At 43.2% G+C, this 262669-nt stretch overlaps 1 protein-coding gene across 1 annotated transcript; it reads right to left on the bottom strand.

The window, feature by feature from the left end:
- Window positions 1-19844: 19844 nt before the first annotated feature.
- LOC124606375 (probable G-protein coupled receptor No9) lies at window positions 19845-234028 on the bottom strand. The gene is made up of 5 exons (XM_047138358.1): window positions 233928-234028; window positions 226294-226382; window positions 173495-173661; window positions 20602-20825; window positions 19845-19896 (listed from the first exon to the last, which is right to left on the bottom strand). Exons 1-5 carry the CDS (start codon window positions 234026-234028, stop codon window positions 19845-19847), a joined length of 633 nt encoding a protein of 210 aa, XP_046994314.1.
- Window positions 234029-262669: the final 28641 nt, after the last annotated feature.

Consider the following 262669-nt stretch of genomic DNA (forward strand, 5'->3'; position numbering starts at 1 on the left):
TGCGTTATGAGCCTGTTAATCGGGAACTTTCTATTGTGGCTCACCAAAGAAAGAATATCAGCAAACTCTGGTTAGTATATAGTTTTTGCTACATTACTCATTAGTGTGATGCGACAACGTATTCATAAATTCTCTCACTGATGGTTTTAGCACGTGAGTGAGATTTGTTAAAAACTGGAAGATACAGGGATGACTTTGCACCACGTTTTCATTGAGGCTTTGTGTGACTTTTCAATGACGTACGGTACAGGTATTCATAACATTAATTGGCATTAGACGATACTGTTGCAGAATATGCCACGGACATACAGAAACGTCGTAAATTATTGTTCCTACGCCAACTACACTGATGGAGAATGCGCTTAAAGAAATTCACGAGAAGAAAATCTCAATTCGTTTAGCAGCTACCAATAATGGCATTCGCCGAAACACCCTCATGAACAAATTTCATGGGAAACGTCATGCACTAGTGGGTCGAAAACTGTACTTGAAAAAGAAGAGCATGTGTTTGTCGCACATGCTGTGACAATTTGTTATTATGGTTTCCAATTTTCGTTACTAGATTTGCAGTCCACTGCAAAGGCGTATCTCGAGCGATATGTTCGCATAGTGTCATCCTTCTTCGGTATTCCTGACTTTAAAAAAATATAGGACCAGTAATTCTGTAAACTACTGCAGAACGTGTAATAACATATTAAATACTCAATGAAACATATTTATTTTAGAGTTTTTTTCCTTTTATTGTCACAAAGTTACCTTTTAGGTGGTTGGCTTTAGGCCGCTCACTGTTTATCATTTAAAAATCCAAGAACATGACTATGACACAAAGACCCCACCCCCGGCAATGACGTGACTTTGTGCCAAGTTTCTGACAATATTTTGATAGAAAAGTGTACTACAGAAAACCAGCACCAGGTTTATTATGTGAGACATACGTTAAAGCTATATACACCTTCAGAATTTACGAAAACATTTTCTCTAGTAAGCAGTTTCTTGCGCAAAATCTTCAAAAGTGGCACAAAGTCACCCCAGTTTATGGTATAAATCGTATATTAACATCGGCAGTAAGAGAGAAATGTTGGGGTAACCAAAAACAAAAGTTTACGCAAATACATAAATTTCATGCTACACGGGAGAAAGAGAATCATTTCAGTGTAACGCAATCCAAGTCAGGTTTCTGGTTCATGCAACCAGCGGATTAAGAAGTTTAGATAAAGGTCTCCGAGCGAAGCCCTTATAATCTTAAGAAAACATTTTAAACATGAAAAAAGCCGTACAGGAGTTTGAGCTGGGAAATATGAATTCGACAGTCATCTCCTGTTGCAGTTTCCTTCAAAAGAACAGTGATACACACCTAAGAATTCGGTAAAATCCGAAAACAATCGTAAGAGCTCCCCAACAACATCTCCCCCGAGTTGTTAACGAAGACAAAATTCCTTAGGTAAACCCCCATCCCCTAACTTTATTAAGTAGTCCTCACGTATTATAGTGTTTAGCTACCGGCTACTTGTATGAGTTTCCTGCCCAAACGACATTTCTCCGGAATCTCGTCATAAGACGTCCTATTAGGTAGCTATACGTTAATATTCTGCCGAAAAGCGAACATAAGCCCGTTGGAGTGTCCGTATGTGCCCCTTGCTTGTCAGTATTGTGGGCATACATCAGTCATTTCGATATATTGCCCTAACAGGTATAGACTAGGTTGTTGTACGTGATTAGTGGAGCACAAGGTTCAGATTGACTCTCTCCGTGAATGAGGGTTTCGGATAATAGAGAGTGTTGCGTCTCATTCCTAATGCACAACAAAACTGTTTAAAAGTTCTGGAAGTGAACCTGGTAGCATTATCCGATAGCACAATCTGCCATGGACCAAAGATACAATACGAGCGATTTAAAAAGCTGATAACTGCAGGCTCCGTGGCTGCATGTATGCAAAGGTCAAGAATACCTTGAAAAGGCTTCCATACAAAGAAATGCGCACTTGTTTCCAAAAAGCGAGCGAAGGAACGACCTCACAAAAGCCATATATATATTTTGTAAGAGTTTCTTCACTGGATGTGAACGTACTCCTCTTGGTGACCTGTGGGGATTTACTAACAGAATAAGTAGGATCGTCCTTATATCGAATTCCATACCCGTCCAAATAAACTTATGAATCTGCCCATAGATGATTCACAGTATGCAAATAGCACAGGTACAGGGTGTCCAGAAAAGGACTCCCTGATTTCAAAATTAAATATCTCGAAAACAAAGATCGATAGAGGAATGCAGTAAACGGTATGTTTATTGTGAAAGCTGTAAGAAGTTTATACAGCAGTTTGAAATAATAGTTACAAAAGCTGCTAATAGATGGCGCTGTAATCACTATCATACGTAATGCCTAGTATAGTGATCCGAATCCCAGAGGGATCAGTTCCACTATTGAAACGTGAAAGGAGGTTAGCGTACCGAAGGAAGAGATTAAAACCATGTACTCCATCTGGTGCTAGAGTACCACAGGTCAGAAGAGAGTCCTACGGCAACAAGGCGAAGTTTTCAAGCACGATTTGATGTTCCAAAAGGACCCGATGCGAAAACCATTCGTACGCTCTTCGCAAAATTTCAACGAACAGGCAGCGTAACTGATGATCTAGTGGGGCATGTTGGCCGCAAGCAAACCGCAGTTACGCCTGAAAATATCGTCACAGTTTCTGGAATTATTCAGCGAAATCCAATGTCATCCGTCCGTAGAATTGCATCTGAGACTGGTTTGAAGTGTTCCAGCACGCAGAAAATACTGAGAAAGAGCCTACACATGTTTCCATTCAAAATTCAAACGCACCAGGCCATACCCGTACGAGCTGTGCAACAAAGGGTTGCCTTTGGTAATCAGATGCTCACAATGATTGATAGTGAAGGATTTGATGTTGGCTGCATCTGGTTTACAGATGAAGCACGCTTCCACCTGAATGGATACGTGAATAAGCAGAACTGGCGATTTTGGGGTTCCGAAAAGCCATATTGGTGTGAAGCGAAACCCCTGTATTCTCCTAAAGTTACTGTGTGGGCGGCATTATTGGCCCTTTCTTCATTCGAGAAACGGTCACTGGTGCACGTTACGTTGCAGTTTTGGAACAATTGGTTGCCACACAGCAAGCGTTAGAGGATCGACCAGGTACTGAATGGTTTATGCAAGATGGAGCCAGACCACATCGGACCGAACAAGTGTTTCGCTTTCTTGAGGAATACTTCGGGAATCGAGTCATTGCTTTGGAATTTTCCGAAATTTACTGGTGCAGGCATGGATTGGCCTCCATATACGACGGATTTGACTCCTTGTGACTTTTTTTGTGGGGCACAGTGAAAGACATGGTCTACCCGAAGCATCCCGCCACGCTGGACGAGCTTGAATCTGCGATCTCTGTGGCATGTGAATCCATTTCGGTTGAGACACTACGAAATGTGATGGCGAATTTCATTCTTCGTTTGCGCCACCTCTGTAGTGCCAATGGTGAACATTTTGAAAACATTGTGATGTGATTGTTTGCAAAGATTGTTTTCATACGATTATTTCACTTATGTAAGCTGATATGAGCTGTACAGCGTACAGCGCCATCTGTTAGCAGCTTTTGTAACTATTATTTCAAACTGCTGTATAAACTTCTTACAGCTTTCACAATAAACATACCGTTTACTGCAGTCCTCTATCGATCTTTGTTTTCGAGATATTTAAATTTGAAATCAGGGAGCCCTTTTCTGGATACCCTGTATAAGCTTGACGGGAACTTCGAACTTAGGGCAATGAAAATCCCTGACTTTACAATAATTATCCTCTTCACCTCTCGCCAACTTGTCACACTGTCTAGATTTTCAGTCTCCTCCTGACAGCTAGTGCTCCACTTAAACTGCGCCGAAATCTTCCCTAAAATAGGATCAATTATCTGAGAATTCAGGAGCACTCCCCCATTCTTCTTATTCAAACTCCGCCAAAATCACACTGAAACAATACATTGTCGGTACTCTTACAAGCTGAATTTCAAACTGGAATGCTGATGCAGTAGACAATCTCGCTGTCCTACGAGGTGTATTCGGATTTTGCGTGAAATGGAAACCACTGTGAAAGTCCGATGTAGCTTTGCATAGATGTGTTGCGCCGTGTCTTTAGTGTGCCTATCGATCGCTTTACGTCGCTCTTTTCAGTGCAGACTGCAAAGTGATCACGTAGAAATTCCTAAAACAACGGTGTCTCCCGTCAAGTATATGGGTCTGGTGAGAGATTTCACCTATAGCTATGCAACCCACATAACACAAATTTCATGCGTTTCTTTCTTCAAGAGTGGTGTTGGGGCTTATGGGCGCTCAACATCGAGGTCATCAGCGCTCTTCAAGAGAATTCTCAGCCGCATTCTGCGGGGGCAATGGAGACGCTCCTGCAGCGTTTTCGATGGGAAGTGTTTGATGACCCAAAATACAGCCCTTAATTGGTTCCCTCCGATATCCATCTCTGCTCACATGAACGGCTGGCTACAAATACCACATATTGGTAAATACAACGAAAGGCACACCGCCATAGACAATTGGCGGAAAGCACAGGCGGCTGCTTTCTGTGACTGGGATACTGGAAAGTTTGTACATCGCTACGACGAATGTCTAAGTAAGAGTGGCTACTTTTTAGATAGGTAGCTGGAAGTTGTGGCTAACTATTCCGAATAAAAAAAATTTTATTTTCATTGTGGTTCCCATTTCGCGACCGATCAGACCTTACTTTCCGAATACACGCACCAGTACGTCTATGGTGCACCGAGACACATCTCAAGGTCTCATTATCAGTTTCGAGCTGGGCTGGCCCACGCTCCAAGTAAAAATGAAACTTATAAAACGAAAATGGACTATCGGAAGTTACTTTATAAATAGCCCTTGTATTTGGACAACTGGTTCAATGGTCTTTTTCAGCTCCTACGAGCTGTCTTACTGTTATGCGTACTCGCTCCTAGGGCTCCAACTACACTGCGAAGTACAACTGATGTCACGCCGCTGTTGACACCCGAGTTCGACACCCGGTGCCGGCTATGCCGCTTTAATGATGATAGGATGCTCATTTGTTTCTCAGGGGCTGCAACGTCGTTCCGCGAAATGCACATTTCGTTAGCGTTTTCCAGCTCAGACTGTTCACATATACTAAAAGATCTTGATAAATAGTATGCTGAATCCCAAGCCTAGCTTAAATGTCCCGATATTCAGAGAAATCCATAGACTCCTGCGGAAACGTGACATCCACTGTATTTCGCTCTCGTCAGCGAAGATGAAAGATCTGCTCTGTAATAATAAAGACTTTCTAGGTCTCCGAAAGTTGGGTGTGTACCTCATTCTATTTGTATGTGGCAGGTGTTACGTGGTCCAGACTGCTGGAGCCGTCGAGAGGAACTGTCAGGGACAACAGCGACACATCTGATTAAAACATTCTAAGAAATAAGCTGTTGCCGAGCAGCCCCTCGACTGTAATCATGAAATAAAATACAACAAGACTAATATCGTCGCAGTGTTATTAAGGAGTCTATCGAAATAATAATCTCACAAAACCTAATAAATTGGGACGTAGAATTGAATTTACTCAAGGCTTGGGGTACGGCTCTCAATTTATTAACATCTCGCCAACAATCACTTCCTCCACAGCTGGGTAATGATCAGAGAATGGACACTAAACGTGACTGAGGGGGCGCTGCGCTCTCCGAGAGTCGAACTCAGGCATAAATAGCGGCGCGAGACCAACATTAGTTTACAGTATGATTAGCGTCCAAGCATCAACGACGTATAACAACACACCTGGCAATATCTGAAGAAGCTGACTACGTTGGTAGTAGAAATGTGCAGAAAAGTGAAATCAACAATTCACGTGAATCCCCGAAAGCATACCATTCCGCCGATTTTTTAAACTTTTCTCTTTATGTGTTTAGGCTAACTTATTAGAGCCTAGTATAGTTGAACACAATTTCACACTGAATAACTACGGGATGCGCTGCTGTGAAACCGACCTTCTCAAAGCTGAATGTTAGCCAGTGTAGCCAGCGCCAGGAGATACACAGGCATGGAGATTTGTGAACACCGGAGATTTGCGGGCACAACCAATTAAGGGTGCGCTGGCAGAAACACAAATTCCAGTACTTACTTTACTTCCGAAGCAAGGGGAGAACATGGTGGTATTCAGCGTGAAAAACGTAACGTGGTTCAAATAATAGTCGGTGTTTCCTAGTCTACAAACACGAAAAAAATGTTGTTGGGCCTCAGAATATGCCTGAAATAGCAGTATATGCTTCCATTCATGACTTCGTACTACATATTTAAATCAACATAAAAATCTGCTTTCTCAGGCTGAATTTTTTTAAATAGAAAATACTATTAAAAATTCTTAGGTAGTTTAATTTTTTGCAATAATAATTACCGTTAACATTTTGGAATGTGGTTTGCAAATGTCTCTCTGTGGCATTTCATTCATTTTAAATACTAAAACACATTTTTATCTTATCAAATTAGGTAACATAATATTCCACATTGCAGTTGTGGAATACTGCTTCCATTTAGAACAGTATGTCGTATTTATGTAGTCAATCAGTGTCACTAAATTATCACAAATTGTGATGGAATGTAGACACCTAGCTGTAGGAATGCTTATTTAGGCACTGATCAAATTCAAAATCCCTATTCATTCAAGAATTTTGCCTGCATTCATTTATTTTTGTTGAATGGACCTTCATGCCATACGAAACAACAAGCACAAAACAAAAAAAAGCGTCTTTACATTTTTTCCATTAACTAAATACATTACTGCATCGGAGATATAACTGTATTTCAGGTTTTCATGACGTGATTGATGACATTAAAACAGTGAGCGTCATCAAATGACGTTCTTCTCATTAGAAATTTTAGTTACTCCCAACCTTCTCCAACTGTAATTTCCTCTCTAATCAACACATTTTCTTTCTCTATAGCTTCTCATAACGTCTTTAACAATTTTTCTTAGGCCGCGGTATATGTTATGTTGTGACCCACACCATTACCCCGCCGCGTAGGCCTCCCCTCCATGGCAGCAGCGTCCGGCGTAGCATACATTAAGGCGAGGTCAGCAGCAGCGTGAGCTTAGTGGTAGTCCAAAGAGACCTTCCGCAGTGGCCAGGCTTCATTGACACACCCTACTGGTCGCCAATTAGATGCAATGACGATATCATTCAACTTGGAGAACTAGCGGGTGAAAGGGGTATCATGTGTTTACTACTAGAAATGATTACGAGTTATGGACCCAGTGGTGCGTCTGTACAGATTAAATGCGTTAAAACAGTAGGTTAAGGTATACAGTGTGACTGAACTACCCCCTCCAATGTAGTTTTATGCAACCTCCAATATGGGAGTTTCAAAAATCACGAACGAGGTTTTCATATTCTCTCGCTCGCTAGGCGCAAACTATTAATGCCAGAGACATAATGAACTGACATTTTTCATTTTGTTTTGGGATACGTTTTAGTTGAGGCCAGTTTTCGACTCATTCAAGAAAAAGTTATAAAAGTAGCCTCCTCCCATACACACTTATGTGCATTACGAGCTGTGGATGGTAAAGCCCAGAAATAGCAATCCCATCACAAGTCTTAACTGCAATGGGCCAGTGCCCCATTCAGGAACTCAAAAGCGTACTTGCAGTACTCAATCTAGCGTCGAAAACAGGACGGATTGAAGGGAATACGACATGAGCAAGAAACAGGAACAAGAGAAAATGGGTTAATTAAGTTCGGAAATCTGCAACTAATGCGCTAGAAGAAGGAAAACTTGATGAATCGAAGAGTTTTCCAAAGAGTTAAAGTGATATTAAACAGATACAATAAAGATCAGACTTAATTTATGGGAGACCACAATGCTAGAAACGGAAATATACCAACTCCAAAAATAGTAGGTGCATTTGAGAAAATTTGTTAATGAAAATGGCAAATACTCAGAGATTTTTCCACCATTATTAATTTAAAAATTATCAATAATTTCTTTAGAAAAGGAAACATACACAAATTTCCGTGGTCAGCAAGAGGATATTGGTATGTTATAGATTATATAATAATAAATGATGGTTTGAGTTGATCGAGGAGTGGATATTGGATGAGATAACCTCTAATTCGTGTCTATAATTCATATCTATGCAAAACGGAGAAAACCGAAGAAAACAATTAAGGATCAAAACGAAGAACAATTTCTTAAAGTTCATCCTTTAGAAGACTGTAGCATAAGAGATCTCTGTCAAAAGCGGATGACAAAGGAGACTTGGAAGAAGAATGCAAAAACTTAAAAACAGCCGTGTTTAAGATGGGTAAGAGTTTCTGGAGAAGAAAATAAAATGCAGGAAACGTAGAGGAGTAACAGTTTGGACGCCAGATATTGAAAAAGCAATTAAAGAAAAACAATAAGCTTTCAAGATCTACTTAAAAAATCCCACTAATGAGAAATGTAATGTATATAAAGAGAAGAGAAATAATGCGAAGTACATAACTCGAAAACGGCACGTAGAATCATGGGGACTATTATTAGCAATATAGTGCATGGCAGACAAACTGTCGTTCATAAAGTGATGAAATTACTCATCAGACAAGAAAATGATCGTATACGAGTTAATAATATAGTACAGAAATTGTGGTATGATGGACATTACCTGAACTAAATGACCAAAAGGTCTGGACGATACTGATATGAGGGAACACTGAGCTCCAAAAGCTGCAAAAATAGGGAAGCCACTGGTTTAGATGAAATTAATATAGAACTGCCGAAATATGGAGGGCTATGCCTGCCTTTCAGACTTCTTCACAAATTTAATCAATGTTGGAGAAATAAGAAGACAACAAAAGATTGGCTGAGAGCCAAAGCAATATCTCTCTTTAAAAAATGCGATAAAATAAATGTAGTACCTTTACAGCCTCCTGGATTCAGCCTATAAATTATATGCCAAAATCCTGATTTCAAAACTTAAAGGTGTCACGGAGAAGTTAATATCTGAAGAACAATCAGGTTTTAGAAAATGGCGATCAACTATTGACGATGTTTTTAGACTGCGACAAGTTATAGAAAAGAGATGACATTTCAGTAAGGAAACCCATCTCGCTTTTTTGGATTTTGAGAAAGCTTTCGATAATGTTAGTAGAGAAAGCATATGAAATATCATGGCTGAACGAGGTCACTCTGATTACAAAGAATTTAGATGACCTTCAGATGGGAGTCTATAAGTTGCAGCAGATAGCCTCAAATTACAACCCAACATTTTAGTTAGATAAAACGGAAGTACAATGACATTTCATGGCAGGCAATTAGTAAGATCTAAATTACTTTTGAATAATAAAATCTTGGAGCAAGTGAAACCTTTTAAACGTCCAAGATTTGTAAGTGCCCGACTAAATCGGTAGCTTAATAAGGTCAGTCAGTGAAGACAAAAATTGGTCGAATGTGGCAAATAATTCGCGCAATAACAAATTATGTTACAGTGGTAGGGGGCAGTGCCATGAACAACATACTATAAATCCAGACCAGTGGGAGCTGAGTGTGGGAATAGGGGTGCGTTTGTAGGTAACTTCTGTACGTTTTTCTTGAATAACAAAAAAACTATGGCCTTTAGTGAAAACATATCCCAGTCTTTCACTACATTTTCTACAGTAAGATCCTGTGCGTTTTTTTTTTTTTTTCGTAGGACTAATAGTTTGCGCTTAGCGAGTGAGGCAATTTGAAAATCTCGTGCCTGGTTTCTGAAGGCTAGATATAACAGTGCGGGTTTCATAAAATGGAATCGATAGGCGTAGGTAAATCACCCTGTGTGTTAGTTACAATAAGTAAGTGTTCTTTTATATGGACTAATTTTGTGTAGCTGCCGCCGTCTTTGGAACCCAACCTTATCCGTGGTAGAAACTATGGAGTGACCATTTTACTACTTTGGTATTCTGTGTGCACATTAACAGCGTGTTAACAAAATAATGAAAAAGCTTAATCGGTTGACATCTTGACTTAAAATGAAAATACAGACATAACTATTGATGGTGCCTTGAATACAGAGTGTTCGAAAATTCCTGCTACAGATTTCTAGGACTTGTAGAGAGGAGTGGGCACATAACATTTTGAGCAGGAACCAGTGCTCTGGAATCACCGTTTCCGTGCTACAAGCGTTTGAACATATATTTGCTAGGTAGGTATGCAGCAAGGTATTCATGCTGGGAGGTGCTTACGTTGGAACTGTCCTACGTCTATGACGTGGATCGATCCTCATTTATGTGTCTGTGAGTGCTTGAGCAACATGGTTGAGTACATGTTTGCAAAATACACCGACAAGATCCTTCTGAATGGTGAGCTACACGATAGTGAAAGACCTGCTCGTTGTCTTTATCAATATCTTTCTCCATAACATCCGACTTCATCGCATACCCTTTCCGCCACAAATGCGTAACGGCTTCGAGAAAGGTTACCTTCACCGTCAGCAGACGTGACTGCGGTACTCCAAAGAGAAGCCCCACACCCGAAATGGAAGAGGCCGCACTGCATCGCGTTGAAGACAAACCGTAAACGAGTGCAACACCCCTTCCTTTGGCTATAAGTGAGTGGAATTGTAAAATGAACAATGTACTAGTTCATGCCAAATTAATTGCTTGCACAAGTGGTCGCGTTACCAACACGTTTTCAAATGGTTGTAGCGAGGAAACTGTACGTTTCCGAACATGGGTTCCAATTCAAAATACGGGGTGATCAAAAAGACAGTATAGATTTGAAAACTTAATAAACCACGGAATAATGTAGATAGAGAGGTTAAAAATTGACACACATTCTTGGAATGACATGGGGTTTTATTAGGAAAAAAAAAACAGAGTTCACAAAATGTCCGACAGATGGCGCAGGACAGAAAAACTGCTACCGTGACGGGTGAGAGGTATGTTACAGAATCGCACCACCCCAGCCTGGCTGATAAACACCTGCTGGAACGTACGATGTTTATGCAGGAGGGCGCTCCACCCCATACTGCTAGACGCGTGAAAGATCTCCTGCGCGCGTCGTTTGCTGATGATCGTGTGCTCAGCTGCCACTTTCGTCATGCTTGGCCTCCCAGGTCCCCAGACCTCAGTCCGTTCGATTATTGGCTTTGGGGTTACCTGAAGTCGTAGGTGTATCGTGATCGACCGACATCTCCAGGGATGCTGAAAGACAACATCCGATGCCAATGCCTCACCAAAACTCCGGACATGCTTTACAGTGCTGTTCACAACATTATTCCTCAATTACTATTGTTGACGAATGATGGTGGACATATTGAGCATTTCCTGTGAAGAACATCATCTTTGCTTTGTCTTACTATGTTACGCTGATTATTGCTATTCTAATCAGATGAAGCGCCATCTGTCCGACAATTTTTGAACGTTTGTATTTTTTTGCTTCTAATAAAACGCCATGTCATTCCAAGCATGTGTGTCAATTTGTACCTCTCTATCTATATTATTCCGTGATTGATTCAGTTTTCAAACGTATACTGACTTTTTGATCACCCGGTACTATACGCTCACTCTCCTGCACAACACCTAGAAGATTGTAAGGGGAATTTCCTAACACCTTGTGTATTGAAGGACTGACAGTACAGCATTTTTAATAAATACTGAAAGAGTGAAGGCCCCATATGTACTGGCCGTGTCAGGAAAGACACGGGCTCGGTGACTCGAAAGCGGAGATTTCCGGACACCGTGAGCTCGAGGAAGGCCTACCTTCGTCCCTAGGGATGGGTATCCAAATTGCCTGGCAAAGGTGATGTCCGCAAATCTTCGTGTCCCCATTTCTCAGCCACTCTCCGGCACCCGGTACACTCGCCTCGGCTGCTGGTGTTGCTCGTAGCAGCCTGTACAGCCCACACACACACGCACACACACAAAACCAGTGGCCCACCTGTGTCGCCTCTCGATGCGCGCTCCGGACCGCCGCAGACCTATGGTGGAGCCGTCGGAGCCCCGCCGCGCCGCCCACGCACCGCCGGGGCTCGCAGCGCGCCGCCCCCAGCCGCCGCGGCCGCCGGCGCAGCGGCAGAGTATGCGCGTGAAGGCGAACCTGTCAGGCAAGCGCCACCTGCTCCAGCAGACGCCACAACTGAAATTCTCCCCACCCGTCCTCCTCCATCATTACTGACCCCTTCGGTTGGGACACTGCCCGCAGCCATGAAGGTGGTGAATACAGATAATATTGAAAAAAAAAAGAACATGGATGAATATCTGTCAGAACCCAAAACTTATCAACCAATTTGTCTTCTAAATTCACTGTCTATGGTCGAGGAACGACTCCTTTACGATCGGCTTCAAGCGCCCACAGTGCTCAGGTACCTTGGCCAACATCAGTTCCGATGTATTTATTTAATTAAACCGATCACATTACGGCCTTAAGGTCCTCTCTTACATCTCACCATTGTTTCACACATACAGTATTTTATTCATCACACTTACCTAAGAAACAACAATGTTTACAATAAGAAAAGCAGCAGCAAAATAAATTGAGCATCTACGAACTTACAGCATGCTGCATGTGAACAGTAGATTCGCAATTTTTTTTTTAATTTGTTGATGATACCTACACTACTGGCAATTAAAATTGCTACACCAAGAAGAAATGCGGATGATAAACGGGTGTTCATTGGACAAATATAATACAAGAACTGACATGTGGTTACATTTTCACGCAATTTGGGTGCATAGATCCTGAGAAATCAGTACACAGAACAACCACCTCTGGCCGTAATAACGGCCTTGATACGCCTGCGCATTGAGTCAAACAGAGCTTGGATGGCGTGTACAGGTACAGCTGCCTATTCAGCTTCAACACGATACCACAGTTCATCACGAGTAGTGACGGGCATATTGTGACGAGCCAGTTGCTCGGCCACCGTTGACCAGACGTTATCAATTGGTGAGAGATCTGGAGAATGTGCTGCCCAGGGCAGCAGTTGAACATTTTCTGTATCCAGAAAGGCCCGTACATCCGGTCGTGCATTATCCTGCTGAAATGTAGGGTTAAGCAGGGATCGAATGAAGAGTAGAGCCACGGTTCGTAACACATCTGAAATGTAACGTCCACTGTTTCAAAGTGCCGTCAATGCGAAAAAGAGGTAATCGAGACGTGTAACCAATGGCACCTCAGACCATCACGCCGGGTGATACACCAGCATTGCGATGACGAATATACGCTTCCAATGTGCGTTCACCGCGATGTCACCAAACACGGGTGCGACCATCATGATGCTGTAAACAGAACCAGGATTCATCCGAAAAAGTTACGTTTTGCCATTCGTGCACCCAGGTTTGTCGTTGAGTACACCATCGCAGGCGCTCCTGTCTGTGATGCAGCGTCAAGGGTAACCGCAGCCATGGTCTCCGAGCTGATAGTCCATGCTGCTGCAAACGTCGTCGAACTGTTCGTGCAGATGGTTGTTGTCTTGCAAACGTCCCCATATGTTGACTCAGGGATCGAGACGTGGCTGCACGATCCGTTACAGCCATGCGGATAAGATGTCTGTCATCTCGACTGCTAGTGATATGAGGCCGTTGGGATCTAGCACGGCGTTCCGTATTACCCTCCTCAACCCACCGATTCCATATTCTGTTATCAGTCATTGTATCTCGATCAATGCGAGCAGCAATGTCGCAATACGATAAACCACAATCGCTAGAGGCTTCAATCCGACCTTTATCAAAGTCGGAAACGTGATGGTACGCATTTCTCCTCCTTACACGAGGCATCACAATAACGTTTCACCAGGCAACGCCGGTCAACTGCTGTTTGTGTATGAGAAATCGGTTGGAAACTTTCCTCATGTCAGTACGTTGTAGGTATCGCCACCGGCGCCAAACTTGTGTGAATGCTCGGAAAAGCTAACCATTTGCATATCACAGCATCTTTTTCCTGTCTGTTGAATTTCGCGTCTGTAGCACGTCATCTTCCTGGTGTAGCAATTTTAATGGGCAGTAGTGTAGTTTCGGACACCTATGTGTCCATTTTCAAACCATCCATGTCGTAAGCATCACCTTACTCTTACGATAAGAGTCGTTTGAAAGTGGACACAGGTATTCGAAACTAGATACCATCAAGAGTAAAAAAAAGCTGTCACTAATAATACTAATAAAAACAATAATAATACGAGGGGCGTTGCATAAGTAATTCTACAGTTTTCTTTCTCGCCCGATTTTGGTTAGAATATGTTGAACTTGTTGTAGGACATCGTGCAATATTCTCCCTTCAACCCCTATAGTTTCATGAAGTTCCTACAGGTGGCGGCGCTATACGTAGCTTTCAAAATGACGTCTGTAACAGAAGTAATTCCAAGCAGAGAGCTGAGTTTCTCTTGAGCGCCCCTTGTAATAATAATAATGATAGTTGCAGATGTAACAACAACTTATAGATATTTTCCGATATAGCGTATTTCCCCAGGACTACCACCTTAACGTTGGCGGAGAGGTTTGTATCAGTGATCCACTGAGCTACACTGGCAGGAGCTATACTCCCGGTAGGGTCATCCATGCAAGACAGGTCAGTTGGTGAGATTACAAACAAAGAGTAGTCCCCCCCAGGGGGCTCCTGTCTTGAGATTATGTGGGTGGCAACCACATGGGGCCTCAGCTGTGTCTGACATTGCTTCCACTTACTTGTGAAAACAGAAGAAACCTTTCTTTCCTATCGGCCTCCCTTGGCCAACATACTCTTTCGTCCCCAATGGTATTAGGTTTCGAGGCCTGGGGGTGTATTTCATTTCTCTTTTCTATTTTCCAACAATCAAAGCTTTGCAAACGACCCCAGAGTCTGCTCAGGCTGCCAGTTCCTGTTTGCAGGAACAAAACTGTGGGAAAGGTCCACTGAAATTTGGAAAATCAATCAGACCTAAGGATTTCAATGCAGCTCTGCCAACAAACCCTACTCCCACATCCTAGAAGGCACGAATCGCGAGACCCCTAGACAATGTATGACACACAACAGATACAGGCTACAAAGATGGGAGGAGATGAAAGGCGAACTTATTTCCGGCGCCTTTAAATAACCGGAACATATCGGCTAAAGGAGGTAAACCAGAAAGAAAATCCTGGTCTTCCTAGAAGGGAGTTGAGCAGATGGCTGGTAACCAACTCTCAGAAGACACAGACTACTCCCAGTACCCAAAGGATCCTTGGAAACAAGAAGGTCTCAAAGGTAAATGACAAGGCTATGAAAAAGGACAAACGAAAATGGATAAATGGACACATCAAAGTAGCAATCTGGAATGCGAGAGGAATTTTCCAAAAGGAGGTAGAACTAGTAAATATACTAAGCGACATGAATATCGATGCTGTAGCATTCACAGAAACTAAAAAGAACTTAAGAGGAAATAAATATGTAGGGGCTTACATTATGTTCTGTAGTGGTGTTGAACAACATAAAAGAGCAAGCAAAGGTGTAGCACTAATCCTGCATAAAAAATGGGAAAAAGACATTCAAGATTGTACATACATAAGTGAAAGAATACTTACAGTGATGTTGAAACTGATAAGGGGTAACGCCAACTTTATCAGTGTATACGCATCTGAAGAAGGGGAGAAAGACGAGTCTGAAAGCTTATACGAAGAACTGCAGAAGACTCTGAGTAAATACAATGCTACTGGTCAGATTAATATGATGGATGATTTCAATGCAGAATAGGAAATATCCCAGCAACAAACGTTATAAGTCAGTTTGGAGAACCCATGTGTAATGAAAATGGAAAATTACTAAGAGATTTTGCCACTTAAAAATCACAAACTCACTTTTTAAGAAAAAGAATGTACACAAGTATACTTGGGCCAGCAGAGGTCTTAGATCAATAATAGACTACATCTTAGTAAATGATAAGCTAGCGGACCAAGTAAGGGATACGAGAGTTTATAGAAAACAAGAAATAGGATCAGATCATTTCTTACTAATCTCAAGAACAGATCATTTTACAAAATGGAAGAAAATAATCAAACAAGTAACAAACCAACAAGATCATAGCGTTTATAAGGTATACTTGCTTGAAGAGGACAGTATCAGACACCTGTACCAAAGGAGATTTAATGAAGAACTAGCAAACTTAAAAACTAAAGACGATATAGAAGAAGAATGGCAAACTCTGAAGAATACTGTATGCAGAGTAGCAGGAGAAGCTCTCGGTAAAAAGAGAATAATACGGAAAAGAAAAGGCCTAAAAATTTTGAATGAGGATATAATGAAAGCTGTCAAAGAAAAACTGGATGCATACATAAAATACTTAAGCAACCCCACTATTGAGAACAAACAATACTATATGGAGAAAAGAAATAAAGCTAAATGCGTAGCAAGGAAAGCACATCAGGATCACTGGAATAGGTTTATTTTTAATATCGAACATGATATCCACGGAAGACAACAAATGGCATACAAGGCTTTAAAAACCTTAAACACAACAGAAAGAGAGAAGATACAAGTAAATAGTACTGAAGTAGAACAGTGGATAAATCATTACAGCGAATTGTAGTATGATCATACAGCACAAGAAACTGAAATTGAATAACTAGACGAGAAAGGATTAGATGAAAGACAGTCTGACGAATAAACATCTGCACTAACATCACTTAAGAACAGAAAAGCAACACGAATAGACAGCATTAATGCTGAATTATTAAAAAATGGAGGAATGGTGCTACACCAACGACTGCTACATCTCTTAAACGAATGTTAGAAGAAGAAGAGTATTCCCAAAGATTGGAAAACAGCTACAGTGATATCTAGTTTTAAAAAAGAAGATCAAAGTTTATGCTGTAATTACTGAGGAATAAGTTTACTGGACTCAGCATACAAGGTGTATGCTAAGATTTTAAATACAAGAGTTACAAACATAGCAGAAGCAGTACTGCATGAGGAATTAATTGGTTTTAGGAAAGGACGCTCCGCAATAGATGCAGTTTTTATTCGACAGCAAATAATACAAAAACGGAAAGAGTATAATAAAGAAACATATATTGCTTTTATTGACTTTAAAATAGCTCTTGACAACGTCAAAAGACAGAAGCTTTGGGAAATAATGATGAATAGCGGCTATACAAAGCACCTAGTAAATGAGATAAAAAGTTTATATCAAGACACAAATACCGATAGAATAACTAAAGAGATACCAAATAAGAAAAGGGTACGACAAGGCTGCTGCATTTGTCTAACTTTGTTCAACATCTGTATTAATGAAATAACACACATACGGAATTCAGAATTTCAGAAATGCATCTTCCTAGATAGGAACATTCTTTTAAATAATTTGCTATATGCTGATGATGAAGTAATCCTAGCAGATAAAGATGACCTTCAGAAAGGAATCTACTTGCTAAAACAAATAAGTCCAAAATTTAGCATGGAAATTTCAAAAGAAAGAACTAAGACAATGGCCTTCGTGGTGAAAGAACCAATCAGAACCAAAATAGTGACAGATCAGAAGATTTTAGGGCAAGTAAACCATTTCAATTACCTCGGACTTGAAATGACATATGGCTACAGCAGAGATATTGAAATTAAGCTTAGTAAATCCAGCCGGATATGTGGAACAATTAAAAGAAACTTAATAAACAAAACCAGGAAAAACAGTCAAATTAAATCTTACAAAACTGTTGCAGATCCCACACCGCTCTATAGAAGTGAGACCTGGGTGATTACCAAGAAGCAAGAAATCTGGATTCAGGCACAACAAATTAAATTCCTTAGAGGTGCTAAAGGTTGCACAAGAGAAGACAGGCTAAAAAATCAAGATATTAGAGGAGAACTGCAAATCTTTAACCTGAATGATAAAATTCGAGATAACAGAAGAAAATGGAACGAACAACTACAAAGAATGGAGAGTGAGAGACTTCCCTTAAAGGCAAGAAATTATAAGTGCCATAGGAGAAGAGAGACAGAGGAAGACCCCGACTGTAATGGGTACCGTAACAAGAAATTCCTGCCTAATACCTGAAGAGAAGATGAAGATGAAGCGTCGGTTTCGTTCTTCATCATCAAACCTAATCTGACATTATTAAGGATTTGCTTTTTCAATGGATGATGGCGTAAGGACTGAGAAATTAAGGATCAAGGTGAAGTCAACACTTATCAATAAATAGCTGACAAACCCGGCATTGCCCGGGTATTCGTTTTGCCAAATTTCCTGTTAGAAATAAAAACAAAAAAATTAACTATGTTTATGGTGAAGTATCGAAACAAGTCCATTTTCATCTATTCGTTGAAACACCTTTGAAATTATGAAGCAGTAATACAAAAGATACGAATAATGTACAAATGTAGAAGTACAGCATCCAAATTAAGAAATATGACCCTGGACAGTTACTGTACGCTGCTTCACGGCGTTTTCACCCAAAGCCGTTTGCACTTTGCAGTTGAAAGCTCTCAAAAGCGCTACCGGATGTCAGGGATTTCCTTAACCTGACTCGACAGTAATAGTGTTTTATTAGTAAAGAGAAAATGTATTAACACTCCATGCATGATGTGGCATTTTACCATGTTTTCCAGTGTTGATGACACATCTCCTAATCTGTCAATACAATTTTGTAGATACATTCAGCGGCGTATGTGGATACTATCTGCAATATTTATTGAGAATGGGGTTGGTAGCAAAGGGGCCATAAATTTAAAAGTCATACATGATGTGGCAGTTTTTCACGCATCTCATTGTTTATGAAGTATCTGTGAACTATGTGTGGTATCTTAACGCACTTTTGTAGGTGCATTTAGCGACGTATGTGGATACTACCTTAGAAGTTTACTCAGAATACAGATAGTAGCACAGAAGTAACTCATTTAAAGCGTCGTGTATGAGGCGGGTGTTTATCACGCATGTCATTATTTATGACGTCGTATCTCCTGAACTGTGATATACAGGTGGTTCTTACCTCCTCCTCCCCCCCCCCCCCTCCTCCCTAGCGATTCTTACCTGGCACTATAGGTTCTTCAGTCCCGACGTACACCTATGTGCACATCAGGTATTTGTAGTGCCATCCTGCCAAGTGTCGTTTTACCGAATTGACACCTGATGTGCACGACTGTGCACATCATGCGGTCTCTGTTTTTGCCACTAGGTCGCGCGCAAGTCAGTTTTGGCTGGTTTTCTCGCATCCTGAAACTTCCGATCTTAAGGATAGCGTCATCTGCGACACGCGAGAAAGGTAAATTTAGTTTCAATATTAGTTTTTTTTTAAATTGAATTGCTGTTTTGAGCATGTCCTGCTCCAAACAAGACATCAAGGAAGTGATGTGTGCATTCAAATAAAAAGATAATTTCGTAGTTTTACAAACATCGACTGTTGAATTTGAAGTACACATTTGTGTACATCAGGTCTTAGCTCACAGGATGTAGTGGTACTAACGCTAAGACTGATCTCACTGCCAAATCGTAACTTAAAACGTAATCTAAATTAAAATCTGAAAGTTTAGCTACTAATACGGTATAGTAGGGGGAAAGTGGTTGTGGTTGTTGCGGGTAGCATGATGGACATGTAATTTATAGGTCCTGGGTACTAATCTCAGTAAAAGCTCTAAAATTTTTAATTTTGTTATTAGGTTCACTTTCATTTCTTTATCAATTACTTCAACAGTTACCTTCACTTTATTTAATTTTCACTTCTCAGCTCTGACAGACGATGAAATTGTGAAACTACTTGAGACGAGCGACTTGAGTACCTTGGCAGATGAAGACGAGGATTCTGTTGATGAACTCCCACCTCCACCTGAACGTATTGGTGTGCCACTATTAATTCATGGATTATGTAGAAAAGGTGTTGTCAAAAAGAAGGGATGCCAAAACAAAAGTGGATGTCTTTCATTAACATCTGAATTCACTTGGCCCACCACTTGGTGAAGTCTTCAAAAGTTGCAGACTCACTGGAACTATTGAAAGAAATTTCTCCGAGTGTAACACAGGAGAGTGTCAGCAGTTCTGATGAAGATGAGGGGCATCAAACCACACAAAGCAAAGATGAATTGTGCCAAAGCCAACTAGAGAAAGCAAATGTGGCAGGGTTGGCCACCTTCCTGAATATATTGAGAGTATTTCTGCCTCAAGGTGTCGGCTACCAGGGTGCAAGTCACGTTGTCGCATAATGTGTGAAAAGTGCAAAGTTTATCTGTGCATATTAAAAAACAATTGTTTTGCTAAATTCCATAAACACGAGAAGTAATGTGTTCATAAAATGTAATGTGTACATAAAAAGGAGAAGTAATGTGAACATTTTTCATTTTAAATAAAAATATGAAAATACTGCGAGATCGGCATTTTTTTCCTCTGTTAAGAACCAATATACACATATGTGTACATTCAATTATACAAACATTATTTAAAATAAAATTTCAAAATTAGCTTTTTGTGCTACTTTGAGATCAACTCCACCAAAAAAGTGACTGAAATATCTTTTCCATTCTTTGTTTATGTTCGGGACTGAAGAAAATAGGTTTCGGGACTGAAGAGAATAGGTACAAAGTTTGCCTGAAATCGCTCTAGTGGTTTGGGAGGAAACGTGCAAAACATACACACCATTTTTGATCGTATGTATGGATTTCTCCTTCGGAGAATTGCTCCATTGACGGCGCACGCACCTGAAGTCTCTGGAGAAGAGCGCGTATATGCAGGGGTTGATGGCGGAGTTGCAGTAGCCGAGCCAGAAGAGCACGGAGAAGACCGGCGCCGGGATGCACTCGGCGTCGGTGCAGAAGGCGCGCACCACGTACATCGTGAAGAACGGCAGCCAGCACACGATGAAGCCGCCCACGATGATCCCCAGCGTCTTCGCTGCCTTCGTCTCCATGCGGAACCGCTTCACCTGCAACGACAGGCGATATCACGTTTATAGACTAAAGTCTACACTAGGCTACGTTCTGTGTGGGCCCCAATTTGGGGTAATACTTGGAATATCTTGGAAATCTGTCGATATGTATATATATGTCATTCACAGAGAATGCGTAATTGAAAGCTTATGTTAGACCCAAAAAGTATCAGAAACGTTAACGGTAGAACCTGTAACGGTCGCTCATTCTAAGCTAACTTTATGCATACGAAGTCAGCAACCAAATAGTGCTCTGTGTCCTTTCCTAACATGGCTTAATTGCTTTACTTTTATGGACTATTAAAACTGTAAATGCAGTAAACTACTAATATTTACGTAACTGATATGCATACGAAAAGGTCATATGTACTGTGACTGGCGTGTATACTCTCATTATTTAATTTCGATGTTTTTTTATCTCGATGCAAATAATTTCCATCAGAAACTGATATTCACGTACGGCGTCATAAATGCATCCAGGCTCTCTCAGTTGTGTCTTTACGACGTTAGCGACGTCACAGATGGAAAGTAATCAGACAAGAACCAGATCATTTGAATGGCCATTACTCAAGTGTCTTGTTTCGCAAAGTAACACCAGTGATTCGGTTATTTAGTATGTTGTTGATTACTTTAAGGATCTTTATGTGTTGCAGCACTTGAGATACATCATAAAGAAAAGCCTCGCTCCATACCGTGTCTTTCACATCATGGAACAGTCTTCGTTACGAACAGCCGGAGACCGGAGGAGAAATCCAGAGTGGATGGAGCTGATGCGTGAAGCGTCGGCAGGTGTAGTATTTCGAAGTGCTCATTTCAGTTTTATCAAGGGGGACTAGGCTTCTAAGCCAGACAGTGGGCAGCATCAAGAGAATGAGGAGATTATTCACTCTCAAAGACGTCGCACAGTCGCAAGCGCACAGGTAAACCCACAACATCCAAAGTGAAAAACCGGCTGGTGTGTGCATTCACTGTCGGTCATTAACATTGTAGCAGGGGATGAATGAACCACACTTCTACAGCTCACTCTTTAGTCAATCCTCGCCAAAAACCACAACAAGCGACCAATCGTAGCCACTGACATTATTTTGTTCCTTTCGAGTAGAACAACTCGCGTATTAGGTAGTGGTCGTATCCCCATAAGGAGAATAGTTACTTAAGATTATACTGGAATAATGATGCATGTAACATGGTTATTGCGAAGTTCCTATAAAACCTCTTTGCAGATCCAGTACGGATACGAAGGGCGATCAAAACAGTCTAAAATACTTGTAAGGGTGTTATAGGGTACACTGTACTGAGAAGAAACTATTAAGAAAAAATTCGGTAAGTTACGTCGCTTCCGAGTTAATTAGTATTGAAGTTAGCCAATCAGGCCGTAGAGAGAGCAAATTCAGCCGGGGTGCCAGAGAAGGTATATCCAAACGTGTCCTTCGTTTGGTGTCCTAAATCCGAACAAGTGAGCGATACAGAAACTGGACATGAGACGCTTGTAAGGATCGAACCCGAGCCAAAGGCTGAAATGTCCTACAGTGCTATCATCGCTATCACAGCAACTGACACTAATTATATCTGGCAGGCCGCTTGAACCTGTGAGCGCAACGGCGAGACGGGATAATTAACTCCAAAACGGCGCAACGTATAGAAATTTTTTCTCGAGAGTTATTTCTCAGCACAAGCTACTCTGCAACACTCTTACAAGCCTTTTAGACTGTTTCTAACTACCCTACACGTTCACCACTAGTACCTTACTGCAGCATTGGACATCTAGAAAGGTTATTGACTGCTTACGACATTCCCCAACATTGTAGGAAGGGTTTGATGAAGCTCCAATGACATAATGGTTTAGTGTCCCCGATGTCGATTGACATCGATCCTGCTGAACGCTCTCATATCACTTTAAGAAGGCTGTGTCCATGTTGAATCCTGATCAGACTGTAGGAGCTCTAGGTCAGATGTTAGTGGCATGAATAAGGACAGATCGTTAAAATTTATGATTTTTCATTCTTTTTATGCTATTTCCAGTCAACCTATCGGAACTACGCTACTACGGCACTATATATGAATTAGTAATACATTTGCTCTTCAGAGGAATGTTTGATGTATTGTGAAAGTTGTATAGGAAATTCTACAGGTTCGAGTGAAGTCATAACTACATTTAATGAAGAATTGTCGACCAGTATCTTTTCGATAGGGTCTTGTACAGTGGCAATCAGTTCGACTTACAGGGAGGTCTGTCAACTGAACAGACTCGTTATCTAGACAGTAATATGACGGAATCAATAAATCAAAAGTTATTATCATTGGGAATCTTTTTTGATTTGGCTAAGGCTTTTTACTGCTTTAAACAAAATTTCCTCATGGAAAATTTTAAATACTATGGACAGTAGACTCAGTAGGTTCATAATTTTTGTGTCTGCTTGACGGCAAAGACGTCGTATCAGATATAGTGTTCCGGAATGTCCTACTTTGGGTAGTCTATTATTTTTTATCAGGTAATGAAATAATTAGTGCTTTTTGTAAATACTAGTATGGTAATAAAAGGATGTACAGGTCCTCTTACTGAAAAAGGCAGCTAATGAAATATTTTGAAAGAGCAAACAGAGAAATTAAATTTTTACAAGCCTCTGAATTAGCCATGATCTACGATTCAGTTATGGAGGGGTTGGGTGTCACAGTTTGTTAGTGTCCGCCCCCCTCCCCCCCCCGCTCCCCCTTTCACCACTCCATAATTAATTTATACTGTATAAAATCGAAATGTGCGCTCACCATAATTGGTACAATAATTGACTTATCTCTAATGTAAACAGGAGGGGGGAAATGCGATATCTGCCTGTAGTTTCAACCTAAATTCAGGAACAATTAGTATTTCTGTTCTTTTTTTCTTCGTGGTGCCTTTTTCCTGCTGTGTAGCCCTTCCTCAACTTTCTGTTTTTTGCAGGTGCACCGTGTCAGATGTATTACTGGCAGCGGGTGTGGTTAGCCTCTTCCTGGCTAGGATGATTGCTACATCATGTCATGCCGCAGATCATCCGCGTGGGATAGCATTCAGGAACACTACTGAAGAGGTCCTGTGAAACAAAGCTTGTGCAAATGGTTCAAATGGCTCTAAGCACTATGGGACTTAACACCTGAAGTCACCAGTCATCTAGACATAGAACTAATTAAACCTAACTAATCTAAGGACATCGCATACATCCATGCCCGAGGTAGGATTCGAACCTGCGACCGTAGCAGCAGCGCGGTTCCGGACTGAAGCGTCTAGAACCGCTCGGCCACAGCAGCCGGCACAAAGCTTGTAATTTTACAGAATTTACGAATTTCAGTGCCTGTGTTGTTAAGAAGAAACATTGGGTCGATCTTCTTAACAACTCTGACACTGCACTACCGTATTTATCCATCGATACGAGGCAGCGTCTTTCAATAAAAAATGTCTTCCCCTGTACGGGAATTACATTATGTGTGTACTGAAATATGGCTTCCCGGCTAAGACACAAGTTGAAAATATGGTCACTATTTTTTATTTACTTAAATTTGCCATATTTCGTGACAGTACCTTTTCCGTTAGACGTTTGCAAGGCGATATTAGTCTTGGCTTCAGTTGTCTAAGTATGATTCCACAATGCATCAATGTCAGCTGCAGAAATGACGTGGTTCAACGTGTTTCTCTCATTTTGGTGTTTCAAATACAGTTTCTTCAAATGTAGTTTCTTCTTTTTAGTTAATACAAAAATAATAGTAACATAATTCAAAATTATTTATGACTGCGACCTTCACATTGTTCTTCCGTCAACACACACCAAGAGTTAGCTGCCGACTGACTATAGTCAAAGACGACTCCAACGTCAAAGATATTTTACACAACACACAAGCTTCCACTTGTAATCAGTCTCTTTGCTATTCTTCGATACATTTTCTAATAGTAATCAATATGCTTTCACTCTCAAAAACAGAAGTAAATTAACATATAATAAGACAAATTATAATAAATTCTGACAAAAAATATAAGAAAACATTTACAATTCGGTATCGACAAATATGGTAAAAAAATAACATCTCCCAGATCCATTACAGTACCACTATAGGTATAGTCGCAAAACGCCGGCATACGGAAGTTTGGGTTTGGCCGGGAGTCGTGCGAGGACAGTCAAAGCGATTAAGGCCACCACTCGCACAAACCAGGAGATCCGGGTTCGACTCCCAGTCCGGCACAAATTTCCGTTTCCGTCATTCCCTTATGCAGCTGATGGTTATTCCTTTTCGCAACGGCGAATACATTTCATGTATTATTCAATTTATTGCCATTTTAGATACTCCTAGATATTGTGTTTTCCGAAAGTGAGCTTGGAATTTGATATTAATGTATGTCAAATGTTGTTATTTAGGGGAGAGGAGGAGGGGGAGGAGGAGGAGGAGGAGGAGGAGGGAGATTGGGCGAAGTGATACTCCTCCCCTCCTCCCCCCCCCCCAGCCCCCCCCCCCCTCTTGTATCCTTTACTTTGCTCTGCATTTCTCATTGAAAGCCACAAGCACTAAAAACAGAAATACTCTGTCTGTGGGATAGGAAAATGTTCGCAAGCCTAATTGAAAAATCCATGTACCAACACTAAAGGAGCGGCTTAATTCAGCTATATGCAAAGCTATTAATAAAGATACGTTAAAATGAAGGTAAATGTTACTCATCATAATGCCATTGACTAATAAGTTACTGAATCATATCTGGGCTCCAGCGGAAGCGACTAACATTTGTAGAAACGTTAGTTGCGTATTGGTCAACGTTTGTACAACCATCGCGTACTGTCTCCTCTGTAACTTACAGGGATATATTTTCAGAATACAGAATCGTATCACAAGATTTGTATTTGCTGTTACTTCCAGAACATCCTGCAAATACCGCTTCAAAGAACTTAGTGCTTTGATAGTTGCTTCCCAGCTTAAATTCGGAATGGTTTTCTTTCCAGTTGTCAGTATTTGCCTTCTACAACCGTTCTTCATAAACTGCTTCCAATCAAATTTTCTGCGTATGGTGTATCGTCTCAGTTGCGCAACTGGCTTCGTGATATCATGTCGGAAAGATAATAGTCCGTACTAACAGACGAAAAGTCATCGACTAAAACAGAAGTGATATCTGTCGTTCCCCAAGGAAATATTCTAGGCCCTCCGCTGTTCCTAATCTTTATAAAGGATGTAGGACATAGTCTGAACAGTCATCTTACATTGTTTGTAGCCGATAGTGTCATTTATCGTCTAATAAAATCATCAGAAGATCAAACCCAATTGCGAAATGATTTAGACAGCATACAGTAGGCTGCAAAAAATGGCAATTGATCCCACATACAGGAAAGTGTGACATCATTCACATGAGCACTTAAAATAATCCGCTAAATTTCAATTAAATGATAAATCGTACAAGCCTACAGGTTGTCAATTCAACTAAACACCTAGAATTATAATTACGAACAACTTAAATTGGAACTATCGCATAGACATTATTGTGAGGCAGGCAAACCAAAGACTGAGTTTTATTGTCATAATACTTAGGTTTAACAGTTCTGTTACTCCTGCTCAGCAGTATGGGATCCTTGCCATATTGGATTGGCTGATGACATCGAAAAAGTTCAAAGAAGGGCAGCCTATTTTATATTATCACGAAATAGAGAAAAACTGTCATGGATATGATAGGCAAACTGTGGTGTCAATTTTTAAAACAAAGGCGCTTTTCCTTCCTGTGAGAGCTTTTCATGAAATTTCAATCTCCAACGTTCTTCTCTGAAAGCGAAAAATATTTAGTTGACATTCACTTACATACGGAGAAATGATCTTTGTAATACAATAAGATAAATCAGAGTTCACACGGAAAAATTTTGTTGTCCGTTTTTCCCGTGCGCTGTCAGAGAGTGGTACGGTAGAGAAATAGTTTGAAAGTAGTTCGATGAGCCCTCAGTCAGGCACTTAAGTGTCAATTGCAGAGTAGACATGTAGATGTAGATTATCGTATACTGTCTCTGCTCCATGACACATATTGCGACAACGTTAAAACGGTGAACGGTGAACCTTCAGGGCTGAAGATGGCAAGTAAGAAACTTGCTGAAACGTTGCTGGAAAACAACACACTGACTCGGCTGTCAACCCGAGAAGATTTTATCATCGAGATTCGCCGAGAAAGCCTGCATTCTCATACGATCACGTTATTCGTCATAGCTATGCCTGCTCGCTCACACATTACACTACAAGTCCGCCACATACTTGCATATTACCCCATCCTTTGATGCCCACATCAGCTCATGAGCCTTATTGAAACTGACGTATTTATTAAGAGAGGTGAATAAAATGAGCGAATAGCGTCATTGGCCGGGAGGCCCCTATTCGGGGAAGTTCGGCCGCCAAGTCTTATTTCATTCGACGACACATTAGTCGACTTGCGCGCAGGTGAGGAGGGCGAAATGATGGTGACAACACAACACACAGTCCCCGAGCTGAGAAAATCTCCAACCCCGTCGAGAATCGAACCCGGGTCCACTTGTATGAGAGGCGAGCACGTTACCACCCAGCTAAGCCAGTGGACATTATGAGGGGTGTTTCTAACACACTAGCTATTCTCATTTGAAGTGTCTATCAATGTTACTGGTGCATTCACTGCGGTGTTCTTCTTCGTAAGTACAATAATTCCTATGGCACAGATGTATCCTCACAAAGTTCTCTGAAGTGCAAGCGTGTTTCTCAAATGACTGAAAGGAAAGAGCAGTACGATTACGTACAATTGCCGCAGTAGCTTGTTGAATAACGAGGGAAGAACTGATGGAAAGTGTCTTTCGTTCCGAAACTGTACCAAAATGAAGGAAAAAAACCTCAAAACCAATTCTTAGAAAAACGATATCCGCCATTTGATACTGGTAACTAGGGGCAGCGGAGAGGAAGAATTCGCAGGACCTGTTTACAATAAGTGAGCCAGATTATAAAGGAAGCAAACGCAGCATGTATGGAAAGCCAAAGCGATTGTTCTTGGCTAGAGGAACCCATCAATGTCATAGAACGATTCTCAGTCATAAAAAATAAGGAATTGCAAATAAACATAGTTTCACTGCTTATTCTATGGAACCACGTAGAACCCTGGGAGGCCGGCCGAAGTGGCCATGCGGTTCTAGGCGCCTCATTCCGGAACCACGCGACTGCTACGGTCGCAGGTTCGAATCCTGCCTCGGGCATGGACGTGTGTGATGTCCTTAGGTTAGTTAGGTTTCACTAGTTCTAAGTTCTAGGGGACTGATGACCTCAGATGTTAAGTCCCATAGTACTCAGAGCCATTTAGAACCCTGGGAGCATTTAAACTGCACAAATTACAGTGTACAGAAAAATTAATTTTCATATACTAGTCCTTTATTTTCATTACACTACAACACATGTTATCATGGAAGTGAAAAACTCACAGTATATATCAGCTCGTCTGAAGTCTCCAAGTAGAAAAGAAATAGATGTGATGCTACTGGAACAAATGATAGTGCTTTACGTGATTAGGCAGTCAATAGTCACTTTAAAAAAATGTTTTCAGGAAAACAAGTAGCTCTTGCGTGGTAGTCATTCGAGTAGAACAAAGTGATTTGAGTCTAGATGCACATACGGTTACCAGACCTCTCATGCTAGGAAAAGTCGTCACTTCCAGGAGTCTCTTGTAACTATTTTGATGTTGTTTTTTTTTAAATGAACATATATGGAAAAAGGAAAATGTATATGAGACCGGAACCTGAACTCTTAGTTTCCTTCGTTTGGTGAGAATTTGCCTTCACCATTGTTTTTCTTTTTTCACTTGCTTCGTTTTCTACTTTATTTTTATTCTTGTTATCTCTATCGCAGTCTTCTTCGTTGTTTGCGATATTGCTCGTTTTTATTTGTTTGTTTCTGATGGTGTTTTTGAAAATTAATCTTAATGCGTAGCTCATCGAATCAGTTAGTATAAGCAAGGGACGCATGTCATCTTTCCACGGTTTAAACATATTTCATCTCTCTTCGTAAATTGATTGTTGTTACTTGAATTTAATTCAACTGTTATTGTATATGTTTTGTTTAAAAAAGGGTCTCTCCAAAGCATGCAATTTCGATAACTTGGTGCAAATAAAATAGCTTCTCTCTTTGCTGTTTCTGCCACACAGAAACTATTCTTGTATCGTTTTGTAGCTTAAGGTTTTACTTAAATGTCCATGACACACGTTTAGTGGGATGGCAGCTCTGCCTGCTAAAGCAGGTAATCTCTGGATATGCGAGCTGACACAATTTAACAGAACAAATGAACACGTTAGCCAATCCGTGACAGTTCGTTTTCGCGTTATTTAGAAATAGACATTCTATCAGTCTAGATACTATCGAATCAAGATTAATATTATGACGGGATTAGTGACAACATTTACTTGTGATCCAAAATTAATTTCACCTCTGGCGAAGAAGATTGCAATATCGTCGGCGGAGTGACAGGATCTGAATAGCAAGTGAGAAAAGACCGTGAAATATGAGCACTTACGAATAACAGAAAACAGGCAAAACCGAGAAAATAAACTGACATTTTTCAGTGTCTATGTTGGAGACCACTGCTAAGTTTGAGATATGTTGCGGTATCAGAATTAAATTCGCGTCAGTGTTAGCAACAAATGAGTACATTACAAGGACGTTGTCACACCTAAAACCTCCACGACTGTGTACACGATATAAGCTGCCCTGTTTCTTTTAGACGTAAAAAATAGGGTGAAAACGATATCCTGTTGGATGATACACGCAGATACTCTGGTCTGTATGCTCCATCAAAAGACTTTTATAAAGTTTACCATCTTCTAGCATACTACATTTACCTTTAATGACCCTAAAGTTGAGCTGTCATACACGCCAGTCATTATTATCGTTGTAGTGTGATCCGCAAAATCCTAGTTTCACAGAAGAAGTCTTTACAATGTAGCATCTGCATTAATTTGCATGTGATGGAAGGCGTCATTAGCTACAAATCAAAATGAATATTCTGTAGAACCGTTTTTCTGTAACTTACTTCTTGATGAGAGAATTTCTTTGGAATACACCACTTATCTGTCTTCGTTTATGATGTTCATATACAAATATATCGATTTCAGAGTTACATAACAACAGCCCTTGACGTCAGGCGTCCATGTAAACACGGACGTCTGGCAGAAATGAGTAGCTGCGAGATAGATTGCGTAACGTAAATATGATCATAAATAAAGACACCTTTGTACAACATTGGAGGTATATAGTTTTAGTAAATACATCTTCACATCTAAGAGGACTATCTCGGAAGATGGATGACAGGAAAACTACTTCCTTGCTTGTTAGACACGGGAGCAGCATTACAGAAGTACTTCACGTTTCCCCTTCGGGCGAGGTCTGTATAGGATAATACAGGCTATAAGTGGGCTATTACGAGTATTTAAAGTGGTCGTGAAGAGTCCCAGCACGCTTTGCAAGGTAAAGGTGAAAGGAGAAAGACTGCCCCATTAAACAGGGATTATGCAAATCGGGTAAATTGCCTTCGGGGTACTCTTCCTTTATCACTTTATACTGCCGGCTAGCAGGGACACCTAATCCCAGAAGAAAGCTTTGCCAATTTAAGGACTTCATCCGTCTTCAACACTGAAGTGCTTGAGTAGGATGTGAGAGAAATTTTCACGCTGACGAAGCTATCTTTTTTGCTCAAGTAACGAATTAACCTCTCAAAAAGTGAGTCAAAGATGAAAGAGATCAAAGCGTTTTATTCGCTCCTGTAGCAGGAACGGCATCGGGGGAGTTGGTGCAGCGGGCAGCTGGACTGCGCAGGTCACACAGTCAAAACCCAGTTCGGTTATTCTATTTGAATTCTATCAGTTACTGCAAACAGGCGAAGTTAGTGATAAAATAAGGAACCGTTACGAAATAAAATGTTAATAATGTGTACTAATTAAGGACTTACAAGTTATACACTCCTGGAAATTGAAATAAGAACACCGTGAATTCATTGTCCCAGGAAGGGGAAACTTTATTGACACATTCCTGGGGTCAGATACATCACATGATCACACTGACAGAACCACAGGCACATAGACACAGGCAACAGAGCATGCACAATGTCGGCACTAGTACAGTGTATATCCACCTTTCGCAGCAATGCAGGCTGCTATTCTCCCATGGAGACGATCGTAGAGATGCTGGATGTAGTCCTGTGGAACGGCTTGCCATGCCATTTCCACCTGGCGCCTCAGTTGGACCAGCGTTCGTGCTGGACGTGCAGACCGCGTGAGACGACGCTTCATCCAGTCCCAAACATTCTCAATGGGGGACAGATCCGAAGATCTTGCTGGCCAGGGTAGTTGACTTACACCTTCTAGAGCACGTTGGGTGGCACGGGATACATGCGGACGTGCATTGTCCTGTTGGAACAGCAAGTTCCCTTGCCGGTCTAGGAATGGTAGAACGATGGGTTCGATGACGGTTTGGATGTACCGCGCACTATTCAGTGTCCCCTCGACGATCACCAGTGGTGTACGGCCAGTGTAGGAGATCGCTCCCCACACCATGATGCCGGGTGTTGGCCCTGTGTGCCTCGGTCGTATGCAGTCCTGACTGTGGCGCTCACCTGCACGGCGCCAAACACGCATACGACCATCATTGGCACCAAGGCAGAAGCGACTCTCATCGCTGAAGACGACACGTCTCCATTCGTCCCTCCATTCACGCCTGTCGCGACACCACTGGAGGCGGGCTGCACGATGTTGGGGCGTGAGCGGAAGACGGCCTAACGGTGTGCGGGACCGTAGCCCAGCTTCATGGAGACGGTTGCGAATGGTCCTCGCCGATACCCCAGGAGCAACAGTGTCCCTAATTTGCTGGGAAGTGGCGGTGCGGTCCCCTACGGCACTGTGTAGGATCCTACGTTCTTGGCGTGCATCCGTGCGTCGCTGCGGTCCGGTCCCAGGTCGACGGGCACGTCCACCTTCCGCCGACCACTGGCGACAACATCGATGTACTGTGGAGACCTCACGCCCCACGTGTTGAGCAATTCGGCGGTACGTCCACCCGGCCTCCCGCATGCCCACTATACGCCCTCGCTCAAAGTCCGTCAACTGCACATACGGTTCACGTCCACGCTGTCGCGGCATGCTACCAGTGTTAAAGACTGTGATGGAGCTCCGTATGCCACGGCAAACTGGCTGACACTGACGGCGGCGGTGCACAAATGCTGCGCAGCTAGCGCCATTCGACGGCCAACACCGCGATTCCTGGTGTGTCCGCTGTGCCGTGCATGTGATCATTGCTTGTACAGCCCTCTCGCAGTGTCCGGAGCAAGTATGGTGGGTCTGACACACCGGTGTCAATGTGTTCTTTTTTCCATTTCCAGGAGTGTATATTGTTATTATAGTCAGTGCCAAACAACCATTACTTTCATCATAACACTGGAGATGGCATTGCATATCTACATCTACATGATTACTCTGCAATTCACATTTAAGTGCTTGGCATCGAACCACAATCATACTATCTCTCTACCATTCCACTCCCGAATAGCGCGCGGGAAAAACGAACACCTAAACCTTTCTGTTCGAGCTCTGACTTCTCTTATTTTATTTTGATGATCATTCCTACCTATGTAGGTTGGGCTCAACAAAATATTTTCGCTTTCGGAAGAGAAAGTTGGTGACTGAAATTTCGTAAATAGATCTCGCCGTGACGAAAAACATCTTTGCTTTAATGACTTCCATCCCAATCATATCTGCCACACTCTCTCCCCCATTATGTGATAATGCAAAACGAGCTGCCCTTTTTTGCACCCTTTCGATGTCCTCCGTCAATCCCACTTGGTAAGGATCCCACACTGCGCAGCAATATTCTAACAGAGGACGAACGAGTGTAGTGTAAGCTGTCTCTTTAGTGGACTTGTTTCATCTTTTAAGTGTCCTGCCAATGAAACACAACCTTTGGCTCGCCTTCCCCACAATATTATCTATGTGGTCTTTCCAACTTAAGTTATTCGTAATTTTAACACCCAGGTACTTAGTTGAATTGGCAGCCTTGAGAATTGTACTATTTATCGAGTAATCGAATTCCAACGGATTTCTTTTGGAACTCATGTGGATCACCTCACACTTTTCGTTATTTAGCGTCAACTATCACCTGCCACACCATACAGCAATCTTTTCTAAATCGCTTTGCAACTGATACTGGTCTTCGGATGACCTTACTAGACGGTAAATTACAGCATCATCTGCGAACAACCTAAGAGAACTGCTCAAATTGTCACCCAGGTCATTTATATAGATCAGGAACGGCAGAGGTCCCAGGACGCTTCCCTGGGGAGCACCTGATATCACTTCAGTTTTACTCGATGATTTGGCGTCTATTACTACGAACTGCGACCTTCCTGACAGGAAATCATGAATCCAGTCGCACAACTGAGAGGATACCCCATAGGCCCGCAACTTGATTAGAAGTCGCTTGTGAGGAACGGTGTCAAAAGCTTTCCGGAAATCTAGAAATACGGAATCAACTTGAGATCCCCTGTCGATAGCGGCCATTACTTCGTGCGAGTAAAGAGCTAGCTGCGTTGCACAAGAACAATGTTTTCTGAAACCATGCTGATTACGTATCAATAGGTCGTTCCCTTCGAGGTGATTCATAATGTTCGAATACAGTATATGCTCCAAAACCCTACTGCAAACCGACGTCAATGATATAGGTCTGTAGTTCGATGGATTACTCCTACTACCCTTCTTAAACACTGGTGCGACCTGCACAATTTTCCAATCTGTAGGTACAGATCTATCGGTGAGCGAGCGGTTGTATATGATTGCTAAGTAGGGAGCTATTGCATAAGCGTAATCTGAAAGGAACCTAATCGGTATACAATCTGGACCTGAAGACTTGCCCGTATCAAGCGATTTGAGTTGCTTCACAACCCTTAAGGTATCTACTTCTAAGAAACTCATGCTAGCAGCTGTTCGTGTTTCAAATTCTGGAATATTCCATTCGTCTTCCCTGGTGAAGGAATTTCAGAAAACTGCGTTGAATAACTCAGCTTTAGAGGCACAGACGTCGGTAACAGTTCCATCGACACTGCGCAGCGAAGGTATTGACTGCGTGTTGACGTTTGTGTACTTTACATACGACCAGAATTTCTTCGGATTTTCTACCAAATTCCGAGACAATGTTTCGTTGTGGAACCAATTAAAGGCATCTCACATTAAAGTCCGTGCCAAATTTCGCGCGTCTTTAAATTTTAGCCAATCTTCGGGAAACGCGTTCTTCTGAACTTCGCATGCTTTTTCCGTTGTCTATGCATATGTGGTTGGTTGTATTACAAAATTACACTGACACCTCAACACTCTCATTTCTAGTGAAGTATCAATGAAGGAAGGTCTAGATGGCACTGTGTTAATAATTCTGAGATAATTACTAACATATAACATTCTCGTACAAAATTTTCATTTTCACGACTTCGTTATCTTTGGAAAACCGGTAACTCTGACTTCTGATAAAACTGAATTGCGACAGAATCGAGCCGTGGCGCCATTGAATTAGTAGGCTGTTCTGTCCGGCGTTCGTAGCTCAGGTGTAGTGTCGACTATCCCTCTTGTGGCTACATTGCCAACATCTATGAGGAAGTGTTGGCGTCTTTGCTTGCTGAGAAATGTACGGGGTTCGCTGGCCCGAGAAGGATGCACAAAGTTTGGGGATTGGTGCAGAGCGAACACACCGGTGTGAGCATTGACTGCAAGCAGCAGGCCGACCTTCCGTCGGTTGGCTCTGAGCACTATGGGACTTAACATCTGAGGTCATCAGTCCCCTAGAACTTAGAACTACTTAAACCTAACTAACCTAAAGACAGCACACACATCGATGCCCGAGGCTGGATTCGAACCTGCGACCGTAGCGGTCTCGCGGTTCCAGACTGCAGCGCCTAGAACCGCACGGCCACACCGGCCAGCACCGTCGGTTGGTTAGTAACATTCGTGTCGGACGACCGCTGGTGGCCTGACTGCCCTCTTCTACCTGGCTTTCATCGGCGACGCACCGTGGATCCATGGAACTGCTTGCTGATAGAGGGGAGTAACATTTTGTAATCCTCGTGGTGATTTGTTTCATTGTCTACCTGCCCTCCTTATTATTTTCTGGTTTGTACCCGACCCTCAGAGATTTACTCGGTCGGACCTTTGGTCACAGATATAAGCAGTGGTGTTGTACTAAGACACTAGTTGTCGTTTGAAAATTTGTTCCGCTATTATACGACCTTTCCCTTCTGATTTCTCGATCACTAATGTTCTAATTAATCAGCTCCTGGTCGTAAACACAGCCGGAAAAACTGTATTAAGGCACAGATTGCCGTTAAACAAAAGAGGGACCTTGTGGTTAGATTTAGTTGTTAACCGGTACAATTCTTTGATTGTAATTTCATTTCTCATTCATTAGTTATAATCTGCACTACCTGTTGTACTAAGCTGTTAGTTTCCGTGTTTGAAAGACCAGGTCAAAAAATGGTTCAAATGGCTCTGAGCACTATGGGACTTAACTTCTGAGGTCATCAGTCCCCTAGAACTTAGAACTACTTAAACCTAATTAACCTAAGGACATCACACACATCCATGCCAGAGGCAGGATTCGAAACTGCGACCGAAGCGATCGCACGGTTCCAAGGACCCGGTCATTATTGGTGTATTTTAGCTGGTTCTTGTGCGTCCGTCGAGTGAGTTCTCTTTTAATAAGTGTTCATAAATGATATTTTAAAGACGTTCCTTCAGAGCGGTCTTAATAACTGGCAATAAGTTTAACCTTGAAAATATTAACAGCCAACTGTCATCTGGGCTTTAGTCAATTGGCAGAAAGGACGGGTTGGGATCTAGTCGCACGTCGGTTGCCGATTGAAATCAAGAGGTTGGTTGCTTTGAAGTAAGCCTTATCATTGTCATATTGTTTGCTAATCTGTGTAACCACTAAGCACTGATGCCCGTCTTATCCCCGAAACGTTCGACATACAGCTTTCAAATTAAAAGTTAAATCATTTGTTTTGAGTAATTGAATCGCTCTTGTCATCAGTGGTGCTTATATAGTTTTCGTGTGGTGCAGAAGGGCATTTAATAAGACAGACTGTGTCCAGCGCGGTAGTAAACACCGCTGTTTCACCCGATAAAGGGTGGGCTGCAGGTCCGGCCGCATTGTAATCACTGCCATATTTTGCAATACAGCACTTCACATTTCTTTTGCAAAGATTAAAAGCTTATTCAGCTTAAGGTTTAATGTCAAAAGAATTTTGGAAATTTGTTCATTTTGTTAAGGAAAATTTTATGGTTAAATGCTTCGATTATCTCTAAACACAGTTTATATATTGTTAAATAAACAGGTTGTGTGAAGAGAAAGTTATATTGATGGTTCATCCCTTCCACGTTTTCCTTAATTCCAGTAAGTACCACGTATCAAGAATGAATAAAAGCAGCAAACGTATGTAGAAAGTGTACAGCAATGTGTAGTCACTATTTCAAGGATATTATGTATAAGTTACATGAATATCACTTTGAGAGAGTTAACCGACAGAAGTATGAAAGCAAACTCCCGTACGCTTCATTAATGTCAGTGGGCTGTTACGCTATGCGTTGTATTGTTATCGATATGTCTCAAGGTACTGGAAAGCCGATGCTTGGAAACACTTCCTTTCTTCATCCAGCTCGATAATGAGTGATTTCTCGTAATACACAAGCTCTCCTCCCCCCATGAACCATGGACCTTGCCGTTGGTGGGGAGGCTTGCGTGCCTCAGCGATACAGATGGCCGTAACGTAGGTGCAACCACAACGGAGGGGTATCTGTTGAGAGGCCAGACAAACATGTGCTTCCTGAAGAGGGGCAGCAGCCTTTTCAGTAGTTGCAGGGGCAACAGTCTGGATGATTGACTGATCTGGCCTTGTAACATTAACCAAAACGGCCTTGCTGTGCTGGTACTGCGAACGGCTGAAAGCAAGGGGAAACTACAGCCGTAATTTTTCCCGAGGACATGCAGCTTTACTGTATGATTAAATGATGATGGCGTCCTCTTGGGTAAAATATTCCGGAGGTAAAATAGTCCTCCATTCGGATCTCCGGGCGGGGACTACTCAAGAGGACGTCGTTATCAGGAGAAAGAAAACTGGCATTCTACGGATCGGAGCGTGGAATGTCAGATCCCTTAATCGGGCAGGTAGGTTAGAAAATTTAAAAAGGGAAATGGATAGGTTAAAGTTAGATATAGTGGGAATTAGTGAAGTTCGGTGGCAGGAGGAACAAGACTTTTGGTCAGGTGATTACAGGGTTATAAATACAAAATCAAATAGGGGTAATGCAGGAGTAGGTTTAATAATGAATAAAAAAGTAGGAGTGCGGGTTAGCTACTACAAACAGCATAGTGAACGCATTATTGTGGCCAAGATAGACACAAAGCCCATGCCTACTACAGTAGTACAAGTTTATATGCCAACTAGCTCTGCAGATGATGAAGAAATTGAGGAAATGTATGACGAGATAAAAGAAATTATTCAGGTAGTGAAGGGAGACGAAAATTTAATAGTCATGGGTGACTGGAATTCGTCACTAGGAAAAGGGAGAGAAGGAAACATAGTAGGTGAATATGGATTGGGGGGAAGAAATGAAAGAGGAAGCCGCCTTGTAGAATTTTGCACAGAGCATAACTTAATCATAGCTAACACTTGGTTCAAGAATCATGAAAGAAGGTTGTATACCTGGAAGAATCCTGGAGATACTAAAAGGTATCAGATAGATTACATAATGGTAAGACAGAGATTTAGGAACCAGGTTTTAAATTGTAAGACATTTCCAGGGGCAGATGTGGATTCTAACCACAATCTATTGGTTATGAACTGCAGATTGAAACTGAAGAAACTGCAAAAAGGCGGGAATTTAAGGAGATGGGACCTGGATAAATTGAAAGAACCAGAGGTTGTAGAGCGTTTCAGAGAGAGCATAAGGGAACAATTGACAGGAATGGGGGAAAGAAATACAGTAGAAGAAGAATGCGTAGCTCTGAGGGATGAAGTAGTGAAGGCAGCAGGCGATCAAGTAGGTAAAAAAACGAGGGCTGATAGAAATCCTTGAGTAACAGAAGAAATATTGAATTTAATTGATGAAAGGAGAAAATATAAAAATGCAGTAAATGAAGCAGGCAAAAAGGAATACAAACGTCTCAAAAATGAGATCGTCAGGAAGTGCAAAATGGCTAAGCAGGGATGGCTAGAGGACAAATGTAAGGATGTAGAGGCTTGTCTCACTAGGGGTAAGATAGATACTGCCTACAGGAAAATTAAAGAGACCTTTGGAGAGAAGAGAACCACTTGTATGAATATCAAGAGCTCAGATGGCAACCCAGTTCTAAGCAAAGAAGGGAAGGCAGAAAGGTGGAAGGAGTATATAGAGGGTTTATACAAGGGCGATGTAGTTGAGGACAATATTATGGAATTGGAAGAGGTTGTAGATGAAGATGAAATGGGAGATATGATACTGCGTGAAAAGTTTGACAGACCACTGAAAGACCTGAGTCGAAACAAGGCCCCCGGAGTAGACAACATTCCATTAGAACTACTGATGGCCTTGGGAGAGCCAGTCATGACAAAACTCTACAATCTGGTGAGCAAGATGTATGAGACAGGCGAAATACCCACAGACTTCAAGAAGAATATAATAATTCCAATCCCAAAGAAAGCAGGTGTTGACAGATGTGAAAATTACCGAACTATCAGTTTAATAAGTCACAGCTGCAAAATACTAACGTGAATTCTTTATAGACGAATGAAAAAACTTGTAGAAGCGGACCTCGGGGAAGATCAGTTTGGATTCCGTAGAAATGTTGGAACACGTGAGGCAAAACTAACCTTACGACTTATCTTAGAAGAAAGATTAAGAAAAGGCAAGCCTACGTTTCTAGCATTTTTAGACTTAGAGAAAGCTTTTGACAACGTTAACTGGAATACTCTCTTTCAAATTCTGAAGGTGGCAGGGGTAAAATACAGGGAGCGAAAGGCTATTAACAATTTGTACAGAAACCAGATGGCAGTTATAAGAGTCGAGGGGCATGAAAGGGAAGCAGTGGTTGGGAAAGGAGTAAGACAGGGTTGTAGCCTCTCCCCGATGTTACTCAATCTGTATATTGAGCAAGCAGCAAAGGAAACAAAAGAAAAATTCGGAGTAGGTATTAAAATTCATGGAGAAGAAATAAAAACTCTGAGGTTCGCCGATGACATTGTAATTCTGTCAGAGACAGCAAAGGACTTGGAAGAGCAGTTGAACGGAATGGACAGTGTCTTGAAAGGAGGATATAAGATGAACATCAACAAAAGCAAAACGAGGATAACGGAATGTAGTCAAATTAAATCGGGTGATGCTGAGAGGATTAGATTAGGAAATGAGACACTTAAAATAGTAAAGGAGTTTTGCTATTTAGGGAGTAAAATAACTGATGATGGCCGAAGTAGAGAGGATATAAAATGTAGACTGGCAATGGCAAGGAAATCGTTTCTGAAGAAGAGAAATTTGTTCACATCGAGTATAGATTTAAGGGTCAGGAAGTCGTTTATGAAAGTATTTGTATGGAGTGTAGCCATGTATGGAAGTGAAACATGGACGATAACCATTTTGGACAAGAAGAGAATAGAAGCTTTCGAAATGTGGTGCTACAGAAGAATGCTGAAGATAAGGTGGGTAGATCACGTACCTAATGAGGAGGTATTGAATAGGATTGGGGAGAAGAGAAGTTTGTGGCACAACTTGACTAGAACAAGGGATCGGTTGGTAGGACATGTTTTGAGGCATCAAGGAATCACAAATTTAGCATTGGAGGGCAGCGTGGAGGGTAAAAATCGTAGAGGGAGACCAAGAGATCAATACACTAAGCAGATTCAGAAGGATGTAGATTGCAGTAGGTACTGGGAGATGAAGAAGCTTGCACAGGATAGAGTAGCATGGAGAGCTGCATCAAACCAGTCTCAGGACTGAAGACCACAACAACAACAACACAAGCTCTAGCATGATTATGATGTGTTATTTGTTAGATGATCATTATATTTGACTAGTGTGTCTTACATGCGCCATCGTTTCGGTATGAGAACGATTTAAAGCTTTGAGGACGAACGCACGGATATTAAAATGGGATCTTAACATAAAAGTTTTCTTGGTGTGGTGTTGGATCATTTTGTAATATACGTTTTCCTGTATAAAACGTACGTTTCGGCCGAGATTGCGGTGGCCTCTCGTGGGAAACGTTTTGTTAACTGACGGAAGTATACGGTCTTACAAATAAAGCAATATTTGGCAGATAAGGTAGAGCTAATCAGATATCTAAATCAAAAAATGTTTTGCATCACCCCGGTTGCGAGAACTCCTGAAGACAGACGTTGACTGTGGATATTGCATCACAGACACAGTCCGTTTGACTGTTCAGAGATGTCACCCAAAGATGTAAACTACCTATGCATGAGCAGCGCCTATTAGACGGAGGGGGTCCGACAGCCGATCAGTTCCAGTCATTCCACCAGCAAGGAGGTACGCGGCTCGTGTTGTCTGTTGTACGACGATGCCTGGACGGTCAATACCACGGTTCCATCGCGTCCGCATTGTTACTTTGTGCCAGGATGAGCTTTCAACAAGGGATGTGTCAAGCGTGTCGGAGTGAACCAAAACGATGTTGTTCGGACTTGGAGGAGGTACAAAGAGACAGGAACTGTCGATGACGTGCCTCGCTCAGGCCTTCCAAGGGCTACTAATGTTGTGGATGACCGCTGCCTACAGCGGAGGAACCATGACAGCAATGCCACCATGCTGAATAATGCTTTCCGTGCAGCTACAGGACGTCGTGTTACGACAAACTGTGCGCAATAGGTTGCAGGTTGCGCAACTTCACTCCCGACGTCCATGGCGAGATCCATCTTTGCAACCACGACACCACGCAGCGCGATACAGATGGGCCCAAGAACATTCCGAATGGACCCCTCAGGATTGGCATCAAGTTCTCTTCACCGATGAGTGTCGAATATGCCTGCAACCAGACAATCGTCTGTGAAGTTTTGGAAGCAACCCGATCAGACTGAACGCCTTAGACACACTGTCCAGCGAATGCAGCAAGGTGGAGGTTCCCTGCCACTTTCGGGTGGCATTATGTGGGGCCGACGTACACCGCTGGTGGTCATGGAAGGCGCTGTAACGGCTGTAGGATACGTGAATGCCATCCGCCGACCGATAGTGCAACCATGTCGGCAGCATATTGGCGAGGCATTCGTCTTCATGGCTGACAATTCACGCCGCCATCGTACACATCTTGTGAATGACTTCCTTCAGGATAATGACATCGCTCGACTAGAGTGGCCAGCATGTTCTCCAGACATTAAAACTATCGAATATGCCGGGGTATTATGGACGACTGACCCACCAAGCACTCTGAGGGATCTACGCCGAATCGCCATAGAGGAGTGGGACAATCTGGACCAAAAGTGCCTTGATGAACTTGTGGACAGTACGCCACGACGAATACAGTCACGCATCAATGCAAGAGGACGTGCTACTGGGTGGGTATCAGAGGTACCGGTGTGTACAGCAATCTGGACCACTACTTCTGGAGGTCCACTGTACGGTAAAACATCATGCAACGTGTGGTTTTCATGAGTAATAAGAAGGGCGGAAATGATGTTAATGTTGATCTCTATTCCAATTCTCTGTACAGGTTCCGGAACTCAAGGAACGGAGGTGATGCAAAACTTATTTTGATGTGTGTATTACCTGCGGAAAGTCTTCATGGTTGTAGTACTATTAGATGAATAAATTTACGTCCTGAGTGGTTTTGATGTAAAACCAAGAGCGCATGTAAACTGCAAAATGTGTCACAATGATGTGGGGAGCGATCTGGACATTAGGTAATTTGTGGGTTCCTGTATCATCCAGCCTCTATCGTACTGAAATAATCTGACGAGAGGCTGATCAGACATGTCGTCGAATTCTGACATGACTTACTCGCCACTACGTAGGTATTGTAATTTGGGATTCACAAGCTGATTGAGCTGCTGATACACACCTAAAAATAGGGAAACTGGTGCTTAATGGCTTTTCGCCTGCAGCTAAGAGATGGATAGCTCTGGATATCGCTGGCTGTTATTACGGCGCGAGTAGCGAGCATGGTCGGACAATTCCGACCTTCTTGACGCCGCAGTCATTGAGGACGATTGTCACTTCAGGGCTTTGTTAAAACCAGAAGTTAACGTCATTTATCTTTTTTTTTCAGAACTCTTTTTTTAATTTCTGGAAAATACTTGGAATTACATCGTTCTAATCATAAACTGAACTCCAAAAAATCAGTTTCGCCACACAGATGACGGTTACGATTAGGAATGTTAAACTCGTTATCCTATGGGTATATAATGTAACGCTAACTGATCCCACCTACAAAAAACTCGTGAAGGTTATGTTATGTAGGCAATGCTTGCAAAACTTTTAGATGAACGTAACAGTGCAAATGTGTGGTTAGAAACAACTGAAGCACTTTACACTATGTGTTCAAAAATATCCTGACGCCTATTATTGGGCATTAATTTTGGCTGTGTCCACCCTTCGCCGTTATAGCAGCTTCACATCTTCTGCGGACATTTTCACTGAGGTATCTGAATGTCTGCAGAGAAGTGGCAGCCCATTCTTCCTCAGGAACCGAAACCAGAGAAGTCATCACTAGGATATAGAGCGCTGTCGCCGTTCTAACCGAGCCCAAAGGTATTCGATTTCGTCCAGGCCAGGACTTAGAGCAGGCCAGTCCATATCAGGGATTTTATTGTCCAAAAATCATTGCCTTACATGTGCTACTTTACGTAGGGGTGCATTGGCATGTGAATACAAACCATGGTCTCAGAACTGTTCCTCTACTGGACTTAGTACATAATTCTGTAAAATTTGTTCTTATCCTTCGAAATTTAGAGTTTTCTTAATCACAATGAAGACATAACACTGTAACCACGAAAAAGACCCTCAGATCGTAACACCATCTCCTCCGTACGTTTGTTCCTGTACGTGATGGCTGTTAACATTTTCCATGCATTCGCCAAACCCAAACCATCCCATCGGGTTGGCACAAGCTATAGCGTCATTCAGTCACCAACAGTCGGCTTGGGCAGCTTTAGAAGGGTTTAAATGTCCGTGACTGATTTGATACTCCAGTGAACCTCGTTCGAAGTCACCGACCTCCCGTGACCGATCCACTCTGCTTCTCTACTGACAATATAACACGCACTGCTTCCTTTTATTGTGGTGCGTCCGCCTCTCGTAATATTTAGTAGTCAATTCAACATTACATAGTTGTATCTGGATACCTTTGATCAGATACTGTAGACTGCAAAATGACTGGCTGCGTAGAAACTAGAGATATTTGTGTTCCTGAAGAATCTGAGGTTCGTAGTGACATTTTTTATGAAAAATATTACCACCAAAAGATATCTTGCACGTACACTGCAGTCTAATCTTGAAAATGACATGCAGGCTAAAAGAAGGTTTCAGAATGAACCAACATAGTCTGACACAGCTACGCTGGTAATCTATTTGGATGGTTCATTGTTATCTATGATATTTGTTTGTCTTCAAGAGCCGGCCGGTGTGGCCGTGCGGTTAAAGGCGCTTCAGTCTGGAACCGCGTGACTGCTACGGTCGCAGGTTCGAATCCTGCCTCGGGCATGGATGTGTGTGGTGTCCTTAGGTTAGTTAGGTTTAATTAGTTCTAAGTTCTAGGCGACTGATGACCTCAGAAGTTAAGTCGCATAGTGCTCAGAGCCATTTGTCTTCAAGAATCGATTGCAAACTTTGTCCACGTGTCAAAAGATCGACGTTCGGTGCAGAAAGTCTACTGGTAGACACACGAAATTCTGGCAAAATGGGAAAGAATAATCTTACGTTTTTCATACGTCAGTCTTTTCTTACGTTTCGCAAAAACAATTGCTTCTTTTCCTAAGCTTTAGGTCAGATCATTAAGTTTCTGAATCATTATCATCCGCATTTCGATTTCGTACTGAAAAAACTGCACAGATGCTCCAGACTCCATCTGGTACGACGAATGAACTTCAACGCTAGCCTGACAAATCTCCATCGGTGGAATGCATTTTACTGAAATTATTACGATCAGAGTCCAACAGTTTCCGGTCTACCACAGTGGAATATTCTTAAGTTAGAATGATAGTACACTATCCTTTCTTTCGTATGGAAATCTGGTTGAATAGGCGTAGCATTACTCAAAATATACCAATAATAATCGGGACTCATTCCTAACCAGGGTCTCATTTTCTGTAAAATTGTCCGAGTCGTTCTGCAATTCATAGGACTTTCCAATGTCGTCCATAATTTATGTTAATGTTGTAGAAAAAGTTTGGAACACTGTATAAGTATTTCTAAATTTTCAATAGTTAGAAGAAATGTTGGAAATTTGGTGTTTATGTACTCCATATTAGTTTAGAAATAATGTTACACGTAAAATGTAAGTTGCATATTCCTCCTCGAATATTTAGTTATCTATCTATCACTTACAATTAGAGAATCACCACTCGCATTGCAAAATAAAGGTTAGCTCTTACAACAGAGCGCCGCACCACGTAGCAGGAGAATTTAGAGCTTGTTCACCGTACAGTTTGAATAGTGTAACCCATGCGAAATATATTGCGTAGTTCTCTCTGAATGTCTTTCCATTGATATCAGCAACTAAAAATTTCTGAAGCTGACTTACAGTTGGGAAAATGTCAGCACAGCTTTCGACATGACACTTCTATCATTCCCTTGTGAAGACCGTCGTTCACCGAGATATGAAAACCTTAGACTCATTCAATTTCTATGCTATGTGGACGGCAGTTGAGTGGTCGGGCATCGGCTCATCAAAGCGACCAGTGTTTTGTGCTGTTGATGTTAAGTCACATCGCTACCGTAAACTGGGCGAGAACGGGCGCTATACTCTACAAGAATAAATGTAAAACAATGACCAAATTTAATGGAATCCCAGAATGCATTTATACGTAAATTAGAAGTACAAGTTTTACGCCTAGGAATCGGCAGGTATATGTTCTCTGGTGTCTCAGCAGATATCTGCTATTTCGTTTCAGTAATATGTAGGCGGACTCAACTCATCAGATCTTGCACCAGACACACAGCGTAACGAAAAACACTACTTTGTTTCTCGATAGCAAAAAGTATGTTTCAATGAAATTTTATATACCCAATCGATGGAGCAGTGAAAATTTTTACCAAAATATATGATGGATCGACAGATATTAGTAAACATTGGCCTAGCTATATATTAGACTTCATAATAGATGTCAACAGATGCAGAAAATCACGAAGAATAGCCAATAACCCAACAGCTGATGAGCAACAACACTACATAATGTCAACATTGCGTGTGCATGCGCACAAGACGGCCCAGGAAGACATCAGGAACTCTGGTGAACCAAAACATTGTTACCACTGCCCATCGCGAGAGACAATGCAGTCTGATGTCTCTGCGGGCACCCGATGTTTTAAGGTAAATGTGTAAGCGGAACAGAGATGAATGGTAAATCATTCTAGCGACTGGGCCACAAATGGGGAAATCCACTGACAGGCCTATAAGCGACATTCACAGGTCGTCGTGACCCATTTGGGAAGGAACATCTCAGGAACGACGGAGTCGGTTGGCCGTTCGAGTGCTACAGTCGTGAGCATCTACGGAAAGTGGCTGAAGGACGGTCATATCACAAAAAGGTAAAAATCAGTTGGAAGTCCACGTCAGCAATGAACTTGTGGACCGGATGTTTACCCTCTCTGTAAACCAAGAGAGACGGCCATTTGTGGCAGGACTGACGACACGGTACATTGCTGGTACAGTCAGAAAACTTGCGGAGCACTCCGATCATCATACCTTCCTGGACATGGGGCTCCGCCGCCAACTACTACCTGATCCCTTTCCAATGACCTTATCAATTACGATTGCAGTGGGCACAGAAGAACTGAAACTGGACAATGGATCAATGGAAACTTGTGGTATGGTCGACTGAATCACGTTCGTGACCGGATACGCGAACGTATGCTCGTAATAAGCACAGCGCCACGGAAGCACGTCGGTGTTGCAGTATTATGTTATGAGGAAGATTTACTTAGGTCCCCGTGGGGCCTGTGGAGGTAATCGAAGACTCTATGACAACTGTGGACTACTTGAACATCAGTGCCCATCATAAACCGTGATTGGCGACTTCCCCGACGGCGATGGCATCTACCAGCAGGATAAACCCCGTGATACGAGGCCAGAATTGTGCAATAGCTGTTTTAGGCGCGTATCACTGAACTAATGTTGAAGTCTTGTCCACCATAGTTGCCGATCCGAATGGGATTGAACATATCTGGGACTCTATCGGGCACCAGGCCTGCGCACACAAACCACCAGTTTATGGGGCTTGTTGGCATGTACGGAGACATCTGATGCCACCTACCTCCGGAATCCTACCGAGGACATGTCGAATCAATGTGGCTCAGAATCGCTGGTGTTCTGTGATCTAGAGGTGGACCAACTCACTGTTAAGTAGTTGGTGATAATGCTTTTTATCACTGGCGTAAACAGATCTTTCGGACTCAGACATTATTACCGATTTCGTTTGAAACTCATGGAGATGATGCCGTGTAGGCTAAGTACTAATATGGACCCATACAAACATGATCGTAGAACAGCGCTATGTTCCAGTTCTGATATGCACATTTGGTAGACTGCACAACTGGACTGTGAAACTAGGATCAATAGTTCTCCTTCATATAGCTCCTCACTTGTGCTCGTAAACAGATCTTGTTAAAGGTATTGCAGGGCCATATTTCGGCATGCCACACTCTTGAACTTTAATTTGGGTTCTGTCTCTCCATGCTACAGTTCCTCAATTATCTCCACCAGGCTGAGTGCAGTCCATCCATCAAGTCTTTGGCAGGAAGGGGGGATCCATCCGGCGTTATCCATTTGGCAGCCTCTACGACTGCTCACCTACACACTTAACATCGACTATTACCTATTCCTTCCCAAAAATATTTCTGCAGAACAAGAGGCCTACAACACATACTCGGGCAGTCCGAGTGTCAGACTTCACACTCTGACAACTAGCTATACTGCCTAAAATGTCTGTGCTATATCCGCGAGTCGCCAGATACCGGATCACACTTCACAGAACAGGCGAGGAACGATTACGACGGAAGGCGGGAAGACCGCCTACGGTCGGGACTCAAACACCGGAGTCGAGCGAAGAGGCAGACGAACGGCGGACCTGACACAACAAGGCGATAGCAATCTAGGTGACAACCCTTAGGCCGTGTTCTACGTAAGCGACAGAAGCGACCGACAGCGCGCGACAGCTTCAGACGACGAAACACCACCGCAGGTATGGTTACAGGAGGGTCCTACATGGGCGACATCCGTGGCGCTGCCTGTTATCTGCTACAACTAGCGACGTTTGAATTCAAACGTGTTTGAATCTTGTGGCTGCAGCACGCGCGGCAATGGGAGCGATAGCCATGTGTCTTCTCGGCAAAGCAGTGGAGCGGGCGAAACGGCAGCTATTAGTTACCATCCGAATAAAAAAAAAAAAAATTAAAAAAAAACTACTCAGTGAAAAAATTTGATTCTTCTCTATGTTATAGCTTGATATCTTTGCTTTATAAAGGCCTGAATTTATTTCCGTTATTCGTTATAGTTACTGTGCTGCACGAAACGGAGTACATGGCTGCACGAAATTTTTAAGAATTTCCAGAGGTAAAATCACATTGCATAGACTTTCCGTATAGTTCATCTAAAGCCGCACATTACTGCATATGAAATGTAATTAATATATCTAAATTGTATTTAAAATTGAGACCGGAATGATATCTCTTTTCATTATTGAGATTTTGGTTGTTATTTCCGCGGAGGAGTCGCTCGCGGTGCGTCCGAATCCTTTCCTGCGCTTCGTCGTAAAAATCGTCGTATCTCATAAACAGTTCAAGACATAGAAAGGACGTTTTTTGGAAATAACAGCACGCAGATAGGACCATTTTATCGTATGATTAACACTCGATACGTTTTTGTAAACGCGTGGGCAGAGCGGAAACAAGACTCCCTACAAATAACAACATGAGTTTTGGTCCGAATTTTCGTAGTCAAACAAAGAGAAAGAAACAGGCAAACTGGTTATCAAAGTGACCAACGAGACGCCTAGTTTTGCATGAGAAAATTTAAGTGCTTCAAAGTAATCAGGGAAATTAAATAAAACTTAATTAATCAGTTGAGGAACTATAGAAGTATTTTACGAAAAGCTGCTGCCAAGCTATGTAAATGAAGTGTCAAAAAGTTCTTCTGTTCAAGGCGTAGCTATTTTGCACGTAATGAGATGCACTGGTGCGGTATTTAAATGTCAAAAATTCTTCCTTCGAATCAAGAACCAAAGTTACGATTTTCGAGAACAGAAGACGTTAGGAAGGCAAATCATGTGTCAGTAAGATCATGTTTTCTGAATAAAACATGAAAATAAAAGTTAAAAGAAATCGGTCAAATATTTTACGAAATGATTTGTGTAAAAGAAATAAATAGACCACAGAAGCATTCTATGTATCTTTGAACGGTGTTCGAAATTATGAACAGAAAATGAGGTGCATCAAACTCTTCCCTAATATTTTATATTTCATACTACTAGAAAAATTATTTCATAAAAACGTTTGACTTTCTTTTTAAAAATTTTGTATCCTTTGCTTTTACAGACTATTCAGATTAATTGAAACGCTTGGCCTTATCCCTGGTTGGTGATCAGTTTCGCGTTCGCTACATCAAAAATCTGTAAAATTTCCTGGTCGTTCATTGTAATTTATTAGTAATGTGTGTGATATACTGGGATAGGATCAAGTACTTTGGTAAGACCTTAAAATATACTTAGCGATGCAGTGTAAATAGTATACATAAAACTTAGTATACAGAATTGTAGCTCAGCCAGTTTTTAATAATAAGCATTTGGGGTGAGAACCCAGGACTCTCCTACATCCGTATTCAGTAACCGAGAACGCTACCGCTACACCAATCTCACTCTCGTTTTCGAGGGTTGATCCTTGTATTCAGAGAAGTCAGTCATTCTTCCGCATTTATCAGCTGTTAAAAGTTCTTGATCATGTAAAAAAACATTCGTGTTTAATTTATTGATGAGACAGTCGAATGCTCCTCTACTCATTCACATGTATTCGAAGAATTGTCTGGTGATCTTCGTAGTTGATGATATAAATTATGAAATTTTCGATGAAGATTCTCCCTATGTAAATTCCATGCACCACATTCCGTTTCTCTTTATTTTTCTAAGCAAAGGTGATTTTGTAGCCTTACTCTCCAGCTATAGTATTCTACTTTTTAGGGGCGATATTTTATAGAAACAGCTGGTCGGCTCTAAGCAGCTATCTTGTAGCGCGAGATGGTCGTCTGCAAGCACGACACCCAAGCTTTCCGCGCGATGCTGCTGCTTATTGCTGGAGCGTCGCGCATCCAGACGTCGCTCACTGTCGGTAGCTTCTGATGCTTACGGAAGACACGGCCTGAGTGCTGGAAACTTTCGACACATCGCTCTCAACAGATCAAGTAGGGGCCACAATCCAAATTAAGGCCAGAGAGGGAAACCGATATCGGGCGAGGTCGTCGACGAATAGTCAGTAGTACGGTGGGGATAATAACGAACGGTATCGTATATTTTTGATTGCCTTGAGCTTTCTAATAGCTAATGACAAGATAAATTGAAACATTACTTTCTCATACTAACGTATTAGGGTAACTGAATTACTAGCGTTAAGAACCTCGGTAACAGGTAATTTCCCAGAGCTGTTTTGTATACTTACTTTACTTTACTTTACTTTTCCGTGTCCAGATCAAATTTTATTTTTCCAATAGTTAGCCACCGCTACGGCTTTGTCGTTGGCTTGTAGCAGGTCACTAAAACTGCAAGGCTCCGGCAATAGTCAGCATATGAGCAGATGTGCCTCGTCTTATACCTCTCCGCATCCGCATAGAACGTCGTCATCGTTAGTCAGCAGTCCCCACCTGCACAGATTAGTTTTGCATCTGGGTACACTAGCCCTCAGCCTATTTAGTGTCCTCCACACTGTACAAGGAAGTTTGTTTCCAGGTGCCATTTGCTCTTTTGGTATTATCTGCAGTGCGGTTTGTTCATTCTCCCATTTACGGACTCTATTATCTTCCTGTGAACCGTCAAGGATCTTGTTTCTTGCAATAAAGCTGTTTCTAGACTTAAGCCTCCGAGCCTGAGTGACGTGCCGATTCAGTGGGTGTCGAGAACCTGTTTCTTTCTTTGTTCTCTCAGCGTCTGCTGCCACCTACCTTCTGATCTTGGATGGGGCAATTCCAGCAAGTAGGCACAAATTTCCCGTTGGTGTGGGTCTGAGACAGCCTGTAACAATTCGCATTGTCTCATTTACACTTACATCAACCTGTTTAGCATGTGCAGATGCTTCCCATATTGGCCTGCATACTATTAACACTACATTAGCGTCAGTTCTATAGTAGCACGATATAACAGCTTGTTCCGTAACCCTTATGACGTGAAGATTATAATTACATCATGAGTAGCGGGCCAACAGATTTAGAGAAGTCACATTTCATACGCCCGATTAGATGTATGCGATTCACTTGCATGAATGTCACATAAATTTCTCAGTATGCTAACAAGCGACGAATCAACGTCTTCTTTCTTAAACTGTTATTTCAGGTTGTTGGTTCAAAAGCTTCCTCACACACAACTTGGTGACTGATAGTTTCAAAATGCCTCTAAACACTATGGGACTTAACATCTGAGGTCATCAATCCCCTAGACTTAGAACTACTTAAACCCTACTAACCTAAGGATATCACGCACATCCATGCCCGAGACAGGATTCGAACCTGCAACCGTAGCAGCAGCGCGGTTACGGACTGAAGCGCCTAGAACAGCTCTGCCACAGCGGCCGGCTATATAGTTTCACATATAAACGTCCATTGTGGATATCGACGCCTAAAGCAACCTTATTTCTTTCCTTTATTGAAATACAATATTGTTCCTATATGATAATCGTAGGGAATACCTCGTCCATTACGGACCGAGTATAATGACCTGTTACACCTACTTCTTTTATCATAGGCAGTTCTCCTGCAACCATTCATATCACATACCCACATCGTCTAATTGTGCTGTTTCGCATTGTTTCACACACTACATTCGAAACCAGTTTCCAGCACCCCGTCCTTAAACCCGTTCTGTCAGTTAATACCACCATAGCACTTTCTACCATTTTCATGCTCATTATATTTCTTTAGGACATTACACCAACAGTAAGTCTAGCAGTCAAATTCACGGCCAGTTACCAAGCGCAGTCATATTTCTTGTTCTTGGCCAATGGAAGTAAAAGGCGCTTCCATGCTGCTCTTGTAACTGTGTTTGCAACTTAACGAATTTTGACCCCGCGAGTCATTTTCGCATGCTTTACTTTCTGAGAATTCATGGATCTTACTGCACAGGTACATACGAACACCGACAATTGTAAGTGCACGTGTGGAGTGATTGTAGGAAATGGAGAGGAGGAGGCAAGTAACTAACTGGGCAACTTTAGCTGCTCAGATAGTTATGGTGAAAAGTCTTTAACTGTTGTATTCACCAAATGCACTTGGCGCCAAATATGTTAATGTGGCAGGTAGAGCACTTCTTATCATCGACTAGTCACTGGTATGAGGTGACTTGCATCTATACTGAATCGTCACAGGCTGACAGAGGGCTAAGCAACATCTATGTCAAAATCAAGATGGCATCACCGATAAGCAACAGTTTATAATGATTTATTAATAGAAGTGTTACAACACTTAACTGGAGTACGAGGATCGTGCGTTGCAATACAGGTCAATGTTCAAAAAATGATGTAGCCCTAAATCCAGTGAATGATGACGAACGTCACTTGTACAGTATCCAGCAGGGTTCTCCTTCGCGTTGGCTAGGTACACGCTGAGACACTCTCAGTGACTTGTACCTGTACTAACTTCAGGGGACTAACTATCTGCTAAGTCGAGCCATGTGTCTGTTTATACACACGTTTGGTGATTAGATATCCACTTGGGAACTATTACCGTGACATACGGCGGAAATGTAACATAGCATTTGTCCATTTCGCGCTCTGTGCAAGTGTAAGCTTAACTAGATTGAGCCTGAGTCATAAATAGCATGGCCGTGTCTCTTATCTTCTTGAGGACACAGTATCAACTCTACGTCAATTCCTCAAAAAATAGGACATACACTACCGGTCAAATCCATGACAACTATGTATTTCTGGTTAAAACAGGGATTTCGTTTTTAATATTATGTCATATCCCTTTTCTGATAACAGAACAAGTATAAACATGCAAAGATTAAAGCTTCTGTAGTGTATTTATCTGGTTGCTCGCATAGCGGGCCGCTCCTGAACATCCAAGCAACAACTGACGTGCCTTTACCTATGACGTTTCCATTCGAATAGACCTTATTCTTACATTTGTCTGTATGGGAAGCATTATTTTACAGTACACTGTGTGCATCTAGCAGTGTGTTCGTGTAGCTGACCAGGATCAAACAATACTACCTGCCAAAGGGACGCATCACGAGACTGGAATCGAAAAACGCGCTGTACTCGTAGCTTTGACAAGGAAGGCTATTGAAGTGGAAGAATAGCAACAAAAGCTGGCGTAGCCCAGTCCACAGTGGTGTACACATTGCAGCGATCAAACACAATGGCGCCAACGCAAGTGATTCGCGATCTGAAAGACGTCAAGTAACATTATACAGAGTAAACGTCAGAGGACTCGTTATGCACCTGAAATTCTGGAGGAGGTAATCAGTATGAGAGCAGCTTCAATGTCTGTCTCAAAAGTGCAATGCCGTGAGCAAGGGTTAAAAGGGTCCATAGCAGACAGAAAAGATCTTATTACAGAAACAAAAATAAGGTGAAAAGATTGCAATGGGCACAGCAACATAAAAACTGCAGCGCGGAGGGGTGGCACAATTCGACGAATCTAAGTTTTGAGCTTTTGAAAGCCAACGCCGAATGTTCGTTTGTCGACTTCGTGGAGAACGTACGAAGATTCAGCGTGTGACACCAGTGGTGAAGAATTGTGGAAGGTCGGTCATGGAGTGGAGACGTTTTTCAGGTGATAAAGTCTGTGATCTAGTGAGAATTAATGGAACAGTAAAGAAGAAGAGATATCACAGGACACTGATCAATAACGCTGTCCCATCTGGCAACAGATTTATTGGTTGTGGGTTTGTCCTGCAGCAGGGCAATGATCCCAAAAATGCTTCTAAGCCAGCCGGGTGGCCAAGCCGTTCTAAGCGCTACGGTCTGGAACCGCGCTACCACTACGGTCGCAGGTTCGAATCCTGCCTCGGGCATGGATGTGTGTGATGTCCTTAGGTTAGTTAGGTTTAAGTAGTTCTAAGTTCTAGGGGACTGATGACCTCAGAAGTTGAGTCCCATAGTGCTCAGAGCCATTTGAACCATTTTTGTTTCTAAATTTTGCAGAGGGCATGTCAACAGAAAAGAGAGATGTGGGTAATAGAAGAATATGATTTGGCCAAGTCATTCAACCGTCTTAATTCCCATTGAACTCTTACGGGAGGTTAGAAAACTGTCATCCAATATCGAAGATCTATAGAACAATTTGCAGACTTGTTGCATTCAACCTTTGCAAAAACACTACAAAATTTTATCTCCAGAATGCCAAACGTTTGTGTAGCTGTTCTGAAGGCAAGGGATGGATACTATGAAGAGGCTAAAATCTACACGATATTCTATTGCACTTAATGACAAATATAAAAAATATTTCTTTTTGTTCAAATGGTTCAAATGGCTCTGAGCACTATGGGACTTAATTGCTGTGGTCATCAGTCCCCTAGAACTTAGAACTACTTAAACCTAACTAACCTAAGTAGATCACACACGTCCATGCCCGAGGCAGGGTTCGAACCTGCGACCGTAGCGGTCACGCGGTTCCAGACTGAATCGCCTAGAACCGCACGGCCACACCGGCCTGCTTTTTGTTGGTCTATTTAGTTTGAACGACGTGTTTGTATGTTGAAATAAAGTACACAGATTTTTCATGTGTGACCGGTAGTTTACGTACAGGGTGTCTCTCCTAAATGTCGCCAGGCGCATTTTTCTCCCGTGTTTCAGCAGATATTTGCAATGTACAGCAAATATCTGACGAGCCCAAACAGATACTGCTCAATACTTCTTTCATGAGTTGACAGAAGGAGTTGGTTCGTTTCCCTTTACAAATATACAGGGTGTTACAAAAAGGTACGGCCAAACTTTCAGGAAGCATTCCTCACACACAAATAAAGAAAAGATGTTATGTGGACATGTGTCCGGAAACGCTTAATTTCCATGTTAGAGCTCATTTTAGTTTCGTCAGTATGTTCTCCCACCAACGCTCAATGGAGCATGTTATCATGATTTCAGACGGGATACTCTACTGTGCTGCTAGAACATGTGCCTTTACAAGTACGACACAACATGTGGTTCATGCACGATGGAGCTCCTGCACATTTCAGTCGAAGTGTTCGTGCGCTTCTCAACAACAGATTCGGTGACTGATGGATTGGTACAGGCGGACCAATTCCATGGCCTCCACGCTCTCCTGACCTCAACTCTCTTGACTTTCATGTATGGGGGCATTTGAAAGCTCTTGTCTACGCAACCCCGGTACCAAATGTAGAGACTCTTCGTGCTCGTATTGTGGATGGCTGTGATACAATACGCCATTCTGCAGGGCTGCATCAGCTCATCAGGGATTACATGCGACAGCGGGTGGATGCATGTATCCTCGCTAACGGAGGACATTTTGAACATTTCCTGTAACAAAGTATTTGAAGTCACGCTGGTACGTTCTGTTGATGTGTGTTTCGATTCCATGATTAATGTGATTTGAAGAGAAGTAATAAAATGAGCTCTAACATGGAAAGTAAGCGTTTCCGGACACATGTCCACATAACATATTTTCTTTGTGTGTGAGGAATGCTTCCTGAAAGTTTGGCCGTACCTTTTTGTAACACCCTGTATATATGAATAGCGAGTACTGCAGCAGCGACAGTAACGCCCTGGCTCGCTCTGACTGCTACCGGCATGCAGTCAGCACTGCTCAGTGGCCGCTCGCTGGAGTACCCACTATTCTTTCTGTTTTAGTTCAGGCTGTTCATTAATACGTATCTATAAAAGATGAATATTGCACTAGACTAATTTAAGACCGTTCTATCGAATGGACACGTAAAATCATCTTGTTTGCAAACCGGAAACAAATCGACGCTCAATCATCGACAATTAACATCTCATGAAAGGCGTGTTGAGCAGTATTTGTTTCTGCTTGCTCCAGCTACACGTAGCGAAAGTCTGCAGAAACACCAGAAAAAATTCACCTTAAGACACTTAGGAGAGAGAAAGACACAAACTGTATACTGGATAAAGCGAGTAGAGATGACACATTTTTCAAAAACATTGCCTAAATCCTGTAAAATCATAAATTCTTACCAAAAGTTTGGCACATATTTCTCGTCTTTGACAAAAAGATCGTTTCTGTAAACAAGTCAATGAAACTAGAATTTTAAACAGTATCTAAAAAGACAGTATTTTGACATTCACCTCCTAGGGTAGGTCAGATGACGCACCGTGGTAGGCGAGATGTCTCATGATTATACTTTCCAAATGGTTCGTTTAATAATAAAGACAACTCTAGCATACTGGTTCACAACTGGTTAAAGAAGCTTTTATTACAAATTGAGGCCAATGGAAGCAATGACGGAGTGAGAATAACACTTATCTCTCATAAACGCATTTGTTCCCCGATACAGACGTAGAAACTGAATGAAATTATTTATAAATTGGTATCCAAACAAACAAAGAAGTTACAAGACAGCAAGTATTAGTATACTTTCCTTATAAGTCTAGGCCCCGCGGGGTAGCCACGCCTTGCCTCGGTGCGCGCGGCTCACCCCGTCGGAGGTTCGAGTCCTTCCTCGGGCATCGGCATGTGTGTTGTCCTTAGCGTAAGTTAGTTTAAGTTATATGAAGTAGTACGTAAGCTTAGGGACTGATGACCTCAGCAGTTTGGTCCTATAAGACCTTTCCAAAATTGTAAGTGTAATTTTTTATACTTTTCATTTCTCCCACGAAGGGCATACATGCTGTAAACTGAACGGTCTTCATGCAGCCATCGTTTGCACACTACGCATTGTAGGCAATCAGCTTTTGATCGAGTTTCATAGCAAAGTTCCAGACATACTACGCATCCAACGTCATTGAATTCCTCTGACTCGTCATCAGAGTGAAAAGCCATCATCTGATGATGACTCTAATTACAATCTTCTCAATGCCTTTTTGGAAGCTCCTGCACGTTTCTCTGATAACCTAGATTAACTTCTCTGGCGGTCATGACGGATATTTTCAGCAGACTGTTATTTTTTTCCTTCTTTCATTTTCTATATGGCAAATGAGCTGGATCTGTTAAGTTACAGCACTCTGCTTTCTTTTTGAATCAGATGGAGTAGGCCACTTAGTCGACAGAGCCTTTGTTGGAGTTAATTGTACAATCCGGTTGGCATTATGTGCAATGAAAGAAAATAAGGATTTATTTACTAAATAGTCACTGGCAGAAGTTGATTTGACCGTACCTTGCTGAAGAAAATGGGATAATGAAAATGAGATGAGGAACACACATAAGGAGAAGGTATTGAAATTTTTTACCTTGTTGACGAGAAGTGGACACAGAAAAATGAGATGACGAAAGAGCGGCTGGACAAGAATGATCATAACATATTAACGGAATAAAAATGCACTTCAGTCGCCAGTAATTAATTATTTATTGTTTCGAAGTCTAAGGCTTCATCTTCAGCTGCCACCAAACAATTACAAAAAGATAAATGTGTGGCCGTAGGGCCAGTCAGTCACAAGGAGTCACACCCACAACAATGAAACGCAGTGGAGAAAAGGACCAGCAACCTCGGCGGCCGCTTCGACAGCACGACACGGAAGTATCTGTTCCACTCATTACGTACAGTTACTTTACTTCCTATATTGTAGTTGTTCCATATTTTGTCGAGCTGTGTTACCTGGCAGTGTGGTGGTTCCCTGGACATTACAAAAGGCTGGCCGTCGTTCTCTACATAGTGTGAGATCACTACGGACGGCAGTGTTACTCTGCAACGTCCTCCCATGCTGGCCATAATGTTTCTGCGTGCATTACGCATTCCCACATCTTACCGTATGACAATACGTCCAGCATTATTGAATATGATCGTTTCAATAGCCCAAGTGTCACGGTGAGTGGAGTCATAATGTTACATGGCTGTACCGACTTCAGCATCTTTGAACATGGTACAGGCACGCGTCAACGTTATTGTGACGCTATACTGCCTCCCATGTCCGTCTTTCCAGGGTACACACCAGTGTATATTCAGGCATTCGGTAAAAATACGGAAACACCCCGAGAAACTCATTTTCGAACATAAACGTAGATCCAGAATGAGATTTTCACTCTGCAGCGGAGTGTGCGCTGATATGAAACTTCCTGGCAGATTAAACCTGTGTGTCAGACAGTGACTCGAACTCGAGACCTTTGCCTTTCGCGGGCAAGTGCTCTACTAACTGAGCTACCCAAGCACGACTGAGGCCCTGTCCTCACACCTTTATGTCCGGCACACAGTTTTAATCTGCCAGGAAGTTTCATATCAGTGCACACTCCGCTGCAGAGTGAAAATCTCATTTGGAAACATCCACTAGGCCGTGGCTAAGCCATGTCTCCGCAATATCCTTTCTTCCAGGAGTGCTAGTTCCGCTAGGTATGCAGGAGAGCTTCTGCGAAGTTTGGAAGGTAGGAGACGAGGTACTGGCGGAGTTAAAGCTGTGAGGACGGGGCGTGAGTCGTGCATGGATAACTCAGTTGCTAGAGCACTTGCCCGCGAAAGGCAAAGGTTCCGAGTTCGAGTCTCGGTCCGGCACACAGTTTTAATCTGCCAGGAAGTTTCATAAAAGTAGATGCCAGCCTAGTCTGCAGGATACCCTGTAGTAATTGACCACGAACTGCACCTGTGCAAGGTTCTCAGTCGTGGTTAGAATAGTTCAAATGGTTCAAATGATTCAGAGCACTATGGGACTTAACTGCTGTGGTCATCAGTCCCCTAGAACTTAGAACTACTTAAACCTAACTAACGTAAGGACATCACACACATCCATGCCCGAGGCAGGATTCGAACCTGCGACCGTAGCGCCTAGAGCCGCTAGGCCACTCCGGCCGGCGGTTAGAATAGTGTTCTGTGTAATTGTGAGCGGGCTATGTCGGAACGTGGACAAATTGTTGGTTGACGTATGGTGGGTGCCTCTGTGACCAAGGCAGCCAAAGTATTTGAATGACGCTTCAAGAGACGCCCTATCGGAAGTTCATACAGGGAAAGCGGAGAAACGTCACCAGCTAAGTCACGCGGGCCGCGGTGGTCTAGCGGTTAAGGCGCTCAGTCCGGAACCGCGCGACTGCTATGGTCGCAGGTTCGAATCCTGCCTCGGCCATGGATGTGTGTGATGTCCTTAGGTTAGTTAGGTTTAAGTCGTTCTAAGTTCTAGGGGACTGATGACCACGGATGTTAAGTCCCATAGTGCTCAGAGCCATTTGAACCATAGCTAGCTAAGTCACAACGCGGTCGAATTGATCGTGACGGACCGTCACGAGGAAAAATATGGGAACGACAGTGACTGCAGAACTGAATGACACACCCGCGAGCCTTCTCACCGGCCCTCTCACCGCCAAGTTTACACGAAGATAGGTCCACAAGCACGTAACTGCAGGACGAGCTGGAATTCGAAAAGCAACATCAGTGATGTAAATGCCCGTCATAGAAAATGTGCTGCCGAAGCAACAAATCTTGGAGTATGAAGAAACGGAAGAAAATAATTTAGTCGGATGAATCTCGTCTCACACTATTTCCAGCTTGTGACCGAGTTTACGTCCCATAGGTGAAACTTAGCGGGGGTTCGCTGACGATTTCGGCGACCATATCGCGATATTGCACGGATCCCAAGGTTACTGCACAAGATTGCATTGTTGTCAAGGCTTATGTGACCATTTTGGCATATCAGGCCCGTCTCATGATACACTGTTTGTTTCCCAATAACGATGCTATGTTCCAAGACGACAGTGCCCCAGTTCAACAGCTCGTATCGTCCAGGACTGGTTTTGTGGGCACGAGGATGAATTCTCCTACCTCCACTGGCCACCACACTCCCTAGATCTCAATATTTCTGAACCTATCTGGTCCGCTTTGGTGACGAGGCTGCGTGAGAACTGTCCACCTCTCTCGTCGTACACTGACTTGCCACCATTTTGCTGGAATAATGGTACATGATTCCCTGGAAAACCGTACAGGACACGTATTTCGACTGAAAGCTGTATCCGGGCTGGTAATGTGTTGTGTTTTCGGTGTTCCCAAATTTTTATCCAGCCCCCGTGTGTGTGTGTTTGTGTCTGTGTGTGTGTCAGAGATATCTGAAAAAGAATCTTGAATTTGGTTCCTATATTAAGTGTAAAAGTCCTCAATTAGTCATACATAAATCTTCGATATGCAGCCATGCGTAAATTTTAATCGCATGTGTGTTGGTGCTGTATATATGATTGCTCGTTCCGCATCACGCTATCGTGTGCACTGGCTATACGGCACGCTAATAACTAACGCCTGCGTCGCCCATCGCATCAGGTGGTTATTAATACGAACTGTCAGCACGAGTGCACACTGCTTTCGTGAACGAGTGGGCTTGCGAAGGACGGGGACACGCCGGCGGCGTCTACGCCGGACAGCGGGCCGCCAGACGGTTTAAAAATACGTCTTTGACGGCTCGGCCGTGCAGGCAGCGTGGCGCGGTCGCGCGTGCGTGTGTCCACGTGACGCTGTGTGTGCATGAGTGCGCAGGCGCGCCGCTGTTTGGATCTCTGACGCGGAATAACGAGCAGCGCTCCCTGCCGTGATAAGTCGGCATCTCCAGCTGCCAGCGTTCAGGGCTGCCACCCGCCCGTGGGCCAGCAGAGAAGTCCGCCTCATTGGGACGCTTTAAACTACCAGGGTCCTCAATGCTCTACACAGGCTCCACCTTTGATCACTGTATACACGTACAGGAGGCGCAGTGAGATAGTATCTGACAATGGGACGCCACGACGTTTAGAACGCGGGTTTACTTCAAACTTCGTACACTCGTAGTACTCCATTAGGAGAACAAAATGTGTAAGCAGTAGCGCGTACTTCTCATGCGTTATTGAGAAAATCGCAAGATAATTTCGGTCGTCAAATATATACCTGTGCGTGGCCGTTTTTGCCATGAAGCGGCGGCAGCCGAGTGCGCCGGCACGGTAGCTCAGCGAGAGGTTTCTTTGTCTTTCTTACATCGGAGAATGGGAGTTTTGTGTTAAGATTTCTGCACACTTAGTGCTATGACCCAACAGGGGACATGAAACAAGGGTTGGGAGGGGTTTGGGCCTCGACGCACTGGCACTGCCGTGAAGAGACCCCACTGCTAGTGCGACGTGTAGCACGCCCTGACCTTCCTATGAAAACAATAAAGAAAAATGGTAACGTGCTTGTCTCCCATGCAGCGGGCTCGGGTTCGATTCCCGACCGAGTTGCAGAATTACAAAAAAAAAAAAAAAAAAAAAAAAAAAAGTGGTGTAACGGTTAGCATTTCTGCCTAGCAAGCAAGAAGGCCCTGGTTCGAGTACCAGCGGGAGCACAAATTTTAATTCATTTCTTCTGGTTCGATCATTATCATAGATAATAAAAAGAGATTAAATGTCTCGGGAAAACATTTAATTATAAGACATAAAAGATTGTAAAAAAAACCAATCGTTTGCTCTTGACCACAATTTCTCGTCTACTAATTGTCATAAGATACTCATAACCGTTGCACAATTACTCACCACGTGTCGCCAGGGATCCTCATATACATTCACGTCATTTCACGCTTATAGATTGATACCTTGATTATTTAACAAATATAAAATTGCATGAGGTTAAAAAAAATAAAAGAACTGAGTCAAAGACTCCACGATCAACTTAAACGGATGTCTTGTGACGTCCGCCCAGACCAAACGCAACGAACAATATCGAACAAAATAAATTAAAAAAAAAAAGTGCGTAGCGTTCAAGCCCCGTAATTGCTGGATCGCTGGATCGAGTCCCGTTCGTCACTTTTTTTTTATTTCCAACACAGTCATTTTCTTTACTATTTATATTACAATTGATATAATGGGAAAAATACGTCTAATCGGATGAACTTTTATTAAATTTACAATGTTATTTGACAGTCAACAAATTTTTATTATCACAAATAATATAATATTCATAACTATCGACTAGTAAACGACCAAACGCATAAAGTTATACTGAAAATGTATGCTTGTCCGCGTCTTCAGAATTGTTCGTATTTAATCGAAAAAGAACGAGAAATTGCTTCTCATGAAGACGCTATTAAAATACACTCGATACTGCATCATCAATTATCAGCGCCGATATTTGAGGAAATGCTGCGTTATGCATGGTTTGCTTCCAAATTACCGGCTGAAAGAGAGGTTTTTGAAAATGTTAGTGAGGTTTATTTTTCCACGGAAAACCTCAAAAGACATTACGTATGCGGAAACAGCATTTATTCAATGCAGCTGGTGCCGTTTAACTTTATGTTTTCCATGGTTTTACGAAAAATACCATCCTGCCATTGTACTCGTAACGTCGAAAGCGAAGATTAATTGTACATCTTTCGAAAGCCGTCTGTGCCGGTCAAAACTTGGAGCTAACAAGTAGTTTCAGGATCCTTTCAGGTATAAGGGATTTCTCAAATCATGGACAAGCATACATTTTCAGTATCACTTTATGCGTTTGGTCGTTTACTAGTCGATAGTTATGACTATTATATTATTTGTGATAAAAAAATTTGTAGCTTGCCGAATAACATTGTAAATTTAATAAAAGTTCATCCGATTACACATATTTTTTCCCATTATATCAATTGCAATATAAATAGTAAAGAAAATGACTGTGTTAAAAATAAAAAAAAAACTGACGAACGGGACTGGATCCAGTGATCCTTCGGCTTGCATGCTACCCAATTTTTTTTCTTTCTTCGGTATAGTTCGTTGTGTTTGGTCTGGGCGGACTTCACAAGACAGCCGTTCAAGATGATCGTTGATTACTTGACTCAGTTTTTTGTTACAGAGAGCACACAGCCCTCTGACCGAACACGCTGAGCTACCGTGCCGACCCCATTCGGCTGCCGCGGCTTCCTGGTATACACGGCCACGCACAGGTATATATATCGGACGACCGAAATAATCTTGCGATATTTTCAGTAACGCTTCAGAAGTACGCGCTACTGCTTACACATTTTGTTCTCCTAATAGAGTACTACGAGTGTACGAAGTTTGAAGTAAATCTGCGTTCCAAAGGTCTTGGCCTCCCCTTGCGAGAGTCAACCACAGCTTCCAGAAAGATGTAAATCATCAAACATGTACCGACTTTTCGTATGCCTCTGACAGTGAGTTTGATTCTGTAATTGGTCTACATCTGTCTCTCTGCCCAGACGGCGTTTTTCTCAGTTTTACTTTATAGAACAGGCGGCATCTCAGTAGTGCATTATGACGCTAGAAGATGTAAATGTCTCTCTCGCTGACGAACAGTGTGGTGGCAAAAGTCATGGGATAGCGGATAGCGATAAGCACATACGCAGATGGCGGTAGTATCGCGTACAGAAGGTATAAAAAGGGCACTGCATTGGTGGAGCTGTAATTTGTACTCAAGTGATTCATGTGAAAAGGTTTGCGACGTGATTCTGACCGCTCGATAGGAATTAAGTGACTTTGAGGAATTGGATATTGCTTTTCGGAAACCGTTAGGGAATTCAGTATTCCGAGATGCACAGTGTCAAGAGTGTGTCGAGAACACCAAATTTCAGACGTTACCTCTCGACCTTCACTTAACGACCGACAGCAGTGGCGTTTGTAGAATTGTCAGAGCTAACAGACAAGTAACGATGCGTGAAATCAATGAGAGATGACCAATGTATCCGTTAGGACAGCGCGGTGAAATGTGTCGTTAATGGGCTATAGCAGCAGACGATTGACGCAAGTGCGTCTGGCAACAGCACGACATCGCCTGCAGCTCCTCTCCGGGGCTCGTGACCAACTTGGTTGGACCCTAGACGATTGGAAAACCATGGCCTGGTCGGATGAATCCAAATTTCAGTTGGTAAGAGTTAATAGTAGGGTTCGAGTGTCACACCCCTTGAAGCAATGGGCCCAAGTTGTCAACAAGGTAGTGTGCAAGCTGATGGTGGCTCCATAATGGTGTGAGCTGCATTCACATGGAATGAACTAGGTCCTCTGGTCCATCTGAACCTATCATTGACTGGAAATGGTGATGTTCGGCTGCCTGAAAACCTTCCGCAGCCATTGATGGACTTCACGTGCCTAAACGACGGTGAAATTTTTATGGACGCCAATGCGCCATCTCATCGGGCCACTGTCGTTCGCGATTGGTTCGAAGAATATTCTGGACAATTCCAGCGAAAGATCCGGCCACTCATCGCTCTACAAATAACCTATCGAACATTTATGGGATATAATCCAGAGGTCAGTTCGTGCACAAAATCCTGCACTTGGACCCTTGCTGAGTTCATGCCAAGTCAAGTTACTGCACTAGCCAGCAAAAAGGAGGTTTAACACGACATTAGGAGGCATCCTATGACTTTTGACACCCCAGTCTACTAGCACATAAGACAGATACGAGATTTAAACCGAAAGGGACGCTGAAAATTTTAGAGGGAACCGAAACTCGCTGTCGCATATCTTTGCTATCGGTGGAAGAAGTATGGATGGAAAATACCGTGGACATACGTTTAGCAGCTGTGTCACAAGTGGCAGTAACTACAAGATGCGACCGCCGGCCACACAAGACGGACGCCGTCTAAGTACGAATGTGACGATACAAGGTGGGCCCTAGTTATGAAACAAACCTTCTGAAGGACGAACAGGCGGATAAATAGAAATTGAAAGTCAATTAGTATGAGATGGGAGACGGGGAATGGTTCAAATGGCTCTGAGCACTATGGGCCTTAACATCCGTGGTCATCAGTCCCCTAGAACTTAGAACTACTTAAACCTAACTAACCTAAGGACATCACACACATCCATGCCCGAGGCAGGACTCGAACCTGCGACCGTAGCGGCCACGGGGTTCCAGACTGAAGCGCCTAGAACCGCACGGCTACACCGGCCGGCCAAGTGAGAGGGGGATACGTTTTCGATTATACTGGGTCACATAACACATAAAATAGATAGAGAATAACACGAGAAAAACAACAGTACCTTTCGTTTGAGCATAGCTTTGTTCATCCTCGACGTGTAATTGATATTTCTTCCTCACAGGTGACAGGAAAGCTGATGATGTGAACACCAACAGATAGCGTTTAGATAGTACCAATGTCAGGAGAGAGGAGCACTTTTGGCAACGTCAACCAAATAGACCTCCCTTACCCCAGAGTTCATTGATGAAACTTCTTGGCGGTTGAAGGCGCTGCAGTCACGGACTGTGCGGCTGGTCGCGGCGGAGTTTCGAGTCCTCCCTCGGGCATGGGTGTGTGTGTTTGTCCCTAGGATAATTTAGGTTAAGTAGTGTGTAAGCTTAGGGACTGATGACCTTAGCAGTTAAGTCCCATAAGATTTCACACACATTTTTTTTTTTTTTGAAACTTCTTGCACCGCAGGCGAACCGAAAACTGCAGGATCGAAATCAGCTGTTCTGACATCGTAGGAGACCAGACTGCAGTACTGACCACATCAAGCAGGAAGCTGGGATCAGTCGTGCATCAATAACGAGAATTGGTAACCTTAGGATGTGCCTGTATTACACCACCTTACCGAAGACGAAGCATCGTCGGTTTGAGTTTGCGAAATGGATGACAAGTAAGCTGGTCGAAATCCGTCGTTCCTCCTAACGCTCCAAGCGCGGCGGTGCTTGTGGCTGAGGGGTTAGGGGCGTGGAGGGACACGAAGGAGGCAGTCGGGTGCCGCTAGAGCAAGTCAGTCGCCTTGTTAGTCGCCAAGGAGTTTGCTGACAATACCCTTTGTGGCAGTTTAAATTTACGTTCTGGATAACGAATTTCATGGCGTCCACAGAACTGTCTAAAAACGGGAAGGTGGAGAATACACATCTTCCAATAGCTTTACCTTTCGTATCGTTTTCAGGCCATTCACACAGTTAGTATGTCATCGCACTATTAGGGACTGGAGAACACTTATTGAGACGTCATTACAACACTCGCCTCAAAGACGAAATGACGCATTTGTCTTCTGACGAACAGTGAATGCTGGCTGAACAGAAGATGACCTTTAGGGAAAATACTAAGGGTAAGCAGAGAGGTGACAAAATCTCGCATGGTCGACATCACCTATTACTTGATTCCATAAAGTGTGTTCATGCGACGGAAGAATCATTTGGTAACATATTCGGGACAATATTGATGCTATCAAATTAAGATTAATCTTATGGAAAAATCAGCTGAAAATTCGTCACATTGTACATTTCCTGGAACTCAAGGCAGTCACTTGTGGACCAGACATGACTGACTATGTTTCAGTACCTGGAACATTTCACGATCAGTCTACAAAGATATTCTAACACAATGCACGACTGAAGACGGCTTTCGATGTATTTGTCAGAACAATCTCGCTTTTGGCTGCTGTTGTACCTCATTGCTTCCAACTTCAGCTTACCGACGTGAAGAGTAGCATCCAGCTCAACAACACGCCTGTCCATTCCAGGAATTTACAAGACCTTTATAATAAGTTACTGCAAGAGGAATATTCTCATCTGCACAGACAAGCCGCTAATGTTATTGCAGTCTTTGGTTAAACACATGTACGTGAACGTTTTCTTCTCTGTTATGAAACTAAGAAAGTCCCACGAGTGTTCATGCTTAACACATTTTAATACATCTAACTCCATGTGTTTGACTGTATCACGAACCAGATATATTTTATATGTTCTGCTAGCAGAAACATACATATTACATACATACACTACTGGCCATTAAAATTGCTATATCACGAAAATACGTGCTACAGACGCGAATTTTAACAGACAGGAAGAAGATGCTGTGATATGCAAATGATTAGCTTTTCAGAGCATTCACACAAGGTTCGCACCGGTGGAGACACCTACAACGTGCTGACATGAGGAAAGTTTCCAACCGATTTCTCATACATAAGCAGCAGTTGACCGGCGTTGCCTGGTGAAACGTTGTTGTGATGCCTCGTGTAAGGAGGAGGAATGCGTACCATCACGTTCCCGACTTTGATAAAGGTCGGATTGTAGCCCATCGCGATTGCGGTTTATCATATCGCGACATTGCTGCTCGCGTTGGTCGACATCCAATGACTGTTGGCACAATATGGAATCGGTGGGTTCAGGAGGTTAATACGGATCGCCGTGCTGGATCCCAACGGCCTCGTATCACTAGCAGTCGAGATTTCAGGCATCTTATCCGCATGGCTGTAACGGATCGTGCAGCCACGTCTCGATCCCTCAGTCAACAGATGAGGACGTTTGCAAGACAACAACCATCTGCACGAGCAGTTCGACGATGTTTGCAGGAGTATGGACCATGAGCTCGGAGACCATGGTTGCGGTTACCCTTGACGTTGCATCACAGACAGGAGCGCCTGCGATGGTATACTCGACGACGACCCTGGGTGCACGAATGGCAAAACGTCAGTAATTTCGCATGAATCCAGGTTCTGTTTACAGCATCATGATGGTCGCATCCGTGTTTGGCGACATCGCGGTGAACGCACATTGGAAGCGTGTATTCGTCATCGCCATACTGGCGTATCACCTGGCGTGATGGTATGGGGTGCCACTGGTTACACATCTCGGTCACCTCTTGTTCGCATTGACGGCACTTTGAACAGTGGACCATACATTTTAGATGTGTTACGACCCTTCATTCAATCCCTGCGAAACCCTACATTTCAGCAGGATAATGCACGACCGCTTGTTGCAGGTCCTGTACGGGCCTTTCTTGATACAGAAAACGATCGACTGCTGTCCCGGCCAGCACATTCTTCAGATCTCTCATCAATTGAAAACGTCTGGTCAATGGTTATCGAGCAACTGGATCGTCACAATACGTCAGTCAGTACTCTTGTTGAACTGTGGTATTGTGTTGTGCAGCTGTACCTGTACACGCCATCCAAGCTCTGTTTGACTTAATGCGCAGGCGTATCAAGGCCGTTATTACGGCCAGACATGGTTGTTCTGGGTACAGATTTCTCAGGATCTATGCACTCAAGTTGCGTGAAAATATATTCACATGTCAGTTCTGGTACAATATATTTGTCCAATGAATACCCGTTTCATCTGCATTTCTTTTTGGTGTAGCAGTTTTAATGGCCAGTAGTGTAGTTACGACCATATTACTTTCAGCCAAAATTTGACCAATTCTAATGCACTTTCTGCTCCTTCAAGAAGTTCATCTGCTGTGCAGCAGGCTGGACACAGTTGTCATTGAAGCATATGATGAACAATCTGTTCTTTTCCACAATCAAACTGAATATTATTTTGATCAGTGTAGCCCTGTCTTGCCAAATTAACATTTGATCTGCCAACTCCAGATCTCTGTCTGTTCAGGTACCTCCAAGTCCTCCATTACTCAGGTTTGGTTCCTAAAATTCTGTTCCATGCGGGGGAAAGTTAGGCCGTAGTCCTGCATAGTTGCAACCTAGCTTTATCGGCAGTGATTCCAAGTGTCATCGAGATTCTTAGGGGACTCCGCCGAGACTTCAGTCGTTGCTGATGCTGTTCGTGCCCATACAAAAGAAGTGTTCTCTCCTGCTCCATATACTTTCTTGCTTCATTCACGGCTATTTCTGTTCGATGCTATTCCTGCGATGTGCTAAAGCCATTCGACTGGAGTGGACCTTAAGCAAACTGTTATGGTTCTGCGGCTAACACTGAATCCTATCTCCACATGTTTGGTATGTGCTCAGTTACACAAACAGGTCATGCATACTCTGTCTCAAAATAGGATAAAGCCATTGCAGAGGGTCGTAGAGTTTCAAGTTGACTACCCCACTGTGATCCGGCCAGTTTTAATGGAACTAATGCTTCTTGAAAGTAACAGATCTATCAAGTGTCACTTCTAGACATTTTGGGGTTTTATAGTGTTCCAGTTCATACTATCATTCGTTTGCGACTAGCTTCCTTGTTTCTAAAATCGAAATGCATCTAAATTTATAAACATCACGACTTAATGTTAAATGCTTTCATGTAAAGCTGTTTGCATTTGTGCTCACCATATTAGCACTGTACTGTGTACTGTATAATGTACTAATTTAGCTCAATCATGAAAGTTATTGCTTTGGCGAAAAAGAAAAAAAGTTGAATATAAACGCAAGTGATAAAATCCTACTTATAAAAGTATGCTGCGATACTCGACTCTTTCCCGTGTGTGCTACCTTAGGCATATAGCCGTCTAATTCACACAACTACTGGGAAGATCTCAGTGGTGGGGGAATCCGGACACTGAGCAAATTCGGCTGCTCTCGCGGAGCGTGAGCAACTCCAGGAAGGGGCCTGATTCATCGTGTGCCAGCTGGAAAGACAGAGTCCACCTAAGACGTGATTCTTGAACAGCAATCTGGTCGCCGGTGGTAGCAAACGTACACCAAAGAGCCTGTAAGAAATACCTGTTATGACATGGTACTGCTATACACGTGCAAACCGGCAGAAAGATCTCCAGCTAAGGACGTCACTGCATGCCATTTTGATATGCAAATCTACAAACGTTTCTGATGTACAGCATTCACTAATGTCTACTATACTGTAATGCACATTGTTTGATCACTAAGGTTGGCAGATGACGGAGACGAAACTTCAGCAGCCCAGCATCTTGTGACTAAACGCAACTGACGTTTACCTCACGCTATTACTTCTCCTGTTCTGGAGCTCTATAGCAGTATAGTGACAGCAAACATAAGAGATGGAGCAAAGAGACCAATGAGATTTTAAAGAAGAAACCAGTATATGACAATAAAGTCACTGAACCTACAACATTAAGGTTGAGAGTTAGAAGTAACAACTGAACTCATCACAAAACTCTTATATTTCTCAAAGACAAATAAAATGAAAATATGCTTGATCAGGCGGCCACGGTGGCCGAGCAGTTCTAGGCGTTACAGTCTGGAACCGCGTGACCGCTTCGGTCGCAGGTTCGAATCCTGCCTCGGGCATGGATGTGTGTGATGTCCTTAGGTTGGTTAGGTTTAAGTAGTTCTAAGTTCTAGGGAACTGATGACCTCAGAAGTTAGGTCCTATAGTGCCCATAACCATTTGAACCATTTTTTTAAATGTTTGATCACTATAAGTAAACCTTTACAATTAACCGAATTTTAGTTAGTTCCAGAACGGTAAGCAGTTAAAAATAATGATTTTGTATATCCCACAGCAAGCACACAAATCTCTGTTATCTTATTATCCATTATCACTGCTTCAGATATACGAAAATGGCAGCATAATGTTGTATACTTTTCGACGAATACCGATTCCCTAAATTCACTCAACAAGGTTTGCAAGAAATTCATCTTTGTCCAAGGATCCACACTACAGTTCACCGAGCATTTCTGTTATGATTTTAATGTGTACAAAATCATCATGGTACGCTGGTACCAAGCTCCCCTGAATTCGTTCAATGTGTGTGGACGTGTCTGCTTCTACTTCTACACGATTGCTCTGCAATTTACACTTAAATGTTTGGCGGAAGAGTCACGACCACGTTAAGACTATTTCTTGATCCTTTCACTCTCGAGTAGCACGTGGGAAAAATGAATACCTAAATCTTTCCGTGCGACGTTCTGATTTCGCTTATTTTGTTACGAAAGTCATTTCTCCCTGTGTTGGGCTACGTAATCACGAAAATGTATAGTAGTTAAGAGCAGAAAGTAGATGTACATCTACATACATTCTCTGCAAGCTGTCGTACAGTGCGTGCACTCGCAAATAGACAAAGTGAAAAACGACTATCTATCTGTCTCTGCACGAGACCTAATCCTCTTACATTCGTGCGAAATGTACAGTCTTAGACATAAAAACTGACCGCCGGCCGGCCGCCACAGCGACTAAGTCCGAGTCGTTCACTTACGGTGGTCAATAAAACTGACCGCCCCTGACACCTCAAAGTCCGGCCATCTGCACAATCTGGCAACACTGTAATATGCGGAAGTGTTAGGAGGAAGTGTTGTCTACTTCCGAGATATTCCCGAGTTGTATGAGCACGTGGTCTAGCGGTAATCGTCGTGAATTCTGAACTTATAGTCGCGTGTTCGCGTCCAGTGCGGCTCTCGCAGCCGAGCGAAGCAGACGTGTGGTGTGTGCTCTCCGCTGTCAGAGAGAGCCCGCGCGCCTTCTTTACTTTCTTCGGCCGACACTAACGTGACGCCGTAGCGCTACAAGACCATGGCAAACCAATACGGAAGATCAACCTTGAAATTCACATTTCGGAACGACTTTACCCGACCAAAGGCGCTCGAAGTCGAACGCTTTTTAAAAGAGGAAGCCAAGATCCCGGCTGCCGACATTGTCGGCATTCACTTTTCGATCGTCAGTAGCACGGTCTATGTAAAGCTCATAAACGAAACTACATGCGACAAGGTGCTTCGTGAGATGAAACAAGAACTCCGCTTCTGCCACGCAGATGGCAATGTTGGCAACGTCGAGGTTGGCCATGCCGCAATGGGACTGCGGACTATCCGCATATTCGAACTTTCATTTGAACTCCCGGCGGCAGAAGTTGTAGCGGCGCTCCGCCCCTACGGCACGGTACACGAACACGTGGCTGAAAAATGGATCCAGTTTAAGACGTATCCCGTACTCAATGGAGTACGCCAAGTGCGCATAGATCTCCAACGACACGTGCCATCCTATCTACAGATAGGAGGATGCCGGGCCATAGTTATTTATGACGGCCAGCCGAAGACGTGTTCCGGATGCGGCAAAGAAGGACACCTTCGTTCCGAGTGCCTCCAGCGTCGGATCACACAACTCCCACCGAAGGACGTTGCACCACCAGCGGCGAAGACTGTTCTACCCGTGACTTACGCGGCGGCGCTCACGACGTTCTCCACACAACAGACACGGCCGACCGCTTCAGCGGTACAAGAATCACTTTCCACGGACAAAAACCTGGATGATCCGCCGACCTGGCCAGTGGTGGAAAATAGTACTACGACTCTGGAGCTACCGAACGCGACAGACATTGACGCCGGCAAGATGGCAATTGATTCCCTTATTGTACCAACCGAAGCGTTTGTTCCGGCGGAGCGTGAGTCAGTGCCGTCTTCTGACAATGAAGGCCATGTACGGAAACAGCGATCACCGAAACGCCGAAAGCGCCGTCGTCGGACCGTGTCGGAACACAGCGGTTCGCATTCGGCCGGGGAAGAACAACTGACCCCTCAAGAAGCCAGCCGCGAAACTGGGGCTGTTTCCACTGACTCCAACCTTGCAGAACAGACAGAAAAACATGCAGCTTTCGAACATCAGCCCATTGACAGAAACAGTGAGCAGCGGGAAGGTACCAGTGCAGGCAGCGAAGTCGCCCGGTCCCTTACTACCAAACATTCCGAGGCTATGGAACATGAACAGACATCCGCGCCCGCTTCGTGGGCCGAGGACGTCGAGACACAAGATCCCGACCCGCGGCCAGCTGAGGCGCCGCCGGATCATGCAGCATAAGCAGCACAGGGAGGACCGCGTTTGGCGGGGGGTGACATTACTTCCGATGTTCGCTTCTCTCCAACTTCAACATGGATAACCTCGCCCAAACAACGCGTTGCCAGGCTTACCGCCTGGCGACAATGAATATCAACATGATCAGTTCTCCTGTCAAGATCCAACTTTTGAAAGAAACCATACAAGCCATGGGAGTTGACTTTGCTTTCCTACAAGAAGTGAAAACGACTGCACTCCCGCACTTTTACGGTTACGCCACACATGTGATGCCCGGTAGCCCTGCAGACACCGGAGTGGCGATATTAGTGCGTGAAGGTATTGAAGTTACCGACGTCACGTTTCTTCCCTCCGCGCGAGGAATAGCATGGAATAGCATTTACGGCACTCAACACCCGATTCATTAATGTTTACGCGCCGTCGGGTACCACAAGACGTCACGACCGCGCCAGATTCTACTCCACAGATGTCGCTCCCCTTTTCCTTGGACGATACGACCACAGCGTCTTCGCCGGCGATTTTAATTGCGTACTTCACCCCAAGGACCAAATCCCACATTACATGCCTTGTCCGGAACTGGGTGCGATGATCCAAGAACTTCACTTGTGCGACACGTGGGAAAAAGTCCACGGTAACCGCTCTGGCCACACTCATCTTACCAGTCATTCGGCCAGCCGACTTGACCGCATATATGTGTCACAAGATCACACACAAGGTGTGGTGGACGCCGAATTATGGCCTCAAGCCTATTCCGATCACAGTGCCTATATCTGCACTATACACCTACGCCCCCAACAAGTCTGGCGCGGCAATGGCTTTTGGAAGCTCAACATAACTCATCTCCAGGACCTGGATTGCCGTCGGCAAGTTGCAGCAACGTGGACTGACTGTGAACGCCGCCACCCACGATACACCTCGACCCTGGAGTGGTGGCTCCTCTGTGCCAAACCAGCAATCCGTAGGACACTTATGCGATATGGCAAGGACGTGACTGCGTGGCATCGACAGACCCTCGATTTTTACTACGCGGCGCTCAGGGACCTCGACGCCTTACCCCCTTCCCCGGAGAGACAACATGACCAAAGCAGAATCAAGGCTCACATACTATCATTGACGAAGCGTCGACTAGAAGGTGCAGTAGTCCGCTCGCGACGGCACGACCGAACGGTTGCAGAGGAACCCACTATGCACCACGTTGTGGCGGATAAGCGCCGACAACGTCAACATTTAATCACACAACTCAGGACACACGACGGTCGCTTATGTACGACCCAAGCAACCATAGTAAAGGCGGTGGAGGATCATTTTCGTCATCTTTACAAGGAAAGAACCGTCATTGACGAGGCCACTACTGAAGTGTTACAGCAGATAACACGTACTATCGACGAGGCTACCGTGAATGCACTAACAGAGGAAATCTCACTCGAAGAAGTCGAAGACGCCGTGGACAAAGGTGCGGCCAATAAATCTCCTGGACCTCATGGATTGCCCATCGAATTCTACCGGACTTTCCGTGACATCATGATGCCTCGCTGGGTTATAATGTTCAGCGAACTTATGTCTCCAGACTGTGTTGTGCCGCCAGCGTTTGTAGAAGGTCTCCTCATACCAGTACACAAGCCAGGTGGAGGGCTATCGATTAACGACTATCGGCCGCTTACAATGTTGAACGCCGATTACAAGAATTTCACCAGGATTATGGCGAGCCGTATTAAGACGACTTTGCCGATGATCCTCGCTCCAGAACAGACGTCGCAGGGGGGAGAAGCCAACATACACATGGCCACCGGTGACTGCAGGGACTTAATAGCGATCGCTTCTGCGTGCCGTCTGAGAGCGGCGATCGTCTCCGTCGATTTCAACCGCGCCTTTGATAGAGTGCACCAAAACTTCCTCCTACGAGTGATGGACTGTATGGGATTCCCCCCGGGCCTCATCGACGCCCTACGGCGTCTTTGGACCGCAGCCAGCTCACACGTCCAGGTCAATGGAAGGACGGTAGGACCAGTACCCATTAAGAGGTCTCTACGACAGGGTTGTCCCCTTTCTACCTACCTTTATGCAATCGCACTCGAGCCACTCCTAGGGGGCCTTAACCACCGCCTATCTGGTATCACGCTGCGGGACGTCACCTTTCGCTATAGGACATACGCTGACGACCTGCTACTGCTGGTTCGTTCCAATGACGAAGTTCAAAGCGTACTAACCTGGATTGAGCGATACGGACAGGCCGCAGGCAGTCTTCTGAACATCAACAAGTCGGCGGCGTTGGACATTGGGCGTGGTTTCGGACCGGAAGCCCTCGCTCCCCTCCCACCAGTTTCTGATCTGCGATATTTGGGCATCACGTTCAAGGAAGATGTACGTAAAACAGCTGCAGCAAACTACCGACGGTTATTACAGATCATACGCGCCATGGTGCGACAGAACCTGCTCCGGGACTTGAATCAGCTACAACGTGTTGAATACTTGAACCTCCACGTAGCATCCAAACTCAACCACATGGCACAGGTCCTCCCACTACCGCTGCAGATAGGTCGCCGGCTTCAGGCGGCCTTCAGTTACTACGTTTCCGCAGGTCATATCTTTAAAGTACGATACGACACTCTTACCCTCCCAGTGCACAAAGGAGGGCTGGGATTGGTCAACGTCAGGGCGAGAGCAGCTGCCCTTTACATGAGCAACATGAGGAAACGATGGAAAAGTCTATATGCCTCTCTCACGCGTCGTTTACTACAGGTTCTGATGCCAGCCTCTAACGTTCCGCCGGTGTCGGTTGCGCACGTCGCACCACAGCTCTCCCATGTGTCGACCTTCATTCTTGATTACAGCTATGTCAGCTTGAACCTCTCCGCCACACGTCCACCGAAGGCGAAAGATTTTTATACCAACCTTCTGCGGGCTGTTCACCATAACGTGGTGGAAAACAAGTACCCTACGGTTCACTGGCCAAGAGTGTGGAAAACGATACACCACCACTTTCTGTCATCCACGGTGCGTTCGAAGTGGTATCAGATCGCCAACAAAAAATATGCCACACGCCAGCGACTTCACACTATTGGACTGGCAGACTCCCCTTATTGCCCAGATTGTCACCTTTTGGATACCGATGAACATCGTTTTACTTGCGCATCATCGTCCGGAGTTTGGCGACTAACACAGAAGATACTGGCTTGTTACCTCCGGGTCACACCTGATATGACTGACCCGCAGACCCTACTCTGTCCCGATGAAACTTACTTTCCTGCTGCAAAATATCATGCGCTTACATGGTTCAAGGGACTTACCGTCGCCTACATCTTTAGCGACGGAGAGAAAGAGCAGCTTGATTACTGGTGGTTCCTACAAAATGCTCACAATGCCCTCGAACGCACACCGAAATACCGTACGCTCTTCGCAAATTATTTACGCAGCGTTTTCGTTAACCCCCCACTCAGCTGGGGAGTGCCAGGCTGTGGTTAATGTGTTGTGCCGCATCACACTAACGGCTCAACGTTCTGCCTTGTCAGCCATGACCAAAGGAAGAGACAAGCTGCTGCAAGGCTACTGTTTCCCTTGAGGCACTAGCAAAGCAGAATGCCTCCGTTGCAGATGCCCTTCAAAGGCGCTATTGGAGATTTCAGATAACGATGGCAAGGCTCCAAGTGGAACCAGTTACATTATTGAAGAACCTTTTAGTTAGAATTACATCAGTGGTTTATATTTTTATTTTTTTGATTACTCTTTTATGCCACCTTTGTTGTTGTAACGCTTACTTGTAACACTTAGTTACTAGAATTCTCATTTGTACACGCTCCCTAAATGTAATCATATAAAAAAATAAGAAAAAGTGGCAACGAATAGCCATAACCTTGATTCCCATACTTCCCCTGGTCTATAGGCAGCTCTCTGGGGTGGGTTTACTCATGAGCCAACGCCTGAAGTGGATCAGATTTTTTTTGTTATAGGATGACAAGTGGCGGTGGCACTTAGGTTTTTTTTATTTTTTATTTTTTTATTTTTTTATTTTTATTTTTTATTTTTTAGTTCCATTTTCCTAAGGGGCTTTTTAAGGGAAAAAAGTGGTCCAAAAAGGGGGTAGCGTCTAAAAAACAAAAAAAAACAAGAAAGTTGGTAGAGCACTTGCCCGCGAAAGGCAAAGGACAAAAAAAAAGAAAAAAAGGGGGTAGCGTCTTAAAAAAAAAAAGCGGTAATCGTCGTGAATTCTGAACTTATAGTCGCGTGTTCGCGTCCAACTGTATTATTATTATTTTTTTACCACATTTCGGTCTAAGGTTATGAGTCTGATTGAACATCGAAGATAATTCGCTTAACATTCTGCCCACCAGCAATAACAAGTGTTCCAGAAACAATACCGTAGGACAGCTCGTAGCTGCGTCGCGATCACAACAGCTCACGCTCGAGCGTTTCCTCGCGCTGCAGCGGCTACCGGCCACCGGCCAGACGCCACCCGCCGCCTGAAATCCGGCGCCGCCCATGTGAACGCGGGCAAACGCTGTCAGTGTATGTATCAATTATCATTTTCGAATTTGAAGTTCTAGTTATCATATATCAAGATATTCTTGTTTCAACAAAGATCGTTCTGGCATGAATGATTTTCCATATCAAGGAAGTCTCGACTACTGATATATGTGATAGATTACCATTTTACCATCATGCAACATTTGCATTCAACAGGCAAAGTTCAGAAGTCTGGTGTAGGAGTACTGCATGCACTAATTCGAAACAAGAAAAATCAACGGAGTGACTATTCAAAAATGGTTCAAATGGCTCTGAGCACTATGGGACTTAACATCTGTGGTGTCACCGCCAGACATCACACTTGCTAGGTGGTAGCTTTAAATCGGCCGCGGTCCATTAGTACATGTCGGACCCGCGTGTCGCCACTGTGTGATCGCAGACCGAGCGCCACCACAAGGCAGGTCTCGAGATACGTAATAGCACTCGCCCCAGTTGTACGGACGACGTAGCTAGCGACCATACTGACGAAGCCTCGCTCCTTTCCCGAGCCGATAGTTAGAATAGCCTATAGCTAAGTCAATGGCTACGACCTAGCAAGGCGCCATTAGTAACATTGCATGTATCTAAAGAGTCTCACTTGTATCGCCACAATCTCCAGATGTACCAAAAGGATGGATTAAAGTTAAGTATTCCAGAAGCTACGTACTTTTCTTTATTGCATTCATTACGTATCCTGTTTCAGACCTCACGCCTTCCTGTTTTAGCTTAGCGCGTGCCTTTCGGCTTCCTCTCATTGTGTCTAGGCTGTCTTGTCTAGACACAACAACATCTATGGTCATCAGTCCCCTAGAACTTAGAACTACTTAAACCTAACTAACCTAAGGACATCACACAACACCCAGTCATCACGAGGCAGGGAAAATCCCTGACCCCGCCGGAAATCGAACCCCGGGAGTGACTATTATTGAACGTCATCAGGTCGCTCATTGACCATTCCTATGCAGTACTGTTACTGGTGACGTGTTATGATGCCCTTGTCGTTAACTTCCTAAGAAGAAATGATAGGCTGAGGCCCACCAAAAGACGTAAACTCGAGCAAAGAGTAGTGTGAACATAATATTTTACATCTGATAGCTCCAAAAGTGTGTTTTGGGCTACGAATTCTGCCCCAAGGGGTGTGTGCAACACAGCTGGAATTTGTTGCCAACAACAGAAACACCTTTCCGTCGCAGGGTAAGAAAATCGAGCAACAAAACTACATCACCTGTGCTACTGTATGATAACGCACTCTGTTGATTTGAGAAACAAATCTATCCAGGAGATTGATAGGAAAATCGTCTCTCAGGCGCCTGTATTGATAGGGAAGTCCTCTCTCAGGCACTTGCCACTCTCGTCACATATTCGTAAAAATTACCTTTGCCGCTCTTGATCGATCAACCGTCAAGGCAATTCATTTATAGACGAAAATACTCTTATAACTACTCTGGTTTAAGACAACGTTAGAACCAGTAGGTTTCTGCTGGCGTAGAATTTGTAAACAACTTTAGCATTGTCAGATCGTTTTAGATATCGTGAAAGAAAGTTCTGCTGCTGATTAATTTCTCTTTGATGATTACTGTTGCGTTTAGTAAACTAATGGCAACTGCAATTAAAATATTCACTGTACTAATACAAATTAAATTCAACTTACTACAGAAACACCACGACGGCAGTCTATCTTAATGAAGCATTAAGTGTCTGTAAGACGATTGAGCCCATTTTAACACGAATTAGGAAGATATTACCGACTTTTGACTTCGAAAAGATTGTTTTTACTTCATTTCCTGTATCATTCGCAAGTGTTATGAAAATGTGGCATTTCATGGATAAAATTATGTATTCGCAACAACAAAAGGTATGTCGGCAGAAAACAAAAGTGGCATTATGAAATTGGCAGTACCGTAAGGTTTTCGCTCTGACACTAAGGGTTACTGTAAGTAGCAAGACGAATTTTGCGTTGTCTTACGATTCCCTTATTGAGTTTGTATCTGCCTGCTTGCAGCTCTGCTACAAAAGAGTTAAAAATCTGGCTTTCAGCGAGTCAGGAAAGGCGAACGGAAGCAGCTTGCACCTGGTAGCTAAGCATGTTTGTTACCTAGGAACTGGTTTTTTCCTAAAGTGGGAGGACATCCTTTTGTGGTTGAATTGTTGGCAAATGTCAGTCAGACGTATGCCGTTGATCTAATCGTTTCGGTGTGTTGAATTTGTACCAATGATTTTTCTACAGGTTCTTCTGTCCCAAATAGAGAGCTGAAGTCTCCCATTAGTATTTTCACGTCATCTTGGTGAATTTTGCTAATAGTATTTTCGAGTGTGTTCCAGAATTTTTGGACATTTTCGTGTTTTTCTTATTTTCGATGTTGGTAGGGGCATGTGCATTGATGGGTGTATATTTTTTACTGGTGCTCTGGATGAGCATAGTCATAAGTCGATTGTTGATGGGCGTGATTTCTTTGACAGAGTTGATCTGTGTTCGAGAAATGCAATGCCGAAGATTGGTACGCCTTTCGATACCTTTTGTTGTATTTTGCTATTGAAGATGCAATGGTTTCCGCAATGCAAGGTTTCATTGCCAATTAGTCATGGTTCTTGAAGAGCAAGGATGAGAAATGTTTGGCGGTCGATTTCTTTTGTGAGATTATTTAGTTTTCGTGTTTGGATCAATGTAATGATGTTTAGTTTTCAAATGCATGTTTTCTGCTTGTAGGGAAATTATCTTCGATATTCTCTGGCGTGCTAACCTGGGCTAAGGTTGACTTTGCTTGCACAGTTCATGTTTGTTTGTGTTTCATTGGTTTGGCCAGGGTGAAGCCTTTGGAAGCAAATATTTTCAGCCGAGCCCATTGATCTAAGAGACGGTGACGAGAGTAGCGGTGATTTTCACTCAGACGTGTCTGGATTTTGGGTTCAGAGGATTGAGAAGCCGTTCAGGATTGTGTTAGTATTTGGTTAACCTCTAGTATTTGATTTCCTCGGTACCGCCCATATGGGGAAGGGTTTCCCCTATCAGCCACACGGGATTTTTATTAGTATTATTGTATTATGTCATCAGCAAATCCGATATGGTGTATCTTCCCACCACTGAAATAGATGTGAATTGTTCGATTCAGTATTTCCATCACATAAATATGGATTATAATTACGTTATATTGCTCCTAGTGGACATATTTCTCACTTTTTCTTAGACAGTTGCTACCTGTTACTGCATCATAGGAACTTATGTGTGCAGCATTGTTGCAATACAGACGTTCAAATTATCCGATTTCTGTAATTTCATTTCGATACCAGATCGTTATAATTGGATTCAGCCAGTCAGTCTTAATGTGGATATCCGACTACGACTCTCATCGTATGATAGACTTGCTAAATCACATTCTTAATCGGACTGTTGAATCTAGGTCACTTATCTATGACAGGGCCTGAATTTTTAACACTGTGGAAAATAATAATTCAATGCGCTTATTACAAATACGTTATTTAAATATAAATATATGAACTAACGAGGTAACAATTTGTTTACAAGGGCAGAGCCCCATCCATCATAGCAGAGCAGTGCGATATTGGTTTCAGGGCCAAGAGAGGATAAACCTGTTGCCGTTTGTTCCACGATCACCGAACATCAAACAGATAGAGAATATGTGGGCAGAGGTAACAAGGTCATTGCCATGTGGACCTACAAATGCAAGCGACCTTTGGAGGAATATAGAAAACGTATGGTGGGAACCAAACCATCACGCTACACTGTCGACGACTTAATGAAATCAATGCCCCTACACTTTCGAGAAATCTTACGTAATGATCGTAGGTGGGTTGGTTACTAAAAGTATACTCGTCCACAAAACCTATGTGGACAATTATCTGATATCGGTCAAGCTTTGCTTTGTCGCAGCTCTTTAGCATACAAGTCCATTTACTTTCAGTCTCCTCCTTACAATTCTTGCAATGCAATGAAAAATCTCATCCACTCGACGCCAACTGAGGAGCTGACTGGTGCATGTGTTGTTCAACATACAGCAGTTATCACCATCACTGGAATCGACGACTGTGTGAGTGTGTGTGTGTTTTTGTGTTCACACACAATTTGAATCAATACTATTAACATTAGAGAGACAACCAACAATAAATATTGCATCAAATATGGCTGTAAAGTATTTGAATGCGATGGGAAGTTTGAATTTTTCCCAACCCACGTCCTGCATATTACGTTAAGTAAGATGTATTAACTCCATAGTATCGTTAGCAGAGACACTGCGCTCTTGTTGTCGAGGCTCGCGACAAGTGCAGCGATTAGCGGTGCCCACTGCCGCCGCGATTAGTTTATGTTGGCTGAGGGTGGGCACTGCAGCAGACGCTTCGCCATAAACAGAAGAAATCACCTTGGCTCTGACTGCAGTGAGCGGATATCACTGCCTGCGTGTTCTTATAGTAACCAACGCGAAACTCTATTCACAGGTGCCATGGAGCAATTGCAACGGGTATCATGTCATTAGTCATCAGAATATTAACCAGTGATGAAATAGCCACTCTACTTGAATCCCAAGAAAATAGGAACCTTCTCACAAAGGAATGTGAGCCGATATCAAAATTTTTCCAACATACAAAAATTAACTGCAGGGCTTTCATGTACGCAGTAGTAGCACACAAGGAAATATTATGTCTTGGAAGCGTATATTAACGCCCATGTTTTAGTATGAAGTGAGAAAATAAACACGAAAAACTAAAGTTCCTGAGAAGCATATAAGTCATTTCCTCTTCTCATATCATGTCTTTTGTTTTAGTATGAAGTAAAAAAATAAACAGTTTAGGGTTGTGAAGCATAATATGACACCAGATTCTTATCGTAGGCGCTATCGGAAACGCAAAAAGCAGGGAGCTGTCCATTGTTTTGTCCAACAGTCTGTTTCCTTTCATGCATTACTCCCGCTAGGAGATTCTTATTTAAGGACTTGTGGGCATCAAGTTCTTCAGTAGTACAAGCCTTATGTTATTGTGCTAATTGCGGTGTGGAAAAAATGCAACGAAGACGAGTTCTCCTAGAGCAGTGCGGATATTTGCATATGTCTGTATTCAGCAATGACTGCCAGCTGATACAACACTTCACAGAATCATTGCGGCAGGCAACACAACTGTGCGTGCACTTCAGTCTTCATTCAGTAAGACGTCAGAAGAGGGATGGAAACGTCAAATTAACGTCGCTTTCCGAGTCGTATTCAATCCAGAATGCGGTCTTATTAAGGGAGTTGAGCGTACCAGCAATTACACTTTTGTAATTCCAATATGAGTATTCCGACAGCCAAAAGAACCCGTTAGTGTGAAGCCATCGGAAACTGCATTAATTTCAAACTCCAAGAACTTGAGACAATACGTGGACTCTTCTCTTCGCTGGGTGACCTTTTACTGTTATTTAGTATTCTCTCCGTCCTAGGCGTAATGCAATAGGAACTTCAGAGGCGTTTTCCGCTATTCTTGAGAAACATCAGCAACTTGCAATCACTGCGAGTCACAACTGCGTGATGATAATGGTTCAGGTTGTCAGTAGTTGTGGTGGTGTTATGCTGTCAAACTGCTTACAGTAACGTTAATGGTGGCGCACATAATTTATCGCTGACTACTTACTTAAGTAAATATAGTGTTGTGGCGTCGTCGCTTGTCTGTATTTCGCCTTATCTTGAGTAATCCGATTTAACGATCTTAGTACTCCATTCGCGGGCTGCTAATGATACAGTATGACTACAGAGATCATCGTGCGAGTATTACATTAGTTCTGCAATGAATTGCTTAACAAATATTACCCTCAACTATGCAGCTGGAATGACTCATTACACAGGTACTCTATGTTGCACTTGGTTAAGTGAGCACTTCGCTGCAATCCTGCTTCTACTGATCGTAAATTCTGGCTCAAATGGCTCTGAACTCTATGGGACTTAACTTCTGAGGTCATCTGTCTGCTAGGACTTAGAATTACTTAAACCTAATTAACCTAAGGACATCAGACACATCCATGCCCGAGCCAGGATTCGAACATGCGACCGTAGCGGTCGCGCGGTTCCAGACTGTAGCGCCTAGAACCGTTCGGCCACCCCGGCCGGCATACTTGTATACGGACCATTCGTTATTTGACTAAATATGAACTACAGTCTAATTCGCATGTATATGACATGGGCTAGCGCCGGCACAAAGCAATGACTAAGGGTTGGATGCCGTTGAAGTCCCGTTACATTGATGGCAAGACAAATGTTTGCAAATCACCTCTATTGCATCAAAAAACAATTGCGTCTTAAATATCGGAGAACTGACGTCCACACTGTCACAGCGCGTTGAGATACAGCAACGACGGCAGATGAAAATTTGTGACCGAGTGGGCTTCGAACTTAGACCTTCTGCTTACTAGACAGACGTGCTGATCACTGCACTATTATTTTTTTTTAAGTCTGAGAAGACTTCAGCACCAGATAGGCGGAGGCAAAGAGGGCAGGGATCGAAGATCCGAGGGCTGGCCACAATACCGCCCCCATACCTGTCACTGAGCAGCTGCATTATTTTCATGTATTCCATGTTTGCACCCGTATATTCCTTTAAATTGTAGAACAAAATTGAAGTAGTAAATAAATTACACATTTCCGCCTCCAACGGCGTGCGTTCCTTGTAGAACATAACTTATAACAGTGAAAAGGATGACGGGAAAATACATAACAAATTTTCATTCAGAAGTATATGCACAATTTAAGTTATTGTGCACTGGATGCACATGAGGTCTGTAAGGAAGCCATATATTTTTCAACAAATGAAAGAAATTTCGGAGCCGGAGGGGTTTTGCCAAATTAGAACAGTTCTGATTTTAGAGCCAACGTAAAAGAATATTCTAGGGATAAAAAAAGTAAAAGAATAGTATTCTGCTTCTAATCAATAAAACTGTCCAACTCTTTGTAGCCCACATACAGCAATAGATAAAAAAATTTAAACCATTCCTTATATTTGTTATTCTTCTTCAGCTTAAAATGTTCTTCTGCAATACAGAACATGTACTCTTCTAAGTTTTGCTTGTTACGACGTAAAACACAAACTGTCCCAGAAGCCACGAACAACTGTTATTCTTTGCGGATGGGTAACATTTCCAGTCGGGTTGTAAAGCTTCAGTTATCGGTGTATGACTTTCTGCGGTTTTGTTGATAGTGCTAATTTCTTCCTAGTCCAGTTCCAAATTCTGATTCAATTTTCGCATAAGAAGGTGTGCGCTACAGATTCTACAAGCCGACATTTGTCGCAGTATGGAGATGGTCTCAATTTGATTTTCCATAATCGTTGCGCTGTGGGTATGGTTTCTTTTACAACGTAGCACCATACGGCACTGACTCTAGTTGGTATAATTTTATTGTTGATATTTTTCCAGACGTTCTTCCAGTTTGTTGTAGGTTAATTTAGCGGAATTGGTTTGTGATGACGATGTCTGGTAATATAATCGTAGATGGTTCTAGTGTTGATTTGTGCTGGTGGAAGTCTTATATATCTCCAATCGCTATAGTACTAGCTTGGCGTGCTACATTAACAGGAGTGTTCCTATCCCCAGGATCTAACGAGACGAACAGAAGTTTCGTGATGCCTCTCTTAGTGGCATGTATTAGTTTAAAAGCACGTCTTTAATTCCAAGTCCTCCGTTTTGCCTCTGCAAAGTCACCATGTGGAAGGATACTTTGAAGATATTTTGTTTCCACACGTACCAAGAAGCTACCGCTAATAATTTATGTGCAGTGACCTGCGGTATCGGTAAGACTGCTGCGACATGATATACTTTGCTAAGTATGTATGTATTTATAAACTGAACTTTCTGCAGTCGGTCTAACGATCGCATGTCATGGTCCTTCAACAAGGTTCCGATGACATTAAGTTTGCTCTCCCAATTGTTCGTGGAATCTGTCAAATTCCACCTGTCATCTGACAATTGTCAAAAACTACTTTGTTCTTCTTCACAGCACCCCAGTATGCACTCATGGGTTTCATAAGATACCTATACTTAATTTCGTTGTGACCGTTTTCAATGACTGTAGGGTAGGAGAAAAACCATCTGACTTGAAACACACTTTTCCAGCGTGAGTTGAGTCTTTGGCTACAGTTGCAGTAGCACGTCCAGTGAGGTATCAAGAATGTGAGCAATCACTCATTGCTATAGTAAAGGCTAGGGCAGAAAGAAGCAGTTCTCCGACAAAGTAAACTATGAGAGACACTGTCGCTGTCACTTATTAAACAGGAATTGTTCAGAAAATTACAACTATATCTAGTGAAATGAGTAGGTTGATGCAACTCCAGTCCGGCACTATCACTGAGTTTCCAAACGTTTTCGGAATAGCACTTAAGACAAAAATGTGTGTGTGTGTGTGTGCGTCAGTTCCTTAGGACATTTCCGAAAGAAAAGACACTATGACTTGAAATAGAGAGCCTCGTTAATCAATTAAAGATTGAAGGACAGATGTCCATGCTGTCATGGGCATTAAAACAGAACAACGGCGTCAGATGAAAATTTGTGCCTGACCAGGTTCGAACCCAGATTCGTAGTGTTTTTTCCTTCAGACATGTCCGAAAGAACAGACACCACACATATGTCCATATAGAGGGTGTTTAAGGAGGAATAGTAGATATTTTAGCAAGTAGTAGTACAGACGAATTGCACAAAAAAATTCCATATAAATGCGTCCACTTTTTATTGAATACAGAGATACAACTGTTAGTACGTAACCTTAACAAACTCAAAGCAAAGGCAAATGTGGACGCTCAAAGTTGAATTTCAAAAATTCCCTCACCAACTTCAGTGCACATTTGACTTCTCTTAATAACACCACGTGTAGCTCTTCTGAGGTCGTCTTTGCGTTCTTTTATGTGGGCTGCACTATTCATAATCCGAACGATCAAATCGGCTCTTGGGTTTACTTTTTCTTTGTAGACTTCTACTTTAACCATTCCCGCAGGCAAAAATCCAAATAGATAAGGTCTGGGGACCTTGAAGACCAAGAAAAGGGCCCATCCCTACTGATCCATCTTCTGCGAAATGTTAGGTTTGGATAATGTGTCACTTGACGACTAGAACATGCAGGAGCTCTGTAATGCTAGAGGAACATACGCATTCTTGTAGCCAAATGAACCTCTAGCAGTAACACTGTAAGCTCATTTTCAAGGGAGTGTAGACAACTGGATGCTGTAAGGACCAACGTACGAAACGAAAATGCATTGAACCCAGCCATATGAACGCAATAAAAATTGGACACATGTTATATGTCATATTTTCTGCAATTTGTCTATACTACCACCTCCTACAATATTTACTATTCCTCCAGAAACATCCTGTACATATATTTGGGTCTCGATTGGTCATCGAAAGTTTTCAGTGATAGACGCACGACATCGTCCGAACCCTCACGGGAATACAGTGTGGAGGCGAGCGAGTGGAATAATGGCTGGGGGGCTTGGTCTCATAAGTTCTTACCACAAATTTACAAAATTTTAATACAAAAATACTGCATCTCCTGTCTTACAATAGTGCAATAGCTGCGCACTGGTTAGATGTAAATGAAGAGAGTCTCCAACTCGGATTGAAGTTAAGGGCGACTCCCAAGTGGCAGACCATGAACAATTGGGAGAGCAAATTTAATGTCATCGGAACCTTGTTGAAGGACCATGACATGCGATCGTTAGACCGACTGCAGAAAGTTCAGTTCATACATACATACATACTTAGCAAAGTATATCATGTCGCAGCAGTCTTACCGATACCGCAGGTTCAAAAGAGGTTCAAATGGCTCTGAGCACTATGGGACTTAACATCTATGGTCATCAGTCCCCTAGAACTTAGAACTACTTAAACCTAACTAACCTAAGGAATTTGGAACTGGACTAGGAAGAAATTAGCACTATCAACAAAACCGCAGAAAGTCATACACCGATAACTGAAGCTTTACAACCCGACTGGAAATGTTACCCATCCGCAAAGAATAACAGTTGTTCGTGGCTTCTGGGACAGCTTGTGTTTTACGTCGTAACAAGCAAAACTTAGAAGAGTACATGTTCTATATTGCAGAAGAACATTTTAAGCTGAAGAAGGATAACAAATTTAAGGAATGGTTTAAATTTTTTTATCTATTGCTGTATGTGGGCTACAAAGAGTTGGACAGTTTTATTGATTAGAAGCAGAATACTATTCTTTTACTTTTTTTATCCCTAGAATATTCTTTTACGTTGGCTCTAAAATCAGAACTGTTCTAATTTGGCAAAACCCCTCCGGCTCCGAAATTTCTTTCATTTGTTGAAAAATATATGGCTTCCTTACAGACCTCATGTGCATCCAGTGCACAATAACTTAAATTGTGCATATACTTCTGAATGAAAATTTGTTATGTATTTTCCCGTCATCCTTTTCACTGTTATAAGATATGTTCTACAAGGAACGCACGCCGTTGGAGGCGGAAATGTGTAATTTATTTACTACTTCAATTTTGTTCTACAATTTAAAGGAATATACGGGTGCAAACATGGAATACATGGAATTAATGCAGCTGCTCAGTGACAGGTATGGGGGCGGCATTGTGGCCAGCCCTCGGGTCTTCGATCCCTGCCCTCTTTGCCTCCGCCTATCTGGTGCTGAAAGTCTTCTCAGACTTAAAAAAAAATAATAGTGCAGTGATCAGCACGTCTGTCTAGTAAGCAGAAGGTCTAAGTTCGAAGCCCACTCGGTCACAAATTTTCATCTGCCGTCGTTGCTGTATCTCAACGCGCTGTGACAGTGTGGACGTCAGTTCTCCGATATTTAAGACGCAATTGTTTTTTGATGCAATGGAGGTGATTTGCAAACATTTGTCTTGCCATCAATGTAACGGGACTTCAACGGCATCCAACCCTTAGTCATTGCTTTGTGCCGGCGCTAGCCCATGTCATATACATGCGAATTAGACTGTAGTTCATATTTAGTCAAATAACGAATGGTCCGTATACAAGTATGCCGGCCGGGGTGGCCGAACGGTTCTAGGCGCTACAGTCTGGAACCGCGCGACCGCTACGGTCGCATGTTCGAATCCTGGCTCGGGCATGGATGTGTCTGATGTCCTTAGGTTAATTAGGTTTAAGTAATTCTAAGTCCTAGCAGACAGATGACCTCAGAAGTTAAGTCCCATAGAGTTCAGAGCCATTTGAACCAGAATTTACGATCAGTAGAAGCAGGATTGCAGCGAAGTGCTCACTTAACCAAGTGCAACATAGAGTACCTGTGTAATGAGTCATTCCAGCTGCATAGTTGAGGGTAATATTTGTTAAGCAATTCATTGCAGAACTAATGTAATACTCGCACGATGATCTCTGTAGTCATACTGTATCATTAGCAGCCCGCGAATGGAGTACAAAGATCGTTAAATCGGATTACTCAAGATAAGGCGAAATACAGACAAGCGACGACGCCACAACACTATATTTACTTAAGTAGGTAGTCAGCGATAAATTATGTGCGCCACCATTAACGTTACTGTAAGCAGTTTGACAGCATAACACCACCACAACTACTGACAACCTGAACCATTATCATCACGCAGTTGTGACTCGCAGTGATTGCAAGTTGCTGATGTTTCTCAAGAATAGCGGAAAACGCCTCTGAAGTTCCTATTGCATTACGCCTAGGACGGAGAGAATACTAAATAACAGTAAAAGGTCACCCAGTGAAGAGAAGAGTCCACGTATTGTCTCAAGTTCTTGGAGTTTGAAATTAATGCAGTTTCCGATGGTTTCACACTAGCGGGTTCTTTTAGCTATCGGAATACTCATATGGGAATTATAGAAGTGTAATTGCTGGTACCCTCAACTCCCTTAATAAGACCGCATTCTGGATTGAATACGACTCGGAAAGCGACGTTAATTTGACGTTTCCATCCATCTCCTGACGTCTTACTGAATGAAGACTGAAGTGCACGCACAGTTGTGTTGCTTGCCGCAATGATTCTGTGAAGTGTTGTATCAGCTGGCAGTCATTGCTGAATACAGACATATGCAAATATCCGCACTGTTCTAGGAGAACTCGTCTTCGTTGCATTTTTTCCACACCGCAATTAGCACAATAACATAAGGCTTGTACTACTGAAGAACTTGATGCCCACAAGTCCTTAAATAAGAACCTCCTAGCGGGAGTAATGCATGAAAGGAAACAGACTGTTGGACAAAACAATGGACAGCTCCCTGCTTTTTGCGTTTCCGATAGCGCCTACGATAAGAATCTGGTGTCATATTATGCTTCACAACCCTAAACTGTTTATTTTTTTACTTCATACTAAAACAAAAGACATGATATGAGAAGAGGAAATGACTTATATGCTTCTCAGGAACTTTAGTTTTTCGTGTTTATTTTCTCACTTCATACTAAAACATGGGCGTTAATATACGCTTCCAAGACATAATATTTCCTTGTGTGCTACTACTGCGTACATGAAAGCCCTGCAGTTAATTTTTGTATGTTGGAAAAATTTTGATATCGGCTCTCATTCCTTTGTGAGAAGGTTCCTATTTTCTTGGGATTCAAGTAGAGTGGCTATTTCATCACTGGTTAATATTCTGATGACTAATGACATGATACCCGTTGCAATTGCTCCATGGCACCCGTGAATAGAGTTTCGCGTTGGTTACTATAAGAACACGCAGGCAGTGATATCCACTCACTGCAGTCAGAGCCAAGGTGATTTCTTCTGTTTATGGCGAAGCGTCTGCTGCAGTGCCCACCCTCAGCCAACATAAACTAATCGCGGCGGCAGTGGGCACCGCTAATCGCTGCACTTGTCGCGAGCCTCGACAACAAGAGCGCAGTGTCTCTGCTAACGATACTATGGAGTTAATACATCTTACTTAACGTAATATGCAGGACGTGGGTTGGGAAAAATTCAAACTTCCCATCGCATTCAAATACTTTACAGACATATTTGATGCAATATTTATTGTTGGTTGTCTCTCTAATGTTAATAGTATTGATTCAAATTGTGTGTGAACACGAAAACACACACACACACACAAAAAATGGTTCAAATGGCTCTGAGCACTATGGGACTCAACTGCTGAGGTCATTAGTCCCCTAGAACTTAGAACTAGTTAAACCTAACTAACCTAAGGACATCACAAACATCCATGCCCGAGGCAGGATTCGAACCTGCGACCGTAGCGGTCTTGCGGTTCCAGACTGCAGCGCCTTTAACCGCACGGCCACTTCGGCCGGCACACACACACACAGTCGTTGATTCCAGTGATGGTGACAACTGCTGTATGTTGAACAACACATGCACCAGTCAGCTCCTCAGTTGGAGTCGAGTGGATGAGATTTTTCATTGCATTGCAAGAATTGTAAGGAGGAGACTGAAAGTAAATGGACTTGTTGTGTGCTAAGGAGCTGCGACAAAGCAAAGCTTGACCGATATCAGATAATTGTCCACATGGGTTTTGTGGACGAGTATACTTTTAGTAACCAACCCACCTACGATCATTACGTAAGATTTCTCGAAAGTGTAGGGGCATTGATTTCATTAAGTCGTCGACAGTGTAGCGTGATGGTTTCCATCCCACCATACGTTTTCTATATTCCTCCTAAGGTCGCTTGCATTTGTAGGTCCACATGGCAATGACCTTGTTACCTCTGCCCACATATTCTCTATCTGTTTGATGTTCGGTGATCGTGGAACAAACGGCAACAGGTTTATCCTCTCTTGGCCCTGAAACCAATATCGCACTGCTCTGCTATGATGGATGCGGCTCTGCTCTTGTAAACAAATTGTTACCTCGTTAGTTCATATATTTATATTTAAATAACATATTTGTAATAAGCACATTGGATTATTATTTTCCACAGTGTTAAAAATTCAGGCCCTGTCATAGATAAGTGACCTAGATTCAACAGTCCGATTAAGAATGTGATTTAGCAAGTCTATCACACGGTGAGAGTCGTAGTCGGATATCCACATTAAGACTGACTGGCTGAATCCAATTATAACGATCTGGTATCGAAATGAAATTACAGAAATCGGATAATTTGAACGTCTGTATTGCAACAATGCTGCACACATAAGTTCCTATGATGCAGTAACAGGTAGCAACTGTCTAAGAAAAAGTGAGAAATACACTCCTGGAAATTGAAATAAGAACACCGTGAATTCATTGTCCCAGGAAGGGGAAACTTTATTGACACATCCCTGGGGTCAGATACATCACATGATCACACTGACAGAACCACAGGCACATAGACACAGGCAACAGAGTATGCACAATGTCGGCACTAGTACAGTGTATATCCACCTTTCGCAGCAATGCAGGCTGCTATTCTCCCATGGAGACGATCGTAGAGATGCTGAATGTAGTCCTGTGGAACGGCTTGCCATGCCATTTCCACCTGGCGCCTCAGTTGGACCAGCGTTCGTGCTGGACGTGCAGACCGCGTGAGACGACGCTTCATCCAGTCCGAAACATGCTCAATGGGGGACAGATCCGGAGATCTTGCTGGCCAGGGTAGTTGACTTACACCTTCTAGAGCACGTTGGGTGGCACGGGATACATGCGGACGTGCATTGTCCTGTTGGAACAGCAAGTTCCCTTGCCGGTCTAGGAATGGTAGAACGATGGGTTCGATGACGATTTGGATGTACCGTGCACTATTCAGTGTCCCCTCGACGATCACCAGTGGTGTACGGCCAGTGTAGGAGATCGCTCCCCACACCATGATGCCGGGTGTTGGCCCTGTGTGCCTCGGTCGTATGCAGTCCTGATTGTGGCGCTCACCTGCACGGCGCCAAACACGCATACGACCATCATTGGCACCAAGGCAGAAGCGACTCTCATCGCTGAAGAAGACACGTCTCCATTCGTCCCTCCATTCACGCCTGTCGCGACACCACTGGAGGCGGGCTGCACGATGTTGGGGCGTGAGCGGAAGACGGCCTAACGGTGTGCGGGACCGTAGCCCAGCTTCATGGAGACGGTTGCGAATGGTCCTCGCCGATACCCCAGGAGCAACAGTGTCCCTAATTTGCTGGGAATTGGCGGTGCGGTCCCCTACGGCACTGCGTAGGATCCTACGGTCTTGGCGTGCATCCGTGCGTCGCTGCGGTCCAGTCCCAGGTCGACGGGCACGTGCACCTTCCGCCGACCACTGGCGACAACATCGATGTACTGTGGAGACCTCACGCCCCACGTGTTGAGCAATTCGGCGGTACGTCCACCCGGCCTCCCGCATGCCCACTATACGTCCTCGCTCAAAGTCCGTCAACTGCACATACGGTTCACGTCCACGCTGTCGCGGCATGCTACCAGTGTTAAAGACTGCGATGGAGCTCCGTATGCCACGGCAAACTGGCTGACACTGACGGCGGCGGTGCACAAATGCTGCGCAGCTAGCGCCATTCGACGTCCAACACCGCGGTTCCTGGTGTGTCCGCTGTGCCGTGCGTGTGATCATTGCTTGTACAGCCCTCTCGCAGTGTCCGGAGCAAGTATGGTGGGTCTGAGACACCGGTGTCAATGTGTTCTTTTTTCCATTTCCAGGAGTGTATGTCCACTAGGAGCAATGTAACGTAATTATAATCCATATTTATGTTATGGAAATACTGAATCGAACAATTCACATCTATTTCAGTGGTGGGAAGATACACCATATCGGATTTGCTGATGACATAATACAATAATACTAATAAAAATCCCGTGTGGCCGATAGGGGAAACCCTTCCCCATAAGGGCGGTACCGAAGAAATCAAATACTAGAGGTGAACCAAATACTAACACAATCCTGAACGGCTTCTCAATCCTCTGAACCCAAAATCCAGACACGTCTGAGTGAAAATCACCGCTACTCTCGTCACCGTCTCTTAGATCAATGGGCTCGGCTAAAAATATTTGCTTCCAAAGGCTTCACCCTGGCCAAACCAATGAAACACAAACAAACATGAACTGTGCAAGCAAAGTCAACCTTAGCCCAGGTTAGCACGGCAGAGAATATCGAAGATAATTTCCCTACAAGCAGAAAACATGCATTTGAAAACTAAACATCATTACATTGATCCAAACACGAAAACTAAATAATCTCACAAAAGAAATCGACCGCCAAACATTTCTCATCCTTGCTCTTCAAGAACCATGACTAATTGGCAATGAAACCTTGCATTACGGAAACCATTGCATCTTCAATAGCAAAATACAACAAAAGGTATCGAAAGGCGTACCAATCTTCGGCATTGCATTTCTCGAACACAGATCAACTCTGTCATAGAAATCACGCCCATCAACAATCGACTTATGACTATGCTCATCCAGAGCCCCAGTAAAAAATATACACTCATCAATGCACATGCCCACACCAACATCGAAAAGAAAGAAAACATCGAAAATGTCCGAAAATTCTGGAACACGCTCGAAAATACTATTAGCAAAATTCACGAAGATGACGTGAAAATACTAATAAGAGACTTCAGCTCTCTATTAGGGACAGAAAAAACCTGTAGAAAAATCAATGGTACAAATTCAACACACCGATACGATTAGATCAACGGCATACGTCTGACTGACATTTGCCAACAATTCAACCACAAAAGGATGTCATCCCACTTTAGGAAAAAACCAGTTCCTAGGTAACAAACATGCTTAGCCACCAGGTGCATGCTGCTTTCGTTCGCCTTTCCTGACTCGCTGAAAGCCAGATTTTTAACTCTATCGTAGCAGAGCTGCAAGCAGGCAGATGCAAACTCAATAAGTAAATCGTAAGACAACGCTCGAGCAAAATTCGTCTTGCTACTTACAGTAACCCTTAGTGTCAGAGCGAAAACCTTACGGTACTGCCAATTTCATAATGCCACTTTTGTTTTCTGCCGACATACTTTTTGTTGTTGTGAATACTTAATTTTATCCATGAAATACTACATTTTTATAATACTTGCGAATGATACAGGAAATGAAGTAAAAACAGATCTTTTTGAAGTCAAAAGTCGGTAATATCCTCCTAATTCGTGTTAAAATGGGCTCAATCGTCTTACAGACACTTAATGCTTCATTAACATAGACTGCCGTCGTGATGTTTCTGTAGTAAGCTGAATTTAATTTGTATAATACAGTGAATATTTTAATTGCAGTTGCCATTAGTTTACTAAACGCAACAGTAATCATCAAAGAGAAATTAATCAGCAGCAGAATTTTCTTTCACGATATCTAAAACGATCTGACAATGCTAAAGTTGTTTACAAATTCTACGCCAGCAGAAACCTACTGGTTCTAACGATGTCTTAAACCAGAGTAGTTTTAAGAGTATTTTCGTCTATAAATGAATTGCCTTGACGGTTGATCGATCAAGAGCGGCAAAGATAATTTTTACGAATATACACGCCTGGAAATTGAAATAAGAACACCGTGAATTCATTGTCCCAGGAAGGGGAAACTTTATTGACACATTCCTGGGGTCAGATACATCACATGATCGCACTGACAGAACCACAGGCACATAGACACAGGCAACAGAGCATGCACAATGTCGGCACTAGTACAGTGTATATCCACCTTTCGCAGCAATGCAGGCTGCTATTCTCCCATGGAGACGATCGTAGAGATGCTGGATGTAGTCCTGTGGAACGGCTTGCCATGCCATTTCCACCTGGCGCCTCAGTTGGACCAGCGTTCGTGCTGGACGTGCAGACCGCGTGAGACGACGCTTCATCCAGTCCCAAACATGCTCAATGGGGGACAGATCCGGAGATCTTGCTGGCCAGGGTAGTTGATTTACACCTTCTAGAGCACGTTGGGTGGCACGGGATACATGCGGACGTGCATTGTCCTGTTGGAACAGCAAGTTCCCTTGCCGGTCTAGGAATGGTAGAACGATGGGTTCGATGACGGTTTTGATGTACCGTGCACTATTCAGTGTCCCCTCGACGATTATCAGTGGTGTACGGCCAGTGTAGGAGATCGCTCCCCACACCATGATGCCGGGTGTTGGCCCTGTGTGCCTCGGTCGTATGAAGTCCTGATTGTGGCGCTCACCTGCACGGCGCCAAACACGCATACGACCATCATTGGCACCAAGGCAGAAGCGACTCTCATCGCTGAAGACGACACGTCTCCATTCGTCCCTCCATTCACGCCTGTCGCGACACCACTGGTAGCGGGCTGCACGATGTTGGGGCGTGAGCGGAAGACGGCCTAACGGTGTGCGGGACCGTAGCCCAGCTTCATGGAGACGGTTGCGAATGGTCCTCGCCGATACCCCAGGAGCAACAGTGTCCCAAATTTGCTGGGAAGTGGCGGTGCGGTCCCCTACGGCACTGCGTAGGATCCTACGGTCTTGGCGCGCATCCGTGCGTCGCTGCGGTCCGGTCCCAGGTCGACGGGCACGTGCACCTTCCGCCGACCACTGGCGACAACATCGATGTACTGTGGAGACCTCACGCCCCACGTGTTGAGCAATTCGGCGGTACGTCCACCCGGCCTCCCGCATGCCCACTATACGCCCTCGCTCAAAGTCCGTCAACTGCACATACGGTTCACGTCCACGCTGTCGCGGCATGCTACCAGTGTTAAAGACTGCGATGGAGCTCCGTATGCTACGGCAAACTGGCTGACACTGACGGCGGCGGTGCACAAATGCTGCGCAGCTAGCGCCATTCGACGTCCAACACAGCGGTTCCTGGTGTGTCCGCTGTGCCGTGCGTGTGATTATTGCTTGTACAGCCCTCTCGCAGTGTCCGGAGCAAGTATGGTGGGTCTGACACACCGGTGTCAATGTGTTCTTTTTTCCATTTCCAGGAGTGTATGACGAGAGGGACAAGTGCCTGAGAGAGGACTTCCCTATCAATACAGGCGCCTGAGAGACGACTTTCATATCAATCTCCTGGATAGTTTTGTTTCTCAAATCAACAGAGTGCGTTATCATACAGTAGCACAGGTGATGTAGTTTTGTTGCTCGATTTTCTTGCCCTGCGACCGAAAGGTGTCTCTGTTGTTGGCAACAAATTCCAGCTGTGTTGCACACACCCCTTGGGGCAGAATTCGTAGCCCAAAACACACTTTTGGAGCTATCAGATGTAAAATATTATGTTCATACTACTCTTTGCACGAGTTTACGTCTTTTGGTGGGGCTCAGCCTATCATTTCTTCTTAGGAAGTTAACGATAAAGGCATCATAATACGTCACCAGTAACAGTACTGCATAGGAATGCTCAATGAGCGACCTGATGACGTTTAATAATGGTCACTCCGTTGATTTTTGTTGTTTCGAATTAGAGCATGCAGTACTCCTACACCAGACTTCTGAACTTTGCCTGTTGAATGCAAATGTTGCATGATTGTAAAATGGTAATGTATCACATATATCAGTAGTCGAGACTTCCTTAACGTGGAAAATCATTCACGCCAGAACGATCTTTGTTGAAACAAGAATATCTTTTTCTGGGGTATTTTTTCCAAAAGAACTCGGTCCACACACATTTCAGATCTTTCTAGCTGCCTCCTGTGCATTCACCTCTCTGTTATACCAAAATTAAACGTTGTGTGGCACATGTTGCACCTTTTTCCACTTGCGACTCAATTTTACGTTGTTTAACTGTAGTTCATGATTTTCAAGTATGCGAAATCCAATGCTTAACTGCAAGATGATAACTAGAACTTCAAATTCGAAAATGACAATAGATACATACACTGACAGCGTTTGGCCACGTTCACATGGTCGGCGCCGGATTTCAGGCGGCGGGTGGCGTCTGGCCGGTGGCCGGTAGCCGCTGCACCGCGAGGAAACCCTCGAGCGTGAGCTGTTGTGATCGCGACTCAGCCACGAGCTGTCCTGCGGAATTGTTTCTGGAATACTTGTTATTGCTGGTGGGCAGAATGTTAAGTGAATTATCTTCGATGTTCGATCAGACTCATAACCTTAGACGGAAATGTGGTAAAAAAAAAATAATAATAATACACTTGGACGCGAACACGCGACTATAAATACAGAATTCACGACGATTACCGCTAGACCACGGGCTCAAACAAGTCGGGAACATCTCTGAAGTAGACAACACTTCCTCCTAACACTTCCGCATATTACAGTGTTGCCAGATTGTGCAGATGGCCGGACTTTGAGGTGTCAGGGGCGGTCAGTTTTATTGACCACCTTAAGTGAACGACTCAGACTTAGTCGCTGTGGCGGCCGGCCGGCGGTCAGTTTTTATGTCTGAGACTGTACGTTGATGGCACTGTAGTCGGCTTCAAATGCCACTTCTCTAAATATCCTCAATAATTTTCTGCGAAAAGAACATAGCCTTCCCTAGAGTGATTTCCATTTGAGTTCAGGAACCATCTCTGTGATACCTGCGTGTTGATCAAATCTACTGGTAACAAATCTAACGGCACGTCTCTGAGTTGCACTGATGACTGTCTTTAGTCCGATCTGATGGGTATTTTTAAAATGGCTCTGAGCACTATGGGACTTAACATCTATGGTCATCAGTCCCCTAGAACTTAGAACTACTTAAACCTAACTAACCTAAGGACAGCACACAACACCCAGCCATCACGTCTGATGGGTATCCTAAACACCAGAGCAGTACTGAAGAGTAGGTCGCATTTGCGTTCTATACACGGTCCCTTTTATAGATGGGCTACACCATAGAATCCTCGCAATAAAGGAAGTCAACTATTCTACTTCCTGCTACCGTCCTTAGGCGCTCGTTCAGTTTCATATCACATTGAAACATTGTGCGTTGATAAGTGCGTGATGAAATTTCGTGGGAAGATATAGTCTCAACGCAAAACTTCTTTGTTTTAATGTCTGCGACCCCAACTGGCTGATCACATCCTTGTCGGAATTTCCCCTATTTCCCGATTAAACTAGACCACCTGCCATTGTCTGTACTTTTTCAGTGTCCTCTGTCAATAGCATCTGGTAAGTGTTCCATATCGGGCAGCAGCGCCGAAGAACACAGAGGACTAGCGCAATACAAACAGTCTAGTAGATTTGTTGCGGCCTCCAAGTGCTCTACCAATAAAATTTAGTCTGTGAATGGCCTTCAGCACGACATTTTCCATACGATGGTTTCAGTATGAGATATTTGTAATTACGCTCGCTTGGTATTCCACTAGATCTGCAACCTTTAATTCTGTATTACTTACTAGTAGACCAAATTTAAAAGACTTTTCTTAGTGCTTATATGGAGGACATTACACCTTTTTATTATTTAGGGTCAATTGCCTTTTTTCGCGCCATGTAGATATATTGTCTATATCATATTGGAATAGGTTTTGATCTTCGGGAGATTTTACTGGACGGCAAACGATAATAACATCTGTAAATAATTTAAGAGTGCTACTCAGATAGAGTCGGAAATCGATTATACAGGGTGGTAAGAAACAGCCTGAAAAGCTTATAAGCCTGTCGCAGTGTAGGTAGACCTGATAAGTAATTGTTAAGAAAATCTTTGCTCAATTTTCGAGTTAGTTAGCATTGAAGTTAGTCAACCAGGCTATTGCTTGAGAAAATCTAGATACAATAAGTGTCACTTGCTCTCATACCATTGATGGAAATATGGAAACTTGTGGTAAGTCCTTTGGGGCCAAACCGCTGAGTTCAACGGTCCCTACGCTTACACACTACTTAAACTAACTTACGCTAAGGACAACACACAAAGGTGGCCGTTGTGGCCGAGAGGTTCTAGGCGCTTCAGTCTGGAACCGCGCTGCTGCTACAGTCGCAGGTTCGAATCCTGCCTCGGGCATGGGTATGTGTGATGTCCTCCGGTTAGTTAGGTTTAAGTAGTTCTAAGTTATAGGGGACTCATTACCTCAGATGTTAAGTCCCGTAGTGCTCAGAGCCATTTGAACCATTTGACAACGCACACACCCATGCCCGAGGGATGACTCGAACCTCCGACTGGGAAACCCGCGCTGACCGTGACAAGGCGCCCCTAGACCGCGCGGCTACCCCGCGTCGCATACCGTAGATGATAGCGCACGGGACTGCTCAAACTTTGGATTCTTACAGTGTTATGTCTGATTTTTGTTTAGTTCTCCTGTTTTGATTAAGGGGGAAAAAACGAAGAACATGTTTGACGCAGTCTTCTCTCATGGGTCGGACCGCTGTCGCCGAGCGGTTCTAGGCGCTTTAGTCCGGAACCGCGTTGCTGCTACGGTCTCAAGTTCGTATCCTGCCTCGGGCATGTATGTGTGTGATGTCCTTAGGTTAGTTAGGTTTAAGTAGTTCCAAGTCTAGGGGACTGATGACCTCAGATGTTAAGTCCTATAGTGCTTAGAGTCATTTGAACAATTTTTTGAATTTTCGTGCGCAACAGGCTGACTGCCTAACTTCAATGTTAATTAACTCGGAATCGGTGCAACGTATCGATTTTTTTCTTAAGAACTATTTCTCTGTACGACCTACCCTGCAACATCCTTACAAGCTATTCAGACTGTTTCTGATCCGTCTGTGTAGTTAGGACTGACGAAACATCAGTGAAACATCTTTGGGGGATGCCAGATAAGACTTACGTTTCACTCGACGACTACACATTAATTTATAATGTCGTCTTTCTGACAGAAAATCAGTAATTCAATCGTACGAATATGACGATATTTCAGAGACACGAAACATTATTAAAACCCGCTTGCCGGAAGTGGTGTCGAAAGCATTCTAGAAATGTAGTACTATGGAATCAAATAAAAATCCCACGTGGACAGTACTTGACACTAATACTTGTTAAGGACTCCAAACGCTTGAAAGGCACTCTTGAATGATCGCATTATTTTTTTTAGGATACTTCTTTTACAGATGACGTATTACAGTGTTTCCGTTTCCTTATGTAAAACGCTGGACTGCTAGGTGCATATCTGCTTCCGCTAGTCCTGCACCGTCTCCGAGTTTCCCGACCGACGGCGACGACAAAAACTGTGGAGTGTGGCGCGTTATTCTCGTGCTGAACAGTCGGGCGGGCAGGTGTATAATTCCCGTGTTCAGCCGTCGGCGGCTGCGGCTGCGGGCGAGGCATTTGGCGCGCCAGTCACAATAGTGGCGGCGGTGAATGGGCGCAGTTTGCGGGCCATTCTGCCGTGATGAGCTTGTTGGCGCACGCCGCTTAATGACGCGCCAGCCAGACAAAAGTGCCGCTGGCGGCATTGTGCGGCCCTGCCGAGGAACTGGCCCACAACAACAGCTGCCCGCCTGCCACCCGCACTCGCAATGCGCCGGCTCGCTCTGCCGCTGCTGCTGCTTGCTCCGCCTTCTGCCTCGCAACGGACTCGACTCCAGGTGCAGTTGCTCTTCCCAGGTTTCCTTGCGACAATTTGGCTGTTTTAACCATTAACTCCCATATTGCTGATTTCAGCATTTGGCTTTGTAACAGGAATTTTGTAATTGTACTTATGTTGACAGAAGAACTGTAAAACCACTGTAGGCTGAAGCTTCATGACAGATTATAACTGTGTGCTGGACAGAGACTCGAGCTCGGGATCTTTGCGTTTGGCGAGCAAGTGTTCTAGAGTTTAGGTGTGTTGCATACCTATCGTGCTTTACCTCACCACATTCGCTTACTTTACGTATGCGACCAGTGTCTTACTAGAGTCCAATAAAAATCGAAAGTGGTGAACCTTTTAGAAACTAAGTGGGGATATACACTACTGGCCATTAAAATTGTTACACCACGAAGATGAAGTGCTATAGACGCGAAATTTAACCGACAGGAAGATGATGCTGTGGTATGCAAAAGATTAGCTTTTCAGAACATTCACACAAGGTTGGTACCGGTGGAGACACCTACAACGTGCTGACATGAGGAAAGTTTCCAACCGATTTCTCATACACAAACAGCAGTTGACCGGTGTTGCCTGGTGAAACGTTGTTGTGAAGCCTCGTGTAAGGAGGAGAAATGCGTACCATCAAGTTTCCGACTTTGATAAAGGTCGGATTGTAGCCCATCGCGATTGCGGTTTATCGTATCGCGACATTACTGCTCGCGTTGGTCGAGATCCAATGACTGTTAGCAGAATATGGAATCGGTGGGTTCAGGAGGGTAATACGGAACGCCGTGCTGGATCCCAACGGCCTCGTATCACTAGCTGCCGAGATGACAGCATCTTATCCGCATGGCTGTAACGGATCGTACAGCCACGTCTCGATCCCTGAGTCAACAGATGGGGACGTTTGCAAGACAACAACCATCTGCACGAACAGTTCGACAACGTTTGCAGCAGCATGGACTATCAGCTTGGAGACTATGGCTGCGGTTACCCTTGACGCTGCATCACAGACAGGAGCGCCTGCGATGGTGCCCTCAACGACGAACCTGGCTGCACGAATGGCAAAACGTCATTTTTTTCGGATGAATCCAGATTCTGTTTACAGCATCATAATGATGGCATCCGTGTTTGGCGACATCGCGGTGAACGCTCATTGGAAGCGTGTATTCGTCATCGCCATACTGGCGTATCACCCGGCGTGATGGTATGGGGTGCCATTGGTTACACGTCTCGGTCACCTCTTGTGCGCATTGACGGCACATTGAACAGTGGACGTTACATTTCAGATGTGTTACGACCCGTGGCTCTACCCTTCATTCGATCCCTGCGAAACCCTACATTTCAGCAGGATAATGCACGACCGCATGTTGCAGGTCCTGTACAGGCCTTTCTGGATACAGATAATGTTCGACTGCTGCCCTGGCCAGCACATTCTCCAGATCTCTCACCAATTGAAAACGTCTGGTCAAGTGTGACCGAGCAACTGGCTCGTCACAATACGCCAGTCACTACTCATGTTGAACTGTGGTATCGTGTTGAAGCTGCATGGGCAGCTGAACCTGTACACCCCATCCAATCTCTGTTTGACTCAATGCCCAGGCTTAACAAGGCCGATATTACGGCCAGACGTGGTTGTTCTGGGTAGTGATTTCTCAGGATCTATGCACCCAAATTACGTGAAAATGTAATCACATGTCAGTTCTAGTATAATATGTTTGTCCAATTAATACCCATTTATCATCTGCATTTCTTCTTGGTGTTGTAATTTTAATGGCCAGTAGTGTATAAAGGGCCAGGTAACCCATGGAACATTTTAGTGTTACATAGTTATTCTCCTGCCTGTTACTTGAAAATAGACGGTTTACAATGTTTTTGTTTAGGAAACTGTTTTTTGTAGCATATCTGCAGCCGGTGACGCCTATACAAACACCGTCCGAACAGATCTTGAGGTCCCAACGGTACTAACCGGCCTCCGTGTCATTCTCTGCCCTTAGGCGTCACCGGGTGCAGATTCGGAGGTGCGTGTGCTCAGCACACCACGCCGTTTTCAGTTTTCATAGCTAAACAGAAACTGTCAATGTTTAATTCAGGTTTTATTCGGAAATTGTCGATTTTTAACGTGAAACAGAGAGATCTTGCAGTAAAAATAAAAGAAACATTATAGATATATGAAACAGCGCTACAAAAATCAATTTCCTAAACAAAAACATAAAATGAAAAAACTGCGAAACAAAAACATATCAAACATCGCTTCAGTACTTCGTCGAACTTATATAAAATATTTTCTTGATATTCATAAGCACCTGTGGCGTTTATCAATTATAACAGGAAACTCTTGCCTTTAATCATGATGAAGAACATTGTATTGAGTTAAAAACAACAGCAGTTATCATATTTAAGTGCTATTTTTGTGCATGTAAATTGTACTTTCATCAGAAGTAACTGATTTGGTTACGTAAGAACGCAGAAGTTACACGATCAACTTATTTTTTGTACTTATAAAATGCCATTTACATTCTGTAAGGATATAAAACACACAATGGACTAACACTGAATGATATGCGGTTCTCGTTATATGAAAAAGAAAGAAAGATTAGTCGTCTTCTCCCAGTTTCTCTCTTACACATTAATTTATGTTTCCTTCCCTACCAATACTACAGGTAATCCTACTATTTACTATGTCATTTATGAAGCGTATCAAAACCACTGAACTGTAGTTTTGGTACAGCACAAGTATAGGGCATCCGCATGCAACTAAAGCTAGGCCTACGCTGCAGGCTTTGTCGCCAGTTACGGCAGTGGTGTCACGCTCCTGTCTCGAAATCTGCCAGAAAACACACAGAGATTTTGGTTGTTTGTATAAAGTTCACCACCGCAGACGCACGTCAATACCTCCAATGTGCGGTAGCAATGGTAATGTTACCGATGACGCCGCCGCTAAAGCAGAGGTACTAAACACAGTTTTCGAAATTCTTTCTCCAAAGAAGAGGCAGTAAATACTCCTGCATTCTAGTCGAAACCAGCTGCCAACTTAAGTAATTTAAAAATAAGTGTCATCGGTGTAGAGATTCAACGTAAGTCACTTAATAATGGCAAATTTTTCGGTAACGATTGCACACCAATGACATCTTTTTCGAAGTATGGTAATCCAATAGCTCAATATTTAACAGTTTGGATTCCGGACAAATGCAGCAAGACTCGAGACAATAATGACCCTACAGCTTCTGCTAGAAGATAGGTTAAGGAAGGAAAGATAAATCTACATTTATAGCGCTTGTAGACTAAGAGTAAGCTTTTGACTGGAATACTCTCTCTGAAATTCTGAAGGTAGCAGGGGTAAAATACAGAGAGCCGAAGGCATTTACAACTTCTACAGCAGCTATAAGAGCCGACGGTCATGAAAGGGAAGCAGTGGCTCAGAAGGGAGTGAGAGAGTTGTAGCCCGTCCCTTACGTTATTCATTCTGTACATTGAGCAAGCAGTAAAGGAAACCAAAGAAAACTTTGCATTAGGAATTAAAGTCCAGTGAGAAGAAAAACTTTGGGGTTTGATGATGACATCGTAATTATGTCAGAGACAGCAAAGGACTTGGAAGAGCAGTTGAATGGAATGGTCAGTTTCTTGGAAGGAGGGTATAAGATGAATATCAACAAAAGAAAAACAAAGATACAAAATGCAGCGGAATTAAATGACGTTTTACTGATGAAATTAGATTAAGAAACGAAATACTTAAGGTAGTAGGTGAGATTTGCTATTTAGGCAGCTAAATAACTGATGATGCCCAAAGTAAAAAGGATATTAAATGTGGAATGACAATGGCAATAAAATCATTTTTGAAGAAGAGAAATTTGCTGACATCGAGTATAGATTCAAGTGTCAGGAAGTCTTTTCCGAAAGTATTTGTATGGATAGTAGCCGTGCATGGAAGTGAAAGATGAACAATGAACATTTTAGACAAGAAGAGAAGAGAGGCTTTTGAAATGTGGTGCTACACAGGAAAGGTGAAGATTGGATGGATAGATTACGTAACTGAGGAGGAGGTAATGAATAGAACTGATGAGAATAAACAGTTGTGGCACTGCCTGATACGAAGAGGGGATCGGTTGATAGGACACATTCGGAGACGTCAATGGATCACCAGTTCAGCACTGGAGGAAAGTGTGGGAGGTAAAAATCATAGAAGGAGCCAAGAGATGAATACAGTATGCAGATTCAAAATGGTTCAAATGGCTCTGAGCACTGTGCGACTTAACTTCTGAGGTCATTAGTCGGCTAGAACTTAGAACTAATTAAACCTAACTTATCTAAGGACATCACACACATCCATGCCCGATGCAGGATTCGATCCTGAGACTGTAATGGTCGCTCGGCTCCAGACTGTAGCGCCTAGAACCGCACGGCCGCTCCAGCCGGCTTATGCAGATTCAAATGAACGTAGGTTGCAGTAGTTATCTGGAGACGAGGAGACTTGTACAGCATAGAGCACCATGGAGAGCTGCATCAAACAGGTCTTCGAACTGAAGATCACAACAACAAGAAGTCGTTATAGAAACAATCGTAAGTGTAGTACTCAGCATTTTAACCAACTGAGAACATACATTGTGAATTGTAAGGAATCTCAGAATAACTATCAGCCATGATGAAACAACTAACTCCTCCATTCAAAAGCAATTCAGGAACTGTATAGCGCCCACAAATAATGTGGCGAAGCACTTTACAATACTGATGTAACATGTGATCTCAGTACTGAATACATCATCAAAGATGTTATACTGGTAGGAGAAGACACAACACAGAACCAAAGTGCGAGCTGTAATTTTAGGTTTCAGGTACTCATGGAGGCAAAATAGAACGGAGTTGTCATTATGTCACAAACTTGTAGCCAAAGTCCGTCATCTTATAGAGTCCAGAACAGCAGGTACACCGCATTTACACCACCAGGTTTCACCGCAGTGATACCTGCCTGAGATGTCACTTCGACTTGAACGTACCCAGTTTCGACCAGCGTGGATATCAATCGACTACTGTGGTCCTATAGAAAGTAGCATCTAGTGCATTGATTGTGTAGTTGTTTTACCAAAAACGACAGCTTGCGTCGTTAGCGAAGGCACTAATCGATCCGATTGTCAATCTAAAACTAAAAGGAATCACATTTCTTTCGTAAGTGAAGAAGTTCAAGCAATATTTTATTTTATTGCGCTGTTAGCTTTAATTCTTTCGTGTTTTGCATTGCCTTCCAAACTGCAAACACTCCGACACCGAGCCACACTCTATGCGGTCTCGTCACCGCACAACACACGGCTACGTGACTGCCATAATTGTTGGTGCAGCATCTCATGCCTCAAAGTCCTGCCGCCGATAATTATTCATTGTTCACATTTCCTCCATCCTTGAAAAAGATTCTGGCTAGAACAGCCGGAAACAGCGGTCACCTGCGTGTGGGTTTTGTGTGTATGATTGCATGAATGTCATTTTGTGCTTTGCTTGCTTTGTGAAGAAGGTTTTGGTCGAAAACTATTATGAACTCTCTTCTCCTCGTGCCTGTCTGCTGCTCGGCGTGTGAATAGAAATCTAGCCACTTCAAAGTACAGTTATTCCCTCAATTATTTTGTTGTAAATAGTCCACTGCATTTCAACATGAATAATGATATACATAATTACAATACTAGAAGAAGAAATGACATTCATTACGTCGCATTGAGGTTATCTGGTAGTACAAACAGGGATTCACAATGCTGCAACAAAGAGTTTTGATCGCTTACCCACCAAACTAAAATGCCTGAAAATGGCATAGTAAAATTTAAAACAAAACTGAAAACGTTTCTCTTTAACGAGTACTCCTAATCCGCAGAAGACTACTACGAATAGTACAAATCGCTTAATAATAGCGGAAGGTAGTAAAGAGTCTGAATCAGATCGTATTAATGATAAACGAAAATGTGATCTGCGGAAAGCTCTTACCGACTGTATAAGTGTTTTGGAAGAGAAACATGAGAAATCAGTTGTTATGAATTTGAAGTTGATGCTGTGCTTCATAAACCATTTAATCTTTCCTTGCACAAAATGACCAGCTGATTCAAAAGAAACTACTTGTAAACTACTTGCTGTAGTGGAAAATAATGAGCCATCAAAAGTCCTTACGCCAACCCAATACTTGTGTGGCGTTTATGCCACATCGCTGCCCACATTTATTACATTTTGTTGCTACGCTTTAATGCACAGTATATTACGATTTTGCAAAGCAATGGTTCAAATGGCTCTGAGCACTATGGGATTTAACATCTATGGTCGTCAGTCCCCTAGAACGTAGAACTACTTAAACGTAACTAACCTAAGAACATCACACAACATCCAGTCATCACGAGGCAGAGAAAATCCCTGACCCCGCCGGGAATCGAACCCGGGAACCCGGGCGCGGGAAGCGAGAACGCTACCGCACGACCAACGATTTTGCAACTGGGGGGCTAGCGAGTAGGTACGAGCACAAAGCAGACGCGCCAGATGGCCACATAGCGTGAGAGCGGCCAGGCGAACAAAAATCGAATCATACTGGACCATTGAGAGACAGTGGGGAGTCACCTACCACTTTTGGCGCCAAGAAGCGATTCTTTTATTATTTATATTTACGGTTTAAGTGTTAATATGTAGCTCCAACCATGCTCACGATGTTATTTCCACTGAGAACTTGTTAATAATAATTTCCCCATCACTCAATTCGTCTGTAATGATAATTACAAATTTTAGTTACTGTCAGTGCTTATTGATGGAAAGGAGGGAACAATCAGAAGCACGTCCCGAGAGGACAGGCGCCATACTGCTAAGATAGCTCACTAATAGTCCAAGATCGGGTTCCGAGAAGGTAATTCATGATGATAGATTCGAATTACTGACTAACTTATGTCTGTTTTTAATTCAAAAAACAAGAAAATGACCAGCATGGATGGATATTTACAAAAATTGATTATTGCGATTTATGGTGCGGATGATACATGGAACATGAAACTCACTAGCTAAATAACTAACTGTTGGTATATCACAAAGGCTGGTATAGGTTTATATACTTTGAAAACCTCAAAATGAAATGAAAAAGTGAAATGAAGCAGATGATCAAAGTGCACGTACATTCCAAATGTGATGTGTATGGTTATTCCCGAAAAAATGACTGAGCAGTTGGCGAGGAACATTCCGGGAAAAGAAACAAGTAGGCTACTGTTGGAAACGTAGACCTACATGTTACACAGATTAGGCTATCATTACTAAAAATGATTTATACACATATTGAAGCAAAATATTAATTTTCGGGGTCTAAGGGTTTGAGTTCATTCTATTAATCATATTTATAGCACTGCACAATGCTGGAACATATTTAAAAATTATATCTCTTTTTATCATGTAAATTGTTACTATTAGCCGCACAATTAATGACGCATCATAGGTAAGACTTCAGAGTCGGAAGACGTGTACTCTACATTGAGACCAATGCACTGACAATCTATTCTGCACTGAAGTATAACTCTGTGCAGGTTTCTTTTTTTTTTTTTTTCATTCAGTAATCGTTCTATTCGTTGACATGAACAAGATACGATTCCATGCTTTTCTTCTTTCCTCATTACACACATTTAGGCGCTAGCAAAGAACACTTAGATAAATTTTTTACAAACATTAGAAACGTTGTGCACACGAACTGAAAGCTGAAAATATGACGAACAAGAAGCGGTACCAATTAGCAAACAAGCATTGGTTTTGGAGTTACAGCTTCCTTTACTATCGATACAAATACTGTAAAAGTGGAATTAAATCGATTGCAACAACATCATATCCTTCTCCTGGATGATATTTTCACTCTGCAGCGGAGTGTGCGCTGCTAGGAAGTTTCATGTCCTTCTCTTCTTGGTTATTCGAAATATATCAACAAAATAACAACTTACATTAACGAGTCCAAAAGCGCCGTATTATTAGAGTAAATACACTTTCAAGAACAGAAAAACGATCAAAATTGTCTTCCTGACCCTTGTTGATGTAAGCACTGTAATTTTTAGAATTCAAAATAGACGTGGACGTGGCAGAAATAATTACCAAAAAACAATCGTAAACAGTAGTCTGCTAATGTCTTTGGCTATTTAATCTGACGGCAGGCCCCGCCCACTCTGGCCTCAAAACAACGTACAGCGTAAGTCTATAGCATCATCTCTCGTCTTTTGTTACCTCCGTGTCTACACCAATTGATATGGAGAGCGTTAATAACGTTGATTCATTGACAAAATGAAGAGGAAACATTAGAGCAAACCATGTTTTGTATGACACATGGTCATAGTAGAATACAAAATTACATAAAATGAATTGTTAATGAAAAATGAACGCACCGTCTAAACCATCAACTAACAACATTATGTAAACAGCTTACAAAGCTTGATGGGATCTTACATCGTAATACATATACATATTTTGTCATTGACTCTTGGCATTAAATTTTTATAACCGTCAACCTCAATAAGTATTAAAGGAAAAGTGCTTAAAGATGGACAAGAACCCAATACACGAAATCAGGAAAATAACTATGGAGAATTATCAAATGGCGACAATGTAAAAGACTTACACGCTTGCAGTTCTACAAGTTGTGGGCATGAACACTTGATTTCATTAGCGATTAATTAATTTTACTGTTTTTAATGTGTGTACAATTCTATGCACTAATATGTCTGCAAATCTTTATTACATAGAATTATTGAATCCAGAGAAATTTATAAGAGAGAAAAAACCTGATGGAGACTGAAAATAATCACACCACGACCACTGCTGGATCTAAAACGTGGTATAATTTTTTTCGATCAATGGCTCTGAGCGCTATGGGACTTTACTTCTGAGGTCATCAGTCCCCTAGAACTTAGAACTACTTAAACCTAACTAACCTAAGGACATCACACACATCCATGCCCGAGGCAGGATTCGAACCTGCGACCGTAGCGGTCGCGCGGTTCCAGACTGTAGCGCCTAGAACCGCTCGGCCACCCCGCCCGGCTTTTTTCGATCATTACAGTAGCAAATTATCGACGAAAATTTAGTGACAGAAATTTCCGCTTTAACAATCAGGAACTGTGGAATAATAAGGTGCGGAATTTATTTAATTATAATAGTAGATGTTAATGGAAATAATGTCTGTAGCAACGGAACACTCAGAATTCATGTTTCACTGTTCTACCTAGTGCTCCGAAATTGATTCATTCAGTGCGATCGGCCGTCCTACACCTTGGCCAATAATTACTACAAAGACTTCTTACATTTATCTCAAAGACAAATTCTACCTAAAGAAGTAATCACTTCAACAGTAAACCTATTTTGAAACTTGAAACTTATTAACATGGATCTATGTTGCAAAACTGAGGTTATGAACTCGTGAAGCCGAAATCGGACATGGAGATGTTACTGTACAAATTCCGAAACATACAATTATAGACATTCTATCCAAGTTATAATCTATTGCAGTTGTGTACACTCATTGTCTCCGAACATAGAAACAATAGAGATCATCGCTGCAGAACTGGTTGGCACAAAAAACAGTCAGGATCGCACGAAAACAATACACGATAAATTCTCGCTTGAGAAAGGTCACAGAGCTAACAAATTTCTAAAGCGTACCAAGGCGAGGTCCGCCTGCGTAACTGAGTGGTCAGCGCGGCTGCCTGCTTTGATGGGGTCCCAGGTTCGATTCGCGGTCCTTGATGGGACGATTGTTACTGGTGCACTCGGCATCGTGAGACCACACGAGGAGCTACTCGACCGATTACTAGCTGTTCCAAAAGCCCATCCAAATTGCCAGTCATGGCAAGAACATGGAAGTTTACTTTGTTTACTACCATACCCAAACCCAACAAAACCGTACAGCAGTCGGAATCTCGCTTAGAAATTATTTATAGGTCACTGAAGCATATGTTACCAAGGTCTTGACCAAGCTACTGAACAAAATTCAGATCACGTGTGACGATGGTCGTGGAAAAGAAACGCATACCATGTGTGAGATGGTACATATAGGTATGAAAATGGTAACCCACAAAATTTCAGAACTGAATAATAATTTGAAACAGCTAGATACAGGGGCTTCTGTTATGGACGAAGACAGCGTAAACGGTAAAAATAATTAGAATAACAATGGTCATCAAAATGACGCTCACTTTTGTAGTAATGCCAGAACGCATGAAGCTGGCTTCATCTTGGAGGCATTTTTCTTTCTTTTTTCCACGTCTCATTCCACGCTCCAAGGGGCAGAGCGGGATGTTTACGATACAGCCCATTAAACAGTCGCAGTTCTTTTCAGTCAAGTGGCCCAGCAGGCTGTGACTGGAGCGCAGAGAATCTCAACTGGGAATATTTGGAAGGGGACATGCAGTTCGAGCATTCACCTGCTAACCAAGGGAAACCTCCCAAAAACTTTGATTAGAACAGAGGGATTGTCGCTATTTTTGGGACAATGTTATCATTGGTCCCAATAAAAATGAAATCTGCTGCGACATTTGCAGCACGAAAAACTGTAAATACCAAATGGCACTGCTGGCTGGCATATCTCCTGGGATGATTTCAGCCGCTTGTCGGACAGGGTGTCCTTCCTCCGTGCAGAATGGTCCCTTCCCTTGCGGAGAGTTGTGTCATATGTGTGTTTGTAGAGTGTTAGTGAGTGTGATGGATGTGTTCATAGTATGGCGCTTTATTCGTTATATATAATAATGGGTGAAGAGGGTGGACGAAACCGGCTGAAGGCAGGCAGCCTACTCCTCTCAAATGGCACCAAGAGGGCCGCCCAACTTAAAGAGCCCATTTGACAGAAGAACAGTCAACAGTGTCACATGTCCTCACATCACTAGACACGTCTGATAGATTTAGAGTTTAATGCAGGACTTTGATGGAAAGACTGGAATCAATAACTTTAGGCTGTCGTCGCATCTCCCTTTACCGTTAAAAATACTGGCAGTGAAAAATTTCATCCACCAGGGTCCGAACCGGCTTACCTACGAGTCGGGTGCTTCGCACTGGCGTACTTTAGCGATTTCAGCTATTCATTTCTCTCAAAAACACTGGTCGAAGGCAGATTACAAAATGAAGTATTCAGTCCAGCGATGTATAATAGCAAGGTAGAATGAGATTTTCTGCAGCGTAGTGTGCGCTGATATGAAACTTCCTGGCAGATTAAAACTGTGTGCCGGAACGAGACTCGAACTCGGCACCTTTGCCTTTCGCGAGCAAGTGCTCTACCACCTTTTTTTTTTTTTAAGAAAACAAATAAAAACCTCTTGTGTATGAAAATAAAAGACGACATTCTTCATAAAATAACACAATATCCTTTGAAAACGTAAAACATAAAGGGTAGCTATATTTCCGCAACGGCCTTCTTTTTTATTCTTTTTAATTTTTATTTTTTTTGTTAACATAGATGAGTATACAGTCTCACCATCAGCAACATTTTTTTTTAAACTTAGAAGAGGAGGGGAAAAGAGAAGTGAAATAAAATAGGATTACTTTCCGCGCCATGCTCCACTTTGGTGCGCCATCAGAACAAAATGCATTCTATCATTGACCATTGAAGGGGAACGTGGGATCGTCCAGTCTTGGCTGGCACGGTTCGTTGAGATTCCAGCTTTGAGGCGGGTTGGTGAAAATACTCTGTAAATAGTTCACGAAAGTGGCCCGATAGTGTCGATGCCGACGAAGGGTGTGGTGATGTACTTGGAGGCGTGTCCAAAAGTCCGCCGGATCGACGATGTCGTCCCGGAAGAGGTAGTGGACAGCCATGCCACTGATCCATGTGATGGCGTGCCACTTAGCCGATGGAAAGCAGGTCATGTCGGGATATATCATCATGGTGGGAGATACGTGATGTGGTGGTACTCGGAGGAAGAAAGCCACAATCTCCTGTACGAGGGTCCAGACAGCTACTGCTGGCCCACACTCAAAACGATGTAAATCTGTATCTTCGACATTGCACTTGAGGCACAAGGGTGAGTCCACCAGTGCGATGCGATGCAGTTTCTGTCTTGTGGTATACTTGCCGTTGACGAGAAGGTACCACATAGGGGTGGTGTCAGTGGTGTGATATGGTTGGTGGATCGTTTTCCAAACTGTAGGCCATGAAACCTGGGGGTGACGTGTTTCGACGGGGTTGCGGGGTGGAGACTTTCGGAGAAGGCGGTAGATGTCGCGGGTGATCGTCTTCCTGGTCCTGGGGAGCTCGGTGCATATGTAGCTGTACTCCAAAAAGAAACGGCCGATATGTGCCATCGGAGGTGGGATGTGTACCAAAGACGTCGGTGGGCGTCTCGAAACAGGTGCGAGCTCGGTGGTCAACATTCCAGTAAAACTAGCATTTTGGCTTTTCCATAACCGGAGCATAGTATTGGTGTAAAGTGCCGTAGTCCTGGCTCTCACATTAACCAGATCGAGGCCACCACCCCGCTTCGGTAAGGTGAGAGCTTCATACTGGACTTTGAAGATGTGTCCAGAAGTAATGAAATAGCCGAAAGCCGCCTGTAATCTGGCCGCCATTGTAGCAGTGATGGACAGAATCTGCGCTACATGGGGTATCCGGGCTGCCAGATAGGTATTGACGAAGGTGACTCTCTGGCACATATTCAGCGGGCGTAGTATGTGATTTTGTATGTTGGCTCGGATGCATTGCAGCAGCGCCCGAAAATTAATCGCCGAGGTGCGGCGATACCCAAGCACGACTCACGCCCCGTCCTCACAGCTTTACTTCTGCCAGTACCTTGTCTCCTACCTTCCAAACTTTACAGAAGCTCTCCTGCGAACCTTGCAGAACTAGCACTCCTGAAAGAAAGGAATTGCGGAGACATGGCTTAGCCACAGCCTGGGGGATGTTTCCAGTATGAGATATCTGCGAACCTTGCAGAACTAGCACTCCTGAAGAAAGGAACTGCGGAGACATGGCTTAGCCACAGCCTGGGGGATGTTTTCAGAATGAGATTTTCACTCTGCAGCGGAATGTGCGCTGATATGAAACTTCCTGGCAGATTAAAACTGTGTGCCGGACCGAGACTCGAGGAGACACTCGTTCGCAGGAGAGCTTCTGTAAAGTTTGGAAGGTAGGAGATGAGGTGCTGGCAGAAGTGAAGCTGTGAGGACGGGGCGTAAGTCGTGCTTGGGTAGCTCAGTTGGTAGAGTACTTGCCCGCGAAAGGCAAAGGTACCGAGTTCGAATCTCGGTCCAGCACACAGTTTTAATCTGCCAGGAAGTTTCAATAGCAAGGTAGCTTGCATATAAGATAAAATATTGAGACCAGTAGGTGTCACCGACGTGAGTACTAAAAATCTTTAGAGGAACTTCCAATATACACCAGGGAAAAGTTTTTAGACGTCCCTGTTCACGACGTGGACGATCTGACATCCCTCTTCACGACGTGGGCGAATTTTTCTCCACAATCATTACTATTGACCTCGTGGAAGAGGAGAAGCGACCTGCTGAAAACAGTACTCTTGTATCACACAACACTTCCCACCAATCCAAGAGAAAGCAAAACAGTCGCGTGAAAAGTCACGTCGTAGCCAAGCAGCACAGATACAGCACAACACGCATGGTGAGTGGCATGGTAATTCAAACAGCTGTGAACACTATACAGGAAAGTCTAACAATGAATGATGGAAATAGCGAAAGAATGATCGATACTAGCCAGATCATAAAAATCGAATCCACCATCAAAACAGTGGCCAAGACGAGTCCTCATATCGCGGCAGGGCGGAAAACTATCCTCGGGCATAGAAAAGAGATGAAAGGGGAGTATTTTATGACGTGTTTTCGCTACACTACAATGAAGACGTAAATGTGTGAGACTAACTACAAAGTAATCATGACAAATGTCCGTTGTTAGAACAACGTAAGAAGCGATCCACAATAATAACGGAAATAGAATCAGTAACTATTGCAAATTCTGGGGTTGAGATGACACTCATACGTATTGCTTTGTTCAGAAACGTTTCTGAATGTAAAAATGTATGAAGCCTGTCTTTCAGCTCTTGCAGAACTCTGGGTGCCATGGAATAGATAGAAAGGCTGTTAACCTGCTGGCCCGATTAGAGGTAAAGTTTAAGGAAGAGGCAGAGCGTTACAGATTGCTTGTCGCAAACAACCTTGAGGTAAATGCTGTATTTCAAATTTCTAGACGAGAAAAGCTCACAGGTTTTTCTGTAGGCAAATATATTTTACGTTGAGGAGGCCGTAGTATAGGTGTACATTTTTTGGTTGTAGCTGAAAGCCCCAACAAACTCTGTCTACAGCTACGAATAAGAATGGTGAGGGCCAAACTGTGACACCAAGATCTAAGCACTTCTAACACGAATAGTACCAATCGTTTAATAATAGCAGTAGGTAGTAAAGAGTCTGAATCAGATCGTATTAATGATAAACGAAGATGTGATCTGCGGAAAGCTCTTACCGATTATATAAATGCTTTTGAAGAGAAACATGAGAAATCAGTTGTTATGAATTTGAAGTTGATGCTGTGCTTCATAAACCATTTAATCTTCCCTTGCACAAAATGACCAGCCGACTCAAAAGAAACTACTTGTAAACTACTTGCTGTAGTGGAAAATAATGAGCCATCAAAAGTCCTTCCGCTAACCCAATACTTGTGTGGCGTTTATGCCGTATAGCTGCACACATTTATTACATTTTGTTGCTATGCTTTAATGCACAGTATATTAGGATTTTGCAACGGGAGGCTAGCGAGTGGGCACGGGCACAAAGCAGACTCTTGAAAAGACGCCCCAGATGGCCACGTAGCGTGAGACCGGCCGGGCGAACAAAAATCGGATCGTACTGCACCATTGAGAGACAGTGGAGAGTCACCTACCACTTTGGCGCGAAGAAGCGAATCTTTTATAATTTATATTTACTGTTTCAGTGTTAATATGTAGCTCCAACCATGCTCATGATGTTATTTCCACTGAGAACTTGTTAATAATAATTTCATCATCACTCAATTCGTCTGGAAATGATAATTACAAATTTTAGTTACTGTCAGTGCGTATTGATGGAAAGGAGGGGACAATCACAAGCGCGTCGCGAGAGGACAGGCGCCATACTGCTAAGATAGCTCACTAATAGTCTAAGGTAGGGTTCCGAGAAGGTAATTCATGATCTCAATCGAAGACGGACCAGTTTGGTGAAAAATTGCCTCGGAGAATGTACTTGTGCGATGTTGTGTTAATCCAAGGTTTTCGAGGTGGCAACACGCGAACTAGTGTGTGAAGTGCAACTCCGTATAAGGACGGAAATAATTGTTCAAGTTTCCTCGGAAAACATATTTGAGCGATCTCATGTTGATTCTAAGATCGTGGAAGCATATGTGTGACTTTTGCGTTGTTCGGGAACTAATGATTAATGACCGGGAATAGTGTTAAGAATATTGACTATAGACTGGATCTAGCAATCGTTTTACTAATCTTGCGATTACTGAAATAAAACGAAATTAACTGTCATCCTAACATTGTACGATTCTTATTATTCTTAGCATTTGAAGCTAGCCATTTGTCACATTATTAGGCACTGTGTATGGCGCAAGTGTTAGAGCACGCGACCAACGGTGAAGAAACAAAACGGGACTACGGCTACGCGACATCTTTAGAAGATGTGCTAGGCAAAGTGACCTCCGACATTTCTTTAAGAAATCCACCGTTTTTCTTAACCCCGGCACATTTTTAAGGCGGGATGTTCTGTTTACTGTAACCCCCTGTGTAATTTTGGGTGTCATATCGGTGTTTAATGTGAGACTACGTTTTACCATCGACTCGAATATTCATTACACTTGCAATGACAAAGCCAGGTAAAAAAATACGATTACTGCTCGAGGCCAGAGGGGTAAACAAAACGATCATACCCGAAAAACCTAGACGAGTATTTACAGAAATTTCATGGCATAAAGTTCTCCAGCAGTATCAACCTAAACTTGTCACTGGAAAATTCCATCCAAAAGGAATCCCAGAAGGTTCATGTTTGCCGATCGTAGCTATTAATTTAAAGTGTTATCCTTTGGTTTTTCTGTCAACTGTAACATACTTACTGCAGCTCTATATAAAGTCCTCGGAACTTCACTCCTGGAACAAATCACGGGTTATGTTGATTTGTTGATTGCCTTTGCCACCTGACAATAACGTACATTGTCGATCCAAAACATTATGACCACTACCCATTGCGAGGAGGCATATGAAATAACTGATACAAAGATGAATAAGCAATAAAAGGAAAGAAGATAAAAAACCATTCACTGTGGCGAAAATTATGTGATTTATATTTTTTAGTTTATGTCCACAGACAGCCCTTGTCTTGGAAGTGAATACTGAGTCTGACTATGTATTAAAAACGAAGTATTTATTAAAGAAAGACAAGAGAACTAAAAACTGTTTAAGGAAAATCACGTAGGAGCGTTGTAAGGCAGTCACCGGCAACCTCATTAACTGACCCTTACAACTGCCGACAAGGTAAGCTTTTAGTTTCCATGCTTTTAATTTACCTCCGGTTTCTTTCTTCATTCATATAAAAGATATAGTCTTGTGAAATCGAATAAAACATTCTGTAATATGTATAGCTATTCAAATAATATGTAAAAGGACACTTTGCTCCATCTATTCCTGATGTGTCGACAGAAGTGCTGACACAGTGTGGTTTGAGGAGACCAAAATGCACGCTATAAGCTCACGCAGGATGGCGTGAGGTCTGAAACAGGATACGTAATGAATGCTATAAAGAAAAGTACGTAGCTTCTGGAATACTTAACTTTAATCCATCAATTGTATACATCGTTCTTGATGAGACATGCTTCATACGATAACTATCACTTGCTATGGCGCCTTGCTAGGTCGTAGCCATTGACTTAGCTGAAGGCTATTCTAACTATCTTCTCTGCAAATAAACGAGGCTTCGTCAGTGTTGCATCGCTAGCTAAGTCGTCCGTACAACTGGGGCGAGTGCTAGTCCGTCTCTCGAGACCTGCCGTGTGGTGGCGCTCGGTCTGCGATCACTGACAGTGGCGACACGCGGGTCCGACATGTACTAATGGACCGCGGCCGATTTAAAGCTACCTCCTAGCAAGTGTGGTGGCTGGCGGTGACACCACAATTCCCGTAAATTTTCATTACGTAAATGCCATCCTTACAGGAACATATTTTGTATGAGACTTTTGTTTAATGCTTAGCAACAACGGCAGATTTTTTCTGACCATATATATTTTAAGCTGTTCTTCATTTAACACTTTTTCAAAAAGTCAACTTCTTGACAGTTTTCGAACACAGTGTAAAATGGTTTTGTGTGTTGAACTGAAGCTTCTTTCATAAACGCCACTCTTGTAGCGCAAGCCCACATATCACGTGATTATAATAGTCAGATTTGACAGTTTTTTAAATACGCTTAACGAAAATTTTGCTATTAGTTGATTTAAAAAAGGCAATTCTTGTACTTTATTTTTATATCAGTACTTCGAGTATTGCCTTAACATAACTTCAAAGAAATTGTAATTCATATAAGACATTATCTGAAACGCACTTAGTCGAAAATTTGAGAAAAACACATATCATGCAACTGTTTTAAGAACTATAAAAGAATCATACTTACACAGCTTTGACAACCACATGGTGTACAGGAAATTCAACTAAAGTGTTCACTGCCCATAGTACAATATGTATCTCTCTTCGCACTACGATCGTGACAACAGATCTGCCAACTGTGGCGATGGGGAATATAAATGGGAGACTGCCATTCCTTTCGGTCGTTTCTACTGACGTTCGGTACATGTAACTTTTCCTTTTCTTTTTAATTCTTATTGGAAGGTCTTTCCTTTCTGTCTCAATTTACTCAAGTATGGTTGCCGGTTCTACCTGTGGTCTCGGAAATAACGTCGGAATAATGTTGTCAATAGGTACGGTCATCGAGTGGAAGGTCTTTTGCTTTCTGCTTGGGGTCAGGCAGCAAGGCTATCCGCGAGGGCTATCGCTCACGCCGGCAACTGAAAAATACCCTGTGTGTTAAACATAGCTTCCAATTTTGTAGAGTTTCTCGCCATTTTCGACGCCTATTTACATGTTATTTCATTCTCCGATTTAGAAATACAATAGAATAACAGTAAGTTGTTCTTAGACGGGAAGTCGTGACACACATTAAATCCTCCTCCTGCCCTCCTCCTCTCCTTTCCATTGTATTCGCAACGTATTTGGACCTCCAAATCAGTTGAAGAAATTACCTGAGTCGCCATCTGATAATTGCAACAAATTCTTTCTGAAGAGTATGAGCTGTTCTTTTTTCTTGCTAGTTTTGGTATATGCGTTAGATCGTGCTGGAGAAAAAGTAAACGAAAGTATGGAAGGAGGGCAGGGGAAGAGGTCCCTATAATTAGGCTTCGCTAACCAGTAAACTCATCATAATTACTGAATACGATACTAAAGAACATTTAACAATTTACTACTGCTTCTGTGTGAAAGTACAAACGCGTAAAACTGTCACGCTATTTATGAAGTTAGATACGATCTTGCAAGATACGCTGGAAAACGTCGTACGAACTGAGTTTCAACAGTAATACAGTTAAGTTGCCTATGTCGGCTACAGAGGAATTAAACGAAATGAAAAAAAGGGGTTCCAATGATGAAATGCACCAGCATTGACGTAGGTATCCTCCGTGTTTAATTCCATTAAAATACTGCAATCAATGAACAAAACATTGCGAGTCCAGCACGATACATCTGAGCAGCAGTAGCAGTATAATAAATTTCATTGACCTCTTCATTACGACAGGAATTTCCCTTTCGATATTTTCGGTGTCCCTTATTACGGTGGCTCATTGCTATTATCACTTTCTCTTTAGCTGTTTCAAAGAGCTAATTTCACTAACCGATGTGGGGCACTCCCAGTTCAAAGTGAAAATGGCGTGTGTAGGCGACGATGTATTGGTGCAACTCTGATATAATTCTTGGAACGAAATATGAATGCTTTGAACTGCTAATGACAGAAAGCCGGGACTGCTAGTGGTGGAACGGTGGTGAAAATGCAAAAGGCGCTCCATAATGTCAGACAATTGAGTGTGTTAGCTGCTTTTACTGCCAGAATGTTACTTTTCTCGCCACACCATCGATGACGGCCACATTTCAACGAGTATTCGAGGAACCCAAGCGTGAGTAATTTCACGGTCGCTGAACACTCTGGCTAACGCAAGATGAATACTATTTGTCTGAAGATTAATGTACGTTAGGTAACTGAATACAATAGTATCTTAGTTGATATAATCGAAGAGAACGCAGATTAATAGTAAAATATAAATGATGACAGTGATTATTTTTTCTTACGATAGTAGAAGTTTGGAAGAGATAATTGAAATACTCGTTCTCAGTAGAATTAATATTGTGGGACCACACATATTGATCAGAAAAATTTATTATTTATCCCTTGATTTGTAATTTAAAAAAATTTAGGTAATAGAAGTCCAGGGAGTAGTTTAATAAAAGATTTACTTAGTTCATATGTACAATAATTAAACTGATTAACCGTTTTATATAACGCTCATTCAGAATTAGGGCAGTTTTGGTTAATTTTCATCTCAGTAACACTTTGGTTTCTTCATACAATCCATGCTGTAATTTGAAAAAGATTTCGACAGCTGAATTTCAGTTTTCTTGGTAGAGAATTCCAGTACTTGTATTGTAAAGGTAAGGTATAGGAAAGATACACTGCATAGGAGTAAAGATACAGAAAATATTTTAGATGAGAAGAAAGCTGCTTGTAATAAATTGTTATCTACGAAAAACGCTCAAGGCAGATTAAACTGTAAGAACAAAAGGAGAAAGATAGAGAAAGAAGTAACATAGGCAATTATTTCATCTAGTGTTATTAAAGAAAACAGACACAATTGTGCAAATTGTAGACGAATAAGTGTTATTAATACAATAAGCCGATTGTACACAAAGTAATAAAGCGTAAAACAGAAGCACAAATAACAGAGTCGGAGAAGCAAAATGGGTTTTCTAGCGGAACATCTCATGTACAGATGCCATTTTACTCTTAAACACCTCACTGAAAAGAGACTATAAAGGGGAGTGACGGTTCATAACATTCGTTGATTTACAGCAGGATTGTGAAACAGTTCCACTAAGTAAGCTGTGGATAGCAATGCAAAATTTTGGTATCAATGATAACTGTGTCCAGGTAATAAGAAATATATGAGGGTTTCAACAGTGTAGTTAAATTAGGTAACAAAATTTCTCAACAATTCTCCGTAAGTAAGTGTCTAAGACAAAGGTGTTCATTAAAACGGACTGTATTTGAAAAATACTTAGAAGAATTTTTGCAAAATTGGACTAGAAAGTGTCGCGGAATGGGAATCAACGTAGGATAAGAAATACTATATACTTTACTCTTCACCAGGACCTTATAGCGGGAGACAACGACGACTCCATCTACATGTTCAGGAAACTGCGCGAAGAACAATTGAAATAGGACCTGCCAATAAACACAAAAAAGAGAGTACAGGATAGTGTGTGAAGGTGACCAACATTATTTGGATGTAGAATTCTGCAGGATTAAAATGGCAGTACACTCAAATACTCGGGAGTCACATTTACAACAAACAAGACGTTGTAGAACTGGGCACGTAAAAGAGTACTTGGCCAACTGAAACCCTTGTAATATTACAAAGAGAACAAAGGTCTCGCTATACAAGTCGGAGAACATCACCACATATGGCACTGAAATGTGGAAGCCAACGAAAAAGGCCAAAAATAAGTTCCTGTATCTTGAGATGTACCCCTATGAACCATGGACCTTGCCGTTGGTGGGGAGGCTTGCGTGCCTCAACGATACAGATAGCCGTACCGTAGGTGCAACCACAACGGAGGGGTATCTATTGAGAGGCCAGACAAGAGGGGCTACACCTTTTCAGTAGTTGCAGGGGCAACAGTCTGGATGATTGACTGACCTGGCCTTGTAACACTTACCAAAACGGCCTTGCTGTGCTGGTACTGCGAACGGCTGAAAGCAAGGGGAAACTACAGCCGTAATTTTCCCGAGGGCATGCAGCCTTACTGTATGATTAATTGATGATGGCGTCCTCTTGGGTAAAATATTCCGTAGGTAAAATAGTCCCCAATTCGACGGGGACTACTCAAGAGGACGTCGTTATCAGGAGAAAGAAAACTGGCGATCTATGGATCGGAGCATAGAATGTCAGATCCCTTAATCGGGCAGGTAGGCTAGAAAATTTAAAAAGGGAAATGAATAGGTTAAAGTTACATATAGTGGGAATTAGTGAAGTTCGGTGGCAGGAGGAACAAGACTTTTGGTCAGGTGGATACAAGGTTATAAATACAAAACAAATAGGGGTAATGCAGGAGTAGGTTTAATAATGAATAAAAAAATAGGAGTGCGGGTAAGCTACAACAAACAGCATAGTGAACGCGTCATTATGGCCAAGATAGACAAGAAACCCACGCCTACTACAGTAGTACAAGTTTATATGCCAACTTCCTCTGCAAATGATAAAGACATTGATGAAATGTATGATGAGATAAAAGAAATTATTTAGGTAGTGAAGGAAGACGAAAATTTAATAGTCATAGGTGACTGGAATTCGACAGTAGGAAAAGGAAGAGAAGGAAACGTAGTAGGTGAATATGGATTAGGGCCAAGAAATGAAAGAGGAAGCCGCCTGGTAGAATTTTGCACAGAGCATAACTTAATCATGGCTAACACTTGGTTCTAAAATCATGAAAGAAGGTTGTATGCATGGAAGAACCCTGGAGATACTGAAAGGTTTCTGATAGATTTTATAATGGTAAGACAGAGCTTTAGGAACCAGATTTTAAATTGTAAGACATTTCCAGGGGCAGATGTGAACTCTGTCCACGGTCTATTGGTTATGAACTGTAGGTTAAAACTGAAGAAACTGCAAAAAGGTGAGACTTTAAGGAGATGCGACCTGGATAAACTGTAGAACCAGAGGTTGTACAGAGTTTCAGGGAGAGCGTAAGGGAACAATTGACAGGAATGGGGGAAAGAAATACAGTAGAAGATGAATGGGTAGCTTTGAGGGATGAAATAGTGAAGGTAGCAGAGGATCAAGTACGTAAAGAGACGAGGGCTAGTAGAAATCCTTGGGTAACAGAAGAGATACTGAATTTAATTGATGAAAGGAGAAAGAACAAAAATGCAGTAAATGAAGCAGGCAAAAAGAACTACAAACGTCTCAAAAATGATATCGACAGGACGTGCAAAATGGCTAAGCAGGGATGGCTAGAGGACAAATGTAAGGAGGTAGAGGCTTATATCACGAGGGGTAAGATAGATACTGCCTACAGGAAAATTAAAGAGACCTTTGGACAAAAGAGAACCACTTGCATGAATATCAAGAGCTCAGGTGGAAACCCAGTTCTAAGCAAAGAGGGGAAAGCAGAAAGGTGGAAGGAGTATATAGAGGGTCTATACAAGGGCGATGTACTTGAGGACAATATAATGAAATTGGAAGAGGATGTAGATGTAGATGAAGATGAAATGGGAGATATGATACTGCGTGAAGAGTTTGACAGAGCACTGAAAGACCTGAGTCGAAACAAGGCCCTGGGAATAGACAACATTCCATCAGAACTACTGACGGCCTTGGGAGAGTCAGTCCTGACAAAACTCTACCATCTGGTGAGCAAGCTGTATGAGACAGGCGAAATTCCCTCAGACTTCAAGAAGAATATAATAATTCCAATCCCAAAGAAAGCAGGTGTTGAAAGATGTGAAAATTACCGAACTATCAGTTTAATAAGTCTCAGCTGCAAAATACTAACGCGAATTCTTTACAGACGAATGGAAAAACTGGTAGAAGCCGATCTCGGGGAAGATCAGTTTGGATTCCGCAGAAATATTGGAACACGTGAGGCAATACTGACCCTACGACTTATCTTAGAAAATCGATTAAGGAAAGGCAAACCTACGTTTCTAGCATTTGTAGACTTAGAGAAAGCTTTTGACAATGTTGATTAGAATACTCTCTTTCAAATTCTGAAGGTGGCAGTGGTAAAATACAGGGAGTGAAAGGCTATTTACAATTTGTATAGAAAGCAGATGGCAGTTATAAGAGTCGAGGGACATGAAAGGGAAGCAGTGGTTGGGAAGGGAGTGAGACAGGGTTGTAGCCTCTCCCCGATGCTATTCGATCTGTATATTGAGCAAGCAGTGAAGGAAACAAAAGAAAAGTTCGGAGTAGGCATTAAAATCCATGGAGAAGAAATAAAAACTTTGAGGTTCGCCGATGAAATTGTAATTCTGTCAGAGACAGCAAAGGACTTGGAAGAGCAGTTGAACGGTATGGACAGTGTCTTGAAAGGAGGGTATAAGATGATCATCAACAACACCAAAACGAGGATAATGGAATGTAGTCGAATTAAGTCGGGTGATGCTGAGGGAATTAGATTAGGAAATGAGACACTTAAAGTAGTGAAGGAGTTTTGCTATTTGGGGAGCAAAATTACTGATGATGGTCGACGTAGAGAGGATATAAAATGTAGACTGGCTATGGCAAGGAAAGCGTTTCTGAAGAAAAATTTGTTAACATCGAGTATTGATTTAAGTGTCAGGAAGTCGTCTCTGAAAGTATTTGTATGGAATGCAGCCATGTATGGATGTGAAACATGGACGATAAATAGTTTAGACAAGAAGAGAATAGAAGCTTTCGAAATGTGGTGCCACAGAAGAATGCTGAAGATTAGATGGGTAGATCACATAACTAATGAGGAGGTATTGAATAGAATTGGGTAGAAGATGAGTTTGTGGCACAACTTGACTAGAGGAAGGGATCGGTTGGTAGGACATGTTCTGAGGCATCAAGGGATCACAAATTTAGTATTGGAGGGAAGCGTGGAGGTTAAAAATCGTAGAGGGAGACCAAGAGATGAATGCACTAAACAGATTCACAAGGATGTAGGTTGCAGTAGGTACTGGGAGTAGAAAAAGCTTGCACAGGATAACAGGATAAAGTAGCATGGAGAGCTTCATCAAACCAGTCTCAGGACTGAAGACCACAACAACAATATCCTGAGATGGATTTTTTGACGAAGAAGTCGTCGCATTTCCAGACTAGAATACATCATAAATGATAAATTTGGGAAATTATAGGAGAAAAAGGCACTGTTCTCTTTGTCATGGATAGCAAAATATGATTGGTATCGACAACTATAACTAATAGATAGTGACCGACGGCCAAAAATAATCTATTAAATGGCATCAGTTGAGCGAAGAGAACGTGGACACCACCAAGAAGATGGATGTTAAATAAGCGATGAAAGCAAGGGAACCTTCAGGAAGAAGACTGGACTGACGTTGGGAAATTCAGAAGCAGAAGACAACGACCGTCTTAAGAAAGCGTTATCAATGTGTAATACCTTTTTTGATCTTTCGATTACTATAGATTTAAAAGCACCTTTTTTGAAAATGAGATTTTTTACAAATCAAATACAGCGATTGTTGTGTCTTTTCACGTTTTGTGATGACGACTGGAATCAAAATAACACTGCAGTCTCGTAGTCATTCCTTTTCGGTTGTATACAACTACAAATATGCCAATTACGTGTATTTTAACAGAGTACTTTATATTACATTGACCCTACGGTGATTGCGTGATGCAGATTTATTGTCATTTTTATTTGCCCTCCTTTCTTTTTATGTATTTTGTTGATAGTTATAGTTTTGTAAATATGATTATTCTTTGTTCACTCATTAATTATATATCTAATCACTGCTAACATATGCACCACATTAGTAGGCAAAGAACTTACTAGGATGAACCGATAACCACGAAATGACAAAGTAATTTAATAATTAAATTTTCCTCGAGTCTCATCTTCATCTACGATAATGAAAATTTGTGCCACAGCCAAGACTCGAACGTGGGTCTACTTGCTTATTAGGCAAAAATGATAGCCATTACACCAACGGAGCTAACATTGCTGCAGAGACTACCTAACTGCAATGCCCTCCACCAACACACACTACATTCACATCTTCAGTTTATTTTCCCCTTCTTAGATCGTCACTGTTTTCGAGGCTTTCTGCCACTGCAATAGCACCCCAGCATTTGACATGATGGAGAAATCATGTACTTCAGTTGTAGGTGACCTATAGATCTTATAATTAAATATTCCTCGAGATATTTGAGTTTCATCTTTAGCTACGATAATGATGGAAGCTGAAGAAATGAACTAAAATTTGTGCTACGAACGGGACTGCTGGTCATCATCTCAATTATTGGCCAAAGCCTTTGTTGAAGCTAGTTACAAACAGGTCCGTTTTCATAACAGAGTTGCTATCCAGAGAATATTGATCATAATAAACAATTGCAGTGATTAGGACAAAGTCGTCACTAAAATGCACAGAATTCAACGAACTTTTTATGCGGTGTTGAGCCCTGGGACTGAATATAACGATCAGATGGACGTCTGTGTTCTTGTTGGATGCTTGCCGGAAGATATTTAGTTGTATTTATTGGCACCAAAGAGAGATGGTGGACATAGAGCAAAGATCTATGACCATGTTTCGACGTTTTCTCTCTTTAAATTAGTTTCAGTCGATGGAAACATGATCACAGGTCTGTATCAAATATTTCAGACACGGTCATGCAAGTGGTTAATGGTGTGGGTTCCTGTTGTCATGTCCTAGTTCATGAACCACGGGCAACGTATGAGTGGCCAAGTAAGTGGTCCTGACAGTCGGGATACCAGTTACTTTGGAATAAAGCTGGGCATCTCGGACATATTCTGAGTCTTGGTCACCTTTGTGCTCAGACGGCAAAGACTACAAAATCCACCGGCTAGTCCCTCAACCGTTAGGGGTAAAACTCAATGGAACCCGGGGCAAGTAAGGCTAGCAACCTGCTTCCTTGGTACGTTAAATATGATGCTGGCAACAATCAGAGCAAAATGCCTCGGACCTTTGGAAGTTCAAAATGGTTCTGAGCACTATGGGACTTAACATCCATGGTCATCAGTCCCCTAGAACTTAGAACGACATAAACCTAATTAACCTAAGGACATCACACAACACCCAGTCATCACGAGGCAGAGAAAATCGCTGACCCCGCCGGGAACCCGGGCGCGTGAAGCCAGAACGCTACCGCACGACCACGAGCTGCCCTTTGGAGGTGACGGAGTCCCACCTCTAATTGACAAACCAGGGACTCCTAAGATAAGACTCGGCAAACGAATGGTAACGAGATGGGGAGCTATTAATATTAATGGGGGCTACTCTGGGAAGAAGGTGGAGCCGGAAGAGGCTGCAAGTAAGATGGGGTTGGACGTTTTAGCTGTTAATGACATTCGGGTAAGGGGTGAGAAAGTAGAGGAAGTGGGAGAATATTAGGTCTACCTGTCAGGAGTCAAAGCAGGAATAGCACAATGGGGTGTAGGGCTTTACATCGGGAAAGAAATGGAACCCAGCGTATGTTGCAGTAAGGTATGTAAACGAACGACTGATGTGGAGAGATTTGACCGTGTTCTGCTCATGGCTGATTTTAATACCAGGATTGGAAATCAAAAACAAGGGTATGAAAAGGTTATGGGTAAATTTGGAGAGGATGTGGAGGCCAATCGGAACGGGAAACAACTCTTGGATATCTGTGCCAGTATGGGCTTAGTAATGACAAACTCCTTTTTTAAACGTAAGGCAGGGCAACCAGATCTTTCATTGACTATATACTAACAGATCAGGAATTCAGGAAGGCTGTGAGGGACACACGTGTATTCAGGGGATTCTTTGATGACACTGATCACTATTTAATCTGCAGTAAAATTGGTATTGAGAGGGCGAAAGTGCAGGAGGTCAGGTCCATATGTAGGAGGATAAGAGTGGAGAAGCTTCAGGATAGGGAAATCAGGCACAAGTACATAACATTGATCTCAGAAAGGTACCAGTTACTTGAAATTAGTCAATTACAGTTATTGGAAAAGTAATGGACAAGGTACAGGGACACAGTACTAGAAATGGCTAAAGAATGTCTTGGAACAGTAGTGTGTAAAGGTAGGATGAAGCAAACAGCTTGGTGGAATGACACAGTCAAGGCAGCCTGTAAAAGGAAAAAGAAGGCGTATCAAAAATGGCTACATACTAGAACTCAGGTAGACAGAGAAAGTTATGTTGAAGAAAGAAACAAAGCCAAACAGATAATCGCAGCATCCAAGAAGAAATCTTGGGAAGACTTTGGAAACAGGTTAGAGACTTTGGCTTAAGCTGCTGACAGGCTCTGAGCACTATGGGATTTAACTTCTGAGGTCATCAGTCCCCTAGAACTTAGAACTACTTAAACCAACTAACCTAAGGGAATCACACACATTCATGCCCAAGGCAGGATTCGAACCTGCAACCGTAGCAGTCGCTCGGTTCCAGACTGTAGCGCCTAGAACCGCTCGGCCACTCCGGCCGGCCAAGCTGCTGGAAAACCATTCTGGAGTGTAATTAGCAGTCTTCGAAAGGGAGGTAAGAAGAAAATGACAAGTATTTTGGATAGGTCACGAAAACTGCTGGTGAATCCTGTTGATGCCTTGGGCAGATGGAGCGAATATTGTGAAGAGTTGCTCAATGTAGGTGAAAATACGACCAGTAATGTTTCAGATTTAGATGTACAATGGGATAGGAAAGATGATGGAAATACGATCACATTTGAGGAAGTGGAGTTTATTGCAGTGCAATAAAGCGGCTGGGGTGGATGAAATTAAATCGGAACTCATCAAATACAGTGGAATGTCAGGTCTTAAATGGCTACACAGGATAATTGAAATGGCGTGGGAGTCGGGACGGGTTCCATCAGACTGGACGAAAGCAGTAATCACACCAATCTTTAAACATGGAAACAGAAAATATTGTAACAACTACAGAGGTATCTCTTTAATCAGCGTTGTGGGTAAAATCTTCTCAGGTATTGTTGAAACGAAAGTGCGAGTATTAGTAGAGGACAAATTGGATGAAAATCAGTGTGGGTTTCGGCCTCTTAGATGTTGTCAGGACCAGATCTTTAGCTTACGGCAAATAATGGAGAAGTGTTACGAGTGGAACAGGGAATTGTATCTGTGCTTTATAGATCTAGAAAAGGCATATGACCGGGTTCCTAGGAGGAAGTTATTGTCTGTTCTACGAGATTATGGAATAGGAGGCAAACTTTTGCAGGCTATTAATGGTCTTTACAAAGCTAGTCGGGCAGCAGTTAGAGTTGACGGTAAATTGAGTTCATGGTTCAGAGTAGTTTCAGGGGTAAGACAAGGCTACAACCTATCTCCACTGTTGTTCATATTATTTATAGATCATATGTTGAAAACAATAGACTGGCTGGGTGAGATTTAGATATGTGAACACAAAATAAGCAGTCTCGCACATGCGGATGACTTAGTTGTGATGGCAGATTCGATTGAAAGTTTGCAAAGTAATATTTCAGAGCTAGATCAGAAATGTAAGGACTATGGTATGAAGATTAGCATCTCCAAAACTAAAGTAATATCAATGGTAAAGAGATACAAAATGATTGAGTGCCCAATAGGAGGAACAAAGGTAGAACACGTGGACAGTTTCAAGTACTTAGGATACATATTCTCACAGGATGGCAACACAGTGAAAGAACTGGAAGCAAGGTGTAGCAAAGCTCATGCAGTGAGGGCTCAGCTACGATCTACTCTCTTCTGCAAGAAGAAAGTCAGTACCAAGACTAAGTTATCTGTGCACCGTTCAATCTTTCGACCAACTTTGTTGTATGGGAGCGAAAGCTGGATGGATTCTAGTTACCTTATCAATAAGGTTGAGGTTACGGATATAATAGTAGCTAGGATGATTGCAGGTACTAGTAGATGGGAACAATGGCAGGAGGGTGTCCACAATGAGGAAATCAAAGAAAAACTGGGAATAAACTTTATAGATGTAGCAGTCAGGACGAACAGGCTTAGATGGTGCGGTCATGTTACACGCATGGGAGAAGCAAGGCTACCCAAGACACTCATGGGTTCAGCAGTAGAGGGTAGGTGGAGTCGGGGCAGTCCAAGGAGAGGGTACCTGGATTCGGTTAAGAATGATTTTGAAGTAATAGGCTGAACATCAGAAGAGGCACCAATGTTAGCACTGAATAGGGGATCATGGAGGAATTTTATAAGGAGGACTATGCTCCAGAATGAGCGCTGAAAGGCATAATCAGTCTTAAATGATGATGATGATGACTAACATGTAACGGTATGCTAGAAAGAAAATAATTCTACATTTTTATTTTTCATGAATAATGTTCTGTTTCTCAGCACAGACGCTCTGGCGACGAACACTTTTCACCCAAGAGAGACCAGTCTGTTGATACCGTCATTATAAAATGTTTTATTTTGTTGACGGAGCCACAATCTCACCTCTGCTTCACCATTCATCTCTATCGAAGTGATATCCTCAAATGTGTTCTGGAAGTCTTGGAAATAGGTTACAATTGACCGGTGCCAAGTCGGAACGGTATGGAGGATGATGTACGACAATGAACCCATGGCGTCAGATTGCTGCAGATGTCGCAGCGCTTGTGTATGGCATGGTGGCACTCTCATGTTGAAGGAGAGGGTGCTTCATGCGTGCACGAACGTTTTCTGCGGACAGAAACTGAAACTCGATTACAACGCGCTGTTTCTCTCGCACTCACATTATTGTGTTACACACCTCCGTTTTGCACGCTACAATTCGGAGCCCTCTAGCGGCACAAGGCAGCAAATACGAGGGCATGAAGACTAAAGATACAGAATGTTAATAATGTGCTTAAAAAAAAAAAGCCTTAGGTACTTTGACATTAAAAATTCGGAGGCATGCCCTCTTGTCTTTAGGCTGTGATGACAGATTGAAATGGATAGTTCCTGTATTACTATGATAATGAGAGAAACCACGAAGCAGTCACTTATTAAGATCGTGATTGTAAGATGAGAATGGCCTTCTGGAAGCCACGACCTGAACCATATCGAGCAAAATAGTATGATAAAATGAGGCATCAACTGGTTCCACATGAATCTCACACGAATTCGGTTACAATGAATCATATTTAAGTAATAACGGAACAAACACCAGCTTATTAGAGACTTTTCGCTGAGGACTATACGCTATGATCATTATATACGAAGTTTCTGCAGGTTGTTTCTACATGTTATCAGTTACGTGAATGTAGGGGAAGGAAATACTCGCACGTGTTTGTTTACTGACTTCGCACGCCTGTGTGGACAAATTTAGTATCGCAGTGTAAATACGGCTACACTTAACTCTTGCAAATGCTCAGACCACTGAGAAATTATGTTATTTCTGGAACTCAGATGACATGTTCCACTTCAAATCAGTAATTGGCTACATGATTTTATGGATATGCTATCAACAAAATTAACTTGTTTGACCAAATTTGCCAACCTTTGGGCTCATGTAATTGACATAGTGCCAAACACACATCATACCACATCAACGGTGGGGTTCACCGGATATCAGGCGTCGTTCTAACCACATTTTGTGAAATCAAAACAGAATAAAGTAAATTAGCATCTGTAACAAAATAATTATTAGTACCAAAAACAGCAGTTACTTTCCAGCAGTTATTGGGTATTCCTGCAGTCAACGAGGATAATTTTCTTATACCATCTTCCGCTTCTTAGACAGCAAGATTTGTTCTCGGAAACAGAATCTCGTGGCCGCCACACCTTAATGAAGAAATTGCGAGCGCTTATTGTTATGAGAATCTCATTTATTTCATCAGCTGCCACTTCTCGTGCAGCTGAGGCTCTTAATGTGACAGGCCAGCATCGTTTGAAGTGTTCAGTACTTCTGTCGGTACTGCAAATGTAATAACACAACCTTAGAACATCTTTCTTTCAAAATTCATTATTCTTAAAGACAAACAATGTAGAATCCTGTGTCCATCTAACCATTTTTGTGACATTTATAGGTAAATTAGAAAGCAAGCGATCTCTTTATTTACACTGAATGTTCAACATGTGACGAAGGTTGAATGAAATAACAGAGTGATTGTAAGTATTGTCGTTTTTCTAAATTAGATTCAAACTGATAAATTGTTAGCAACTTTTTATTTTTAATCAAGTAATCAACCTCGTTATATCGCTATCAGCAACCTTTCGCCATCTAGTATGAAAATTTTCGATACTGTATCGATAAAAATGAATTGGTTTTTAAGCAAAAATCTGGAGATGGCATTTTGCACATAATCCATATTTCCAGTTTATTTTACACTTAGAAAATGTTGTAATGATGGGAATAAACGGAAATCTGATGGCGCAATATTGAACGAGTGTGGATGAGCCTATACCTCCCACCCCGGTTCATTAGTTTTTTCCAGGGTTCGTCTTTTGCGAGTGCGAGCTTGCATTATCGTATTGTAGAATAACGCCTTTTCTGTTGACAATCGCCGGGCATTTTCCAAGTAAAGATTGATTTATTCGACTCAGTTATTCACAGTAAGTGTCTGAATTCACAGTTTGTTCAGATTTCAGCACTTCAAATGGCCACCCTGCGAATATGGCACCAAAAACACAAAAGCGCGTATTTTGGGTGTAAACCTGGTTTAGCTATTCTTCGTGTGGATTTATTTGGAGAGATCCACTGCCTCTTGCGTTTTTGTTTGTCGTAGAGGACCCATTTTTCGTTTCCTGTGGTCAAGCGATCGAGAAACGCTTTTGTATTTTGCTGATGAAACAATAAGTTGCATGTGCTGGATCGGATGGTTCTGTTTGTCTTTACTAATCTGCTGTAAATGTCCTTGTATGATCAATAAAGATTGGTTTACACTTTTTGACAGTTTCTCGGTTGCCTGACACGAACCTGCTTCCACTCCCGCCATTAAAACGTCGTTGTCTAAAGTTGTTGGGCCTTCTTGATCGATACGGAAAGATCAAAATTACCGGATCTGAACTAAGAAAACCACCTTTGGCCTTTATATACGTACAATGCATCTAGATAAAGATCGCACATGTTTTGGTAACGACTGTTGGGTTACTACCGGCCACGCGGGATTAGCCGAGCGGTCAGGGGCGCTGCAGTCATGGACTGTGCGGCTGGTCCCGGCGGAGGTTCGAGTTCTCCCTCGGGCATCGGTGTGTGTGTTTGTCCTTAGGATAATTTAGGTTAAGTAGTGTGTAAGCGTAGGGACTTAGCAGTTAAGTCCCAGCCGGCCGAAGTGGCCGTGCGGTTAAAGGCGCTGCAGTCTGGAACCGCAAGACCGCTACGGTCGCAGGTTCGAATCCTGCCTCGGGCATGGATGTTTGTGATGTCCTTAGGTTAGTTAGGTTTAACTAGTTCTCAGTTCTAGGGGACTAATGACCTCAGCAGTTGAGTCCCATAGTGCTCAGAGCCAGTTAAGTCCCATACGATTTCACACACAGTTTTTGGTTACTACCGTTGCGAAACTCGAAAAGCGTACGATACCAGAAATGTACGTCTTTTGGTATTTCGCTGGCCATTTCACCATAAATTTAAAAAAGAAAATTTAAATATTTGCTAACAAACAAGTAACTCTAACCTTAAAATGTATTTCACACCAATTTGAAGTTCGCAGTGGGCTGATAAGTGACAAAAAACAGATATCGACAAGAGCAGAAACAACATTACTTTCCGGTTCTCGCACTACTAACATGTAGGTAAATACTCGTTTGCAGATAACCACAAGTGTAAAAGGTGATGTTTTGCTCTTGAAGCTTTGTTTTTTTTTTTTTTTTTTTTTTTGTCTAGTTACCTATCTGTAAAACCACTGCAAAATTGGGCAATGATTGAAAGAGCCGGGAGCTGACGTACATTTATAAATTATAGTGTATAGTGATAGGTTACCAGTGTTCAGGCCATGACCGAAAACTTAGCGAGAGGGATGACGGAGAATCTAGCGATGCCCTCTTCTGAATCAACGAGGTGATTGGTGGAAATAGACAGATTACGATTTAACTAATAAAATGCTGCACCAGTTACGTTGTTTTGTGCGCAGCCAGACGTGTGTCGAGAATTTATTCCCACTTTCAGGTGCTGTGGGAGCTCGCGTTAATACTGTTTGTGACGTCTGCGTGTCTATTGCTGCGCTTCTCTTCCGCCACAGTAGTCTTTCTTAGGGTTTATTGCCATCGGAAAATTGGAAAACAGAAATCTTGCAATTGACAGATGCTAATGTTAGAAAATAGCATTTTTTATGTATCTGTTTGCAGCTATTGTGCATCCTTCATTAGGCAGAAAATCACATACAGACAAGGCATCAATCACAATTGCTACAAATATATTGCGAGACTAGTGTCTCATAAATGGTTTGAATACAGTCAAAGACGTTTTATTTTACTGGATTCCATTTGCGTTGGTACTAAATTATCACTTACAACTGCTGTCACAAAAGACAATGACTATTCAAATTAACAATATTATTTCACATTCCATTTTTAAACTATTTTATTGCAAATATCGGGAAATTTGTACGTATGATTTAACATAAATCACATTTGCGAATGTTAATGTAATTACAGGCGTTCACGATCAGTATGTCATTATTTGCTACGTGTTTCGGCTTCAGCTCTGAACCCCATTTCATCTGGGCCTTTCGCGTGAAACCATAGAATCTATTGCAAGAGAGAGACTCCAAGTGGTGCACTGAGGTGCTCCTGTGGATGTTGTGCACTGCAGGAGGCGCTTACGGCATCCAAAGCAATAGTCGTCGGGGAGTGTCTGCTACGGGATTGTAGGATTTTTGTATCTTCAGATTTTTGGTACATAGTTTACTTGCATAGATAGCAGTTACTGTAACGTGAAGTGGAGTTTCGACAGGAAAGTAATGGGCCCGTATGCACTATCATAATTAATTTTGTATTTGAATGTAAATTTGTTTAATTATAGGCCATTTTTCTGCTTGCTATTTAGGGTTGTAGTTTGTTGGCATTATGTGGTACGGAAGTTTAGAGACGTCACCCATGACACAAACGTCCGTCTCGTAGCAGAAGAAATTCCGAGTGATTTGGAATCAGAGACATTTGAGGCAGAAAGGGACCTGGAGGATGCTCCTGTGACTGTTCACCATCAGGCAAGTATATAAGGAACTTCAGCTTATTTCCAAGGTCCTGAAGTGTACATTAAATGCAGTTCATAACATTGTTGATGACGACAGTGAAGAAGAGCTTGCCATGATAAACTCACAAATACCGTTTTTACAAAGTACAAAGTAGCAACTGTACATGACTTCTCTTAAGAGGTCGGACCAGACGTTGATGTAAGCTGCGAATCTCCTATGGAGGTTTCTGAGCTTGTTTCCGCAGGAAATTATAAGAGGTTCATAAGTTTATGTCCCGTGGTTCCAACGTGAAACCACTTCCGTATAACAAACGGTTGTTTACTTTTTGACGCTTTCTTGCTTTACTCGTTGCTTCCGATGACAAGAATCACATTAAAAGGAGTCGATAGACGCTAATTCGTCAGAACTCTCACGTGCAACCACACCATGGACAATAAACCTGTATAATTTAAAATATAAATCAGCCAAGAGGGAATATTTCTTAACTAGTAACATGATAATCATGGATTCGTATTGTGATTTTATATCATTAACTGACAATATGTAACATTCAAGGGTGCAGGTAATCTGTCTGAAAACTTGATATACAAAGTCCTAGCTGTTACCCGTTTGTTAAGATGAGTGACGGTGACTAAGTATGCTGTTAGATACGAATCACATTCAAGTGCAGCCACACTAAAAGCCCACTTTCTACTTGTAAAGACACGACGTCTCTCTGGTTCTCGCACAGCATTTAAATAACGCCGTTATTGTGAGGCTTCAAGCGTCTCAGACGCTATATTAGACGAGTGTGACTCAGCGTTTAAAATGGGTCGGATTTGTGACTGTGCGAATGTCTCTCTAGCTCTTCTGGCCGCATAAAGTTCTGCATTTGAGTTCGTTGAGTTCGAGTAACTTTCGCAGCTCTCTTAGAACGATGCAATGAATCAGATTTGCTTTTGTGAGGCACATAAAATAAACATAAATAATATTTTTCTTTAGGCTTTCCTGACGTTATGGTTGTACTTACGGTTCTAGGGCTTACTGTCGGATTTTGTACTGAAATGCAGGAGGATCTGCAACGAATTGACGCATGGTGCAGGAAATGGCAATTGAATCTCAATGTACGCAAGTGTAATGTGCTGCTAATACATAGAACGAAAGATCCTTTATCATTTAGCTGCAATATAGCAGGTCAGCAACTGGAAGCAGTTAATTCCATAAATTATCTGGGAGTAGGCATTAGGAGTGAATTAAACTGGAATGATCATATAAAATTAAACGTCGGTAAAGCAGATGCCAGACTGAGATTCATTGGAAAAATCCTAAGGAAATGCAAATCGAAAACAAAGGAAGTAGGTTACAGTACACTTGTTCGCCCACTGCTTGAATACTGCTCACCGGTGTGGGATCCGTACCAGATATGGTTGATAGAAGAAATAGAGAAGATCCAACGGAGAGCAGCGCGCTTCGTTACAGGATCATTTAGTAATCGCGAAAGCGTTACAGAGATGTTAGATAAACTGCAGTGGAAGACTCTGCAAGAGAGACACTCAGTAGCTCAGTACGGGCTTTTGTTGAAGTATCGAGAACATACCTTCACCGAGGAATCAAGCAGTATGTTGCTCCCTCCAACGTATGTCTCGCGAAGAGACCATGAGGATGAAATCAGAGAGATTAGAGCCCACACAGAGGCATACCGACAATCTTTCTTTCCACGAACAATACGAGACTGGAATAGAAGGGAGAACCGATAGAGGTACTCAAAGTACCGTCCGCCACACACCGTCAGGTGGCTTGCGAAGTATGGATGTAGATGTAGATGTAGATGCATATGTTGCTGTATCTCCACCTCCGTCATGCGGTGTAGCAGTTGTGTCTAAAATATCAGAAACCGCTCATCTAATGTAAACATTAGATTCACAGTCCCACGGAATAATCTATAGACACTCAAAGTCACCAACTTCAGGCCAGCGTCGTGTGAATCCCACTCACTTGTACCATATTTAAAAATATTATTACTACTCAAAACATAATACAACTTTTTAAAGAAGCTTATGTCCTTCCTCAGGATTCATGCTATCTCCACATCAAATTCCATCACAATCGGTTCAGCGGTTTAAGCGTGAAAACGTAACAGAGCTACATTCGCATTTAAAATATTGGTATGGATATTGTTGATAGAAATAAATTTCACCGTACTTCTGCTAAATCAAAGTTTCATTAAAACATCATTTACTACTTTCACCGCTGGTGATTTTTTGTTTGAATTGACAACAATGCTTGTATCACCTGCGAAAAGGAAAATTCTGTATGCTGATTAACATAAGTGGTGTAAAATTAACAAAAAGCATGAGCGGTGACGGGCAAGAGGTCGAACCCCGTGGGTCTCCAAATGTAAATCGTTACATAAATGCTATGAAAGCCGCAGGACATGGACTGGGACTGCGGATAGGTGGCACTGGGTGGCAGTGAGAATCAGCTGGGAAGCGTCCAAAGATATTCCATGCATTTGCGATAAACACCGTGTCCGGGTGGCGTAGTGGTTAACGCAGCTATCTAGAAAGCAGGAATCAGGTTCGGGTCGCGGCCCGGTACACATTTTCACTCGTCGCCGCAGACTCCGCATAATGTCCCGATGCAAGTGGTAATATTAGTTTCTTCCCTTTCCTTTTCATTCCCCCCCACCTCTCAATCATCAGTCACACAAGATGCAATTTATTCCCCTTCAGACCATTCAAACGATGTGTCGTCCTTTTTTCTATTACACGAACAGCCTGGACTAACTTTATGCATTCTGTTTCTTGAACAAGAACTTAACCAGCCACGTGCTGACTATATATTCCATAATATAAGGGGCGATCAAAAACTTTCCATCCAGAATCGGTATGCCAGTCAAACAAAACCACACTGAGTACTGAGACAATCATCCCAAAGACGCAGCAGGTTGAACAGACTACACTACTTGCCATTAAAATTGCTACAACAAGAAGAAATGCAGATGATAAACGGGTATTCATTGGACAAAGATATTGTACTAGAACTGACATGTGATTACATTTTCACGCAATTTGGGTCCATAGATCGTGAGAAAACAGTACCCAGAACAACCACCTCTGGCCGTAATAACGGCCTTGATACGCATGGGCATTGAGTCAAACAGAGCTTGGATGGCGTGTACACGTACAGCAGCCCATGCAGCTTCAGCACGATACCACAGTTCATCAAGAGTAGTGACTGGCGTATTGCGACGACATAGTTGCTCGGCCACCATTGACCAGACGTTTTCAATTGGTGAGATATCTGGAGAACGTGCTGGCCAGGGCAGCAGTCGAACATTTTCTGTAATCTGAAAGGCCCGTACAGGACCTGCAACATGCTGTCGTGCATTATCCAGCTGAAATGTAGGGTTTCGCAGGGATCGAATGAAGGGTAGAGCCACGGGTCGTAACACATCTGAAATGTAACGCCCACTGTTCAACGTGCCGTCAATGCGAACAAGAGGTGACCGAGACGTGTAACCAATGGCACCCCATACCATCACGCCGGGTGGTACGCCAGTATGGCGATGACGAATACACGTTTCCAATGTGTGTTCACCGCGATGTCGCCAAACATGGATGCGACCATCATGATGCTGCAAACAGAACCTGGATTCATCCGAAATTCTTGACGTTTTGCAATTCGTGCACCCATGTTCGTCGTTGAGTACACCATCGCAGGCGCCCCTGTCTGTGATGCAGCGTCAAGGGTAACCGCAGCCATGGTCTTCGAGCTGATAGTCCATTCTGCTGCAAACGTCGTCGAGCTGTTCGTGCAGCTGGTTGTTGTCTTGCTAACGTCCCCATCTGTAGACTCAGGGATCGAGACGTGGCTGCACGATCCGTTACAGCCATGCGAATAAGATGCCTGTCATCTCGACAGCTAGTGATACGAGACCGTTGGGATCCAGCACGGCGTTCCGTAATACCCTTCTGAACCCACCGATTCCATATGCTGCTAACAATCATTGGATCTCGACCAACGCGAGCAGCAATGTCGCGATACGATAAACCGCAATCGCGATAGGCTACAATCCGACCATTATCAAAGTCGGAAACATGATGGTACGCATTTCTCCTCCTTACACGAGGCATCACAACAACGTTTCACCAGGCAACACCGGTCAACTGCTGTGTGTGTATGAGAAATCGGTTGGAAACTTTCCTCATGTCAACACGTTGTAGGTGTCACTAGAGGTGCCAACCTTGTGTGAATGCTCTGAAAAGCTAATCATTTGGATATCACAGCACCTTCTTCCATTCGGTTAAATTTCGCGTCTGTAGCACGTCATCTTCGTGGTGTAGCAATTTTAATGGCCAGTAGTGTACTTTTGTACGCCTGATGTTAAGCAATTACTTCTTTGTAGATGGACAGTAACTCCTATTTAGTGTTGTTCTTGGTTACGTTCCGTGTTAAGGTTTTTCCCATACATTCAGACTTTGGTGGATCTTTTTATGCCACCACATACAGCCGATTTTTTCATACATTGAGAACAGAAGAAGTCAGTGGTAAGTAGAGAGTCGTTTAGACAGAGTGCTGCGCGGCAATCAATGAATGATAAACCTTAAATTAATTCTGGATAGGTTATAACACTGACATAATTACCTTTCAGGAGGTACAACAACTATTATTATACTTTTGTAGCCATTATTCTAAAGTATAAAATATGAACCGCTGAACCGTCAATTAATTATGCCACCCTCAGGCAATAATAGATCGGCATAGATGCGTAGCATGTAACACAGTAAATCACATGACACACGTCCAGCTGCCTGGCGAATACACTTGGTAAACAGATGTGCAGTCGTGGGTCAGGCAGCCGTCTGTAGTGGTTTGTGCGGTAGTGGCTTCTGCGGTGCGACAAGCGGAGCCTGCAAACAGGTCATGCCTGCCTGTAAACATCGCTTTGACACAGTGCCACTAGCTCCCACCACACGCCACTACTTGAATACAGGCTGTACAGCATACGCGATCCCATTTACTGTCTCGCTTTAATAGTCAGTCACGAGACTATGTCAACGGTGCTTTGAAATGTCTAAGGAAGCATATATATTGATAGAAAGTGTTGCACGAGGATAGTAAAGTTCACAGATTTCATAGTTTCATCGTATAAAATTTTTTTACTATTGTTTTCTGGTAAATGAAGATTTTACTGTGCAGCCTGTCTATACGCACATGTACAAGGCTACGGAACACCGGTTACAGTGCAGTAAACTCGTCCACGGTAATGTTTACTTTGAAACCTATGAGGTACCTGGAATAGTTATGGAACCGCATCGGTTCTGAGAACTGCGAGGCTATTTGGAGAGGCAGACAGAAGTGCATTCTTGGCAGCGAAGTCTTATTTACCTTTCGAAAAACAATATTCACGGTTTCCAGACGACAGCTATATCGGAAATTCACCTGGGGGGGAGGGAGGTGGGGGGGGGGGCGTAGCACGGCAGCGGATTGAAGGTAGCCGAGTGATCATTTGGGGCTCCTTTTCACGGAAATTTGTGAGACAATCGATGGAAAGAGTAAAAAGGCGAAGATTATGTCACGGTACTGTAGCACGTGTGGAACACGGGTGGATGACGTCTACCTGGTGTTGACGACCCGGATTTGTTGGGGTTTGGAGACTGTGGCCACATCAAAAAGTATGTTACAAGGCGTGGTGGCTGACATATGGCTCCCATGGCAGCACATTTTTCTAATGAAGGTGTATTGGAAAACGCTTCGTGTGTGTGGTATCGTCTCTGAAATGAGGAGGAGGTCATAGTTTTGAACGTAAAGCTAGACAACCAGTAAAGCTCAATATAAATTGCAATCGCTCTGAGACCACGCGCTGTAGCCTCCGAAACGGGAATCTAAATAAACAGACCAACACAGCCAAGGAGCAGAGGGCATACTGTGTGTGCTGTGAGGTCGGGATGTTTGCGGTGTCACTTCAATTTGTTACATGACAAACAAACACAAATAGGAACACAGCATCGTCTTCTTTTCCGTAGTTTCGTACTGTACGTAGTTTTCTACCATTCGAGTGGATATCGTAGAGCGGGAATCAACAAAGCCGGCCGCGTTCACAAGTTTTCGGGAAGGCCTGTGGAACGGAGTCCAGTAAGACGATGCGGTAACAAAACAGGCCCACTCAACTGACAGTCTATCATACCACACTACACTTTTACAGATCAGCGTTCTTGAGAGGTGTCTCAGCAAAAGCATGTGCCTATTCGTCGGACCACCGATGTGAGTTAGGAGTGTTGTTGATACCATCGCAAGGGCTACAGGCTTCATCAGTAAACAGAAGGAAGGAACATCACACTAGCAGTATCGAGTTTCTTTCCTACGCCATACACACATTCACTTACAAGGGGAGGCCGCCAATTGTGAAATTCAGATTCGATTCATACTGCGCATAATAAAAGCTCATGGCCAGAGGTGTAATGTGGCAAAGCACCAAGATGCACATCTCAGCCGTTATCGAGAAAATCGACAGTTAAAAGAAACCGTTCCGGTGAAATACTCTCTACGGTTATTGGTTTCCTACAGCGTCGTGGCGCAGCGGTAAGCGCTTGGGTTCGTAATCCGAAGGTCGCTGGATCGAATCTCGTGCCATGCATTATTTCTATTATTAGTTTTTTTTGTAATTCAAATATATATATATATATATATATATATATATATATATATATAAACTATTAATGAATTGCTTATGCATGTTGGTGAAGGCGGATCGCTCTCCAATTGTACCGCCTCCATTTCTCCGTTTTTTTTAACAGGGTGTACCAAAGCTCTCCCGTCCGCACTGATTTTCGACGATGTTATAAGTTGCGCTAGGGACCGCATCTACCTTCTTTCGAAGTTAGCAGGCAACTACGCTGTTATGCGGCGGCTCCTTTCGGCCCATTCAACATCTGTCCTTCAAGTGTAACGAGCGAGTAACAGAGTTTATATTTCATACCTGCCACAGCGAATTTGTGTTCGTCGGGTCTCTATTCTAATTCTAACGTTTGACTTACGCTATACGTATTCGTTTCGGAATATCGTTTCTGCGTCTTCTGTTAACTATACGTGGTTAACATTATGAAGACAATTAATAACATTTGTGAAATACAACTTTGATTGTTGAAAACATAATGATGTTCGAAGTCGCCAGTTTTTCCACGACAAACGACTTTCAACAACTTATTATATGCATAATTGTTGGAACTGATTGCCGGGAATTATATATATATATATATATATATATATATATATATATATATATATATATATATTGAATTAAAAAAAACAAAAACTAAAAAAAAAGAAAAGTTGCATGGTGCGAGATTCGATCCGGCGACCTTCGGATTACAAACACAAGCGCTTACCGCTGCGCCACGACGCTGTGAAGAGTCTTCATTCGTAGGGAGTAATTAATCGTAGAGAGTATTTCACCGCAACGGTTTCTTTTAACTGTCAATTTTCTCGTCAACGGCTGAGAAGTGCATCTTGCAGCTTTGCCACATTACACGTCTGGGCATGAGCTTTTATTATGCGCAGTATGAATCGAATCTGAATTTCACAATTGGCGGCCTTCCCTTGTTAGAGGAAAACGACTACATGCCTTTGCACGAGTGCTAATTTCTCCTTGTATCATGACCGCTGCTTGAGAAACACGGAGGTGGCAGTGTGGTGGTTCCACAGTTTTCTTCGAATAGACGGACTCTTAAATTTACCAAACATGTTTTAGCGAGAGCTAGCTCCTCTAACTTCTTAGGATTCCCATTCAAATTCTCCGAGGACTACATCTACTTGGCACGGCAGATCTTTAACGAGTCATCACGAAGAAAGACACTCCGTGAAATAGAGAGAAGAAAAACTATTCTCTAGGCAAACAATAATTTATTAACTAACGAAATCTATACCGTGGTCAATGAAGCTGACCATGTTAGGTCAAATTTTTTTATTTGAATTCTACGCAACAAAAACATCAGTTGTAATGCCTTAAAATACTCCTTTATAGCACATAAACATCTTAGTTTGCCGTATTTGATATTAGGATACAGGAAAAAATCACACACAGACGAATTTAAGAAACTATTTTGGAGCACAACTCATATATATCTGCCTTCATAGAGTTTTACATAGGACTCATGATCGAATCCGCTTCAGTACACTGTGTGAATTGCCGATAATATTGCGTAATAATACACATTGATTTTTTTTTTTTTTTTTGCCATTTTCCAATATTCAGTCAATATGATTTTACTTTCTGCAACTCCCTTTTCTGATTGTAGAAATGTTATGGAGATGTAATGGTGGACGCATGCTTTGTCAGTGTAGTAGACTTAAACATTTTCAACGATCATTTTACATCGGTACTCTAATATTCTTTGTTCGGAGTCAATGCATGCGTCCCAGTTCGAACATCCAGTTTCTTCTTATACATTCAGGATATTACATCTACATCCACGTGATTACTCTGCTATTCACAATAAAGTGCCTGCCAGAGGGTTCAATGAACCACCTTCAAGCTGTCTCTCTATCGATCCACTCACGAACGGGGCGCGGGAAAAAAGAGCACTTAAAGATTTCCGTGCGAGCCCTAATTTCTCTTATTTTATCGTGATGATTATTTCTATCTACGTAGGTGGGTGCCAACAGAATGTTTTCGCAATCGGAGGAGAAAACTGCTGATTGAAATTTCATGAGAAAATTCCGTCGCAACAAAAAACGCCTTTGTTTTAATGATTCCCACTCCAATTCACGTATCATGTCTATGGCACCATTTCCCCTATTTCGTGATAATACAAAACGAGTTGCCCTTCTTTGAACTTCTTCGATGTCATCCGTCGGTCCCACTTGATGCGGATCCCACACGGCACAGCAATACACCAGAATAAGGCGGACAAGCGTGCTGTAAGCAGTCCCTTTAATAGACCTGTTACACCTTCTAAGTGTTCTGCCAATGAATCGCAGTCTTTGGTGTGCTCTACCCACAACACTATCTATCAGATCGTTGCAATTTAGGTTATTTGTAAATGTAATCCCTAAGTATTTAGTTGAATTTACAGCCTTCAGATTTGTGTGACTTATCGTGTAATCAAAATTTAACTGATTTCTTTTAGTACTCATGTGAATAGCTTCACACTTTTCCTTATTCAGGGTCCATTGCCTCTTTTCGCACCATACAGAGAACGTATCTAAATGATTTTGCAATTCGTTTTGGTCATCTCATGACTTTACAAGACGGTAAATGACAGCATCGTCTGCAAATAATCTAAGAGGGCTACCAGAACCGTCTCCAATGTCGTTAATATAGATCATAAAACAATAGAGGGCTTATAACACTTCCTTGGGGAACGCCGGATATTACTTCTCCTTTTCTCAATGACTTTCCGTCAATTACTACGAACTGTGACCTTTCTGACAGGAAATCACGAATCCAGTCGTACAACTGAGGTGATATTCCATAGGCACGCAGTTTGGTTAGACGACGCTTGAGAGGAACGGTGACGAAAGCCTTCCGGAAATCTAAAAATATGGAATCAGTTTGACATGCCTGTCGATAACACGCATTACTTCATGAGCATAAAGAACAAGTTGTGTTTCACAGGAGAATATTTTCTGTATCCGTGCTGACTATGTGTCAATACATCGTTTTATTCGAGGTAATTCATAATGTTCGAATACGGTATACGTTCCAAACCAACACTGCACGTCGACGTTAGTGAATAGGCCTGTAATTCATTGGATTACTCCTATTTCCCTTTTCGGGTATTGGTGTGACTTGAGCAATTTTCCAGTTTTTAGGTGCGGATCTTTCTGTGAGCGAGCGTTTGTATATAATTGCTAAATATGGGGCTATTGTATCAGCATATTCTGAAAGGAACCTGGCTGGTATACAATCTGGACCGTAAGCCTTGCCTTTATTACGTGATTTAAGCTGCTTTGCTACATCGAGGATTTGTACTTCTATCTGGCTCATCTTGGCAGTTACTCTTGATTGGAATTCAGGACTATTTACTTCGTCTTCTTTGGTGAAGTACCTTTGGGTAACTCTGTTTAATAAATATGGTTCTGTGGCACTGTCTTCAGTGACTTCACCGTTGTTATCGCGCAGTGAAGGTATTGATTGCGTCTTGCCACTGGTTTGCTTTACGTATGACCAGAATCTCCTCGGTTTTTCTGCTAGGTTCAGAGACAGAGTTTCGTTGTGGAAATTATTATAAGAATCTCGCATTGAAGTACGTACTGTCTTTGGAATTTCTGCAAAACTTTGCCAATCTTGGGTATTTTGCGTTCGATTAAATTTGGCATGGATTTTTCGTTGCTTCTGCGATTGCGATCTGACCGTTTTGTGTACAATGGGGGATCAGTACCATCACTTATTAATTTATGAGGTATATATCTTTGAACTGCCGTTGAAACTATCTCTTCGAAATCATTCCACATCTTTTCTACGCTTGCATGATCAGAGCGGAAGGAGTGGAGACTGTCTCTCAAAAAGGGGTTAAGAGCATTTTTATCAGTTTTTTTTATATGGTGTACTTTGCGTTTCTTTTTAATGGGTGAAGGTGTTACTCAGCCTAACAGCAACTGCCTTGTGGTCGCTAAACCATGTAACCGTCATGATACTCCCTATCTGTACAGGTTTATTTGTAGCTTAGAGGTGAAGTATGCTTTCGCAACCATTGTTCAAAATAATTTTCTGAAAAAGCATTCAGTACGATTTTGGATGGTGTTTTATGCCTGCCGCCGTGTTTAAAAGTATAATTTTTTCCACCATATCGAGGGTAGTTTGAAGTCACCACCGACTATAATTGTATGATTGGGGTACCTGTTTGTAATGAGACTCAAGCTTTCTATGAATTGTTCACCAACCATACCTTCTGAGTCGGAGGGTCGATAAAACAATCTAATTAATAGTTGATTGTCAAGTATAACCTCTACCCATACTATTTCGAAGGAACTATCCACTTCACTTTCACTACAAGGTAAACTACTTCTGGCACCAATACATACTACTCCACCAAATGTATTTAATCTGTCCTTTCTAATCACTGTTAAATCGTTTGAAAGTATTTCGGCTGAACGTATTTCAAGCTTCAGCCAGCTTTCCATACCTATAACTATTTGAGCTTCAGTGCGTTCTATTAGGATTTGAGCTCTGGTTTCTTCCCAGTAAATCTACGACAATTCACAGCTACAATACCGATCGTTTTCACAACTACCTTGCTGCGTTTTACCTGCCCCCTCTTAGACGGACGCCCTTTTGTGGTTTCCTGAGACGCTCTACGCTAAAAACCGCCCAGTCCATTCCACACAGTCCCCGCTTCCCGTGTAGACGCCTCGTGTGTGTAGTGGACTCCAGACCCATTAAGCGCAACCTGGAAACCCACCACCCGATGGCACAAGTCAAGGAATCTGCCGTCAAAGAACCGCATGAGCCTTTGATTCAGACCCTCCACTCGGTTCTGCACCAAAGGACAACAGTCGGTTCTATCGACTATTCTGCAGATGGTGAGCTCTGCCTTAATCTCGCAAGCAAAAGTGGCAGTCTTTACCATTTCCGCTAGTCGCCCGACACCAGACATGGGCCACCACCTGCAGTTAGCTGCACCCTGTACTCATCATGGCATCCGGAAGCACCTTTTCCACAACCAAAATGACTCCCCCCAGTATGCACACGGTGCTTACTGGCTTCCTTCTCCTCCTTCGCAGCCATCGTCCTAAGGAACCCCATTACGCGCCTAACACTGGATCTCCCAACTACTGGCAAACTCACCCTCTGTGAATGCCCAGATCTTGCTGGCCGAGAAGATTCCTCTGGAACAGTGTGGATGACTGCATCCGGCTCAAGAGACTTCCTCAGCCACAAATAACGTCCGAAATCTGTTCGTCAAAGTAACTGGGGAGGCCCTACAATTGGCCCCTCGGAAAGTCTTTCGCTGCCTGCCAGCCTTTCGTATGTCCTCCCACTCAACCATGTGTGAGGGGCCAACCTCAGTGAAGGCAGTACCTGGGGCGATCACAGCAGTGGATCGATCGGGGGACGCATCCCTGGCGTCCATCTCCCTACAGTCATGTCTCTTGACAGCAGCCTCAAGCTGGGTGATGGAAGCCAACACTGCCTGGAGCTGTGATCGAGTGGCTGCCAACTCAGCTCGCATCTGCTCACAGTAATCACAGTTCCTATCCATTACTGAAGTCACTCCTGTTTGAAGTTCACAGAAACAAATAAACGAAAGGTGTACTCAGCTTATTAGCAGCTGGAACTCGAGGCGCTCTGTCGCTGAGGGTCGATACAAGGGTCGATGGTCCCAGCGGAGGTTCAAGTCCTCCCTCGGGCATGGGTGTGTGTGTTTGTCCTTAGGGTAATTTAGGTTAAGTAGTGTGTAAGCTTAGGGACTAGTGACCTTAGTAGTTAAGTCCCATAAGATTTCCCACACATCTGAACATTTGAACAAGGGTCGATAACAACGGTGGCACTGTACGCTACACTGTTATTAAAGTAAAAGGTTGTGCCTAGTAACCACTGAAATGCGCAAGAAATTACAAAAATAAACTAGTAAGTACATAGATAACTGAAAATAAGTCGCTCCTAGTTGAAGCTCATAATTATACACTACAAACGAACGGTGTACTCGCGTTACGTTTTATTTTGTATGATGTATCTACCAAATCAACGATCTTATGACTTTTGTATCAGAATGCTAAAAATTTTATGGTACATTTATTCCGAAGAAATCTGAAGCAGTCTTCTGTAGCCTTCTTTCCTATGTTATCGTGTGACCACGTTTAATTTCGTTCATTTATTTAAAAAAATGGTTCAGATGGCTCTGAGCACTATCGGACTTAACATCTGAGGTCGTCAGACCCTTGGACTTTGAAGTACTTGAACCTAACTTACATAAGAACAGCACACACATCCATACCCGAGGCAGGATTCGAACCTGCAACCGTGACAGCAGCGCGGTTCCGGACTGAAGCGCCTAGAACCGCTCGGCCACAAAGGCCGGCCCGTTCATTTATTGAATAATAAACAGTCTAGTGTGCTGGTGGAAGTCATCTCAAGCCAGTTTATATTCTTTCTCTTTTTAATGCTCCTAATGGCACTTATCTTTAATTTTACACATGTGTGGTACCGATTGCTTGCCCGCCCGGACAGCGACGCACGTTTACACGCCACTTCCAGGATGCGGAGAGCCCCGGGACGAATCCACCTGGCGGATTAACGACGAGGGTCGGTGTGCCGGCCTGACTGCATGTGATATTTAGGCTGTTTTTCACATCCGACTAGGAGAATAGCAGGATGGTATCGATGACCCACCTGAGTTACACGATTCGGTAACGTTTGAAAACGATCTCATACTTTCTCATGCGATAACAGTAGATGCAGACAGATGGGGTACACAAATTCCGTCCCTGAAGGGAACCGGGGGCGGGGGAGAGGAAGTAAGTGTGAGGGGGCAGGGGTGACAGCAAGGCTACCTGGCCGCCTTCTACCACAAACATTGTCAAATTCATATGACATTCCGATTCCATGAAGACAAGGAATATGCCAGGAAAAACAAATAAGAAGTGTTCTACTGATTACTTACGGGAAACGGCAAATAAACTGTGCGTTGTATTTGTTTGCAAGTCGGAACAAGACCGTTACGAGAATCCCACCAACAGTCGTACCTCCGTACAAAAGATCCTACTGTGTTACAGAAATTTGCTAGACTTCCCACACAGAACGACTGCACCAGATAGCCATGTTAAAGCGGGTAGCGCAGTTTACTGTTGAGCTTGTTGAATTGTTGAATCCGTTATGAGGTGTTCTATGGTAAATGACGAAGAAACAGGGGCAAGGTAGAAAGAAATAAACGGAAAAGAACTGAGTTACAATTAAATGAATACCCCTAGCTGCATACAGGCGTTGATATAAGTCAACGGGGACAGTTGAAAATGTGTGCCCCAACTGGAACTCGCACCCGTGATCTACTGCTTACATGGCAGACGCTCTATACATCTGAGCCACCCGGATCGATTGTTTCCCTCTGGCGTTGCTTATCTTTGCCTCGTTGGCCGGTGGGGGGGTTGGTGGGCTGACGGGCAGACTGGGTTTTGGCTTCGGAACGGCCGGTACGTGTCGCTGCTCAGAGAGTCAAACTTGTGTTTGCGTGGAGTTAGCTGGATTTGAACGGTGTATGTGGCTCGGAGTGCGGAAGCGGGCCTGTTATTGCAAGTTCTTGAGGCGTGACTGGGCCGTAGTCTTCTACACAGGACTCTGAGTAATGTGTTATTCATTTTGCCTAGTGGAGTTGGACTATGTACCATGCAGTTGTCTATTGAAGAAGTAGACATTCAAGCTTTCTAGTTTGGCGCTCGGGCCTACCCGTGTTATCACTAGCTTCTACCTTTTCTTATGAGTGTCAATATTGTATTGGAACTGCGACGTACTGGTGTAATAATATTATGCTTTGTCTTACCGTTGCCCTTTTAAAACTAGTCTGTGAATGCTGGGGCAGTTTTACATATTTTGAAATTTGAGGCCTACAGTTAATTCTTTTAACCATTTTTAATTTGCCTTTGTCTTGATGTGATCTATCTTTGCAGAATTTTATCTTACTATATTCTGGGGCTGTTAACATTGTTTCTTTTGGGTACGGCTGTGTGTTTGTGCTTTTCTGTTGCAGCACTGCAGCGGGCACCCAGTCCATGTCTAAATCGATGTCCGGAGTACGACGCCTTGGCCAGCCAGTACCAGAGGGAACGGGAGGTTCTTTTGGCAGCGGGGAAAATGGCAACAGATACGGCGGCCACTGAGTGCTTACAGTTAGTATATAAGTTATAAGAAGTTCTTGTTTGCACCTAATTCAATTAGAAAGGTATAGTGTAATGTATTTTTCTGACTTGTGAATAAGAGACACTTGTAGAAAAGTTTTGGTAAATACTGTGCCCTTTTGGTTAAACTTTTGATCAGTAATAAATTAGATGTATCTTGCAAGTCCTCTGTACTTGTTATTATTTCACTTGTCACCGCTTTGCACGTAAACTCCACGTTGCAACTGTCTTTCGAAAAATCACGCTTAGGCACTTACACTTATAGAGTGGAAAAGTTACATCTGAGTACCAGCATAGAAAAACTTACACATAGAAAACTTGCACTTAGAAAACATACACACAGAAAATTTACACAGATTATTAGTCTTTTTAAGAAAATGAAATATGTCAAAAGATACGAAAAGAAACGACATAGATGTATTACTCGTACACTTTTTCCAATTTAGCCACTGCTTTGTCTGTAATGGCTCTGATCTCAGTGCGGGTTAAATCACACAAAAAGTAGGTAGGTTAGAGCTCCGTCGACATGGAGGTCATTGGAGATGCGGAATCAGCGGCACGGACAGGAAATTGGCCACGCAGCTCAGCGCAGTGGATTTAGGGAAAATGTAAATCAGCACTGGCGGAACGCTCTGAAAGTCTGCGCCATCTCAAACACAGTCGACGTTTTAATCACTGTCCTACTTCGCTGCGTTAGTGGCACTTAGGCATTAAACATATCTGAAGTACTTACGCCGATCCGTATTCGTCTTCCAAAGCATTCTTCCCTGTCGGGTGATTAAACGCTTCGTCAGTAAGGTGCGTGATTTTTCACTATTGATGTGGTAATAAACCGCAGTTTTGCCTCAAGACACACATGTAAAACTGCGTGCAGAACCAAATCTCGGACCGCGCTACGACCGTAGCTTGTAGCTGGCTGACATCTCAGTTTTTAATTCTGGCCTGGAACACATTCATATTTTTTCGTAGGTCAGTGTGAGCCACGTCTCCAGCAGTGACTGGAAGTCAATATTGGATATTCTGTTCTTGGAAGGGTATGTCTTTGGATGCGTCTCTTTTACATAATAATAAAATTTAGTTAACATGTAACTACGGTTTTTCGTGTTTCACTGCCAAATCTGACATTGCATTTAAAACGATCTGAATAACGAATCTTTTCTCCTCCTGCTCCAGATTTTTCAGCATTTGGGAATTTTTTTTTTAATTATTTGATTCAGTTCCCTGATGCTTTTCCTGAAGCCACAGTCCTCAACGTAAGGATGGCAAATAGTAGACTTAGGTTTATTGGGAGAATTTTAGGAAAGTGTGTTTCCTCTGTAAGGGAGAGCGCTTATAGAACACTATATTTTGTTCATCGTAAGAATAAACCTGATGCAAACATTGCTTTATATATTTTTTTCGCATTTGCTGGAATCTCACTGGATTTCGTTTCATGTGAAGTGGAAGCCATGCTGTCTCGTGTATAATCATTTACAGTAATAAGGATAAGTTTTATGCTGCTCCTTACGCGCACGTCGACTGAGCAAGAATACGGGACAGCAGCTTTACCGACACCTTTAACTTGGGCAACAGAGGCCAGCCAGCTGGTCGAGCTAAGCAGCAGTGACGCAGCTCGCTCGCAGCCGCGACAGTGTCCAGACGGGCTCCGCGATCGCTCTTCCTTGGGACGCCTATGTTCACCTTCTAGCGTGTGTGCAGAACAGCTTTGCGTTCAGTACTGTTGTCTGTAACGTGCTTCAGCACCTTACGTTACTTTCTGTGACGACAGGCCCCGTCTTGTATGGTTCATCTACATCTACATCTACATTTATACTCCGCAAGCCACCCAGCGGTGTGTGGCGGGGGGCACTTTACGTGCCACTGTCATTACCTCCCTTTCCTGTTCCAGTCGCGTATGGTTCGTGGGAAGAACGACTGTCGGAAGCCTCCGTGCGCGCTCGAATCTTTCTAATTTTTTCATTCGTGATCTCCTCGGGAGGCATAGGTAGGGGCAAGCAATACAGGGTGTTACAAAAAGGTACGGCCAAACGTACAGGAAACATTCCTCATGCACAAAGAAGGAAAATATGTTATGTGGACATGTGTCCGGAAATGCTTACTTTCCATGTTAGAGCTCATTTTATTACTTCTCTTCAAATCACATTAATCATGGAATGGAAACACATGGCAACAGAACGTACCAGCGTGACTTCAAATACTTTGTTACAGGAAATGTTCAAAATGTCCTCCGTTAGTGATGATACATGCATCCACCCTCCGTCGCATGGAATCCCTGATGCGCTGATGCAGCCCTGGAGAATGGCGTATTGTATCACAGCCGTCCACAATACGAGCACGAAGAGTCTCTACTTTTGGTACCGGGGTTGCGTAGACACGAGCTTTCAAATGCCCCCATAAATGAAAGTCAAGAGGGTTGAGGTCAGGAGAGCGTGGAGGCCATGGAATTGGTCTGCCTCTACCAATCCATCGGTCACCGAATCTGTTGTTGAGACGCGTACGAACACTTCGACTGAAATGTGCAGGAGCTCCATCGAGCATGAGCCACATGTTGTGTCGTACTTGTAAAGGCACATGTTCTAGCAGAACAGGTAGAGTATCCCGTATGAAATCATGATAACGTGCTCCATTGAGCGTAGGGGGAAGAACATGGGGCCTAATCAAGACATCACCAACAATGCCTGCCCAAACGTTCGCAGAAAATCTGTGTTGATGACGTGATTGCACAATTGCGTGCGGATTCTCGTCAGCTCACACATGTTGATTGTGAAAATTTACATTTTGATCACTTTGGAATGAAGCCTCATCCGTAAAGAGAACATTTGCACTGAAATGAGGATTGACACATTGTTGGATGAACCATTCGCAGAAGTGTACCCGTGGAGGCCAATCAGCTGCTGATAGTGCCTGCACACGCTGTACATGGTACGGAAACAGCTGGTTCTCCCGTAGCACTCTCCATACACTGACGTGGTCAACGTTACCTTGTACAGCAGCAACTTCTCTGACGCTGACATTAGGGTTATCGTCAACTGCATGAAGAATTGCCTCGTCCATTGCAGGTGTCCTCGTCGTTCTAGGTCTTCCCCAATCGCGAGTCATAGGCTGGAATGTTCCGTGCTCCCTAAGACGCCGATCAATTGCTTCGAACGTCTTCCTGTCGGGACACGTTCGTTCTGGAAATCTGTCTCGATACAAACGTACCGCGTCACGGCTATTGCCCCGTGCTAATCCATACATCAAATGGGCATCTGCCAACTCCGCATTTGTAAACATTGCACTGACTGCAAAACCACATTCATGATGAACACCAACCTGTTGATGCTACGTACTGATGTGCTTGATGCTAGTACTGTAGAGTAATGAAACGCATGTCAATACAGGCACCGAAGTCAACATTACCTTCCTTCAATTGGGCCAACTGGCGCTGAATCGAGGAAGTACAGTACATACTGACGAAACTAAAATGAGCTCTAAGATGGAAATTATGCGTTTCCGGACACATGTCCACATAACATATTTTCTTTATTTGTGCGTGAGGAATGTTTCCTGAAAGTTTGGCCGTACCTTTTTGTAACACCCTGTATATTCGATACCTCATCCAGAAACGCACGCTCTCGAAACCTGGACAGCAAGTTACACCGCGATGCAGAGCGCCTCTCTTGCCGAGTCTGCCACTTGAGTTTGCTAAACATCTCCGTAACGCTATCACGGTTACCAAATAACCTTGTGACGAAACGCGCCGCTCTGCTTTGGATCTTCTCTATCTCCTCCGTCAACCCGACCTGGTATGGATCCCACACTGATGAGCAATACTCAAGTATAGGTCGAACGAGTGTTTTGTAAGCCACCTCCTTTGTTGATGGACTACATTTTCTAAGGACTCTCCCAATGAATCTCAACCTGGCACCCGCCTTACCAACAATTAATTTTATATTATCATTCCACTTCAAATCGTTCCGCATACATAATCCCAGATATTTTACAGAAGTAACTGCGACCAGTGTTTGTTCCGCTATCATATAATCATACAATAAAGGATCCATCTTTCTATGTATTCGCAATACATTACATTTGTCTATGTTAACGGTCAGTTGCCACTCCCTTCACCAAGTGCCTATCCGCTGCAGATCTCCCTGCATTTCGCTACAATTTTCTAATGCAACTTCCCTGTATACTACAGCATCATCCGCGAAAAGCTGCATGGAACTTCCGACATTCTCCACTAGGTCATTTATATATATTGTGAAAAGCAATGGTCCCATAACACTCCCCTGAGGCACGCCAGAGGTTACTTTAACGTCTGTAGACGTCTCTCCATTGAGAACAACACGCTGTGTTCTGTTTCTTAAAAACTCTTCAATCCAGCCACACAGCTTGTCTGATATTCCGTAGGCTCTTACTTTGTTTATCAGGCGACAGTGCGGAACTGATCGAACGCCTTCCGGAAGTAAATGAAAATGGCATCTGCCTGGGAGCCTGTATTTAATATTTTCTGGGTCTCATGAACAAATAAAGCGAGTTGGGTCACACACGATCGCTGTTTCCGGAATCCATGTTGATACCTACTGAGTAGATTCTGAGTTTCCAGAAATGGCATGATACGCGAGCAAAAAACATGTTCTAAAATTCTACAACAGATCAATGTCAGAGATATAGGCCTATAGTTTTGCGCATCTGCTCGACCACCCTTCTTGATAACTGAACTACCTGTGCTCTTATCCAATCATTTGGAACTTTCCGTTCCTCTAGAGACTTGCGGTACACGGGTGTTAGAAGGGGGGAGGGGCAAGTTCTTTCGCGTACTCTGTGTAGAATGAAATTGGTATCCCGTCAGGTACAGTGGACTTTCCTCTGTTGAGTGATTTCAGTTGCTTTTATATTCCTTGGACACTTATTTCGATGTCAGCCATTTTTTCGTTCGTGCGAGGATTTAGAGAAGGAACTGCAGTGCGATCTTCCTCTGTGAAACAGCATTGGAAAAAGGTGTTTAGTATTTCAGCTTTACGCGTGTCATCCTCTGTCTCAATGCCATTATTATAACCAGAGTGTCTGGATATGCTGTTTTGATCCACTTACTGATTTAACGTAAGACCAGAACTCTCTAGTATTTTATGTCAAGTCGGTACATAGAACTTTACTTTCGAATTCACTGAACGCTTCACGCATAGCCCTCCTTACGCTAACTTTGACATCGTTTAGCTTCTGTTTGTCTGAGAGTTTTTGGCTGCGTTTAAATTTGCAGTGAATCTCTAAGTTCGGTGGGGTTTATGAAGAAGAGGTTGGTGATTTCGTCACTCCAGCGGGACAACATCAACAATAACGTGTTGCCCTGCAGCTATATTCATATGCAGCTCCCTTACCAGGTCCTTCAGAATCTACACTGGACGAACGGAGGTAGTTATCAGCCACTCGCCAGCGGTTGTTCGGGGCGCCTCTACAATACACGCGGCAGAAGAGCAGACGGAGTCGTCGGAACAGGAATCCTCCATCTTCTCCGCCACGAGAAACAAGCGACAAAGTGAAGTTAGTCTGGATTTAAGGAATGTGTACCGGATGCCAATCACAACTCACCTGAAAATATTTCAAATGTAGCTGATCGCCCTGTAACAACTACTTCTGGTCTCAATCCTAACAACCATACAGTTCTTAACGCTCCTCCTGTGGGATCTGCACCCAAACAACTGTCTCTCAACTTTTACAGATGTACAGATAGTGGGCGGTACGTTGTTTGGATGGAAAATTTGGAGAAAAATTTAGGCCGTTTGCACCCTATGGCTCTCGGAAAACTTATGCATCTCTCCATGCCAGAAATGAAAAATACTATAGTAAATGTCTCTTCAGCTGGAAAAATCCAATTTAATGTGTTAGTGAACACTCCAGAGAAGGGTAATTTCTAAGTTACCAGTGCGGTATTTCAGTCGAAAAATATAGAAGCTTACTCTCCTTTTCTTGCTGTCCATAGACTCGAAGCAATCAGAAAAGAAGACATAAACCTTGAAGGGGCGAAAAAGCTGTAAAATCTCCCTTCCCTCTTACAGGCGTTCGGAGGCTTACGAAGCGATAAGGTAAAGACCAAAGTGTCAAAGGTTAACCCCCTGGTTAACCTTTGATCCTCAAACATCGCCGGAAGCTGTGTCTATCGATGGCACAAGACGTCCTGTAGATATTTGCGTGCCCACTGTCAAGCAGTGCTTCAATTCCTTCCTTACGGGCACGTTAGTAAACAATTCTGATCCCAGATGAGACGTGCGAAATGTAGTGGGCCGTATTTTGTCGAATCCTGTGCCCCTCATTTCACTATTTGAGCTCACTGCGAGTGACAATGCGGATCGGTCATGGTCTGGATACCATATCCTGCGCCGAGCTCAAGAATTAGCTACATTCAACAATATTGACTTCACTGATGCGCTGTCTCTTGCTCGTATGCCAACCTATGCATCAGACACCCGCGGTCAACAACATTTCTTTCCAGCACCGATCATTGCTGCTCCAACAAACTTAAGCGCTCCGGACTTTCCAAACACTAAACTCTTCCCACCTCTGCCCGCCGCAAGTACGCGGAGTCAACAACGCGGAAGTGGGGACGGAACGCAACGTGTGAATGTGCCCCGGGAGACTACCATCATTTATCGACCTCTCTAGCGGCAGGCGGAAGTAAACAAATATAACAACAAATGTTGATGGCGTTGAGACAGCAACCAGCAACAAATTTATTTCAACTTCCTTTATTGAAAAGGTACCCTTACCGGTTTCGAATCATTACGTTTCATCGTCAGACAGCTTTCATGCTTTCATTACAACATGTGCTGCGTTTTTTACTGGTTAGTTATCGTGAAATGTCGGTTTGGAGTACTTGTTTTCATAGTTTTCGCCCAGCAGACAACGTTTGTAGTTTTCACCACATTCACATTATTGTACACTTAAACTTGCATAATTGAGCGCTTCAAAAAAATGGTTCAAATGGCTCTGAGCACTATGGGACTTAACTACTGTGGTCATCAGTCCCCTAGAACTTAGAACTACTTAAACCTAACTAACCTAAGGGCATCACACACATCCATGCCCGAGGCAGGATTCGAACCTGCGACCGTAGCAGTCACGCGGTTCCGGACTGCGCGCCTAGAACCGCTAGACCACGGCGGCCGGCTGAGCGCTTCAGATTTGTCAGAATGGTTCAAATGTCTCTAAGCACTATGGGACTTAACATCTGAGGTCATCAGTCCCCTAGAACTTAGAACTACTTAAACCTAACTAACCTAAGGACATCACACACATCCATGCCCGAGGCGGGATTCGAACCTGCGACTGAAGCAGCAGGGCGGGTCCAGACTAAATCGCCTAGAACCGCTCGGCCACAGCGGACGCTTCAGATTTCTTACTGAATGCATTTGATAGATACATAGTGTATCTATCAAAACATGCGGTGCATGTTGGAAGTCTGTTCTGTGACTAAGCTGAAGTGCTCAGTGATACAAATTTAGGTATGCACTGCCTTGCTAGAGGAATTTATAGGTACACTTGCTCCTCCCATGGCCCCATTCTTGAATCATCCGTCTTCAGTTGAAGATGGTCGGCAACATGTTCTCTTTCGTACGTTCTCCAAAGAAGAACTCAACGAAGCTATTGAATCATCGAGTGACAGTTGTCCTGGTATTGATTTTATTCATTATTCTGTGCTTTCTAATTTGCCCCCAGAAGTGAAATATTTGCTCTTATACATTTTTAATTGGTATTGGATGCACAAGGACCCCTTAGAACACGGAAGACGGAAGTAATAATTCCAATGCTGGTCCAAATGTGGCCTCTAATTATTGGCCGATTGCTTTGTCGTCATGCTTTGCCAAAAAGATGGAACGAATGGTTAAGAGGAGATTGGAATGGTGGCTTGAAAATCGTAATTTGATGCCTCGGGGACAATACTACTTCAGGAAAGGCAAAGGGACTAGGGACAGTCTGTATCTGCTTGCTATGGATATTATGTTGGCCTTTCAAACTAAACGAATAGTGGTCGTTGCCTTTCTGGACGTTAAGGTAGCGTATGATCACGTTCATATTCAAGTTCTCTTGGACAAACTTGCAGGGTTCGGAATTCCTCCACGGGTGATTTATGGTATCAGTACCCCGATCGGTCAAAGAACCATCTATGTCCGTTACAAAGGAAATATGATAGGACGTTTTCTTGTCTCCCAGGGCTTTCCTTAGGATGCAATTTTAACCCACCTCGTATATAACCTGTATACGTATGACGCAGAACGTATAATCACTCTCCCCACAAAAAGATTGCAGTACGCAGACGACGTCTGTGTTTATTCTACTGCCGCTTCGTATATTCATATTCAGGGCAAACCGGCATTCCTCACACTCACTGCACACTTTGATGAGTGGCAATTTACTAACAAGCTAGAGATTTCGGCTGAGAAATCAGTGATTGTCTCCTTTTACAAGTCAACATCGGCTCGCGATTATGGTCACACTACGTGTGGAAAGTACACTCACACTCCATTTCTGGGGGTGATTTTTGACTCTCAGTTAATTTGGGCACCTCAGGCCCGATCTGTTTTCCAAGTGTGAAGAAAGCTTAAATGTAATTCGATTACTCACCCGTGCGTGGTTAGGAGTACTTTACTCACCATGTACCGGGGGCTTATCCGATCTCAGCTACACCATGGCTGTTAACTTTACCATAATGCGCCAAAGGTTCATCTCACCAAACTACATACTCTTCAATAGAGAGCCAGTCGTACGTGTCTTGAAGCCACCCGATCGACATCCAACAAAACGCTCTTTTAGTGGAAGCAGAGGAGGTACCCTTGTGCATTAGACACCAAATGTTATCGGATAAACTCTACATTCAAGGCATAGCCTTTATGTACAGTTCTGTCTACCAAAGGAGAGACTGTATTTACCGACTATGGACTGCCTCCTACAGAAGGAATAAAGCTCCGGCCGTAAGTATCAGCATTGACACTTGGTCACCTCTCATACGTTCTATACGATGTTCATCGCTTTTTCCTCTTTTTATCTACGATCTTCATACACTCAGCTGCCATATTCCAGTCTACTATTTTAATATAAACATTTTGGAACGTGCAAATGTCAATAGTGGATTCAGTCATCTCGTTGCAGCTCAATGGCCTCGTTTTCTCTGTGCATATGCCGATAGATCCAAAATTCCACAGAAAGTGTATACTGGGTGTGCATTTCTCTACCCTCAGATTCAGATCCGGAAAAACTTTCAAACTGCCCCCAAGCGCTTCTGTATTTACGGCGGAGACAATGGCACTGCATGAAGCTCGTAAGTTTGTCACTTCCACTGCCTTCCCCAAGATATTGCGTCCGACTCTTAAAGCGTCCTTCAAAGTATTCAACGAATGAGATGGAACAAAACAACTAACCGCTATATCTTGTATTTGGTTTCGGAATACATTCTCAGCACACGGCTCGGGCGGACAATCAATTTGCTGTTGGTGCCTCCCCACGCAGGTATCCTATATAGTGAGGAAGTTGATACATTAAGCCGTCGGCACACGGACCGTGCATCCGAACGTTCAGCGTTGAGCGTGCCGAGTTTCTGACGTCATAGCATGGAATAGCACGTTCGGGAGTCTTTCCGAACGTGCAGAGCAGTATCTGGCATGTCAGATATTCTGAGTTCTGACGAAAGAAGGTGCAAAATGGTTCAAATGGCTCTGAGCGCTATGGGACTCAACTGCTGTGGTCATCAGTCCCCTAGAACTTAGAACTACTTAAGCCTAACTAACCTAAGGACATCACACACACCCATGCCCGAGGCAGGATTCGAACCTGCGACCGTAGCAGCAGCGCGGCTCCGGACTGGAGCGCCTAGAACCGCGCGGCCACCGCGGCCGGCACGAAAGAAGGGAAAGCTGATAGGCAGAAGGAGTATATACAGGGTCTGTATGAAGGAGATGAACCTGAGAGTAATACTGTAGAAATGGCTAAGGACGTAGCGAGGATGAGGTGAAGAATCTGAAAGACCACTGAAGAGGCTAATTCAAAAGACAGCCCTGGGAATAGACGACATTCCGTCAGAACTACTGACAGCCTTGGGAGCACCAGGCGTGACATAGTTGTTCCATCTTGTGTGAAAGATGTATGAGACAGGTAAAATAGCCTCAAACTTCAAGAAGAATGTAATAATTGCAATTCCAAAGAAGGTGCTGACAGGTGTGTAAATTACCAAATCACTATTAAAGTAAGTCATCGTTGCCAACGGCCTTGCCGCAGTGATAACACCGGTTCCCTTCAGATTACCGAAGTTTTCGGGCTGGGCTAGCACTTGGGTAGGTGACCACCCGGTCTGCCGAGCGCTGTTTGGCAAGTGGGGTGCACTCAGCCCTGTGAGGCAAACTGAGGAGCTACCTGACTGAGAAGTAGCGACTCCGGTCTCGTAAACTGACATACGGAGGAGAGCGGTGTGCTGACCACATGCCCCTCCATATCCGCATCCAGTGACGCCTGTGGTCTGAGTGAGTATGACACGGCGGCCGGTCGGTACCGTTGGGCCTTCAAAGGCCTGTTCGGACGGAGAGAAGTCGTGGTAGCAAAATACTGACACCAATTCCTTACAGAATAATGGAAAAACTGGTAGAAGCCGATCTCGGGGAAGCTCAGTTTGGATTTTGGAGAAATGTAGGAACACGTGAAGTGATACTAAACCTACGACTTACTTTAGAGGTTAGGTTAAGGAAAGGTAAACCTACATTTGTAGTACTTGTAGACTTAGAGAAACCTTTTGACAATGTTGAATGGAATACTCTCTTTGAAAGTCGGAAGATAGGAGAGGTAAAATACAGGGAGTGAAATGCTATTTACAACTTGTACAAAAACCAGGTGACAGTTACAAGAGTCGAGAGACATGAAGGGGAACCCTTGGTTCAGAATTGACTGCTCTCATGTGCGCCCGTATTACTTTAGATTCTTTGGAAATGGCCTAACGCCGCCACACATAATGTGCAACAAAGTCAATGTAAACTTCGGTCACGGCAAATGTGTTATTATAGTGCAACTAAACGACCGTGACATATTAAAGATCAGCTATGTAACGTATCACTGAAATCCCCGGAATCCTTTGGCCCTGAATTTTAAACTCATTCCTGAAATAATATCTTATGCCCGTCGTCATGTGTTCTATATACAGATTGAACAGTTATAACAGTCATAACGGAGGAAGGGGGCGAAGTCTAAATCCCTAACTGACATCCTTTTTAATACGAATGCTTTTTTCAGTCTCCTGTTCTTATTTTTCTGTTCTTGTTTCTTGTAGATTGTTAACCATCTTTCCATGTAGCGTATACATATTTTTCCTAACATCAAACATGTTGCAATGTTTCCCATTGTTGAACATTTTACATGGTAGACAAATCCTGTGAAGGAGCTTCGTTTTCCTTAATTCTTGCTTCTGTTGTCAAAGGTATCTGCAGCTCGTGTGCCTTTATCTTTCGTAAAGCAAAACTGTTTGCGATCTAAAGGATCCTCAGTTTTCTTCTCCATTACTCTTGTCAGCAATTCGGACGCATAAACATTAAAGCTCATTGTGCAATAATTCTGACATTTATATGGCTTGCTATGTCCGGGGTTTTGTGGATATTTTTTCCCCAAAACTCTGATGGTATGTCTCCATAAACGCCCCATGACAGCTTAATTTCGTCGCTGGGGCGACTACACCAGATTCGCGAACTTGCTCGGCGCGCACCTTTGACCTACGCAGGCGGGGGGGTACTCGTTCTGACGATGAAAGGGGTTAAAAATACTGCACCGCCTTCCGCGGCAGGTTTCAAGCCTTTCTTGGCGGAGTGGCCACTCGACAAAGGGGCCCCGGCCGTGAAAGGCCTCTGCCTGCACCCTAAGTGGGCCCGGATACTGATACGCCGGGCTAGCAGCGCTCTCTCTCTCTCTCTCTCTCTCTCACTCCCTGTCCCTTTCTTCCCCCCTCTCTCCCTCACTGTATCTCTCTGTGGGCCTCTCTCACCGTAGAACCTCAACGTCCGGGATTCGGGTCACGCCGAGCTAAGCGAAATTACCACACCAGGCAAGAGGGGTAAGCCATTTAGCAGCTCAGGTTTGAAGAGCGGTGATAATGAAACGGAAAATCTTGTCGTTGTTCCAGGGATAGGGGAGGATCACGCAAGTCTTCTGTTGAAAGACTTTATGGGAGGTGCATTTGGGCAGTTCACAGTTAATACAAACTATCGTCAGTCTTCCAATCGCCGTTTTTATTATATCAAACTGATAGGTTTCGGATAGTGTCGAACAACTTTAGATCTGATGAAAATGTAACAACAAATGACTCCTGGGTTCTAAACCCGTTTTTGCAATACAACAGATCAGGAACATCTTTCCCTCTAATTACAATACTATCGTTATATGTCATACTATTTCTCGTAATTACAGAGTAAAAAGTCTTGACGGAACACTATCAGTTTCACTGCGATACACGACAGCCAAAATGTAGGCAGTCGCTTTACATTGAAATGTACATGTGCTTGCCACAATCCTACGATCTTCAAAAAAAGTCGAACCACTGGTAGCAGAGTAACGGGATTACCTTAACGACAGATCGCACAGCCATTTGGCGGTATTGCAATGACTGCGAAACGAGTTATGACAACATGGACCTAGGTCAACAGTGGGGCGAGAATAGTGAGCACAGTTCCTTCCACGCCGATTATACGACAAGATTATACGATTGCTCGACAGGCTCTGACAACCACTAAAATCCGAGCAGAGGTGAGAGATAGTGTCCCAGATTATTGGAAGTTGTGATCAGATATTCAATTCCCATCCATCTTGTATTGGTGTCACTGAAGAGACCAGAGAATTGCGTGCTGTAGAGCCAGAATCAACTGGAACATAGAAAGGTACACGGATGTGACAGGTCATGGGATAGCGATATGAACATACACAGAAGGCGGTAGTGTCGCGTACGCAAAGTATAAAAGGGCAGTGCATTGGTGGAGGTACCATTTCTACCCAGGTGATTCATGCGAAGAGGCTTCCGACGTTATTGTTGTTGCACGACGGGAATTAACAGACTTTGAACGCAGAATGGTAGTTGAAGCTAGAAGCATGAGACATTCGTTTTCGGAAATCGTTAGGGAATTCAGTATTCCGAGATCCACGGTGTCAAGAGTTTGCGAAGAGCACACATTACCTCTCGGAACGGACAATGCAGTGGCCGAGTGCCTTCACTTAATGACTGAGAGCAGTAGCTTTTGTGTACAGCTGCAAGTGCTAACAGACAAGCAACACTGAGTGAAACAACAGCAGAAATCAATTTGGAACATACGACGAACATATCCATTAGGATAGTGCGGCAAAATTTGGCATTAATGGGCTATGGCAGCATCGACTGAAGCTCCTTTCCGGGATTGTGACCATATTGGCTGGACCCTAGGCTGGAAAATCATGTCCTGGTCAGATGACTCCCAATGTCAGTTGGTAAGAGCTGATGGTAGGGTTCAAGTGTGGTGCAGACCTGGGGTTCAAATGTGGTGCAGAGCCTACCAAGCCATGGACCTAGGTTGTCAACAAAGTGCTGTACAAGGTGGTGGTGGCTCCATACGGTGTGAGCTGTGTTTAAAAAGAATGTAATGCGTCCTTAGGTCCAACTGAACCGATCCTTGACTGGAAATGATTATGTTCAACTACCTGCAGATCATTTGCAGCTGTTCAAGGACATCACGTTCTCAAACAACGATGGAATATAATAGATAACATTGACTCTGAGCCACAGTTGTTCGCGATTGGTTTGAAGTACATTCTGGATAATTCGAGCGAATGATTTTGCCACCCAAACCGTTGGACACGAGTCCCATCGACCAAAATCCTGCCCAGGCAACATATGCGCAAAAGCGACAACATGGCTCAGTATTTCTGCAGGGCACATCCAATGACTTTTTAGAGTCCACGGCACATCGAGCTTCAGCACTACACCAGGCTAAAGGAGGTCCGACAGGATATTATAAGGTATCCCGTGGCTTTGTCAGTTTGTTTGTTTATTCTCTGGTGTTTAGCGTCAAGTCCTGTTTCTGTTTGTGGCGGTCAGTTCCTTGCCAACGTGTCCATACACGACATGGTGAGAGACCACAGGCGGTAACGACTCTTGAGACCCAGACCCCTCCAGCTTCTTGAGTGATGTAATGGGGAACTACGGTGTATGACAACAGGACTGTTATGATAATTGTTGAAGGTAGGCTAAATGGTCACCACTACGTGGAAAGAATAATAAACACGATTAACACACCCTTCAAGAGGAAGGCCCAAATAGTTTCTTCTAGCATGATAACGCAAGATCTCACTTTGCATTTCAGATTAAAAACGCTCTGAGTATTGTACGAACCCTAGAGCAGTGCTGGTATGCGATGGAAGGAAATATGCTTTCATACCAACCTCCAACCAGTAATCTTGATGAAGTGATACAGCATTTCTTTCAGGCATTTCTTAAGGTGACACTTGGAGGCAATTTGCTTTCACACGACACCGAATACAGGTGTGTATTACTGCCAGTGGGAATCACATTTCATACTGATGTTGATAATCAGTCAGAATGGAATACCATTTTAATCAATTAATGCCTATCAATTAATATCTAAACAGAGTCTGATATATGTCGGACGTTTCCTTCTTCAGGTCTTTCCATTTCCGTCAGCGTAATGTGCAGAACTTAAGGATAATGCTGATACATAGTGAAACAAAGCTCTGGTGGGCGGTTTGCGGGTTTAAATCACCTCGGTGTATACCATGCGGTGTATTTGACCTGCGGTCGTCAAGTGTGGAGACGTTTTAAGACGTGCTTGTGGTGACTGTGTGATGAAAATGGCTCAAACAACACATATTGATGCCGTTATGAGGGGTAGAACACTAGGGTGAACGGAGGCTGGTCAAACACAGCAGGTCGTAGCACGGGCCCTCCGTGTGCCACAAAGTGTGATCTCAAGATTATGGCAACGATACCAGCAGACAGGAAACGTGTCCAGGCGCTACAGTACGGGAGGTCCACAGTGTACAACACCACAAGAAGATAGATATCTCACCATCAGTTCCCGCAGACGGTCACGGAGTACTACCGGTAGCCTTGCTCAGGACCTTACAGCACCCACTGGAACAGTTGTCTCCAGACACACAATCTACACATGACTGAACGAACATGGTTTATTCGCCCGGAGACCTGCAAGATGCATTCCACTGACCCTGGTCGCAGGAGATCCCGTAAAGCCTGGTGTCAAGAATACAGTACATGGTCATTGGAACAGTAGTCCCAGGTTATGTTCACGGACGGGTCCAGGTATAGTCTGAACAGTGATTCTCTTCGGGTTTTCATCTGACGTGAACCAGGAACCAGATAGAAACCCCTTAATGTCCTTGAAAGGGACCTGTATGGAGGTCGTGGTTTGGTGATGTGGGGTAGGATTTTGATTGGTGCACGAACACCCCTGCATGTCTTTGACAGAGGAACTGTAACATGTCAGGGGTATCGGGACGTCATTTTGCATCAGTATGTCCGCCTCTCCAGGGGTGCAGTGGGTCCCACCTTCCTCCTGATGGATGATAACGCACGGTCCCACCTAGCTGCCATCGTGGAGGAGTATCTCGAAACAGAAGATATCAGGGGAATGGAGTAGCCTGCCTGTTCCCCAGATCTAAACCCATCGACCGCGTCTGGAATGCTCTCGGACGACGTATCGCTGCACGTCTTCAAACCCCTACAACACTTCAGGGGCTCCGACAGGCACTGGTGCAAGAATGGGAGGCTACACCCCAGCAGCTGCTCGACCACCTGATCCAGAGTATGCCAACCCACTGTGCGGCTTGTGTACGTGTGCATAGTGATCATATCCCATATTGTTGTCGGGGCATTTTGTTGCACATGTGTTTTGGGACGGTTTCCTCAAATTATCGCCAATACTGCGGACTTACAGATCTTTGTCGTGTGTGTTCCCTATGTGCCTATGCTATTAGCGCCAGTTTCGTGTAGCGCCACGTTGTGTGGTACCACATTCTGCAATTATCCTTAATTTATGAGCACGAGTGTAGCTTCTGCCACTGAAGTTGGATGGGAATGTTCGCGACGTCTTCGTTGCATCTTTTTTATTTGAACTATGAAGCCTGCTTCTCAATGGTACAAGAATGATGAGCAGGTCTGACGTGGAATGAGGGTTTTGTATGCCACCTCACCCACAGATGGATTATATTTCTTGATGAATATTCTGTGAAGATTTTGATAACTGGAATAGATACATTATTTTTCTTTACCTTCTATTGCTTTCTTTTACTCTGTACGTATATCTTTGGCGGTCTAAAATACACTGCTGAATGTGCCTATGTTTCGTTTTATTTAAGTTACTACATTACCAAGGTGGCTTTCTCCCCAATAGATCTGTACAGAACAAATTTTCAATCTAAAGACCATGCAAAAATACAAAGCAGTCAGTAACAGCTCAATAATTTACACATTTGTTGACTTTAAAAAGGCATACGACTCAGTTAACCGACGAGCACTTTTAGATATCCTTGAAGAACAAGCGTTAGATCCAAAAACACTTAACCTCATCAAAGAAACGTGGACCGATACTATCTCCAAGGTAAAATTCGTGGGTGAATTATCCGAGACCTTTCGATCAGAACTGGCGTCCTAAAATTTGATGGTCTTTCACCTCTCCTATTCAGTCTTGTGTTGGACAAGGTCATCAGCGAATGGGAAAAGGAATTGAAGAATAAAAATTGTTGGGAACTTACACAGTTGGGGGAGTCAGGGATGACACAAGAATTTAATGGTTAGCTTTTGTTGACCACTTAGCCTTACTAGCGGATGACGAGATAACAGAAAATGAACAGGTGGAAACCCTTGAAGAATGTGTAAAGAAAGTTGATCTGCAAATACCTTTCCTAAAGTCTGAGTTCACCGCCACAAAAACTGACACGCAAAACGTGACTACAAAATACGATCATGTCAATAGAGTCCCATGTTTTAAATAGGTGAAGTCCTTGAACTTACGCGGCGAGAGAAAATTGCACAAAGCATTCGCCTCCAAAAACTAGAGGCTATGGAAGAACCTACAAGGGGTACAATAAAAAATGCTTGTCCAAATACACTAAAATTAGGCACTGTAGTACAGTATTAAAACCTGAAGTCCTGTTTTCCAGTGAAACCCTGACAATTCATATAAAAGATGACCTAGAAATCTTATTAATGAAGAATGTAAAATCATCAGAAACATACCAGGGCCAAAGAAAACAAAAGAGGGCTATAGACTATAATCTCGACAAACAACTGAGAAACTGTCCAACCTTGCAGCAGACATTAGAAAAAGGCGATTAAAATTTTATGGGAACGTCTCTAGACTTCCCAAAACAAGACTTACCCACAAAATTCTTAAATACATAGAAGAACTTAAAACTATACCCTGGATACAAAAGGTCAGAAAGGACATACCAGAAGCTCAGATAAATTATTCAGATATTTTGGACAGAAAGGTATTGAAGCAGAAAGTTGACAGATTGGAAGTTAAGTCAGAGAACGAAGCTCCGAAGAAAGCAGAAACAAAATGGACAGAGGAAAGGAAAAGAGCCCATGGACAAAAAATGAAAGCATGTGGAAAAAAATAAAAAAATCAAGAAGCTTTGGATGGTCCAACAGGGCCTAATTCCAACAGGGTCTAATCGCAAATAATAATAATAAATTGCTACATGAGTCTCTTAGTAATTGAATATACAAAACTTCAAATTATGTTTGATCTTCTTTGCTTTTGTTAAATGCACAGTGTGACACCAAATGTAATATGCAGAACTGTTGTATAAACTGTGAAGCGACAACAATATCGGCCGGCCAGGGTGGCCGAGCGGTTCTAGGCGCTACAGTCTGGAACCGCGTGACCGCTACGGTCGCAGGTTGGAATCCTGCCTCGGGCATGGATGTGTGTGGTGTCCTTAGGTTAGTTAGGTTTAAGTAGTTCTAAGTTCTAGGGGACTGATGACCTCAGCAGTTAAGTGCCATAGTGCTCAAGCCATTTGAACCATTTTTTTTTTTTTTTTTTAAGTGACAACAATATCGATCGCTGCAATTGACAAGCGACAGTCAGTGGGTGTGCAGTGGCATGACATGTACGCGCGTGTGTTGTGCTATTGCCGAGTGGGATAAAAACACAGGCAGCTATATTTTTTTCTGTTTTTGAACCGATTTGAACTAAAATTGGATGTGAACATTACGAAAATATTGCTAGCTTCGCGGAGTGTTATGAACGGCAGCGGCAGTACACATGCGGACGAGCAGTGATTGTTGTTATTTGAACCAAACTGTCTGGATCTAACTGAGTTGAACAAACTAATGTAGTTTAAAATTTCTTATTTTATTAGTAACTTAATGAAAGGTCTAGCGGGGAACTGCTGACCTCATAATTTAAGTCCCATATTACTCAGAGCCATTTTAACGGTCTAGTGTGTTAAAACATGAGTTAAGGTGAATGTTGCACCGTTTTGAAACTGTGTACGCATCGTTGATAACAGACTCACGTGTGGAAGAATACTTCAAGAGGAGATTAGATAGGACTCATAGGCTTCTACCCAATAAAGTAACGTTCGTGGCTGCCGTCACATCACCTTTTGGATCACATATTCATAGTTTTTTTGTTAGTTGCAAAGCTAAAAAATGTGAAAAAAAGACTTAGCTGTGGTGACGCATTGACCTGCAGCTTTAACCACCGAGGTCTAGGTTAGGTTGGTAGGTGACAGATAGGTTGTAAGTAGGTGAATCCACCGAATGTAAAATGTAAACAAACTTCTTAAATAAACTTGTTTATGGTGACAGACTGATCTCTAGGTCTGCCCGCGGTCTAGGTTAAGTTGGAAGGTGAGAGTTTGGTTGTCATCTTGCGAAGCCAACGAATGTGATATTTAAAAAATCTGACTGTGGTGACAGAGTGATCTGCGCCTTAGCCTGTTCAAAAAAACTTAGCCAAGAACTTAACGTTACAGTTGCTAAATGGTTTACGGTGTATGTAGCATGTTTTCTAAGTCACTGGTCAAAGCCGACATTCCTGTATATCCGAAACAGCAACAATTACGTTCGACCAATATGCTATCAAAGGAACGCAATGGAGCATGATATTACTATCTGGAGAATCATGTACCAAACAAGAGGGTACATCTGCTCCAATTTCACAACTGATGGAGCCACCTTAATTACGCCGCTACCGTGACGAGCTGCCGTAGACGTCAGATCGCACCGATCACGAGCAGGTAAACTACGACACAAAGCTGTTGCTAAGTCAAGACTTTAAAATACGAGTATTCCGACAGTTACAGTTCCAGTTTTTCTTTTCGTCTATAATGAATCTTTAGCCATCACTGCTTTCCCATAAATAAATGTAATTTCTGTGAAGAGTGTTTGCAATCAGTGTTGATGTTATATGCTTCGTAGTTATTCCTTTGTCATTTCCGTTTGATAATTCTATCTTTCTTTTTTAATTTATTTTGTTTGTTATTGCATGTATTTTTACGTACCTTTTGCGAAGGCTCGTGTTTTTATATAGGCCTATGTGTGCAGTGTTTCCAATAGACGTTTTGTTGTAATACATCGCAATTTGCGTAAGCTGCTGCTGCTTACATCTAATACTTTCCCCTCTTTGGGGAAGTGTGAGGGGGAGTTTGTAGCCTTTCGGCTTTTACTCCCCTGTGTACTTGTGTGTGTGATTATTTCTGTACTTTTTTGATGTCTGTGAGATGTGATGTTTGTTCTGTGTGAGTCTGGTACTTGCCTGAGGTTTGGCGAGATAGTTGTAGCATTTTGGGTAGGAGTAGGATTTGGGAACGGGTATTGGGATTTTTCTCTTCGACTTAGTCGTCGAAGATCGTCATGGGGCGATTGTGTTTATCGCGGGACATGTCATACCGACCTAGGGAGTGGATGAGAGCGTTTCCCGACCTGGAAGTACCTTCATAGAAGGCCCTTGCCAAGTCTTGAAAACGCTCTCTCAGTAGTGGGATTTCCGCAGCGGCATGCAAATCGTCGATAGGGAATCCAAGGGGTAAACGCAGTGCCCTCCTGAGGGCGCGGTTCTGCAGCCTCTGGAGTTTGTCCAGGCGCTGCTTCGCCGCGTATCCCCAGACAGGACACGCGTATTCCATGACTGGCCGGATCAGGGCCTGGTACATGTTCACTCCTACTGAGCAGGAAAGGGAGCTGGATGAGTTGAGGATTGGGTACAGGATGGACATTCTGGCGCAGACCTTCCTATGGACCTCGTCTATGTGGGGTTTCCACGTAAGACGAGAGTCCAAGGTTACGCCAAGGTACTTGGCGGTTCTGCGCCAGGGGAGTTGGGTTCCGTTTAGGTGAAGGTGGAGGGGGGGCCGTTGAGGAGGTTCGCGCCTTCCGAGCCTACGGGTGATCAGCATCGCCTGCGTCTTTTCAGAATTGATGGTGATTCGCCAGCGACGGGCCCAAGTTTCTGTGTCATCTAAAACCCTTTGTAGCCTACGGATGACCAGATCCTTGTTCGCGTTTCTTGTGTAGAAGGCTGTATCGTCAGCGTACTGTGCAGTGTGCACCAGGGGGGCCGTTGGTGTGTCCGCAGTGTACAGACTGTACAAAACGGGCCCCAGGACCGATCCCTGTGGCACCCCAGCACGAATACGCCTTCTGGTGGAGGTGGACGTTTCTACTTTGACAGAGAAAGTTCTGTTTGAGAGATAGCTTTTAATCTGTTTAACTATACTCCCGGGGAACCCTTGGGTGTACAACTTGTAGAGTAGCCCTCTATGCCATACTGAGTCAAAGGCCTTGGCTACGTCAAGTAGCACTATCCCGCAGTAGCCTCTGTGGTTGAAGCCCTCAGTGGCTGCTTCAACCACTCTCATGATCTGTTGTGGGGCAGAGTGGTTCTGCCGGAATCCGAATTGGAAATCCGGCAGAATTTGCTCTCTGGTGATGTGTTCTTGTATGGGTCTTAGCAGGAGGCGCTCATAGATCTTGCTGAGAGTTGGCAAGAGGCTAATCGGCCTGTAGTGCTGCGGGAATAGAGGGTCTTTCCCTGGTTTGCGTAAGCTGTGGCGTCCGCCATTATATTCCGAGCGCCGACCAATCATAGCAGTGCTATTCGTTCGCTATTGGTGCAAGACATACAGTCGCTGGGAACTTTAAATCTGGCAGCCGTCCAACAACAAGAACTGTGCTTACATTCAGAGAACATCATACTGCTGCATACTCATGACGAGGCGCGAGTTTAATTGGCTTTCGCAGGTATACCCGAGTAAAATTACGGGCTGTTCCGCCACTATCTATGAAATAAATGACGCTATTTTTGGTCTTCTTTTGGGGTACATTAAAAATTTCTGAAATGGTTTCTTTCATAAACTTCGGAAGTAGTTCTTTAAGTCTATATCAGCAAGGTCTAGTTCATCACGATCTTTCGTGTCATATTATTATATAAATGCACGGTCAAATCTACGCAGAGAATATCTCTTAAAACTGTTTCCTTCCAATGAATCACAGTTGTCATTTGCGTTCAAGATTAGTTTTATGTCGTCGTTCAAATTTAATTGATGCGTACGGGACTCCGAGATATTTAACAGAAATGACTGCTTCCATTGAGTGTCTGGCAATCGCGTAATGGAACGATAATGGACATTTCACCTTACATTTGTTTGTGTTGAGGGTCCACTCCGAATCCTTGCATCAGATGCCTTTCACCTGCAGTCTTCCCACATTTCAGTGCAATCTCTTAACTTTTTGGCCTTATACACAATATAATCATGTGCAAATATCATTGTGGAGCTTTCGAAATTCTTGAAACAATCATTTGACGTACGCCCGAAGAGCCTTTTACGCCTGAATATTCCACTGTGTTATGAATGACTATGATAAACATCTAGAACGTAGTATATTCTTCCTTCCAGCGTGCCTACCGCGCAATTTATTTCATGAAAATTAAGTCGCCGTTGTTCCAATACTCTGCTGACCAGCTTGTAGATGTTCCTGCCTATGGTAGTTGTTTCTTTTTAGCCATGCTCATACGAGAACTCAAATATTTGATTCCTGGAGGTCATTTATTAGCTATAGAAAATAGAGTAGCGGATTCCTCATAAGGTTCACATCATCACCTTCAGTCCTGTATGGCGATGATTAGTTCACGATAAATGATGTTATGACGGAATGGTTTTTAACTGTATTCTTTAAAATTTTGTACATGGCTGGAGCAGTAACTTGTTTAGGTTGTCAACATTCCTTTCTGAAGAAGAAGTTCATATGGTAGAGAAGTTTTAATAAACCTCCCATTTTTCAGCTGACTGGCTGTTTATTATTTCTACAAGGAGATTAACTGTAAAAGACAGCTATCGTGAAAAAAAAAGATTTACTCACTTCATTGCCCAACACATATGAAAATCACACAAACAAAATTTCATGAGCAGCAACGCTATCTATGGTAGATCTAGAACCTGCCAACGTTTGCACGCGTAACGAAACTATTACCAACTGCTGAACACAGGGTGACTTAACCAGGATATGGGAGCAGGTACGGGTGCAATGTACACCGCGTACTTGTGAGAGGCAAAAAATGAGAAAAGGGAAATGTAAAAGGACGAACAAGAAAAAGGAGAAGAAGAAGGAATAAAGAATAATGAAAAGGACTAGGCGACACTAAAATGAGAAGGAGGCTGAGATGTATGAGAGGGAATCAAGAGGAGGCTCTAATTAAAATGTGTTGAACAACAGTTCTATGTCCTACCTTTTTCCTTGTGGAGACACTGTTGTTTCTTCTTTCCAGATACCAGATTGAATCACTCTAGTTACGCAGAATGATCCAACAGGACTTCAGTTTTATTTTGCACTTGTGTTTTTGTTAAGCTTTGAAGTGATTGGAAAAGAAAGACTGAAAACGGAATTCAGCTATTGTCGCAAGTAATACGACCTGGGATAGTGTTCTGTGCCTTGTCTTGAATCGTATACGAAAAAGAAATAATGAAGCGTACAACTTTTACTCCAATGTAAAGTGATGTTGTACTCAAGAAATGAATAAACACCATAAGCGCCGATGCAGCCTAACTCTTCATCGGGCGCACGGATTTTCGTGACACGAAAGGGCGCGCGGCGTGCTTTATGCACATGCAAAGAACAGCTGTCTTCATCCGACCGACGTAAACATATACGAGCAAAATCACAATTTAACCTTAGTTTAATTAAGCAACCATAAAATAAATCTATATTATATGAGCCAAATCACTCTTTAATTACACAATAATAAAATAAACTTCCTGCCCGCATCTCGTGGTCGTGCGGTAGCGTTCTCGCTTCCCACGCCCGGGTTCCCGGGTTCGATTCCCGGCGGGGTCAGGGATTTTCTCTGCCTCGTGATGGCTGGGTGTTGTGTGCTGTCCTTAGGTTAGTTAGGTTTAATTAGTTCTAAGTTCTAGGCGACTAATGACCTCAGCAGTTGAGTCGCATAGTGCTCAGAGCCAAGCCAATAAACTTCCTTCTGTTGCGGCGTACAAGCGTTACCACACAGTTATGACCCACTCGGGGCATTAAACAGTTCAGGTGCATCAGATCCCCACCAAAAATGTATTTCATCACTAATAATCTCGTAGGAAGCTGCTTCATCGGGGGACTGTGCTGTCAGCTCGCAGTCTGGGTCATTTTCTAGCACTGATCGTAATTTTTTTCTCGCCTGGCTCGCTGTTTATTTAATTGCTGCTCATTTGGACGTATAATAACACAGCTTATTACTGTGTTAGCTGAAGCTCTAATGAAGAATCAGAAGTGGGCTCACAATTGTAAAACTACAATGGAACGGTACGAAACAATGTTATTTGTGGTTGATGCGCCGTCTACATAGGCGTCCCCGCTCGAGGGCTAAACTAAAAAACGGGCAGTGTTGGCAAAAGGCGAAGGACACCAGTGTTAGCCCTGGGCGCCAGTTCGCGCGACATAACGTTCATAGTGCTGCATGAGTACAACCCTTTGTTACGAACCGCGCGGGGTAGCCGCGCGATCTGTCCGTCTCGTCACGGTCCGTGCGGTTCCCCCCGTCGGAGGTTCTAGTCCTCCCTCGGGCATGGGTGTGTGTGTGTTGTCCTTAGCGTAAGTCAGTAAGTCAGTTTAAGTTAGATTAAGTAGTGTGTAAGCTTAGGGACCGATGACCTCACGAGTTTGGTCCCATAAGATCTTATCACAAATTCCCAAAATTTTTGGTCCCAAGCGGGTGGCTACCTTGTATCCTTGCGCCTGCTGAACCGTGCGTTTAATTTGTTTGAAGCAGCCACCTCAGTTGTTTTGCACTGACTTCCTTATTCGGTTAGAGACTACTGACTTATTGCATTATTGCCCTTACTGGCATGACGTGTGTTTATACGATCGTTTTCAGACTCGATAGCTGTAGGTTAGAAATTCTACGTATGAGGAGCCTTTCGCCGAGATGTTGAAATTCACTTCCCCTATATCACATGAGGGCCTCAGCAGCTGAACTTCCACCAATATCATTGTATTCTCTCCCCCCCCCCCCCCCCCCCGTGCTAACTGTGTTGGTACGGCCCAAGGTATTTTGTGCGCCCTATGAGTACGGGACAAGATATTTCGTGCATACTCTACCATAATTACATCATACCGTCAAACTCACGTAAAGCACCCACAATGCTGGTTGCCTTCAGCTTGGCAATGTTACATTTCAAACTCTATGGAAGATTTAAACTGTATGCCGGAATGGGATTCAATCTGTAACCTTTGCCTTTCACTGGCAAATGCTATACGATCTGAGCTATGCAGCCACGACTCCCGACTGGTTCTAACGGCTTTAATTTCCCCAGAGTATCTCTCTAAACTTATCAAACTTCTCATAAGTTCTCCTGGGTACATTTCGGGATTAGCATTCTTGGAAGAAAGAATGTTACGGAAAAATGGTTTAGAAACAGCCTAGGCGATTATTTATGGAACACATTTAGAATTACAGCAGAGTTTTTGAGGATAGCTAGGTCGTTGAAGCAATTGCCCGTGAACGGCGTAAGTTCTGTGTTCGAGTCTGGGTGCAGCAGACAGTTTTAATCTGCCAGAAAGCTTCAAATCATCGCATACTCTTCGACAGAGAGAAAACTCATTCTGTAAATATTATACTTCCAGTGCTAATTCAGTACGAACAGCTATGCGAGTACCATTACACTAGTTCCTGACTCATCAACAGGTGAGGCGGAGAACAGCTGGAGCTAACAGCCGCCTACCTGGGACTTGATGTTGCGCTTGCCCATGCGCGAGATGAGCTTGGGCCGGCCGCTGCCGCCCCCAGTTCCACAAGAAGCGCCGCCCCCGGAGGCTGCAGCGCCGCCGCCGTTGTCCTCGTACGTGGGCGACGGAGACTTGTCTCCGCCGCCACCGCCGCCTCCACCGCCTCCACTGCCCCCCGCGGACTCTCCGCCCCCACCAGACACAGTTCCTGGACCCAGCATCGCCGTGCCGCTCCCGCTGTCGCTGCTGCTGCGCCGCCGGATCCTCCTGGAGCCACAGAAACACAAGGCGTACCCTAAGGCGCAAATCCCATCTCTGATTGTGTTACACAACTGTAAACAGTGACGACAAAGGTTACACCAGTTAATGCCCACAATAATTTTGTTTTGCGTTTATACCGCTTTCGACGTTTGAGTCAATATCAGGACCCTTGTACGACAATATACTGTGTTCGCAAACACACATGTGAACACTAACTTGACAAACTAAGTAAACATTTAACTCTACGGAAGTTAAAAGGGGTACCGTAATATTTCTTGACCGATCACTGCGTCAGAGTACTGAAAGGGTCTCTCGCGTAAGAGATCGCCTGCTCTTCTAAACTGTAGTCACGATTTTTGTGTCTTATTGATGAAAAACAAAGCAAGAGGCACAGATTCGAATTGGAAATGGATCAAACCTCTCACGTTTTAGTAAATGCGAGCCACGTCGCTTCCTGTCGAATGGAATTTGGAGTCATGTCAGCTTTTGATTAATATTATGTATTGTGAAACCATGTTTGTAAGCGTCCAGCTTTCTGAGCCGTACAGTACTATGGGGCAGATAATAGTGTTGTATATCTTCAACTTTGTGGTGATTGACAAAGCTTTACTTTTGAGTGGGTTGACTAGTGAGTACAGATATCTTGACCCTGAGGTTATTCCTTTATTTATATGCATTGTTATGATATTTTTACTGTTGAAACGTAATCCAAGGTATTTAAACTGGAGAACTTTTCTGAATTCGGAATGTTGGTCAATTTCAAAGTAAGGATTTGCGTTTATGACTCGACCTAGTTCCATATATTCAGTTTTCTCTTGGTTAATCAAAAGCCCGATTTTGCTGGCACTGTGCCTGAGAGATCGGTACATGTCTTTCAGTTCTTCTTCAGTTCTTCTTCAGTTTCTTCTTCAGTTTCACTCAGCAACACTATATCATCTGCATAAGCCAGGAGTTTTACTTCACTATGTTCGAATCTGAGACCATTGTATAGATGAATGAAAGAAAAAAACTGAATGTTTTTGAAAGAAAAGGAATGAGAAAAATCTGGGGACCTGTGTTGGAGAATGGCGTACGGAGAAGTCGAAAGAACAATGAAATTTATCAGTTAATGAAGCAACCCACTATCATCCAGAAATTAAAAAGTAGGAGACTACAATGGTCTGGACATGGGTCCAAAATCGAAAACAACAGAATCACCAAGAAAGCATTTGAAGGAACTCTCCAGGCAACAAGACCATTGTGTCGACCTCGTACAAGGTGGAAAGATGACATAGAGAAGTACATCGCAGCATTAGGAATTTCCGCAGGGTGGAGAGTCTGCGAGAGATAGAAGGCGGTGGAAGCAGATAGTTGATGCAGCGCGTGGTCTACAGGGCCTGTGATCGCTGAGAAGAGAGAGAGTGAAATCATCTGTGTTTTGAAAGCAACATATGAAGACTTTCCTACTGGCTTGCTAGGCCAAACGCAAGAAAGGATTTTCTGTTGGGGGATGATAATGGTTTTTATAGATATAGAAAAGGCATATGACTCAGTTAACAGGGAAAGACTCTGGGAAGAAATGAAGAAGATAGATATAGAAGATGGATACATTAATGTAATAAAGACAATGTACAGAGGACACAAATGTAGAATTATAACACCATTGGGGAACTCTGAGTACTTCGAAATAAGACAAGGACTTAAACATGGAAGTATTCTATCTCCTGCACTTTTTAATGTTGTGATGGAGGGAATGAATAGGCAGTTAAAGATATAGTAAAGGAAAAAGGCAAAAAGATGATTTTAGCAGATGATATGGTGATAAAGAGGTAGATGTACAGTTACAACTTGATGCGTGGAAGGAAATAATGAAATGGTATGGATTAAAAAGAAATAAAGATAAGTGTGAAGTAATGGTATTTGGGAGAGACAAAGGGATCAACGGAAATGTTACTTTGAATGGAGAACCCCTCAAAGTGGTAGACAGTTTCACTTATTTAGGTAGTGAAATATCTAGTGATGGAAGAATAACCAACGAAATTAATAGGAGCGAGGAAGGAAATGTCTGCCAAACAGTAAAACACCTGATTTGCAATAAGGAAGTTTCAGAAAGAGCAAAACTCCTTATGTATAAGAGTTATTATTTCCGTACTGTCAGCAATGGAGGAGAAACAAGGACAATGACAGAATGGGACTGGAGCAGACTGCAAGCAGGGGAAATGAAATTTCTCAGAGCATTTAAGGGGAAAACACAGATGGACAGAGTAAGGAATGTAGATATTACAAATAACAAGAAAGGATGTGAGAAGAAATTGAAAAAAGAGATTAAGATAGTGCGGGCATGTTAAGAGGATGCGTGGGCAGAGACTCCCCAAAATTATGGAAGAACTAAAGATGGATGGAAAAAGACCTAGAGGGCGCCCATGAACACGGTGGAAAAATGGAATGAGAATATCTGTGGAAAGGAGAGGTGTGACCTGGCAGCAAGTGGGGGAAGAAAAGTGGTGGGAGGACCGAGCCAAATGGAGAGGACTCGTCAGCACCCAGACCCGGCAGAGCGGCATTCGGATATAGATAGATAGATTGGGAAATCATTTTATTAGAATACGGTAGTGCAGCGCAATGTTTCTGTGGGAGTGGGGTTTGTCTGTGGGTTGTGCAAGTGCAGACCCTTAACAAAATGCTGTTTAATATTATGATAACATGAACCATTCGATTAGCAGGGCACACGTATAATAAAAAACAAACCAGAACCTCGTGCTTGGGTTTTCAAATGACTTAACATCTCACACAATAACGAGAATTTCGGGAAAATAAGCTTTTGCCCCACAATATTAATAAAGCCTTTAGGATAGCTCACTGAATTCATAATCAGACAATCGTAACCTAATATACATATATCATCGGATATAAATACATTGCCTCACTGAAATTAATGTAACAAAAGGGGCACCTACAACAACACACATTAATCAAAAAGATAGGAAAAGGTCACCCAGTACGACCAACACTTCAAGCAAACACGGACAGACAAGATAGACGATATACACAACATGTAGTGACCCAATAAACAAATGTGCATCAATTATCAAAGCACATTGAATCACTAAAATCTTATCAATACGATAGATTTCTTGAGATAATGCACTGCTCTACAGTATTCAGGTCCCAAATGTTTTAAATGTGTTTCATCAAAATACATTGCATTACACGGGCCTCAAATTGCAGGTGCAGTGGTGCCAACTCCATGCTTTATCAGTTTAAAACATACGACCCCACAGGCTCAAATGACAGTGGAACAGAATGGCACGAGCCACTGTTATGCTCAGCGTTGCACTCATTTTAACATAAATTTTTCTTGCGCGAGCGCTTCCTGGCTCCAAGCTGCCGTATTCTCTGCACGTACAGAGCCAGTACAGAGGCAGACACCGACTGCTGCTCCAACCAAACGATGCCTCATGTTAACGGCAGGTCACTCACGATGTTGATTGTCTGCAACCTCACTGTCTCGCTGATTCCACACTGCCTGTTACGATGCCAGGTGACGCTGTTGAGACTCCTGCGGGATATTTTCAATTTTACTGGTGGACTGCATCTCCACTGCTCCACTGCGACTGCCTCATCTGATGGTGACAGCAGCCCCACGTCCTCTGCCTACCCATAATGGCAGCAGCGACTTTGGTCAGCCACACTGGTACTATGAAAGGTCCACTGTGGCGCCATGCCTCCCCCCCCCCCCCCCCCCTCTGCTGCACGAATCACTTTTCTGCCGCAGCCTATGGGCTGACTCACAGATTCTGTTGATGAAGTCGGTTCTGCCCTGCTCTTTAGACTGACCACAACTGAACTGCACCACAACAGCTAACCACAGCGTGGCGTTGTGTCCACTGAAATCGCCTGTAAGTGCAGCCCAAGTGGCGGCAGAGACAGAAGAACCACGCTGTCACCGCCATTAGGCAGGGAGGGGAAAACAACTGTGCTGTGAATTACAAATTCGCAGCACACTATTTGTTGCTGCGAAAAGTTGTACGACGTGTTTGATATTAGAGTTCTTACCAAGTAGTTCTGTGTGGATCAGTGTGCTCCTTGTGTGTCGCGTTTTCAATACCAGTTCTAAATATTCTGGAGAGAAGTAGTGCGGTAATTCCGACACGTTAGCGCGTCACTAGGCACCTCCAACTTCGGCGGTGGATCCTCCCGTTGAGGCGACCGCCGTTCGTCGGGCCGACGTCGTACGCACGGTTGACGCTTGGTCATTCAAACAGTATTGCACTCTTTCCGCCTTCCGCCTCACCACGCTACGTAATCAAGTCTCGTACGCCGGCCCTTGGCGTCCGTTACAGAACTGACCTTTAAGAACAGCAGCTGCTTCCCTGCAGCGACCGAGCGGGGTGGCGCAGTGGTTAGACACTGGACTCGCATTCGGTAGGACGACGGTTCAATCCCGCGTCCGGCCATCCTGATTTGGGTTTTCCGTGATTTCCCTAAATCACTCCAGGCAAATGCCGGGATTGTTCCTCTGAAAGGGCACGGCCGACTTCCTTCCCAATCCTTCCCTAATCCGATGAGACCGATGACCACGCTGTCTGGTCTCCTTCCCCAAACCAACCAACCAACCCTGCAGCGAGTCTGCAACACAGATGCACATGCCGGTGCTCACAGCGCGCCAACTTGCACGCATTTAAACTACGTATCCTTAACGCCCCCGCAAACAATCAAACGTGTCTGACAACATCGCTTTTATCCAGCTACAGCTTTTCCACCGAAGCCCGTACACGTTCAAACACTGTTTGTTAATTTAACCTCAATTGAAACAGACGCCATTCTTATTCGAGTGTATTTTGGGAATTAAGAGTAGCGAGAACGCCCATAAATGCAGATACAGCAGTCCTAGCATCGACTTTGGCTCTGTGTTTAAAGAACAAGAAGAAAAAGAGCAAGACTCGGGCTTAAGACAAGAGATTTACCCATGAAAGTATGCTAAAGGAAATATTACTCTCAGAACCCGATGATTACATCTACTTCCTGCGTGTGGACAGTGAAGACTTTAACAACTTGTTTAGCTGTACTTCACTCTAACGTTGAGAAAGAAGACACAAATATGCGAAAATTTATTCTGTTCTACTTGGTCCTCTAATCACAGTTTATTACAACACCGTAATGTGGGCACATATAGCCCACATCGACCTTGGCAGTACCGGAGAACTTCGATTTATTTTATTTCATTCCCCTCCACTTGTGTGTCACTGTATGCGTAAAATATTGTTCTTGTTCGTAACCTCCTCATGCGTAATGTATGGCTGGGAAAGATGTGGTACCTCTACCATTTTGGTAACTGTGACTGCTATTTTGTTTTTATACTAGACTGTTGTTTTCATAGTAGCGGAAACTCACGACACAGTGAGATAAAGCATAATAAAATAGTTTTTCACTAAACATATGCGATGAAACGTCGACACAAACAATGTCCGCCATCTTGTCAAACTTTCTGTTAATCAATATTTCTCGCAAACATGTCAAACACGATCCACGATTAACAAACACGTCAAATTGCACCGTACACGGTCAAATATTCCAAGCATAGCTAAGTATGACAATATGTTTGATAGAATGAGATTTTCACTCTGCAGCGGAGTGTGCGCTGATATGAAACTTCATGGCAGATTAAAACTGTATGCCCGACGTAGACTCGAACTCAGGACCTTTGCTTTTCGCGGGCAAGTGCTCTACCAACCTTCTTTTTTTTTTTCGAGAATGTGTAAGTATGTGCATAGGGAAATGGAGCGGGCGGCAAATAACGGCGTAGACAGTGAAACAATTAGTGAACAGGGAAGCATTATCGATCGATCGGTCGGCAACAGCTCGCCTCAGGAATCCGAAATGACAGGACACAATCTCGCAAATACTGTAGATTCAGGCTATGGGTCCTCACCGTTTTCTCAGATAAGTCAAGACACATTTTCTGCTTGTCAAAATGTGAATGTTGCCGGTGCAAATTCACTGCCGAAAAGCACTGAGGAACATGTTTCAGACACCAGTGCATTGTTATTACAATTAATGCAACAAATGGGACAAAAGCTTCAAAAGTTAGACACAATGGAACAACACCAGAGACAAACACAGCAACAGTTAGACACAGTGGAACAAAATCTTAAAACGTTAGACACAATGGAACAAAATCTTCAAAAGTTAGACACCACGCTTGAACAAACACGTGACGATTTAACTACTGAGTTACATAACACTGAATCGAAATGTCAAAAAGTCTGTAATGACGTAAAAACACAAATTTGTGAGCATTTTCAACCTATTTTTTCGCGGCATGAAAATGCATTACAGAATCACGAAGCAGCCATAAAAGAACTGCAAACTATTGTTCACGAAAATCATGAGACCTTGCAAGCTAAAATTGACTCAGTTGCATCTACCGATTTGGTTACGCAACTTGCAAAAACTCAGAAAAACTTAAAGGACACAGTAGATACTCTGAAAATTGGTTCAGAAAGACACATGGAGGAAATTAGTTCATTATCAGAGAAAGTAGTTGAACTTTCGGATCAGCTAAATAATTTATCTACGAGGGTAGATGATAATCTGAATGACACAAAACTGGTAGTCTTTAATGACACAGAAGAGTGCGAACAAATTAGAAAATTCAAACAAAATCAAAAACAAATCAATACACAGTACAAAAGAGAAATCTGGGAAGTACAAGATCATCTGACACAGGTAATACAAGAATTACGTATTTCAGAGGACACTCGCGCCCCAATACGGGAAGAGGGACATAGAAATACGGAACAGCCACAAAATAATAACACAGGGCATTTCGGAAGTTATGAAAGAAATCGGCAATGTGCACCGAATTTTGAGATTGAACCGCCGACACGACGTAACAATGACCGACATGCGACTCGCCGACATGATGATTTTGACTATAAGCTGTTCATTACTACACGTAAATTCAAAACGTTTAAGAATTCTGGCAACGACATTCATCCACAAGCGTGGCTCCATCAATTCTCTCATTGTTTTCCTCCCAACTGGTCATTAGAGCACAGATTAGAATTTATGTGTGGCTATTTAGAGAATGAACCAGCTGTAAGAATGCGATCGGTCATTCACGATTGTCACAACGAATGAGAATTTTATAATGCCTTCCTCTCGGCATATTGGTCTCAAGCTACACAAGACCGAGTAAAACGTAGCATCATAATGATGAAACATTTCGAACAATCTGAATTTTCCAGTCTTGTGAAATATTTTGAAGACATGTTGCACAAGAATCAGTACCTGTCAAACCCATACAGCCCCTCAGAACTCATCCGCATTTGCTTAATCAAATTGCCTGAACATTTACGAGATATTATTTTGGCAGGACGTTGCAAAGACGACATTGAAGCTCTTCAGGGACTCTTACAAGAATTAGAAATTGACACTGACAATCGCGGAAAGCGGAAACAGGAACACAACAATTACAGGTCATATCCGTCGCAATTCCAAGATGAAAGAAATAATAACTGGACGCGACAAGGCTATTCTCACAACACAAATCGTGACCAAAACAGACACCACCCGTATGACAACCGTTGGCAGAGTAGTAATAACTACAGGGAAAGATCACCTCTCCACGGTAATGACTATCACAGAGTCAATCAGAGAAACAGACAATATAGGAACCAAAACAAATATTATCAAGGGAGACAGAATAACTTTAGACGCAACGGTCCAGCGCGCAGTTACGATTCAGGGAGAAATTCTCCACCACGTGACCGACAAGAAAGAAACTATGGAATCTACCGACATGACGACACATGATATGATCGTAACGACAGACCTGAATTGCATCAGAACTGGTGGGATCCAAACAGAGCAGGGCCCTCTCGACAACGTGAATTTGTAGAAGCTAGGTCTTCTAATCCCAATAACGACGCGCGCCAACAAAGGAACAGACAATGACTCGCACCGCAGGCAGCCGCGTGCGCCGGCTGGCTCAGAGAAAAATAACATTGACGCTAACCTTAAAAAACATTTTAGCATTCCTCACCGACGTATACCGCATGATAATTCCGTTCAAGTTGAACCTCTGCGTACTAGGAAGAGTAAGGGTTTACACCACATTTCACATGTAAAACCGTTTATGGAAAGATAATCTGCTTTTTAACTTTGTCTTTGCCATAAAACTTTTCACTTTACATTACTAGTATGCTTTGTCAGACTTAGAATCTGTTAATATGCAACAATGTTTGAAGTTAAATATCCAGTCAAGAACCAAGAGAACATATTTCAACAGAAATTATGAATGCATTGTTATAGTGAACAAACGACACAAGGTTGTTATTTGTACATTCTTGCTTGTTGGTTGCACGATTACATAACGACTATAAGGCTCACATACGTAGAACATTTACCAGTACTGCTCATGAGATTTTAATGCATCATTTTGGTTTACTTGAAAGTACATTCTGGATTTAAAGTACTTTCTGTGAGATACCAGACGACACAGTGGTTAGTTTATGTGACAACTACACGGTTTTATCACGACGCTACTAATGAGTGACAATTTACAATGTTGCTTTTTCAGTGTTTCTGTTTTATATCTGCACAGTTTTTCTGCATTATTCTGGAAAGTAAAACATGTTTTAGTAGCAACTTTTGTGGTATAGCAACAATGAGACAGCCTTTTTTGTGGCACAACAATACGTTACTGTACAGTACTTTCTCCATCACGTCAATAAGCATAATAACTAAGATATCTATATGCAAAGCATTTCACTTGTGTTTATCGTGAGGTAAGTACATTGACTTCTGCAGAACTTAGCTTTCGGAGGACGATAACTACGACACTTCCACAGAGATTATCTTACAACAAGACGCACAGTTTAGCGCTACACTACACGTATTTGAGTGATTAATTTTGTACTTACAACATTTATTTTTAAAGATTTTTGAATTGCAAAGAAAGTTTTCCGTGATACATTTCATTCCATTGCTGTAATCTGTAACACCTGAGGGTATAATTACATTAATCCTCAGGGGGTACATGCTTACTTTGTGTACCATATGCTTGGCAAGCACAAGGAGCCCTAGCTAATATGGTATTTGCTTACACAACTTTACACATCGGTACCATATTTCTCTAACACAGAATTACACAGCTATCTGATTATTTAACAGAGAAACAAACATTTCTTTACTACATCAGTGACAGATGTTTACGTAATTACACAGTTGGATAACTTCACACTTATGAAATTGTATTTTGTCAGTACTTTGTGAACTCTTCATATTTTCTCGGAACGATTGTGATACTATGAGAGCTTTGAATGATGTATTTGGTATGGGATCATGATTTTTAAAGTACGTTTGAGGCAGATGACACTTTTGACATGAGCAGAGAATTTTTTTTAGGTTTTGAAATCATTGGAGGAAGCTACGACGATTTTGAGAGTTGACTGAGGTGTTATGATGTTATTATTACGATGACTATGTGTATTATGCTGTTGCGGTATGTTTATAATCAATAAGCTGATGCTATACGAGTTATTTGAATGTGCTACGTATCTGTTATGATGAAATATTGAAGAAGTGTCGACGAATAAGGTAAGGAATAATGAGTAGTGGTTAGGGACTCTGGTTTGTGAAAAAGGTTGTTGGAAACCAAGAATTGTACTTTAAGAGTTATGAAATGTATGTAAATGCGTGAATGTATTACAATGCTGACGAAAATTTTTTGGACACTGTTATATCAATAGGATTTTGTTTCTACAGATTTGTAGCCCAAATTCTTGACCTGCGAAATATTTTTGTATGAGACTGTCACTGTAGCGGAAACTGCCGTCGTAAATATTTCAGCAAGAAAGGTAAGTGACCTTGGCATAATGCGTTTTGGGCGCCCAGCTGAGAGGTAGACGTCTGACAAAAGAAAGCCATTAGGTTCAAAAAAAAGGAGGCCATTATCCTCGCTATTGACATTCCTTTGTAGAAAGCATCGCAAATACGACACGCTCAAACTTGAAAACATATGATTACACTGTGGAGCTCTTAATTTATGATATTTACTAAAATGCCTAATGAAATGATAAACATTTTACGTCCATTGTCTTTCTAGTTGAGAGATTGCTCATTTTGTTTAACATCTAGTTTCTAGCAGCACTGCAGCTTTGGTTAAAATAAAATTTTATTGATGTACTAATATAAATTTTTCTGTCTACAGATCGAGTAAATAATAATTTTTTTCAAAAAAAATGAGGGAGCACAAAAGACATTTACCTTCACAGGAACTGCACTCATAATTTTCTTTTCAAGTACTTGGTAATTTATTTTGTAGAATAAGTTGTGGTGCACCACTTTAATGACATAGATATTAAGATGTGAATAGACTTTTCCCTCATCAGCATTGTTGTCTTTACTGTAATATTTTTCTGCTTGAGCTTTGTCATGTTTAGATATAATTTATTGCATTTGCTTCTGCTGTTTGCCAGGCATAGTGCTACTAAATTTCACTTTGTATTACTCTGTTAAGCTTATTCTACTACTGATTTATTTTTCTTGTTGCTGCACATTGGCTCATATTAGTTGTAATGTTGCATTGCTTGGTAATTTAGATTTACTGTAGCTTGCTTTGCAATTTTCCATTTTTTTTTTGTCATTGCTGTTTGTGTTAATTGTTTTGTACTGCTGCATTGCCTCGTCCCTTAGTTTAGCATCTGAGCTCAGTAGATTTAAGTTAGCTTAAGAGGGGGTAGCCTATAAGAGAATGAGTTGCGATGAATTTGAAGAAATGCACTGAGAGCCTATACGAGAGAAGTACAGAAAGCAGGTATAGATAGGACTTTTGGAAATAATGAAGAACGAAGGGAGATCTCCGAGAAGTAAAGAAAGTTTTGTTTGCAAAATACTGCAGTAAAACAAACCCTGTCCTTTCCTTGTGTTATCCCACTATGTGTTTGTGTACCCTTGTGTATTTGTTTTCTTCCTGTCTCTGTGTACTGTTTCATAGGATTTTTTTCTCTTCTAATACTAAGCTACATTCACTATGATGAGGAATACTGTTATACTCAAATATAATTGACATTAATAATATGTTATTCACTTTGTAAAGATGTTTAGACATTATTTATTCTGTTTTGTTTTAATGCTCATGTGTGAAGCTGATGTCTCGAAAGTTATTCTGATCTTTTATGTATGTACTTATGTCATAATTCTTGTACCACTGATGGTCATGTTTATTTCTATTCTTTTGTAAAGCCTGCATTACCACAAAGGTTATCTGTATTGTTATGTTCTTTAATGATGTATTTTGTACCTTTGTAATTGTATTCTTATGTTATAAAATTGTAATTGACACCAGTTCATCAAATTAAGTAACTTGTAAGTTACATTTCACTACACACGTTTCTGTTGGTCATAGTATATGGACAATATGTGAGAAGTAGGGACTGATAGTGTTTGCACGTGTGTTAATAATTCAGCAAGGGACTCGTTCACAGCATTGCTGGTTTTAAGGACAATTCCAAAAACTTTGTGAGTGCACAAGTGGTGGTTATGGACTTGCTATATTGTCCGCAAGACTCTTCGATGGTGATTGTGCACCCGCACAGTCGCAACAGATGGTTGCTGGCCGTCTCCACAAGGACTACAGTGGGTCTACACCTTTGACGACTCACCAATACCATCATTTCTACAAGGATGGCACTGGGTCTACACCTCTGGTGGCCCACCAATACCATACTCTCTACCAAGACTATAGTGGGTCTGTTCTGTGATGACCTACCTACCAATATTCTTCAGAACTTCGACTGACTCTGCTGTGGGTTTCCTCTGTTGTGGCCCATTACCTGTCTGCATGTCAAGAGTCAGCACTGTCTTTCAGTTGGAAGGACAACACTACTTCTTCAAGACTGCATGGAAATCCACTACTTCTGTGTGCATTTTCTTTTACTGCTCAGACTTTGAGAAAACACTGCAATTTTACTGTGATGAATGATCAGCACTGTCTTTATGGACTGTGAGAAAATTTTAGCTTTTGACCAACAATGTATCAATAGGTGTGTGCATTTGATATCTTTGTTATTGTAATTATGAAAAATTTTATCAAATCATTATTGGCCACCGCCCAAAACAATTTGTAAAATTTTTGTTGGGGAGCATGGGGGCTATGTAAGTAGGCTGTTGCTGTTTTCTTACTGGCAACGTTACGTAGCGCACTGTATGAAAATCACTGGTTGTGCTGTGTGCAGTCTGTGACTAGTTTGCATTGTTGTCTGCCATTGTAGTGTTGGGCAGTGGCAGCTGGATGTGAACAGCGCGTAGCGTTGCGCAGTTGGAGGTGAGCCGCCAGCAGTGGTGGATGTGGATAAAGAAATGGCGGAGTTTTGATATTTGTAATAATGGATGTTATGAACTCCTATATATATTATGACTTTTGATGACTATTAAGGTAAATATATTGTTTGTTCTCTATCAAAATCTTTCATTTGCTAACTATGCCTATCAGTAGTTAGGGCCTTCCGTAGTTTGAATCTTTTATTTAGCTGGCAGTAGTGGCGCTAGCTCTATTGCAGTAGTTCGAGTAACCAAGATTTTTGTGAGGTAAGCGGTTTGTGAAACGCATAGGTTAATGTTAGTCAGGGGCATTTTTTTTTTTTTTTGTAGGGATTTTTGAAAGTCAGATTGCGTTGCGCTAAAAATATTGTGTCAGTTTAACTACAGTCGTATATAAATTTTTAAAAAGGGGACGTTTCAAATGGTGTAACAATAACAAACATAAACTGCTTCTAGCATTTTTTCTTTAAATATGTAAGACGATGACTTTATAAAATAAAATTTTTCCGAGAAGCGTAAATAAGTGGACTTTTTTTTTTTTTTTACATAATAGTGAAAAAAATATCCTGCTTCTGTCAGTACAAAACAAAAACGGTCTACGCTCCTCTTTTAGGCGCGTACCTCGCTAATCCCGTCATACCTCGCGTTTGAGTCGGGTACGTCTTCACGTGTGTTTGTGGATCCTCTCCACTATCCTGGTCCTTTCTAGTGCTGATACTTACAGACAATAATTACATTCTCCTACCCGGGACACCCCAACTGGGTGGGGGATCAAGCAAGGCACTCCCTAAAAAATTTGCGTAATATGTTCCATATCTCGGATGATTCATAAGCTGTGAGTGATGTTCCTGTAGTAAGGCCCAAAAGTCAAGCACATTCTTACTGCCGTCTCGGAAAAAGATAACGCACAGTCAAACCCCGAATCCAAGTCATTGCGTTTGTCTTCGTTCGGGGATAATATGTCCTATCTGGGAGAAGTAGTGTGCGTGGTTCTATTGTTTGCGGCCCCACTCGAAGGAGGAAGGCGATCATTTTTTTGACCAAACACCATCCGTCCGCCGCAGGACCACATATCAGGCGATGCTCCACAGTGTCTATAACATTGCACTGCGGACACAGTGGCTCGTCCGTCATATGAATTGTATGCAATCTGGAACGAGTCACGTATTTCCCAATTACCACCTGATACCACAGTGCGCGCGTTCCCGTATCAAGGTGTGGGTGGTGCACTGTACGCCATACCACTGACCACGTAACTGTTGGTTGGCGGCGCTCTACGGCATTATTCGGCCGTCGTCGAGTCAAGATGTGATATATATCACGTGCCGTTGCCGTCCTGGTAGTCGGCAGTTCCATATGTACATAACTGTGTTCCACAAAGAAGGTTCGCATATGGGCAAGCGATGGTGAGATGTGAGCCACCGCTACCGGAGCCGAACGAGAAGGTGGAGCGAGTTCGTCTATCAAGGTGCCCGTCAGACTTGTCTGATGTCATTTCCACATCTTTGTCATTGTGGTTACATAAATAGCCACAGCTCGGTCGCGTACATGGATTAGTCCAAGACCTCCACGACTACGAGGAAGGGTGAGGGTATCGTATCCTACCTTAAAAAGCAGACCTGTGCTCACAAAATATCCTAGTGCCGCCAGGATTCGGCGGGCTAACACCACCGGCATAGGAAGAACTTGCGCCAGGTGGGGGATGCGAGAGGCTAGATAAGTGTTGGCAAAGGTGACCCGTTGTATCATATCCAGTGCCCTTAACCTGTGACTTCGAACACTCGCACGAATTGTTTGCAGAAGATGTCTGTAGCTCAGTGCCGCCGTGCGTCGAATGTCTGTAGTGAAGATAAGTCCTAGGCATTTCATCTTGTTGGTCGGCTGTAATGGTGCTACACTTCCTGTCGGGAGTCCTCTCCCGATGTTCATCGCTCTCGACTTTGCCATGTTCAGGCGACTTCCCGTAGCCATACAATACAAATTAATCCAATGCAAGGCCGCTCTTGCCTCGTCGCCTGACCGTGCTAAAAACACTAGGTCATCAGCGTATGTTCGGCATATAAACCTTATCGTCATTCCTTGGAGTCGATTCCGGAGCCCGCAAAGCAGTGGCTCGACAGCGATGGCATACAATATCGTTGACAGCGGGCACCCTTGTCTGACCGATCGTGAGATGGTGATGGGCCCCAGCAAGCGTCCATTGATGAGCACTTTGGATGCGGCTCCGTGGAGTAGTCTCACGATGACGGTGACAAAACTTTCCGAAAACTTCATTTTCGTCATCACGTCCGTGAGATGAGCATGACTCAGCCTGTCAAATGCGCGATCAAAGTCTATCGATACCAATACACCCCGGAGACGACCTGTTGATGCCAGTGCGATAACATCGCGGTAGTCGCTGAGTGCCGTTTGTATATTGCTATCTCCTCCTAGCTGGGTTTGGTCGAGCGAAATCACTTGGCGTATTACGCGTTTAAAGCGTGCTGCAAGTATCCTGGCGTAGATCTTGTAGTCGCAATTAAGAAGGGTCAGTGGCCGATAGGCCTGTATCCCTGTGCCGCCAGATGGTTTGTGGATGGGGATGATCATTCCTTCCACGAAGGAGGGTGGAAGAGGCACGTTGGGAGACATAAATTCGCAGTACATGGCAGTCCATCGTGGAATCATGAGATCTTTAAATGTACGATAGAACTCTAACTGAAACCCGTCGGGCCCCGGAGATTTGTGCGACGCTCCCTTATCAATCGCTTCCATTACGTCGCCAACTGTGATTTCACCTGTTAACTCCAGGTTGGCCGACTCGTCGAGACACGCGGAGAGCGTTCGTCGGACCTCATGAAAGGCTGCCTGATCGTGTTCCGCTTCTTCATAGAGATGACCGTAGTGTTCCACAAAGGCGTTGGCAATATCTTTTTGCGTTGTCATGCGGCGACCATCTGGCAGTACGACCGTCTGTATTAAGGTTCTGCGGCTACGTTGCTTTTCTCTGATAACGTGGTACATCGACGGTGGTTCTCCACGGACTCCTTCAAAGGCCCTTGCACGGATTGTGACACCCTCCAGACGGCGGCGCGTTATGGAAATTATTTGGGCCTGTGCTCGTTTTATACCGGCACGACGCTCCTGTGAAGGTGCTTGTACAAAAAAGTTCGCGGAGCATCTTGACTTACATTCCGTCGTGTATCGTCTCCACATCATCTGCTCTCTCCGTATGCAATTAACGCTCGGCGCAATGCAGGCTTAACGCATTCCAGCCACCACTGCAACGTCGTCGGATATGTCGGGAGGCGTCGTTCACACACGTGCCAAGTGTGTTCGACTAAGCGTAGGCACTCAGGTTCCCTGAGGTGTGCTGTATTCAGTTTCCAAACACTGCGACTCCTCCACGCTTGTTGACGACTCAGAGAGACCGTGCATATATATGCTATGTGATCTGAAACGGCGACAGGCCATAATTCCGCATCGAGGATCGCAGGTTCGAGACGACGTGTTACGTAAATGCGATCGAGACGACTTGCAGAGTGACTCGTGACGTAGGTGTATCCACGTCTGTCGCCATGTATCTTCTCCCATGTATCAATGAGATTCATGTCCTCTATGAGTTGCCGCAGCTCCGGGCATGAAGTATACCGTGGGTGTTGGTCTTTTGGTGCGAGCACGCAGTTGAAGTCGCCTCCAAATAAGACATGTTCATACCGACCTAAGAATAGTGTTGCGATCTCCTCTGCGTAGAATCGGGATCGGTCGCGCCGTCTGTCGGACCCCGACGGTGCGTAAATATTAACGACCCGTACTCCCAGCACTGTGAGCGCCAGTCCTCGCGCTGACGGCAGGTACACCACGTCCTCGTCTACTATGCCGCTACGGAGAAGTATCGCTGTTCCGCTGCCGCCGTCGGTAGTTGGTGTAATGTACGTATCGTACTCATAGAGGTCAGGGAAGCTCTCAGCACATACTTCCTGTAGCAGAACATGTCTCGTAATAATTGCAATTTGACAGACGTTCTGATCGTATTAATATTAATAGAGGCTGTTCGATATGCCTGCCGCTGTTCCTCAGTGCGTAAAGCGCACATGAACGCTTATGTTCATTTGTGTGCTGCTGCCCGGTGACATGCTGTCTGTGCGTCAGTCTGCATCTTCTGCGCGGCTAACATCCGGTGGACGCAGCACTCGCCACTGCGGTTGCGTCGTCGGTGTGTGGGTCAGTATCGGATTCGTCGGCCCAGTTCCTGTGCTGGAGGTCCAGCTCCCGTCCTGTCTCTCCGGCCGGGCTGACCGAAGGCGGTGGCGTTGCTGCGGTGGGTGGAGGGACTCCTTCCGTCGGCTTTCCGTCCGGTGTGTCTGCATTCAACCTCTGTCTAGCATGATTCGCGTCGTACTGCTGTGTGGGAGGTAGAACCTCCCCTTGCGCATCCGGATGCACTGTATCGACTTTACACCCAAGTCCATTTGACGTGGACTGCAGTAAGCAGGTATCCGACGGCGCTAGCCGTCGTTTCTTGTGGCGCTTCGGCGATCATTGTTTGCGCGTGTGCGCCTCCGTATCCGAGTGCGGAAGTGACTCCCGGTGCTCAGGGACGAAAGCAGCTGTCGGCACAACAGCAGGATCAATTTCCATACCTCCTACCGATCCTTTCCGCCCGGTCAAGTGCGTCGTCGGCGCCGGAGCGGCAGAGGTGTGCGTCGTTTCGTCACTGGAGGCGGTCTCTGCTGCAGTCGGTTGCCGTGAACTGTCAGGATTCTGTAGCTGGTCATTCTTCGGGATGGGATCTGTTCGAAATGCGTCCGCATACGTTAGTGGCAGTGGCGTCAACGTGGACGGAGTTACGGGTTCGCCGTTTGGAACTTGCACTATCCTCCGCTGCATACATTCGGAACGGACATGGCCCTCTTTCCCGCAGCCTGAGCATGTTTTGGGTTGTGCATCGTAGATGACTATAGCTCTGCATCCGCCGATGAACATGTACGAGGGTACATGTTGTGTCAGTTCTATTCTGATTTGACGCACCCCATTGAGAACGGGCTAAGTCGTGAAGTTGGACCATTTTTCCTCAACGTGGCTAAGCACTCTTCCATATGGGCGTAAGGCGTCAACGACCAAGTCAGACGGAACCTCGAAGGGAAGTTCGAAAATACGTATGTTTCGTAAGCCCAGTCCTGCATGATCAATAGTGACTTCTCCAACATGTCCATCAGAGTGACGAAATTTGAGTCCATGTTTAGTATCTCGGATGATTCTGTCACATACTGCATCGTTAATCAGTTTGACGTAAACGACACTGCTCACTACGGAGAGGTGGATTCCGATAAGTTCGTTGTAGTCAAGTTTAACTTCGCCTCGTAGGAACCTTTCTGTTTCGTAGGCTTTCGGTCTCGCATATTCATTCGAAAAACTAATCTTGAGAGTCGACTTTCGGTATGTATGTGCCATTCTATATCGAGTCGTCTAAAAGCACGAGTACGCCGAAGAGGTAAACAACCGCGCGAGCGCGAACTTTTCCGGCTGGGACGTAAACAGACGTCCGTGCCGTAGCACCGCCGAAGGCAGACTTCTGAGCTACCGAAGGACGACTCACGCCCGGCCCTCACAGCTTTATTTCTGCCAGTATCTCGTCTCCTACTTTCCAAACTTTACAGAAGCTCTCCTGCGAAGCTTGCAGAACTAGCACTCCTGAAAGAAAGGATACTGCGGAGACATGGCTTAGCCACAGCCTGGGGGCTGTTTCCAGAATGAGATTTTCACTCTACAGCGGAGTGTGCGCTGATATGAAACTTCCTGGCAGATTAAAACTGTATGCCCGACCGAGACTCGAACTCGGGACCTTTGCCTTTCGCGGGCAAGTGCTCTACGAACTGAGCTACCGAACACGACTCACGGCCGGCCCTCACAGCTTTAGTTCTGCCAGTGTCTCGTCTCCTACCTTCCAAACGTTACAGAAGCTCTCCTGCGAAGCTTGCAGAACTAGCACTCCTGAAAGAAAGGATATTGCGGAGACATGGCTTAGCCACAGCCTGGGGGATATATCCAGAATGAGATTTTCACTCTGCAGTGGAGTGTGCGCTGATATGAAACTTCCTGGCAGATTAAAAATGTGTGCCCGACCGAGACTCGAACTCGGGACCTTTGCCTTTCGCAGGCAAGTACTCTACCAACATTTTTTTTTTTAAATTCAACAAACGGAGAGTATATGTATATATATATATATATATATATATACTGTTGCTTTGTATATATATATATATATATATATATATATATATATATATATATACCAAGCAACAGTATATATATATATATATATATACAAAGCAACAGTTCTTCAAGGCACCAGTTAAACACATGCAAATGAGTGGTAGGTAAACAAATGATTAGAATAACATTAAATACAACAAAATATAACACATCCTGTTTTCTTTGTTTTTTTTAATAATTTGTATTAAAACAAACTAAAAGTACATATATATTCACTATGCAAGAGTTCTTCAAGGTACCATTTAAACATATACAAATGACTGCTAGTTAAACAAAAAAAATATTAAAAAGAAAAATATTAAATACAACAAAATATAACATATTCTGTCTTATGCATGAGAACGTGGATAAGGGTGTTGCATCATGTGACAGGTAGGCATGGTACACCCCAACTTTGAGGGGGGTCAAGGAAGACGCTGCGGAGATAACCGACAAAAGTTTGTCGGTAAGATGGTTTTCGGGTGAGGGTGCTATGCGCGGTCACAACTTTGTACCAGAAGTCAAGGACTGTATGCGGACCACTCTGAAAGAGGTATTCTAAAGCCTGTCCTCGAAACCAGATGAAGGCATGGTGTTTAGCAAGAGGGTAGTGAAATGTCTGGGGCAACAACAGGAAATCCGGGGTTACCGTCGTTGGCGGGGCACGGAGGTAAAAGCCCACGATTCGTTGGATGAGGAGCCATACGTTTTGTTTCAAGGGGCACGTAAGACGGTGCTCGTCGGTGTCTTCGAGCTGACAGTCAGGGCAGACTGGGGAGGTGGCCAGTCCTATGCGATAAAGTCGACTATTAGTCGGGAATTTTCCATAGACTAAAATATACCAGAGTGCAGACACAGACGACGGTAAAAAGGGTGCATGCACACACCCCCAAACCGTGCGCCAGTGAATGTCAGGATGCTGTAGCACCATGTGCTCGCAAGGGTTGGACAGCATAAACAAACGATAATAATCTTTTGTACGGGGAGGACGGGTGACTGGAAGATCGGCCCGAACGTAGCTGAGTTCTATGAAACAATTGGCGACGTGGTACAATAATGGAGAAATAGGTGCTACATTGATCGGTGGATCGAGAGAAGCTGGTCGGAGGGTATCTAAGAGACTGCGTGTTAAGGACGGGACCGGCCCCTGCCAGTGTCGCAACAGAGTGTGGACAAAGAGTGCAGAACATCGTGCCCGCACGTTGACGAGTCCGAGGCCACCTTTTGCCGGAGGCAGTGTTAGAGTGTTGTAGCGGACTTTGAAAAGTGCCCCTGCTGACACGAAATATCCAAAGGCTGATTGGATGCGGCGGCCAAGGAGTAACGGCATTGGGAGGATCTGGGCGACGTGTACCAGTTTAGGGGCGACATACATGTTGACATAGGACACACGTTGGAGTTGGTTTAAGTTACGGTGCACTTGACCGCGGACATGGTGCCGAATCGACTGAAAAAGCCGCCGGTAAGCCAGGGCCACTGTGCGGTGTGTGGAGCTCGTAAATTCGATACCCAATTAACGAAGGGTGGCACTGACTGGGAGTGGGGTCGGCACCATGGCCGGGAGGCCGCACCCAATGTGCATCAAGAATGCTACCAGAAAGACGTCCATACTGGTGGATCCATTGGATGGCGTCATTGAGTTCCGTGGAGGAGCAGGTGAGAAAGAGGAGATCGTCCGCATAAGCCCTACAGAGAAAGGTGTAGTCACGCAAAGTGAGGCCCTGCAGTCCAGTGATGAGGGGCTCAAGTGCAATGGCATATAGTAGAGTAGACATAGGGCATCCTTGACGCACAGAGCGGCGTATAGGAATCGGTCCTACAAGCCTCCCATTGACTTTTACCATCGAGACCGCGGGAAGTAGTAACCGGCGAATGGGATCGACAAAAAGTAATGGGAGCTGATGGAGGGAGTGCATCGAGCTCACGGAGGACGGCGTAGTGAAAATTTGTGGTGTCTCGATGCCATGCTGCTGCTTCCTTGCTACATTGTGTGAACGCCTTTCTGATTGCAGGTTTGGCACATTTGAGCCACCAATGGAACGTGGATGTGTACTGCGGAAGGCGTCTTTCGCAAGACGCCCATGTAGTGGCAATACATTGTCGGCAGTGTGGATCATTAAGGAGGGAGGTATTAAGCTTCCAGTAACCTCTGCTGCGCCGCACTGACTGAGGTGGCAGAGCCAAGGAGCAAATGACGGCGCAGTGGCCCGAAAATGCAAGGGGCCATCGTTTAGCTTGGGCGACTTCATTGCCAAGGTGGGCAGAGACATGAAACCGGTCCAGTCTGCTCGCAGAATGTGCTGTATAATGGGTATAACCGGGGATATTGCCATGAATTTTCTCCCAAACGTCCGCTAGATGAAAATCTTCGATTAAGGTGAGCAGCGCCGGGCATGGCGAATAACCAGGCATTTGGTCCTGCGGATGGAGGACACAGTTGAAATCGCCTCCCATGATAAGGCGATCATAGCGTCCAGAAAACAGGGGCGCCACGTCATGTCCGAAGAAAGTGGACCGCTGCCGACGGTTCGTGGAGCCAGACGGAGCGTAGATATTGATGACGCGCGTGTCGAAGATGGTAACAGCCATGCCTCTTCCACAGGGAAGGATTGTCGGGTCCTTGAGTGGGATTCCTTCGCGCATGTAGAAAGCCGCTCCACGCCCTGATTGATCACATGTGGACGTGTATGAGTCGTAGCCGTAGACTGGTGGTAGTGTGGCAACGCGTATTTCCTGAAGAAGGGCGACATCGACGTCAGAGGCCCGAAGCATGTCACATAGGAGTTGCAGCTTGGGTGCAGTGCCGATCATGTTGATGTTCAGTGTGGCAAACCGGTACGTTTGTTTCAGTGGTGGTGGACGCGCATCTACCATCACCAAAGGAAGTAATAGAAGGGCACCGACAGGAAGTCCCGTCCCATCAGCTGCAGTGCCTCGCTTTTGATGTTAACAGGCAGCCTTGTCCGGCGGAGGCAACTCATCCGGAGGAGGGGGCGTATCTTCGTCAATGTCGTCGGCCCTTGCTTCTGTGCCGTGGGTCTGTCCAATGTCCATGGGAATTGCGTCGTGGTGAGAGAGATCTGGAGTTGTCGGCGGGGAGACAGGCGTCTCAGCCGGCGCACCGATCGTTACATTGTGCGTGGCGACCTCCATAGTGGTCCCGTCCTGCGTAACGTCTTGTTCATCGTGAAAGTTGTCTGCCGACCTCTGTGTGGAAATGTCGGCTGGTTGCGTGTCGTCTTCGTCGTCGCGGGTGGCGACGCTTTGAGAGCCCGTGGGTGAACGGCGACGGCGTTTGCGCCTACGTGCCGAGCGTTGTTTGCGCACGTGTTCCTCAGTGTCGGACGACGGCAAGGAGGAGCGTCGACCTGGTTCGAAGGCGTCGGTGGGTACAATGAAATTGTCAAACAGGTGTTGTGAAGAAGTACTGTTCTCCTCAGCGTCCGCTGCGGGAGCCTGTTCGGCGGCAAGGTTGTCAGGTGGGACGTCCGCACCGTCCATAGGTGACTGGGACAGTGGGACGTGCCGATGGGAAGGACCGGGCGACGGACTGGACGAAACTGTAGACGTGGCAAGAGCCGCTGCGTAAGTGACCGGTAGGGCGGTCATCGTGGGTGTGACGGACGCTTCCGACAACGGGAGCTGCGCGACACGTCGTTGAATGCATTCAGACCGTAGGTGACCTTTCCTGCAACCGGAACAGGTCCGAGGTTGGCCGTCGTACATTATAATAGCACGGCAGCCTCCGATACGTAGATAGGAAGGCACGTGTTTCTGCAACTCGATGCGGACCTGTCGAACACCGTTTAAAACGGGATAGGTTTGAAATTGTACCCATCGTTCGGCAACATGTTCCAGAACGTTGCCATAGGGACGGAGCGCATCGATGACGACGTCTGCAGGTAGTTCGAACGGCAGTTCGTAGATCCTTATGGTCTGTGTGCCGAGACCCGCGTGATCGACGGTAACGGGTCCGACGTTGCCATCGGAATGACAGAAGCGCAGTCCACGTTTTGCCTCTTGAAGCACCTTGTCGCACGCCGCATCGTTGATCATTTTGACGTAGACGGTACTGCTAACTATGGACAAGTGGATACCAATTAGATCCGTTGGTGGTATTTTAACTTCATCGCCAATAAATCGTTCTACCTCTAGGACCTTGGGTCGGACGAAGTCGGAACAAAAGTTGAAACGTAATGTCTACTTCCGATAGTTGTGCGCCATGGTGGTCTAGAAGGGAAAACGGCACTTACAGCGGCCGAAGTAAACACAAACACGCCGTGCGCGCCTCGCCCGCAGCGCTCTGGCGCGTGACCGCCTCGCAGCACTGCCGGCGGCAGACTGTAAATTTAGGCAGTGGCGGGGATCGAACCCGGGACCGAAGACGTTTTGATTATGAATCAAAGACGCTACCCCTAGACCACTGGTGTGATTTGACTGAGCTACCGAAGCACGACTCACGCCCGGCCCTCACAGCTTTACTTCTGCCAGTACCTTGTCTCCTACCTTACAAACTTTACAGAAGCTCTCCTGCAGGCAAAGGTCCCGAGTTCGAGTCTCGGTCGGGCACACAGTTTTAATCTGCCAGGAAGTAACATGTTGGACAGTTTACGGGGGTCTTTACTCAGGCCACGGACCGAGCTCCACACTTTACTTCGCTGCGTGCTCCGTAGCTATCACGTTCTGGTTTTTCGTGATATGACTGTCTTGGATCTACTACTGGTCTTCGTTTGAATTACTCTCTTTGGATCATTGTTGATGCTTGTACTTACGGAGTCAATAGAAAAGTATTCAGTGTGTTTCACTGTGTAGTAGTCTCTACAAGTGACCGCAGACACTGTATTTCGCATTTGTTGTGGCTTTACGGTCAGTTTTCGTCTGGTAGACTTATGTATTTCAGGCTTGTGGGAAATGAATTCTTAGGTAGAATGGGTGCTCTTTCTAAACAAAAGTGCGTTTGCTTAAGAAAAGTAACTGCAGCAGATTTCATGAACCTCAAAGTGTTCTGGAGGTGTTACAATTTTCCAGTAAATGTACACTCCTGGAAATTGAAATAAGAACACCGTGAATTCATTGTCCCAGGAAGGGGAAACATTATTGACACATTCCTGGGGTCAGATACATCACATGATCACACTGACAGAACCACAGGCACATAGACACAGGCAACAGAGCATGCACAATGTCGGCACTAGTACAGTGTATATCCACCTTTCGCAGCAATGCAGGCTGCTATTCTCCCATGGAGACGATCGTAGAGATGCTGGATGTAGTCCTGTGGAACGGCTTGCCATGCCATTTCCACCTGGCGCCTCAGTTGGACCAGCGTTCGTGCTGGACGTGCAGACCGCGTGAGACGACGCTTCATCCAGTCCCAAACATGCTCAATGGGGAACAGATCCGGAGATCTTGCTGGCCAGGGTAGTTGACTTACACCTTCTAGAGCACGTTGGGTGGCACGGGATACATGCGGACGTGCATTGTCCTGTTGGAACAGCAAGTTCCCTTGCCGGTCTAGGAATGGTAGAACGATGGGTTCGATGACGGTTTGGATGTACCGTGCACTATTCAGTGTCCCCTCGACGATCACCAGTGGTGTACGGCCAGTGTAGGAGATCGCTCCCCACACCATGATGCCGGGTGTTGGCCCTGTGTGCCTCGGTCGTATGCAGTCCTGATTGTGGCGCTCACCTGCACGGCGCCAAACACGCATACGACCATCATTGGCACCAAGGCAGAAGCGACTCTCATCGCTGAAGACGACACGTCTCCATTCGTCCCTCCATTCACGCCTGTCGCGACACCACTGGAGGCGGGCTGCACGATGTTGGGGCGTGAGCGGAAGACGGCCTAACGGTGTGCGGGACCGTAGCCCAGCTTGATGGAGACGGTTGCGAATGGTCCTCGCCGATACCCCAGGAGCAACAGTGTCCCTAATTTGCTGGGAAGTGGCGGTGCGGTCCCCTACGGCACTGGTAGGATCCTACGGTCTTTGCGTGCATCCGTGCGTCGCTGCGGTCCGGTCCCAGGTCGACGGGCACGTGCACATTCCGTCGACCACTGGCGACAACATCGATGTACTGTGGAGACCTCAGGCCCAACGTGTTGAGCAATTCGGCGGTACGTCCACCCGGCCTCCCGCATGCCCACTATACGCCCTCGCTCAAAGTCCGTCAACTGCACATACGGTTCACGTCCACGCTGTCGCGGCATGCTACCAGTGTTAAAGACTGCGATGGAGCTCCGTATGCCACTGCAAACTGGCTGACACTGACGGCGGCGGTGCACAAATGCTGCGCACCTAGCGCCATTCGACGGCCAACACCGCGGTTCCTGGTGTGTCCGCTGTGCCGTGCGTGTGATCATTGCTTGTACAGCCCTCTCGCAGTGTCCGGAGCAAGTATGGTGGGTCTGACACACCGGTGTCAATGTGTTCTTTTTTCCATTTCCAGGAGTGTATATACATGCTGTTCGAATTTGTTGTCTCGAGTCATTTTGTAAAATCGTTCTATGGTGAATTAATTACAGTATATGTTGTATTGTATTGAACTGGAGAAATATAAACGACGGAGACGCTTCGTCCCCGCCGTAGCCTTCGGTGGTTCACAACGCCACAACGGGCTACAGCAGTCTGCTCGCCCTACCGCCGCCCCACACCGAATCCAGGGTTATTGTGCGGTTACGCCCCCAGTGGAACCCCCGGGAACGACTTACACCAGACCAGTGTAACCCCAAATGCTTGCGTGGTAGAGTAATTATGGTGTACGTCTATGTGCAGACAGTGTTTTCCCAGGAATCGCCGGCACAGTGTAACTGAGGCAGAGTAAGGCGAACGAGCCCACACTCGCCGTGGCATATGGAAAACCGCCTTAAAAGCCATCCACAGACTTGGCGGCACACCGGACCCCGACACTAATCCGCCGGGCGGATTCGTGCCTGGAACTGGCACGCCTTCCCGCTCGGAAAGCAGTGCGTTAGACCGCGCGACTAAACGGGCGGGCCACTATATATGTTAGTAAGACCTTGACAATCCCGTTTAACATTCAGTCAAGACGTTTATCTCTTTTGAATCATTATAAATATCTGTATGTATTTTCTTCCTGATTTTAACTATGAAAGGCAGAAATTAAGATTCTTTCTGCGACCCTGTGGCACGTGTTTCCGGACAGAACTGAAGTGTTTATTGCACCTCCCGGTGCAAACAGGCATGCATCCTTCAGCTCTTTATTTCAGCTGTCAGTTGCTGGAACGAGTTCTTCAGTTCTGAATCCAGGCTAGTCAAGTAGCAACAGCAGATTAAGACGCACTAGGATGGAGTTTAAGTAGGTTTCGTTTCCGAATGAGATACATTAATGAAAATATGTATTATGTTCCTGATGAGTCTCGATTATTTTTCTCATAACTATAGTCATGTGAGTTATTTCATCTTTACGAAGGTAAACACTATTAGATGCATTCTTTTTCATTCTTTTTTACATTGATCATCTAGTATAAAACGTGACAGTGTGTTAGGCGTCAAGAGCCATCTTCAAGGCTCGTGCTATAGGCCTTTCACTCGCTAGCCCTAGTAGGAGCCTAGAGAATAAGTTCACTCCAACCACACTCTGACACGGCCATCGGCCAAGAAAAATTATGGTACCACATTGAATTTATGAAGTGTAGTTAGGTGTTTATTTTGTTTCTTAATGTTATGTGGAGATGCATTATCGTATAATACTTTCATTTTACAGAGCTATAGAGAATGACTGAAAAATCGAAACCGGAATAGCTAATAAATAAAAATTGTGTTCATTGACTGATGTAAACTTTATGGCAAAAGTTAATGAGTTCACGGACGCTATTGGTCAACAACACAGCGAATATTAACGTTTTATATTCATTAGACACGTCATAGGTACACGTTGAATCACACTGGGTGTGCGTCTGTATAAACTGGCCCCCACACTGGCATCTGAAAGAAAAGAGTGCAATAATAATCGCATCGGATAAAATCCCTACCGCTGCATCGCCGGCGGATTTATGTTACGTGACGCAGTGCTTTTTCCCGTCACGCCGCCAGTTCGATGGATGCCCGATTTTCAACACCTCGCCACAGAATAGCGTCTAACTGTGCGCAGAATAGCATAATATCCTAGATAACAACATAAATACATTACTATATAAATATTTGCTATCGATGTAAGTGAAAGACGACTTTTTCACTTAAAAATTTATTTGGCTGCAATAAAGTTTAATGATAAATGGAATGTCGCCAATGATGCACCTCGACAGTAACATGGGAAATATGAGCGTTCCGTCTCTTCGAGTTATTGTCTTCTTAATTATGCATTTTTTCCTCGTTAAACGACATTTTAATTCTTTCCTCAACCAATCCATCTCATCTTCAAAAGTCTTCCACATCCTCGTATTTCAGAGGCTTCTAATCGCTTCAGTTCTACCTCCTGTTTCTTCCACGTTCCCCATTCCAACTTTATCCATAATTCACGAATTTTTGAATGTTCTCAAAGATTGCATTATGGACATTATCAGCGGATTTTTTTTTCCACAGAAAGCTCATATGCTATGTTGCATACTAGCCTTCGTTTCATCTTCACTCTTTATGTACTCTACTTTTGATGTAGCAATATTCATTAATCTCCGAAATAAGCTTAAATTTAGTACCGAGCGAGGTGGCGCAGTGGTTAGCACACTGGACTCTCATTCGGGAGGACGACGGTTCAATCCCGTCTCCGGCCATCCTGATTTAGGTTTTCCGTGATTTCCCTAAATCACTTCAGGCAAATGCCGGGATGGTTCCTTTGAAAGGGCACGGCCGATTTCCTTCCTCATCCTTCCCTTACCCGAGCTTGCGCTCCGTCTCTAATGACCTCGTTGTCGACGGGAAGTTAAACACTAATCTCCTCCTCCTCCTTAAATTCAGCTGTCCAGAATGTCCACCCGACGCATACGCCAATACCTTCGTTTCCTTTGCGTTTAAGTGCATCAGTTAGCACTCGTTCCAGTTCATTAAGCGTACGACTCAATTCCTATTCACTGTGAACAGCATCGCAGTGATACTCCGTCAGTGATAGGCAAACTTGTTCCACAAAATTTCGGGAGGACTGCCGGATGTTTGTAACTCCCTGCCACAATATTGCGACGCAGAGTCTTCTGGCCATGTTCAGGTGATACTGGCGAAAACGCACTGAGCTCTGGTATTTAAGGCCCCGCCGGCACATGCGTGGTGGATTCACTTAGTGTTGCGCGTACGCTACTTGAGCGCGTTCGATCCTGCTGCGCCGCGCGCCCGTATCACCTGAAGATGGCCAGAAGACTCTGGACCGAAATATTGTGGCAGGAAGTTACAAACATCCGGCAGTCCTCCCGAAATTTTGTGGAACAGTATATAATCCGGGAAAGTCTTAAATCCCACATCAAGCATCTCTATAGGGAGCAACTGATGCAGTGTATTCGAAGATTCGATAGGTTACGGGAAAAAATAGCATGACTACTGATCTCTCTGACATTTTTATTAAGTTGCAAAGACAAGAATATTATCCCAAAGTTTGCAAAAATTGTGCAATTTATGAATAGCGCCGCTGCAAGTAACATCAAACGTAAAGCAAGTATGGCATTAGTCAGAGAAAGGATTCGTTTCAGTACGCGTGGACTGGATTCCGTATCGAAGGACATGTACTATCTTCATTTAGAATAGGCAGCAAGACTGTGTACGTTGTTTGGGACTGGGTGGATGGTGTGACATGGGCCAAAGCAAACTGGAGTCACGACAAGGATACGTAGAGGCAAATGGCCAAATTCGACCGACTTTCGACACAGATGCTGGACGAAGTCCCTACTCGACGATCCGTTATTAATTTGGCGTGGAAGCCTATATATGACTCGACTACTTCTGTGTTAGCAAGAGGTCTCAATTTTGCGCCTACAACTGTTCCACTCCCACTACTGGACTTCGTGAGTTCCATCGAAGAAGCTGTGCACTGTCTTGCTACAGATGAAGCTGAGGAAGTGCACCGGGAGACTTGTTGTGTGTTGACAAGAGCTACACCGCCGACGAGCAACATCTCGCCTATGGAGAGGACAGCCCTCCGGAACTTGCGAGCAGACCCGGATACAGTGGTACTTAAACAGGACAAAGGTAATGCTACTGCTTTAATGCTACGGGAAGACTATATTAATGAGATAATTTTTTATTAAGTGACTCAACATATCGCAAAATGGGAAAGGATCCTACTACCCAAGTGGCTCAAATGGCTCTAAGCACTATGGGACTTACCATCCCAGGTCATCAGTTTCCTAGACTTAGAACTACGTAATAACTAACCTAAGGACATCACACACATCCATGGCCAAGGCAGGATTCGAACCGGCGACAGTAGCAGCCGCGTGGCTCCGGACTGAAGCGCCTAGAACCACTCGGCCACAGCGGACGGCCTACCCGAGTGGTGCAGAAAACAGCAGAACTTCTGACTAATAGTTCCTTACCGAAGGAGATAATTAAGAAACTGAAACCAAATAGTTCAGTTCCATATAGGCTGTATGGATTGCCGAAGATCCACAAGGATAACGTGCCATTACGTCAATTTGTGAGTAATACTGGAGCAGCCACCTACGACTTAGCAGATTATTTGTCGTCTTTGCTCAAACCAATGTTAGGAAAGTGTCCACATCACATAAAGAATTATAGTGATTTCATCAGCAGACTTAAGTTAGTGCATCTGCAAAGTTACGACTTGTTGGTCAGTTTTGATGTAGTTTCACTTTCTACAAACGTACCTCTTGTGGACTCACTACATCTCATTGGCAATAGGTTGGAGCTGAAATTACAGCGCTGTTTGAACACACCCTCTCCTCTACATATTTTTTATTTAGCAACAAGTTTTATGAGCAATCAGACGGTCTCGCCGTGGAGAGTTCTTTGTCTCCCCTGGTGGCCAATCCTTTATGGAAGATTTTGAGCAGCGAGCACTCGCCACAGTCACTTTTAAACCAACAGTATTTAGGCGATATGTTGATGATAATTTTATAGTTTGGCTTCGTGGTTTGGGTCGTCTGCGAGAGTTCCTACAACGTCTGAACTCTATACACGAAAACATAAAATTTACTATGGTGTTGGAGAAGGAGGGTTGCCTGCCGTTTTTAGACGTCCTGGTGCGACGTAAGAGCAGTTGCACACTTGGTCATTCAGTATATAGAAAGCCCACTCACACAGACCTTTACTTGCAAGCCGCTAGTTGTCACCATCCGGCACAAACGATGGGTGTTTTGAAGACATTGAGTCACCGAGACCACGCCATCTTTGACACCGATAGTTTGCAAACGGAACTTGAGCACCTCAGACTGTATTTGGTATTCGTCCCAGCAAGTGGAGAGAGTGCTGCAGACCTGTAAACTACGGAGCTAAGAAGAGGAAGAGGCCTTTAAAACGACTGTCAGTTTACCATATACTGATAATATTTCAGCGCAAATAGGCAGAATACTAAGAAAATAAAAAGTGGAAGCAACCTTTCGACCTCCTGCAAAAATAACATTGCCGTTGGGATCTGTCAAAGACGACCTAGAGATGCGCAAGGCAGGTGTTTACAGGATTCCGTGCAATTGCGCCAAATCTTATATAGGGCAAATAACATGTACTGTGCAGGATCGCATTGTAGAACATCAGCGGGCTACCCGCCTTCTTCAGCCATGGAAGTCTGTCATCGCTGAACACTGTATTTCCACTGGTCGTGTCATGAATTACAGTGAGACGAAAATTGTGGCCCATATGTCTAACTTTTGGAGTTCTATTATTAATGAATCCGTGGAAATACGACCGTCTGACAGTGAGTCTGTTATTTATCGAGACGCCGCTTTTCAATTGAATTCAGCATGCATTCCAATCGTTGAAAAAGTTTGTGTCCTCCACAGCCGGCGTAGTTCTGTGATGGAACTGCGACAAGATAATCGAACTGATATCGATGCGGAGAGTTTTCACCACGGAGGGAGCGCGGCGCAGGAGAATGGAACGCGCTCAAGTAGCGCACGCGTAACGCCAAGTGAATCCACCACGCACGTACCGGCGGGGCCTTAATACCAGAGCTCAGTGCGTTTTCGAAAGTATCACCTGAAGATGGCCAGAAGACTCTGCGCCGAAATATTGTGGCAAGAAGTTACAAACATCCTGCAGTCCTACCGAAATTTTGTTGAATGATATGTACGCCGCGAAAGTTTTCAGTCTCACGTAGGCAAACTTGTTAGGGAGAGAAATTAGTTGATGGTAAAACCATTAAATTGTTGCGCCGCGTCATCTATCACTTCAGACTTCTTCAAAGCTCGACTTTTCAGTCCCGTGATGGGATAATCTTTAGGATTGGACTGGTGTACCTGGTTTGTTGAACACTGCCGAAAGACAGTGTCGTATTCACCTACAAAATAGTACTTCCTCGCTGTTTACGGGAGAAATGGAGTTACTGGGTGAAAATCTCCAGACTGCTTATGGTGGTCCATCGTCTTGGGCAAATACTGAAAGGTGGTATGGATACAGAGGGGTAATTCAAAATATTATTGCTGTTGTGCAGGCTGTTGTTGTATCGGCAAAACCCTTCGGAAAAATGCTATGTATTTTCAGCCAAGACAAGCCAACGGGCTCCTTCCAACCTGCAACAAACATGCCTAATTGCCTCCATACTGCAGTGTTCTATTAAGTGATGAATGGGTGTGGCAAAGTATATATAATGGAAACTAGGAGAACTGCAAAAGAACCTACTGAAGAACGCCTCACATTGTAAGACAAAATGCACAATCAGCGGTAACAAAGGGTCAAGAAGAATGCGACCAGGTAATGAATGTTAAGAATATACAAGTGCTAACCACAGAAAATAGCATTTATAGAAACAAAGGCCGGTAAGCAATTCACATATAAAAGAATGAATGCAGTTTGAATACAGACTTTTATAGGATTCCAGCTTTGTAGCCACTTGCTGTCAAGGAAGGAAACATCCAGCCACTGCGAGGGAGGAACATAATTGCCAGTAAATCATCGAGTTAGTACAACAGCCATCATATTTAGGCTCCCCTCCCCCTCTTTCCATAAATTTTCTTTTAGTATTTAGTCATGATGGTGACTCATCATTGGTAGCCTGGAAACTTTTAGCCAGAAATTCCACTTCTACCCGAAAAGCGAACGAAAACAGCTTTTAACAAGGGAATACTGTCTTTCACAGTGTTCTGTCATTCAGGGACACCTGAGGAATCCTGAAGAAGACCGCAGTGGAAAGATCGGAACGTAGAGCATAGAAGAAGCTTGAAGACGAATTTGACACTAAGTAATGACCCAGAAGCTTTTACCATCGATGCAGAAAAACTTGCAGACTTAGAGAGGAATTAGTTCTTTTCCAAAGAGACTGGGAAAATTAGTTGAATAAATACCTTAGTATTTCACATTATCTCACACAGCTATGAGCCGTGATGCATTCCAAATCAGGACTGCTTCCTTATATCGACAGGAGCCATTCACGACGAATGTCTCTGACCACTTCTGGATTACCGAAGGATGCCTTCCCACCAGTAGGCAAGTTGGTGGAGCAGAGAGGAAATACGCGGACGTGTGCGCCATACTCGACGAGTCTTGTCGAAAGAACTGTGTGTAGCTCACGAATCCGCAGCTGGCGCGGACATCCGCGTGGGCTGGACAACTCGTGAATTTGGCAGTCTGGCTTAGGGTGTGTGTTGTTGACGCTGCGACGCCAGCTATCAGCCTCTAAGCCATTTAGAGGAAGCAAACTTGTCTTGGGAATACTTCTCTCCTCAGGAGTATGGAATTTCATGGTGCGCGCCCAATTCAAACCACGGATAGCAATCTTGAACTCGTTAAACAGATGTTGTAACATAGGGCGTACTGATTTTCTTTTTAGTTTGCAAGCTATTTTCCTGTGACTGCGTTGACCGGCTCCAGATAGAATAATGGAACTATTCGGTTTCCTGCCAAGGAAACGACAACGGCATAGAGCCCTCGTAGCAGATACGCTACGTAACGTTTGTGTGGCAGGAGAGAAGCGCAAGACGGGTGCTGATACCAAAGCAAATGAGCAAGAACTTACTATCGGCAAACGAGTGTTGGTAAAACCCACCGTTTGTCCAATAAACAAAAGAGGCTATGCCACAAATTCTTCGCTGCCTATGACGGACCTGTACGGATTAGGTGATTAGCACACGCGGGAAGTCACTTGGTTTACATCACGTAAGCCATATCAAAAACTTTGTGGAGTAAAAACAAGGGACGGTAAACCAGTTAATGGAGAATGGGATATCCATTGTATAAATTATTTATAAGTTTAGAGATTAAGTAGATGTAGTAATCTGGTATGAAATGTTTAAAATTAAGCTGTGGTAGAAAGAGCAATAGTTAAATTGATAACGAGCAAGTACAAAACCATTTAGTGATTCCATATTATCTGTGCCTGGAAAAGACAGAACAATCCCATTGAGTTTATTTAATAAAAGCTATCTCACTTTAAATATGTTCATAGTGATATGGGTGCGTAATAAAAGGATTACCTGTACAAATGTAATGTCAGTTTTCGGAACGACAAACTGTAAAGAAATATTTAATTTTCGTGAGTACAGGATGTCACCAGTGAGTAATTTGATGGGCATTATTTATGGAGACAAATGTGTATGCCTCCCGTGTTATTTAGAAGTGTTGATGTTAATTTAATTTGGTGGCCTGCTCAGCGTCAAGTACCTAAGAGCGCACCGTGAAAATGTAGAGTTAAATTCTTAACTGTGTTTATTGAGACGAGAAATTAATAATGGTGGCCTGATCTGCGTGATGGCGTATGAACCCACTAGAATCTAAAAGTTTGTGGGAACTTGACATCAGAATGTTTAGTTACTTGATCACGTAAGATTAAATACAGATAGCTAACAAGACAACTATAGGCACAAGAAGCTCCGAAAATTGTCGCTTGGGAGAATGTACAAATAATAAGATCACATTGCGGTAGCCGTGATATTGAGTAGTAATCACAATATCACGCAAAAGATTCATCCGTCTACAGGTACCAAACATAGACAGAGTTAAGGGCGATTGCAAGAAGAAAGAGCTGGATTACCAACAAAGAAAATAAGACTAACAGTAATCTATACGCCGTGGCGCATTCTGTTCTTATATTCACAGGGAAACCCACACAACTTTCACAACCAGGGATCCACGGCGCGGAAGATTGCTTCTGAGATCATATAGAAAAAAGGGAGGTTAGTAGAATAAGAGTAGAGTAGACACGCTGGCCAGCGTATTTTGTTTCCTTTGTGTTAGTTGTTTGTTTAATTTTAACGAGTAGCGTAGACAGATATTTACCGTATGTCATGGGCCTTGGTGTTGGAGTACACTGTATATCCGAATGAAACTATTTCTCCCACCTAAAACAGGTCCGGTGGAAAGGACAGCTACATAAAGTACCAGGTACTTATAAAATTAAAACTAGATTAATAATGTAAATAAGAACATCTGCCTTGAAAGTCACTGTCGTCCATTCTCATTAGACAGTCAGTGTGATGTACGATGATAATGTATGTGTTAAAATCCGTACACAGGTATCGATGATTTAGACTGTGTGCGTTAGTGGGTGCAGGTATTCAGATGACCGGCACTAATATGACGAGCTGTTCGAGGTAACACTGGACGAAAGGAGCCAGCTGCTGGGGTGGCCGAACTACTGGTGTGGACGCAGACGGTGAAACCGTTCCTGGGTGAGCGCAATACAGACGAAAGGATACGGGACAGCGGACGCACGCCGTCGCACTCCCAGGCATCAACTGGGCCGGCGCAGCTTGCTAATGATCTACAGAGTGGTGGCATGTTCAACAAGGCTTCGACAGCAGATGACATGGCAGATAAACTGATAGGTTCACAGTCGCTTCAGGCAGGCCTTACAAAGATGAGGTTTGTGTACTGAAAAAGAACCATTATCGCTACCTTGTAGCACCATCAAAGATTAAAGAGTGACTCCTACGTCACCAACCGAATAGTTTCGTTTCTTCTGACACCATCCAACGCGAAACGAGGCAACTACAAAAGCTCGTGTTTCCAAGCAAAACCTAAACCAACCCTAAAAGTAAAATTAACTTACCTAATTTCAATTGTTTACAAGAGACAGAACAACACGAAGCAAGAAGATTAGGAACACTAAAATTAATGGCTGAAGCTGAAATACATGAAGAGTGAAATAGGGACAGCTACACATACTCTTACAAGGGAACTTCCCCATCGCACCCCCTCTCAGATTTATTTATAAGTTGGCACAATGGATAGGCCATGAAAAACTGAACACAGATCAATCGAGAAAACAGGAAGAAGTTGTGTGGAACAATGAAAAAAATAAGCAAAATATACAAACTGAGTAGTGAATGTGCAAGATAGGCAACATCAAGGAAAGTGTGAGCTCAGGAGCGCCGTGGTCCCGTGTCAGCGAGAGCAGCTGCGGACCGAAAGGTCCTTGGTTTAAGTCTTCCCTCGAATGAAAAGCTTACTTTTTTTATTTTCGCAAAGTTATGATCTATCCGATCGTTCATTGACGTCTCTGTTCACTGTTATAAGTTTAGTGTCTGTGTTTTGCGACTGCACCGCAAAACCGTGCGATTAGTAGACGAAAGGACGTGCCTCTCCAATGGGAACCGAAAACATTTGATCGCAAGGTCAAAGGCCAAGCGATTGTCCCACAGGAAAACACATCTGATATATTCTATACGACACCGGTGACGGCATGTGCGTCACATGACAGGAGTATGTTGTCGACCCACCTAACTTGTACATTTGGCGAATGGGTAAAAAGATTCTTCTACCTTGCCCGATTTAGGTTTTCTTGTGGATGTGATAATCACTCCCAAAAAAGTGATGAAAACATAACAGTTTGTCACATAAACTGCAACAAATGAATGCAACAGTTTCACAGTCGGCGCAGTTACATCGCATCGGACGGACGGACGGACAGATAATAATTTTCTGAAAATAAGAAATTAAACTTTTCACTCGAGGGAAGACTTGAACCAAGTACCTCTCGTAACGCAGCTGCTCACTCTAACCACGAGACCGCGGCTCTCCTGAGCTCACACGCTCCTTGATGTTGCGAATCTTGCGCATGGACTACTCAGTTTGTATATTTTGCTTATTTTTTTCATAGTTCCATACAACTTCTTCCTGTTTTCTCGATTGATATGTGTTCAGTTTTTCATGGCTTATCCACTGTGCCAACTTATAACTAAATCTGAGGGGGGTGCGATGGGGAGGTTCCCTTGTTAGTCAACGCAGAAGAAATATACTTTTCCTAATATCCACTGCCAGCACCACATAAAACCTTTGTACTTTCCTATTAAACAATTATTTGTCTCAGCGATGAAAACCAGATGAGACAGCCCATCAATGCAACACTCTACCTCGCTGCCCACCTTGTGAACAGATATGCCATACACCGACGTCACTGTACCTCGGCGACCAGTTCCAATCGACGAGTAAGCTGAGCGCCCATAGATCTTATTGCAAACGCACTAGAGTTAATTCACACCAGAGACGCGCGTCAGTTCACACCACATACCACCACACAAAGATTACAGTGTACTCCTGTAAATAAACTATCATCATTAGTGTCAGTGAAGTGTCCATCAGTGAACAGTGTTAGGATCATACAACCAGTAGTGCCACATCTGATAGATCTTGTCAATACCCACAAACAAAATTCATCGCGGCTTTCTGAAACATTTTTTGTAAACTATATCAATTTAAAATGTATTATACTAATCTTGTTTCTGCATGTTTCTTGTAAGCAAACACACTGAATATTTGTGCATTGCCCTTTGTTACTCTGACATTGAAAGGTCGCTCCGAAAACGAACATTTGTAATTTTCTTTTAAACGCAGATCGTCAAAGTAAACAATATCGTTACAACAATGCCTCTATTGAATATACAGGATGTACAATAAAAGAGAGCACTGGACTTACACAGACCATTTCTAAATTATGTGAAGCTAAGTGACTCATTCACCAGGGACAGAAACACTTCCAGACACAATTACACAAGAGAATTGTTATTTGTAATGAATATTAATTTGTTGAAATAATAAAATGACAAAGTCCTCTTCTAATATAAGAAATTTTAATTTTAATATGTATCAAATATGTTTTTAATATGTTGTATTACTACAAATTCAGTTAGGGAAGGATGAAAGATTGCATGAAAGGAGTTTAAATTAAATAGAGTGACTACCGTTTGTCATAATTAACTAGATAAATTGTATTGTTACTTTACATTTTTCTTTGACTGAAATGCGTTATTTTGCACCTGAACATTGTAACAGTCATGCTACAAACCAAAATTAATTCAGACTGTAAGGCACCGACGAACAAAGAAGTAAATAATGATGAATGGATAAAGGCATATTGATGTTTATCAGTCCCTCTACCATCGATAGATTTGATAAATTAATAGGGGGAGAAAAAAATTTTTACTGCATCAGACGACACTGTAAGAGTCATCTCATATTATTACAAAATTGCTGGGAACGGGAAGGAGCTGTAAGGTGGCGTTATTTTACAGCTTACAAACCGCGTTTACATCCAATACATCAGAAAGCCCATTCAATGGTAGAAAAGGCATGATAAACATGTATGTGACTGACATCGTCTATACACGTAATTTGTTGTATACTGTCTGCATGTTAGGTGACTGGGGAACATGCAGAGCTGTGAAATTCGTGGTAGAACGGAAGGACACAGGATACATTCCTTCGGACAATGGGACGCCACAGCCACTTCCGGCGCTAGCCCCCGGGATCCGCCTGTGAACTGGACCACCTGCGAAACGGGAACACGTTGCCTACTTGCAGGCGTGAGAAAACGACCTGGTCAGGCAAAAACACATGGCAGCAGGTATTCGCGTACTTTCCTACGAACAGAGAAAGAACTTCCGGATACTTCGATTAGGATTCTAAACTGCGATTGGTCGGCATTCAGAAACGAGTGCATTCCGGTAAGATGACTTGCCACCCAAATTGAAGAGGGAGAAAAGACTTTGAGCAGCGAAAAGACGAGAGAAGTAAACAGGGAGTCGTTGCGGGGTCGTGGAGCAGGGTCTTGGGGGTCCACGGCTGTAATTTTGGTGAAGCAGAATGTTGTTACTACATCAATGAGGCCGAGAAGTTCTGCGGTTATAGCTTCTGATCATTCCGGTGATCTTGCTTATGCACCGAAGTGTAGGTAAGTGAATTTACATTGGTGAATCACGTGTTGCACTCCGTTCTGCACTGAGGTTTCACACAGCTCATTGGGACAGTAGTTCCTTCTTGCTATTTAGTACAACGGCGGATGTCAGTGACTCCACGCCTAATCACAGATGGCGAGTACATTATAGAGCAGAGCCAGACAGTTTAAGCGTCAGTATTAATACAGGGAGAACCTGAGATTTGTAATCTTTATTTATTTCCTTTAAATTGTTTTCATGATGAATAAATGTGTTAAAACCACGGCATTTGTCCTTTAATAGATAGTATTTTCTTGTACCAATTAATCTTGTCCCTTGTGTACATTTTATAACCTATTCGTTAAAAGGGAGACTGGATTTTGTCGGCTTATCCTGACATTCTTTGGTATCCACAGGATAAGATTAGGAAACGGGTAGGTTATCACAGAACAATTTACATAATTAATGAGAATAACGTTCTCCTACTGGGGGACGTATAAGTGTCAGGGCGACTTCAGTAGCGTTAATATATGCATTACGCAAATTATCATATGTACGTACTCATGGCAAGTCTCCGCCATCAATAGTCAGTAGAAAAAGTGGAGGTACGTTAGACTAGGTCTAATGCAGTTTGTAATTTTCGTTTGATAGTTACGAAATTAAGAAAGAGGAATTCATACAGCTTCAGATATGTCTGCGTCGTGGAAAAAGTATTGGAAAATGACCTAGAATGTATTGCTCTATAATCTGTGAGAACAATGGCTAAATTTCGAAAAGGAAAGAGGAATTCATACAGGTACAGATATGTCTCCACCACACAAAAAGTAGTGAAAAATGACTTAGAAGTTATTGCTCCAGAGTCTGTGAGGGTAAAATTGTTTTTAAATTAAATGAAAACAACGTTCGTTTTACTCATCAGTGTGATGCTATAAGGAATTCCACATTCGTCATGTTGATACTGGGGTGGGGTGTATCAAAGAGGAATCTGTTTTTTGGAAAGTATCAGCCTTGTGTTTAACGTTCCTGTTGATGCATTAGGAAAAAAAAAGGACACAGTGATTCTCTTTTGTGTATCGCTTACTTTTGTATTAGTGTCAGTGTCATTTCTTACCCAATACTGGTTTAAAAAAGTGGAAAAATAAATAAATAAATTTCAGAAGTTCACTCTGACAAATGTTTCATGCCATAAATAAACTAGAAATACCCCTACAGAAAAATACGTAACTCTGTCTCATTTTTAAGATCTCAACCTTATAGCTTTTGTTCACATAACAAAACATGTGTATCATACCTTGGACCATCGCTATCATATTTAAGAATTTCAGTCCAAAAAATAATAAGCAGTTTTTGTTTTTGTAGTTTAGATTTGTAGCTTTGAAACATAAAATACAATGTCACTTTGAAGCAGCCTATGCTCTCTAAAATTAAAAAAAAAATTTCACAGGTACTCTTTTTTCTTTCAAAAATGGAGACAAATTTTGTGATTTTGTATAATATTTAGGCCACTTCAATCTAAGAGAATTATTCATCAGTACGATAATCAAACAAGTGTTGTATACCTTAAGCCACTTGAGAGGCACTTATTATTCTGGAAGAAGCAGCCGCTTGCTGAAACAAACCATGCGACATTGAATAAAGATGATTCCTCGTAATTGTTTCGTAGCCATTGCTAGCAGCTCCTAGTTACCCTACAATCGTTGATATAGTTGGAAACAGCCGAACCCATTACAGGACCTCCACAAAGGAGACAGAGTAACTGAAAAAGATAACGTCACTGGGATGCCTAAAACATCAATCATGTGGAAAACGTTACACGTTTGTAAATGAGGTCCTCATTGCAGTGGATGAAGAGAATGAAGTTTATTCGTTGTTTCTAGATTGTAGAAAGACTTTAGACACCTTCTGAAACACATACGTTCTCGAGAGAGGTATCTCAAGAGGTTTTGCGATGACACTGAAAATTTCTTGTCCGGCATTCGTTGTATTGCGATAAGTAAAGTTGTTAAGGATACGACAAAAGACTGAGAGACATTAATAGGAACACTCAAGTCATATAAACATTTGAGTGTGACAGCAACGCCACGAGTCGTCTGGCACAATGACAACTGCGGAGCAACGTGAACATCATTGCGGACCATCTACATCCCTTCATGTTTTATGTCTTCCCCGACGGTGATAGCATCTTTCAGCTGTATTACTGGCCGTATCACGAGGCCAGAAGAGCGCTACAGTGATGTCTTCTTCAACGGATATTAATGGTATGAAACGTATGGAACACGTCTGGCGTGGTATCGGCCGCCAGATCAGTCCCGCAAACAGGCAGGCCTTCATTTACTCGAGTCGAGTGAACTGTGCATCAACATTTGTTGCCACACACCATTGTAAACATACCAAGGACTTGTCGAAGACGTGCCAAGCAGAACTTTTACTCTGTTCGGTTCAATGGTAAACCAACAACCTACTAAGTAAGCCAGCATTGAAGTGCACTAATGGCCATTAAAATTGCTACACCATGAAGAAATGCAGATGACAAACGGGTATTCATTGGACAAATTTATTATACTAGAACTGACATGTGATTACATTTACACGCAGTTTGGGTGCATAGATCCTGAGAAATCAGTACACAGAATAACCACCTCTGCCCGTAATAACGGCCTTGATACGCCTGGGCATTGAGTCAAACAGTGCTTGGATGGCGTGTACAGGTACAGATGCCCATGCAGCTTCAACACGATACCACAGTTCATCAAGAGTAGCCACTGGCGTATTGTGACGAGCCAGTTGCTCGGCCACCATTGACCAGACGTTTTCAATTGGTGAGAGATCTGGAGAATGTGCTGGCCAGGGCAGCAGTCGAACATTTTCTGTATCCAGAAAGGCCCGTACAGAACCTGCAACATGCGGTCGTGGATTATCCTGCTGAAATGTAGAGATTCGCAAGGATCGAATGAAGGGTAGGGCCACGGGTCGTAGCACATCTGAAATGTAACGGCCACTGTTCAAAGTGCCGTCAATGCGAACAAGAGCTGACCGAGACGTGTAACCAATGGCACCCCATACCATCACACCGGGTGATACGCCAGTGTGGCGATGACGAATACACGCTTCCTATGTTCGTTCACCGCGATGTCGCCAAACACGGATGCGACCATCATGATGCTGTAAACAGAACCTGGATTCATCCGAAAAAATGACGTTTTGCCATTCGTGCACCCAGGTTCGTCTTTGGGTACACCATCGCAGGCGCAGGCGCTGGTAGTCCATGCTGCTGCAAACGTCGTCGAACTGTTCGTGCAGATGGTTGTTGTCTCGCAAACGTGCCCATCTGTTGACTCAGGGATCGAGACGTGGCTGCACGATCCGTTACAACCATGCGGATAAGGTACCTGCAATCTCGACTGCTAGCGATACGAGGCCGTTGGGATCCAGCACGGCGTTCCGTATTACCCTCCTGAACCCACAGATTCCATATTCTGCTAACAGTCATTGGATCTCGACCAACGCGGGCAGCAACGTCGTGATACGATAAACCGCTATCGCGATAGGCTGCAATCCGACCTTTATCAAAGTGGTAAACGTGATGGTATGCATTTCACCTCCATACACGAGGTATCACAACAACGTTTCACCAGGGAACGCCGGTCAACTGCTGTATCTGTATGAGAAATCGGTTGGAAACTTTCCCCATGTCAGCACGTTGTAGATGGCGCCACTGGCGCCAGCCTTGTGTGAATGCTCTCAAAAGCTAATCATTTGCATATCACAGCATCTTCTTCCTGTCGGTTAAAATTCGCGTCTGTAGCACGTCATCTTCGTTGTGTAGCAATTTTAATAGCCAGTAGTGTATATTTACTCCATCAAAGAGTTTTTCTTGCCGAGAAATGTTTATTTTTGTCGGAGATGCTGAATGAAAATTGAGGCTTAATAATCTGCATTTGCATCTTTTGGACCGAAAGAAGGTAGAAAATATGGTTATTGTGAATGAATCACATGACTTTAATGTTCTTTTTTTATTAAGTATTGGCCCCTCTGTTCGAGGTTACTGTGAAGTTACCTGTCAGCAAGACAGTGCCCGACAACATGTTGCTGATGGCCTGTTCCATACGTTATCCTGATATCTCACCCAGCAAAACCTCTAGTCGTGAGTTTACGACGAGACCGACACACCACCACACGCTATCCATTACGATCCATGGACCCTGGTATGAAGCTGAAGCGGCAGGGTACGACGTACCTGTATGTGTTATCTAATCTCAGTACTGTATGGCTCTACTTGTAGGTGATGTGAGCGTATGAAGACTGCGCAAAGCTGCCACTTATGACAGCAATAATGACTTTCAGTGGGTCAGCCATCGAGTCGAAATGTCCTTCAATTGGAAATCTTGGTATGTCGTTCTACGCTACTTCAACCTTTTAAGTGTCTTTGGTAATATTGTATCTACATATACCATTGGAAGTACCTTATATAAATCTTTTCTCTTGATTCGTTAGTACGAATATTTACAACTCCATACCTCATAATAGACTTTGAAATTAACAATACACATACCAGTCACATTGTGTTCAGCGTCACCGAGCAATAACCACTCACGGAAGGTAGGTGGCAGCAGTAGCTGTGGCGGATATATAAAGCGTGTCGGAGCGGGGGAGGGGGGGGGGGGGGAGACACGAGCGGTCGCGGAAAGCAGTGCAGTGGTTGTCCTAATGCTGAAACGGAGCGATTTATCTGACGTCCAAAAGGGCATGATCATTGGCTTTCGGGACGTACCTGGAAGGAATTCCGAAACGGCTAAGTCTGTAAGCCTTTCGCATGGTTTAAGTACACTGTCCACGGCAAAATGGCGCTATACGAAGTCAGCACCAAGGCCGCTGTGAAGTACCACGGGTCGTGGATAACAGGGGTGAACGACGGCTGTGAAGATGTATACGGGCGAACAGACGTGCAACTGTTGAACAACTGACCGAACAGATGAACCAGGGATCTACCAACAGTGTCTACTCAACGACCCCCCATGGAACATTGTTACTGATGAGCCTCCGCGATAGGCGCCTGGTTCATGCACACAATACTGTTATAGGATGTCAAATCAAACACCTTTCAGTCGTCTAGTTTCCAAACTTATTTTATTCGGCTAGCAGTTTCGGCTATTTACTACTCAATCTTCAGGCCCCAGAACCAACTACACGTCGGTCAGAGGCCTGAAGATCGCGCAGTAAATCGCCGAAACTGGTAGCCGAATAAAATAAGCTTTGAAACTAGACTGCTGAGAGGTATTTGATGTGACATCCTGTATCGAACAGCCGAGTCCTGCAACCATCTCTGAAAAGATGGACATACAGAGACAATATAGTTTCAACTTTAAGCTGTGTCTATTGTCGTTCATGGCCTATCGACAAAGAATTGACACAAAAGTTTCGTTTGCCTGGTACCAGAATAGCGACTATTGCGGCCGCGCTCTGCGGACGCCCTTTGGAGCTTCAGGCACGGTGCTACTCTGCTTGGATGTCGCACAATTTGTATTCGTTCTGTGCTTTACAGTCTAGTGTAAGATTGAGACTGTGTTGGTAAAGTCTTTTAGTTCACTTGTTTTCGCCTGCTGTGAACCACTGGAAAGGCCACCATGTTTCCCAAGAAGCTTACTCTAAGATTTGGATTTGACAAAGTAACTCATAATGTTCCGCCAAGTTCACAGGTGATCCACACACGGATTGTTGATGTTATTGGCATTACTTCGGATCAGACGAACACTGTTTGTTACGACTTGGAGCAATATCGTTTTTTGTGAAACTTCTTTCCCCGTTGGTGCTAGAAGAGATTCTACAGAAATTTGAGGGCAAGCTGAATTCCGCCATCGCGACAATTCGGTGAGAACAGCGCCTATTTCAAACGCTGATGTTAATTATAAACAAATTAGAGTATTTAATTTGTCCCCTGAGATAGAAAACTGCTGCTTAAAAGACGTATTATATAAGTACTGAGACATCAAGCCAAATCGTAGTGAACGATTGTAGCGCCAGCATAGATTGCAATGCCTTAATAGTGTTCGGTATGTCGATATGGGCCGGCCGGAGTGGCCGAGCGGTTCTAGGCACTACAGTCTGGACCCACGCGACCACTACGGTCGCGGGTTCGAATCCTGCCTCGGGCATGGATGTCTGTGATGTCCTTAGGTTATTTAGGTTTAAGTAGTTCTAAGTTCTAGGGGACTGATGACCTCAGAAGTTAAGTCCCATAGTGCTCAGAGCCATTTTCTGTCGATATGCGTGTCAAACAAAATATCCCAACTCATGTTTCGGTTTGTGGTTACAAGGCGCACGTTATTTACAAAGGACAGACATTGACTTGCCACATACCTAATGAAAGTGGGTATCATTGGAAAAACTGTACAATAAGGGTGCTTGTAGCGCAGAAAAATTTGCAACAGCATTAACAAAAATGGTTCAAATGGTTATGAGCACTATGGGACTTAACATCTGAGGTCATCAGTCCCCTAGAACTTAGAACTACTTAAACCTAACTAACCTAAGGACATCACACACATCCATGCCCGAGGCAGGATTCGAACCTGCGACCGGAGTGGTCGCGCGGTTCCAGACTGAAGCGCCTAGAACCGCTCGGCCACACTGGCCGGCTAAGATTAACACTGGCTGATCTTGTGACCGAAAATCAGATGACGGTTGGTGAAGGTTCCAGCACTACGCCGCGCGGGATTAGCCGAGCGGTCTAGGCACTGCACTCATGGACTATGTGGCTTCTCCCGGCGGAGGTTCGAGTCCTCCCTCGGGCAAGGGTGTGTGTGTTTGTTCTTAGGATAATTTAGGCTAAGTAGTGTGTAAGCTTAGAGACTAATGACCTTACCAGTTAAGTCCCATAAGATTTCACACACATTTGAACATTTTTCCAGCGTTACAGGAAATGTACAGGAGAGACCACAAAATACTCTTAAAGTATTTCCACCTTTACTTAGGAGAGACACTGTAGACAATGCAGTTGCGAAAAGTAGTACCGTAACTAACAAGAGACGTCGAACTTATGACGGGAGTAGTACAGATGAAATCAATCTGTCGCTGAATGCTGTTGTTAACACACAGGAGACAAACTATAATTTCAGACAATATTGTTAGCATAGATTCAAATTCTGAGTTAAGTGTATCAGTGGACAAATTGAGTAGGCTACCGTCAACCGAACAGGTATGAGTGACGTCACAACCTCATTCTGCAGTCCAGTACCTGACAGTAGCTGGCAATGCGCGTGCCCGTTTGACGCCACAAACCTGCGCTGCAGTAAGGACGTGTCGGGGAATGCAAACAGACTCACCCGCGGATGCAGCTGTAAGCAAACATGACGAGGTATCGAGCGATTGTCAACAACAGGCGACGTCACCGCCCAACCCTCCAACCCCCCCTCCCCAGCCAACAAGCGGAGTTTTACAGCGATAACCAACAAACAGCAAACGAGTGTGACTGCAGAAGTGACCGGACATGGGAAGAGCAGACATTAGGTGAAGGCCAGTGTCACTGCTATATGTAAGGAAAGTAAAAAAGAACGGTTCAAATGCAAGCCCGTCAGATTCCCAGGAAGGATCCCACATGAAATGATGACTAAAAAAAAAAATCACTCTCTAGTGTTACAGTCGTATACGATTACCACGTTGAACATTAACAGGATACAGTCCGATGTAAAAATAGCTGCTCTGAAACATTTTCTATATAAGTCAGGACCGACGTTGCTCTACTACAGAAAGTGGTGTCCCCGCAACTAAATATTTCCAGTTATGTTGGTTCTCACAATATATCCATTGAAAGAAGCGTTGGGATGCTCATTTTAGTTAGAGAAGGCGTCCCCGCACATAACGTTGATAAATTAGAATCGGGGCGAAGTACTGGAATAAATATGGCAGTAGTTGCTATTGTCAGTTTACATGCACCTTCTGGTAGCACTAAAAGAGGTGCAAAAGCTACATTCTTTAAAGAAAGCGTAATTTATTTACTGAGAAAAAACCCTCCACAACATATCATAGGGAAATATTTTAACTGTATACTGAACCGAAAGGATAAAATTCTCAGCTTCAGTTACTCAACTGACTTGATAGAGGCCTTCTTGCCGACTTAAAACTAAAAGATGTATGGGAAATAAAATATCCAACAAATGTGAACTTCACTCATTTTGGGCCGGCCGGTGTGGCCGTGCGGTTCTAGGCGCTTCAGTCTGGAACCGCGTGACCGCTACGGTCGCAGGTTCGAATCCTGCCTCGGGCATAGATGTGTGTGATGTCCTTAGGTTAGTTAGGTTTAAGTAGTTCTAAGTTCTGGGGGACTGATGACCACAGATGTTAAGTCCCTTAGTGCTCTACAGATGTTAAGTCCCATAGTGCTCAGAGCCATTTGAACCATTTTTTCACTCATGTTGTTGCGAACTCCTGCAGTAGGATTGACAGTGTTTACGTATCGGAAAACTTAGCAGGCAAAGTGTTGAAAACAGAAACTGTTCCTGTTGGTTTTTCCGGTCACAGTGCGTTGTTAACCGGCGTAAATTTAACATCACAACCTACCGAAGTGTAAGAAACCATTTAAATCTAACTATCTAACTAACTGCCCTTTCAAATCTATAAATGATATCGGACACTAACAGGAGACACATTCGGATTATCAGAAGAAGATTTAGAAGATGACCTAAACAGAGCTTGGGAAATGTGTCTCCGTTCGCTGAACAACTTTCCATGTGTGCTAGAATGGTGGACCCGGCTGGCGGGACCGAAGTTTAATATCCTTTAGTATAGATAAGGCCAGAAAAAGGAAATAGACTGTAGAATTCTATTGTAGTGTGCTAATGGACTTCTATGATCAGACAGATGTAGTTCCTACAAGAATAAAAGACATCAAGCAAATAAAAACAAAGATAATAAGTTTGAAACGTAAGGAACTGGAGGGACTTAAGATTAAATCCAAAGCAAAGTCGGTCATTGAAGATGAGACTGCTGTCTAGTACCAGCCCGTCAGACACAACAAGCATAGAAGAATTTTAATGGACGAACTTCAACTCGATGACGGTACCATAATCACGATCCAAAAGGGAATAATTAAAGAGATATCCATGTACTATGGAAGCACGAATGCACTGGGAAAAACAAACGAAGATGAATATGATGAGCTCTTTGGCACACATCTTCCACGAATATCGCGAGATGACGATGAGAACATTTCTTCGGACATCACCAAGCAGGATATATTGGAAATCTTGCGCAGCTCGTCCGCTAGGAAATATGCAGGACCTGACGGACTGCCGTTTGAATTGTAGAAATGATTCTGGTCCCTAATAGGAGACAACTTTGGATTATAAAATTATAGCACGAGCAATTCATAATCGCTTTATACCATGCATCGCTGACATAATAGGCCAGCAGTAGACCTATGTTTTTAGAAGAATGATTTTAGAAACTACGGCTTTCAGCCGCGGTATCATTGTGCTAACACAGACAAGTAACATAAAATGTGTACTGGTTTTCATAGACTTTCATAAGCATGTGATCAAATTAACCACAAATACCTGATAGAGACAATGTGCCGCATAGACTTCTGCCAAAACTATCGAGAACATAGAAATAGATGTAACTGCGCAAATATCCATTAACTATCAACTGACAAAATAAACTGAAATAAAAGAGGCTTTACCCAAGGAAGCCCCTTATCAATTCTTCTGTTCATTTTATCGCTGGAAACTTTCCTGAGACAGCTACAGCATAGAGTGGCAGGCATTGCGTTTCGAGGAATAAAGACCGTGGTAGGTCCTATGTGGACGATGCAGGCGTAATCATCAAAGACCACGCTGATGTGTTACAACTAGAGATGACACATGAAAAATATTGTTCGCCATCAGGTTTGAGGGTAAATGAAAACAAAAGTAAATTTCTGAGTTTGCTAACTTGCGCATTTTGCTAGTGAACCATGTTACTGAACACGAGACTCTAGGAATAGCATTGACAATTTCTCTTTTAAAAATGATTGCAATAAATTGTCAGGAGGAGGCAAGAAAAATCAAGTGAGCTTTGACTGAAATTTGTCAACGTAACATAGACCATTTCCAAAGAGTACTGCTTGTCAACACGTATATTTTGTCCAAGGTTTACTACGTAGCACAGGTTCTCCCCATCCCATCATTGTTGGCGAAAACGATCATGTCAACCTTAGCAATGTTCTTATGGAGAGGGAAACTGTTTCGAGTGCCTGTTAAGACGGCAATGTTGGATCCAAGCAATGGAGGAATGGGACTAACTGACATCTAGTCTAAGGCGATAGCGTTGTATGTCAAACTAACATTGAGCATAAACTGTAACAATCCAGGATACATTACAGTAAAACTATATGACTTTGTCAGGCGGGAAAGTGCACAATCGCCGCTCAATAAACGAAAAATAAGTTTTATACTAAAACATATTACGGAGTTTTATGCTGAACGAAGCTACCTCAGCAAAAAGCTTGTAAAGTCTAAAAACATTACAGCTAAGACGAACTTAGCAGAAAGAATGAACCACGAAAGTAAAACTAACATAGAAACTAAATATGCTGGAATAGCGTAGATTGAAGTCTGGAAAAACATCAGCAGTGATGTTCTTTCATCTGACGTGCGAACAACTTGTTACGAGGTAGTCATTAACATCATCAGCAGTAATTAGCGTCTCTTTGCCATCGGTTTAAATGACACTAACCCCTTGCAGTAAATGCAACGTTCTCGATACTGTGTCTCATCGGTAAACGTGTCGAGTTCAAATTTTCAACTGGAGGTGGATCAAGGAGAAAGTGGCTCAAATAACAAGAACTTCAGCAAACAATGTACCGACTAACATTTTCTAGAGACCAGAAGAAAGAAGAAAAATAACACAGTGTTTTGGTTAATGGTGAACTACATTTTTGACAATATTGGGAATGATAGACGTTTTGAATGCAAAGTGTATATCGAAACTGAATTCGAAAAAGCATTTTCGTATCCGAACCACAACATACTCCAAATTGTCTTCAAGGGATTGAGTATAGATTGGGGACACGTGGATTCCTCGTTAGAAGGGGTTGAGTTGGGCCACGAAGAACTAGCAGTGCCGCAGACATGCCCGACTACTTCTGCGGCGGATTCCCGACCCCAAGCTCCCTGACAAGTTACACGCGACAAATAAATCAATAGTATAGCAGATACAAGAATATGACGGCAGACGTCTTGTATCTGTTACAAAAGAAGATCTTGAACTCCCTAAGGATACTGTTAGAGGATTGAAACTCGCAAAAATGTTAAGTCAGTAAAGGACTTCAGGATTCTGCTGTTTGGTACTGATCTTCTATCCACATAATTTACCCTGGAGGAGACTTAGGGCATACATCAAGGATATATGATTGAGTCTGGGAATTGATGAAGAGGAACCTTAGGCTGCAGAAAAATGTACTGTGGATTCTGAACTCCCAACAGTTGAAGGTGACAGTGAAGATGCCTCTCGAATGGAGGACGTTGCTAAATTTGTGCTACTGTTAAAGAATTAGCATCGTTCCTCATTCTATGAACGCTGCAACTGATGACTGCAATAGCTGTCACCTTATTTATGTCATTTCATTGTGAGCTAGTCATTTCCGTTACTGTTTTAGTGGAATAATAATTTAAAAAATGCTGAATGGTGTTTCATCAGCGACGGACGCTGGAATTAGCACGTCAGTGCTGCGAAAGGTGGCCTCTTCAGATGAATCAGGTTTCATGCTCCATCGGTCGTGAAACTTCTGAAAGCAAACAGCCTGAACATTCGTCGGAAGGGTCCAGGCCAGAGAAGGGAGCTCTATGATTTGGGGAATGTTCCAGTAGCATTTTCTGGATGTTCTCGTCTTTCTGCAAGACACGCTGGATCAACACAAGTATGCTTCTATTCCTAGGGACCATGTTCCCCCCTACATGCAGTTTGATTCTCCTCGGCACGAAGGCATCTACCAGCAGGATAATGCAACGTGTCACACAGCTCGCAGTTTACGTGCGTGGCTAGTAGTGTGTCAGGGTGAGTTTACCGTACTCCATTAACCACCAAACTCCCCGGAATTAAATTCAGTCGTGACTTTGTGGGACCATCTCGATCGGGCAGCTCCTCAAACGTGAAACCTAGCCCTTCCGGCCACTGCACTGAGGTTGACATGGCTCCATATGCCTGTCGGTACCTTTCAGAATCTCACTGACTTCTTTCCTGCACGCCCCGAAGCGGTCCGTGCTGCAAAATGTGGTTATTCAGGTTTTTGACAGGTGGTCAAATTAATATGACTGTATGGAGCAAATCGAGATTTGTACGTTACTATTTCTAAAGAGTGCATACTGACACGTATTTCATTGTCATATTTTTTTAAGAAATTCACTTTAAGGACTTTATGACAGCGTTCAGTCGTAGTGCCCGCCAAGGGATGGCATGCCAGCCTCGCGGCAACACACCACCAAATGTTTTCTGTGAGTTACAGATTTGGAGAACGTGCTGGTCAAGGCAGTAGCCAAACAGTCTCTGTAGGGACGCAGCACAGCATAGCATGGGCAATATGCGATCTTTTTTTATCTTGTTGAACGATACATCGCGGAGACCTGATACACACTATATGTGTAACGCCTGCTGTCCACACTACTGTCTATGCAATTCAGAGGTGGTCGCCATATGCTGGACTTTCATGATGATAAGAAATTCAATATGGCCACGACCGTTCTCCTCCACCGTAAAGCCATAAGCAAATCGGGCCTCGTCTGCCAAGTCGCCGTTCTGTCGTTCGTGTGTTCAGTGTGTTCTTTGGTGGCGCCGCATCTAGGGAACTGGCATCAATGATGCCATGCTAAGAGCCCGTCTTACTCCATACGCCGTGAAGCTGTTCGTGTGAATATTTGTCTCCTTGTAAGGATGCCCCTTTCCTGCCTCAAGGTATGTGACGTGGCAGCAAGGGCACTCACAGCCGAGTGAGCGGTATACCTAACTTCTTGGGCGTTAGTGTTTTGTAACCAATGAGATACTGCATGACGTATGATCCTCCCGCACACGTCGATCCTAGATTAGCTTTACAATAGTAAGATACCAACCAATGTGAGCGGAAGTATCACAAAATTGTAAAGGGCAGTCTTGATAGGCTGTAATCATGCCGCTGTCGAATTCAGGTATGTTGATAGACCTTTTTCATTATTACACAAGGCTTCTAATCAACAACCAACAGTCGAATGCGGTTTCAGAATGAGAAATATGCTGTATAATATATCTTTACGTACAGAATGCGGGCTACTCCTATCCACTTTGTGTAGTGACGGTGAGATGTTAATCATTTTCATATGGAAGAAGGTAGTACGCTTCGTGCCATCTCCGTGGTCTTGCACTTGCGACCATGTTCGTATTGATACAGCCCCCCAAAGTCTTTAGAAATGGTCTGAATCGTCTGGGTGTGTCAGCAGCGTCGGGCGGTATCATTGGCGCCCTTTACGCCCCCGTTTTCTGTCGATTCTGAGCCTGCGGTGTGTGTGAAATCTTTTTCTCGGTTAACCATAAGAAAACCGCGTGATATCAACCCTGGGTGTCACCATTCAGACCTCCATCACAGAGACGTCAAAATAATGGGTGAAATGTAGGTAAGAGGGAATGTGAAACGTCCACGATGGCATTGAGCAGATTGTAATGAATTCTTACGACAATGTGACATCTTTAACCAGCCTTACAGTTCACTTCAGCTTCCCAGCTGTGGTCCTTTTTTCGCATTTGTCGACGTATTGCTGTTTGAAGCATGTTCGAACTAGACAGCGACGTCGCAGGCGCCACACCATTGCACAATTACAGAGGAAAGTTACCTTTGACCTTTGAGGCAAATTTCAAACCTGTACATCATAATGGGAGTCAATTACGGGGTTTCGAGAAAGTGGTTCTGCAGTGGTGTTTTACAATGTAGTTTCTGAAGCAGGAGTTGTACTGAAAGATGCCCCTTACTTAGATAAGTGAAAAATAATTGAAGTGAATTCTGTACGTTTATAATAAGTAAAGTAAGTAACAGAATTTTTTAACCATGTGACGTACAAAGGTTTACCAGGGAAAGATGTAAATTTCTGGTGAGTTACTGATAATATTAACTCATTATCCGTCAGAGATTGACAGAACGTAATAATAATATTAAAAAGGAAGAGGATTCCCAATGTTCTACAAAATTATATTTATTTGGTCATGAGCCGCCTTTCGGGTTCTTAGGATGTCGCCTGAAGATGAGCTAACAAGCCGAAAGCCGGTTCGTGACCAAATAAATATAATTTTGCATAACATTTCCTTTTCAATATTATTTAATTTCACTGAAAAAGTACTGTACCACGTTTCGTCAAATCCAAAAATGGAGAATGATACTCACCATGATGGTATCATTTGCTGTCAATACTGTGCCACCAAAACCTGTGGCCTTATCTTTTCTTTTTGATTTTCTGTACATCAATCAATATGCCTGTAACAACAGTTCCATGACTCTCACTCATTTCTTCACTGTCACACACTACTGCAGCGGAAGATAGGCTTTCATATTCAAATACAAACACTGAGAGACCCCAGAAAACATATTCCTGTTGATGATGGTCACTGAGTCCGAAGCTCTCAGATACTGCGAACAATTCGGAGAAAGTGGCGTGCTTCAGTGAAAGCTTAACATAAAGGATGCATTGGTCCTACGCACTCCGCGACTTGGTATCCTTTGCATGAGGATACGCAGCCGAGTGAGAAAGCCACATTTGCGGCTGTGCCTTTTAACAGAAGTAGTCTCGCTCACCTTCTGCTACTTTGGCCAATGTATTCGAAGTTTTTTTGGCCGTCCGGTCGCCCGCAGATAAGTGAACACCAAGTGCATAGGCCACTAGCCTGCAGACAAGTACATGTTTTTGTTGAAGGTGGAAAAATTCCCAGATCAGCACTGTTATGAAAATCAGTGGGTAGTTGCAGAGGTAGAGGAAGACATCATAACACTTGCATACAAACTTTTGCAATCGGTCTTCAGTGCATGGATAAAAATTGCGACCAGACAACGTGACAGCTTGTGGAGTTTGCTGGAGGAAACATGTTCCCAAATGTGCTACTTAGCATTGGATGGACTGTCTACCTCTTCAGTTCGAAAACTGTTGTAATGCATCTGTCCACAGGGGACTATCCTTTGCAAGCCTCTTCATTTTGCAGCGCTGTTATTTGGAGCTTACTGTGGAAACTGGCAGCTCAGAAACTGTTTTCATGAGCTTTCATTTGAAGAAGCCGTAAGCAGTCAGTGGCCGCATCATCATTGTTATGCCTGCTGCCGCAACAGAGCTGTTTATTCATTACGAGGCGAGCCAGGCGGGGCCCTGTAATCCTGAAGACGCAGCAGATAGGTTCGGCGGTTTCTAAGCCATCGAGAAATGGACCTCTGATTTTGTACATGTCTGGCCGTAGCACATTGGCACATAAAATGACCTTATAACCAGTATAAGTACCCGTCAGTTCCATCATTTCCACAGTACTTACTACGACGAGAGTACTATGCAAGGTGGTGGAAAGATTTGGGTCAATAAGCAGTCACCATCAGTTTGAGACACGGACACCATCCGAGCATCCCCTAGAACTAGGTCCTTCTCCTTGGACTTAGCACCTTTACACTGGAGATCAAGCACTAGGCTCACTTCAGCAACAGACAGGTTCCTGCCTTCGGAGCTGGGAGGGGGCAGCAGATGCAGACTGGAGTGGTACAGCGTCTTGCCCTTCGACGCAGATGCGGACATCCTGGCGCCACGTACCTCTTTTCACAGGAGTGAATGCCATCCCCAGAGGCTTTCAACCCCTGCGAGAATTCCAGCATGCCTCTGGCGCTTACCACAAGCAACCACACTTTGCCTGACAGAGGCAACCGTTGCTGAGTGGGCTTTTAGGTGTCACCGTTCCTGGGTGCCGACGTCACTGCTGGTCTTCTGGCTGATAATTGGCCACGTCAGTTCTCCACGGGTCGTCCGCATCAACGGCTAAAGGAGGCTTGGCCGCCAGATCACAGCATTATGAGTGTAGCAGCATGAATCTCAATGAAGTGTTCGACTTTCTGATACTGTTTCCTTGAGCTATTAATGACCTGGACCAACGCCACGACCTACCACTTGACATCTGCTCTTCATCCTCGGCCACTACAGCATCTGGCAGAAGAATCAATCTACAAACAGCGCGCTGTCACAACCACAGCTCGCAGTCTTATTGCAGAGTGGGGTGAGTTAACGAACTGTTTGTTTCTACTACCGTGTGCAGAGGAGATTGGATCAAGGCGAACTGTTGTCGAAATTTAAAGGTCACAGCAGTGGAGTCGTTAGAGTCGGTTGATGTACCATAATTTTGTAACTATCTATAAGAGGTTTCCAATGTAACTTCCTGGGCTCAGTGCACCATGTCCTGAGCCAGTGGCATTAGTGTGTCACTGATTGGGCCATATGGCTAGGCAGGGCACTGAGACAAGATGGCCCATGATGAGACAAAGGATTTAAGTTAATGTAATTATGGCAATGTGAGCTGTGACTGATACCGTGCTATACTTAACTGTGCACTAGTGATAATGAGTGAGTCTGGTACACAGAGTAATTCCCAGCAGAAGTCGCTGTAGTCTTCAAATGATAAGGTAGCGCAGTCGTGAGTGGATAATACGGAATCACGTGCACAACTTGCGTGGTAAAGATAAACAGTTAGCATTAATCGAACAGCGTAGTCCTCAGATAGACCCAGCCATTAACAATTTAATCAGTATCTTCCCAGGCAAGTCTACTGAGGATGTAATGTCTTTCTTGAATGACCTGGAATCGTCGCTGGAGATTGGAGTTTGGTCAGATGATCAGTTATTGCAACTAGCAACATTAGGGTTGTTAGGGGAGGCGAAAACGTTTGTCAGGTGTATGAAGGGGTTGAGAAACATGCAGATATTTAATCATTTGAAATGGGCCACCCGAAACGATGTAAGAAACCAAATACGGCGAGATTTTTCCACGAACAGTTAAGTGGCTTAAGAAAGAAGTACAGTATAACAGTAGGAAGTTTTGTGGATAGAATACAGAAAAATAATGTGCAAATGTACGAGATGAGACACTTTTCTGAGGGGTTCTTCACCTGAAGAATTCAGACAGGTATCCTGAAAGATCTGTACGCTCCTGTTAGGTTTTCTATAAAGACAGAAGAGATCGACATCTAGCTACAAGGGTTCATGATAAGCAGCGGATGTTTTCCACCAACGTAAGACGCTTCAGGTCTGGACCGTTGGGGTATGTTCAGAGGCAGTGGTGGCTGTCTCAGAGGGGTAAATCTGATGTGGCTGGACACGAACCATGAGACTGTAAAAGTAATGGTAAAAATAGACAAGTGTGAAGTAGACTGGCACTGAACGCCAAAGGGTAGCCCAGGTCCATCGGCGGCATTCCCATTAAATTTTGATATTGCAGATCTGTACACAGAGGTGGAATGTGGTATAGAGGAAAATGAAGGAGACATAAAGTGCAAGCTCTTTTTCATGTAGCGGCACATATGTCAGTTTGGTCTGCCTGAAAAAGTAATCACGGATCAAAAGGACACGTTTCATGTCAAATTTGGTGAAACAACTATGTTGTTTGCTAAGGGTTTGGAAATTAAGAAACAGTTTGCTGCATCCACAAACTAATGATAAACCAGAGCAAGAGTGCGTCGTTCTATTGGTAGGAAACTGAGGTACCAAGTGAACTCTGGTCGCAGTGATTGGTATTTGTATTTGTCAATTCGTCATTTGTTATAGCAGGATGGAACTCGAGGTTTCCACCTTACAAGGTGATGTATGGGAGGAAGAGGCCTTTGCCGTTTGATACGGTCAGACTCGACATTAGAAAGAATGGTAAGTCAGTTCGAAATTCTACCAAGAGAAATTTCGCAAGAAGTATGGAGACGAGTGGAAGGAGCAAACACCAAGGCCCCAGAACGCCAAGAGATACTCGGAGAATTGACACAGAAATTATTGCAATACAGGATAGGACAATGGGTGATTGGGTGATGCTCTGAAGCCCGTGTACCCCAAAGGGTAAAACGAGAAAAGTTTATTACGAGGTAACAGGTGCTGCACCAAGTAACGGAGAAAATATCATCAGCTAATGTCAAGCTTCAGGTGCTATCTAGAAAGACGATTGTTAATGTTGGATGCCTACAACGATTTCAAGGCCTTCCAGACATCCACCACATAGAAGAAAATGAAATGATGTGAGGAAAATGGTGCTATGTGGCTGTCGGAAGGCAGCATTTTGTTGTAAAATGTGTAGGGAATAAGTTCTTCTGTGTGCCACAGTTGTTATAGTTTCATGTCGAGGTTTTATTATCAACGCGCTTTAGAAAGTTATGTCAGGCGACAAAAGACCCTTCCGAAACAGGAAGAGAGAGTAAGTGCAGCTCCCTGTTCCCAGTTTACCGTGTGTCAGGAATGAGGATGAAGGGAATCCTAGTCGTAGCAGTGATTCACCTCTTCATCGAGAGTGGATCACAAATCGTTTACGGGTACAAAGAGGGGTAGCGGTAAGCAAAAGCTCCTTGTGTGTGCGAACACTGCAAAACAGATAGCAATTATTGATATGTTTTCTAGTATTTAAGATGCTGTAAAATAGAAATGAAAGGGTGTGGGGCCCATAAGTGATTTTTGAGAGGTGATTAACAACAGAAGGTGAGGTGCCTTTGGAATGTGACCTTCGAGAGGCAGTGAGCTGTTGTATATTATGTTAAATGATTTCAAAAGAAACTAATTTACTATTAATTAGTGGAAACGGAATGTAATATCTCTATTACTCGTAAATGAAGAATTCGGAACTGATATTGAGCATAGATGAAGTAGGAGCCACAGGGCTAAAGCTGTAGCGTATATTCGCTGCCTCTGAAACTTGTGATAGAAGCTGCCTAGTAATTACAAAGAAAACCCTAAATACTGTTTATTGTTGTCCAAGGATGCTGAGTATTTTTGCAGAGCCGTCTAGGGTAGAGAGCTCGGGAAGGAGGGGTCCCCGAAAGAGGGAGGCGTTATGCGTAATCACTATTTTTTGGGCTTCACTATGATAAATGGCAGCCACGGTAATTGAAAACATCGTAAGCACATTGTGGGTGCCAAGGCGTCGAAGTGACTAATGCAGCAATAGTGCTGTTTACACAACGCGAGGCGAGCCAGATCGAGCACTGGAATCACAATGATGCAGAGGAAAGATTGGGCTCTTGAAAAACAAACCAGGTGGTCTCTTCATTTCTGCCCAGGGATATGTTATTCTACAAATCCTAGAAGCAGTACATCGGCACAACAAAAGAGCTTCTTACCAGTTCAGATTCGTGTCAATTCTAGGAGAGGTCTTCGCAGTCTGCCAGCATCAACTACGAGACAACTACACCACAGTGGTGTGGGCCAGCAAGTTCCACTACGAGTTTGAGTCTTCTGGCAGTGTGTCTTCCTCCCTGGGCTCCGCGCCTTTCTACCAGTGACCCAAATCCAGCCACACTTCAGCAGCCAGACCTCTGTACTGGCAGCAGCAGATAGTGACTGTGGTGGTACAGCCGATCGCCCTTCTAACACTGGGGCGGATGTCCTGGTCCCACACGCCTTTGCTCGCAGGGGGGACTTTCATTCTTACAGGATATTATCCCCTGCAAGAATTACAGCAGGGTTCCGCGGCTGTGGCACCAACCACGCCATCCTGCGTCTAACTGGGGTGAACACCACTGGCCACTGAACACGCTCCTGGGCGTCAGCATTCCTTGGTGCCGCTGTCAAAGGCGGCCTTCTGCTGAACAGCTGCCCACAGAAAGCACCCCACAGGCCGTTCATGTCAGACGCTAAAGGTGGCGTGGCCGCCGCTTTGCAGAGCTACGAGTGTAGCAGCGTGAACCTCAACGAAGTGTTTGACTTTCTGATTTTGTTTTCATGAGTTACCGAACGCCCTGCACCCTCACCACGACCCACCGCAGCACATAAGGTCACTACATTTTCTATAAACCGACTGCAAAATTCTTGAACTTTGTAGTCAAGCCTCAGACTTCCTAGGCAACTTTTTCAATCACCTTCATACACTGCTACGAATTAGCGATTCCTTGATCCCACAAAATGTGTCCTGTCAACCATACTCTACTTACACTCAAGTTTTTCTGTAAATTTCTTTGTTCCTGAATTTTATTCACTAACTATTCACAGGTTATGTTAACAACACATTTCAACTTCAGAATTCTCCTGCCAGCACCACTGCTTCCTTTCTCACTTTGTCTGAGCAGGTTATTATCCACCTTTCATCCATACTTAAATTTGTATTCGATGTTAGAATATCTCTCGTTGTTATTGCCAGTGTACATTTTACGTCCTCTCCACTTTGACTATAATACACTACTGGCCATTAAAATTGCTACACCACGAAGATGACGTGCTACACACGTGAAATTTAACCGACAGGAAGAAGATGCTGTGATATGCAAATGATTAGCTTTTTCGACCATTCACACCAGGTTGGCGCCGGTGGTGACACATACAACGTGCTGACATGATGAAAGTTTCCAACCGATTACTCATACACAAACAGAAGTTGACCGGCGTTGCCTGCTGAAACGTTGTTGTGATGCCTCGTCTAAGGAGGAGAAGTACGTACCATCACGTTTCCGACTTTGATAAAGATCGGACTGTAGCCTAACGCGATTGCGGTTTACGGTAATCGCGACATTGCTGCTCGAGTTCGTCGAAATCCAATGACTGTTAGTGGAATATGGAATCGGTGGGTTCAGGAGGGTAATAAGGAACGCCGTGCTGGATCCCAACGGCCTCGTATCACTAGCAGTCGAAATGACAGTCATCTTATCCGCATGGTTGTAACGGTTCGTGCAACCACGTCTCGATCCCCGAGTAAACAGATGGGGACGTTTGCAAGACAACAACCATCTGCACCAACAGTTCGACGACGTTTGCAGCAGCATGGACTATCAGCTCGGAGACCGTGGCTGCGGTTGCCATTCACGCTGCATCACAGATAGGAGCGCCTGCGATGGTGTACTCAACGAGGAACCTGGGTGCACGAATGGCAAAACGTCATTTTTTCGGATGAATGCAGGTTCTGTTTACAGCATCATGATGGTAGCATCTGTGTTTGATGACATTGCGGTGAACGCACATTGGAAGCGTGTATTCGTCATCGCCATACTGGCGTATCACCCGGCGTGATGGTATGGGGTGCCATTAGTTAGAATTCTCGGTCATCTCTTGTTCGCATTGACGACACTCTAAACAGTGGACGTTACATTTCAGATGTGCTACGACCCGTGGCGCTACCCTTCATTCGATCCCTGCGAAACTCTACATTTCAGCAGGATAATCCACGACCGCATGTTGCAGGTTCTGTACGGACCTTTCTGGATACAGAAAATGTTCGACTGCTGCCCTGGCCAGCACATTCTCCAGATCTCTCAACAACTGAAAACGTTTGGTCAACGGTGGCCGAGCAACTGGCTCGTCACATTAGGCCAGTCACTACTCTTGATGAACTGTGGTATCGTGTTGAAGCTGCATGGGCAGTTGAACCTGTACACGATATCCAGGCTCTGTTTGACCCAATGCCCAGGCGCATCAATACCGTTAGTACGGCCAGATGTGGTTGTTCTGGGTAGTGATTTCTCAGGATCTATGCACCCAAATTGCGTGAAAATATAATCACATGTCAGTTCTAGTATAATATATTTGTCCAATGAATACCCGTTTATCACGTGCATTTCTTCTTGGTGTAGCAATTTTCATGGTCAGTAGTGCATGTTAGTTTGGTGCTCACAGAAGAACTCATTTGATACTTTCAGAGTTTAGTGTTAATTCTAATACCATCAGCACCAACTGATTTAAACGGACTAAATTTCATTGCTACGTTTTTACTTTTGTCAATAATATAATCTACTCATTTCAAGACCACTGTACATTCCCTTGAACTGATGTTCCAAGTCTTTTGCTGTGTGAAATAATCACAATTTCACTGGAAAAATCACAACGTTTTAATTACTTCTCACGACTTAAATTATGGTCTTTCCGAATTTCTCCTCTACTTCGAAGACTGTTCAGCTGAAATAATTGAATAGCAATGGCGATAGTCTCCAACCCCGTCTCGGCCTCTCGTCAACTGCTCCCACCTTTCCATGCCCTACGACTCTTAAATCTGCAGTCTGGTTTCTGAAAAAGGTGTGAATAACCTTTCATTCCGAGTGTTTTATTACTGTTACCGTCAGAATGTCAAAGGGAGTATTGCTGTTACGTTGCGGTATAGACTCCATATTTGGCATGGGGCCGTAGTGATATGACAACAAGACTTCTGAGTGCGCAGTGCACACAGACAGCTTTGTGTGCATTATATTTAGTTTTTGGCTAGCGCTTATAGCTGAGAGAGGCAGAAGACTACATACACGCTGCTGTTGCGGCGGAAGGCGGCGAGGCGCGCCCCGGTGACCCTGAGGTGCTGCTGTTGTTGCTGCTGGCCACTGGAGGCGGCGTACAGCCGCGCCATGGAGCCGGGCGGCGACGCGGAGAAGGACGACGACTTGATGGTGCTGGCCGTGCTGCTGTTGTTGCCCGGGGAGCCGGGGGGCGGCGGGGAGCCGCATGGGGACGCTGGCTGGGGGCAGGCCACCCCCACACCGCCGCCGGCGCCGCCCCCGCCGCAGATGGCGTCGCTGCTCGGGTAGCTGCAGGCGTGCGTGCGTCAACCACAGGACAAGCTAATGCGAGGCCGCGGATCGGGCGGTTGGGGCTCAGGTAACAGGACATGCTGAAGAGCGTGTACACGCCACTACATTTTGTAGAGGGGGAGGGGGGTGGGGGGGGGGTGTGATGGTGGCTGCTAGAAAGAAGCAAAGGAGGCGTCATTCCTGCAAGCGTAATCATTCCTTCTAATGGAGACACATTAGTTTGTCTTGTAGAACAGTGGGATGTCACAGACACATTGCAACTTTATGATGCTTTATCCCGTTTCCAGGCTCGTAAACACTTAAGTTACAACTATTTATTACAGGAAAATACCTATCATGCAGTTGGTTGGAATTCTCAATGTGTTCAACTCACATTGTCAGCCCAACAACGATGTAATATACAGGGTGAGTCACCTAACGTTACCGCTGGATATATTTCGTAAACCACATCAAATACTGACGAACCCATTTCACAGACCGAACGTGAGGAGAGGGGCTAGTGTAATTATTTAATACAAACCATACAAAAATGCGCGGAAGTACGTTTTTTAACACTAACCTACGTTTTTTTTAATGGAACCACGTTAGTTTTGCTAGCACTTCTGAACATATAAACAAATACGTAATCAGTGCCGTTTGTTGCATTGTAAAGTGTTAATTAGATCCGGAGATATTGTAACCTAAAGTTGACGCTTGAGTACCACTCCTCCGCTGTTCGATCGTGTGTATCGGAGAGCACTGCAACATACATCGCGTTTCTACAGAATGATCTGCCAACGTTGCTCGAAAATGTCCCAGTGGAAACGCGTCGACGTATGTGGTATCAGCATGATGGTGCACCTGCACATTCCGCAATTAACACTAGGCTGACCCTTGACAGGATGTGCGACGGGCATTTCATAGGACGTGGAGGACGCGTAAATTGGCCAGCCCGTTCTCCTGATCTAACACCTCCGGACTTCTTTCTGTGGGGTACGTTAAAGGAGAATGTGTACCGTGATGTGCCTACAACCCCAGAGGATATGAAACAATGCATTGTGGCAGCCTGCGGCGACATTACACCAGATGTACTGCGGCGTGTACGACATTCATTACGTCAGAGATTGCAACTGCGTGCAGCAAATGATGGCCACCACATTGAACATCTATTGGCCTGACATGTCGGGACACACACTATTCCACTCCGTAATTGAAAACGGAAACCACGCGTGTACGTGTACCTCACCCCTCATGGTAATGTACATGTGCGTCTGTGAAAAAGACCAGTAAAAAGGTGTTAGCATGTGGACGTAATGTGCTGTTCCAGTCTCTTCTGTACCTATGGTCCATCACCGTTCCCTTTGGATCCCTACGTAATTCGGTGCTCTCCGATGCACACTATCGAACAGCGGAGGAGTGGTACTCAAGCGTCAACTTTAGGTTACAATACCTCCGGATGTAATTAACATTTTACAGTGCAACAAACGGCACTGATTACACATTTGTTTATACGTTCAGATGTGCTAACAAAACTAACGGGGTTCCATTTAAAAAAAACGTAGGTTTGTGTTAAAAAACATACTTCCGTGCATTTTGTATGGTTTGTATTAAACAATTACACTAGCCCCTCTCCTCACGTTCGGTCTGTGGAATCGGTTCGTCAGTATTTCATGTGGTTTACGAAATATATCCATCGGTAATGTTAGGTGACTCACCCTGTATAATAAGCCGTGAAACCGCAATATTACGTTTTGCACGCCTAAGACTGTAATGTAGAATCTGTCTTGGTGTCGGTGTGGTTGGAAAATGCATACTCATGTATTGGTCTGAAGTTTAGGAAACGGGGAAGAGAAAAGACAAGCAGTTACTAACCATAGTCTTGTCTCAAGACATCACTTGTGCCACTAAAGATACTGACGTTGTCGAGTCAAAATGTTTGCGGACCATGCCAACTCAAGATAGGTGGCACATCTCGCGACTCACCTGGTCCCTCCATACAGACGTCACGACGCTTTTATAAGCAGCAGCCAGATGTTTCGCTGACACGTCGTTCACCCAGTGAGGATTGTTTACGTCATCGTCGTGATGCGCTCTACTGGATCGAACTACGGGTTGCTACACTTGCTATTGATTGCTCTGCTGATAGTGGATTTGCGAGGAGGTGCGCACTTACTGGCATCATTGTTCTAAGAAATTAAGTGCTGCAGTTGTAGGTTAGAAGGCCTCAGGGAGCCACAGAAAGGGCGTCTGTCTAGAAGGGGGCAGGTAAAACGCAGTAAGTTAGTCATAGAAACGATCGGTATTGTAGTTGTAAATTGTCATAGACGTGTTAGGAAAGAACCAGAGCTCCAAGCACTAATAAAAAGCACTGAAGCTCAAATAGTTTTAGTTACAGAAAGCTGACTAAAGCCGGAAATAACTTCAGCAGAAATTTTTTTCTGACGATCTAGCAGTGTTCAGAAACCATAGACTAAATACAATTGGTGGTGGAGTATTTATTGCTGTCAGAAGCAGTGTGCCTTGTACTGAAATTGAACTAGGTAGTTCCTGTGGCATATTGTGGGCAGAGGTTACACTTGACAATCAGACTGAACTATTAATTGGGTCGTTTTACCGACCCCCCGACTCAGAAGATATAGTTGCTGAACAATTCTAAGGAAACTTGAGTCTCAATTCAAATACGTACTCCACTCATACAATTATTGTCGGTGTTGACTTTTATCTACCCTCGATATGCTGGAAAAAATATACGATTAAAGCAGCCGGCAGGCATAAAACGTCATCCGAAATTGTACTGAATGCTTTATCAGAAAATTATTTTGAACAAATAGCTCATGAGCCCACTCGAAGCGTAAATGGCTGCGAAAGCATACTTGACCTCTTAGCAACAAACAATCGTGGACAAATAGTGAGCATCGTGACGAATGCAGGGATTAGCGACCACAAGACAGTTGCTGTTAGGCTGATTGCCGTAAGACCCTCACCCATTAACAAGGAAACGCAAAGTATATACATTTATAAAAAGCTGATAAAATGTTCTTAACGCCTTTTTAAGAAACAGTCTTCGCTCCTTCCGATCTCATCATCTAAACGTAGAAGAGATGTGGAATGATTTCAAAGAGACCGCATCGACGTCAGTTGAGAGATATATATAACATAAATTAAAAAGTGACAGTACTGACCCCCATGTTACACAAAATGGGTCAGATAGCAGCAGAAGCAGCGAAAAAGGCATGCCAAATACAAACAGCGCAAAATCCCCAAGACTAGCAAAGTTCTACAGAAGCTCGTAACATGCGAGAGGCTTTCAATAATTTCCACATCGAAAGTCTTTCTCGAAATCTGGCAGCAAACCCAAAGAGATTCTGGTCGTACATAAAGCACACCAGTGGTAAGACGCAATCAGTACCTTCGATGCGCCATAACAACAGTGAAGTCACTGATGACAGTGCCACTAAAGCAGAGTTATTAAACACGATTTTCCAAAACTCCTTTACCAAATAAGACGAAGTAAATATTCCTGAATTCCAATCAAGAACAACTGCCAAGATGAGAAACATAGAAACAGATATCCTCGGAGTCGCAAAAGAGCTTAAATCTCTTACTAAAAGCAAGGCTTCCGGTCCAGATTGTGTACAAGTCAGGTTCCTTTCAGAGTGTGCTGATACAATAGCTTCATACACTACTGGCCATTAAAAAACCTACACCAAGAAGAAATGCAGATGATAAACGGGTATTCATTGGACAAATATATTATACTAGAACTGATATGTGATTACATTTTCAAGCAGTTTGGGTGCATAGATCCTGAGAAATCAGTACCCAGAACAACCACCTCTGGCCGCAATAACGCCCTTGATACGCCTGGGCATTGAGTCAGCCATAGCTTGGATGGCGTGTACAGGTACAGCTGCCCATTCAGCTTCAACACTATACCACAGTTCATGGAGAGTAGTGACTGGCGTATTGTGACGAGCCAGTTGCTCGGCCACCATTGACCAGACGTTTTCATTTGGTGAGAGATCTGAAGAATGTGCTGGCCGGGACAGCAGTCGATCGTTTTCTGTATCAAGAAAGGCCCGTACAGGACCTGCAACATGCGGTCGTGCATTATCCTGCTGAAATGTAGGGTTTCACAGGGATCGAATGAAGGGTGGAGCCACGGGTCGTAACACATCTGAAATGTAACGTCCAGTGTTCAAAGTGCCGTCAATGCGAACAAGAGGTGACCGAGACGTGTAACCAATGGCACCCCATACCACAACACCGAGTGATACGCCAGTATGACGATGACGAATACACGCTTCCAATGTGCGTTCACCGCGATGGCGCCAAACACGGATGCGACCATCATGATGCTGTAAACAGAACCTGGATTCATCCGAAAAAATGACGTTTTGCCATTCGTGCACCCAGGTTCGTCGTTGAGTACACCATCGCAGGCGCTCCTGTCTGTGATGCAGCGTCAAGGGTAACCGCAGCCATGGTCTCCGAGCTGATAGTCCATGCTACTGCAAACATCGTCGAACTGTTGGTGCAGATGGTTGTTGTCTTGCAAACGTCCACATCTGTTGACTCAGGGATCAAGACGTGGCTGTACGATCCGTTACAGCCATGCGGATAAGATGCCTGTCATCTCGACTGCTAGTGATACGGGGTCGTTAGGATCCAGCACGGCGTTCCGTATTACTCTACTGAACCCATCGATTGCATATTCAGCTAACGGTCATTGGATCTCGACCAACGCGAGTAGCAATGTCGCGGTACGATAAATCGCAATCGCGATAGGCTACAATCCGACGTTTATCAAAGTCGGAAACGTGATGGTACGCATTTCTCCGTCTTACACGAGGCATCACAACAATATTTCAGCAGGCAACGCCGGTCAACTGCTGTTTGTGTATGAGAAATCGGTTGGAAGTTTTCCTCATGTGAGCGCGTTGTAGGTGTCGCCACCGGCGCCAACCTTGTGTGAATGGTCGAAAAAGCTAATCATTTGCATATCACAGCATCTTCTTCCTGTCGGTTAAATTTCGCGTCTGTTGCAGGTCATCTTCGTGGTGTAGCGATTTTAATGGCCAGTTGTGTATGTTAATGATGTGTCAACTATTCTCTCCAACTGCAGATACCACCTATACGCCGATGACCTTCAGTTATATCTCAGTGCAAGTGCAGAAAACATGCACACAGCCATCGATCATGTAAATGCAGACTTACTTGCTTTATCAGAATGGTCGCAGAACATAGGTCTGATACTAAAGCCTTCCAAAACGCAAGCAGTCTCAGTCGCCCACAAAAGACTTATTACAACATAGCACAGAGAGTCTCTTCCATGCTTAATTATAAATGGCACCGAAACAAACTTTCCTCCTTCTGCAGAGAACTTGGGGATAATGCTGGACCACCACTTAGACTGGACTGAACTCACTACTGCAGCCTGCAAGAAAGTTTCTGCACCCCTTCATTGTCTACAGAAATATAAAAATTTCCATTAGAGTTTAAGAAGATGCTCGTAGAATCTCTAACACTCCCTATTCTCGACTATGGGGATGCTATTCTCTAAGGACTTTCGAACGCAAACTCTCGCATGCTTGAACTGGCGATGAATGCTTGCGTCCGATATATTTGTGACCTTCGTTATTACGATCATATCACTCCAGCCTATGAACAATTATCGTGGCTACGTGCTGATAAACGTAGGGACTACCATACTTTATGGTTACTCCATCGTCTTCTCAATCATCAGACTCCCTCTTACTTATCCTCAGCCACTACATTACTATCTAAACAGTACAGCAGAAATATTCGATCTCAACAAAGTAAAATCCTCTCAGTACCAACACACAACACCGTCATGTTTCCTAAATCATTTTCTGTATCCGGAACCCGACTTTGGAACAATCTTCCTTAAAATATCAGAGAAATTAAATCACGTCCAGGCTTCAAAAAGCAGCTAATGGCTCACCTTCTCTCGCAATAGCTATCTCTCCCACATACTGGTCTCCAGCCCACACTCTTCAATCCCCCCACCCCCCTTCAACATTTCCCTTCTCCTCGCTTACAGAGTTACTTACTTAAATCAAGTCCTCTCCTAACAGCCACTATTACTGTTATTCAAATTTTCTTATTCTTCATCCTTTCTTTTCCTGACAATACTAAACATCATTTAAGTTGTTCTAGACTATATATTATTTTTAATGTACGTTGTTTTATTATTACTGTTATTATTGCCATTTATTCTTACGTTCATTATTGTGAACTATAATAATAACAATAATAATAATAATTATTAATATTATTGTTATTATTATTATTATTATTACTATTATTAGCTTATTATCATGTCTAAGATTGTTATCATTTTCATGAATGTTTTGCTAATATATCTGTATGTGTTGTTCCTCGTCAGATGTAAGAGAGGGCCTTAAGGCCCTAATATGGTTAGGCTAAATAAGCAAATAAATAAATAAGATTTGTGTAGCTTCTTTCAAACAGTGTTTTATTGTAAATGTCCGAATTATTTGCGAAAAGTCTGAAGTTACAAGTAATATGGTCTCCTAGAGACATTGTTGTCATCAGTGAAAGTGAGGAAAGATTACCGGACCTTTTGAATGAAACAAACACTCTAATGAGCACAGAATGTAAGGAGAATGTAAACCAAGAAAAGGCCAGAGTATTGAGGAACAGAAACAACGAGATCAGCAATGAACTTGACGTCGGTATGCGGTGACGTTGTAGACGAAGTAAAAGGGTTCTACATGACGAATGAAGTACGGAGGGTGCAGAAGTCTACTAGAATCAAATATGGGGCTTCATTCGAGGAAGAAATTTCTAGAAGTTTATGAGAACGTACATCTGGAGCACTGCGTTCTGTGGAAATGAACTGGAAAACAGAAGAACATGACATTCTAAATGTTCGAGATGTATTTTACAGGTATGTTTAGAACTCTGAAGAGAGATAAGAAATCACAGGATCGGCGCTGAAAGGAATATATTCGAAGATGACAAGAGGAAAGTACAGGATGACAGGATGCAAGGCAACGGTGAATAAATTCCATGATACTTGAGGGAGTTATAGGAGTATAGAAACTGTGGGGGAAGACAGAGAGTGGAAAACAACTGACGACTGGTCGAGGACGTTTGATATACGTGCTGCTCTAAGATGAAGGGTTTCGCACAGGAAAGCAAGTCACTGCGTTGAAAACAGGAAATGAATATACTTCGTAGCGTTAGCAAGATGTTTGCTCCACTGACGTATGATGTAGCATTTAACAAAATTAGTTACACTTGGAAAATACTGGAATCACTCAATAGGTCTAAAAGAATATGTGAACAATAGTGATTCAGATACTATGCGAGATTTATTTTGTCTTACTTTAACCATGTACGCGCTGCCATACCGTTCTAACGCCCGCACCGCAACATTGGAGAGGTAACTCTTTTTCAGCGGCTGCTACGACATTCTTAGAGTGTATATTCTATGATTACTGTTAAATTACAGGATGCTGTAGTATTTACTGCTTTTTTTAGCAATTTGAGTCTTTAATTTTACAATTCTTGCCCTTAAAATTACTCGCTATGCACTGACGAACATCGTGAAAGCAGGCAATAGACGACAAAAGTTGCAACTTAGAAGTACTCTTTATAGCCCTATTCGTATGCATATTGAAGCTGTTAGAGACTTACATTATCCACGAATAATGAGTCTTTTACTATGCGTGATCACATAAAGAGCCATTCGCTGCGTGCCTCGGTTCACGTAAACGCCAATCGTAAACTTGAGTGAAACAAAATGTGTTAGCAAATTACATCAACGAAGTAATCTTCATGCCATGTAATTCCACCGTATAAACGTCTCATTTAGCGACGCTTATGAAGTTCATTCCATGTACGCTTCTCTGAATATAAATCTGATTATGAAAATGCCTTTGAGGATCAAAAACTCGAAATTTGCTGGTAATTTCAATAACAGTTTTCGAGATACTATCAAAATATTTCTATCCAACGCAGAGCCTTTGGCAGAGTCTGTGAATTTCAAAATCTACATCTACATCTACATCGATACTCTGCAAGCCACCTGACGATGTGTGGCGGAGGGTACCCTGAGTACCTCTATCGGTTCTCCCTTCTATTCCAGTCTCGTATTGTTCGTGGAAAGAAGGATTGTCGGTATGCTTCTGTGTGAGCTCTAATCTCTCTGATTTTATCCTCATGGTCTCTTCGCGAGATATACGTAGGAGGGAGCAATATACTGCTTGGCTCTTCGGTGAAGGTATGTTCTCGAAACTTTAACAAAAGCCCGTACCGAGCTACTGAGCGTCTCTCCTGCAGAGTCTTCCACTGGAGTTTATCTATCATCTCCGTAACGCTTTCGCGATTACTAAATGATCCTGTAACGAAGCGCGCTGCTCTCCGTTGGATCTTCTCTATCTCTTCTATCAACCCTGTCTGGTACGGATCCCACACTACTGAGCAGTATTCAAGCAGTGGGCGAACAAGCGTACTATAACCTACTTCCTTTGTTTTCGGATTGCATTTCCTTAGGATTCTTCCAATGAATCTCAGTCTGGCATCTGCTTTACCGACGATCAACTTTATATGATCATTCCATTTTAAATCACTCCTAATGCGTACTCCCAGATAATTTATGGAATTAACTGCTTCCAGTTGCTGACCTGCTATTTTGTAGCTAAATGATAAGGGATCTATCTTTCTATGTATTCGCAGCACATTACACTTGTCTACATTGAGATTCAATTGCCATTCCCTGCACCATGCGTCAATTCGCTGCAGATCCTCCTGCATTTAAGTACAATTTCCCATTGTTACAACCTCTCGATACATCACAGCATCATCTGCAAAAAGTCTCAGTGAACTTCCGATGTCATCCACCAATAAAGCAACGTCTTGCAGTGATCGTTTATTCCACACGATTTGGGTCTCGCGAACTATATATTAGTATGCTCTTCTCTTTAGTGAATTAACTCATAAGCTAACGACATATCGGACGAGAATATAAATCTCCTGAAAGAGCCAGCTAACATTTTCAGTCAAGACTGAAACCTATCGCTAACATATTTTCACTCTGGAACCAGATTGGAGTTTCCTATATTCGTTTTGGTACTCCGCCATTTTTAAGGTGTGGAAAAAATGAACAAAGTATCTACAAAATTTTTTGCGAAAATGGTTAAGTGTTATACCACACAGACATGTTAAAACGAATATCAGTCCTGACGAACTGTGGGTGAATATAGCAAGTGTTGACATGTGACACACTTATCAGAGGGCCATGTAAGGAGCTGGATGCAACTGCGTTTCAACAATCGCAGAATCATCAGCACTGACAGTGAAGATGTGGCCACAGCCTTGAGCTCATGCTGAACGCATTTTGTTCGTGAAACGTGCGACAGCAAAATTTATTCCATTATTTTTTATGTAGACAAACAGCAGTGTCGAGTTAACTTCGCTTTGAAGTAAATTATCGTGAAATTCACGACTTCTCAGAAGTGTACAAACTACATATAACTGATGGTGAAACATGTTTCTGTGTGTATGACGTACAAACTATTGCCGATTCGCTCCAACAGAAATTTCTTGAAGAGGCATGACCCGAAAAAGCTTATCAGGTTCGATCGACTTTGACAGCGTCATTGCCGGCCGAAGTGGCCGTGCGGTTAAAGGCGCTGCAGTCTGGAACCGCAAGACCGCAACGGTCGCAGGTTCGAATCCTGCCTCGGGCATGGATGTTTGTGATGTCCTTAGGTTAGTTAGGTTTAACTAGTTCTAAGTTCTAGGGGACTAATGACCGCAGCAGTTGAGTCCCATAGTGCTCAGAGCCATTTGAACCATTTTTTGAACAGCGTCATTTCTTGCTACGATATCGTTCAATGAATATGGAATACTTGACAGATCTATGCCATCTGCGCGAAGGTCTCGGAGAAAAATTACGCCTTGTTTGTGGCAAAACAGCAATAAAGCATCCGGTCACACATCACTGCCTGTTTGTGAATATTTGACAAATCCGATGTTATATTGGGTCCTCAGCTTCCGAATACGCAAACGACGGCCCTTTTCGATTTTTTCTTGTTCTATACTACGAAATAGTAAACAAAATATAGAAGACAGTGTTTCACCAGTACCTAATAAGGAAGGAACGCAGAGTAGAATATCCATCTAGAATAAGATCGTTACAGACAGAGCATAAGCTTACATTGAGTAGACAGAGGGAAGGAAATCGGCCGTATCCTTTTCTAAGGAGCCATTCCAGCACCTATCTTAAGCGATACAGGAATGTAAAAAAAAGTGTCTGAACAGTCTGACCGGAATTTGAACAGCGGTCCTCTTAAATGCTACCACCGAAGAGAAACGTTGAAGGAGCTATGCGCTATGCCAAAAACCGTCTTCAAGAAATCCTTAAAGAATCGGGAAAAGAGTTGACACAAACGTACAGTGTTCTGAGGAGTACTTGGAAGGAACAAAAGCAGCACAAAATAAAATACAACAAACAGTTATTGACTGCCGTAGGAGGAAATTACCTTGTTTAATAAAATGTATCGACGAATAAAGAAACTGCTTGACAACGTGAAAATTTTTCACTTTACGGGAAACTTCATTGCAGAATTAAAAGGTTCCCGCAATCATTGCGCAGAGAATTAGGGACTGATCATTGACGGGAACTGTGCCTTCATTTAAACTGGCAACATTGTTGAACAATCATCTGAATGATGTGAATTAGTGCGCAGTTACAGCCGCCTAAGTAACTGTCACTGCAGTGCAGACTATGATTGTGCGCCAACAAAAAAATTATTCAAATGGCTCTGAGCACTATGGGACTTAACATCTGAGGTCATCAGTCCCCTAGAACTTAGAACTACTTAAACCTAACTAACCTAAGGACGTCACACAACACCCAGTCATCACGAGGCAGAGAATGTGCGCCAACAGATTTTTGAAATATCATCTCCCTAATAGCGTGTGAATATCAGATTGTTTGCATGGCTACGTTAATATCCATTCGAGGATCTGGATATTTTGATGGAGGACTGTGTTCGAGTGTCTTACATGGTTTCGTAAGAGACATGAAAGTACTGGGCGCTTCCACTGCAGGAGTAATCAAGACGTCCTTTGCTGTATCATCCGAACAGGAATGCGAAAAACGAATGACAATTTTGTCCGTCAATTTGGATTAGCAGGTGTAACATGAGTACTGAATTTTATATGCTGTTTCGAAAATGCATCAAGTTTTGCTCATTCAAGGTTCCAAAAATTCTTTCCCACCAGTAGCAATAAGCTTGGGGTGTCGATGGTCAGCGCTCTGCTTTCATTGGGAGATACAGATGCCATCGTTCTGAATAACGTTGTGACTGATATTGGAATATAGTGAAACACCAGGGAAATAAGGCATGAGTCAAATTAAAGATAATAGCACCTCATACGGAACCGCAATTTAGCATCGACGAAGGCAAACGGAAAGATGAAAGAGGTCGTTTTCGATTACACAGCTGCAGTTCTCTGTAGATGACCAGACTGTGATAACTAACTTTATCTGGGTGTCGATTAACACACACAGAAGAGAGCACACAGTGAGCAGGGAAAAACACCTTTACAAACAGCCGCTGATGCGTAGAAATTATCTCGCCAAGAAAAATGTTTCTATAACGAAACACTTCGGTTTATAAACTTCCATGTTTTACTTGAGATGAAATTCGCACTGGAGGGATACGTTGAGAGAAAGAAGAAAATTCGCAGGGCTAGAATAAGACAGTTTGTCATTAAACGTCTTATGAGTGATCTGAAGAACTGTTTAAATCATGGCACACATACGGAAGGGAACGTAGAACGCACGAACGTAGAAGAAATCACTGTTCAAAATAATGCACACACTACAAATATTTACTTCCCGCAATTGTTTACGTGTACCCAACAGTCCCATATTTCTCTCAAGTATTAGAATGATATCCTGTAAATTTGTATTCAGTAATAAGTCCGTGACGGATTTTCAATTAGTTTGTAAGCTGAAAGCGAACTGTACTGTATGTTTTCGCCTGACACAGGTCCTCTGCTGTGAATATGTGTTCTTCAGACATTATTTCTACTATAAGAAATGCAAATTTTCGCGGCGTGAAACTTCAACAAAATCTTTTGTGGTTTCTTGCCTCACCATTTCGCAGTGTATTCTGTCTTCTAAAACGTATGTGCTCCAGAACGTTGCGGACATACTACGAATTGACGCAGCAAGAAACTGAAGAAGATTTTATTACGATGTTCTACTTGTCTTCTGTAAAATAGTAAAGAAAAAAAAGCTCTTAGGGTTGACATCTCAGCTCAGTTTACTTCTGTGTGTAGTCTTGTCGGAGTTTTGCTTCAATATCTTACGTCTACAACGCAAATACATTAGTTTACAACTACTGGACTGAAGATTAAAGTTCGTGCAAAGTATTCCGCCGGATCATCGAGTCGTTTTGCGTGCACTGTCTCCCCCGTGCTTCACGCTGATGATTGAGGATCAGTTCGAAGCGGGACTCATCATCTACTCCAGTCAACGGGATTCTAAGCTAAAACGGTGGAATACCGACATAACTGTCGCCCACCATACAGTCCGACAACCAGGAGTGACGGTCTAGGGTGACATCACATTTCATAGCAGATCCCATTTGGTTGCCATGCGTGACAGCCTTAGAGCGCAGTGGTACGTCTACGTTGTTCTACGTCCACTTTTTATGGCCGTCATGGAAAATAATCCTGGGCTTAAATTTCACCAAGAAAATTCCCACCCGAACATGGCGAAAGCTTCTACTGTTTGTCTTAGTGTTTGCCAAATCTCATCATGGCCAGTAACATCGTCAGATCTCTGTCCAGTTGAGAAAAATCGGAGCATTATGGTAGGGCACTCGAGCCAGCTCGGATTTTCACAATCTACATGGCAATTTTGTAGAATTCGGCACGATATCAGTCAGGAGGCCATACAACACCTCTGTCAAAGCAAAACCGAATAACCGCTTGCGTAAGGGCCAGAGTCGGATCACGGCGTTACAGACTTGCTCAATTTGTGAATCTCTTTCTCTTGAATACATCATCCAATTTATCTGAATGTGTAATCACTTTTTGTCTATACATATACATCACATCTACCGATTCCCGTCCCATTGGGATAATTCCTTCCTGGTGCGACTTCTTTTTGCCTTAGAATGTATTTATCAATCATTCGAGGCCAACAAAATTACGGTTGTGTCAATTATAAAACGCAATTTTCCGTGTCGCAAGCTTCCATATTTCGTTAGCTTCGTAACTTAAGGCGTTTCGGCTTAACCAATCATCAGACACATCTTCAAGAGACAGAATATGTCATAAACAATTTGATAGTACGACCGAAGGTGGGCTAATGCAATAATACATTATAAGGTTGTACATTCGACTTGCTGAAGAGATGCTATGTGTCAATGTCCGTTTAATACTATTAGGATGAAGGCTTAAGTTAATAAATGCATACTTGTACAGTTAATACAAATGGAAATGAGCGTATGGCATCAGTGACCGGGAGTTTCTACACGGGAAGTTCAGCCGCCAGTCGCACTTAATGAGTGCGACGCCACATTGGGCGACTTGCTCGTCGACAATGAGGATGAGATGATGATGAGGACAGCACAACACCCAGTCCCTACTGGAGAGAAAATGTCCCACCCCAGCCACGAATCGAACCCAGGCCCCTGTGCGTGGCAATCCAACGCACTGAAAGTTTTTTTTTAAATCTCATTTTGTTCTATATTGTTCGTTGACTTTGGTCGAGGCGGAAGTCCGATGACACTCGTTCAGGTTGTTCGTTGATCCGTTCACTCAGTTTTTTATTACAGAGGGTAGCTAAACCCTGTGAATGAACACGCTGAGCTACCGTGCCGGCGGCCGTTCAGCTATTGGGCGGACTATAGCTTGTAAAAGAACAGAGCGATAAAGGGTAATCAGATTATTTCAGTTATGCTTCCGGCCTCATGCAGCGCTTTCACATTATTTGTTGACAAAATACGAAACAATTAATCTCCACTTTCCTCAGTCCCCAAGTTCAGAAGATCTCCGGGAGCTATTCCTCATCAGACAGGTGAATGATTTTCACATTTGTTCTCAAAACGCTTTACGCTCTCCATCGCTTCATTGTGCCAATAAATACAACAGAAAGTAGGATGTCTAGGATGGCCATTTCCTTGCATTCAGCACTTCAGACTGATCTTTCTTCTGGGGAATACTGACGACTGAGTAAGCAGCAGGCCGTCTGAATACCCGAGGCCAGAGGAAATAAAAATCTCGCGTGCGCCCGGCTTTTCCATCGGCCAGTGTGGAGTTCGCGTGCCACAGGGCCATTTCGCATCGAGGGCAGTTAGCGCAAGTGACTGGGGGCGGACCGCAGCGGGCATTCAAGCGTGACCGCGGGCCCGCCAGAGCACCGGCTTCGGCGGCACGAATCGCCGCTTCTGCACGTCCAGAGCTTTCTTTTATTATATCCCGCGTCCTTGACCTCTAGCAGCAGCCAGCGCAAATCCTGTGCAAGAGATCTGTCAGGAACACGCCAGGAGCACGAAAATCAAAGGGCGGGTAACTGTGTTACACTGTCGTCAGTCAGGTTTTATCATCATCTCAATCAGTTCAGATTAACTTCCAATGCTCACCGATAACTCTAGAGCCAATTGTCGGCTGGCGACGCGCCAGTTCGCAGAAATTATCGCATCCGCACGATTCAGGATGTCGGAAGCAGTTCCCGAACTTGGCCGATCTTGGACCTCAATTTCTGTTCTTCCTGACATTTTAACTTCCTTTACTCGTTGCCCTATAGCACTGCTATCAACTGACTTTCGCACCTATTGGAAAACTGCCTGCCGTAAAACACCAGCAAGGGGAAACAAATGCTTTTAACCTTGAAACTTCCTGGCAGATTAAAACTGTGTGCCGGACCGAGACTCGAACTCGGGACCTTTGCCTTTCGTGGGCTTTCTCGGTTCGGTACACAGTTTTAATCTGCCAGGAAGTTTAATATAAGCGCACACTCCGCTGCAGAGTGAAAATCTCATTCTGGAAACATCCCCTAGGCTGCGCTAAGCCATGTCTCCGCAATATCCTTTCTTTCAGGAGTGCTAGTTCTGCAAGGTTCGCAGGAGAGCTTCTGTTAAGTCTGGAAGGTAGGAGACGACGTACTGGCAGAAGTAAAGATGTGAGGACAAGGCGTGAGTCGTGCTTGGGTAGTTCAGTTGGCAGAGCACTTCTCAGCCGTCCGCAGCTCGCGGTCGTGCGGTAGTGTTCTCGCTTCCCGCGCCCGGGTTCCCGGGTTCGATTCCCGGCGGGTTCATGGATTTTCTCTGCCTCGTGATGACTGGGTGTTGTGTGATGTCCTTAGATTAGTTAGGTTTAAGTAGTTCTAACTTCTAGGGGACTCATGACCACAGATGTTAAGTCCCATAGTGCTCAGAGCCGTTTGAACCAGTCACTTCTCAGCGAAAGGCAAAGGTCCCGAGTTCGAGTCTCGGTCCGGCACACAGTTTTCATCTGCCAGGAAGTTTCATATCAGCGGACACTCTACTGCAGAGTGAAAATCTCATTCTGGAGGCATTTAACCTGACCTGTCACAACCTGTTCCTTGTACCTTCAGTTGTTGCACGTATTTTCACTTTTATAACACTACGCAGCAGTGATTTGGTACTGGGTGAAAATAACACGATTTTTCAATCATAAATGGTGTACGACGTCTGGATTTAAAGTTATAACTGAAAGTGATATGATATTTAAAGCCTGTACATTGGCTAACACGTGGCTGCATCAACGAGTCGTGTCTGACGTACGATTGTGTGAATGTGTATGCATGCGTGTGTATTCTCAAGATTACTCTGCTTTATGTGACTGTGCAAAGATAAGTGTGTAGTAGTAAAAAGAAACAGGCAGACTTGGACAAGATGCAACTACTTCACGACGATTTCTAAATTGTCTGCGAACAAAGGCATACAGGGAGGTTTCAAAATGTTTTATAAAATTTGTTCCCGTGCAGTTTCTCCTGATCGTCCAACAATTTGATTCGGAGTTGACTAGAGAATAGTTCGTGCTAGTGTGGTTCTGCGTTTTATCAATCAACAGTCGCAGCAATATGCATTTAACTGATTTCCTATAAGACGATTCGGTAAATCGGTCTATCGTTATTCAGAAACCGAAAGGTGAATATGTGCAGTTGTGTGAATTGTCTGGACTGCTTTTCTATATTTGTGGCTGGTATAAGACGTCCGACTAGCGCAAGAACATGACCAGAAAGTTACGTATAGGTTACAAACATTACTTCGGATTTGAAATCGGAGATTAAACAAAATCTTGGGCTCCTCATCTCTGTTGCACTGTCTGTTATTCTGGCCAAAACCAGTGGTTAAACGGTAAGCGAAATCGAATGACTTTTGCTGTTCCCATGATTTGCCAGGAGGAGAAAGACCACCACTCGGCTTGCTATTTGTGCTTGACCATCATATCCGGGTACAACAAGAAGAACAAGTCAAAAATCGTGTATCTGGATTGTGAGTCTGCTCTACTGCCTGTAGCACATAGTACAGATTATCCAGTACTAATTCCTCCTTCAACCGATGCAATGAACGACGAATAAAGTGATGCTGAAAGTACTGGTAGTGACTCTGGAGCTATGGAATACATGAATAATACCGACAATGACATTATAAAGGCACAGTTGATAAGCCAAGCCGAACAGGACGACTTAGTTCGCGAATTGTCCCTGTCGAAAGAAAAGCCTGAGCTGTTGGGTTCCAGACTGAAGGACTGGAACTTACTAAAGAGAGGTGCTACAGTTACGAATTTTCGAGATCACGACATGAAATTCGCAGCGTACTATGCTGTTGAACGTGATGCTTGCTACTGTCATGACGTGACAGGATTCATTAAGGAACTACATAACAAATACTCAGCAGAAAAGTGGACACTTTTTGTTGACTCTACGTCAAGCAGTCTCAGAGCTTCACTGCTACACAATAGGAACCAGGAATCATCAATTCCTATTGCTCGCGCCGTGGGAATGAAGGAAACCTACGAAACAATTAACACTTTCTTGATCCTGATTATGTGCTCTAAGCATAATTTGAATGTTTGCGGGGATTTTATGGTTGCACCCTTCCGTTAGTAAAACAGACTGGGTATACAAAGCACATGTGATTTCTTTGCCTGTGGAATAGTCGCGATGACAAGAATCACTACATAGTGAAAAACTGGACACCCAGAAATTCAGCTGCAGACAGACAGCCAGTTCAACATGTACATCTTGCGGAACGTAATGAGATTTAGCTACCCCCACTCCATATCAAACTGGGTCTTACGAAACAGTTTGTTGTAGAGACAGTTAAAACAAATTGTGATCTTCAGTACCTAAAAGGCAAGTTTGGATGGATGAAAACTGACGGAAAACTGAAATCAGGAGTCTTCGTAGGACCAGAAACACGAAAATTGATTCAAGATCCACAATTCAGATTGGAGCTCACGGAACAAGAGCAAGCAGCTTGGGACGCATTTTCGCTTGTCGACCACAACTTTCTTTGGAACCACAGAGCAGACAACTATGCAGAAACTGTGGACAATTGCTAACAGCTTTCCAGAGCCTCAGTTGCCGAATGTCACTAAAGATGCATTTCTTGCATTCGCATCTCAGCACGGTGAAAGATTCCACGAGGAGATGTTCACCATGCAAGCAAGATGTCATGCCGCTTCAGTACCAACATGATGGATTACTGTCGGTTTTTGCAGAGAACAGCAGAAGCTCTACACACTTTTAAACCAAGACTTTGTGAGCCTTAGTGTAACTAAGGGTCCCTGACATTGGCAATTCAATTTGGTTAATAGCATTATTCTTGCTAAAGTTTGTACGCGCATAACCTTTTTTCCTGACGTGCCAGAGCATATCCGACTGCAGCTCTGTATTCAGCGCATATGAATTACTATGAGGAACATATTTTCAGCCAAGCAGCAGTGAAAAAAATTATTTTATTGCGTAATGTAATTTATTGTTTTACAATTTTTATAGTTTTATTCTTCCATTGTTTTTTAAAGATACTATTTAATCACACTTCATACAGTTCTAGGTCCTCTACATACCCAACTTGCGTAATTTTGCGATTTTGATGTATTTCACAATTTATCCATCCATCCTTCTAGGCGATTAGATTTTTTGTAAAAATTTATTTTATACTTTCAAAGTTCCACATTTTTGTTATCTTAAGATACTAATTAATTTTCGTTACCTTATTCCAACTTTTATAATCTACTGCTTTATCCCTTCTTACACTTTTACGCTTCCATTCTGGTATTTTGACAGAAGAACGTATAAATGTTGTTTTTACTATATTAGCCCATCTCCTGTTAAACACATAGTAACGTCGCCACTATCACTCCTTCCCCCTCCTTTGCCACTCTACCTCCCTCCCCCTCCCTTGCCTTCTTTTCCTGCTCTCAATCCCCCTCGCTCCACTTTATAATTTTATTATTTTATGCCATGTACATTTTACATCCGCACTGTCTAGGACTATTAGTATTTTAGCGAGAAGTTTTAGATAATTATACTTTCTATATTTTTAGAAAGACGCTTTTTGTTGAACTCATGACATCCCCAACACCCCGTCCCTGTTTCCTTTATCCTCCCCAAATCAGCTCCATTCCATTAACCCTTACCCCCTCCTCCCCTCCCCCTACCTATTTAAAACACTGACCGCAAATGCAAAACACAGTACTCTGATATGTGGCTCTGAGTAGAGAAAACGGGTTGCTGATGCAAATACTTACGTAAATTCTACATTTAAGTACAATTTTATCTACTTCTTTCAGAATATTTGATAGTATGTATTTAGTTTTACTTTGTTTTAGATCTGAAGATGGTCCTGAATGATCTCAATATTTAATCTTATTTCAATGAGCAACTGAGATGGAACAATAAATGAGATTTATTTTGACTATCAACTGTTGTTTCTCGCGCGATGGATCTTTCGGCTAGAGGGAAAATTCCAATTACTGCACATTCCTTGTAAAGAGTGTCTTGCATTATTTTGATGGTTCACTGCTGCTGGGTCATCTGTCGAAATTATTCAAAACATTGCACACTTGCAAAATAAGCATTGCATTTCAAGCACCTGAAAGGATCTTTTCCTACACTTCTTAATGACTGTAAAAAAACTGGGGAATTATTTATTGAACGAGGCTTTAACATGTTGGTGTTTTACCCGATGTGTTCAACTATAGTTTTCTACCGACAGAATAGTTATGTACTACCTACAAAACTCGAACATTTTAACTAGGGATAGAAATATTGACGAAATTACTTTCAAGCAGCTTTGGAATGTCTTATTGATTCATTAGGGGTCTGTGCAGACCAGATAAGACAATTTTTTTTTCTAGCAATGTCAGTATTTGGTTAACTAAGGAGCCGCATTTGCACAATAATTCCACTATATAAGTCTTACTTTCGGAGTGAAAAATATCTTGTGATTTGATGAGACTGCATGCAGAGATGGATTTTAATACAATTTCGTATTTAAAACTGTAGCGATTATAATCAACCATGTTTAAAGGAGCATCGAACGTGCTAATTTTCTGGATGGGGGATGACACAGATCGTTAATGTGAAATGTTTAAATGAAGGTCAAAAAAGCGATATCAATGAGAATTAAAATAATATAATTTGAAGGTTGGGGCAAATATGCAAGTAAAATTTTTTTTTTTCTTATTGGGGGATAAAAGGTCGTTAAATGCAAAGATACATATGACTATACGGACACTGACAGCAGACATGGTAAATGCTTCAGGGGTGGAGCAAGACATTATACATTAGGTTTCCTGGCACTCATTACTTTTAGGTAGTGGAGGAGATTTAACATTGAATCCAAGGCATAGGGAAATCCAAATCAGAGTACTTACACGAAAACAAGTCCTTCCGACCTTCTTCCTCTAAAGGCAGAATAAAAATTACAAGGATTAGTTACGCCAAAAGCATTAGTGCTTTTCAGATATAATAACAAAAATAAAATTATATGGACACGTTACTGCTATAAAATGCTGCAGTTACTCTATTAATGCTACACTAGAATAACAATCGTCGTCATGAATATTGAAGCTCTTATTTTCAACAGTATTTTCGAGATATAAATAAAAGCCATATTACGAGAGGCAAATTGTATGAAGTGCAGGTAAAACAACATTTCAACACAACAGATTTTTCAGATTCCTTATATTAAAGAGGATTTATAGGTCACAATTCACGTAACAGAAATTCCACTATCAGATAAAACGTTATTTATAGTTACAAATCTAGTCAACATATAATCAATTTTTATTTAACATAATGGAAATTTCAATTTACCTAAATCAGCGACAGTAAAAAAAATCAGCCGATGAAAGATAAAAACTCAAAAATACATCAGGATATAAATTACATTACTTAAACACTAACTGTGTTATAACTAAAAGCAATGTTCTAGAAAAAATATCTGTGCCAGAATGAATAAAACTAAAAGATTGCGCTGCAGAATTTGGAATTGACACATACATTATTTCACAACAAAATGCATCTCAAAACTAAGTATCAAAAAGATTATAGAAATTAAAAATTGAGTGGTTGTTTTATCTTTATGAGAATACAAAGCGAGCAAGCGAGTTAAGCCAAAGCGAGGTTGCCATAACTGGAAGTCATTTTGCGGTACAGAATAAAAACGGCAGAAAGCTTCATTCATCTTCATTTTATTTTGAGGCTCCATTCGTCATGTATACCCAGTTGAATCCCATCGACAAACTATAAGCAGAATACTCCAATACCTTCAGTACTTATTACAATCTTGGTAATGCTTTTTAGATCATTCCGTTTCATGTGCCCTTCGGTATAAAACTAACACATATTCCGTCGGTCTCTCTCTCTCTCTCTCTCTCTCTCTCTCTCTCTCTCTTTCTCCTATGATGCTTAATTCCCATATTTCTCATTTTTTATGGCTGGTAACGCTGTGTTTCTACCTTCACATGTTCACGTATTTTTCAGTATCACACTGTAGCATCACCATCGAAATGTATCTAACTTCTTGGCTTCTGTGTTTTCCACTGGGCTTGTTTTACTTTCAGGCAGTGAATTGTCCATAAACAGCTTTCTTGAACCACTACCTATGTTCCAGCTTAGTAAATTTCTTCGCTCGAGGAGAGTTGTTCTCACCCGTGACAAACAGCTTTATACGACTGAACTGCTCCTTACATTTTCCTTTCCCCTTGTAACGTCACACTGATAATTGTTAGCTTTTTCTGCGTGTAATTCTTCATTCGTTTCCTCTTTACTTTATTTGTAGTTGCCGTATTTTTCACTATACACCCTCTCAATTCAACTTAGTAGCCCACAATGTTTCCTTATCCTCTGTGGAAAAAAGCTGTATAACACGGACGCAGAAGCATTTTGACTCGTACACCATAGCCTTTGGCAATTCCTCGACTCAATTTGTTCTTATTAAATATAAAATATAAGCAGTAATAGTGATAAACTGGAAGTTTCGGTTTCGTGTAGTTTCAATGTTAAAATGAAATAAGCTTCTAGATTTTTCATTATTTCCTTTCCCAGATTCCGCGTGAAAGTATTACATAAAGAGTAATTCAGTTTCCTTATCTTGGAGATGTTATACAGACCTAATAAAATGTGAACATTTTCTCTTGATCTCTTTTTCAGAAATGTCGAGAGTAGGCAGAATAAAATTTTGTAGCTAACGTTGGCTGTCCTAAATCCAGTTGCCGTGACCACTTGTAGCTGAAACCTATTTGTTGTGACTCAAGGCGAAAATAGTGAAATAATGGTGCAAAGGAAATGATAATAAACTTTTTTTGAAGTTAGCAGTGCTCTAATTTTCAGGCTACCAGCATGTTTAGAATGACGTGCAGTGACAACTAACGTATCTGCTCCTAATTGCAGCTTTGTAAATAGACGTCTAGTGTCAATACGTCTGACCATGAACGAACGAATAACAGACCACGTTCCACGGCCGATCAACAGCAGCTTTGTTGGGTCTATTAAATGAGTGAGTATGATATCCTAGCCAAAATGACGATGTTATTGTTCACTGAAGCTTTCCACTGCCAGCTTAACTTGTCCATGTGTAAAGTAGGCGCAATGTGGTGGCATTGGAGGGAAAAAGATTACCACAGAGAGAGATGGAAGCAGAATTCATTTCAGTGCCAGCTCGCGCATTCTCTCGGGAGTCATAACTTTGGCTGTCTCCGCCTCCATGAATAACTCCCGCAGTCTGTCTCGGAGACTCTCTGCCATAAAAAACGTGGGCAATGACAGAGCGTCGTCCTGGTACGCTGCACGTACTAAGCGAGTCCTCAGCTTTAGTGTGTGTACACATACACAAATACACTAAATATGGTTGACATCGTTCAAGTGTGGGATCGATCTGGAGTAATATGAAATATAGAGGCAAAAAGCTTCAACAGCCAAGGTCGCTAATTATAATACTATTTTTCGTCACTGGTTTCGGCAAATCTAAGTAGCTATCATCGGATCTGTAAAGCATAAAGATTGCGAATTACACTCATATTCATGTCAGATGCACTAAGGTGCATATTTTTTATTTTTTTTATTTTTAATGTTTTTAAATCAAACTTCTTATGTAATTATAAAAGAACATATGTTATATCAGCACCAATACCTATTGCCCATACACTCACAATAATTATAAGGCACGTATAATGTGAAAAATATATAGCCGCTGAACAAGCTTACAGAAGACCACTCGAAGTCTAGGTGAGTGAAACAATGCAAAAAGTACATTCATAACATGTAGGTAACAAAGGGGAACCACTAAAGTATTGCATTCTTAAAATAAACACGTTCCTCATCATTACGAAGTGTCGTATTCATGATCTATGGAACAAGTACTAATCTAATCTAGACTAATATAAAAAACAAATCACAATATTTTTTACATACTTTTCTAAAAATAAATAAAGGGAATTTTGTGAATTCAATGTACTCTGATATTATGTCAATCTAACACACTGGAATGCTGTACATGTTATCGGTGTACTTCAGATTACTGACAGCCTTCCTTGTGCTAATAACTGTATACAGTTCACACCTAGACCTCGAGCTACCTTTGTCTTTTATGGTTTTTGTAATATTTATATATACTTTAATCACAAATATTTTGATATTATACTTACATCAGTAAATTGCAAATGTGAACCTATCCACTCAGTGTACAAGAAAACAGATAACACAAATTCGAACAACGACAGAGGGATCTCCTTCTACAAGTTACCTACAAAATTTTCTCAGTGTAATTATTCCAGAGAACACAAAATATTTAGAACACAACTGGTGGATCCCAGGCAGGCTTCCGCCTCGGTCGTACATGCATAGAGCAAATCTTCAACCTGAAAACAATTCTAAAATACAAGGCTATCAAGAGCACATTCAATATCGTAGAAGAACGTGGACTCTACCTAAAAACGCTAGGGTTAATCAAACAGAGATTGGCTGGCACAACATCCAAATTTAAATTAGTGGGCAGAATCTCTGAATCCCTCATGATCAAAACTGGAGTAGGCCAGGGCGACGGATTATCCCCATTGTTGTTCAACGTAGTCCTGGACCGAGTAACGACGGAATGAGAAAAAGAACTGAAAATCCCAGGATACTTGCAACCGATACGTCTAGAACGATCCCAAGACAAAACAGAAATCTCAAGCATAGCTTTCGCAGACGACCTGGCCACACTCTCAGGTAAAGAAGCAACAGCAGCCAAGCAAATAGAAATACTGAAAGAATGGGCAGAAAAAGTTGGCATGCAAATCTCCTACCAGAAGTCTGAATTATTATGCTCAAAATTAAACATTCAAAAAGTAGACACATAATACGGCAAAGACAAACAGCGTTACATATTTCAAACGTCTCTTTGAAATCTTCGAAGCTGCAGGAGGAGAAAAGATCCCTCAGAAGACTCGTCTACAAAACGGCATATATAACAAGGAATCCATATCCATTCAAACAAAGATAGGGGATAATCAAGCCTGAAATATTGTATGCAAGTGGGACACTTACACTCTATACGAAAAGCGACATGGAAAGTATACTGAAGGAAGAATGCAACCTCACGAGACAGCTTATAGAAGAGGGATAAAGATTATACTTTAGGAAAACCACACAGAAGGTGTCAAATCCATCAGAAAAAGAAGGTTTAAGTTTCCAGAATGGGATTTTCACTCTGCAGCAGAGTGTGCGCTGATATGAAACTTCCTGGCAAATTAAAACTGTGTGCCGGACCGAGACTCGAACTCGGGACCTTTGCCTTTCGCGGGCAAGTGCTAACTGAGCTGCACTGTGGGATGTTTCCATTTTGTAAACATCCCCCAGGCTGGGGCTAAGCCATGTCTCCGCAATATCCTTTCTTTCAGGAGTGCTAGTTCTGCAAGGTTCGCAGGAGAGCTTCTGTAAAGTTTGGAAGGTAGGAGACGAGGTACTGGAAGAAGTAAAGCTCTGAGGACGGGGCGTGAGTCGTGCTTGGGTAGCTCAGTTGGTAGAGCACTTGCCCGCGAAAGGCAAAGGTCCAGAGTTCGAGTCTCGGTCCGGCACACAGTTTTAATCTGCTAGGAAGTTTCAAGGCTAAAGTTCTATGAGCACATCAGCAGGTTATTATCAACAACAGTCACCAACAGAATTATGACATACATACGAGGCATCAAATCAACAATGCCATGGATCACACAAGTGAAACTTGACCTAGAAAAAGCACAAATCAATCAAATAGAAATTCAAGACTGACACATGTACATGGAATATTGCGTCAGTGAATGAAGTCCCAAAGAAAGTAGGACGAAGAGCACTGAGGTCAGAAAGAAAATCCAAGGAGGGAAAATGAAAGAATCGTGGAAGTTCGGAAAGAATGCTCAGTTGAGGAAGAATTCTTTGCGTGATCCTACAGAGTCTCGATGCAAATAATAATAATTAAAAAATGTATATAGGCCGACTGCATTCTTTTGTCGATTCCTTGGACGTAATTTCTTCTTTATGCTTTATAATTTACGACCGTATTTCTATACGTTTACTACTACAGAGCCACCTGCTGGTAGTTCGTAATACCGTTGCTTTCACTTAGGATCTTCAGTCTCCTTTCATATGTCGTGTGAACATGAGCCTGTGCAGATGGTGCTATATGTATGTTATTTTATGTAGATCTTGTTTTGTTACTGACATGTCAGTCGATCACTCTCTGTAGGTTCCTTGAGTGACTTGTCACGACTTGACGCGATATATTGTACATATGACAGAGATGTATTGAGATTTATGTTGTGTACATCAATTTTTTGCCTGACTTGGTTATGAGTCTAATTCGCGGTATATATATACATCACAGATGCGATGATAGCAACATAGATATACCGAAACCAGTCATCAAAATTAATGTTACCAGAATGAAAAATGCTCTTATCGTAGCACAAAAAAGGCAAGTATGTCCCGGGAAGCGTTAGGGTAGCATTTCGACTTAACTGGCACCTTCAGAGGCGTTTCAATAAAAATTATTGACATATACGCGTTTTTTTACTTGTTAATATTGAAAGGGTACAGTACCGCCCGACATTGAAAATAGGTACAACATACTTCATTATTTTTGTCAGAACAACACATTTTTTTGTAAAATAACTCAATTTCAATTAATACAGCAAAGCCGGATACCAGTGTGGGAAAGAATGACAATTTATTTATTTAATTGATCACATGTGCACTCCCACAAAATAAATCCCTACATCCAGTTTGGTGAGATCTGTGAAATGAATGAATGTATGGTCGTTTGCTAATCGCAGATAGTGAATGTGAATTTATGATCATCTTTGAGACGATCCTTTGGCCACCTTTGGTGGGACCAAAGAGATGAAATTTACCTGAGCTTTGAGCTCCTGAAATGTGGCTGACCAATACGGTAGCATGTTCTTCCCCCACCTGGACAGAGGTGCGAGATGACCTCAAGAACGGCCATGTTTCGGCACTCTGCCGCTGGATCTTGTGCTGTTAAGACCTGTTTTAGTTGTGCTCCGTAAAGACAAAAGAATGGAGACGTGGTATGCATGTGGAATATTTAAGAGTAGTTTGAAATAATAATTTCTCTATTTCAGGAACTATTGTGGGGAGAATTAAATGTCAGGGAGGTAATATTAATGGGACTGTAGTAATCTTCGGAAGTGACCAACGGTCACAATGAAACCATGTGTAGCAATAAGTTGAAATACTTCCGTGTGCTTAAGTTAAGCTGAATTACTAGCGTGTGTACAATAAGTTGTAATATTTAAGAAATAGCGTGTGTACCATAAGTTGAAATATTTAAGAAATGGCGTGTGCAGGACTTGAAATTAGAGACGAGTAACTCCACGTGGTGAGAACTGTGTGAGTCTCAATCTGTGTATGAGACAAAGGATAAAGAGAAGTACTCGTCCATGGTATCAGTTGAGGACTCGCGTGTGTGATGAATATGTTCTTAATATTACTTTGCGTGATATGATTCCGTGTGACGCTAGATTCAAACTCTGAGAGAGAAGCAAGATGAGTCGGCCGTCTATCCAGCAACGCCACTTGGCTTGCATTGCACAGGAAGACGTGCATATATCTCCAGAGTTCATAGTAGGAAAGTAGAATTACAAAGTGGGGCAGTGTCGTGTGAAACTGGGATAAATACTAATTGAAGTGGGAAAGCTGAAAGTGATAGTGTTGTGACTATTTAGTGTATTCTATTCCATGTTGTAGTGTGGTGTATGTCATGTAATTTGGGTATGTGTGGTTTGCATGGGAGAGTAGCAAGGTAGTTTCAAAAGATTAGTGGGTTATGCTTGTTCCTTCTGTACCGCTCGATCTGGAGGAAAGTTTCGTGATGATGATTGTGAGAGTCGAAGTGTGAGATATAACAAAAGATCCACCATCCTATCCAGAAAGTGCACTGTAGCGTTAAATAATTTCGAGACCATAAGGTAGAGAATCACCAATGTAAAGCCATGCCCACTGGGCGGAATTTCTCATGTGTTATTGTTGTAGGTTATAGAATTTGTGTGCTAGGTTATAGAATTTATCGGAATAAATAAGGTAGTGAAAAGAAAAAGATTGGTGGACTTTCCTTCGAATTGCATGTTGTCATGATGTCCCGAATTTATAATGTGTGCGCCATTCATATTCAGTGCGGTGGCCACGTGTTGATAAAAGCCGTTAAATAAAAGACAAAAAAAGAAAATGTGGTACTGCCAGTGCATAGTGAACAGTCAGAGTTCTGTAAATCACTGATGGTCAGATGTGCGTTTCCGTTGCGTATTATTCATACAGGAGGATAATTTGTAACTTAATTGTGAGTACGAGAGTTCATGTTACTCGATAAATAAGAATGAATCCACTTGCTTGGCAGACCACTCATCTTGCAGGCCTGACTGCTTGATGCCACAGTATGAGCAAGGCATGTGGGTGCCTCTCAATATTACTAACCAAGTCACGCAATATAATGTGTCGTGTCAAGTAAAGTAACAAGTCGTGTAATATGACACATGCCATCACTGCGCTATGGAAGTAAGGTTAACTCGCAAAAGAGCGCGAATATATCAATATGTTTTGATTTAAATGCCTTTGAGGCTGTGAGGTAAGTTGAAAAGCTAGTTCCCTTTTTTTGCATTCCTCACTCTGCCCAGGATCTATTCGCCTTTTTGTGCGACCATAGAAGCGTTTTTTATTCTAGTTCCCATCTTTTACTCTACCATAATTTTTGAATTAGATCGCCATACCTTGGCAGCCAATGAAGATTGTTATTTTTACGAACAACGTTGTCTACATCTTGGCAATGGGTAACGCCTTCGCAAAACAACATGACGACCGTTAATCAGCTGTATTGTGCACCATCTCACAAAAATGGAACCGATTCGCCTAAATGTGAAACACAGAAGTTGCGTGGGTACAAAAATTAAGAAAAACGTGATTTTTTCACTTAAAAACTGAATGAAGCTAGATTTTTGGAAGACAGCTTTCAATTTTATCGTAAGAATGCACTTTCTATTTATTTGATTCACTTTAAACCATTTCCATGCATTCACTTCAGGTAGGAACGAATTTTACGTGCTACATTTAGCTCTATTTTAAACTATCAGAGATAGACAACGGATAAAATTATTGGATAAAAGAATGCGTTTTGGCTTGATGCATTTATCTACCTTTGTGAAAAATTTGGAAAGATTCATACAAGTGTAAAGCATATAAGTGGCGGCCTTGGAAAACCTCGCAGAAAAACGTGTCTTTTACACGTAAAAGCCAAAAGAAGCAAAGGTTTGGAAACGGTTGAAACTTACTGTAGGAACAAGGTCCGATACACCGGTAAATCAAATCTGAACCATCAGTCTCGCCCCAGGCCGGAGTTATTTAAGAGTGACTGTTTTTGCAAGTGAAACCCGAACGGTGTGCGTACAAATTTTTTCCTTATCTG

The sequence above is a fragment of the Schistocerca americana genome, chromosome 3, assembly GCF_021461395.2.
Source record: "Schistocerca americana isolate TAMUIC-IGC-003095 chromosome 3, iqSchAmer2.1, whole genome shotgun sequence".
Classification (NCBI taxonomy): Eukaryota; Metazoa; Arthropoda; class Insecta; order Orthoptera; family Acrididae; genus Schistocerca; species Schistocerca americana.

Bases quoted from the DNA above. Each gene is read 5' to 3' on its own strand.
- LOC124606375 (XM_047138358.1), bottom strand. From the start codon at position 234,028: ATGGCGCGGCTGTACGCCGCCTCCAGTGGCCAGCAGCAACAACAGCAG. The intron at 226,383-233,927 runs GTATGTAGTCTT...ACTTGTCTGCAG, and splicing joins TTCCGCCGCAACAGCAGCGT to GCTAGTGGCCTATGCACTTG. The intron at 20,826-173,494 runs GTAGGCGGCTGT...CTGTCGTTGCAG, and splicing joins AGCGCAACATCAAGTCCCAG to GTGAAGCGGTTCCGCATGGA.